This window comes from Astatotilapia calliptera, chromosome 19 (genome assembly GCF_964374335.1).
Source record: "Astatotilapia calliptera chromosome 19, fAstCal68.1, whole genome shotgun sequence".
Lineage (NCBI taxonomy): Eukaryota > Metazoa > Chordata > Actinopteri > Cichliformes > Cichlidae > Astatotilapia > Astatotilapia calliptera.
Window position 1 is genome coordinate 19,242,263 of NC_137440.1, and position 243,793 is coordinate 19,486,055.

The window sequence follows — 243,793 nt, forward strand, 5'->3', positions numbered from 1 at the left end:
GATAACATTGCTGAAGCTAGCGCCCACCCCTACTGCACGTACTGCAAATATAAAACTGATATATACTTACATCATGAAGCAGTTGATGTCTGGTTTCCGACAAATACAGTAAAGAGGTGCGTTCTCCCCCTCCATACCAGTGTTCTCAGGCACTGGTACATGGTCAGTGTCAGACACTTCACTGTCCTACAACATACCACATAGGACCACATTAGAAATGACATGTATGTAGACATGCTAATTATACCTGGCTAAATGGATGCAGTAACAAAATGTTACTTAACTACTCTAGTTATTTGTTTCCAGATGTGTGCAGTTGCTCCAGTCTTACTGACAGTATACTGTTTCAAACACCAGTGCCAACATTTTATTTTTTAAATCTTAGTATGATTCTGCACCAAGACTTGTGGCCTGTTGCTCGGTAACTTATTGTCTGACTACATTAACTACAGTTCATAAACATCATTCATTTTCTCCTACTTATTTTATTCAGGTTGTATTCCAGCTGTCATAGGGCAAAAGTACACCCTGGACAGGTCGCCAGTCTGTTGGAGGGTTATTAGAGAGACTCAGACAACCACTCACACCAACAGCAACTAACCTAACCCCGCGCATGTCTTTGGAGTTCAACACCAGTCTGGCCGAATCACAGATAAGCAGGGTGTCTGTGCTGCAGAGCACAGCTGTGTCAGAGACTCTCGACATCAATGTAGCGTTAAGGATGCGGAGCGATGGGTGCACTAACACAATGTAAATATTAAAGTTCTCGCCATTGTCAATATGCTGTTGCGCCCTTGTTCGTATTATTGCAACCATATCTCTAGTCTAGCTTACCCTAAAAGTTTGGAGAGAATTGGTCTGTTAATAAACGCGATCGATTGTTTGGGACTGCTCTAGCCATCACGTCGCATAAACAACTCTACTTCCGGTGGGAAAACTAATTAAGGGTAAAGTCGCACTAATAACACCTACCACTCACGTTCATAAGCATACACTATGATCACTTCCGCGCAGTAACGTTGTAATAAATATAATCCCCGGTAAAGTCAATTAGCGAACACTACTGGCACGTAATGCCAATGGCGACCATTTCACAAACTGTAGAAAATGCTCAAAATGTTGTCGGCACCAAAAGTGAAGGGCTGACAGTTGTGTTTATATACGAACCGTAAGCGCTAATGTTGGTTAGCATCAGCTAAAGCGAGGAAGTTTGACACTTGCAGAGGCAGTGAACGCAGAGAGAGCTTAAAAACGCATTGTGGGGTTTTTTAGTCTTTGCTTCGTTGCTTCGGGATTTTTTTTTTTTTGCATTAAGACGTTGCCCACAAAATTACAGATATAACGGTGACTTAGCTGCTCGTTGGATAAACCCATGGACCTTAGAAAAGATCAACACTACTCGGATGTAAGCACCCGTGTATAACACAATAGGCAAAATTACGCTTGCTAACCTTTCCACATCACAGGCTTCACATTAAATAAACATTTTTTCAAATACTCACCATGATCTGAGACCGTTTAAATATTTTGTTACTCTGCAAATATGGCAGTATGAAGCTAAACCTTTAGCTTGACGGCTAAAGCAGTGCTAAGATTTACACGGAAACGATCAGCGGACATCGTTAAAGTACTATTGGTCTACATTCTTCTTCTATGGTAGCAGCCTGGGCAGAGTAACAGCCAACTTTAAACTGCGCCATCTGTTGGCACAAATTACATTAGAAAACATTATTACGACAACACGTTTTTTGGGGAAAATAACAGAGATTGAAACTTTATTGATAATTTGTCCAAGTTGAAAAATGCCCTCCTCCAAAAATATCACGTGACAACCTCATTGCCTTACAGAATTATGACGTCACACACGTAGAATCTTACCACCATTCTTTCCTTTGATCCGTTGACCCTTAAAACCTATAAATAGGGGTGAAGAGCAACGACTTTTAGTCCGTTTCTCGCAGCCTTGATGTGTGCAGCATTGAACCGTTCGCCAGAAAAGCCTTTTGAAATATTTGGATCCTTTGCAGTTGTAACTGTATCCAGACCCAACATGTCTCAAACAAATCCAAAGGGACAAGAAGTTGACCCATACGCTCTTCCCTGGGATGAGCCACTAGACTCTTCCCTTTCCTCTCTTCCTTGGTGTGACCAAGTGGAACTAGAGGAAAAGCGTTTGGAAGAAATGGAGGATGAAGCGCTCAGAAACACAGAGAAGATTAAGTTCTTGATGGAGGAAAATGAGCGAAAGAGCGCTGAACTAAAAAAGTTGTCATACCAGCTTCAAGAAAAGGAAGCTATTATTGAGGAGAAACAACAAGCTCTCCATGACATGGACAAAAAGAACCAGGAGCTCCAAGGAAAGCTTGATGAAGCCCTGCAACAAAATAAAAAACTTGTCCAAGAGAAGAAACAAGATGGCATGAAGAAGAGAGGGCTGCACAGCAATCTCCAAGAAATGGAGCTAATGTACAGTGTATACAAAAAAAAGCTTGATCGCACACTGCTAGAAAATGAAAAGCTTCTCCAAGAGAAAAGGCAACAGGAGTTAAAAGAGAAAGAAATGCATTCCAAGCTTCAGAGCATCAAGCAACACAATGAAAGCTTGCAAGGAAAGCTTGATGAAGCTCTTCGACAAAATAGAAAACTCCTCCAAGAGAAGAAAGAAGATGGCATGAAGAAGAGAGGGCTGCACTCCAAGCTCCAAGACATGGAGCTAATATACAATGTTGAGAAAAAAAGGCTTGATCGCACAGAGCAAGCAAATGAGAAGCTCCTCCAAGAGAAAAGGGAACAAGGAATCAAACAAAAAGAAATGGATTCCAATCTTCAGAGCATCAAGCAACAAAATGAAAGCTTGCAAGGAAAGCTTGATGAAGCTCTGCGACAGAATAAAGAAATCCTTCAAGAGAAAGAGCAGCTGGACAGAAAGCAGGGAGACATGGAGTGCCAACTCCAGCTCATGGAGGGAAACAACAGGATGCTGCAGGTAAAGTTCAATGAGACACTGCACAAATATCAAGACCTGCTTCAAGAAAGAGAACAGCTGGTCAGTAAGCAGAGAGAAGAAAAACTTCTTCTCCAGGAGTTTGAGAAACAGGAGGCAACATCTAAAGTGCTGAAAGAAAGGTTGGAAGAAAAACAAGCCGTAATAGAAGAAGTGGAGAAAAAATGCAACAAGCTGCAGAAGCAAAACACCGAAACAATCGAGGAGCTGAAAATCCTCATCCTCGAGAAAAAGGTGCTCGTGGAAGAGCAGCTGAAGAAAAAGAAAAAACGCTTCTGCTTCTTCTGGAGGAAGAACACTCCTTCTTTCACTACTGCCACTGTCACCTCTTCTTCCCCCACCTCTGCTCCAGCTTAATTCCCCCCCCCCCTCCCCTTAACTACTAACACCTCTCCCATCTCCCTCCCCTCTTTTCACAATCACCCCCCAACCAGTCCCGACAGTTGACTGCCCCCTCTAGAGCCTGGTTCTGTCATAGGTTTCTTCCTTTAATTTTAAAGGGAGTTTTTCCTATCCACTGTCGCCTAGTGCTTGCTCAGAGGGGATTGTTGGGGTTTTCTCTCCTCTCTCCCTTTCCATCCCACCCACCCCCACCTTTTTTTTCTTAATAATTGAACAATAAAAACAATTGGCCGCTAATTAAATGTGTCAAATCAATGTCTTTATTCAAGAATACAAGAAATGGGTAATAGCTGCATGTGTGTTTGTGTGTGTGCATAATATGCATACTTTACGTGTTGGATCCAAATCCCACAAGGAATTAAATAAAACAAGAAGACAAACAAAAAGAAATATTTCTCTCCCTTCCCAGGTCAGGAATCAGGATGAGGAAGAAATGAGGTCAGATCAGTGCAGGTTTTTGCACTACTGACATAAAGTTTCTGCTGATTAAAAAAAGTATGTCGATATTTCTGAAATACATTTGCAAACAAATAACTTTGACAACTTGTGTTTTTTCATAAAAGAAAAAAGAAAAATCAGAGAGCAGAGCTGGTAAAACAGCTTAGCTCCGCAGGTTACAGGAGATCAGATGCCAAATACTTTTCATGACAGTCTTCGTTATTGCATAAATCTCCCCTTTTATCATTGATCAGTAAATCACTGCATATACATTCATCTAACCGTTATAATTTCATGAGTAAAGACTCTCAGATGACTGAATGGCAGTTTTAGTAAATGTTGAACTTTATTGTGATTTCTATTTTTAGAATCAATAGCACACATTTTGATTTCGTTTTGCAAGCTGCTGATTTCACACAGATCCACTGCCCAAACGTGCCTTTGAGTTTTTCATCATTTAACAAGAATAGGCTCAGGCAATCATTGTGTAATTAGGCTTTGGGAAGGTCTGGGGACAGGTATGATGGTGGTGGTTTTAAAGCACTGTGGCACAACAGCTTGACTCAGGGAGATGTTAAAGATGCCCGCTAGGACATCAGTCAGCTGGTCAGCACGGGCTCCGAGCACGCGTCCAGGTATATTGTCTGGTCCAGCAGCTTTGTGTGGGTTGACTTTAGTGAGAGTCCTTCTCACACTGGCCGTGGACAGGGACAGCACTTGGTTGTCTGGCAAGGGGGTGGCCCTCTATAGTCCGTCTTGCGTCCCATTTAAGCAAGTGCGTGTTCACACTGCCCCTGGATGTCCTGGCCTCTGAGGTTAAGGTGTACGGCTCCTGGTTGTCAACTGACCAATTTATCATGGCAAAGCCTGTGGTGGACAAAAGATAAGAGGCTGATTATAAAAATGATCCATGCACGCCTTATGACCTACAGCATGTACAGTTAACACAGCTAAATGGCTGTGAAATTGTAAAATTACTTTTGAAATAAAGCTATTCAAAGTCAATTAACTGTGACTATAATAATAGCAATGTTAGCCAGCAAACAAAACGTTAGCACTAATTAAAATAAGCTGCTAGGTGATGTTACTGTTTCAAGTTCTCTCATTGTTTGACATGTAGGGCAGATATTTTGGTGACACTGAGATCAGCCAGACACTAAACAGCAGTGTAATATCAACGCTAGATTAGATGTTTTCTAATCCGATAAAATGACATTATTCCTGTTTATAGAAGATGTTTGTCGTCTGTTTGTTTGACTGACAGGAACAGGAAATAGTGGTTGGAAATTACTGTTGGTGTTACATGAGTGTAAAGAAGGGCTTTAAGCACCTGGGTAAAAACTGGACCCATGATGAAACACTACAACAAGTACAACATATTCTTCAGTTTTAATATGTGACCATACTGTGCAGACTGCTGATGAGTTACACGGTTACATTTCATTAATCATTGTTAAACTAAAGTGGTAAGCAGTTACTTTATCCTTTCACTTAAAATTTCCAGGAAAAACACTACCTTGGCTACTTTTGTGCTTACATTTGATCTATGCTGGGTCACTACTTTTGCACTATAATGCTGCTGCTGACACCTTGGTTCACACTGACAATTAGAAAAAAGCTGATATGAAAAGAAGGATGGAAAATGCCTGGAATTTAGTTACACTTGCAAATACTGCTGCCTCCAAACTGTAAGCATCAATAAAATGTTACAGTATTGTTTTCTAGATCTGTGCATATATCCTTATTGGTAGTTTTCTCGAAATAGAAGCTCTTCATTAAAAAAAAAAACAAACTCTGATAACATTGCTGAAGCTAGCGCCCACCCCTACTGCACGTACTGCAAATATAAAACTGATATATACTTACATCATGAAGCAGTTGATGTCTGGTTTCCGACAAATACAGTAAAGAGGTGCGTTCTCCCCCTCCATACCAGTGTTCTCAGGCACTGGTACATGGTCAGTGTCAGACACTTCACTGTCCTACAACATACCACATAGGACCACATTAGAAATGACATGTATGTAGACATGCTAATTATACCTGGCTAAATGGATGCAGTAACAAAATGTTACTTAACTACTCTAGTTATTTGTTTCCAGATGTGTGCAGTTGCTCCAGTCTTACTGACAGTATACTGTTTCAAACACCAGTGCCAACATTTTATTTTTTAAATCTTAGTATGATTCTGCACCAAGACTTGTGGCCTGTTGCTCGGTAACTTATTGTCTGACTACATTAACTACAGTTCATAAACATCATTCATTTTCTCCTACTTATTTTATTCAGGTTGTATTCCAGCTGTCATAGGGCAAAAGTACACCCTGGACAGGTCGCCAGTCTGTTGGAGGGTTATTAGAGAGACTCAGACAACCACTCACACCAACAGCAACTAACCTAACCCCGCGCATGTCTTTGGAGTTCAACACCAGTCTGGCCGAATCACAGATAAGCAGGGTGTCTGTGCTGCAGAGCACAGCTGTGTCAGAGACTCTCGACATCAATGTAGCGTTAAGGATGCGGAGCGATGGGTGCACTAACACAATGTAAATATTAAAGTTCTCGCCATTGTCAATATGCTGTTGCGCCCTTGTTCGTATTATTGCAACCATATCTCTAGTCTAGCTTACCCTAAAAGTTTGGAGAGAATTGGTCTGTTAATAAACGCGATCGATTGTTTGGGACTGCTCTAGCCATCACGTCGCATAAACAACTCTACTTCCGGTGGGAAAACTAATTAAGGGTAAAGTCGCACTAATAACACCTACCACTCACGTTCATAAGCATACACTATGATCACTTCCGCGCAGTAACGTTGTAATAAATATAATCCCCGGTAAAGTCAATTAGCGAACACTACTGGCACGTAATGCCAATGGCGACCATTTCACAAACTGTAGAAAATGCTCAAAATGTTGTCGGCACCAAAAGTGAAGGGCTGACAGTTGTGTTTATATACGAACCGTAAGCGCTAATGTTGGTTAGCATCAGCTAAAGCGAGGAAGTTTGACACTTGCAGAGGCAGTGAACGCAGAGAGAGCTTAAAAACGCATTGTGGGGTTTTTTAGTCTTTGCTTCGTTGCTTCGGGATTTTTTTTTTTTTTTGCATTAAGACGTTGCCCACAAAATTACAGATATAACGGTGACTTAGCTGCTCGTTGGATAAACCCATGGACCTTAGAAAAGATCAACACTACTCGGATGTAAGCACCCGTGTATAACACAATAGGCAAAATTACGCTTGCTAACCTTTCCACATCACAGGCTTCACATTAAATAAACATTTTTTCAAATACTCACCATGATCTGAGACCGTTTAAATATTTTGTTACTCTGCAAATATGGCAGTATGAAGCTAAACCTTTAGCTTGACGGCTAAAGCAGTGCTAAGATTTACACGGAAACGATCAGCGGACATCGTTAAAGTACTATTGGTCTACATTCTTCTTCTATGGTAGCAGCCTGGGCAGAGTAACAGCCAACTTTAAACTGCGCCATCTGTTGGCACAAATTACATTAGAAAACATTATTACGACAACACGTTTTTTGGGGAAAATAACAGAGATTGAAACTTTATTGATAATTTGTCCAAGTTGAAAAATGCCCTCCTCCAAAAATATCACGTGACAACCTCATTGCCTTACAGAATTATGACGTCACACACGTAGAATCTTACCACCATTCTTTCCTTTGATCCGTTGACCCTTAAAACCTATAAATAGGGGTGAAGAGCAACGACTTTTAGTCCGTTTCTCGCAGCCTTGATGTGTGCAGCATTGAACCGTTCGCCAGAAAAGCCTTTTGAAATATTTGGATCCTTTGCAGTTGTAACTGTATCCAGACCCAACATGTCTCAAACAAATCCAAAGGGACAAGAAGTTGACCCATACGCTCTTCCCTGGGATGAGCCACTAGACTCTTCCCTTTCCTCTCTTCCTTGGTGTGACCAAGTGGAACTAGAGGAAAAGCGTTTGGAAGAAATGGAGGATGAAGCGCTCAGAAACACAGAGAAGATTAAGTTCTTGATGGAGGAAAATGAGCGAAAGAGCGCTGAACTAAAAAAGTTGTCATACCAGCTTCAAGAAAAGGAAGCTATTATTGAGGAGAAACAACAAGCTCTCCATGACATGGACAAAAAGAACCAGGAGCTCCAAGGAAAGCTTGATGAAGCCCTGCAACAAAATAAAAAACTTGTCCAAGAGAAGAAACAAGATGGCATGAAGAAGAGAGGGCTGCACAGCAATCTCCAAGAAATGGAGCTAATGTACAGTGTATACAAAAAAAAGCTTGATCGCACACTGCTAGAAAATGAAAAGCTTCTCCAAGAGAAAAGGCAACAGGAGTTAAAAGAGAAAGAAATGCATTCCAAGCTTCAGAGCATCAAGCAACACAATGAAAGCTTGCAAGGAAAGCTTGATGAAGCTCTTCGACAAAATAGAAAACTCCTCCAAGAGAAGAAAGAAGATGGCATGAAGAAGAGAGGGCTGCACTCCAAGCTCCGAGACATGGAGCTAATATACAATGTTGAGAAAAAAAGGCTTGATCGCACAGAGCAAGCAAATGAGAAGCTCCTCCAAGAGAAAAGGGAACAAGGAATCAAACAAAAAGAAATGGATTCCAATCTTCAGAGCATCAAGCAACAAAATGAAAGCTTGCAAGGAAAGCTTGATGAAGCTCTGCGACAGAATAAAGAAATCCTTCAAGAGAAAGAGCAGCTGGACAGAAAGCAGGGAGACATGGAGTGCCAACTCCAGCTCATGGAGGGAAACAACAGGATGCTGCAGGTAAAGTTCAATGAGACACTGCACAAATATCAAGACCTGCTTCAAGAAAGAGAACAGCTGGTCAGTAAGCAGAGAGAAGAAAAACTTCTTCTCCAGGAGTTTGAGAAACAGGAGGCAACATCTAAAGTGCTGAAAGAAAGGTTGGAAGAAAAACAAGCCGTAATAGAAGAAGTGGAGAAAAAATGCAACAAGCTGCAGAAGCAAAACACCGAAACAATCGAGGAGCTGAAAATCCTCATCCTCGAGAAAAAGGTGCTCGTGGAAGAGCAGCTGAAGAAAAAGAAAAAACGCTTCTGCTTCTTCTGGAGGAAGAACACTCCTTCTTTCACTACTGCCACTGTCACCTCTTCTTCCCCCACCTCTGCTCCAGCTTAATTCCCCCCCCCCCTCCCCTTAACTACTAACACCTCTCCCATCTCCCTCTTTTCACAATCACCCCCCAACCAGTCCCGACAGTTGACTGCCCCCTCTAGAGCCTGGTTCTGTCATAGGTTTCTTCCTTTAATTTTAAAGGGAGTTTTTCCTATCCACTGTCGCCTAGTGCTTGCTCAGAGGGGATTGTTGGGGTTTTCTCTCCTCTCTCCCTTTACTTTCCATCCCACCCACCCCCACCTTTTTTTTCTTAATAATTGAACAATAAAAACAATTGGCCGCTAATTAAATGTGTCAAATCAATGTCTTTATTCAAGAATACAAGAAATGGGTAATAGCTGCATGTGTGTTTGTGTGTGTGCATAATATGCATACTTTACGTGTTGGATCCAAATCCCACAAGGAATTAAATAAAACAAGAAGACAAACAAAAACAAATATTTCTCTCCCTTCCCAGGTCAGGAATCAGGATGAGGAAGAAATGAGGTCAGATCAGTGCAGGTTTTTGCACTACTGACATAAAGTTTCTGCTGATGAAAAAAAGTATGTCGATATTTCTGAAATACATTTGCAAACAAATAACTTTGACAACTTGTGTTTTTTCATAAAAGAAAAAAGAAAAATCAGAGAGCAGAGCTGGTAAAACAGCTTAGCTCCGCAGGTTACAGGAGATCAGATGCCAAATACTTTTCATGACAGTCTTCGTTATTGCATAAATCTCCCCTTTTATCATTGATCAGTAAATCACTGCATATACATTCATCTAACCGTTATAATTTCATGAGTAAAGACTCTCAGATGACTGAATGGCAGTTTTAGTAAATGTTGAACTTTATTGTGATTTCTATTTTTAGAATCAATAGCACACATTTTGATTTAGTTTTGCAAGCTGCTGATTTCACACAGATCCACTGCCCAAACGTGCCTTTGAGTTTTTCATCATTTAACAAGAATAGGCTCAGGCAATCATTGTGTAATTAGGCTTTGGGAAGGTCTGGGGACAGGTATGATGGTGGTGGTTTTAAAGCACTGTGGCACAACAGCTTGACTCAGGGAGATGTTAAAGATGCCCGCTAGGACATCAGTCAGCTGGTCAGCACGGGCTCCGAGCACGCGTCCAGGTATATTGTCTGGTCCAGCAGCTTTGTGTGGGTTGACTTTAGTGAGAGTCCTTCTCACACTGGCCGTGGACAGGGACAGCACTTGGTTGTCTGGCAAGGGGGTGGCCCTCTATAGTCCGTCTTGCGTCCCATTTAAGCAAGTGCGTGTTCACACTGCCCCTGGATGTCCTGGCCTCTGAGGTTAAGGTGTACGGCTCCTGGTTGTCAACTGACCAATTTATCATGGCAAAGTCTGTGGTGGACAAAAGATAAGAGGCTGATTATAAAAATGATCCATGCACGCCTTATGACCTACAGCATGTACAGTTAACACAGCTAAATGGCTGTGAAATTGTAAAATTACTTTTGAAATAAAGCTATTCAAAGTCAATTAACTGTGACTATAATAATAGCAATGTTAGCCAGCAAACAAAACGTTAGCACTAATTAAAATAAGCTGCTAGGTGATGTTACTGTTTCAAGTTCTCTCATTGTTTGACATGTAGGGCAGATATTTTGGTGACACTGAGATCAGCCAGACACTAAACAGCAGTGTAATATCAACGCTAGATTAGATGTTTTCTAATCCGATAAAATGACATTATTCCTGTTTATAGAAGATGTTTGTCGTCTGTTTGTTTGACTGACAGGAACAGGAAATAGTGGTTGGAAATTACTGTTGGTGTTACATGAGTGTAAAGAAGGGCTTTAAGCACCTGGGTAAAAACTGGACCCATGATGAAACACTACAACAAGTACAACATATTCTTCAGTTTTAATATGTGACCATACTGTGCAGACTGCTGATGAGTTACACGGTTACATTTCATTAATCATTGTTAAACTAAAGTGTGTGAATGTGTGTGTGAATGGGTGGATGACAGGTTGTGTAAAGCGCTTTGGGGTCCTTAGGGACTAGAAAAGCGCTATACAAATACAGGCCATTTACCATTTACCATTTAAAGTGGTAAGCAGTTACTTTATCCTTTCACTTAAAACTTCCAGGAAAAACACTACCTTGGCTACTTTTGTGCTTACATTTGATCTATGCTGGGTCACTACTTTTGCACTATAATGCTGCTGCTGACACCTTGGTTCACACTGACAATTAGAAAAAAGCTGATATGAAAAGAAGGATGGAAAATGCCTGGAATTTAGTTACACTTGCAAATACTGCTGCCTCCAAACTGTAAGCATCAATAAAATGTTACAGTATTGTTTTCTAGATCTGTGCATATATCCTTATTGGTAGTTTTCTCGAAATAGAAGCTCTTCATTAAAAAAAAAAACAAACTCTGATAACATTGCTGAAGCTAGCGCCCACCCCTACTGCACGTACTGCAAATATAAAACTGATATATACTTACATCATGAAGCAGTTGATGTCTGGTTTCCGACAAATACAGTAAAGAGGTGCGTTCTCCCCCTCCATACCAGTGTTCTCAGGCACTGGTACATGGTCAGTGTCAGACACTTCACTGTCCTACAACATACCACATAGGACCACATTAGAAATGACATGTATGTAGACATGCTAATTATACCTGGCTAAATGGATGCAGTAACAAAATGTTACTTAACTACTCTAGTTATTTGTTTCCAGATGTGTGCAGTTGCTCCAGTCTTACTGACAGTATACTGTTTCAAACACCAGTGCCAACATTTTATTTTTTAAATCTTAGTATGATTCTGCACCAAGACTTGTGGCCTGTTGCTCGGTAACTTATTGTCTGACTACATTAACTACAGTTCATAAACATCATTCATTTTCTCCTACTTATTTTATTCAGGTTGTATTCCAGCTGTCATAGGGCAAAAGTACACCCTGGACAGGTCGCCAGTCTGTTGGAGGGTTATTAGAGAGACTCAGACAACCACTCACACCAACAGCAACTAACCTAACCCCGCGCATGTCTTTGGAGTTCAACACCAGTCTGGCCGAATCACAGATAAGCAGGGTGTCTGTGCTGCAGAGCACAGCTGTGTCAGAGACTCTCGACATCAATGTAGCGTTAAGGATGCGGAGCGATGGGTGCACTAACACAATGTAAATATTAAAGTTCTCGCCATTGTCAATATGCTGTTGCGCCCTTGTTCGTATTATTGCAACCATATCTCTAGTCTAGCTTACCCTAAAAGTTTGGAGAGAATTGGTCTGTTAATAAACGCGATCGATTGTTTGGGACTGCTCTAGCCATCACGTCGCATAAACAACTCTACTTCCGGTGGGAAAACTAATTAAGGGTAAAGTCGCACTAATAACACCTACCACTCACGTTCATAAGCATACACTATGATCACTTCCGCGCAGTAACGTTGTAATAAATATAATCCCCGGTAAAGTCAATTAGCGAACACTACTGGCACGTAATGCCAATGGCGACCATTTCACAAACTGTAGAAAATGCTCAAAATGTTGTCGGCACCAAAAGTGAAGGGCTGACAGTTGTGTTTATATACGAACCGTAAGCGCTAATGTTGGTTAGCATCAGCTAAAGCGAGGAAGTTTGACACTTGCAGAGGCAGTGAACGCAGAGAGAGCTTAAAAACGCATTGTGGGGTTTTTTTTGTTTTTTGTTTAGTCTTTGCTTCGTTGCGTTGATTTGGGTTTTTTTTTTTGCATTAAGACGTTGCACACAAAATTACAGATATAACGGTGACTTAGCTGCTCGTTGGATAAACCCATGGACCTTAGAAAAGATCAACACTACTCGGATGTAAGCACCCGTGTATAACACAATAGGCAAAATTACGCTTGCTAACCTTTCCACATCACAGGCTTCACATTAAATAAACATTTTTTCAAATACTCACCATGATCTGAGACCGTTTAAATATTTTGTTACTCTGCAAATATGGCAGTATGAAGCTAAACCTTTAGCTTGACGGCTAAAGCAGTGCTAAGATTTACACGGAAACGATCAGCGGACATCGTTAAAGTACTATTGGTCTACATTCTTCTTCTATGGTAGCAGCCTGGGCAGAGTAACAGCCAACTTTAAACTGCGCCATCTGTTGGCACAAATTACATTAGAAAACATTATTACGACAACACGTTTTTTGGGGAAAATAACAGAGATTGAAACTTTATTGATAATTTGTCCAAGTTGAAAAATGCCCTCCTCCAAAAATATCACGTGACAACCTCATTGCCTTACAGAATTATGACGTCACACACGTAGAATCTTACCACCATTCTTTCCTTTGATCCGTTGACCCTTAAAACCTATAAATAGGGGTGAAGAGCAACGACTTTTAGTCCGTTTCTCGCAGCCTTGATGTGTGCAGCATTGAACCGTTCGCCAGAAAAGCCTTTTGAAATATTTGGATCCTTTGCAGTTGTAACTGTATCCAGACCCAACATGTCTCAAACAAATCCAAAGGGACAAGAAGTTGACCCATACGCTCTTCCCTGGGATGAGCCACTAGACTCTTCCCTTTCCTCTCTTCCTTGGTGTGACCAAGTGGAACTAGAGGAAAAGCGTTTGGAAGAAATGGAGGATGAAGCGCTCAGAAACACAGAGAAGATTAAGTTCTTGATGGAGGAAAATGAGCGAAAGAGCGCTGAACTAAAAAAGTTGTCATACCAGCTTCAAGAAAAGGAAGCTATTATTGAGGAGAAACAACAAGCTCTCCATGACATGGACAAAAAGAACCAGGAGCTCCAAGGAAAGCTTGATGAAGCCCTGCAACAAAATAAAAAACTTGTCCAAGAGAAGAAACAAGATGGCATGAAGAAGAGAGGGCTGCACAGCAATCTCCAAGAAATGGAGCTAATGTACAGTGTATACAAAAAAAAGCTTGATCGCACACTGCTAGAAAATGAAAAGCTTCTCCAAGAGAAAAGGCAACAGGAGTTAAAAGAGAAAGAAATGCATTCCAAGCTTCAGAGCATCAAGCAACACAATGAAAGCTTGCAAGGAAAGCTTGATGAAGCTCTTCGACAAAATAGAAAACTCCTCCAAGAGAAGAAAGAAGATGGCATGAAGAAGAGAGGGCTGCACTCCAAGCTCCAAGACATGGAGCTAATATACAATGTTGAGAAAAAAAGGCTTGATCGCACAGAGCAAGCAAATGAGAAGCTCCTCCAAGAGAAAAGGGAACAAGGAATCAAACAAAAAGAAATGGATTCCAATCTTCAGAGCATCAAGCAACAAAATGAAAGCTTGCAAGGAAAGCTTGATGAAGCTCTGCGACAGAATAAAGAAATCCTTCAAGAGAAAGAGCAGCTGGACAGAAAGCAGGGAGACATGGAGTGCCAACTCCAGCTCATGGAGGGAAACAACAGGATGCTGCAGGTAAAGTTCAATGAGACACTGCACAAATATCAAGACCTGCTTCAAGAAAGAGAACAGCTGGTCAGTAAGCAGAGAGAAGAAAAACTTCTTCTCCAGGAGTTTGAGAAACAGGAGGCAACATCTAAAGTGCTGAAAGAAAGGTTGGAAGAAAAACAAGCCGTAATAGAAGAAGTGGAGAAAAAATGCAACAAGCTGCAGAAGCAAAACACCGAAACTATCGAGGAGCTGAAAATCCTCATCCTCGAGAAAAAGGTGCTCGTGGAAGAGCAGCTGAAGAAAAAGAAAAAACGCTTCTGCTTCTTCTGGAGGAAGAACACTCCTTCTTTCACTACTGCCACTGTCACCTCTTCTTCCCCCACCTCTGCTCCAGCTTAATTCCCCCCCCCCCTCCCCTTAACTACTAACACCTCTCCCATCTCCCTCCCCTCTTTTCACAATCACCCCCCAACCAGTCCCGACAGTTGACTGCCCCCTCTAGAGCCTGGTTCTGTCATAGGTTTCTTCCTTTAATTTTAAAGGGAGTTTTTCCTATCCACTGTCGCCTAGTGCTTGCTCAGAGGGGATTGTTGGGGTTTTCTCTCCTCTCTCCCTTTCCATCCCACCCACCCCCACCTTTTTTTTCTTAATAATTGAACAATAAAAACAATTGGCCGCTAATTAAATGTGTCAAATCAATGTCTTTATTCAAGAATACAAGAAATGGGTAATAGCTGCATGTGTGTTTGTGTGTGTGCATAATATGCATACTTTACGTGTTGGATCCAAATCCCACAAGGAATTAAATAAAACAAGAAGACAAACAAAAAGAAATATTTCTCTCCCTTCCCAGGTCAGGAATCAGGATGAGGAAGAAATGAGGTCAGATCAGTGCAGGTTTTTGCACTACTGACATAAAGTTTCTGCTGATTAAAAAAAGTATGTCGATATTTCTGAAATACATTTGCAAACAAATAACTTTGACAACTTGTGTTTTTTCATAAAAGAAAAAAGAAAAATCAGAGAGCAGAGCTGGTAAAACAGCTTAGCTCCGCAGGTTACAGGAGATCAGATGCCAAATACTTTTCATGACAGTCTTCGTTATTGCATAAATCTCCCCTTTTATCATTGATCAGTAAATCACTGCATATACATTCATCTAACCGTTATAATTTCATGAGTAAAGACTCTCAGATGACTGAATGGCAGTTTTAGTAAATGTTGAACTTTATTGTGATTTCTATTTTTAGAATCAATAGCACACATTTTGATTTAGTTTTGCAAGCTGCTGATTTCACACAGATCCACTGCCCAAACGTGCCTTTGAGTTTTTCATCATTTAACAAGAATAGGCTCAGGCAATCATTGTGTAATTAGGCTTTGGGAAGGTCTGGGGACAGGTATGATGGTGGTGGTTTTAAAGCACTGTGGCACAACAGCTTGACTCAGGGAGATGTTAAAGATGCCCGCTAGGACATCAGTCAGCTGGTCAGCACGGGCTCCGAGCACGCGTCCAGGTATATTGTCTGGTCCAGCAGCTTTGTGTGGGTTGACTTTAGTGAGAGTCCTTCTCACACTGGCCGTGGACAGGGACAGCACTTGGTTGTCTGGCAAGGGGGTGGCCCTCTATAGTCCGTCTTGCGTCCCATTTAAGCAAGTGCGTGTTCACACTGCCCCTGGATGTCCTGGCCTCTGAGGTTAAGGTGTACGGCTCCTGGTTGTCAACTGACCAATTTATCATGGCAAAGCCTGTGGTGGACAAAAGATAAGAGGCTGATTATAAAAATGATCCATGCACGCCTTATGACCTACAGCATGTACAGTTAACACAGCTAAATGGCTGTGAAATTGTAAAATTACTTTTGAAATAAAGCTATTCAAAGTCAATTAACTGTGACTATAATAATAGCAATGTTAGCCAGCAAACAAAACGTTAGCACTAATTAAAATAAGCTGCTAGGTGATGTTACTGTTTCAAGTTCTCTCATTGTTTGACATGTAGGGCAGATATTTTGGTGACACTGAGATCAGCCAGACACTAAACAGCAGTGTAATATCAACGCTAGATTAGATGTTTTCTAATCCGATAAAATGACATTATTCCTGTTTATAGAAGATGTTTGTCGTCTGTTTGTTTGACTGACAGGAACAGGAAATAGTGGTTGGAAATTACTGTTGGTGTTACATGAGGGTAAAGAAGGGCTTTAAGCACCTGGGTAAAAACTGGACCCATGATGAAACACTACAACAAGTACAACATATTCTTCAGTTTTAATATGTGACCATACTGTGCAGACTGCTGATGAGTTACACGGTTACATTTCATTAATCATTGTTAAACTAAAGTGGTAAGCAGTTACTTTATCCTTTCACTTAAAACTTCCAGGAAAAACACTACCTTGGCTACTTTTGTGCTTACATTTGATCTATGCTGGGTCACTACTTTTGCACTATAATGCTGCTGCTGACACCTTGGTTCACACTGACAATTAGAAAAAAGCTGATATGAAAAGAAGGATGGAAAATGCCTGGAATTTAGTTACACTTGCAAATACTGCTGCCTCCAAACTGCAAGCATCAATAAAATGTTACAGTATTGTTTTCTAGATCTGTGCATATATCCTTATTGGTAGTTTTCTCAAAATAGAAGCTCTTCATTAAAAAAAAAACAAACTCTGATAACATTGCTGAAGCTAGCGCCCACCCCTACTGCACGTACTGCAAATATAAAACTGATATATACTTACATCATGAAGCAGTTGATGTCTGGTTTCCGACAAATACAGTAAAGAGGTGCGTTCTCCCCCTCCATACCAGTGTTCTCAGGCACTGGTACATGGTCAGTGTCAGACACTTCACTGTCCTACAACATACCACATAGGACCACATTAGAAATGACATGTATGTAGACATGCTAATTATACCTGGCTAAATGGATGCAGTAACAAAATGTTACTTAACTACTCTAGTTATTTGTTTCCAGATGTGTGCAGTTGCTCCAGTCTTACTGACAGTATACTGTTTCAAACACCAGTGCCAACATTTTATTTTTTAAATCTTAGTATGATTCTGCACCAAGACTTGTGGCCTGTTGCTCGGTAACTTATTGTCTGACTACATTAACTACAGTTCATAAACATCATTCATTTTCTCCTACTTATTTTATTCAGGTTGTATTCCAGCTGTCATAGGGCAAAAGTACACCCTGGACAGGTCGCCAGTCTGTTGGAGGGTTATTAGAGAGACTCAGACAACCACTCACACCAACAGCAACTAACCTAACCCCGCGCATGTCTTTGGAGTTCAACACCAGTCTGGCCGAATCACAGATAAGCAGGGTGTCTGTGCTGCAGAGCACAGCTGTGTCAGAGACTCTCGACATCAATGTAGCGTTAAGGATGCGGAGCGATGGGTGCACTAACACAATGTAAATATTAAAGTTCTCGCCATTGTCAATATGCTGTTGCGCCCTTGTTCGTATTATTGCAACCATATCTCTAGTCTAGCTTACCCTAAAAGTTTGGAGAGAATTGGTCTGTTAATAAACGCGATCGATTGTTTGGGACTGCTCTAGCCATCACGTCGCATAAACAACTCTACTTCCGGTGGGAAAACTAATTAAGGGTAAAGTCGCACTAATAACACCTACCACTCACGTTCATAAGCATACACTATGATCACTTCCGCGCAGTAACGTTGTAATAAATATAATCCCCGGTAAAGTCAATTAGCGAACACTACTGGCACGTAATGCCAATGGCGACCATTTCACAAACTGTAGAAAATGCTCAAAATGTTGTCGGCACCAAAAGTGAAGGGCTGACAGTTGTGTTTATATACGAACCGTAAGCGCTAATGTTGGTTAGCATCAGCTAAAGCGAGGAAGTTTGACACTTGCAGAGGCAGTGAACGCAGAGAGAGCTTAAAAACGCATTGTGGGGTTTTTTAGTCTTTGCTTCGTTGCTTCGGGATTTTTTTTTTTTTGCATTAAGACGTTGCCCACAAAATTACAGATATAACGGTGACTTAGCTGCTCGTTGGATAAACCCATGGACCTTAGAAAAGATCAACACTACTCGGATGTAAGCACCCGTGTATAACACAATAGGCAAAATTACGCTTGCTAACCTTTCCACATCACAGGCTTCACATTAAATAAACATTTTTTCAAATACTCACCATGATCTGAGACCGTTTAAATATTTTGTTACTCTGCAAATATGGCAGTATGAAGCTAAACCTTTAGCTTGACGGCTAAAGCAGTGCTAAGATTTACACGGAAACGATCAGCGGACATCGTTAAAGTACTATTGGTCTACATTCTTCTTCTATGGTAGCAGCCTGGGCAGAGTAACAGCCAACTTTAAACTGCGCCATCTGTTGGCACAAATTACATTAGAAAACATTATTACGACAACACGTTTTTTGGGGAAAATAACAGAGATTGAAACTTTATTGATAATTTGTCCAAGTTGAAAAATGCCCTCCTCCAAAAATATCACGTGACAACCTCATTGCCTTACAGAATTATGACGTCACACACGTAGAATCTTACCACCATTCTTTCCTTTGATCCGTTGACCCTTAAAACCTATAAATAGGGGTGAAGAGCAACGACTTTTAGTCCGTTTCTCGCAGCCTTGATGTGTGCAGCATTGAACCGTTCGCCAGAAAAGCCTTTTGAAATATTTGGATCCTTTGCAGTTGTAACTGTATCCAGACCCAACATGTCTCAAACAAATCCAAAGGGACAAGAAGTTGACCCATACGCTCTTCCCTGGGATGAGCCACTAGACTCTTCCCTTTCCTCTCTTCCTTGGTGTGACCAAGTGGAACTAGAGGAAAAGCGTTTGGAAGAAATGGAGGATGAAGCGCTCAGAAACACAGAGAAGATTAAGTTCTTGATGGAGGAAAATGAGCGAAAGAGCGCTGAACTAAAAAAGTTGTCATACCAGCTTCAAGAAAAGGAAGCTATTATTGAGGAGAAACAACAAGCTCTCCATGACATGGACAAAAAGAACCAGGAGCTCCAAGGAAAGCTTGATGAAGCCCTGCAACAAAATAAAAAACTTGTCCAAGAGAAGAAACAAGATGGCATGAAGAAGAGAGGGCTGCACAGCAATCTCCAAGAAATGGAGCTAATGTACAGTGTATACAAAAAAAAGCTTGATCGCACACTGCTAGAAAATGAAAAGCTTCTCCAAGAGAAAAGGCAACAGGAGTTAAAAGAGAAAGAAATGCATTCCAAGCTTCAGAGCATCAAGCAACACAATGAAAGCTTGCAAGGAAAGCTTGATGAAGCTCTTCGACAAAATAGAAAACTCCTCCAAGAGAAGAAAGAAGATGGCATGAAGAAGAGAGGGCTGCACTCCAAGCTCCAAGACATGGAGCTAATATACAATGTTGAGAAAAAAAGGCTTGATCGCACAGAGCAAGCAAATGAGAAGCTCCTCCAAGAGAAAAGGGAACAAGGAATCAAACAAAAAGAAATGGATTCCAATCTTCAGAGCATCAAGCAACAAAATGAAAGCTTGCAAGGAAAGCTTGATGAAGCTCTGCGACAGAATAAAGAAATCCTTCAAGAGAAAGAGCAGCTGGACAGAAAGCAGGGAGACATGGAGTGCCAACTCCAGCTCATGGAGGGAAACAACAGGATGCTGCAGGTAAAGTTCAATGAGACACTGCACAAATATCAAGACCTGCTTCAAGAAAGAGAACAGCTGGTCAGTAAGCAGAGAGAAGAAAAACTTCTTCTCCAGGAGTTTGAGAAACAGGAGGCAACATCTAAAGTGCTGAAAGAAAGGTTGGAAGAAAAACAAGCCGTAATAGAAGAAGTGGAGAAAAAATGCAACAAGCTGCAGAAGCAAAACACCGAAACAATCGAGGAGCTGAAAATCCTCATCCTCGAGAAAAAGGTGCTCGTGGAAGAGCAGCTGAAGAAAAAGAAAAAACGCTTCTGCTTCTTCTGGAGGAAGAACACTCCTTCTTTCACTACTGCCACTGTCACCTCTTCTTCCCCCACCTCTGCTCCAGCTTAATTCCCCCCCCCCCCCTCCCCTTAACTACTAACACCTCTCCCATCTCCCTCCCCTCTTTTCACAATCACCCCCCAACCAGTCCCGACAGTTGACTGCCCCCTCTAGAGCCTGGTTCTGTCATAGGTTTCTTCCTTTAATTTTAAAGGGAGTTTTTCCTATCCACTGTCGCCTAGTGCTTGCTCAGAGGGGATTGTTGGGGTTTTCTCTCCTCTCTCCCTTTCCATCCCACCCACCCCCACCTTTTTTTTCTTAATAATTGAACAATAAAAACAATTGGCCGCTAATTAAATGTGTCAAATCAATGTCTTTATTCAAGAATACAAGAAATGGGTAATAGCTGCATGTGTGTTTGTGTGTGTGCATAATATGCATACTTTACGTGTTGGATCCAAATCCCACAAGGAATTAAATAAAACAAGAAGACAAACAAAAAGAAATATTTCTCTCCCTTCCCAGGTCAGGAATCAGGATGAGGAAGAAATGAGGTCAGATCAGTGCAGGTTTTTGCACTACTGACATAAAGTTTCTGCTGATTAAAAAAAGTATGTCGATATTTCTGAAATACATTTGCAAACAAATAACTTTGACAACTTGTGTTTTTTCATAAAAGAAAAAAGAAAAATCAGAGAGCAGAGCTGGTAAAACAGCTTAGCTCCGCAGGTTACAGGAGATCAGATGCCAAATACTTTTCATGACAGTCTTCGTTATTGCATAAATCTCCCCTTTTATCATTGATCAGTAAATCACTGCATATACATTCATCTAACCGTTATAATTTCATGAGTAAAGACTCTCAGATGACTGAATGGCAGTTTTAGTAAATGTTGAACTTTATTGTGATTTCTATTTTTAGAATCAATAGCACACATTTTGATTTCGTTTTGCAAGCTGCTGATTTCACACAGATCCACTGCCCAAACGTGCCTTTGAGTTTTTCATCATTTAACAAGAATAGGCTCAGGCAATCATTGTGTAATTAGGCTTTGGGAAGGTCTGGGGACAGGTATGATGGTGGTGGTTTTAAAGCACTGTGGCACAACAGCTTGACTCAGGGAGATGTTAAAGATGCCCGCTAGGACATCAGTCAGCTGGTCAGCACGGGCTCCGAGCACGCGTCCAGGTATATTGTCTGGTCCAGCAGCTTTGTGTGGGTTGACTTTAGTGAGAGTCCTTCTCACACTGGCCGTGGACAGGGACAGCACTTGGTTGTCTGGCAAGGGGGTGGCCCTCTATAGTCCGTCTTGCGTCCCATTTAAGCAAGTGCGTGTTCACACTGCCCCTGGATGTCCTGGCCTCTGAGGTTAAGGTGTACGGCTCCTGGTTGTCAACTGACCAATTTATCATGGCAAAGCCTGTGGTGGACAAAAGATAAGAGGCTGATTATAAAAATGATCCATGCACGCCTTATGACCTACAGCATGTACAGTTAACACAGCTAAATGGCTGTGAAATTGTAAAATTACTTTTGAAATAAAGCTATTCAAAGTCAATTAACTGTGACTATAATAATAGCAATGTTAGCCAGCAAACAAAACGTTAGCACTAATTAAAATAAGCTGCTAGGTGATGTTACTGTTTCAAGTTCTCTCATTGTTTGACATGTAGGGCAGATATTTTGGTGACACTGAGATCAGCCAGACACTAAACAGCAGTGTAATATCAACGCTAGATTAGATGTTTTCTAATCCGATAAAATGACATTATTCCTGTTTATAGAAGATGTTTGTCGTCTGTTTGTTTGACTGACAGGAACAGGAAATAGTGGTTGGAAATTACTGTTGGTGTTACATGAGGGTAAAGAAGGGCTTTAAGCACCTGGGTAAAAACTGGACCCATGATGAAACACTACAACAAGTACAACATATTCTTCAGTTTTAATATGTGACCATACTGTGCAGACTGCTGATGAGTTACACGGTTACATTTCATTAATCATTGTTAAACTAAAGTGGTAAGCAGTTACTTTATCCTTTCACTTAAAACTTCCAGGAAAAACACTACCTTGGCTACTTTTGTGCTTACATTTGATCTATGCTGGGTCACTACTTTTGCACTATAATGCTGCTGCTGACACCTTGGTTCACACTGACAATTAGAAAAAAGCTGATATGAAAAGAAGGATGGAAAATGCCTGGAATTTAGTTACACTTGCAAATACTGCTGCCTCCAAACTGCAAGCATCAATAAAATGTTACAGTATTGTTTTCTAGATCTGTGCATATATCCTTATTGGTAGTTTTCTCGAAATAGAAGCTCTTCATTAAAAAAAAAACAAACTCTGATAACATTGCTGAAGCTAGCGCCCACCCCTACTGCACGTACTGCAAATATAAAACTGATATATACTTACATCATGAAGCAGTTGATGTCTGGTTTCCGACAAATACAGTAAAGAGGTGCGTTCTCCCCCTCCATACCAGTGTTCTCAGGCACTGGTACATGGTCAGTGTCAGACACTTCACTGTCCTACAACATACCACATAGGACCACATTAGAAATGACATGTATGTAGACATGCTAATTATACCTGGCTAAATGGATGCAGTAACAAAATGTTACTTAACTACTCTAGTTATTTGTTTCCAGATGTGTGCAGTTGCTCCAGTCTTACTGACAGTATACTGTTTCAAACACCAGTGCCAACATTTTATTTTTTAAATCTTAGTATGATTCTGCACCAAGACTTGTGGCCTGTTGCTCGGTAACTTATTGTCTGACTACATTAACTACAGTTCATAAACATCATTCATTTTCTCCTACTTATTTTATTCAGGTTGTATTCCAGCTGTCATAGGGCAAAAGTACACCCTGGACAGGTCGCCAGTCTGTTGGAGGGTTATTAGAGAGACTCAGACAACCACTCACACCAACAGCAACTAACCTAACCCCGCGCATGTCTTTGGAGTTCAACACCAGTCTGGCCGAATCACAGATAAGCAGGGTGTCTGTGCTGCAGAGCACAGCTGTGTCAGAGACTCTCGACATCAATGTAGCGTTAAGGATGCGGAGCGATGGGTGCACTAACACAATGTAAATATTAAAGTTCTCGCCATTGTCAATATGCTGTTGCGCCCTTGTTCGTATTATTGCAACCATATCTCTAGTCTAGCTTACCCTAAAAGTTTGGAGAGAATTGGTCTGTTAATAAACGCGATCGATTGTTTGGGACTGCTCTAGCCATCACGTCGCATAAACAACTCTACTTCCGGTGGGAAAACTAATTAAGGGTAAAGTCGCACTAATAACACCTACCACTCACGTTCATAAGCATACACTATGATCACTTCCGCGCAGTAACGTTGTAATAAATATAATCCCCGGTAAAGTCAATTAGCGAACACTACTGGCACGTAATGCCAATGGCGACCATTTCACAAACTGTAGAAAATGCTCAAAATGTTGTCGGCACCAAAAGTGAAGGGCTGACAGTTGTGTTTATATACGAACCGTAAGCGCTAATGTTGGTTAGCATCAGCTAAAGCGAGGAAGTTTGACACTTGCAGAGGCAGTGAACGCAGAGAGAGCTTAAAAACGCATTGTGGGGTTTTTTAGTCTTTGCTTCGTTGCTTCGGGATTTTTTTTTTTTGCATTAAGACGTTGCCCACAAAATTACAGATATAACGGTGACTTAGCTGCTCGTTGGATAAACCCATGGACCTTAGAAAAGATCAACACTACTCGGATGTAAGCACCCGTGTATAACACAATAGGCAAAATTACGCTTGCTAACCTTTCCACATCACAGGCTTCACATTAAATAAACATTTTTTCAAATACTCACCATGATCTGAGACCGTTTAAATATTTTGTTACTCTGCAAATATGGCAGTATGAAGCTAAACCTTTAGCTTGACGGCTAAAGCAGTGCTAAGATTTACACGGAAACGATCAGCGGACATCGTTAAAGTACTATTGGTCTACATTCTTCTTCTATGGTAGCAGCCTGGGCAGAGTAACAGCCAACTTTAAACTGCGCCATCTGTTGGCACAAATTACATTAGAAAACATTATTACGACAACACGTTTTTTGGGGAAAATAACAGAGATTGAAACTTTATTGATAATTTGTCCAAGTTGAAAAATGCCCTCCTCCAAAAATATCACGTGACAACCTCATTGCCTTACAGAATTATGACGTCACACACGTAGAATCTTACCACCATTCTTTCCTTTGATCCGTTGACCCTTAAAACCTATAAATAGGGGTGAAGAGCAACGACTTTTAGTCCGTTTCTCGCAGCCTTGATGTGTGCAGCATTGAACCGTTCGCCAGAAAAGCCTTTTGAAATATTTGGATCCTTTGCAGTTGTAACTGTATCCAGACCCAACATGTCTCAAACAAATCCAAAGGGACAAGAAGTTGACCCATACGCTCTTCCCTGGGATGAGCCACTAGACTCTTCCCTTTCCTCTCTTCCTTGGTGTGACCAAGTGGAACTAGAGGAAAAGCGTTTGGAAGAAATGGAGGATGAAGCGCTCAGAAACACAGAGAAGATTAAGTTCTTGATGGAGGAAAATGAGCGAAAGAGCGCTGAACTAAAAAAGTTGTCATACCAGCTTCAAGAAAAGGAAGCTATTATTGAGGAGAAACAACAAGCTCTCCATGACATGGACAAAAAGAACCAGGAGCTCCAAGGAAAGCTTGATGAAGCCCTGCAACAAAATAAAAAACTTGTCCAAGAGAAGAAACAAGATGGCATGAAGAAGAGAGGGCTGCACAGCAATCTCCAAGAAATGGAGCTAATGTACAGTGTATACAAAAAAAAGCTTGATCGCACACTGCTAGAAAATGAAAAGCTTCTCCAAGAGAAAAGGCAACAGGAGTTAAAAGAGAAAGAAATGCATTCCAAGCTTCAGAGCATCAAGCAACACAATGAAAGCTTGCAAGGAAAGCTTGATGAAGCTCTTCGACAAAATAGAAAACTCCTCCAAGAGAAGAAAGAAGATGGCATGAAGAAGAGAGGGCTGCACTCCAAGCTCCAAGACATGGAGCTAATATACAATGTTGAGAAAAAAAGGCTTGATCGCACAGAGCAAGCAAATGAGAAGCTCCTCCAAGAGAAAAGGGAACAAGGAATCAAACAAAAAGAAATGGATTCCAATCTTCAGAGCATCAAGCAACAAAATGAAAGCTTGCAAGGAAAGCTTGATGAAGCTCTGCGACAGAATAAAGAAATCCTTCAAGAGAAAGAGCAGCTGGACAGAAAGCAGGGAGACATGGAGTGCCAACTCCAGCTCATGGAGGGAAACAACAGGATGCTGCAGGTAAAGTTCAATGAGACACTGCACAAATATCAAGACCTGCTTCAAGAAAGAGAACAGCTGGTCAGTAAGCAGAGAGAAGAAAAACTTCTTCTCCAGGAGTTTGAGAAACAGGAGGCAACATCTAAAGTGCTGAAAGAAAGGTTGGAAGAAAAACAAGCCGTAATAGAAGAAGTGGAGAAAAAATGCAACAAGCTGCAGAAGCAAAACACCGAAACAATCGAGGAGCTGAAAATCCTCATCCTCGAGAAAAAGGTGCTCGTGGAAGAGCAGCTGAAGAAAAAGAAAAAACGCTTCTGCTTCTTCTGGAGGAAGAACACTCCTTCTTTCACTACTGCCAATGTCACCTCTTCTTCCCCCACCTCTGCTCCAGCTTAATTCCCCCCCCCCCCTCCCCTTAACTACTAACACCTCTCCCATCTCCCTCCCCTCTTTTCACAATCACCCCCCAACCAGTCCCGACAGTTGACTGCCCCCTCTAGAGCCTGGTTCTGTCATAGGTTTCTTCCTTTAATTTTAAAGGGAGTTTTTCCTATCCACTGTCGCCTAGTGCTTGCTCAGAGGGGATTGTTGGGGTTTTCTCTCCTCTCTCCCTTTCCATCCCACCCACCCCCACCTTTTTTTTCTTAATAATTGAACAATAAAAACAATTGGCCGCTAATTAAATGTGTCAAATCAATGTCTTTATTCAAGAATACAAGAAATGGGTAATAGCTGCATGTGTGTTTGTGTGTGTGCATAATATGCATACTTTACGTGTTGGATCCAAATCCCACAAGGAATTAAATAAAACAAGAAGACAAACAAAAACAAATATTTCTCTCCCTTCCCAGGTCAGGAATCAGGATGAGGAAGAAATGAGGTCAGATCAGTGCAGGTTTTTGCACTACTGACATAAAGTTTCTGCTGATGAAAAAAAGTATGTCGATATTTCTGAAATACATTTGCAAACAAATAACTTTGACAACTTGTGTTTTTTCATAAAAGAAAAAAGAAAAATCAGAGAGCAGAGCTGGTAAAACAGCTTAGCTCCGCAGGTTACAGGAGATCAGATGCCAAATACTTTTCATGACAGTCTTCGTTATTGCATAAATCTCCCCTTTTATCATTGATCAGTAAATCACTGCATATACATTCATCTAACCGTTATAATTTCATGAGTAAAGACTCTCAGATGACTGAATGGCGGTTTTAGTAAATGTTGAACTTTATTGTGATTTCTATTTTTAGAATCAATAGCACACATTTTGATTTCGTTTTGCAAGCTGCTGATTTCACACAGATCCACTGCCCAAACGTGCCTTTGAGTTTTTCATCATTTAACAAGAATAGGCTCAGGCAATCATTGTGTAATTAGGCTTTGGGAAGGTCTGGGGACAGGTATGATGGTGGTGGTTTTAAAGCACTGTGGCACAACAGCTTGACTCAGGGAGATGTTAAAGATGCCCGCTAGGACATCAGTCAGCTGGTCAGCACGGGCTCCGAGCACGCGTCCAGGTATATTGTCTGGTCCAGCAGCTTTGTGTGGGTTGACTTTAGTGAGAGTCCTTCTCACACTGGCCGTGGACAGGGACAGCACTTGGTTGTCTGGCAAGGGGGTGGCCCTCTATAGTCCGTCTTGCGTCCCATTTAAGCAAGTGCGTGTTCACACTGCCCCTGGATGTCCTGGCCTCTGAGGTTAAGGTGTACGGCTCCTGGTTGTCAACTGACCAATTTATCATGGCAAAGCCTGTGGTGGACAAAAGATAAGAGGCTGATTATAAAAATAATCCATGCACGCCTTATGACCTACAGCATGTACAGTTAACACAGCTAAATGGCTGTGAAATTGTAAAATTACTTTTGAAATAAAGCTATTCAAAGTCAATTAACTGTGACTATAATAATAGCAATGTTAGCCAGCAAACAAAACGTTAGCACTAATTAAAATAAGCTGCTAGGTGATGTTACTGTTTCAAGTTCTCTCATTGTTTGACATGTAGGGCAGATATTTTGGTGACACTGAGATCAGCCAGACACTAAACAGCAGTGTAATATCAACGCTAGATTAGATGTTTTCTAATCCGATAAAATGACATTATTCCTGTTTATAGAAGATGTTTGTCGTCTGTTTGTTTGACTGACAGGAACAGGAAATAGTGGTTGGAAATTACTGTTGGTGTTACATGAGGGTAAAGAAGGGCTTTAAGCACCTGGGTAAAAACTGGACCCATGATGAAACACTACAACAAGTACAACATATTCTTCAGTTTTAATATGTGACCATACTGTGCAGACTGCTGATGAGTTACACGGTTACATTTCATTAATCATTGTTAAACTAAAGTGGTAAGCAGTTACTTTATCCTTTCACTTAAAATTTCCAGGAAAAACACTACCTTGGCTACTTTTGTGCTTACATTTGATCTATGCTGGGTCACTACTTTTGCACTATAATGCTGCTGCTGACACCTTGGTTCACACTGACAATTAGAAAAAAGCTGATATGAAAAGAAGGATGGAAAATGCCTGGAATTTAGTTACACTTGCAAATACTGCTTCCTCCAAACTGCAAGCATCAATAAAATGTTACAGTATTGTTTTCTAGATCTGTGCATATATCCTTATTGGTAGTTTTCTCGAAATAGAAGCTCTTCATTTAAAAAAAAACAAACTCTGATAACATTGCTGAAGCTAGCGCCCACCCCTACTGCACGTACTGCAAATATAAAACTGATATATACTTACATCATGAAGCAGTTGATGTCTGGTTTCCGACAAATACAGTAAAGAGGTGCGTTCTCCCCCTCCATACCAGTGTTCTCAGGCACTGGTACATGGTCAGTGTCAGACACTTCACTGTCCTACAACATACCACATAGGACCACATTAGAAATGACATGTATGTAGACATGCTAATTATACCTGGCTAAATGGATGCAGTAACAAAATGTTACTTAACTACTCTAGTTATTAGTTTCCAGATGTGTGCAGTTGCTCCAGTCTTACTGACAGTATACTGTTTCAAACACCAGTGCCAACATTTTATTTTTTAAATCTTAGTATGATTCTGCACCAAGACTTGTGGCCTGTTGCTCGGTAACTTATTGTCTGACTACATTAACTACAGTTCATAAACATCATTCATTTTCTCCTACTTATTTTATTCAGGTTGTATTCCAGCTGTCATAGGGCAAAAGTACACCCTGGACAGGTCGCCAGTCTGTTGGAGGGTTATTAGAGAGACTCAGACAACCACTCACACCAACAGCAACTAACCTAACCCCGCGCATGTCTTTGGAGTTCAACACCAGTCTGGCCGAATCACAGATAAGCAGGGTGTCTGTGCTGCAGAGCACAGCTGTGTCAGAGACTCTCGACATCAATGTAGCGTTAAGGATGCGGAGCGATGGGTGCACTAACGTAATGAAATTATGAGAGTGATCTCATTGTCTCTATGTTGTTGCGCTCTTATTCGTATTACTGAAACCATATATCTATTCTAGCTCACCCTAAAACTGTGGAGAAAATTGATCTGTTAATAAACGTGGTCAATTATTTGGGAATGTTCTGGCAAGAACGTCGCATTCTTCCGGTGGGGAAACTATCATAATACATAATAATTATAATAATAATAACAATAATAAATATAATCACCGGTAAAGTCAGTTAGCGAACACTACTGGCATGTAATGCCAATGACGACCATTTCACAAACTGTCGAAAATGCTCAAAATGTTGTCGGTGTTGTGCCAAAGTAGTTACCCCCGTCAACCAAGCTCTTGCAACGGTTGTATAGGGATCGAATGGCCCGTAGCAATGGGCCAGACACCCCATACTCCCGCAACACCTCCCACAGGACACCCCGAGGGACACGGTCGAATGCCTTCTCCAAGTCCACAAAACACATGTAGACTGGTTGGGCAAACTCCCATGCACCCTCAAGTATCCTCGAGAGGATAAAGAGCTGGTCCAGTGTTCCGCGACCAGGACGAAAACCGCATTGTTCCTCCTGTATCCGAGGTTCGACTAGCGGACGAACTCTCCTTTCCAGCACCCTGGCATAGACTTTCCCCGGGAGGCTGAGGAGTGTGATCCCCCTGTAGTTGGAACACACCCTCCGGTCCCCCTTCTTAAAGATGGGGACCACCAACATTATATACATTAAGTGAATATTATGTACATTAAGCAAATTAAATATAACAATCTGGAAATTTTATATTGAAAATCTAAAAAAGTATTAACAATTTTCCTCCAGTGTATTATTTATTTATAGTCATATTTTACGTTTAAGTGTATTATTATTTGCAATAAATAACTAAATAAACAAATAGCCAAACAAATAAATAAAACTTTAAAAACCGCACAAAAATAAAAACTGCAAATTCTCTTACAGAATCTACTGTTGGTGTTTATTCTTGTTTTTTCCCCATGTTTATGACTTGTTGCTAAAATTGTCACATTACTTCCTTATCTTTTCCAGCGAGTCTCGCGGATACGTGGCAGGTCGCCTAAACTCTGACCCGGAAGCACTTTGATCAGCTCCAAACAAGAAGATGTTCAGTTAGCCGGTGTGTTGACGCTAACCGAATCGGGAAGTTGCAATATTATTCTGACAACTGGACTTGACAGAAAATATGCGAAGTATCAGTTGTTTGCACTGGACGGTTACTGTTTCCGGGTTTCTTTTTCATTAATATCGAAAGGCATATACATACTGACGCTAGTTAGCTTAGCTTTGACTGCGTTACCGAGGCCAGTGAGCGACACACTGACCAGTTATAAAGTGGATGTTTAGCACCAGACCGGGTTGGTACCGAAAGTGGGTCGTGACGTGTATTGAATTAACCACCAAAAAAACTAATGTTCTTGAACTTTACCGTCACGAGCAAAGGTCCGTGCTAAAAGCGCAGGTGGAGGTTGGATTTGATGGTATAGCTTAGCAGTAGGTTAGCCGAAGAGAAAAGTGCAGTCATGGACGATTTTAGCTCGATCAGCCTGCTGTCCCTTGCGATGCTGGTGGGATGTTATGTGGCCGGGACGATACCTTTAGCGGTTAACTTCTCAGAGGTAGGTTTGTGACATACATATGCATGTAGCTAACTTTAGCTACCAAGCTATCATAAAATGGACTGAACTTTCAAACAATAAGAAGCTACTGTGCTTAAGGTCTGGGTCTCTGACTTTGTTTAGGAGAAGTTGAAGCTGATCACTGTGCTGGGAGCAGGGCTGCTCTGTGGGACTGCACTTGCCGTGATCATCCCAGAAGGGGTCCATGCACTTTACGAAGAAATCCTTGAAGGTAGGGTTCCTTGGGGGAGATGGAAGGTTTGCTCAGATCATGAATGGACAGACAATTAAGAATTAACTACTGTATCAATAACTGTAAGACAATGTAATAGTCGTGATTTTTTACGGACTGCAATATCTTTGGATTGTGCACGTTTGAAGATAAGCTCATTCGGTTATTTTAGTCTATGGCTCAGAAAACTAGTAATAATGCCTTTCACAATCAGCCGGGATGTGCTACAGCTCTTAAAAATACGTGTTCCTTAAGCTAAGAAATACATGGATGAGTTGCAAAGCTCAGGGCATCCACTGTCATATTGGTTTATTTCTAATGTACAGTGTGTTTCAGAGGCTGCCATGGTGAAATAGTCAAATAAACATAAATAAGTGATAAACGTCTCTCCTAATTGTAGATAGATTAAATTAGTTAGCCGGTTAATTATCAAGAAAGGACACCAAGTTTTCCCTTTGTGTTGTTTTGCTGCTTTTCTCTTTGATGTGTAATGTAAATGTAATCTTTCTTGGGTTGGTAGTCAGACAAAACAAGTTGTTTAAATACTTCCAAAAGTGATCACAATTTCAAATGAGAAGCAAATTGTTTTGCCCCCGCCACACACAATTTTGGCTGCTTCCTGTAAGTTAAGAAAAAAAAAATCTTGTTAGAAGACCTTGAGCTAATAATTGTTTTGTGTTGCTGATGAAATGTATTTATTTATTTTATCTGTTACTTGAATAAACTGTACAAGGTGACATACTCGTACTGTTTGTTTTGTTTGACTGACAATACAAAACCCAAAGATATTCAGGTTTTCCATCATGTTGAATCAACTTGTTAATTTCTTTTATGTACATTTAACAGCAATGTAGATTAAACAGTTGATTGAACCTTTTTACAGATAATTATATGTTACATAATTGATTAGTCATTCTACTGAAAGTACTGAGTAATTGTAACTTTCAGGGGTGCATCTTTCCTGAGTGTCTGTTCTTTCCTCATTTCCTGTCTGCTTCTTATTTTATGCACTTTATAATGCAAAATCTAAAATAGTCTTTAGATGTTTGTGACAGCGCTGGATTCCTTCATGCTTGCAACAGGCTTAAACTGAAATATACCAGAGGAAAATTAAGTAGAGAGCATGTAGACCAATGATATGTGCTTGTGTACATTGTAACAGTATGAATTTTATTTAAACAGAGGAAAGTAAAGTGCAACATCATGAAATCAGTTTCTGCCAATTTCTGACTTATTGTCATTTCCATATCAGTATTTATAGCAGTATTTATGATGGTCTCTGTGCTGTGTGATGGAATTTTAATTTTACATTTCTTTGGTTCTGATGCATTAACGTATTTGTGTCTTTATCAGACCATTTTTCTGCTGATTTTTCTCTTTCAGCAGGTGGACACCACAGTCACGGCCAGTCTGCAGTTGCAGAAGCTTCCGAGGGAAAGGGTGAAGCAGAGGCAGCTCTTAGTGCTAGTGGGAAGCATGAGCACAATCAAGAGCAGCTCCATGCCTACATTGGAGTGTCTCTGGTTCTAGGCTTTGTCTTTATGCTACTGGTGGACCAGATAGGTAGTTCTCATGTTCACAACACTGAAGGTAAGCATTCAAATAGCCTTAGCCAGAGTTGGTTAGGGAAAAGCAGCAAAAGCAGCTTCGTCATTAGTCTCTTCTCATCTTATTCTCCTCGAAAAATAAGATTGAATTAAACCCAAAACACATCCAAATGGCTCAACTGCTAATTCTGTTTTCCCAGATGCACCCACACTCTGCACTGAACAATTTTAGAGATCTTTATTTAAGCTGATAATACTCTTCAAAGTCTGCCAATGTTGTGGTGCTGTTTAACTCGGTGTGGACATAGTGGTCCATCAAGATTATTGATTTGTTTCCTTGCCACAAACTGTTTGAGTTGTGTATGTGTGTTTGTTTATTTATTTATTTATTTTTGGTTGGTTGGTTTAGATCCAGAGGCAGCAAGAGTTGCTTCCTCCAAAATCACCACCACCCTGGGGCTTGTGGTCCATGCTGCAGGTAGGTCTGATTTAATATCGTCTGATAATGCTACTGTACACAAAATAAATATTAAATAATATTTAATATTAAATTATATTATATTAATTAATTATATTAATATTTAATCATAAATATTAAATATGTATTTACATTTGGTGGAACTCATGAAAAAGATGTAATTTTATTCTGTACCTGAGTTTGTGTTACTTCAGAATACTATGAATTTAATTAAGCTTTAAATTGTTTTAATTTGGAAAATGTATACACAAATGTTACTTTTCAGTTCAAACAGTATTAGTTTCTTTTTATTACAGTAGTTTAATCCAGATTTTATTGCTGTTTTAATGACGAATCATTGCTTTTAAGTGTTCCAGTAGTTACTGTACCTTTCTGGTTTTTTTTTTTTTGCCTGCAGCTGATGGTGTTGCATTGGGTGCTGCTGCCTCAACCTCTCAGACCAGCGTTCAGCTCATTGTCTTTGTAGCTATCATGCTGCATAAGGTAAATATACATCATATATAATGCAGTCAGTGGTTGATTTTTTTTTTTGTTTGTTTGTGTGTATACGTATACTGGCATCTTAAAAATAAAGTTTGATCAGGCCTGTGAAAAACTAACAAGCCCAGTGATTCAGTAGCTTGTAGAACTATCTTTAGATGTGATAACTTCAGTAATTATTTTCTGTGTGACTTTATTAGTCTCTCATAGATTTGCCGGATATTTTCCATGTTGAGGTCTGGACTTTGCAACACTTTGATTCTTTTTTTTCAGTCATTCTGTTGCATTTTCCAGTGTCTTCCAAGCTTTAGTTGTCAGACAGATGGCCTTACATTTGACTCTTGAATACTTCGATTTGTTTACCAATGACTGCAAGGTGTCCAGGTCCTGTGGCTCCAAAACAAGTCCAAATCATAACTTCTCCACCACCCTTCTTCATTGTTTGTATGATCTGTTTTTTTCTTGATATGCTGTGTTTGATTTTCTCCAAAACAATGTGGCGCTGTGCATTATGGCCAGACATCTCCACTTTAGTCTTGTCTATCTAAAGGACATTGTTCCAGAAGTCTTGTGGGTTGATCGGATCCAATTTTGGTAACTTAAGCAAGGCTGCCATGTTCTTTTTAAAGAGAAGATTCCTTCTGTTAGCAACCCTTCCACAGAACCTATAGTCATTCAGTATAGGTTCTGTGTTTAACATTTAAAATTGTGACTGAGGGCTGTAGAGTCTGAGATGTAGCTCTTGGTTTGTTTGTTTTTTGCAATCTATCTGGGCACTGTACAGTCTGACCCTGAGATGAATTTGCTGTGTTGTCTATGTCTAGGAAGATTGTCTGATATCTTGAATGTTTTCCTCTTGTGAATAATCATTGTCACTCAAGGATGATGGATATGTTTGCTTGTTGTTGTATAAAAATGGACCTACAACCCTTCCTAGACAAACAGTTGCTTCTGCTGCTGATCGCTGCAGAGGAGCAAACTGACAAAACAGCTGCATTTATAGAGGTGCTTACACTTAATGATGATCAATTACTACTCCTCCATAAATCCTAAGGAAGCAGTAAGGGTGTCTTTAATTTTTGCAGGCCTGCAAATGAATTAAATTTAAGTACAGCTACTGAGTTTATAATACACAGAGGGTTTTTTTTCAGCATTAATTTACAAATTAACTGGTAAAAGAATTGATTGTTGTTTGCTGCAGTAAATTGCTATATAAACTCTTCTGTTTTGTTGATTGTAGGCGCCAGCAGCATTTGGTCTTGTATCCTTCCTAATGCATGCCGGTCTCGAGAGAAATCGTATCCGCAAACATCTCTTGGTCTTTGCCCTGGCAGCGCCAGTCCTCGCCATGCTCACATTTTTAGGTCTCAGTCAGGTAATTATTATATTTTTGCACTGATCTGTTTTCATTTTGCTAGATGTTTAGTTTTCAGTGTTAACTGTTTGGTACAATACAGTACTTTGAGGATCTAGATATCCAGCTGTCATCTTACTAGTCTGTATTGTGATTTTTACACTACTGCCCAAATACTACAAAGACATTATTTCATCAACACTGGAGTCACTAGAAAAGGAGAACTTTAAGCTTTACACTGTTCTTGTCTCTTCCCCTCTTAGAGCAGCAAAGAAGCACTGTCAGACGTCAACGCCACAGGTGTCGCCATGCTTTTCTCTGCTGGCACATTCCTCTACGTGGCAACGGTCCACGTTCTGCCTGAGGTGGGAGGCGGCGGTCACAGCCACGCTCCTGCGGGAGGAAACGGAGGGAAGGGACTGAGCAAGGTGGAGGTGGTAGCTCTGGTGCTGGGCTGCCTCATTCCGCTGGTGCTGTCCATCGGTCACCATCATTAGACCCACAGCTCATGATGGATTTTAGATGGGTGTACAGGAGGAAGAAGCTGAAACAAAGACTTCAATCACGGTGGATTCAGATGTCTTATTGCTTGGTGTCTGTTAATGGATCTTGTGCAGGGACTTCTTATGACTTGAAAATGAACTCGAAGCAGGGAACGAGTGAAAATCAGAGTTGCTCCAGTGACAACCAGTGCACATGATGACATTTTATCTAATGACACTGACAACAAAGTATAATGCATCTACTGTATGTATGCATTAATTCCACCAGAAATCATTTTTTCCAAGATGCCAGAGGTGGATCTTTTAGATGAGTTCATTTAGGTCACTGTGGATTTTTCAGTGTTGCGTTATAGTGCTCGTCCAAGTCGAAAAATAGCCCTGATTTCATTAGAGACCTTTTACTAGATGGCAGTTGCACAGTGAGATTTAGTCTTGATTAAACTCGTGATATCTCAAAAGCAGTGAAACTCACTTTTTTAAAAATAATTGTATAGAGTGTAGATAAATTAGCAACAATACTGATGGATTGGATCTGATTAAGTGCCATATTAGCAAGCCTGAAACAGATCTCTGAAGAGGATGGCCCCCAAACAACACTGGCTTGTACAAGATGTTTTCTTCTTGCCAGAGGTCATGTTTTCACAGTAGGTCAGACAGATTAACCAGCAAGATGCTTGTAACAGTTTTTCCGTGGCTAGTGAGTTTGTCTAGCAAGTGGAGTGTCCGGCACCGCTAGAGAAATCATTTGTAACAAGCTCTTTGTTTATGCGACACAGTTTCCTTTAAATCCTGCATAACGACAAACACAACTAGCCTCCCATCTGAACATCAACTGTCACTTTTCTTTAAAATGTCTTTAGTTTATATTTAAACTTGGGATAAGTCTGTGTTGTAGAGTGTTTTCAGGTGGTGGAGGGATTTGTCTTGCTCGAGGGCATTCATTGGGTAAAACTTTTTTGGGCACAGGAGAACAGACCTGTTAAAGATTGTTTGAGGAGAATTTTATTTGGGTTAACTCTCTATTAAGTAATTATACTTACAGCAATAATCACCAAAAAGGTGAAATTGAGGCCAGGTCACTTCTTTGCCAGCAGTGCAACCAAGTCTGAAATGTGTACAGAGGGTTTGTCTTGATCATAAAGGTGCTCGTTATGTTATTCACGCACCAAGATCTGAAAGTTAGATGGTCCCAAATGCTGCTCTGCCTCAGTTACTTCTCTGCTCCAGCACCATTAAAATGTAAGTAGGCTGATTTTGGATATCCTCTGTATCACTGTGCCTGCTCACAGCAGAGCTCGCGTGTTTGTATATGTATGTATACTGTACAAAGCAACTTCTTCCCTCCACAATCATGGGGATTTCCTGTGTGAGACAGAACTGCTTACTCTCAATTACAGTTTCTTTTTTTTCTATGTTGAACTTTTGGACATCGACGAACTCGTCTTCGCAGTACCAACTCAACAAGCTACAGACTGACTTGAGGGGTCTTTGATTTATGTATAAATTTAAGGCTTTTACACACGACCTGTGAATTAATTCTAACTTGTATGAGAAGAAGCACGGCGTGTTGTTTTAGGCTTTATTTTGTTTGTTTTGTTTTTTGAGTGACTGTGACAGAAGGTGGGGTGAAATTGCATGCAGACCAGAAGCTGCATGACTCTTTTGTTTTTTTTCTGAGAAACTGTTTGTGCGTACTAAAGGGAACTGGGAACCGTCCCCCTCCACTGTGATGCTTGACAACTTGGCACACTAGTAGGCAGCCTCATTATGTACCATTATATCTCTGTAACTTGAGTTACTACGGCAATCTACAACTTTTTTTCATCCCTTACAGAAAACCTTAAAACTTAATGTGGGGTCTGGTTTGTGGCTTGATTAAATTTAATTAACATTGCAGGGAAAAAAGCTTTATGATGGTTAAATAGCCTCTTTAAAGTTTGGAGACTAGAGTTGGCTGCAAGATATCTCTTTATAACTTCTTATTCAGAATGTAGTTTGTTCACACATGATCCCATCAGTTTCAAAAGTATAAATTTAAAAAAAAATTTTTTTTAATTAATATTTCAACTCGAGGCTTCATCATCTTTTCCAGCCAAAATACTGGGGTTTAATTGGCTGAAGGCACATCCCCTTCAGATTTAAAATGATCTAAATGCATTTCATGATTAAAGATAAAGGCTCATATTGGGGCTGATTATCTCAATCAAGGGGGGTGGGGATATCAGGCTGATAGTTGTATAGTTAATTTCGGTGGAGGTCGGTGTGAATCTGTTTTCTCTTCTTTTCCTATCATTCCTAAAGGGGTCTGCCTTATTTCCATACTTTGATTGTAAAAATCAGTTGTAAAGGAGCGTGTTTTATGATGACTAAATTAAAGTTTTTTTAATTGGTGATGATGTCTGATCATTTAACTTACAAACATAATGGGTCAGTAACATGTTTTGACTTTGACTTTAGAGTCTGAATAAAATCACAGAGGTTCAGACTGCAACTGTTGCCTTACAGTTACACAGCATTTATCTGTCCTGGATTTCAAGGCTGAACTATCGGTATCTTTATAATCTTCCGTCCATCCACTCGGACACATGTTCTGTAAATGAATCTGATACCCGTGACACTAAAGCTATACAACAACTGTTCTGACTCTTCATCCTCTTTAATAGAAAGTTGTGGAACCATGGCTTTCCTCCTAACTCACTGCTAGGGTGCAGGATGGACTGATGGAGAGACTGGAGAGTTCATACCTGCCAATAACTGGAAACTGCTCCTCTCTGCAAATACTGTAATCTGAATAACAGCTTTTACTGGCTGGAATATATCGACTGGCTTCAGATTTAGCAACTCATTCCTAAAGCTTCTCTCCCTCCCCCATTGCCTTCCAGTATCCCCCCCCCCCATCCTGTTTTCATCATCGCTGTGCAGTCAGTCTGCCTCCAGCTGATGAGCGTATTGGCAGCTGCATCGTTCCGCCCTGCTGAGTTATTGGGATTTGTTTTCTGCTTTTCCTGCTTTGTATTGAAGCTGTGCCTGCAGCACCTCTATGTGTGTATGCGTGCGTGTATGTGTGTGTTTATCGGGTGTTGCTGGACTAATTGTTATTGAGTGATTGCATTGTGCTTTGTTTATTTATTTTTATTTTATTGATCGTTTTTGTCCCACCTCCCAGGGCGAGGGAAGCCACAGAGGATGTTCTCGTCTTCATCCAGGAACTCTCGGTTTTCGCCCTGGTCATCAATGGAGCAGTCAGACTCTGAATTGCTGGACATCAGCACCAAAGTGCAGCTGCATGGCGTGCTCTGGAAGAGGCCGTTCGGTCGGCCATCAGCCAAGTGGTCGCGCAGGTAAGGGTGAGGTGTGACTAAGTTGTTGTTTTGTTTTGATCCTACAGCTAAATGTGATCAATTCTCTTGATGCCTCAGCTTTTTCTTTAGTTTGCAGGCTGCCCCTTGACAGCGACAAAACAATCATGTTTAGGAAGTGGTTAGAATTTTCTCTCCTGTATCAAAGTCTGAACTAAAAGTTTGAATTAGCTGTGTTGTATTTAGAACTCATTTATTGGCTGTTACAGCTGCAAAATAAAAATTCTTGCATACTGAGAGAAAATGAAACCTTTTAATTTGCATTACAAATTGTAGGTAAAACATCTGGAGTAATTTTTCCCTATAAATTGACAATAATTGTTTTATTTATTATCTTTTATGAATGCTTATTGATTAAACTTCCTTATTTTTAATCCCAGAAGAGAGCAATAGGATTTTGTAAACTGTACTTTGACATGTTTTGTATTAGAGGATTGCTTTATATAATAACAGGAAATATTTATCCACACCCGCATTTTCAGTATATCCTGAGAGCAGTTTAAATTTGGTCAAAATGCCTGGATTGATATCTTGAGTCATGGTAATGCTCTTAGTTTACATAACAGTTAAAACGACAATATACGGTGGATCCAGAGAGTCCATTTGCAGCACACCATTTGTAACCTATCCCAGCTGCTTGTGTCATAAAGGTCGCTAAAATTTTCAGTAAGTGCTTCTTTGGATTTCTGTGCTAAATTTGGTTTAGTAGGTTTTATTGTCGTTACCAGCTGTTTAATATAAATCTCCCAACCAGTGGGATGAAATGTATGTAAAAGACTTATCAGCCTTAAGTGTTAATAGTCCAGCATATTCCACAGCTGCTTTTAGGGTGAAAATTAAATAGTTTAATGAAAGTCAGGACGAGTATTACACATTTGGATGTGTTGTAGGAGATTTTTCTAAAGACAGGAACATCTTCTAGTGTTGGAAAAGTAGGATGTATTCATACTAGAAACTAAATGTTAACAATTTATTCACTAGTTTTGATTAATTTCTAAAATAAATATATCTCTTAGTCAGTCATTTCCGTTATGAGTCCCACCCAAACTCACAAAGCCACTCCCTAAACTAGTGCAGTATTGTGCAAAAGCCTTGAGTTATTATTCATTTCTTTATATTTTGTTTCCAAGGAATGAGACTACAAGGCTTTCTGAAGGTCTTTCAGTGTTTTTCTGTATTGTGATGAAATGCTGTGTGTTCACACTGACCTATGAATCATTCAAACATTGAATGATGAACTAATGCTGAGTTTACACATGACAAACAATCTGGCAAAGAACTATTTTTACAACAACAAAGTGCCGCTACCTGAAAAGTTGTTTAGATGGTGTGCAGCATGTCCTGTGAGGAAACTGGACAAATTGAGGACAAAAGAGGACGTGGTAGGCCTAAAGCTTTATCTGTACTGTCTGACAGTCACATCCTTAATAGGGAAGAAAATCCAGCAAAGACCTGACATGGTACCTGAGAGATGCTTCTAGCCGTGCAGTTGATCCATCTACTGTTTACTGAAATGGTCTCAGTGGTAGAGCGGTTGTCAAGAAGCCATTTTTAAGGAAGGAAAACAAAGAGAAAATGCTGGTGCGTGCCAAATTAAATAAAAACTAGACTGAAAATAAGTCGAAACAGGTCTTTTGGAGTGATAAATCATACCAAATATTTTTCATGTTAATTTCAAACTTGTTAGAATTGCACAAACTCTGTTTTTGTTCTATAGACTCTATTTACATGTGTGTTTGCACATTTTTCAATAAATAATTGTACCTATTTCCCATTTTCCTAACAAAATATAAAGGCAGGCTCAAGACTTTTGCACAGAACTGTAAATGAACTAATTTTCTTGTGTCTCTTTTTATATGTGTCAGATTTAATTTAATGTAATGACTCTTTGAAACAAACATCCTTATTTTAAGGATGTTTGTCTAAACAGTGTGTAGACTTGTTTGCAGTACTCTGATTAACAGATCGATAAATGGGATTATGTTATATAACAAAAACTGGTTTAAAATGGTTTATTATATATTATATTCATCCAGATTATACTTATAGTATGTCTGTAATAATAAAACATGTGCTCTCACAACACTCTAAACTTAATTTTACATTTTAATACATAAAAAAAATGATTCCACTCTTGCCACACATTTCTCTGTGTTATGATTGGTGTGATGAACAGACTGATGATTGGACCGGTGGACTTAGGAAAAATATGAATATTCTTCTTAATGCTCCAAAAAATAAAATGGACAGAAAACAGCAGCTCATACACAAAATAACTGTACTCGTCACTGCTATTTAACCCAAAGCAACTCAACAGTTGTTTAAACAGAAACTTTTTCAAAACCACAAAATTATTTAGTGCAGCAGCAGTAAAAGAAAATTGAGTCCCTAGGCTGAGTGTGTTAACATAGCATGGATTCAGTAATGAGAAAGTAAAGATATTACAAAAGACGTGTGTGCAATAAGACTGAAAAACTTGCATAAAGAGAAACGAGCAGAGAAAAGTGTTAATGGGTTATCAGCAAAAACATTTTTATATTCAGTCAATCGAGTGACTAAAACTTAGAGCGATGCCAGACGTTGGTTCCTTTTAGCCCCACAGGACTCACTCAGTCTTGCTTTCATTGTTTCCTTGGTACAAAGATTCTTCATCATCAAAGACAGCTTCTTGCTCTACTATGCAGAAAGTGAGAAGAGAAACTTTGAGACCAACAGGTACTTCAACATTCACCCCAAGGTGAGCAGCTGCAGTATCTCTGGTAACAATAACAAAATTGAGCAAAAGTTAGAGATGTGCTTGTTTTCTGATATTTTAGTTTAGTTTTGAAAGATCAAATGAACTCAAATGACCAAAAAAACAAAACCTTTTCCTGTCTTAGGGAGTCATTCCTCTGGGAGGATGTGTGGTGTCAGCAAATGAAGACTTGGGGATGCCCTTTGCCATCATCATCAACCTTGAAGATTTCTCTGTAAGAACAAAAATCTTTTCCCATTACATTATAAATGATTGCAAGTTTAAATCAAATTTAAAATAAGCTGGTGGACACCAAAAACTAAGCTAGAAATCCGTATGCCAGGATGAAGTACTCTAAAATAAGGTAGATGTTAATTATTAATGTTGTGGTTACAGTTTTTTTTCTACTGCCCCCAAGTGGTTAACAAACTAATGTCACGTAAGTCTAAAACTTGTCATCTGTGAAGCTGCGTGTGGAGAAAAAGCTGCACACAGACAACACGCAACAACAAATTTCTACAAAAATAAACATGTCAAACAACTTGCACATAGTTAACTGACTGGAGCTGTAGAGAGACACACTACCAGCACCGCCCCAGCCAAAATTCATTTTACAGCATGAAACGATCATTTATTAGCTGCTAACATGTAAAACACAGTGTGTCTGGCCCCCAGGGCACCATAGTGCTGGCTGCTGAGTCTCAGGAGGAGCAGGTCCAGTGGATGGAGATGCTCCATGAGTCAGGGAAAGTGTGAGTAATTCATTTACTTCATTCAGAATGATTATTTTTGAGACACATTTCTTCTGCTGTTAAAAACATGCTTCCTTTGTCTGCTGCAGCTTTTTAAAAGCATTTGAATGTTTTAATTTTGCTAATAGTGCTTTGATTTTCTCAAATCACTGCATCTTCCCAACAGCACATGGAAAAATGCACAGCTGGGGGAAGCGATGATTGAAAGTCTGGAGGCTCAGGGCTTGCAGCTGGCCAAAGAGAAGCAAGAATACCTGGGTAAGCAGGAGAAAGGTCATCTGAATAAATTTACCTTTCAAAGGTCTTACAAGTGAAGGCAGGGTATTAGCAATATATTTATTTCTTCTTCCAGATAAACTGATGGAAGAGACTGAGGAGCTTAGTCATCAACGAGCTCAGAGAGAGGTGAACTTTCAAGGATTAAGAGATTAGTATTGATTTGTAAATAAACAAATCATTTAAGTTTTATATGGAGATGATAAAATGAAAGATGCAGATGTAGTAGTCACCTTCATCATGAGATCATTGATGTGTTATGTTTTAATAGTTATGCAGTTTGTTTGTTCATGCAGGAGCTGGAGCGTCTGAACCAGATCCTGGAGGAGGAGAAACAGAAGTTTGAAGAAGTGGTCGTGGAGCTAAAGGCGGAGCAGGAGCAGATCAAACTGTACACACTCAGCCTTGATACGTTCAACTTAATTCTCCATGCTCAATCATTGTAGTGGTGCTGATTTAACGCAGGTTAAATACGGTTTTATCCCCATCTCTTTGTCTGTTTTGTTTTACTTCCACGTTTGTTCGTGCTGAACTGCAGCGACCTGGATGGCACAGCTCAGTCCCTGAAAGGTGTCGAGCGTGAAAAAGAAGAGCTGAGCAGCTTGACGGTCACACTGCAAAAATCCCTCGAGGTATTTAATTGAAAACCTATTCCTGTATCATACAGGAATCGACGACACACTACATGATTTCAGACCACCTAATCCACCTTCTAGCTTATCCGGGGGTCAGGTCACAGGGGCCACTCCCCAGCTCCAGAGGTCTACACATCACCTCTACTACTAGCTACTTTACTCTGAACTGAACTAACTACTTTAAAACCACAACCTCCTCAAGTGTTGGTCAGGCGGGGATGATGATGATACCCCCCTGATGTCCTGGCCGTAGCATGTGTGTTGTACCTCATGTAACTGGGAGAGCAGGCCATGAGACCCTTCTCCCGAATGGACCCTAACTGGATACAGTTATCCTCAGCCAGGACTCGAACTTGCGACTACCGCTCCAAAGGCGTGTAGTCTCACTACCACGCTATCCAGCTGCTTGTTATGTTTTTGTTGTTGTTGTACTTAGTGCTAAAATAACTTCAGGCAGGTTTAAAACAGTATGTTGGACACAATAAACAAAGTTGATTTCAATGAAAAGATTCTCACTTGGCTTATATGAAGTATTAAATAGGGGATTTTAAAAAATGTATATGTGACAAATCAACTTTTTTTTTTTTTAAGTAAGCAAAATCTGTATCTCTCCTGTTTTTCATTTTTCATCAGGAGCTGTCCCAGGAGAAACAGCGAACGCTGCAGCTGCTGGGAGTAAAGGAGCAGGAGGAGAAGGAGGCGGAGGTGGAGAGCTCAGAAAAAAGCTGCATGGAGTCTGAGGACGGTGACCTGCTGCAGGACCTGCATCACATTGAGGAGCAAATGAAGATCCTGCTGAAGGAGAAAGATCAGGCTGAGGATAAGTGGGTGTAACCTCAAGAGCAAACGATTACTGGCAGAGCATTGTTGGAGTCAGCAAGGAATATTTTAGGATTTTTATTTCTCTGATTCTTTTTAGAGGGTACATCAAATAAGACCATGTTCTGTTTTGATATTCTTTGACTGATGAATCATACATCATACCAGGATATCACAAAAAACAGTCTGACAGGGAACTTCTATAATAATGTATTACAGGATGTAACTCTTAGTGGAAATGTGTATTGATCCTAAAAGAACCAGCAGATTGATTGGCGGCCGTAAGTGAAGTTTTACAGGCAGCTGTTATTGACTGTGTAGCACTAATGTTCAGTTACAAAATGCTAAAACCTATAACATTGCATTTTCCGTATGCTTGACCTTTACTCAGCCATTTTTCCTACGTAACATTTGGACTGACAGCAGTATTTTTGTCACATGAACACTATGTAACATAATCAGACTGAAAACATTCTCATACATTGCTTCGCTTGTTGTATCACGCTAGATATGTTGGATCACATTAAATGTAGTATAAAGGATGCTGCTGATGAGATTTTAAACCCTGCATGCTCATGAATGGATCTCACAACAATGTCTACTAACTGTAGATGCATTTTTGCTTTTTTATACTCGTCTACTTATACAGTGTTTGCCCCTTTTCATACTCGTATCACGATGAAAGTAAATATTTTCTCAGTTTTATTTGACATTCAGGAATTCATTTAATTCCACAGATAGAAAACAGAAATAAACCATGGAACATAATTATTCTGTAAGGAATACTTTGAACCTTTGGGATCCAAAACCTCAAAAACTAGTTCAGTAAATACATTTTAAGCAGATACTAAATACTCATGGATAAATTATCTTTAAACAAAAAATCCAGATCTTCCCAGAAATGACCTGAGGTGTACATTCATGTGTCTCCTGTAGAGCTCAGTGAGCAGCATGACCGTAAGAAAACTGACAGATGCATCCACCATACAGGCAGTGTTGTTTAAAAACCCACAGACCAAACCCTTCCTTTAAGTTGGTCGGGTTTTGTGTGTGCTTCCTTTTTAATGTTGAGTGTGGTTTCTTTTATTCAGGATCAGGGAGAATGAGGAGCTGGCTGTAGTCCTGCAGCAGGAGAGGGAGTACTACTCGTCTCAGGCCCGGACGCTGCAGCATTCGCTCTCTCAGCTCAGTGTGGACAAGCAGCAGACTGAGGCTGAGCTCAAGGTAACACGGTGTGACTCAGCAGCTCTCAGCCTGCATGTTAATGAAACACCTTTTCAAAGATCACTGCATTAATCCGCCAGCAGACTTTAGTCTTTAAATGTAGTTTGAGTGGAACTTTTTTTTCTCTCACAACTTCCAAAGAATTTAGATATTTAGATGAGTCTGTGTATGTATTGATGTGTGACACTTCAGACCCTACAGCATAGCTTGCTGGAAACATAATATCATATTTTAACACCTATAACAACAGTGTAGCATCTCGTAACAACTGCATCACAACTGCTACAGACTCTGTAAAAGTTACTCAAATGCTTTTTTTTTTTTTACATTGCATCCAAATGCAAGACAAAAGTGCAAATGTAAATTTATATTCACATTAAAAAAGATAAGAAAAATAAGCTAACTTTTTCAATAACTGTTGCTAAAAGAAATGACACAATATAAGGCATCTGTCTCACAAATTATACATTACTGAGTGGCTGTATAGCAGCAAAATCACAGCAGGAAGTCAATTACACTGGTACAGCTAGCATGTATTAGTGTTGTGGAATTAAATGGAATAAATCATAATTTTTTTTTTAACAGTCATGACATCTCAAAATATTTCAAAGTCTTCTAATAATTACATTCCTTTATTTATGTTGGCCAATTAAAACATTCTGAATGTAAAATCCTCATAAAAACACCCTTAACGCCACTAAAGACTTAGAAAGAGTGATGATGACATCCTGTCAGTTGTTTCTATTGCATCCTGCCTATAATCAGCTGGCTCGCCCATCACACTCAGTCTGATCTCCCTGACTTTAAAGTATGCATTGCATTGACGGGGTTTCTCACTCTCATTTGTTGTCTAATTTCTCTGTTTGAAATTACATTTGTTTTCTGCCTGCTTTGCTTAATCACCTTAGTCTACCTGCTCAGACGGCTCCTTCTGCATCCCTGTTTCTCAGGCCTCAGCTTAAGTTGATTATTTGTAAAGTGCAGATGAGCAGTTTCAGATGCAGAATACCTACATGTGGAATAGCCTAACACTATAGATGTCTACATAATTGAGTTTTACAGAGATGTTTTTGGACAAAAGCTAACATCAATCAATATTTATTCTGTTTAAGTTCAATTTTCAAACTCGCATCAAAAACACATCAGCAACTGATCAGGATACTATGGACTAAAAATCCTCTACAGTATAGGTCTTAAATAAACTTGGCTTTCTATTCCCCCTTTTGCCCAGGCAGAGATAGAGTCTCGGATGGAGCTGGAGAGGAGGCTAAAAGAGGCTGAAGAGGCTCTGCAGAACTTGGAGAAAGGCCTGAACTCACTGGAGCATAGCAAAGAGAGAGATGAGAAGATGAAGGGCGACGTCACGCAGCTGAGGAGTGAGTGCATGCACTGTTATCCGTTTGGGTGTAGTTATCTGGTCAATATATGATGCATTAAGTGCACTGAAAAATTCAAAGAGCTTAAGTCTGTTGTTGGAGAAATCTGACTGTGGCGGTGGATCATGCACACGCAGAACAAGGGATAGTCGTTTTATTGCCATGGAAACTGATTTAATTTGGCACTTCTCACACCTCTGTGACTTTGTATGTTCACTAGAAAATATGACTCAATCATTTCTTATTAAATATTCCAGTAGACAAAAAATTTACTAGATAAATGTACTAGAACTGATTCTGTAATTTTTTTACCACAATGCCATATTTTAACCTGTCATTGTAAGTTTCCAAGCTACCACTAAGGCATGAAATCAGGACCCTGCCTGAGGGTACATGTTTGAAGGCAGAGCATCCTCTTTATAACGAATGCATCTGATTGTGTGTATCCAGGGTTCTTTGAGGAGTGTATCTGTGCAGCAGAAATTGAGGCAAAGCTCCCAGCCATAATGAAGAATGCAGTATACCTTCACAAAGCTGCTGCGCGCAGAATTAAGAGCTGCCGAATCCAGAGGCGAGCTTCGAAGCGTCACTGGTGTAAGTAATATCATGAAATAATCATCATAGCATAATAAAGCACCAAAGAATCATGCTTCTCAAGTCCCTACTCTCAGGTACATTTGGCTCTCTCTGTGGAGTGTTTAAGTTTTCTTTCTAAAGTGTTCAAAAATCCAATGCCATTTTATTGAGTTTCTACTTGTATTACGGTTACAGACTGTTAAATAATAGTAATTATTTTAGGTTTTGCCATAGAGTCTGAGAAATTGTTTAGTTAATCTTTTTTCAGAGCCCCAGTTACCAGTCCAAAAACCCCAGATCTCTGCCTAATACTATTTATTAAAAAAATCAAGAAAAGCAACACATTGTCTTCGTGACAAATGATTAAAGCAATACATTTCTGAAATGTCGTTGTCCCAAATGGAGCACTCCATTGACTGAGCTCCACATTTCATTGTCTCGCTACAGTGAAACACTCCAAGTCGTTCGCTGTAGCCAACGCTGACGGCAGCATCGAGGAGCTGAGGGAGACCGCCCGACGCCTGACCTCGGACAGCAGCTTCAGAGAGAGCGTGTACAAGATCATGGCTCGCAAGGACGCCACAAACATAACAGACGTCTGAGAGGAGATAGAGCGAGGTAAAAGAAGAGAAACGGTCCTTAGCTTCACCTCAGTCTCAGAGTCACCCAGAGATGCTGTTACCAAACCCATCATTAAGACGCTGTAAATGAATGTGCACAGAAAGCTGTGTTATTTGAAACCATGACAAAGTTTTAGTTGATCAGTCAAAATTTAAAAGATTAAATATAAGACCACTTTTTCTGTTCTCTCATGGTCTGATGGGTTTGTTGTCTTTTAGACTCAACAGATCTAGGAATGTTAGTGGAGTTAAATTGGGAACTAAATTCCTACAGCAGGGAAAACTGAAGATTAGGCAAATAAGAGCGACTGTGGAGCCTAAAGCGCCTAGGTGAAAAACAAGACTCCAAAGCAGCTCTTGAGTTTTGCTGTTTAGAGCTGTGGGGATTTATTTTAGAGTAGAACTTTAAATTTTTTCATTAACATAAATTATGTCTTTTGTTGACCAGAAGGAACTAATCACATAAGCTAAACTAGGAATGCCACGTTACCTACTCCTTTTTGGGTTTACTGTTATTTATTTTTAGCATAACCTTCAAGAAAGCATTAGTAATAACCCTATTTAATTATTGTCTGAAATTTCTATTTAATAGGTGCTGATTGTATCAGTTTATTTACTATATAGTGCTGTCAGAAAAGAGTCATAGTCACTCATGGTCACTAGTTTCTTTAAACAGTACGTAGAGAATGTGTGAATATCCATATTTTCTGAATTCTTGCAGTGGAAACATCCTAATAGCTGCTGAGTTTTAGTTCCTTATGGTCAACAGTTTCTGGAACCATTTGACTGAAAATGACCACGTGAAGCTTTCAGATCTGATAAAGCCACATGTGAGTATCCTTAAGCTAAACTTAAACCAATATATTAACTAGTTACTTTTCATGCTTGAAAACTAACAACACAAGAGTTTTTAAAATGATTTACTGCCAATCAGTGGTTCCCTGTCTTTGGTTTGTGGCCTCTTATAGAAAACCTGTTGTTTAATTTTAGTTGTAGGTCAAATAGGTAAATTTTCACAAATGCACTATAGCTCTGAATCTTTCTTCAGTCACTTCCCCTAAGAGGTGGATGTGAGAACAAAGACATTTAATGAACAACATACATTAAAAGGTCTTTACCCCGCCAGCTCCTTAGTACAAAGTCTGGGTCATTGCTGATCATGGCAGTTTGCACCAATCTGGGAGCAGCTGTGGGTGATACTCAGGGGAATCCACATGGAGTGTGTTGTTGTCCTGTGTTCTGCTTCTTGCACCCTATAGTAAGGTAGCATCCTTGTTAATCCACACGTGTTCTTCGTCTGTATGGCACATGTGAGGGGAAAAAAGGTAGGACAATGACCTAACCTGATTTCAACTGAGTCTTAAACCGAGAAAGTTCAAAGCTCAGAATTAGAAAAAAAAAACAAAAAACGTAGGAACTTGTTTCTTAGACTTTCCACGCCATTAGTTTTCTCAGGACCTGTCAGATTGATTTTTTCCAACCCCTGCAGGGACCTGACCACTAGTTTTGGAACCACCTGTAATTAAAAAACCTTACTGTATTAAAAAGGTTTTTTAAAAATAAAAAGACAAGAAAAATGATGCAAAATATACATTACACTTACTGTTAATATTTGAAGTACATTTTTCTGATTCTTCTACCAATGAATATCTGTGTTAAAGATGTATCTGTGTAACTGCTAGTACTTTTACCATTTTGTATTCCTGAAAAAAGCTCTTTACTAAATGAAGCAGATGGCACAGACAATGCAAATCCAACTTGAAAAATGTTTGTTTTTATTTTTCCACTTTTGATTGTATGCACAGACCTTCAGTTTAGGGGACTGACGGAAACGATGAACTGACAGATGCGTTCGATATCATCCACGACCATTTCATTATTGCTACATCTGAAAAAATCCTTTCTTGATAATGCAACTCAATGTAATTCATCAAAGGAAGCATTTTATGATAATGTACAAATGTTAAATAACTCAACACCAGAAGTGATACAGAAACAAAGCCCACATGTAAGGGGAAGATGAGAAGGAAACATACGGGACTAAACACGACTTGATGCTAATAAAGCTGTTTTTGAACCTTGCACACGTTGTTTCACTGATGCAGGTAAAAGGCGGAAGATTCTTCTTCTCTGCAGAACAATAGTTGGCACTGTTAACGGGTACAAACTGAATAAAAACCTAAAAAATTAGATCTGATAAGACTGTATTTCCACCAGGAGAGGCTTTTTTTACACTTTGATAAAGCTCAGTGTGGGAGGAACAGTTTTGTCGGGAGGCTTGTGGGTTACATCACCAGCTCACGCTCATCACCAGGACCTGAAACACAAAAAAATAAGACGGCGATGAATGTGGGTATCGGCAGTGCAGTTTGGTCTTCAGTAAAACAGAAGTTTAATGAAGGCTAGTGTTAAAAATAAGTATAAGGAAGAAATCTAAAGCCAGAGTACAATGAAAGATTTGGGCATTTTAGTTCAGACTGCATTCACTTTGCAGACTTACATGAGTCCAAAGACACAGCCATAAAGAACCATCTTCAGCAACAAGCAACTGGTTGATTATTTGTCCTTTTCTGTTGTTATTGCACTTTATTTGAATATAATTGATGGTGAAATACTATTTCCTGCTTTATTTAGGAAGGCTCATTACTTGTACTAAAACAAGAATGTCTACCCAAGCATTGTACTACAAAGTCCAAGTAATAAATACCTTTTTAAAAGACATTTTGTTTGCGTTTTCAGTATCACGAAGTAAATCTGGTTGGTAACATGCATGTGCATTTCAGACAGTTCATTGTGTTACCTTAACAAAAAAACATGTATTTTTATCTTTTGCACACCAGATACTGATTATTTAATTGTCTATAGAAAAAGATGGTATCTTCACTTGTTACATTAAATATATTTGATATATATATGTTCAAGTGTTGCTTCAAAGCAACACAAAAAGCAATTAGCTACTTAAAACTGCACTGGCTCTGCAGCACTAACTAAAAAAAGTGTGCATATAGTTGATCAGCTGAGGTGGGAGTCAGCTATGTTTGCATTCTTTGAACCTCTCATTAGCGTGAACGTCTCTTCGCTGTTAGAGGCAAACTACAATTTGGGTAATGACAGGGTTGGTGAATGTAGTTCGGCAAACATAAAATAGTGCCTACTTGAAACTGGTTACAACAAGGGTTGTGGAAATGTCGGAATAACTGTATTGTGATTTTGGAAAGAGACACTGATTCAAATGGCTTTTTATGGTGCTTTCAGCACAAGGCAAATGCCGTCTGGTTCCATTATATTCAAGAAAAGGGCAAACCATTTAAAATATGATAGCACATAAACGCCATCCAGACAGATAAATGGTGTTACAGGAATGAACCATCTCCATAACATGAATATCCTCTTTAACAGCTACTTCTAGCCAAAAGGGGTCATCACAGCAGGGCCTGCTGCATGTTTGAATTGGCAGATGTCATTTTATACCAGATGCACCACATGGCACGACCCCTAAGGGATTTATGGGATCAAACTGGGGATCTTTGGCTTGTTAGGCAAATATGTAAACCAAGTTCCTATATTTCCAGGGCGAGTTATTATTTATTTCTGTTGTTAATAATTACTAGATTTGCAGCACCCTCTGTGTTTGACAGTAACTATACTTTAGATTGCCGACTTTACCTTCTGAATCGCATCATGAGCACATACAGATATGCTGTCTCATCCTCCGACCTTACATCACCTCCCTATGATTATATGCTTGGAACACTGCGGATCAGTCAGCCATAAGCCCGTTAGTCCTCTGCTGGCCATATTTATTCTGGCTTTAGATATCCAACATGTGACTGCCCGAATTGCTCAGTTCAGTCTACTTCCTGGCTGCAGTTGCGTGCAGGGAGAGCAGCTGACTCTCCAGGTGAAGGTCGACTTCTGAATAAGTAAAGAGAGGGAACGCTGCAGCAATTTCCCACTGCCTCACATAGATTTTACACATAACAAAGTGAACTGAGTAGTTTTCCTGTAACACCCCACAAATAATGAGCTGCCAAAAGATCCAGTTTCCCACAGACAGCCCCCTCAAATTCCCACGCACTCTCCCTTCTCAGTAATTCACCTCCTGCTGCTTCATCCTGACTTATGTCACTATGGCAACAGCTACATCTGAGGGCAAAGACTATGCACATCCTCCTTTTTTTTAATCTGAGATTGTAGGATTAGTGCAGCCAGAGGCCTTTAAAACCTGCTCTTGGCTTGCATGCGAGTCGGTGTGTCTTTCTTTCCCTCTGTGCTGTTGAGTCAGTGTCAGTGTGACCAAGTGTTGTTTTTTTTTTTTGCAACAAAACAGAAGGTATTATATAAGCTGCAGAAGCAATAAAAACTCGTACCTGTTGACCTTGACGTGGTCACCAGGTGGCTGTGGGAGCAGATCAGTGGCCAGATAGGGCATTTTCAGAGTGCATCACTATTTTACTGTAATCGGCATGACCAGGAGAGTCCTGACACTGATGCACTGCACACTGCTTCTCCTCCCTCTTGTTACCTTGAGAGGGCGGTGAAACGGGCCCTGCTGCGGAAGTCAGTGTCCTCCGATGCTTTCATCAGCACGGGTATCGTGCACATGACCCTCCACTGCTGCATTGTCAGCGGTTAAGTGTTCAGCCCAGGGCTTTATTTTCATGCTGTGTCACAGTGCATGTACAAAAGGATCTCTCATTTGCTCTGAGGGTCCAGGATCATCTGCGATCTGCCTTTTCTTTTTCTTATGCTTATTCTTCTCTTCCATGAGTGCTCCCTTAAAAGCCTATGCAGTTGTCATGGAGTTGTGCTTCCTGGTAAACAATGACTCTTTTCATTCCAGCAGAGCTTTCAGTCCAGTAGCTGAGATCGATGGAGCAGAAGGCAAAGAGAAGGGGTTTGCTGCTGTCCTAAAACTCTCATGTCTATCATGAAGTCCACTGCATGTGTTTCACAGGCGTTGCTGTTAGTTTGTAGTCTCATTACATCCACGATACAAAATTATTTTGTTTGTGTTGATAATAAAAATTATGAAAAATGTAGTAAAATCAGCTGATGGGTAAAGATATGTGAGGGAAAAAATAACATTGCAGGTGCTTATGGGTAGAAAGGTAAAGCTGTTGAGTGACTGAGGCCATAATGAAGGCAGGACCCAAGCACATGACCAGAAGTAAGGAGTCCACAACAAAGCTATGATTATTTCTCATCGAGACTGGCTTTGAGCTGAGCTTCCAAGGCCATTTTATCAAAGGTACGCATGTTGGTCTCCTCCCGCACTTTGTCTCGCACGTGAAAAGAGGCTCTAGCCACAGATCGGGCGCTCTCTAACACTGCCTTCTTCTCCTTGAAGATCTGCTCACTCTTCTCCAGCTTCCTCTCGATGGACTGCAGCAGCTCCAGACGCCTCTGCTTCTCCTCCTCCTCCACGCGCTGCCTGTTGAGCTTCTGCAGTTTCTCCTTCTCCTGTCGGCTCTGGACTGCCCGCTGCGCCTTCTCTTTGGCCCTCTCCTCAGCCACCAAAGCTGCCTGCTGGGCTCGTTTCTCTGCTTCCTTTACGCGAGCCTCCAGCAGCTGCTGCTGTTGCCTCTCGCGCTTCTCTGCTGCCTTGCGTGCTTTCTGGATCTGCTTCTCCTCGCGCTTGGCCTTCTCTTTCAGCTCCTTCCCTCGACGTTCGACTATCTGTTCGTAGTTTTCAAGGGAACGGCTGAGCTTGTCCTCTGCTGACCTCCTGGCCTCATCCCTCTCCTCTTTCTCTCTACGGGCGATTTCCTGTATCAGGGCGATGTGACGTCTCTTCTCTGCTTTGTTCAGACCTCGCCTCTCCTCCTGGGACTGGTGCTCTTTCTCTTGCCTCTTCAGCTCAGCCATGGTGAGCTTCTCATTCAGCAGCAGCCTCTCTTGCTCCAGCATGGCAGCCCTCTCTTCCTCCAGGCTCTTCAGGTTTTGCTCCTGAAGAGCCTTCTTGTGCTTTTCCTCTCGCGCTGCCTGCTGTAACTTTAGCAGGCGGTTACGCTCCTGCTGTTCTGCAAGCTCCCTCCATCGCTCCTCGCTCTCCTCGACCTGTCGCATTTTGGCTGCTGCTGATTGTCGCTCTTGCTGGCTGAGTCTTCGCTGACGCAGCGACACCTGTGTCTGCCACACTCTCTGACACTGAAGCACGGCACGCTGTTTCTCTCGCTCCTCCTGCTCGCGACGCAGCTCCTCCATCCTGCGCTCACTATCCCACTGAAGGTGAGCCACATAGCGGGTTTGGCTCATGATGTCTTCCTCTTGATATCGGGCAAGCATCAAAGCTGCTATCTTGCGGTCTCTCTCAGACACAGCTTTCAGCCCTCTGCGCTTCACCTCCTTTACTATGCGCTCCACCTTCTGTGTCGTCTGAGGAGAGTGGCTCAGATCGCCGAGGCTGAGGCTGCGGCCCATTAGGGAGTTGAAAGTGGCCAGAGTGCGAGCTCGAGGACTGGAGACTCTAGCCCAGTGTTCTCGTGCACCATCCCAACTGTAAGAAGAAGAAGCGCCCGACTCTGACGAGGTGCATGTAGTCGTAGTCGTAGTAGTGGAGGTTGAAGAGCAGACGGGATCCATCCTTCGCTGTAAAGATTCCAGTGAATGGCTTTTTCCTCGTACCTTGGAATGAAATCCAAGATGTCCGTTGTGCTGTGTAAATGGTCCTCCTGTTACACCGTTCAGAGGTATCCCAGAGCTCTGAACTGCAGGTTTTGACGCTGATGAAGTCAAAGTGGAGTTGGCTCTGGGGAAGGAAGGGGGTTTCGGTGTTGGTCTAGGAAAAGTGTTTGAAGATTTACCACCAGAGGACTTCCGAACTACTGGTGGGGGGCCAGATGAAAGTGGTCGTGTGGGCTTTACTAATTCAGGGGATGAGGACAGAGGATGTTTTCCAGATCCTAGAAATCCACTCTTGGAAACTGGTGTAGAGGGTGTAGAGCCAGATTTTGAGGATGTGGTTGGTCCCGCATGAAAAGATTTAGGGGAGGTACTAAGAGTGGAGGCAGGTGCTTTGGATAAAAGAGCTGCACCTGTTTTGGAGGCTTGACCTGATGCTGTGGCTCTAGAAGATGTTCCAGCGTTGAGGGTGGAGCTGGAGGTCACTGGCCCAGACTTAGAAGACTGGGTGAGGCCAGAGGACATTTTATCCACAGAAGATGCATTGCTGCTATTGACCGTTGCCTGAAGAATCCTTCGTTTTTCCTCCCTAACAATCCTTTCCCTCTCTTCCCTGCACTGCCTAAGTTTGGCATGCCTGTCCCTCTCAAAGACTTCAAACAAGCCTGTGGCGACACGCATTGAGCGGCCAGGAGCCTCACGGGCAAAGTCAGAGAGCGGGCGAGGCAGCAGCTCCACAGGCTTGACCCCGCATCGAGCACACGCCTCCAGAGAGCGGGGGCTCGTTAAAACGTATCGGCTGCCCTCTGCGGCCGGTGAGTCAAAGTTGTACAGATCCAGGTGCAGCTTTGGAGACACATCGCTGTCAGTCTGAGTCTGTGGTTGCTGAGGTGCTGAGTCCTGAGAGGTGACCTCTGGAGCCGCTGGAGATGCAGTGTGGCAGGGGCTTGGCTCTGAACTGCCGGTTGGTGGCGTCTCAAAACCAGCATCCCCATCTTCCTCTGTTGTCGTGCTATCTGTGTTTTCTGGCAGTCGAGAGTCTTCGGTGGCCACAGCTGGTGTGTCGAATTGCGGGCCTTTACACTTATTCTGCTCCTCAGCCTCCGAGGGGTCAACCATAGTTGGCTGCGGGTAAAGAGAGGGCAGGGTGAGCAGGGGAGAATAAAACAGGAGAGAAAATAGATGAAAAAGTGGGGAGAGGTTTCAATTAGAGGATCATAGCACTGAGACAAGAGCTTAAGAGATGCAGTCTGTGGGGGGAGGGTCATTACACAGGTCCAGAGATGCATGCATGCACGCATGAACACATATTCGTGCACTCACTGATTTTACACCAGATGAGACATTTTCCCCCTTCAGGGAAGAGACACAACACAGAAAAACACCACAGTCCTTTAACGGGGGGATCTATTTTCGGCAGAGTTACTGGGCTGAGAGAATCTGATTACTCATAGCAATATTTTTTCACTCTACATCACACAATCAACCTACAAATGCTTAACGCACAGACGTCTGGGGTATGAATTATTAAGCACCTGATCCTAAAAGCTTACTTGGAAAAAGAATGTGATATCGTGGAGTGTGAAAGTAGTAAACAACCACTGGACACTATTATGCTCACTAACATGGACTCATCACACCTGGTAACAAACAGTGAAGGCCTAGACCTTTCTCCTGCATATCAGCAGGATGCTGGCATAAAACCCTCTCCGCACTGTCAACACCAACAGCTCAGGTTCAAGGTTAAAACTCCAAAAATGACAAAAGAGATATTGCTGATTGCTTTGGTGCACAACAACAGTCATTACAGCTGCTTAAATCCGGTGGATTTGGCTGTAATTTAATGCGGTATTGCGTCGCGCAAGCATGCACTGACCTGCCAGGTCGCAAAACGTTTTCTAAACCGGTGCTTTGTTCCCCTTTAATCCGTCCAGAAAGCCTCGTCTCCTGCATAATATCAGGTTTCAGGCAAAAGGCTTCGGCCGTCGCCCCGAAGATGGGTGCATCACATCGTTGCAATCTCCGGCGACACGACAGACACAGACGGAGCCTTTCCCAGCCGGTCAGCCTCTGAGCGCCGGCGCTGAAAATGTGCACTCTCCGCGATCACAAGCACCGATAAAAACCGTCCTCGCGGTGAAATCTGCTCACTACGACGACTCTCCTATCCAGCTTCCTCCCTTCCTCATCCTCCCTCCCTAAAGTTCATCCTGTAAACATCAGCGGTCGCCACCTGCTTTTCAGCATCCCTCCATCTCACCCTCCTTGGCTCCGCCCGCTTGTGGCAAATATGCTAAAAATACTGAGTGCGCTCTGCAATTATCCGAGCGCCTGTCCACTCCACTTACAAGCTCTTAAACTGGCGTAATGGTGCTGAATGTTACCCCCGAGCAAAGATCCTCCTGCAGGCCTGCTTTTGTACCACGCACGCAGTTTATCCATTGAAGATGAATATTAGCCAGTTTCCAAAACGTGTCTATTTTCCATTTCCAGAAGTGATTTTGTAGGAGATGTTTCCAAAATACTGATGGAATAAAAAAGGCGTGGAATTTTAAAATTGGTCTTTGTTAATCTGTGGCTGGCTCATCACCAGTCACAGCACTTTCTCTTAAAGCTGACATCTGCCACCACTCCTGGGCGTGAAATCAAAATGCATGTAATTACTCGAAATTGACACCAGAGGGCGAAAGAGCACTGCAGATCTATGCTAAGGGTGTCTCAGGGAGGTCATCTGACCTCAAGCAGTCGTAATACTGAGTTATCGAGGATTTTATTTTAGTATGATAGAATAAACACCCCATTAGGCCATTTACACTTTTAAACTGACACACTGGATCAAATTACAGTCACCCTAGTTTACAGCATGATCACAGTTAATTTAGGCCTGAATGTTTTGTTTTTCTTTTTACAGAAGACATATAGGAAAAGCACAACTGAAAATAAAACCTGACTCATGAAACTAATGTGCCAGCTAGAGGTATGATTGAATTGGTTCAGTGTCACAGTGTCATAGGATAATTATTTAGAACCATCACTGATGTTCTGATCAGAGAAGCCATCATGTCTGATGTGAAAAGGTTTACTCTCAGACATTAATGTCAGTTGGATAAACATTACTGTACTTGAAATGTATGTAATCATTTTTCTATTTTACACCTTAAAGTGTCCATGATATCAGTGATAAGGTGTAGTAAAAGTTTTACAACATTTCTTGAGAATATTCCCAACATGTAGTTAATTCAGGCCTAAATTAAGCATTTAGAAATAGACTTTTAACACTCTGTTACATAAGTAAAAGGACTGATACTTATACACATTCACTTACATTCACCCATTCGCACTCACATTAATGAGTTGGGGAATTCTTACAAATACAGCTCTCGAGCCACCCCTCATTGCCTTCTTGTTTTTCTAGGACAATGAGAAATGGGTGCAAAGATTAATTGAAACATGTGCAAAAATGCTGAAAATACTGCATTTAAGGCAAAAGCAGAATTTGTGCCAAACTAATGAGCTTGAAAGTCAACACACGGCCTTCAACACAGCCTGAACTCTTTTAGGCTTTTAGTTGAATAGGATACTAATGCATCAGGTAACCCCCCCTGCTTGACACTACCACTACAGTTACATTTTGCTATTGCTTGTACCTTTTGTACTACTACTTTCACTTCCTATGAAAGTCATTTTTATACTAATACTGATGATATAACATTAACATTATTTCTTACTGTACTACAACTGGCATCAGTAGTAACACAACTATTGTTCTCACAGATCTAGTACAAATAGTCGAAGTTGAAAAAGATTAGTATTTCTCTCTGTGAGTCTGATGGATTTGATCACCACATGCAACCCCACTAATAAATGCAGTTGATTAATTGAAAGCCCTCTTCTGCATATAGACTGGTCTGGTTTGGTCCAGAGCTTCAGGATTAGATAACTCTGGGTGAAAAAAGCTCTGATGATGACCCACTAAACTCCTGACCCATTGTGGGGAACAGTGCGAGTTTAATTGGCCCCACCCGCAAGCTGTATCGGGAGGACAGCGGGTAACAAGTGACAACAAGGAACGTGCTGGCTGGCTTGTTAACTGGGGGCATGGGGTCTGCGAGGGGAGCCAAAGGAGAGCGGTGCATGGTGTGCTTGCTGCACAGTTCACTGGTGCAGGGTTATGCTCTGCAGAAATTTTGTGTTTGTGTTTTTGTTTTTGGTAGGGCATGCTCCCAACCACCAAAGCTGAACTGGGGGGTTCATCGAGAGGTGAGCTGCTTGGTGCAGTCATGGAGACCAGTACACAGCCCATGTAGTGGTGAGAACCCAGCATTCCACCACATCATGTAGGATCCGACCTGGAGATGCCAAAATCCTTATTCTAGATACATTTTTAAGTATTTTGCAACCAATAAAGTTATAGACCACCAGATCTTTAATGTGGTATACCATAAATACTATGAAACAACCAACATATTGAATATTTCAAAGATTTTCCTTAATATATCCTGATTGGGAAAGTGATTCTGTATCAGCTCTTCTGCTTTTGAGGATCTATTGAAAGACAGATCCTCAAAAGCATCTGTTCGATTTAGGAACTCAGTTATAAAAACACAGGTGAGCCAGTATCTGTGCCGTTACGAGGATCTACGTCCCGTTCAAGCCACTTAAGGAAGGCTATTTTTACACAGAGCCAATAGATAAATCCAGCCAGGAAATTATAGCGAAAGAGGAACTGAGAGATTACGCACTTTTGGCTACATGACTCTGACAGTCAGCAGCCTCAGCTGAAATGAATTCACCCATTTCATTTCCCTTCAAAGGCAGATCAGATTTTCAGCTGGACATGTGTGCAGAACTTTGACAAGTATGGATAGAGACATGGCAAACTCTTTTACCGACCTGGAAATAAAAAGGCCTCGGTACATTTCCATCTCTCCAGAGAGCTTCTGATTTTCCACATTATTATATTTTACTACTATTGTAGTGCATCGAGCCAGGAGCTTACTGTACCCGTGTTTGCTAAGGGTTGAACACAAGGAGTGAGTGTGTACAGCTGTCTAGACAAGTGCAGTGAACCAAACTTAAGCTTTCTTGGATGCATTTTATATTTTAATATGTTTCCTATTCAAAAACAGCAAACATAATTAATAAGAAACATATTAGATCTGACAAACTTGCAGTATTTTTCTTAAACTCGTTAGAAAAAAATCTTATTTTTTAATTGTTACTTCACGCATAAGCTTCCTCTAATATTTAAAAGGCTTTAGAGAATTTTAGAATTCAAATCCTAAACGAAACATTTTTTATTGCTTGATGCCAACAAAGTAACATGTGGACATAATTTTTTAATTTTTAGGATACATATTATTACACTGATTACTGTAGTGGTTTCCAACCTAGCAGCATGGGAGCTCATATTAGGTTTTCAGAAGATGAACAGGAAGGGTCACAATGACGACCACAATAATGAAGCACAGTGAATGCTGGTTATTCTGTCATGATTGCCTATTTTCCAGTTTTCCTGTAAAACACCAGATAGTTTTCCAGTTAGAAATGATTCATATTAGAGCATGACTGATATATTCATCTGCCAATACTGGTCATCCACCCACCTCTACTTTTCTGGGTCAGCAGTCTAAGCAGAGATGCCCTGACCTCCCTCTCTCCTGCAACCTTCTCTAGCTCTGGGGTTCACCAAGGTGTTCCCAAGAGACATAATCATTCCAGAGTGTTCAGAGTCTGCCGTGAAGGAGCTCATTCCCAACCAAGAGTGGGCACTGCTTTTTTCTGACTGAGAGACAGGGTCTCAGATTTGGAATCGCTAACTCTGATAGATGCAAAGAGCTCCAGTCCAAGCTGGAGATCATAGCTTGATGAAGCCAGAATCACATCATTGAATAAATATATATTTATTCTAACACTTATACATATTTTTTCCTTTTCTTCTTCTTCTTTAAAAAAATCACTTCACATAGTTTTGCAGCAGAGCAGTTCAGACTGAGCTGTTTCACTATCAATAAAAGCACAAGATAAAAATAAAAAATCCTTCTTAAAGTGATTACAACCAGACTGTTGCAGTCGGTGATCAAACACTACAGGTTGCTGTGTTGATGTTCATTTTGAGAACTATGTTAATTTTGAGTAGACGATTATAAAGGATCATTATTAAATAACACAATCAAAGAGTAGATTAGGTTGCTGCTTATGCAATAATAGATCAGTAACAAAACCATATACATCAATCGCATAGCTTTTTTTCAGTATTCCTCTGCCTTCTCGTCTCTGCTCAACATATCAACCAAGGCCACACAATACCACAGCACCCTGTCTGACTGAGCAGCATTTGCACCAGCATTTAAATTCCAATTTTCCTTTGGAGGGCTTTACCTCTCCACTAACTTGCATGAAACTTGCTCTTGTAAATTTTTGTGCCTCACTGACAGACAAACAAAGAAAATACAAGGAACAAGAAATATCATAACAGCAAAATAAAATGCAAGATTGATTACTTGGATTTTGGGAAACTTAGTGCTGCGCAAGCACTCAAATATGTGTGCGTGCATGTGTGCGTGCGTGTACAGTACTACATGCCTGCTGGAACTCACTGGCCCTGCGAATATTGAGACCTTTCATTGCCCCCAGTTCACATTTCCAGCCTTGGTTTGCCAACAGAAAGGGCCACATTTTCTAGACCTCTTCAACTCCCGCTTCTAGCCCTTTGCTATATTCAGCCACCAACCCCCTCTCTCCCTGTTGTCTATTCTGTGGGATGGTACAGGGGTCTCATGCGGGTGTGGAACAGTCCCCCTCCTTAGTGGAAGGGGAAAAGGTCCCAGAGACATAGCTGTTAATTCAATCAGGAGAGTGGTATGCTCAATTAGGCATCCATAAGGGCCTGGATGGGTCCGGGGGCCCTGCAGAGGGCAAGCAGCCCAGTCCCCAGGAGGTATTAATTGTGGATGACAGTGTGTAAACAGTGGGGTGAATAGACAGCGCAGGTGCGGGACACCCCATTCCAGACTCAATAGGCCTTTTCACACCCGTGGCTCTCTGTTGCCACTTTCTCTTTCACTCTCTCACTGCGTAAAAATCCCTCACATCTCTGATTAATGTCATAGATAATTTGGCTTTGTGGGCTTATTTATTTGTTGCTATGCTTTTCCATCACCAGACATGCTTCTACATCACTGTCAGTGTGTGTATGTTTGTGTGCAAGTGTGTACTTGAAGAGGGTAATAAGAAATGCTGGCCAGCCAAGGGCTATACCCTCCTCCTTGTTTTCAGGAGCTAGTGAAAATTGCGGCCAGTACATGTAAAATATATGGAATTTATGAAATGAAATCCAGATGACACTTTAAAAAGAGAAGGCTTTGTATCTGACCTTCGATTTTCCCCTTCAGCACACAAGCCGCCCGCTCCTCTCTGTCTTTCATTCAGTGCTTCAACTGTATTCTGCCTTTTGAAGTGCAATCACACACTCATCAAACAGATGCACTGCCTGAAAAAGTATTCAGACACTACATGTGGGTGTAAAAGTAGCAGAAATACAAGTAATAGAACTACAACTGCAAGCACAGAATACTAATCTTGAAGTATGCCTCCTTTTTTTTAACATTTTAATAAATCTGAAATAACTGGTTTATTTTTACTGATACAGTGAAATACAAGCAAAGCTTTTCTAAAGCTGATTGCAGTGGAGGTACTATTAAAGCAATTGCTTTAATAGTACAAATAATAAACAAAGTCAAATAATATTCTCCAATGTAAAAAAAAACAACTGTATCGGTATGGAGGTGTGTGGGAAGTGAAGTAAACCTTCTGAGACCCCATGTCCTCACAGAGGAACGTAGGAGATACTAAAAATGAATGCCAAACAAGTAGTGAAGCAACATGGGAGTTGCAAATACTTTAATAATTTGAATAAGTTCAGCACTTGAAGAACCTCAGGGATGAAAAAAATCCTAAACCCAGAGACAGATTCGGTATATGGTTGCTGTATTGTTGGGTGACTGGTCGATAATTACAGTAGGCCTTTTCGGATTATCCTAAATTACTGGTAAATCAACTAATAATCAGCTTTTTATTGTTGTACAGGTGAGGGTGAAATATCGCTACAATAAACAAAGGGAGGAACTTTTTAAACACTGGAATAAAAGTCACAAATAGGTTTTCATGGATTTCGTTATTAGAAGAACAATGAGAATCTACTGAAACACACGACAAATGCAAATGCTGATTTTATTTAGACAAAAATGTAGTTATTTAGCATTAAACTGGAAAAATGAACGACAAGTAGCAGTTTTTGCCTCTCTTCAACTTGTTTTCCTCTCAGCATTTATCATACTACATCTGAACTGCATGTGCACCTAAACTGTACTTTTAGGCAACGTGACATCATTGCGGCACATCTGTGCTAAACCTGCTCCTCTCCCGAGGCCGTCAGATCTCTGGGTGGCCTCAGTGCTGCTCTGTCTGTTTCTGTGTCTGCACACACCCGCTAATTTTCGGCCGTATGTAGTTGGTGTAAGCCGGTGGGGGGACCGGCGGCTGGGGCGTCTTTGGAAGGGCCACTGCAGTAATTGGGATGTACATTTTCTTTCAGCATGCCCATTCATTCCTGCTTTTGTTTTTGTTGTCAGAGGTTTTCTTTTATGTTCGGCCAAATGACAACAGAATTAAAGTGTCAAGCCATGCTTTCACTACAACGGCTTTGCAGCCCTGAAAACTTTGTCTTCATTGTTCAGGGTGGCGGGTTGAAGTGAGAGGGAAGAGCAGATATAAACTGATCTCGTTAACATTCCAAGAGACACTCCCGTTGACCCTCTCTGCTCCTCATCCTCACCTCCCACAGCATTACTCCACTCACACAAGGACATGAGTGGACCGGCTGGCACAGAGCGGGAGGGGTAGTTGGGTTAAGTCTCTGTGGTGGGAAACAACTTGGAATGAGGCGCATCCCTTCTCTCACAGCTCTGATAATGATACTACACGGACGCTTTGCTGAGTTTCTATGGTGGTCCGATAAGCAAGAATTCAGATAATTCACTATCTTGAGACCACTTAGGCCTCGGTTTTTCTCCCTTTTGTACAACTGCCCCATCCATTTTTATCTCTCCCATTTGGAGTGACCCTCCTCTGGCATCTTTTCTGCAAACAGTGCTTTACAGAAACTGGCCAGAGCACAGAGGAATAATTAATGCTGACCCTAATTGTGCCAATTCCAGAAGCTCAATAGCTCTAATTACAAGGCTCTTCTCTGAGGCACTCAAAAAGCCGCTGAACTGTCAAAACCAACAATTAAAAAATATCTATAGGGACAAAGAGCGAGAGAAGGGGATTTGGGGTGGGGGTGGGGTTACCCGTTCCAGTAAAGGGTGACGGGACACCTGCACTAAACACTGCTTCTCTCTTCTTAATGGGCCTCACAATTTATTGAAAGGAAAAGATGGAGAAATGGACAGCACGGAGGCGAGGAAGATGTGAGAGCCAGAAATTGAGAGGTTGCAGGCCGATTACAGTGTGGAAGCACTAAGTGTGCTTTCCTGCTCAGGTTGGTGGAAAAGTACTGAGAATATTTATGGTTGTCAAAGCAACAATACTGCGATATTAAAGTGCTTCATAACAACCTTAAACCTTCCACTTAAGTGTTAAATGTGAAAAACCCAAACGTATATATAAGTGACAAAAGGGTTGCAACAATGCAGAACGGCTCTAAGGTCAGCCAGTTTATTTTGAAAAAAAATCCCCCAAACCAAATAGGTTCTCTACCAGAAAAAACCCCCATTTATTCTATGAAATGTGTTACATTATGACCATGTAATTGGGGATAAAGTGACACAAACAGTTGTTTTTTGCTCTATCAAACAACGAATCGTCTGCCAACTAAAACCCACAACGACTCACACACACACACACACACACACACACACACACACACACACACACACACACACACACACACACACACACACACACAAATCTACAAACACAGACTGCCCCCCTGCAGTGCTTGTGACAGCTATTGACTTTACTCAATAGATGTTTTCCATTGTAACCCAAGTACGCAGGCTAAATGTCACGGCAGCAGGATACTAGGCTATTATAGAGCATTATATGTCTCAGAATGGGGATGAGAACCTAAAATTTGACCTCACAATTGCTCGGCCATTGTCTCTGCTCTCAAAGACTCATGATAATACACTGAGTGTTCCTGCAGCTGCTGCCTCTCCTGGTCCTATCTCCTAACTGACCGGAGCAGGTCTTTCTCCTCCGCGAACAGTTAATCTTGGGGTGAGGTGGGCGTGGCTTTCCCGCCACCGGCCGCTGCTATTGGGTCCTCCGAGTGCCAGCTAGAAACGACTGCTCCCTCCTTTGCTTTTAAATGAAGGTGCAATGGATACAGGCGCGACTCAACCTGTGGAAGCCGCGATGAACAGCTGATCCTCCCGCAGTGGATAAAACCAATCACAATGGTGACGGCCAAGTCCTGATTCCCGATCATACGCGTGGCACTATGTGAATAGTTATTGGAGGAGTAGACACAGGAGAATTATTAACCGGAAATTAGGGTTAAGGAGTCTTTTTGGGGCGTACTAATATATATTTTTTTCGGTTTGGACCTGTCGATCATCAGTATTACAGACGGACACGCTGTGCGCTCAGACTACCTGCCGCTCTTCGCTCTGCGCTCACCGACGCTCAATTATGTTATTATCAAGTTTCCTCATTTTTACCGTCTCCTACTTTATGGCGCCTCTGTTCCTCTGTTACCTGCCTCAAGTGTCGGCACAGAAGCCTGGGTCACGGGTGAGTACATCCCTGTGGGTCTGGTGCCTCACACTTTCATGGAAGTAGCAGTTTGAAACACGATACTTGCATTAATTACGAAAGTAAAAGTGTGTCAAACTGATTAGATTCTACTTAAAATAGAACGAATGGGATAAATTACAGACTGCTGGTAAACCTGAAATATGCCGAGATATTTCTTTAATGCGCCTTTAGTAGATAAGATGTAACAGTTGATTCAAGATTTTTTTTTTAAACTTATGCTGAGTGGGTAAATTAGATGACTTTAAATCAAATGAGAAATTTGGCTTTTGGTGTTAAAGTTTCATCTGATTCACTGTTTAGAGAAGAACACTCCAAACCCAATCTCCATCTGGGCTTGTAAAGCTTAATCCCACCAATTTGCTGGTTTTACACTTTGAGTTTGGCCAAATCTAACTTGTAAAACATGAAATCGATGATAACTTACTGAGCTTACTCAACTTTTCCTTGGGTACAGCATCCCGGCTCCTGGACCTCTCCTTTTGCAGGAACAGATTTTTGTCACTGCCATGTCTCTCCATCGCTCTTTTTTTTTCTTTTTTCTATCTTCAGTCTCTCACACACACTGCTTTGCTTGTTCAAGGTTCTTATTTCGCCCTGTCCAGGCACAGGGGGAAATAAGTGATGCGAAGTGAAGGGGAACACCATTGTTTCAGTGCACAGATGCACTGTAATATTTGTGGTCAGAGGCGAGGGGCTGACTCACAGGGGGTGAATATGTAATACTCTCACATACTGGAACTATTTCACAATATCTTTGAACCCCCCCACCCACCCCACCCATCCTCCATACACAGTGTGCTGTGGTCAAGATTGTTCTCTGGAAAGAGCCACAGTGAATTTTGCTTAATCACTTCTTTGTTGCTCCTTTTATAACTGTTTTCCTACTGTTCAAATAATGAGAGGATCAAGGTGGAGTGTGTGGCTTTCCTACAGTATAACTGGACGCAGTACTTGTTACTTTGCATATTTTGGGGCCTGATTCAGGTGGCACCTCCTTATATAGCTACATCACTTACACGTGCTAGGGTGTTTAGAAAATCAAAACAAAGATGAGTTTTGAAATTACGATGGCTGATACTCTGAGCTGCCCTTTTATCGTGAAGTTCTTCCTATTGTAACTTTAGCTGAAAGATTTTGTGTACCTTGCCAGGCTGTGAAAGTCTATCAGTCTCAACTTTGGTAAACAGTTTCAAAACCACATTGAATAAACTCCAAAATACAGGGTGGCCAGTGTGAAAATGTGGTTTCTTGGTCCTCTGAAATTTGATTCTTTAGAGACAAAAGCTTTTCATAAAAACAGGGATAACACTGAAAATCTGAGCATCTCCATCAGCTTTATCCCATCAAATTAAACTCCCTCTGCATCCCACTTCATCCTCCTTCTGGCATGGATTAGGCCCCAAGGAGCAACAGTCAGCCTGCTGAAACCCCCACTCACTCCACAGTGATTACTTCTAACATTTCTCACAGCTGCTGTAATACCATAATTCACACCACCCACTTTCCACGTTGATATCAGGAGTGAACGGCTGAGCTAATTTCCCTGCATAGACCTGCTCCTTTCTCATTTCTCTTGAGGTTCCATGATGCAATAGCACAACAATCCTCAAGACTGAGGAACACGAGTAATTGAGAGACTAAAAAGCCTTTTTTCAATTTTGCAGTTCCTGCTGTCTGTGCAATTTGGAAGACCAACAGCTTCTTTATTCTTGTATGAGTCCTTCAATAGTTTAACAGTGAGTTGGTGGATAAACCGTTGGATGCTAAGGATGTGTGATGATCAGTTGTAATTAATTAGTGCAACATTGTTTATTCTACCAAATTTAAGCACAAACTATCTGAATTATTTAGATGAAAAAAAAACTGATAATGGACTTAAAAACAGCTTCTTATGAACGATGCTGCCTTTATAGAGAGACAGGATTAAGGTTCATAATAAGTTAGCCTTTTTTATGAGTGCAACAAGATATTTCATGTTTTTTAAAACCGTAAAACCAGGAATGATGAGTCTCGTGGTCTGCAGGGATCATTTCCTAAAACGTTTAAACTAAGAAATCAGTTTTCCCAGTGGGAGGAAATGCTTCGCTTTTATAGAAGCTTAGCTATGCAGCTTTAATCCATCTTATCAAATCAACCTGTTAGTCTCAGATTGCCCATAGGGTTGGGATGCTATGGGCAGTCTGCTTGCATAATTCGGTGACAGCATCAGTGAAGACTCTTAAAACTAAAACAAACACACAGGCCTAAGCAGCAAAGCTGCATACCTTCAGCTTGGGAAAGCAGAGCTCTGGTTCAAAAGCAGGAAAGTCTTTTTATTAGTGTGAGGTAGATCACAGCAAACATGCAGGTGTGAGTGTGCTGATGCGTGCAGCGTATGGGTGCAGGTGCCTGTGTGGTGAGCCGTGGAGTCTTAATTATGCTTACAGTGTACAAAGGAATGGAGGTCAAGAACGGGCCTGTTTTAAGTGAAAGAAAAATTAAACATGAAAATAGAAGTGACTATACTTAAGTGCAGTATTTACTTAAAAATTGGCCAGTGTTTATGCTATATTTAATTTTTTTCCAATTCAGTTGAATTAAGTTTGGAAAAAAATGAAGTTCACATCTGTTATCTGGAGGACATTAAAAAGAATATGGGGAAATTGAAGAGATTGGAAACTCCATCTGAGGCAGATTTAGCAAAAGCTGGTCCATGAGAGACGTTATTACTGAATGGTTCATATTTATAAATATAAGTTTTTATCAGTTAACAGCAGTTTAACTTTTTCTTTAACTATCTGGCTTTAAATCTTATAATCTTTTTTTTTTTATAAATTTTATTTTCAGTCACAGCAGCATGTTAACAACAAAACATTGAACATACAGTAGTTTGCTGTTCAATACCCCAAAAGATAACAGAAATAGAGAAGGAAAAAACAAACAAACAAACCAAAGAAACCCCTACAAAACAACAAAAAACAAATGTGTCTTGAGGTATCACCCCAAAGATAGCCGTTAGAGCAGAAGGATCATATTTAACGTTATACATCTCTGACAGAGTGTTAAATATAGACACCCAATAGGTATGAAGATTGGGGCATGTCCAAAAGGTATGAAGGAGCGAACCTGTTTCTGCTTTACATCTGTTACACAGAGGGTCAGCTTAAACTGCTTCAGGAGCTGCGTGAATGAGGCAAAAATCCCATCTACAAAAAGGTCTTTGATATTTCTAAGGCCATTACTTTCCCATATTTTAAAGGCAGAGTCCATCATGGAGGGTGGGAACATATGATTTGAGCAGATAGGTGCTTTAATTGACATTAAGTGTAACCCCAACCTTTTCCTACATTGCACCCAGATTCTGAGCGAGTCATACAACAAAGGGTTACGTTTATAGGTGTATAGTTCTAATGGGAGAGCTGAACTCAACAAAGCTGATAGGCAAATTTTGCCACAATTGGATGACTCAATTTGGAGCCAAGCTGGAGTCTCTGTAGTAACATTACTCATCCAGTACAGGATATTACGAATATTTGCCGCCCAATAATAAGACTGAAAGTTTGGCAAGGCTAATCCACCCATTGGCCTAGTCCTCTGCATGAAATCTTTACGAATTCGTGGACTTTTGCCATTCCAAATTGAATCTTATAATCTTAATCATAAAGAGAATATAGTCACGCATTTGGACCTTTTTTCATCTACAAGAACCAACCTAATGAAATAAAAATCTAAACACATTAAGACAATAAGTGAAGCTCACAAGAGACCATTTTACAAAAACAGATTCAAAATTGGATCCTATATTTCCTATAATGCAATTGCTAATATGATTACTCTCCCTTCTTGGGGAAAATTCACTTAGTTTTCAGCATTTTTGAGTTTGTAGTTCAAATCCAGATATTTAGTCAGATGAAGTCCCTGGGATAAAACGAGACAAGAACTTTGTGGTTAGGCTGAGCAGCCCATACCAAGTAAACTGGTCGAGAGCCCATTTTTTGTTTCACTACTTTAACAAACAAGATATTTTGTTATATATACACGACAAAGTTGTCAGCAAGAAGTTTGATACCAGCAGAATCAGACAAAGATGAAGAAAGGCAACAAATGCAATTCTGTTATTATTCAGGACAGCTGAGAAGTCACTCGCTTTATCAAACCCGGCAGGTCTGATAAAGAGGTAAAAATGAGGTGAATGCAGAATAGCCAATATGATAAGACCCGAGGCAAACAAACCATGTAAGCCTTATTAAGAAAGTACTTTTATGGGTCAAGCAATGAGGGAAATGTTGTCAAAAAGCAAACTTAACTATCCAACTGTATTATGGCCCATTTGTAATCTTTATGCCTTTTCATCAGTAAAATGCATTCACACCATTCTCAAAGTGAAAGTGAAAACAGAATTGTGGATTCATTGAATTTAATATATACACAACTTAAATATTTACAGGATTAAAAGAAGTTTATTTAGTTCTGCTTTCATTCTCTTAGAGTATAATAAATCTGTGCATAGTAACAATGAAAATTTGAATTTAATTGTCCCAAAATGTCAAAGGGAATAACAGAAAATTGCCTGAAGAAGTTGTCAATAGTAAATAAACATTGTGATAATTAGAACTGAAGAGACAACATCTGCATAACAAAGGCTATGAGTGGCAGATGGAGAAGCGAGAGAGATCAAGGCCAGAGTGTGAGGACTGTTCCTTAACCATAATGAACCACTGAGATGCATATGAAGAAGAGCTGTTGACCATAATCATGCAGATGTGCAGTGCACATTTCCTCATTTAGTCTTTATGAGGGGAAAAAAAGATTCCTGGCAAAGTGATAAGGTCATAGTTTGGTTTCACCGTCGTCTGTGAGGAGAAGTCATGAAGTACAAACCTTTTAGATTAACTTTGTACTGACTGTTCAACAGCAGTTTCTGATTAGGCAGCTAAAGGAAGAATCCCAGCACACAGTCATTGATGACGAAGCTTGTGGTTTGAGGTTCTTTTGTCGTATCGTAAAGTACATTTGCATGGTTATGCTAGTGTTAATCAAGGGTTAGAGGGGATCTAGGAGGTGGGGGAACCCTAGTGGTGGAAGAAAAATAACTCACCTTAAAATAAATGATTGCGTATTCTTTGTTGGCTCTGAGGTTTAAGGCTTGTGTGGATTTACTTAATCTGCAGTCTATTAACAAATGCTACAAGGGGCATCATACCATCAAAGTTACTCTCCAGCCTGGAGCAATAAAAGTGGAATTTGGCAAATGATACTTAAGAGCATCATCTTAAATTCAAATTGATGCCTGCTACCCTTTACCTAACCTACCAGTGAGTATGGAGACGTCAATCTACCTTGCACCAGGCCAAATCAGTCCCTTTTCTGTAAACTGTAGTTGTTTGAACTCTTGAGTATTCTTGCACAGCAGTCATGCTACACTACAAGGACAACAGTACTTGAACAGATTTCTTATTCTTTAAAGTCAGGAGTTTTCAGTCCCATTGTCACAGGAGTATAAAATCAAGCACCTAACCATCTCTAACAAATCAGTTTATGACTTTCAACCAACTTTAAGTGATATTTTTACAAATATCTCTTAACCACAGCAACTCAGTCATGAACAGTGTTGGTCAAGTTACTTGAAAAAAGTAATCAGTAATTAATTACTGATTACTTCCCCCAAAAAGTAATCCTGTTACTTTACTGATTAAAAGTAATTAATCACGTAGTTACTTAGTTACTTTTTAAAAACACGATTTACAACCTGAATATGTGATAAAGCGATAGATCTTTCAGCCCAATTCTACTTGCATAATCCATCATACAAAATGTAATCAAATGGAAAAGTCTTAAAAATATAAAATAAAAAAATAAAATAAAACTTGTTTTATTAGTTTTAATCTTTTAACTTTATGCATCAAACAAAAATTTTATTATATGCAACATTCTCTGACTGGAAGAAATTTGTTTAACATTTAAACCTATTTTCTGCACATTCCAGCACATAAAATAAAATATTTTTTGTGTTTACACTCAGTCTTTCAAATAGATGCAAGTAAAACACAGTAGAAAATAAATGGAATCAAAGACTCAGCGGTCCTGTTGCTCTATTTTCACCTGTAAAGCAGGAGGAGGGTAGGCGGAGGTTTTCCCTGTTGCAGGTGTGCCGCAGCGGTCAGTTGAAGAATCCGCGAGCTTCTCTGTGAATTTCCCATTACGTCATTGCGCACTCGGTACTTGCTTGGAAGTTTAGGGGTTTTTTTGCTGTAAAAATTAGTTTTCTTCCCACACACAACGGACACTAATGTTTTTGTCACTTTTTATGGAATCAAACTCAAAGGTCAGTACTTCCATGCTTTAAACGCTGCACGCTCATACTCTCTCCCCACTCGATATATTATCCATTGTTGATCTGCACACAGTTGTTGTCACGAACGTCGCACTCGCTTACGTCACTGTCATGAGACATTCTCGCAAAAAAAAAAAATCACGGTTTTAGTAACGCAGTAATGCAGCGTTTCTACGGGAAAATAACGGTAATCTAATTACCGTTTTTGCAATTGTAATCCCTTACTTTACTCGTTACTTGAAAAAAGTAATCGGATTACAGTACAAGTAAACAACTTACAAGTAAACAACTTACAAGTAACGCGTTACTGCCCATCTCTGGTCATGAAGAGTCAGATCATGTGAAGTTACAGATGGCAGTCACCGAGTGCTGAGGTGCATAGCAAGTAAAAGTCGCCAGCCTTCTACTGACTCAACCTCCAAACCTCCTCAATTAATTAATTAACATCAGCACACAGACTGTGTGCTGGCAGGTTCATGGCATGAGTAGCTCCTATTGGTGTAAGGTGTAGGTGGCCAGGTACTTTTGTTCACATATGATATTTTAGTGAAACAACAAACAACACCATCCATCCATCCATTCACTTCCGCTTATCCTTTTCAGGGTCGCGGGGGGCGCTGGAGCCTATCCCAGCTGTCATAGGGCCAGGTACACCCTGGACAGGTCGCCAGTCTGTCGTAGGGCCAAACAAACAACACCATAAAGACATATATGAATACTCCAAATTGCTGTATATATGTATACCATACTTTATTAATGACAGATATTTTAAAATATTGTTGTAGTTAAGGTTCAATTATTTTTATGCAAGAATGACTTAGCCATAGTTCGCTGCAAAACATTACAATGTAGCGATTAGAGGTGGAAAATTATGGTAGAATCATTTTCTCTAATATTAAAAAATAAATAAATAAATGGCCTTATCTAACTGTCATGAAAAAAATATTTCAGGAAAATAAAAATAAAACAGCAGGGAAACGGTGGTGCAGTGGTTAGCCTCACAACAAGAAGGTCCTGCATTCAATTCCACCATCAGTTCAGGGTTTTTCTGTGTGGAGTTTGCATGATCTCACCATGTCTGCACAGTACTCCGACTTCCTCCCACTGTCCAAAGACATATAGTTAGTGGGATTGAGTTAATTGGTAATTCTAAATTGCCCATAGGTGTGAGTGTGAATACCTGTTCTTCTCTATGTGTTAGCTCTGCGACAGATTGGCGACCCGTCCAGGGTGTACCCTGCCTCTTGCCCAAAGACAGCTGGGATGGCTGTCTTAGCAGAAGAGAATGAATGGATGGATATTGCGGCAGAATATAATTATTTTTCTGGTGACATCAATGATCTTATCTAGTCACTTGAAGATTAAGCAAAAAAAAAATATTTAATTTATGTTAGAAACATACGTACATAAGAATGACCTTGGGTAACACCATTCACGAATCTCACATGATTAAAATGATCCATTACAAATGGTTTAACAAACTTTTATGGAAACCTCTGATTCTGACACTCATAAGCCAAGATCTCATGTGACTGCACACCTAGGCTCCATCTGACGCTAACAGATTGCTTTAATAGTGACTCAACAAGTGACCAATAAAATTGCTTTCATATGTCAATTCCCTCTCATGCCTGCATGATCATCAGATACATTTCATGCTCAATTTCATGGCGTTCTAATCAGTATAATGAAAAGCAGCCTTAAGTCTTTTCCAAGAATCAGGCCAGTGTGCTCCACTCACGGATCGCTGCTACTTAATTCAACCTTGCTTTTCTTTTGCAGATCCTTGTGATCATTTTGGTTTGCATTTATGCAATCTATCCCACTATGGGAACTTACTCTATGTAAATTTGGCCTTATAGTGACACAAACAGACTCTTGTTTGAGAGGACTACTGCTTGTTGAAAGAGTTATGGCTCTCTGTAATCCTTTTGATTATCAGGATGGCAGAAACACTTCCTCTTCCCTATCAAACTGGTTCAGCAGATTAGCTTCTGCTCTGCCTCATATTTAAGTTTCCTTTGATTTAAGTGAGTGTGTGGTCTCAGCGTTAGTGTGCAATGGCGACATGGAACCTATTGTAATGGGTGACGGGCACACACACACATACACACGCTTCCTGGGAACAGCAGAGACAGCTGACTGTTCTTTAGCCAGGATGTAGCATTAGTGACAAACAAGGAATGTTGTTAATCAGATTTAGAGCCATTTCCGAAAAGGAAGAACATGTTCCCCCTCCTCCTCCTTACTTATACTTTGATTTAGATTTCTTCATACCACTTCAAAAGAAAAAATAAGGATGTTTTCAACATTCATTAATCACGTGTTTATGTCCTGGCCATCATCAAGGGGAAATCTGATTTCAGGATGGTGTGGTCGTCAACTCTTTATTTACTGGATAAACTAGATTTTCATATTAATAGATTAACAACAGTAATCAGAACGCAGTTGCTCATGATGAATGAATCAGGACTATTTTTCCATTTATAACACATGTTAACAGTAAAGTCGCAGGTTTTCTTTGTTTTGGTTCTTAGGCGGAGGCAGAAACTTCATCTGCCTGCAAAGGTTATTGGATTCAGTGTTTGTATTTAAGTTGCTTTCAGTCTTTACCTCATTGCTCTGCAGCTTTTCTACAAGAAAAATTTCCAAAACTAAAGGAAACAAAGGGGGAGGTGCTACAGTTTAAAGGGGAACAATTATGATTAATTTGAACTCCATATTTTTTTATTCTTGGACTCTCCAGAATAACTTTTGTTTTAGTTCTTTTCCAGTTGGGTTTCATTTAGGAAACCAGTTGGTGATTCTTGGCAACTATGTGTATGTAACCAGCAGCAATTACTTTGAAAAAGTAATTAATTATAGTTACTAGTTACTTCTTCAAAAAAGTAACTGAGTTAGTAACTGAGTTACAAGATTCTAAAAGTAAGTAATTACTTGAAAAGTAACTATTGCGTTACTTAAAAAAAAAAAGTTTAACCATGGGGTCCAGGGTATAATTGGCCATTTTTAACTACTTTTGATTTATTTGACCTCTACATTTCACATTTAAAAACTATTTATTTGCCTTGTTTGGTATCATCCTTTTCAGCACAACCTCACGTGTCAGAATTTACAGTCATGTTTTCATTTTGACATACTGTATTAACACAATTGATCTAAAATCAGACAAAAAACATAAAATCCGAGTAGAAAAAGTTATATTTTTTACTGTAACAACCACAAACATGTTTATTGAATCATATTTCATAACTTTAAATGCAAATAAAAATTGTCAATTTTAAAATCATACGCACAAGTTTTGCAAACAACAAAGTTATTTGCAGCCATTTACCTTTTACCCTTTTTTTTTTAACCATTTCAAACTATTTACAGAACAATCAGCTGTTCTGCATTCAATAAGATGCCACACAAATTATTTGTGCCACTCCAGAAAAGGTGTATCACTCCTTTTTCTACCTGGAGACAGCAGTCACATCATTGTTCTGACACACAACACAAAACTATCCACAACACTACACAATAATTACACAAGACAACACATTAACTACACACTCCAAACACACTAAACGTGACAAATCTCTCACATGTCAAAACTCCCTCTCTCTCTTTTTCTGCTCTCTTTCTCTCACCGTCACTCCTCAAACTTCCCCCTCTTCCTAAACAGCCAAAAGTCATATTGCCATATCATTTTTGATTGGTCAACATGGTGCACTTTTACACCAACACGAAAGGGCTGTTTCTTGTTTTTTGGGTTTTTTTGGTCATAAGCAGAGAGTGCTTGCTAGCTCTGTCCTTAGACAGTAAACGTGACGAAACTATTGAGGAAAAACGCCGCATATATATTGTTTATCATGACTCTGGTTTTACATGGCCTATCAGGACAATTTAAAAACTGGTATATATCACCTTGTTGCTTTGTCATCTTAAAGTGGTCATGTCATTGGCTTACCACGACTACTTTATTCTTCCTCAGTCAAACAGCAGCAGTCATGCGATTGTTTTGCCCCCTTAGCTCCAGGTGTTGTGCCAAAAAGTGATCGTCGGGCAGAAAGTGATTGCTGTCCGCGGGAGCGCGCGCAGCTGCTTAAAGCTGTAGCGCCCAGATTACTTACAGCTACTTCCATGCAACTGATATAAGATGTGGTAAGCTAAAGACAGCTTCAACCGTCTGTTTGTTGAAAAATAGTAAAGCAACCGCACCGAATTTTCTTGTCACTAACAGTAATGGCATTGTAACGATAGAAATAGTAATTAGTTAGATTACTTGCTACTGAAAAAAGTAACGCCGTTACTTGTAACGCCATTATTCCCATCACTGGTAACCGGTTGGCGAGTGGTTGCTGAAGGTCGCAAAGAAGGTGCAAAACCCACTTTGTGATTACTTTGGTCACCACAGTAGCCTTTTATTTGAATGGAAGATGCCCACCTGTATGCAAACACTTGCAAAGGAATAGTCAAGCAGTAATAAAACTTAAAGTTAAGTGTATCAAACTTAAGTGTGATAGAAAACCAGGAACTGAGCACGTTCACCTTCAGTCATCAATGTCTGCTAACAACCAAATATAAGGAGGTTTTCTGTGCTACTACGTTCACTTTGCAACTTCTAGCAACTGTTGCCAGCTCGTCAAGGAATACACATTTTTCACTAGTGACAGGTGGTTGCCAGATTGTCGCTGTAGGCCTGTGTGAAGGGTGGCTTTACCTTTAAGGAAACTTGCTTCAGATTGACTACTCTGGATGTATGTGGGTTATGTCCACTCTTATTGACATCATACAGTTTTATCAGCAGAAAAAATAAATTCAGGTGTTTTAACCTCCTAGGACCTGGTGTCCACGTATGGGGACATCACATTTTGTGTTGGCTAGACCACAATACTAAATTTTGCTCTTTTAAATGGCTTTCAAATGAGCCATATTGATCAAAGTGGCACAATTGTTGTTTCTCATTTTGTTTTTGTACCCAGGAAAAATGCTGCTGTGTTCAGACACCAAATAAAGAGTTATGTACATCATTACTCAATTGTAAATACCAAATAAAATAGCAAAGAGAAATTAAAAATGCATGCCATGAAAGAGTTCGGGTCTTAGGAGGTTAACCACAAGGAAACGTTACTGACCCCATTGTATGAAACTCTGGCCTTGCTGAATATGAAGATCCACTACAATAACAGGGCAGCAGTCATTTCTTCCTGCTGTGGATGGCTCACAACCTTATGCCTCCTGTGTGAAAATTGTCCACCTTCTTTAAAAGCTTCCACACCAAAAAAGTGGGAAAGAAAATTTAAAATGCTAAAATTGTGTCTCGAGCCTTTTTATTTAGTCAGCTGGTTCTCCTTTCTCAATACAGAGTTAAGTTAAAAAGAATGATGTAGCTTTTAATACATTCCTTTTTTTTTCTACACTTTTTTTTAAACACTGTGTGTTAATTCAAACAGCATGACAGATGGCATTCACTTTATAGATTTCCTGAAAACTAAATGCTAATTATCGGACAAAAGTGATTACCTCTGCCCGTTAAAAGCCCACAACCGTACACAATTAGCTCTGTCTTTGGTGGACAACTTTCATTGGCTTGTTACCTCTGTGGTTGGCTCACTTTCATCCTCCTTTTCCTCCATTTGACTAATCCACTTATTTCCCAGTGAGGGAATGCCAAAACACCTGATGATTAATGACACAGGGATGCATTAGATAGCCATGCATGTATGTCTTTATATATGCGTTGGTGTTGTATTGTTTGTTGTTGTTGTTGTTGTTATGCCCGGAGGCTATAATGAGCCCATCACACGTTAGCGTGAAGCTGGCACACAGATCTCCCTCTCGCTGTTTTGCGCTCACACACGTGCACCGATGCGGACCAGGCTGTAATAAATCCATCTGTGCACGCAAAAGCCTTTTCTGTAGAAGCAGTGATGTCATTCATGTTAAGGTGCATGGTGCTGTTAGTTAATCTGATTTAAACATCTCTTATGCTATCAGGGTAAGAGCTGAGGTCATCCCTTGTTTAAAAAAAGAGGCCGTGGGCTTTTCCAAGTAAAGAGTTTGGATTATTGACTACTGTGTGTTTCAATCAGAGAAAAAGAATCAGTGAAGCTGGCGAAATTTGGACCACTGTGCTGTATAATTGCAACCATATTGGAGCCTGTATTTGTATTATGCTGGCTCAAGTTCTACACAGACTAAACAGCCAAACATCCAAAATATGCTTTCTGTGCATGATTGCAACATATTTATGTTCGCAAGTATTAATAACCAAGGCAGCTTTGACAGCGACATAACCAGCGTATCACCTTCTGTTCTGTGATGGAGTAAATGGCTCTCCAAAAACAGCTCTGGAAAATATCATCTCTAATTAACATCAGGAAATTTTCTGGAAAACACATAAGAAAGCTGATGTCAATGATGCCTAATCACAGTGAAATGTCTTTAAAAATGTCAGCACTACAAATTTTCTGCAGACCGTTGGCAGTAAAAATTTCAAAGCACGCACGAGTATTAAATGTCTTCAATGGACCGGTATGCTATATTTCTCAGTTTGAACAGTAACACCATTACAGGCAGTGACTTCCAAGTGTAACATCGGGCTCAAGTACAACGTCTTGCTTACTGGAACGCCTGGCTGCAGGTTTGAAACTTTATCTCTCTTGGCAGCTCATGAAGGGTGTTAAACAAATACAAAAAAGCTGAATTTTTATGCAATCTTCCACATAAACACCACAAGTCATTGTTTCAGTAGGTATTAAAAATATACCACAGCTGATAATGATGAACCAAGCAGCCATACCAGTAAGTTCGCTAGTTAAACATTAGCTCCTCAAGTCATGCAGAAGTCGGTTTTCAAAGATAAACTATTTCGTTTAGATTTTTAACCTCTTTTCCTTTAAAAACAAGCACTCAGCTTTTTGTTGTTGTTTGTTGAACTTGAATAGTTTAATTTTTTTTTTTAAATAATGTGAACATATTCTGCTTTGACTGCCTTCATATCTTATCTTACTAGATGTTGTCTATTGTTTTTTTTTCCTTTTACTGAAGTGGAACCACATGATAAGCAAATATTTAGAAAGATAATGACCCTGCAAAAATAAATTATTCTGTCACCGAATAAAATCCCAAAAACTGGACTGAAAAATAATCTCTCTAATTAATATCAGGAAATATATAAAGACATATAAACATGTATTTATGAATGAAAATCTGTGCAAATTAACACATATTTAGGAAATAGTGCATTTAAAAACAACTTTGTCATGCAAGAAATAATTCTCTTAATGTAAGTAATTAGATGGGAAGTTTCATGGTGCTATCTATGAGTTAATATTTTCCTCTGAGAGGGTTTGCAATACTTGGGAGATAGTACTGTGAAAAACAACAAAAACAAAAAAGTCTTGTCCTCAGGTCACTAATCAGTGCAGCTTGGTCTGATAAGTTACAAAAAGATGAAACAATACGAGAAACAATATGTAGAGAAAGAAGTGAAGTTTAAGATCTGTGAAACTTCCTGTCCAGCTGCTTCCAGCCATAACACCACAAATTTCTGGATGCAACTGTTGAAAGCTGGGTTATATTTGGGTAATGCAGGCGCCAGTTTATGACAAGGAAGACAAACCCAAGGAATTAAAAAGACAACATCTCTGTTTCTTTTTAGATCTTTTGTTTTTTAAACTGTTCACTTTGAGTCCAAAGATTTTGGTGGTGCACTCACTAAGGCACATACCATAACTGAGAATAAAAGCTATAAATAAAATACAGTAAGCACGCAGCTCATGTTGTGCTGTGCAGCTTTTACTTCATTTACGTCATCCCAGCTCTGATAAATCTGGGAAATAAATCAGCTAAGTTACTGTTCAACAAAACTTCAGCAAGTCTGTTCCCCATTAAAGTATTACCTGATAAAGGTGAAAACGGGATCAACCGTTTATGTTGTGTTAATGCTTTTTTAATACTCCTAATCTGTCCAAAGAAATTAGTTCTACTAAATTAAAAACACTTATTGTAGATGTGATCTGCATATTAACTACCACCTTGGTTCTGTCTCACATAGCCAACTTTTTACTCTTTATAAAAATGATCATTTTCTAATCATATTTTTCTTTTTCCATTGCGGCGGGTTGGAGTGGAACAGACTAGCTGCCAGTGATGGTAAAAAAGACCATTTTGCTAATGCTGTAATGGTTGCACAATGGGGGTTGCATTTCACTTATTTTACGAGTGGTGGAGAGAGCGCTCGGGGATCTGTGTTATTCTGACTTCGATGCGTGTGTGAGCTTGTGTACTTCTGTGTGTTGGCGGAATGTGGCTTGTTAAATGTGAGAATGTCAATGCTCATTGTTTCCCGGTCAAGATATCAGTACCAAACCATCGTGTAACTCCCCTGGTGTTTTACCTCCAGCTAATCTTTCACCTCATCTCTTTGGTGGTCCATCAGGAAAAGCAGGATCTCGCATCTTCATAGTGTAACGAGATTTATAAAATATGCATTTCTTTTAGTTCTACTGTTTGGACATTAAAGAAAGTGCCTCTGAGTGGTTGTTAAATTTACGTTATTTCACTCCATTATGTTGTTTGGGAATGTGGCTCTATAAATCCTTTAGTGTTGCCTGTTACACTATAATGTTTAGGTAATTAAGATTTATGTAATTAATGTTACTTTGACTTATGCTTGTTCCTTAACAGCTCCAGTTATATGTTAGCCTGTTTAATGTAGATGTGTTTGTTTGGCTGTGATTATGGAGTGTCAGCCATTACGGGCCTAACAGTTGGGGCTGTTTCTCCTCAGGAGATAATGCCAGGTTCTGTCAGCCTGGTTTATACTGTATCAGCTGATCACTGTCACATAGTCCTGGGTCAGGGAGTGACTGAAAATAACTCTAAATGTTTGTTTTTTAACTTCTTCAGGCTGTGTGATGGGTGGGGTTTATCACTTCAGGTCAGCTCAGATAATAGTCAGTAAGCCAGAGAGTAAAGGAAAGATTAAGAAGGCAGAAATTTTGTCTAGTGCTAAAGTAAAGAAGTAAGTAACATTAACTGCTTTTTTCGCAGTATTTAAATGTGGAGCACATTCACATTGTTTATAGTGAGACAAATGTGGAGGAATCAAAATCAGAGCCGCTGCAGAGTGTCCTTAAGACGCAGTTTGAGATGTTACTGTGAAAGAAAGCAGAGTATTCAGATTAGATTGGAAAGAGTTTAGCATGCTACAGACTACTTGATCTTCTTTCCAAAGGGTTTGACTCATCATTCTCTGTTAAGCTAGATATTTTTCAGGTGGTTGTTTTAATTTGCAGTAGTGCAGAAATGAGCTGAACCTCATTTCTTTATATTTTGTTTCCAAGGAGCCAGACACTTTTGGACATTGGCTGCTTTTTCAGCCAGTCCAGTCCATTTTCAGAGGAATGTATTTTGAGTTTGTTAAGCCACTTACAAACTGACCTGTGAATCATTCAAGCATAAAAAAGGCACAGATTTTATGGTGTGAACCAGTGTCAGCGTGACTATGATCCCAAACACACTGACAGTGCAGTAAAAGTATACCTTGGAACAGTTGAAGTGAAGGATTGACTTTTCCAGGGCCCAGAACTCAACTTCTTGACAGAATGTAAGAAAAGGTAGCCAGCATTCAAAGAAGAGTTTTGAAATGTCCTTCAAAAAGCCTGAAGAACTATTCCTGAACACTGTGTAAAAGGAAATGAGGCTTGTTAGAGTTGTTCAATGTCTGTTTTTATACAGATTTATTGAAACAGTTTGCACGTTTCAGTAAACCTTTGCACCTATTTCTGATTTTCCTAGCAAAAAAAAAAAAAAATAAAAAAAAAAAATAAAAAAAAAATAAATAAATATATATATATATATATATATATATATATATATATATTAGAGATGGACCGATCCGATATTACGTATCGGTCCGATACTGACCTAAATTACTGGATCGGATATCGGAGAAAAATAAAAAATGTAATCCGATCCATTAAATATCACGAAAGCACCTCACAAAACTTGCAACACGCCGTAACTCACCTCAGAACGTTAGCAGTCGGAGCAGTATGCATCACGTGATAGAGTGGCTGTGGCATGCGGGACCTGTCGTGGTCTGGATAGCATGTGGAGCTTCGCTAGCAACCTGGCATTTCATCTCCGACAAAGTTATCCCCGAGAGAAGTACAGCAAGTGTGTAAGTCCATCTCTGAATGTTTGTAAAGCATTCCTGCGTTAAGCTTAACAAGCGACTGCCTCTCGCTCTCCGGCTGCTACTTCAATCGTGAAACTGATCAGCTGATCGGCTTTTCTGTCGCGAGTCCGTCTCTCTTGTTTGTTTTTGGTCCACTTTGCACCAGAAAGAGCAAACCAGCGGCTGAACAACAGCAGAACGTTTAAGCTTGATAAGCTGTTGTTAGAATTTATTTAATATTTCTTTCTACACCAGGATCTTTTTCTACGTAGCTGACGGCTGGTAACTGTGCAGGGGCGGATCTAGCAAAGTTTAGCCAGGGGGGCCGATAGGGCATGAACAGGGAAAAGGGGGCACAAAGACATACTTTTCTTTCTTATTCTCATTTAAAATGTCGAGCTTTTAATAAATAATTATCTGACACCCAAAGTTTTAATTTGATGTAAAATGAATAGAAGTCAATTACTGTATATAGTGACTATTAAGTCTAATATATATACCCTAGTAAGCTATAGTACTTTTTCCTTTGGGAAGGTACCATCTGTGCAGTCTGCAATTTTGTTGAAGAAAGATGTTGAATCTATTTAATATTTCTTGAAAAATAATTGATTTCTGTGCATTTTTTTTTTCACACTGCATCAAATTAAGGTTGATTACGTCGATTAAGCATCATGAGGTGGCGCGTGAGGGGTGGTTCCCTATTTTTTATTTATTTATTTTTGTTGTTGCTGGGAGTTGGAACCCTATTAGTTAGGTTGCTTAATATTTACGCTAAGTACTCTTTAAAATACCAGAATAGGGAGGATGGTGTAGGTCTAAGTTTATTAGATTGATCAGTATTGCTGAACTATGAAACATTTTTTTTGTATACAGGTATAACAGAATAGCTTTAGTGTAGTTGTTGTTTTAAACTTGAGTATGAACTTGTAGACTTGCAAAATGCAGCAAGATATTTTAAAAAACAGTTTTGTTGATTAAAAAACACTATATCGGATTCATATCGGTATCGGCAGATATCCAAATTTATGATATCGGTATCGGTATCGGACATAAAAAAGTGGTATCGTGCCATCTCTAATATATATATATATATATATATATATATATATATATATATATATATATATAAAAATAAGGGTTGGGTCAAGATTTTGTTTTGCACAGCCCTCTTGAACATTTCTTTACCAAATATAGTTATGCGTTTCAGGGTTCTGTGAAACAGTAATTAATATTAATTACTTATCAAAAGGATTTCATCAGTAACGAGTCAGCTGCTGGCTGAGGCTTCGTGGCGCAGAGACAAGAGAGTGGTATCAATCATTTCAAGTCACTCTGACAAGTTAATTGATGATGTTTCCTTTGAGTCCCAGTGTTTGCAGGCCTGTTCTGGTGCATCCAGTAGATGCTTGATCAGATCGGTATGCGGGGAGTTTTTAAAGTTAGTGAATGTCTGGACTAATGGTTTCCGAGCAGGACTTTACACTGCATCGGGACCATTACCTGTCAGCTATTTAAATGTTTGGCCTGATCGGTGCTGTTACATACCTTATGTTAACTTTCCAGGAATATATTTCACAAACTACTTAACAGGTTACTGTGAAGACACCGCTGTGATGCAGATAAAGCTCTAAGAGAGAAAGAACACATCACAACATTGCTCTCTGTGATGTGCTTTTAGTTTATCTTAGAATTTCAAGAGTACTACTTGAAACATACAGAACAATAACTCACACTTGATAAATTTATATGCTGTCACATTGAAAGCTAAACAATGGGTAAAATGTTCCAGTGACTGCTTGAGTAATGCTTTCCTACCCTTTTAAAGTACTTTATTAAAAAAAATCTTCCATTTATTAAAAGTACTCTCAACTATAAATTGGGGAACTTTTCATGATCTCCTTGAGTGTCTGTTTCACCTTTACCAGAGGCGAGTGTTTGGGTGGGACGGTATGAGTAAGAACTGTGGGAGACATGGTAGAAGTGTTTATTTCCACCTACCAGACAATGCTGTCCCAATGCTTTATTATGACAGTGGAGGTAGAGTAAGTTTGTGAGTCAGTGAAGGGGAGGACAGGTCAGTCTGTGGGCAGAGGCCGGACTCTTTGGCTCATAACCTGGAGAAGAAGTCGGATAGAGCTAAATCACTTTTTTAAAATGGTTTGTTTTGGATGGTGATGTACCAGTTTAACAGTTCACCACACAGACAAACTGCTTTCCATCCACAGTCGTTTGGCTCAGGCTAGTTGACTATTTTTAATCATTTCTCCTGTGGAAGAAACAAGTAACTGCTCTCTCCTCTGCTAATGCTTAAAAAGAAAGTTGACATGGTCGCTCTCTACCTGGATAATGAATAATAGTCATATGTCTGGTTAGCCTGGAAATAAAACGTGATATAATGCAGATACATGCTTTTTTCCAATTACTGAATAATTGCTGTCCTTGACCAAAGCCAAGAGGAAGACACGCAAGTTAAAACTTGGAATGATGTGCCACGTTTTTCTCCCTGTCTGCACGCTCTCCTAAAGAGGTACGTCATGATTTAGTTTCACTCTGCACTATCTGACAAGAGCTTCTCTGTGATGGTTCAGTGCCAAGCCTGGAATCAGGTTAAACTCTCTGCCTTGTTTTAGGGGTATTTTTACAGCATGGCAATCTGTATTTGTGTCTCGCCGAAGTAGTAATCCCTTTGTTTAAATTTTACTTTACCTTGTTGTATTAAGGTTCTTCTATATGGGAAGAATCAACATTAAACTTAACATTTCTGCCTTTGTTCAGACGTTCAATACAAGACAATGTTTTTGAGGGGTTAAATCTGTTACCTTCCAGTTTCAGGACATTTACTTTGGCTTCTGATTTATCTAGCTAATAATGTCGAGTATCTTTTTATATTTCAAGAAAAATCCAATTATCTTTGCAGATAATGAAGTATCTAAATGTAGGATTATTTCCATGATAGTAAGTCTAAAAAATGTCCAAACAATCTAATTAATGTCACATTTAGTAATAAAAGGTGATTTTTTTGTGCACCGTTACATATTTTGCAGTGAAGTAAAATGATTGTAAAAGAAAAAAAAAGCCAGAAAAACTCAATAGTCGTCACTATTATAAATAAAAAAAAGAGCCATGTAGTCTTGAAACTAGTTCATTTGCATTGGATACTGGTGATATTAAATCACCACTTGGCAGATAATTTGCTTTTTGAATTTGGGACTCAGTTTTGGATTCAAATGTTGAGATTTAAAAAATTAATGTTTTTGACTGTCACAGCTGTCAGCGCTGGCAACGATCGTTTGGTATTTGTAAAGTAAAAAACCCACAGAGACTGCAAATGGATGATTTTCTGACCTGCGTCTCATTTTACTCACCGCGTTTTGGCTTTGTGCTGCAGGTTATAACAAGTTAAAATCCCGTTTTCTCTCCAGGTCACTAAAAAGAATGAAATATCAGCCAGAATATGACAAAGAATATAAAATTCAAGTAGCAAGAGTATTTTGCCACTGTGGCTGAAGTGATGCTTCAGGTTTTACCAGCATGTGTCAAGGGATGCCTATTTTTTGGTTCGAGCCCCGGCTTGGACAGTCTCGGTCGTTGTGTCCGTGGGCAAGACACTTCACCCGTTGCCTACTGGTGGTGGTCAGAGGGCACGGTGGCGCCAGTGTCCGGCAGCCTCGCCTCTGTCAGTGCGCCCCAGGGTGGCTGTGGCTACAATGTAGCTTGCCATCACCAGTGTGTGAATGTGTGTGTGAATGGGTGGATGACTGGTTGTGTAAAACGCTTTGGGGTCCTTTGGGACTAGTAAAGCGCTATATAAATACAGGTCATCTAGAATAGATTAAGGTTAAGGTATACATAAGTCAAAATTCCTAGGAAGCTGTTGTCAATAGAAAATATTTCAAGCCTGATTGTACTGGCAGTTTCTTGTTTTTTTAAAGGCAGAATAAACAGAAAGTTACAGACTTCAGAGATGATGATTGTGTTGGGTTCTCACTCCTTGATAACAAGAGTAACACTAATTCAAAGCCACAGAGGAGTTTAGAGTATGTTTGATGAAAACGTCTGGTGTGTATATGAGATCCAGTTGTCTACCAGCTCATTCATGACATCAGAAATTTGGCCTAGTTACAATGTACCCTTTGCTCATGTCTTTCTGATTAGATGTTCAGAGAAAATCTGTCTCCAAGCAACATTTTTTAATGTTTTTCAAAATAATAAAAAAAAAAAACGTTTTGAAGTTGGAGGCTGGGGCCAGGAGGGGGTGGGGGGGAGGTTACAATGAGAGAAGCATGAAAGCTCAATGTAGATCACTTCGCAAATGGCCTCAGATTGTCTGATATGAGTTGGCAAGTGAAGGTTGGAAAACTGTGTCCTTTTTTTGGTAAAGTACCTGCTCTTGATGCTCTGTTGGATTCAACTAGATCTCTTCTAGTCACTTTTGAGACCTTGGGTATGAAACACATTTGATAAAAGTTTTAATCTGCAGGATATTTTTATTTTCTTTTTGTTTTTTTTTTTACCTTTTATAAAACACATGTTTAGAATAAAAAAAAGCATAATCATCACTAGCGAGATGACACAGTTGCTTCTTGTGTTTTCATGTTGGAATACTGAAAATAATTTCAACAAGAGTTGGCTCAGGTACACAACTGGGACACTTCTCATAGCAGAGGACTCTGTTGCTGCTCAGTACACACCTACTCTCTCCACTCACTAACACAAAACTCCATCTTTCTGGCAAAGTTTGTACTCCCTGAAATCCTTTAGAGCTTAAATATATCTGAGGCAGCTGTAATGCCAAGGACCATTACTGCTGTCAGAAAGAAGGCCGTGTTCCAACAGTACAGTATAATTGACTCACTAATAGATCATGAGTGATCTTGGGAGAGGGGAAGAAAGATTCCTATTGGAGAGTGTGGTTTGGCTACTTTGAAACTTAATCAAGGTTGAACCTGTCTTCAGCCAAAGATCAATTACATAAATTAGCCTCTAGGTCAAGCTTCAGTGCAAAACAATCTTGTCACGTCGGCTTAAAAAAAAAAAAAAAAAAAAAAAGCAAGGCAGCAGCTGACAAGTGTTTGAGAAAACAGAAATGTTTTGAGCAAAATAGGCAAGTGACCCGTGAGTCCAATTTGTACGTTAGTTTGGCATAACCTCAGATTCAGCTGAATGCTGCCTTTGTTCAGACATAGGGGAGCTAGAAAGAGAAGACGCCAAAAAGTAAGAACAAACCAATTTTTCAAGGGATGACAAAAAAGTTCCAAAGTCCCTAATCTCAAAATGTGTCTGTCCCATTATATAAAATCTGAAGTGAGTTAAATGTGTATTGCACCAGTGTTATGTTAACATGTTGCTGTATTTGTTGTTGCAGTGGCTGATTGGAGACAGAGACAGGGACTGTGGGATCACCTGCTCACGGACGGGGAAGCCGGTGTGTGGTTCAGACGGGCGGAGCTATGACAGCAACTGTGAATTGCAGAAGGCGCGCTGCAAAGATAAGACACTCACATTAGCACACAGAGGCCGGTGTCGAGGTGAGAGCTAAACTCTGGTCAACTCTGTGCAGATACACGGAGCTATTTTCAGGGTGCATTCAAGAAAATTGAGATGTAGGATTTATCTGTTTTTTTTATAAATGTAAAAAGTGATGATGTTTACATGAATGTTTTCCTGATGTCTGTGTTTACACAATCCATTTCTCACACATAACAGTCCACAGCTATCAGTAAAAGTCATACATGCATTTACATACATCAACGGGCACACAACAGGTACAATAATAAGTCAGACACAGCACTAATGAGAGGTGTTGGGATGAAGGTTGGTTGCAAAGCAGCTTGCAGGTGCATAGCAACTTTAGGTTGGATAAAAAAACTGACTCTGTACTAAGATTAGCTGACCTGTGGGATTGCAGTTGAGGTTAACTTGGCCTACCTATACTGATGCTTTGCTCATTTTCTGAATCTGTATCTAGGGCTGGAGAGGAAATGGATCAAAAAGAAAATCACCCTAAAAACACATGGTGTACTATAGCATTGCCATGGTAGATAGTTTGCATTGGTCTGAAATGTCAAAACAATACAGCTGGATTTGTACTTTTAGATTTTTGATACTTTGAAATATTCTAATAGATTTTAATTTAGTTTAAGTTTATTTAAGTTTTCCTTGTCACACCTGTTGCTCATTAAGGTGTACAGAGATTTTGTATTGTACTCGACTCTAAATAGTACCTGAAAGAGTACAAAAAAGAGCATCAACAGCCAAAACCACACAGACTCTGTGACCTTTTTGTCATTCAGGTAAAAACTGGGTGTTGCCAGTGGCTCTAGCACCAACTGCTATATCTGAAGGGAGAGACGTGGAGCTCAAAGGTAAGAACTGTGACACCTTAAACACCGCACACAACCTAAAATGCAGTTTTAGAATTCATCATAACCTAATATGGCCACTGAAAAAGCAATAAAATAAAAATGAAAAAAGCAATAAAATTAATTTATTAGAATCTTAAATAGCATATTTAAGTAACTGCAGCCTGTGGCCACAACTCAAAGTCTGGGAAAAGTGGAACTAAATGGAGAAGATGTCTTTAATTTTCTGCCTCTGTGTAGCTATGTAAGTTTTTACAGACCAGGCTCACACACTTCCTCAGTTTCTGGATGCCAGCCACCCAGCAACGGCAGAGATTGATAGGTCTAAAGTCAAGATTGGAACCGGGCATCGTAGCCCCCTTTTTTCCAGACCCCCTTCTATCCATTAGAAAAACAGCAGTACGACTAAATCCATTTTTGGAGTGAATCTGACTCCCTTTGTGTGGTAATATGTGGCTTTGTTTCATAATACCAGTGTTGTGCCAAGGGAAGGAAAGCTGGGCAAAGCTCACGCAGTCTTTGCAGATGCAGCAGGCCTGTTCTGTTGTAATGAAAATGCTGCTTTATTTAGGCAGGCAGTTTGTGAACCAATCCTTGTTTACAACGACAAAGCCAGGCAAAGTCTCGTTGAAATGTGCGTGAGATTCAGATTAAACACAACAGATTAATTTGAATACGAGGCTTATAAATTGCTAACAAGTATAACAAACAACCGCAAACAACAACAAGCACAAAGCTGTGGCTGATTCAACCGGCAGACCTGCTTATTCATCATTTAGCTTTAAAATCAACACATTATGCATCATTCAAAGTCTCTCAAAGGGAGATTTGTCTGTGTCCATACACTGTGTTTCGGCTTTGTTACAGCTAACAAGCACGAGACGACAACCTGCAAACGACTGCTGGGCTCGACTTTCTTTTTACATTTACATAAATCAGACGTATTCAGGTTGGATTTTGGGGTTGCTTTTATGTCTCACTACAATATTCTATCTGCATTTTCTCTACAATACAAGTCTCATTTATAAATTCATGCATTGCTGTCCTCCTCAGTGACATCACCACCCTATTTTGGCCCTGTCAGTCTTTTATGCTTAAAGGAGACATCATGTCTGTCTCTACTCAGGTCCAGAGATGACTTTTTCAAACTTTTATTTATCCAGGAAAAATATTTGTTAAAAGTGGAGGACCGTGGTCGACTGGTCAGCTCCCTGGTGTGACTGTGTATACATGAACGGTTGAACATGAACTCATGTCCACAGGATTTTTGAGTGCAATAAAAACAGTAGTCGCTGACGGGAGTTTGAACCAGTGAACAGCTGGTGTGAAGCCCACTTCATTCTCTGACCTTTAAAGCCACCTCCATCTCTGTGCCTCGAGAGCAGGACAAGCTCATCGGTGCTGCACGAACAGTTTCCACTGACATTTCCAAATATCCATGTAGAGTACATGACGCACTCCTCAGCACTAACAATGAAGTATCCATAGCCTACATCTGGCACTAGCAGTGGTCAGTGTTGAGGAATGTGTTGTTTTAGTATTTTTGAAGACTGTTAAAAAGTCTCTGCCTCCTCTAGAGTTGAGCTACCTGCAGGTTTATTATGGTTGGAGCTTTTTTTTTCAGATTTGTGAAAAACCACACGCTGAAAGTTTGATTAAGTGTTTTAAGGGTCAGATTAAAAATCAAAACTGAGAAGAAAGTAATAAAATTATGTTTGTTTTCCCATCCTGTCAAAACATGCCATTGAGCAAGGCACAGCAGTAAACTGTGTCTGTATTTACAGGTGTGAGCAGAGTGTTACTGGCACAGAACATGTGTCTTCACTACATAAAAACAGTGCTGGAGGTTTGTATGCAGTGTTTGAGAACAGAAGGTCCTTTCAATACGTTTCAGATGCAGGACAGTCCAAGTGTCGTGTTGAGAGGAACCAGGCTCTGGAGCAAGCCAGAAGACCTCAGTCTTCAGAGTCCATGTTCATCCCAGAATGCAATGAAGATGGAACATTTGCCCAGGTCCGTATCCAATCATCCGCGGCTTTTTCCTTCCCTTTTAAATCTTTCACGCTTCATCTTTCTCTTTCCATTAGTCTCATGTGTACCCCCCCTCTTCAGATCACCCCAAAATTGAGCTTTTTCTTCACTGACAGAAAAGTCCACCCCCTGTTCTTTATTTACACTCTCATGTGTTTTACCTCTTCCATGTGTCTTGCCTCTGCAGGTCCAGTGCCATACTCTGACCGGTTACTGCTGGTGTGTTACCAGTGATGGCAAGCCAGTGAGTGGCTCCTCTGTGCACAACAGGACCCCAGTGTGTTCAGGTACTAAATAGGGGGGAATCAAGTTGGTAACCTGTTGATGAGGAGCTTTTCCAAATCATCTTAAAACATCTGTTGTATTACCGCACATACGAGTGATGGTTAATTATTTGTGTTACCTGAACAGCTCTACTTCGGAGTATTTTTAACAGTCTGCATGACCAAAGCATCCGAGTTGGTTGGATGTTTCCTGACAATTCCTTGTCGGTATGAAAAACAGAAAAATAAGCTTTTAGACATGATAGTGGTGGCTATGTTTGCTGGATCTTGCAGGCAAGCGTGCTTGGAAGCCAAGTCACTGGGTTTTGGGGCCAGTCAATCATTTTAGGAAGTGAACTAGTTTTCATAATTCAAAAAACATCTGGCAATAATTCTTTTTCAAAGGCTTTATATAATTTTAGGATACTACTGGACACAGAGTTAAACTTATAAATGATGTTCAGGAAGCCTGCCAGTCCTGATGGAGGATAAAGAGTGAACACAGCATTTGGATGACAGTTACAAAAGGTCTGTCTGTAAATGTCGAGCCATTCTATGGGCACATGTGTATTAAATGTCATGTGGCTTACAGCAGGTGCAAGGTCAATGAGAAGGCTAATGGCCATACATGCAGGGGCCTCTCGGCACTCAAACTCTCCCCCCACCTCTAAGTGCTCTCAGCAGGCTGGAGGAGAGAGAGCAAACGGGGCTCTGCACACTCATCCTGGATGGGAACACTTTATGATAATCACCATCATTTTCTCTCAGAAGATAATACACAGCGATCTTTGCCAGAGCTGGATTGCAAAGCCACTAGAGCATATGGTGCAAATTTTGTGTGGAAAGTGCGGTGAAAGTGGTCGCATGCCCCTCTGAAACTGCTCAGCAGACAAAGCACCCCCAACCAAACCTCCCCTTTTCTTTTTCTCTTCAGTTCCTTGATCGATCTCTATCTGCCTAATCTGCTGTGCTTTCTCTTTTCTGTCTCTCTAACTTGTGCCACATTTTTCTGTTTGATGCTTTGAAGAAAACTTCACAAATTGATCATACTTCCATCCACCCGTTACAACAATAAAACCTCACCTTACTGGTGCAAAAAATGAATTTGCTCCAAAACAGAGCTGCACCAAATCATATTTGCTTGTTCGGTTCCTTAACTTACAGGATTTGGAGCTTTACTGTTCATATATGACATAAATCTGTTCTGGATGATTGGTTTGACAAAATAAGCAATGTGAAGATGTCAGTTTGGATGATATCTTTAACTACGACATTCTGACAATCCAAAAATACAAAATACACTGATTGGCCATTTTGTTAGATATACAGTATACTCACATGATAGCAATTCAGTGAATATAGGCGTGTAGTCATGGTCAAAATGACTGGCTGATGTTAAAAAGGAGCATCAGAATTAAGCAGAAAGGTGATTTTGTTTGTGCCAGATGGGCCAGTCTGAGGATTTCTGAAACTTCTGGCACAACCATCTCTTGGCTTTACAGGTAATAGTCTGAAAAAGAACAAATATCCACTTAGTGGCAATTCTCTAGGCCTTGTTGATGCCAGAGGTCAGAAGAGAATGACCAGACCGCTTCAAGCTGATAAGAAAGCAGTAATTCAGATAACCTGCTGTTACAGCAAAGGTATGCAGAAGAACATCTCTGAATGTACAACACCTTTAACCTTGAAGCAAATGTGCCACAGCAGCAGAAGCCCACACTCGGTGCAATTCCTGTCAGCCTGGAAAGATAGGAAACAGACTGTAATTCATACAGAAGATTGGAAAAGTGTTGCTTGATTTCTGCTTCGACATTTAGATAATAGGGTCAGAATTTGGTCTAAACAACATAAAAGAGTCCTTCTTCCCTATTTGTGTAAGTGCTGGGGATATTTTGTTGGCTCACTTTAGGCCCCTTGGTACTAACTGGTACTTGGTACCATAGTTTAAATGCCACACCCTCTCTTAATTATTTTTGCTGACCATATAAATCCCCTTATGGCCACAGTCTAACCATCTCCTGATGGCTGCTTCCAAAGCATTAATGTGCCATGTCACAGAGCTCAGATCATCTTGAACTGGTTTCTTGAACATGACAATGCACTCAAATGGCTTCACAGTCTGTAGATACCAGCGAGTTGCACTAATAAAGTTGACACTTGAGTCTAGATAACAGATTAATTAAAAGCAGTTACACTTAGCAAAGGTTGGAAAGTGCATTCTCGTGTAATCGTGTTTAAATACACTCTTTTTAAAATCCTGAAATGTAGTTTATTGCACAACACAATTTCTACCTGTCTCCTTTCTGTCCTGGATAAGATCCGATATCTTCATTGTTTCTTGCAAAGGTATGTATGACACTGGTGCCTGAATCTGGGCACAATAAACCCACTGGTGTCTCCGGATACTAAAGTTTAACAGTACATGCCCAGCTCATCTGCCCCTTACTATACCTTCCCAATCAAATAACCTTTGACATGCTCAGATGCACCTGTCTACTGTGACCCAAATCAATCATCTCGCATACATTTGCAGGAAACTTCCGTGAATTTATGGGAACTCATGCTGGGACAAGTGGATTGTCAGGTAGTAAATTTCCTTCTAGTTGCTTTAACTTAAAATAGAATCTCCCATTTTTCTCTTCTATTGTAATTGGTTGCACCATTTAATTTTGCCCTGCCCTCCGTGCATCCACGCATGACACCAAATACCTGCATGCACCAAACAAGAATGACATTTAGAACTTGGAATCTTTCATGTTTAATTTCCACAGATGGAGCAGATCATACAGTTTTGCGTTGGTCTGTATTAAAATTATGCATAGTACTAACAATATGTACTCGTCCACCTAACCAAAAGAAGAGACACCAGTGGATTGGGTAATCAGTAGGAGTGCTGGTTTTTCTGATGTTTCCTGTGTCGACTGTTTTAAAAGAAATAAAAACATATTTACTTGCTGTAAGTTGGTAATTTTTTTATTTATTTTACCAGCTCAAACAACAACAAAAAAAAAAAACAGTTTTGAAGACAAATCCTTTAAATTTAACTTTACTGGATGTTACTGTCTAGTCTTTGGTTTACACTGTTTCTTCCTCTTCCCAGGGTCAGTAACTGATAAGCCACCAGGGCCACCAAACACAGATAGAAAAGGTGAGTTGTGATCTGCTGTTATGTGTGCATGTACCCTAAAAGTGTTTTGACCTGATTTTACTCCATGTGATCCATGCAAAGTCAACATTTGTGAAGAACACAAACTTACACGTACTGGCCTTCACTGTTAAAGGGAATCTAAAAACAATACCAAGAGATGTTTCCCCCCTTTTATAAGATGCAAATGATGCTGAATTTATTATAAAGATCTCAAATATATGCACCACTGTCTAATGCATCCCTCAAGTGACAGTTCATCTTTAACCATAGCAGTTTTAACAAATCTGTCCAAAATCTTGACTGGTTTTGCTCAAGTTATGCTTTTTTCCCCACCCTCCAGGAATGGTAAAATATGGAACATTATAGAATTAATTCAAGAAATTAAAGAAACACTGAGGAGACTTTCTACTGAGCCTCTAAAAATCGGTCTTTGCTTCAGAAATCTCACAGAAAACAGATCTTAAGGAATTTCTTTAAACTGAAAAAAAGTGGGCAGTCTCTCGAAGCTTCTCTGCCGATGCCATTTCACACCACTTGACAATTGCAGTAAGTTACAGGTTATTTTGACATGCTTATCACACTCTAGCAGGGTTTACACATAGACTTCTCATGTATGGTAAATTAAGAGAGATATTTAATAAACAAAACAAAAACGCTGCTGCTCATTCTTTGTTTCACCTGGGTTTACACCAAGACCGACCCAGTGACTACTGCATTTTATTTACAGTTCAACCTGAATAGGTCAGTTTGACCTCAGGTTCTTTAACATTACTGACATGTCATCTGATTTAAGAACTTAACATTAGTGTTTATCTCCAATCAAAGTTTCTCTGTTGTTTGCTTTTGATTGAATTATTTCCCAAGGAATTTTCCAGATGCTACAATACCGCATGTGGGTGAGTATTCTAGGCAGTTCAATTCACAGCATTACATGAGATCCTTTAAAGTTTTGCAACTCTACCTAAAAGCTTAGCTACTTTAAATTTTACCAGTTTTCCCTACAAGGTCACCCTCTTTGGTGCCCCTGGGTTACTTTCAATGCAGCTGCAGTTTTTAGAAATCAGTTCTACTCTAACTGCAAGGGGTGTATAAACATGGACTTTAGACTTTTGTAGGGAGCAAACTATCAACTTCTACGTCACTGCAGAGTATAGTGGAGAATGAGAGCTGGGGCTCTGGCTCCTGAGACCAAACAGCAGTTTTTGACAGAAATTTCCATCCAAAGGCAGCAAATGACAGTCACGACCATGCTCATCATTCACAGGGTTTGAATTTGCCTTGATAGGATCTGACTGACAGCATGGAGGTCTACTATATTGCACAGAGGGAAAAGATTAGGTGTGCACTGTGCACATGGTCACAGTGAATTGAAATGCAGGAGTATTTTCACCTCGCCAATAAAAGCTTTGCTCACCTGCCACTTTGAAACAGTGTGCGATTGTGGGCTACATAGCAAACTCAAAAGTCTTCATGTGATAACAGAGGGCGACTTCCAGAAAGCATTCTTGAATCTTTAATAGGCAGAGTTGCAAAACTTTATAATCACATCTATAAATGTAAAAAAACGGACTTGAAATGTTTTTAGTTTTTGCTTAACAGTTAAATTGTTGTATTTTTGTTATACCCATATGAACTTTAGCATTGCCACAATTTAATGTGTTTAAGGGAGGAAAGTCAAATATTTAGTTAATAATTTACCAAGAAAACTGAAGACAGCAGTTTATTTGGCCCTCAGTGTGGGAGCAGAGACACAAATATTTTACCAGTGTTTAACTGTAATGAATAAGAATAAACGTTTATACTGTGATCTTCAATTTTATTACTTGTAGTTTTGGTTAGTAGTTAAAGTGAGCTGCATATTTGCATCTGCCAAAAACAAGGGAGTCACGACAACTTCTAAGTCTCCTTCTACACTGGCATATTTTACGAAAGGAAAAAAGAGGAAAATATTGCTTAATTAGATTCTTCTGTGGCTTATTAGTGTTTTTTATTTTAGTGTCCGAGACAGTTAATTATCTAGTACTTCATGTGTTTTGAAGACTTTGCCCCGAGGATGATGCTTGAGTGATGCGTATCCGCTTGGGAGAATAAATGACCTCGTATTATTTTTGTAAAAACTCGTGTGATTCCATTTTAAACTGGTTTTGTTATATATCCTTCTACTTAACCAAGGTGTGAAGGAGTAATTTTCCAGCGTGACGTGATTGTAAACTAACGATGAGACCATCACCGAATTCACTTTGGTAAATTCCCTGGACATCCATGAGTATATTATTTCCAAATTTTAATGCATTCAAGGAACTTGAGATCTCACCAAAAACAAACATTTTTGGGCAGACTAACCAGTTGACCTACTTCCTAGCGATACATTACAACATAATTTGACAATTAAGAATGACGACACAGACAGTTTCACCTCTTTGCATTAACTGTGGATGCAGCTTTCTGATGCTACATCTGCACTGCATTTGTCCTGAGGAGCGGTGTCCTCCTCGTGTGAGTGTCTGGGTGTGTGGTTTACACTGCGAGTGTGAGTGAGTGTGCTAAATGTGCAGCTGATCATGTTGGTGTGAGGATGATTTATTGATGCATGTGTGCAGGACCACATGTGGGTGTTTGTCTCTCTCTCTCTCCTTTCTATATTATTCAGTCTGTCTGTCTGTCTGTCTGTCTGTCTGTCTGTCTTGGCCGGGCCATGTGCAAATCCCAACCATTCAACAGTTCTGGAGAGTAGATTGTATTAACCTCAATAATAGTAGTCTCTTTCCGTTTCTTTCTCACCCTTAACCCAGATGATGGCTCCAAGCCCACACCCACCATGGAGACTCATGTCCCCCCTGAGGGTGATGGTAAGCCTCCTCAATAACTCCTACACAGTCGCTTAGATAATTAGTGTGCATATGGTATATTTATAATGACTCATAGGTTTAAAGGCAGCTGACAGCATTGCTCCTTTGTGTGCTTACATCCCATGTCTTAAGAATGCACCATTACATCAAATGGAAAAGGCCAGATGTTAAAATACCAAATGATACATTTGATATTTTTGGAAAAACTGGGATCTTGGATGCAATTTTAGCTTTGGTTTTGTGGGCAAAGCTTGGCTGTGCATGTTGCTTTTCAAATAAGTAGCTACTGGTGAGGTTAAATAAAGCACGGCTGTGTGTAAAATTTTCTCGAGATCACCTAAATGTGTGAAAGCTATTTGTCTAGAACTTGTCATTCTGTCGCTGCAGAGATAACTGCTCCAACACTATGGATAAAACAGCTGGTTTACAAGGAGAACAAAAAGAACAGCTCCTCTTCCAGGAAACCAGGTGAGTGAAAGAAAAATTTTCTGCTTATTCTACACATATTCTCTAAAATAAAGGCATTAGGGGTATGCATTAATTTGCAAGTTTGTGTGCGTGAAGCCCTTAAAATATAGCATTGTTGGATGCTGATAAACTCAGCTCTTCTCTGCCACACTTTTTACATACTCAGGCTAAATAATTAGCCATACTGACCTTTGGAAGATATGAAAGCTATCAGAGAAGTTGCTAGAACCCTAAACAAAGTATATATAAACGTGGCTCCGGTGTAACCAGTTTCAAAACCACCAGCTTGCCATGAAATGTAATCTGTTTTAACTTGAAGACAGACCTACACTGCCAGGGTTATGTTTTGTGGTTTCATTCCTTTGGTGTAATTTGTTTAGCTTTCTCTGTCTCCTTTTTAATTACGCCTTGACGTGTCCACTAAACTCTGGGAGGTTTGATGGCTGTACCAAGTCGAGGAGTGAATGAAGTGTGGCCTGTGTGAGCATATGTGTATTAGGAGTAGATGGATATATTGGTTAGCTGATATATATGGGTTGATGTAAATCTTCAAAAGTCTAAAAACAGTCTATTTTCTTCAATAATAAATCTTTCATTCAGACTGTATCTCCTAAAGATGGAAAAAATGGGGGGGGGGGAAAGTGCAAATCAGGCACTTACTGTGTTGGTGTTGAGCTATAATGTTTCCACGAGTGTTTAAAAAAGCATTTATGATTTAATCAGACTTTCAGGAAATCAAATACCCATGAAAACTGATGTGGAAGCTTGCAGACTTGTAAGCCCCGTAGTTTTTGCCGTTAAAATACTGAAAGGAAAAAAGAAAAAAATTCACCACATCTCACCAGTAGTTTGTCTGCCCGTCTTCTTGCACACCTCAGTATTTTGCATCTAAATATTGTTGAGGCATCTATGTAATCTCACAACTCTTCTTTCATCCTAAACCTTTTTGTCTGCCATTTACCACAAAATCTGATTTTACATGCTACGCTGCAAACAATGAGGCATACAAATACTTGATTGTACCTTGGGGTTTCCTGGGATTATGAATGATGGTGATGTGGCAGGGGAAACTGTGGTCAGCATTGAGGGGTGTATTTTATCTAAGAGGTATTTGCTGTGACAGCTCTTTGAAACTTCTGTGGAAACACCAGCTTCCCGTTTCAAATTAGCATCCGGTGTCCTCAAAGGACAAGCGACAAGGCCGAGTGAGGGGGAGATGTCATCACATTTGAGGCATGAGCGATGTGTGTGTCTACATCTGCATGTGATTGCAAACCGCGTGTGTGTTTGTGTGTGTTGTCAAAGGAGATTGTGTGCCTGTGCCTAATTTAAAGTTGGAAAGCAAATAACAGTTACTGGAGGAAGTGTACTTAAACCTCTTCTTCTTTTGGCTGCTCCCATTAGGGGTCACCACAGCTGATCGTCTGATTCCATCTCATTCTATCCCAACCATCCTCCTCTGCCACACCAGCCCTTTTCATATCCTCCTTCACTTCATCCATGAATCTCTTCTCTGTGGTCTTCCTGGTTTCCTCCTGCCTGGCAGTTCCATATTAAACATCCTTTGTCCAATATATCCACCATCCCTCCTGTTTGCACATATCCAAACAATCACAACCGTTCCTCGCTAAGTTTGTCTGTCTTCTCTAATCTTGTCCATCCCGTATATTTAGCGCTGCCCTCTCCAGCTCTGCCTGTCTTTTTGTCAGTGCCGCCAGCTCCAAAAAATACATCATAACAGGTCTCACTACCATCTTGTAAACCTTCCCTTCTACACTTCATGCTATCCTATCACAAATCACCCCCTCCACTCTTCTCCACCCACCCCACCTGCACTCTCTTCTTCTCCTCTCTTGTGCAGTGTCCGTTGCTTTGGATGGTTGACCCCGGGTATTTAAAATTGTCTCCTTCACTTTTTCACCCGTTTCCCTCTCAGTCACACACATGTATCCTGTCGTTCTTTCATTCCTCTTCTCTCCAGAGAATACCTCCACCTCTCCAGGCTCTCTTCCATCTGCTCCCTACTCTCACCACAGATCATAACATCATAGACAAGGAAATTCCTGCCTGACCTCATCTGTCAGGCAGTGTCATCCCCAGTGTAATCCCATCCCCACTCTGAACCCATCTGTCATTCCCACCCCACACCTCACCGCTGTCTTACTGTCCAGCAATACATATCCAGCACCACCCTCTCTGCCATTCTCTTGGCATCATATGCTTTCTCTAGATCAGCAAGAACACTGTGTAACTCCTTTTGACCTTCTTTATACTTTTTCACCAATACTCATGAATTCTGATCTTAACCTAGCTTCAGCGTTATCCCTCTATAGCTACAACAGTTTTGCACATCATCCTTGTTCTTGAAAACTTGTATCAGTACACTTCTTCTGCTTACATTCTTAAGTGCACTGGCTCTTTTGTAATTCTTTAATTTAATGAGCTAGTTACCAGTGCTGGGTAATGTTACTTTTAAGAGTACTTGTTACGTTACAAAATATCCACAATATAAATAATTTCTTATGTTACAATGTTACCTATTTAAAAAAATTATTTTTTATTGTACTTTGAGATACCAGCATTCACAATTCTTTGCACATGTTGATTATACTGTCCATGTAGCTTACTGTACATTTCAGATAAAGAAAAGAAGAGGTAAGATATATTTTGTTTTGGTGGGAAAACTCCTTTGTTATAGCAGTTCAAAGTTCACAACAAACATATATGAAATATGTAGAAGGGCATATAACTTACATATAATACAGTATGAAAAATTAATTAGGTAAAAACTAATCTGAAATAAATACAATAAAGTAAAATAAGTATATTTTACTTTAAGTATTAGTAATATTACAATAAGTGAAAAAGCTACTCTCAGTTTAGGGGTGAAATAAACTTAACATGAGAGGGCAGGACTTCTAAATGTAGTGACTTTACCTCATTGCAAAGCAGGTTGGTACTGATAGCATCTCTTCCATTAACAGTGGCAGCTGTAGCATTGTTTGCTGGTACTTTTTAAGGCAGAGGTCACATTTTGCATGTGCATTTTATCTGCCAAAAAAAAAAAAAAACAAAAAACAGGAAAAAATACCTCAACAATGTAAAGATTAGGGATGGGTATCGTTTAGGTTTTATCCGATACCGGTGCCAAATCGGTACTTTTGAAACTGTGCCGGTGCTTAAACGGTGCTCGAACTGGTGCTTAAAGAATGGAGAACACAAACTTTGTCCAAAAACCTCTCATGTTCAGCTGTTTTTTTTGTAAAAAGATAACAATGTGTGCCTTTTCTGCAGCTATGTGGCATATATGGTATCACTCTTGGCTGGAAGAAGTGCTTAATCAATGGAAAAAACACAAACTTTGTCCAAAAACCTCTCATGTTTAACTGTTTTCCACTTTTTCTTTGGTCATTTTAGCCTTTTTGGCCAGGGTGAAGGGAGTATCTGCCATCAAACAAGAAGACAGCCGCATGTAGCTATGATGATGTTTGCTAGTTCACCTTACATGCATTAATGTAATAACGTGGTTAGCCTACTCAACGTAAATTACACACGAACAACATGAAGCTACTCACGCAGAGAAGAACGGCTGCTGCTGCATCATCATCCTCATCATTTCTGCAATGGCGTGTCCAGCGGGGTGGCCTGGGGGGGCACAGGCCCCCCCCCCCAACCAGACTGGCCACCCCAGGTGCCACCCCAAAGGCAAAACAATAAAATTCAATCAAATATCAAATGTCCGATTATGTTTTCACGGTGACGCTCAGATATCCGAGTGTAAGTGAATGCAGCATCGGCTTCTGCGCTATGCGCATCACCTTAGCAAAGGTAGGAGAGCCAAGCGCGAAAGACGTCACTGCAGGAAACAATTTTTCGGTGAAAGAAAATGAGGACAGAATAAATGTCCCGGTAAGTAATATTAAGTTTGTTGAGTTTAGTAAACTTCGGCGAAATTAGAATACCAAGGAAAAAATAACACTTAAAGAATTATTGCAGCCGTGGAATATTTCAGACAGTATGCTAGAGAGGGCAGCTAACATAAGAGTTATGAGTTATAAGATGTAATCTAAGTCGTAACATTGCTGTATGGAGCTGCAGATTTGGTTGCAGGTTAACATAGCTGGACTGGCCATCGGGCTTATTTGACTTATTTTTTATTTTTTTTGTAATGGCATGAACAATGAGAGGTGGTGGATTGGCCAGATGCAGGTCGATGTGTAGAAATAACTCCGTTGTTTGGTGGTGGCTATGGCGGGGCTTCCACAGAGGCAGCAGGTGGATGAGGGAAGGGGAGGCAGGAGGAGAGCCCCGAAGCAGCCACCAGTCCGAGTGTCAGGTGAACTGAACTTCAGGTAAGAAGTTATGACCTGCAGTCTATCTGGGTCAGATATAAACTAAGTTTAGGTGGAGTTTATTTTCGTTGTGCTGACTTTTTACTGTCAGTTGCAATAACTCATACTGCGTTCTAGCCAGCTTGGAGTTTTTATACAGCTGTTCGGTTGCTATGATGTTACTGATAGTGAACTTTATTTTATTCATAAGGTTAGTTAGTAGAGTTGCCAACGGCTCCTTAAAAAAATGGAATGGTCCCTCATTCAGAGAAAATATTACACGTTTCGTATTGAGCTGAGAAGAGACGCAGTTTGTCCCGAACTTCAGCTAGAATGGAAAAAGACACAAAGCTGGATTTATTCTGTCTTTACGCTGCACAGCTGCCTCTTCTCTCATCCTGCCTCTCCTGTTGCTACTTCAATCATGAAACTGATCGATGATCAGCTGATCGGCTTTTCTCTCTTGTTTGTTTATCGCCCACTTTGCGCCAGAAAGACGAAACCAGCAGATGTCGCGCTAAACAACAGCAGCACGTTTAAGCTTGATCGGCTGTTGTTAGAATTTATTTAATATTAATTTCTAGTATCAGCTGATGTTTGCTGGAGCCACAGCTGTAAAGCTGCTGGTCATGATGTCGGTTTGGATATCTGGTGAGAGGGAAACGTGAAGACCACCCACCAGGATCCTTTTTTATGTAGCTGACAGCTGGTAACTGTGCAGGGGCGGGTCTAGCAAAGTTTTGCCAGGGGGCCAGGTAGGGCATTAACAGGGAAAGGGGGCACAAAGAAATACTTTTCTTTCTTATTCTCATTTAAAATATCTAGCTTTTATTAAATAATTATCTAAATCTTACAACCAAAGTTTTTATCTGACGTAAAATGTATAGAAATCATACATATACATACATCAGCCAGTGTTGTTCTTTATCAATATTACCAAAGTTTACCATAAGGCAGCATAGAAAGTATTTACTTGCTTTCAGGTTTTATTCAAATATTAGTCTTTTCAGTTGTTTCTCCACTTTTTTCCTGTTTCAAAATCAAACACCAGTTTGTGAGAAGATTATCTTCTTTTTTTAACAGGCAGAGAAAGTTTTACATTGGAACTGGCTAATTTGTCAATTGTTTGCTACAAATGTTCGTATTTTAATATTCAAAAATGTTTTTGCCCAAAACACATGTGCAGTATATGTCAGTAAAAATACTATGCAAATATTGCTGTCCTTGAATGCTGAGTAAACACTGACAAAGCACTGATTGTATCTCTTGTACTTTATCAACGCAGTATCTAAAAACTTTGCACCGTAGTGGTTAAAATCTCATTCTAATAAGAGTTAAAAGTGCATTTGGTTATTAGGTTTATAGGATTATTGAATTATGGTTAAGGGTTGGTAGAATTTTTTTTTAAAACATTATCTGCCAATTAAATCTGCCACCCTTCTCCAAATCTGTGCCCCTACCTGGCCCCCCAACAAAAATTTTCTAGACACGCCACTGCATTTCTGCTACACTGGCAGGGCTAGGGGCCAGGACTCTATTCTTCGGGTTTTTGGGGGATGTTGCTCCGGGTCCGATAACTGGCAACCCACCCGACGTGCACGGTGTGAGGTCTAGCAGCAAACTATCAAATACAGCGCATTTCTCGGCTTTTAAAAAAAACGCTATGCATTGCCAGCTGTTTAATCGGATTCTTGGTGTTACCTCCTTTGACAGTATCACAGTATCAGCTTAAAGCACTTGTTGCAGGCTGCTGAGTTTGCATATTTTGCTGTGAAGTACAGCCAGACTTTTGACCGCTTCGCCTTGGGCATTTTTAATCTGTAGCTCTGCTCCAACAGAACGTACGTACCTGGCCCCGCCTACTATCCTCGGAAACGTAAAATGATTGGCTAGAAGTGTATCACAGCTCAGGAAAAAAAAAAAGCACCGAAATAAAGCACCGAAATGTGCGCTGCTTTTCGGTCTGGTTACTACCGTTTATGTCAGAATGATGGCACCGGACACCGGTACCCATCCCTAGTAAAGATCAGTCACAAATTCTTTTAGCTACAAGACTTTGTGGCAACAAAGGAACAAAAACACATCTATCACTTTTACCCATCAGCCGTAAAAGGCTCTCGGACCGTTGTCATTAGCTGGAGGTGTGGGTGCCGTTGACGCCCATGTTTGTCAATGCTGTAACTGGAGAACGAGGCGATATAAGAGTTTCAAATTGATGCCAAAGGTGTATCTACTAAAAATCTCAGCTGGATTTGAATTGCAGTAGCATCAACCTGAAGGTTAAGGTCAGAGGTCAAGTCTTCTGAAAATCTTGTGAATGCGATAACTCAAGAAGGAAATCAATAAATTAAATAACTAATTTGTAATTTGTTAGCTCCAGCATACACAATTACAGCGTGTCTTCTGATTGGTTAGTAAAAAAAAAGTCCATTGTTTGTCTTTTGTTAATATCCTTAATGCTTTGCCTTCTTCCTTTTTAACATGTTTTGAAAACATTAAAACCCTAAAAAGATTTAAAACCCCATTCTTCTTCACTGCAAAAACTGCCCTTTCTCATACTTCATTCATGGATCCATTCTGTCTTTAGAATTTTCTAGCAATTTTGTAATTTTTATAATCATTTAACCAAGAAAAAAAGTACAAGCTGATCATTTAAATGCCACAGCCTAACTTTATGACCACAGTTTATTAATCTTCAAAAGCTTCCACCAGCAGGATAACACACCATGTCACAAACATCAAATAATCTCAGACTGGTCTCTTGAACATGACAGTGAGTCCATTGTACTCAAAATGGCCTCCACGGTCACCAGATGTCATTCTAATAGAGTAACTCCATATGGTGGAACAGGAGATACACATCATGGATGTGCAGGTCACAAATCTGGAGCAACTTTGTGACGCTGTCCAGTCAGCACAGATCAAAAATAAATTAAAAATAATCAAGGCAGTTCTAAAGGCAAAAGCTGTCCAAATGGGTACTAGCAAGGTGATATATTGTTGTATTATATTCATACACATACACTCACTCACTCGGGCAATTCGGCACGCGAAAGGGAAGAGACAGCGAATAAATCTCTCTACCCACCAGGCAATTTCTCCACTTGACTCTAGAACAAGGGCAGAGACTGGCAGGGCTCCTTATACTGACAAACTGCTTTATTAACTTCTGGATAAAATCATTTCTAAGCAGAGAAGATTTGGAATAACAGTCCTTATTTAAACCTTCCTGTCTTTAAATACAAAGTGAAATAACCTGAGTCCTAATGGAGCAGACATCCCGCACGCACATAAACTGCGTTATTCATTTACAGGCTTTGTCTCTGGACACTCAATAATTCTGATTTAGAGCGATGTGGAGATTGTGCTAGTGAAATGTGTTTGCTTAGGCAAAGCAAAGCAAGGTCCATTTTTCAAACAGATGCTGTGTTGCCAGACTTTGACGTGCTGTTGATCAAATGTTGCAAGCAGGGGGAAGCGCTCTGTCATGCAGCTCATTTTTAAAAGTGTACAGAGAAGCAGAAACTTAAAAACCACCACTCCTCTCTTGTGGTGAAGCAAACAAAAGAAAAACAAAAATGCTGAAGGGATATAATGCGATCATGTCATTAATGCGCATGATTTTGTTTAAACATTTGCAGTCTTAAAAAGACTTTTGTTTCTTGTAATCCCATTTACATGTCATGCAAGAGGGCAGGATGCACTTGTTTAACTTTAAAGGGCAATAAGTGTGCACAGCAACAGGTTTCGGCTGTTCGGTTGATGTGTTCAAAAGTTACACCATCTTTTTAATGAGTCTCTATCATCTCAATGCTTTTGTTGTGTTGTAAAGACAAACACATGCACCTATATACATCCTCACAGAGTTCCTCTATTACTAACATTTCTGCCATCTTAACTGCAGAGAAGGCAGACAATGTTGCAGTGATTACCCAACAGCTGAAAGCCATTGAAGTGAAGTGAAAAAGAGAGCAATCGGAGGGGGGAGAGCAGGTTTAAAGACAGAGGAATTAGGACGGAGGGAAGCAGGGTAAAAGAAAAAGAAAGAAAAAGATGTAGAGGAGTGGAGGAAAGGACTGAGAAAGTGAGAGTGGTCACAACAAGCATAGGAATAAAGAAAAAAAGGAGATTAAAAATTATTTTGCTAAGGCTGGAGCCTCAGTAACAATGGCCAAAGTGAGACGTATAAAATGGGGCAAGTGTGTTATCAAAGATACTGCAGACAGCCATCTTTTGTTCATTATCAATTTGCCCTGAAGAAAATCACAACAACAATGATCACATTGTTACAACTGTTCCTGACTTCCACTTGTGTGGGTTTCATTTTTTTACCCAAACTACAATATTTGTTTTCTGAGGGTTTTGTGTTTCTTGTCTTTCAGTTCCTGTCAAAGGAAGGGAAATAAAATTGAAAAAGAAACAAAAACAAAAAATAAATAGAGCAGAAATGCAGATATCCAAGGCAGGCCTGGACGACGTTGATTGAATTTCATGTCCACACAAAACTGAAAGGATTACATTGCAAGCATCCAGCCTTTTTCCATTTATATGTACAAAAACAATTTTCTTTTGGGAATCCTAGTGCCTGGCGCCAGCATAACCTTTGTATAATAAACAGTGCTAAATAATTTGGATGTGAAGGAACCTTGGCGAGGACAGCACTAAGAACACTTGAGTATGAGTCCTTACAGGACAAAAAATGTTCTTTAGTGCAAGGACACGTTTAGCTCTGTGCTGGCAGCCACGCTCAGGAAATCTGACCTCCCCACCTCCCACTCTCCTCCGCTAGGTCTCAGGCCTTCTGCTGAACCTGCCACCACCGTCATCTCCACCTTTATTAACTTCACCATGGATCGTGATAAGAGAGTATTTTGTTTTGCACACAGTCACTGCCAAAACAAAAAGAAACAGAAGTAATGACATGCTAGGTTTTTCATGACCCAGTGTTCTCAAAATGCCACCTATAAAGTTTTGCGCTCATGATATCAGCTTGATTATTGCGTGATGCGGACAAAGCAGGGCACTTGTTTAAGCTGGGGATGAAAGCGAGGATCGTGTACAGCAGTCAGTCAGTCAGTGTCACAGAAAGACTTGCATCTTGGAAAAATTGTGGAAGACTCAAAACAATTCTGTCACTTCTGTAAAGTTGACTGACGTGAGTACAGAGTGCTCCTCCAGCTGTTTAGACTTTTTCCCCTGCTCAGCTTTGCAAAACTGGAAACAAAGCAAAGCAAAAGATGAATAATGTTGCTGGAGTAGCTAGGTGGAACTATTAAACACAAGACAGCCAGTATCGTAATACTATCTGGTTACCATTGGCCGTTTACACTCTTTTCCTGAACTTCCATCCAGTGACATCAGGCATCTCATGAAAGATGGCAGCCGTGATTGATCAGGGACCAGTGTAGATCTGTCATGTGTCTCAGTCATAAAAAGACAAGTTTTTATGACTAAATGGATACGGCAGCCATTGTAACAGACAATAATATTCTGTACTCTAAGCACAGCATTATGATTTAAATGTCAGCCTTTAAATCAGCACTGTGATTTTTATTATTATTTCCTGCTAAGGCACCAGAACACTGCTTTCTGTGTTATTGTGAATTTGTAAAAAGACCATGATAGTATCATTATATTTGCTTTTGAAATACAGGTGTAGGAAAGAGGAGAGGGAGTCTATAACCATGTAGAAACGAGTTACACAAGGTATCATGTGTGTAATTTAAAAACTTCAAAGCTACTGTCAGGTACAACTTCTTAGTAATGGGTTGGACCTTTTAAAGCCTTCAGTACTGCTTTCATTGTTTTTAATGTTGATTGTATATGTTGCTGGGGACGTTACTCAGAGATTCTGGTCCATATTGGCATGAGTCGTACCACATCCTGATCCACTAAAACCCCAAGGTTGTTCTATTGGAATGAGCTCTGGTGACTGTGGAGGCCATTTAGGTACAAGAAACCAAGAAAGTGTTCACAAAGGTATGGTCATGGTTAACTGCAATAATCAGGAAGTCTGTGGATTTTAGATGACGGTCAGCAGAAAGCAATACTCATCAGACCAGGCAATTTTCTTTCAATCTTCTTTTTTTTTTTTTTTTGGGTAGCCTGTGTAGCATCCAGTCTACTAAAAGGTTCAATGTGTTGCGTGTTCAGAGATGTTCATCTCCATACTTTTGTTGTGAGAAGTCATTATTTGAGTTACTGTTTCCGTCCCATCATTTTGAACCAGGTTGGGCATTCTCCTTTAACCTCTAATATTAACAAGGCATTTTCTCCCAGAGGACTGCAGCTCATTGGATATTTTCTCTTTTTCTCACCATTCTCTCCAAACCCTAGAGATGGTTGTGTGGGAAAATCCCAGTAGATCTGAAATGCTGAGAGCAGCCTGTCTGGCACCAACAATCATGCTACATTCACATAACCTTTCTTCTCTATTCTGATGCTTGGTTTGGGCTTAAGCAGGTCAACTTCACCATGTCTACATGTTTAAATCAACAGAAACATATTCTGAAATGCCCAGAGCAGTGCTCACAACTACTGATTTGCTATTGTGCTTGCTAACGTAAAGGGGTTGAATACAACCCGCTTTTTATTGGATGGTCTTAAATTATGTAAAGACCAGAAATCTAATTTCTGTTTTCACTGCTCAACTTCTCTGATGCTGATCTGAAATAGGCAGGGGCTGTGTGATACAGCTGTTATTCTTTGGTAGCAAAAGCCGAGACTGCAGGCACTGTCTTGGCACTAGTCAGCCCCTTAATGTGAAAACACCACCACATGTCACCACCTTGAAGAAAAGTCACTGTGGCTCTGTTATTGTTGCTTAAGGCTTCATCATAGCGTACTTGAATGTAAAATGAAGAATGGATTTGCAGCAACCAAAGCACACTTAATCACCTTGGTAACTATCTCAGCAGTTAGCTCTGTTGGACGTGGCTTAAGAGTGAGCAATGGATTAAATGGATGTGAATATAAATACATTCTTCATCCACTGAGACAAGGTGCTGCAGGAGCATCTCTCAAGGGTTGAGGCCTGTTTTTGAGCAGAAACATGTAAGACTGCGGTGGGTAAAGCCATAATTTAACTTTGCTGCTAATGGCATTACTCTTGGGGTGGTCAAAAATTGGTGATTTAACAAAAGACCTATTTGATTTTTTTTTTTAAAAATCTGCAGTTAAGAATGTGACTATCTCTCCGTAACCCAATGTTGTTACTAAACAGTGACAATTGCCTCCCTGGAACATGCTTGGAGGGAGTATGCCTGGCATCCACATGCTTGCTGTGCAGTATTTTAACATGGGCTCACACAGACTTTGCACAAAGGTGCTGGGAGAACAAATGACTGAATGGAACATTTACTTTCTTACATAAACCTCTGTCCGGTAATATCTACTGCTATGACCCCCAGATAAACTCTCAGTCACAGCTCAGACAAGACACCACTATAGCTCAATACTCTCAAGGCTGGTCCTAACGCATATTGACCAAGCAGCTCTTCCCTAGCTTTTATACTGTCAGGTGGCTGATTCTCAGGAGAACCGGATGGCAGCTGAATTCAAGAAAGGGGCAGGGCGCATTCACCCAACATATGTCACCACACATGTGAAAATGGCATTAATTCAGGTCTGAGTCTCAGAGGGAACCTGTCAGTGACACCCTGATAACCACAGGTTGCGAAAAAAAAGTGTGTCTGCGACTGGTAGGTAAGTTATTGCTTGAGGTTGCTGGCTTTACAATTGTTGTGGTTGCTTATAGTTTGCATGGACGATGTTTACTTCTCTTGAAACACATGTCATTTATTCTTGAAGGTGTAGTGAAACTTGGAAAAAGTGCAATGCAAACCTGAAACACACTTCAAAGTAAAAGTTGAATATTTGCAGACAAGTCAGCATTTTCCATCCAAACTACAAATGACCACAGCAACCTGTTAGTGACCTCCAGCAGCCTCTAGCAACCCCTTGCCAACTGCTCATGGAGTACACACTTTTCCTTAGTGACTGATGATTACCGTGGGAATCACCGACTCGTTTCTAGACCTGAGTTAACAGAACAGCAATCAATTTCATAGTAACTCTCAGCAACCATTTGCAACCTGTTGGAGAATACAAATTTTCCTCATGACCGGTAGTTACGAGATGGTTACAGGTCTCTGGGAACTGTGTGACTGATTCTTTGTACAGTCAGTACATGACTGAGTCTCACTGGAAAATGCCCATATTAAAACTTTTGGTTTGTATTTATAAATTGCCTGGTCAGGACATAAGGCTTTATGTTGTTAATTGTCATTTATGTCCTGAATAAAATGCACATTAATGGATTTTTTCCCTTTTTGTGCTCACAGGCCACATAAAATGTTACCAGAGGCCAACATCTGGTTTGCAGTGAACACTTCCAGAACCCTGTTCCACATATTTCACATTTTAATTTAGTAGTAGTAATTTTTTGTATATGTGCTGTCTGTATTTGGTTTCCCAAATCTGTTATTTTCCTGTACTGAGTGTGTTTCTAATACTTTTAGAGAAAGTTCCCTCTTGTGACCAGGAGAGACAGAGTGCTCTGGAAGAGGCTCTGCAGAATCCTCGTGAGGCCATTTTCATCCCCGACTGTGGGCCTGGAGGCCTTTACAAGGCTGTCCAGTGCCACCAGTCCACAGGCTACTGTTGGTGTGTTCTGGTGGACACGGGACGCCCCATTCCTGGAACCTCTACCAGGTAAGATTATCAGAAAAATCACGTAAAGAAACAATATCATTTATTATAGTAGTTACAGATGTTTTTAATTGATTTGATATGCATGTCTGTCTGCCATCATATGAATAACTGACATGCTAATAACAGGACTACTGAAATGTGTTAAAAACAATAATCTGTCTAATTTTAAACAAGAGTGCTCTACGGTAGTTAATTTGAGGGCATCTGAGAATGAATGATTATGGAGTCATTATCACCAATCTAGGAATCCATTCCTGAAAAGCACATATTGGTTCCAAAATTTGAGGCAATCAATCCCCCAAAATAATTCACTTGGATCAACAAAGGAGAAGCTCAAGAATAACACACCTTTTTGCTGTAAGTCAGACTAAAGTGGTGGACCCACTGACAGACTGGTCAGTTATATTATCCAGAAAGTTTTGGATCCAAGCTCTCTTGCCAGTTCACTTGCCAAAGCAATTAGTTCCAAGATTATGTGAATTTCGGTTAGCTAGCTATAAACACTCTGTTTCTGGAATGACTTTGTTTTTAGTGCAGTTGCTACTGTTTACATTGCTTTGAGGAAAGCACAGTATTTTTTGTGCACGAGCTTCATGTTGGGGGATCTCTGAATTAAAAACACGTTCGAAAAAAATGAGTGTTCACTGCTCATGTTTTGTTTCTGTAAAATGTTTTCGTGATTTGTAATCAGAAGATGAATATTACAACTTCAAACAAGTGGCGAGACAAAGACAAAGCGTGGACTATAAGCATGCACTGGTGAAGAAATGAACTGATTTTGTTCCTGAAAAGGAATCGTCATTCTCTCTCTCCAAAAGGCTTAATGCTTTACAAGCTGAAGTAAAGACATTTTTCAAATTTGAAGATATGGTCTTCTGTTTGAATAGACAATAGCTCAAGTTTAGTTTCAAATCAATAAGATACCAGAAGGCATATTTATTTATTTTTTGACACCCTAGGATAAATCACTTGCACAACAGGAAACTTTAGACAGAGCAAATTCTGATCTGCATTTCAGAGCTCTTTTATGAAAACCCTGAGGTGATTATTCCTTCACATAAAAATACACTTGGACTAGAACTCATGTCATACATCCCAGTTTCTCTTCTCCAAACAGCAATGTGCAGAGTCATCCATCAGATATCCCCATCTTGGATCAGTGGCTGTGCAGACTGTGTGAAAAAATATAGAGTTGATAACTTGCTTTTGCTTAAAAAAAAAAAAAAAAAAAGACAAATCAAACACATGTGCTCCATTTTCCATCGTATTCACGAACCACTGATATAATAGCCAGGAGAAAACGAGTCATGCCACGCGTAATGCTGAACAGTTTGTTATGGCTTTGAAAGAAAAAAAAAAAAAAAAAGCTCTGTGCACTTCAAATCCAATTTATTTATCAAACTATAAAGAAAGGTTAATCACGGTCAACTGAGATGAAGGGAGAGCATACAGATCAAAGACAAGAGAGCAAGAGGTTGTAATTTGAAGAAGTCAGAATTTGAATCATTTGTTACATGTTGCAAATGAGATCATGGAAGACTAATTGGATTGTGGTGGTTTTTTTGTTTAGTTCGGTTCGGTTTTAGTTTCAGGTGATGATTTTTTTTTTCCTTCTCTAGCTGTTCAGATCTTTCGAAATCAACTCCTTTGATGTCTCCAATTTTTCACACTTTGCTAAGACAGATTTACGCTTTTCCTCTTCGGCTTCTATCTCATGCAGCCATGTGCTTGCCTCTTTGTAACAGGTACCAGACGCCTGAGTGCGATGGAGCTGCACGATCTCGAGTCTCGGACACAGAAGAAGCATTCCAAGGCAGAGAACTGCAAGGTCACTTCACTTTTTCACTGCAGTTCAATCCAATTTGGTTGTGGGAGTACAGAAACTTTCCATTTATTATCTGGTAGAATTTTTATAGCTGCTTTAGAGATTAAACTTGCTTTCCAAATAATAACTGTCAGTGGACTTTAATATCAAAACAGTAGCTTCTAGCCAACAACACAGCTTAGCTGAGGGGGAAAGCATCAATGTTTACTCCCTCTCACCGGGACTGGCTGCTTGTCATGGGTAAATGGAAGCTTCTGTAGCATGAAGGGATTGGCAAGTGTGGTTTGGTAGAAAGAAAATGATTTTTACATGAATCTGTTCACAACAATGTCTCTTTGCTGGAAAGAGAGATTGCTGCTTAAGTTTTTTAAATTTATTTTTTGGCACTTTGAGCACCACAAGGAAGGTGCATCATATTCAAGAGAACTTTTAAAGTCAATACTGCCAAAACAGAGAAACCTATACCAAAATATAATGTAAAAAAACTCTTTGTAGCTATTTAAGATGAATGATATAAGCAAATAACTGAAAAATAGTATATATACACAGAGATGTGGTTTGTCAATGTATACCTGTTTGTGGCTATTGCAAAAAAAAAAAAAAAAAAAAAAGCCCAGGTCCTACATAATAATCCACATGAATTCTGCTTTTAAATCCATGTTAAAGAATGTAACCTGGAAAGTTTTAAGTATGCACGACTCAGATTGCCCCCTGAGCCAGAGGTCGTAACATAGGCTCATACTCCTTTGCCCTTGTTACTGCTCACTTACTTTTGTTGCCCCTCTGTTTCCCCATCATTTAAGGCTGCATTGTAACTCTTGTTTAATTCCCCATCTGGTGAGTTTACAGAGTCAAGCATACTCCTGACTGTGCAGCAGATGTGTGGTATGTTTTATGGAAGGTGTTAGTGTTGTGGGGTGTGGTGGCAAGGCATGTGGGGGGGCTGCTGGTGGTGTTGGATACTGCAGGGAGCTGAGTGTAGATATTTTTATGTACTGTAGAGGGATGTTCTGAACCGCCACAACAAAGCATGATATTTCATGGCTGTCACATCAAGGCAATGGTGAAAAAAGAATGTTTAAGAGGTGAGGCTTAACAGCATTTGGCTACAGGTTCAGCCTCACCAACTACACATAATGACAATATTGCTTCTGTCCTTTTGAGCATATAACAGCTCGTCCTCTGAGACCAAAGGATGAGATCCATTAAGTTCAACTGTAGTAAAGTAAAGCCTTAGTTGCCTGTGGCTATACTTTGAATAGAATTGTTTAGGACAATGCAATTTGTAATGTGATAATGGTAAAGTCCACCAAACAGTAAAGCAAAATTACACTTTTCATGAATCAGCAAATGCCTTCAAATTGAAAGGTTGAACACATCCACATACATATGCCGCCAATGCAGTATTTACAGTGTCTGCTCTGTAGGTAAAGCCTGACTTTATCAGCTGGCCTGTCACAGATATACCAGTATTGCTGCATATATTGTTCAACACCCACCAGTATTTAACTTCATTTTAGGTGTTGAGAGGGGGGAGTGGGGGGAGGGGGGGGGGTCTCATTTGGAGTCTCTCAAGGGTAAATACCCTTCTTTATGTTTACACCTGCAACAATCATGTTTGTAGCAGCTTTCATGTGCCCGCAGCTTCTTTTATGCTGGCAGACATCCTGAACCACCTTGCCTCATAAGCTACATACAACATAACAGTTTGCGCTTCATAACACCCCAATTTAACACTTGGATTAAAGCACAGCGAGGTAGAGATTCTTCAAGCTTGTCATGCTGTAGGAAATGCTAATTGGATTCACCTGGCGGGGCATCAACCCGCCTCCCACAGACCGTCCTGAGCTAACACAAAAGGAAAGAAAAGACGTGAATGGTGCAGAGGATGAGGAGGCCACAAATCCTCAGAGAAAGGGGGAGGAGGGGGATCTACAGAGAGAGCTCGAGAGAAAAAAGAAGAGACTGAAAAAAAAAGGCAGAATAGGAAGATTAGTTTACAGTGCAGCTGCGTTTGAAGTTTCCCTTTAAGAGACACAATTAGGAGGGAAAATTTTGCACTGGTTTTGTGTGCTTTTAAAATACATCTGGGCAATTAAAAAAAGCTACCCAAGGTGTTCAAAATTGTGCCATAAAAGTTAACAGGTCTGCTCTGCTCAAGAAAGCTCTCTCATCACAGCACACTTCTGCCCCACCTCACCCATGTGCCTCAGCTCTGTGTTTTTGAAGTCTAACAAAACAGCCAAACAATGTATTTCACCTCTGTTAAAGCATACATTCATATGTTCATGTTTTTCACCTGGTCACTTTTAACAGATTTACTTGGTCACTAAGCTCTATATAAGGTTTTGACGGTCTAACAGACGTTTTCTATTTGACATCTGTCACAGTGGTTCACTGGTGTTGAAGGTTTAGAGGCTCTTCATTGCGGCCTAATGGCTCAAATTAGTTGTGGTAGGTAATTTTGGTGTATTTTTGTCTTTTATTTGCACCAGGCTGCCCTGAGGGCAAGAAAGTGGAATTCATTACAAGCTTGTTAGATGCCCTCACCACAGACATGGTGCAAGCCATAAACTCACCAGCCCCCTCTGGTGGTGGGAGGTAAGTAGCGTCACATACCACAGACTGACATATTGGCTGATTGTTCGTGGAAAACATTGTTTCCTTTTGGTTTAATGAATTGCAAACACAGAGTATTTCTATGACACACAATGTGAAGATCTGGACACTAGACTTCAGGAGTTACTATGCATTGGTGCTAAAGATGTGTGTATGATGGAGCTGAATGATATTTTGGAATAACAGTGTCCATATAGTTAAATACTGTAAATGCCTTTAAGGAAATATCAACTGTAATCTACTTTACATTTTTCTGGCATAACACATTATATTTTTCTTTGGTGATAAGTGTTCTGTGTTTTTCTGCCAGCTTTTATCTTCAGGGTGGTTGTTAAAATGCTGAATACAGAAGCATTTCTTTTAATGGACTTTTGAGAAGTAAAAAGTTTTTTGTTAATAGTAAGAAGCTGTGGATGACTGTAGACACTGCAAAATGTGAGCCCAGTCCTGGAAACTTCTCTGCTAGTACTTTACTGTAATTTAACAGTAAATTTGACCAAGTTGTGGCTATTGATGTGGTGAATGTCCCAAAAGTAATTCTGCCCTCACATTACTTTTTGAAGAGTTTCCATCAGATTTTCTTTTTCAGTTTCTGTTGCCTGTTGTATCTACTCAGGTTTGTGGAGCCTGACCCCAGTCACACTTTAGAAGAGAGGGTGGTGCACTGGTACTTTGCCCAGTTGGATAACAATGGTAGTCAAGACATCAACAAGAAGGAACTAAAGCCTTTCAAGAAGTACTTGAAGAAGAAAGCCAAACCCAAGAAATGTGCCCGAAAGTTCACCGACTACTGTGATCTGAATAAGGACAAAGCCATTTCCCTGCAGGAGCTGAAAGGCTGCCTGGGCGTCAGCAAGGAGGGTAAGAGAGGAAGAAGGAAGCTGAGGAGAAAACTAGGAAATCAAAATGACTGAGAGTGCTGTGCCAGCACAACCATGCAGTAAGACCATGGCTGGCCTCCTTCAGCAACTGGACAGAGATGCCAGTTGGCATTAGGAGCTCATCTGCAACTCTTTTATGGCTTTAGTCTGTTGTTAATATTTCATTATTGTTACATAGTTTAATAAACATAATTATGGTTTCATAGCTTAAAAATGTGAAGTCAGTCACAGTAAGACAGTAATTTTAAGTAAAAGATGAAGTAACTGTACTGCAAGTGACAAACAGTTGAATCAGTTCGCAGTCCAAAGAAGGCTAATGCACTCAGCACCCACTAATGAATATTTAGACAAGACTGATGCATTAACCAATCCTAGACACATACAGTCTGGGCAGGAAAACTGAAGTACTAATAATAAGTTTGCTCCTAATAGAGACTATTAGCATTTGTCAAACAAGCCTAACAACAACGACGATTCTCAGAGCAGCTGCAGTTCAAATATTTGTGGAGAGTAGAATTTTACTTGGTGCTGAATATTAAGAAATTATATTTTAAGCATTAATATCCATTAATAGCCAAATTACCTTAAGCACTTAAAATATAACATTTGCTGTGTGACCAAAAAAAAGACCCAACAAACCCAAAAAGAAGACATCCACTCCCATTAGGTTTAATCACAGTTTCTCTTTTTTGCAGGTAGCTCAACAACAAGTGGCAACCAAGGGACAAGGCAAGGGACAAATTTGTTCAGTAAGGCAAACTAATACGCTTTCACTAACTCTGCTTCTTGCTTCAGGAGCTGTAGTTGGCTTGTTGTATAATCCATTAACACATATTCGTACATGTGCAATGTGACAGTCTGGCGTATTTAAAACTAGTACTAGTGCATGCTATTCCCTGTGTGATTTGTTATCAACACACAATTACTTTGGCCCACTAGTTAATTACATTTTTTTGTAAGTCACAGCAACAACAAATAAATTATGACCAACTCATCAATCGACCTTTAAGTCCGTCCCGCTGCTCTTTTCCATCTTCCTGTCTTCTTCTCCTCTTGATCACTCTAACGGGATTCCCCTCAGTGAGTGGTGATTGATCCCACTGGTGCTGCTGAGTCTAACCGCCAGCCCTATTCAACGCCACATAACACTGAGGTCATGTGTTTACCCTGGCTCTGCCCTCCGGTGTCTGCAGAACAGTGGCTCTGAGCGGGCATAACGTCAGGGTTCTTGGACCCCGGGCATGGCTGCCAGGATAAACAGCCTCCTCTGCTGGAGCAGAGGAGGCTCGTCTAGCTGTTTCACTACAGTCACTGAATCTATCACCTTCATGCTTAAGAGCTGGAGGTAAATGGCCTGACAGCTTTATATGGCTCCTAATGCTGCCACTCAGGCACTATAAGCTGCTGATGATTGTGGAGAAAGTGAAGTATGAAATAAAGACAAGAAGAGGGAGAGAGCCTGCAGAAAGAAGCTAGAGCCTGTAAGAACATATGGCATTGTTCACTGTCTTGACTAAGAGACAGCCATTGTGTTCAGGTATGCCTAGCTGTTCCTTAATGGCCTAAGTGGTTTAAGTGAAGCTGCCTTTGTCAGCCCTTAAATCTTATCAGGCACTGTCCTCCGGATCGTCATCGGGTTCTTGCTTGATATATTTACCGTTTACAGTGTGTGCTTTTTGCTGAAGGATTTCAAGCATTTGAGGAAGAGTAGAGCTCATCTGTATGAGGTTTCTCCCTCCTGACATGTTGGCAAAAGCAAAGGAAAAATATCTAAATACCTTGGGAGATATTTCCTGAAAAGAGTGGCATCCATCCTCTGAAGACAGTGGAAACGTCATTACAGATGAAGCCAAGGCCAATGATTGTATTCTCTGTAATCTCTTTTTACAGTCAGTCAACTGGTAAGCCACAGGTCTGGAAGCTCAGATAACTCCTGAACAAAACACAAGAATGTTTCACTGTTAAACAAGTTGAGCAAGGTTAACAAGGTTCTTTTTTCCCCCCGAAAGGCTTAATTCCATTTAGAAATACGTAAACACATTTTACAGTAAGTGCAAACACATGGCCTTGTGCATGTATGAGTGCTCACAAACACCTCACAGGGTCATACACAGTTAAAGGATGTTGAGGATCTAGTGAGAGTGACTACAGAGGCCTTAGTTTGCAGTATGCATCACCTGCTGTCAAGAATAGCACGAGCTTTGTGAATGAGGATTTGCTCATTTTTGCTATAACACTTAAAACAAACAGGCTAATCAACAAGTTCTAAATGTGATGGTTTGTACATCATGCAGAACGTCATGTATTGTCAGATTGACAGCAAACTGAAGTCACTCCAGTGTGAATCACATGATGGGAATGTGATGGAAGGTGGTTTCAAAACCTGAAGGATTTATTTTCATTTTGTTTACAGAAGTAAAACCAATAGGATTTCTTTTTTTATGCCATCTACGTTAATTATAATCCTTTAATTAAAAATAAGTCTGTGGTCATATAAATATGTTTTTTTTAGTCTTTAAGCAGAGATTAGGAAGGAAACTAATGAGCTCATCACTGGAGGTATTCATAAACTTATTTCACCTGGCAGAGGCAAATAAATAATTCAGTGCTGTTATGTAGACGAGACGAGTAACAAAAACAGATGAGACAGTCTAGCACACAGAATTATGCTTTTTCTGTTTTCTGTCAAACTCCTGTCTTCCTCTTGTCTCCCTTAGTGCTTTCCTGTCTTCTTCTCCTGTTTGTTCTGGCTACGTCTGGCAGGAATGAAAAGAGGGCATTATTGAGCAGCCTTGGCACTGGGGATGCAGGGCCATTAGAGAACTCCTGCCCCCTCAGAGCCAACACCACTTGTGTTTTAATTACAGTGACATCAGCTTGACTTTCTGGATTCTGGGCTGATGTGAAAGAGGTCATCAGAGAGGATACTGACAGGAAAGCATTACTTCTTTATATCATTAGCTTCAGGAATTTGCTACAAAAGTCATTCAATGGGCTGTTTTTACCTAACTGAAAGTAAACTCAAGCCAGTGTATATCTCGTCTTAGCAAAGTGATTTCCCCCCTGCTGCCATTATGCACAGGTATACCATGATTCCCAGCTCTTGAGCCAAGTGGCTTTATTGGTCAGTCCCAGGTGAGGCCAGGCGATTCACTGCTAGACAGGATCTGCTTTCAGCTCTTTATCAGAAGTGGGGCCAAGGTGTCCAGGGAGAGGCTGGAGAGCTTTGTGTTGTTAATGGCACAGACAGTGTCCTTAGTGACTGGGAAGAGAGGAGGGAGAGGACCATTCGCTCCTCTGGAGCCTCGTAATTGCAAAGCCAATTCATCAGCACAACTGTCGCTCAGCTTCTCACAACAGAGACATTTATCTGAGCTAAAGAGAGGAACAGCATGACTTCAGTGGAAAAAGCTCTTAGGAAATATTGTGGACCTGCCTCAACAGGTAGAACATGCCACTAGTGTTGCCAAGGTAAAGGATTTATGACAACGAATACTACCACTTAAAAATCCATTAATGTGAGAAAGGACAAACTTTAGCCAAATACTTCATTTTATGTCTGAAAAACCATCCATTCATTCATCCATCCTCACTTATCCAGGTTTGGGTCATGGCGATAGTTACACCTAGACCTCCCTCTCCCAGGCCACCTTGTCTTACTCAACATCCAGGAAACATCCAGGAGGCTTTACTTGGCTTCTTTTTCAATGTGGAGATGTAGCAGCACCGCTGTGAGCCAACCTGAATCACAGAGGTCCCTTATGGAGAGACCAACAACTCATGAGGAAGCTCATTGTTGTTGCTTGCACCTGCAATCTCATTCTTTTGGTTACTAGCCAGAGCTCATGGCCATGGCCGTAAAGGTAGGAACATAGACTAACCAGTAAACTGACAGCTTCACCCTCAGCTCCGTCTTCAAGCCAATAGTGTCCGCCTCACTACAGATACCACACCAATCTGCCATCATTCTCCCACTTCACTCTCCCCACACTCGTGAACTCAAGACCCCAAGATACTTAAACTCCTCGACTTAAGGAATAGCTTGTCGATGACCTGGAGTTAACACTCCACCCTTTTCTGAATAAGAACAATACTCTGAAACTTTGACACCCTGATTCATATCCTACCACTACATAATTAGCGGCAAACCACCCTAGTGCAAGTTGAAGGTCGCTGGTTGATGAGACCAGGAGAACCACATCATCTGCAAAGAAGTGGTTTGCAGATGGCTACCAGAGCAGAGATCCTCCAACACTTGGCTCCACCTACAAATTCCATCCATTAAAGTTATAAGGAATCGGTGATAAAGCTCTCGCTACCACTGTACAGGGACTGAATGAACTGCAGCTACTGGCCAGTCAACCTGCACTCCTGGAACACCACCCAAAGGATGTTCCAACAGATGCAGTCGAATGCCTTGTCCAAGTTCACAAACAACATGCAGACTCATTGGGCAAACTTCCATTCTCTCTGAGAGAGTAAAGAGCTGGTCCAGTATTGCAAACCACCATGTTTCCTCCTGAATATGAGCTTTTACTAACAGATGGATTTTCCTCTCCAGAACATTGTCATAGACCTTGCTGGGGTGGGTGAGAAGTGGGAACCCTCTGAAATTAGAAAACATGTTCTGGTCCCCCCTCTTAAAAAGGGTTACCGCCACTCTGGTCTGCCAGTCCAGAGGCATTGTCCTCAAGTTTCAGGTGATGTTGCTGAGATGTGTCAACCAAACCAATATCCAGAACCTTTAATTAAGAACTCAGTCTCTTGAAGGCTTGGCAAAAAGGCCAAGCTGAACTTCAATCCCAGAAGATCATCTGATCTTGTTACCAGCCAACAATAGCTGATTTCTTAGCTGGACATGCAACTGTCCACAGTTGTTGCACATCTGCAAGCACCTTTGAAACCCCCTATACCCTAACACTTCTTTTACATGGTGTGCCTGACTTAATCAGTCATATCTGTTGTCACTGGTATATGCCCTGTTCTGTGCTGGGGTATTGCTGTTCTCTCCAACTGGCTGTATGCACATGGAAGGGTGGGGGAGTCCCAGAACAGAGACATGGTGCCAAATATAAAATACTAAAAATGGAAATCAAAATTATCTTATGACAAGGGATCACGTTAACCTCATTGCTTCCATGCAAAGAGGCAGTAGAGATTTTTGGTATTTCTGTTTCAAGCACAGAAACTATTTTTTACGACCTGGGTAAGATGATTCATTCTGTTTTGGTCACATACAGGATCTAAAGCAATATTTATTTACATAAAAGCGTCAAAGCTAAAACTGCAAACGGTAGTCACTTAGATTAAACAGACTCGTGGAAAGATTAGTTGGCTATAATATTTTATTTTGTACAGTTACAGTAAAGTATAGATGAAAACATCCACCGCTGGATCGCTCATGTGGAATGTAACTGCTGATTTATAGGACAGTGGAAGGATTGTGATGCATTAAAGTCTGAACTGAGTTATTGCTTGTAAATGTATCATCTGAGACTACAGAAGCCTCTAGAGTGAAATCAGCTGGGCTTCTTTTTCGTAGAAATGAAATCCAGCTTATTGACAGATATTGCACCTGCAGCTCCCTACCCCCAGGCTTTTGAACACCTCATGCAGGCCAGTAAAGTCTACACATACAAGCAAACACTGCACAGAAAATATGCAGAAAGAAAGAATTTACCTATATACAGAAATACAATTTCATTATTAATGCACTAAATTTAAACCAAACTTAACTCAGCATAGAAATGCTTGCATATAAAAGTGAACACCCAGGCACATGGCTTGAAACACAGCCTGAGCTCTAACAGGAGGACCTCGGCTCTATTCTGACAGCCATCTGCAAGCAATCTAAGCTCTTGACCCATCTGCTTTCTCCCAGGCCTGTTCTTCTTTCTTTCCTTCTTTATCTTTCTCTTCTACTCCCTTTTTGCCCCTGAACATATACACCCACACATCTGATTGATGAGTTAGCAGCATGCGCAGTTCAGTTCACTGTCCCATGCAACTGCAAAACAGTACAACTTTACAGATTTTGCTTGGCTTTAACATAATTGCAGGAAATTTGATGTTACCGTTCTAGATAACATTTTGAGTCAGTACATATTACTCGTGTAGTTTAATTACCTTAAAAAACAAAATGATGGAGAGCAGACAGTATGCTGGTGATGTCTGTAATATAGAGATATAATTAAAGTTTGACAAATTAAAATAAAATGAATTCTGTAACAGATTAAATTAAACTAAAAATCTGCTTTGTTTGAAAAATCTGAGGACAAATCTGCTTTCCACATGGCCATTCAGAGACTTTCACATGTTCAAAAAAAAGCACAAAGAGCATTGTTACGTGTTTGCGCACTGAAGGGTTTGCATTAATTGTACTCAGAAACACAGCCCACATCAGTAGTAACAAATCTCTACTTCCTACACTTTCATTATTAAATGATTTCTTTTGTCTTCTTCTTCCTGCACATGTTTCCAGTAGGACGTCTGGTGTGAGAAGAGAAGGATCAAGAAGCTGAGATGAGAGCAGAGGGCACAGAGGGAAGGCATCTGCGCGCTTGCTGACAGGACAGAGACAGATGGAGCAGAAAAATTAAGAAGTTCCTGAGTTTTGTAAATGAACAGAAAAAAAATGGAAAAGAAAAACAAAGTGGCACCAAAATATTTGCACTTTCTTCTCCCTATGTTTGACATTTTATTTGTTTTTTATGTTTTTTTCCTGTCTTGAAGTGACTGAAAAATATCTAGGTAAGAATGAGAATATATTTGCAAAGATGACAGGCTCACCACTGGAAGAGCAAGTATGTGTATATTACCACAATTCTCTGTGTGTTAAGTCTGATGTTTTGATTCCTTCTGTGTGTCCTCACGCGGTACTAATACACATTTTTTTGCCATGTGAATTAAAATTACAGGCCCTTTGTTACAAAAAGCAGCACACAGGTCAGTGGAAACCTATAAAAGAGGATCTTGCTGTGAGTCACATACAAAAAAAAGAATGGTGCTTATTTAAAACGCACTCTACAAGTCAGTCTAGAACAACTAAAACAAATGTGTAATGTTCTATGTGAAGAAGCAACAATTATGTGAGTGGCATGTATCGGAATTAAACTGTGAGTTGAGTCTATGGATCATCAGCACAGAATTAGCTGCGTGAATCCTGCACAAAACCTTCTCGATACATTAACATTTTGGATATCTGGTTTTTGTCAAGTGTCATGCACGCACCGGTGTCGGACAGTGGTAGCTAAGTGGATGTCACTTTTTTTTTACCCAATTACTTTTTCTACAACCCCAAAACATTGCAAAAACACTCTTCTTCACTATTCATAATTTATTTTCACATTCTGTAGTATCAAAAAAAGAGAATTTACAACAACAAATCCCAAAAAGTTGGGATGCTGTGTAAAATGTAAATACAAACAGCATGCAAAGATTTGCAAATCTCATAATCCCATATTTTATTTACAAATGAAAATGTACCATTTTCTGGGAAAAAGCTCATTTGAAATTTATTGGTAGCAACGTATCTCACATTAATTGAGACAAAGCCATATTTACCACTGTGTAGAATCCTCTGTTCCAATCCAGTTGTCTGACTTTTGGGAGATGAATTCTGTTCCATTAACTAAATGTTTTCAGTTAGTGGAAGGTCTGGACTGCAGGCAGGCCAGTTCAGCACCCAGACTCTTATACTATGAAGCCATGCTGTTATAAAAGATTCATCATGCAGTTAAGCATCGTTTTGCCAAAATGTGCACGATTTTCCCTGAACAAGATATCATCTACCTTTGAACACTAATGATGCCTTTCCAGAGGTGCAAGCTGCCAGTTCCATGGGTACTAATGTACCCCTATACCATCAGAGATGCAGGCTTTTGAACTGAGCACTATTAAGGCGGATGCTCTCTTCCCTCTTTAGTTAGGAGAATGTTAAGCGCTTGCTCTCCAAACAGAATTTGAAATTTGGACTCATCTGACCATAGAACAGCTTTCCACTTTGCCTTAGTCCAATTTAAATAACCTTTGGCCCAGAGAAGATTATGGTGTTTCTGCATCATGTTCACATATAACTACTTCTTTGCATGATAGAGCTTTAACATGCATTTAAGAAAATAATGCCTGTTTTTAATGCAGTGCCAGTTGAGGTCCCAGCTATCACGGACATACAATAGTGATTTCAGTCTTATTCTTTGCACACAGAGATTTCTCCAGATTTTGTGAAACTTGTGATATTATCACAAGATCATATTATCTACTGTAGATGATATGACATTTAAACTCTTTACACTCAATCGCTTTTAAAAGGAACATTATTCTAATATTGTTCCACAATTTGGAGATGCGCATTTTTGCAGGTTGGTGGATCTCTGTCTATCTTTACTTCTGAGAAACTCCAAGAATACCTGATTAGTTGTGAAATTTTCCACAAGCTGGCTTTTTGGTACCACTTACTTTTGAAAGAATATTTTCATGAGATGTCTCAGTTTAAACATGTGATATGTTTTCAGTGTTCTATTTTAAATAAAATATGGGTTTATGATATTTGCAAATCAGTGGAATCATTTTTTTAAATTTACATTTTACACAGTGTTCTGAATTTTTTTTGGAAATGGGTTTGTAAAAAACAAATATAATAATAGAACAAATAGTAAAAGATTCTGACAAATTAAACATGCAAAACAGCTGCTAGTAAAAGATTTCACACAGGATGTTCATGGAACTTTACACTGTTGCACCCAGTGGAAGACATTTCAACATGTTTACACAAAGGTTGGAATACGAACAAACAGTATTAAATATGAAGTAATGAAAGAATTCAGGAATGCAACCACACGCATGTAACCACACAGAGACAAACAACTCTAAAATACAGCCGTATAAAGTTGTGGGTTGCATTTTAGCATAAATGTCCACACAGGTGTTTTTAGAGCTGGGTTATTGAGAAGCTTTATGTTAGATGGGCGAGCTACTAGACCTTGTAATGACAGATAATTTGATAGATGCTCTTCTGAAACCAAGTAGAATTGTACAAATGATTTCATACCAAAACAAACACACTGTTTGCAAAAAGAGCCGCAAAATATTTTCCCGGAAAAAAAACAAAGTTTGAGCTCTGAAACAAAATCTGTCTTCATGTGTTACCGATTTGGTTAAAATTTCCCAAGCCTCCAGAGTTGCTATTGCACCAGGCACCTCTGATTTGTATAAAGTAACATAGATCTCAAGTTTACACTAATGAGGAGCTGGCAAATTGTTGTTTAAGTTCCAAGTCTGACACTATGTGATCAGAATCCATTGCATTGGTGCTTACATAAACAAATGGGACGCATTCACTAATGCATCTTCAATTTAAATGTGTCCTTACCACAGTGGAGGCCACTCATTTATAATACATGCATCCCATTCTTTTGTGTATAAGTTTATATAGTGTTAAAAGTAATTGTGCAGGTTTTGTTAAACTACACTATTATAATGTTAGTATCCGTTCTTTACAAAATCAATCATGTAATGATCTTTCTTTAATTCTGCCTTCTAGTGTTTACTGATCCAAACTGAACAAATCTTTGACTCTCTTGTGGAGATTTTAGTTTTCTAAATAGATTACATTCCAATAAAGATGTTTTAAATATTATTAGTATCAGAGAAAAACGACTCCACAGTTGACTAATCTAACCAGTAAATAGAGTAAGAAGTTCACATGGCTCAATATCTTGTTAATCTCAGCCCATTTCATCGATCATATTCACGTTTACCTCGCAAGATATGGCGTGGCAGTTCATACAGTAAATACTGGAGCCTTCCCAGTAATGTCAGACTATGTATTGTGTATGTAAACACAATTACTGTCTGACCTCAAACAGCTGATGTCAGTCTTGTTGTCTCAAACACTTAAAACTACTCATAGTGGAGCTTTTCCACTTTATGTAAGACACTGAAGTAATTCTTTTGAAAAATACTGCCCCGGGTGTCTGATAAATGCTAACATTTTATGAGCAGTGAAGGGGGAAAAAAATCCTTTTAGTTTTGCAGTGTAAAAAATAAAAATGTGATCCTCACATTTGGGAACAATCGGAGAATCGTGCCTTTGCTGTTGTGGTTTAAATACTTTGTATGAGTTGTATTCCCCAATAGTCCCTGCAATGGCTCACAATTATGAGACAAAAAAAAAGCTCCTTTTGTAAATATGTACAATAAGCTTTGTTTTACTAAATGTCACTGTGGGGGTGTATGATTGTTCACTTACTTCACTGTCATTCTGGCTTCTTGTAAAAAAAGATATACTTTTCTCTCTGTTTATATCATGTCAAACATTAGGCTGTTACAGTAGCTAATTCACAACATGGAAATGCTTAGGCGAGACTGCACGTTGTCAGCTCTGAGGACTGTTTATTTTAACTATGGTGAGGTTAGTTTACTATTTCAGTTTGTGTTTTAAGATTCCCGTCGTCATCACTACGCACAGTCAGGACCATACTTATGCAGTATCTGGTGCTTAATATACTACAATCACAAGTCCAGTTGCATCTAATTTGAATTGGATAGTTATGCCAAGAAACCAGAAAAGAAACCAGCCTTTCTTTGAGGGCTGTGCAGTCTCTCCTGAGTGCCTGTTTCAATCCAGGTTTGAACACAGTGAGCTTATGTGTGTCTGCTGAAGTGCTTCCAGACGCTGCAGAGCTGCAAATCACATGCAAGATCTAAAACAGCCCAAAAGGCTAGTAATCACTACAAATCATGATGGGAAAAATGTAGTGAAGGAGTCTTGTAGCATGTCAGTTTGGTAGAGAAAAGACAGCTTTTTTTTGTTTCACTTGTTTTTGCACTTCACCATTCAAATGTGTTTTGATAATGTTTCTTATTCATAGCAAAGGAAATTAGATCCATGGAAAAGAAAACACTGAAATGTGTTATTTTTGAATAAAAATGATTCATGTGGATTTGGGTGCTGCTCAGAATCATTGACATTTTCAAACTTGTGTCAAAGTAGACACAAGCAAAACAAAAGAGGCTAAAGGCTTTTTTCTTTTAATCTCAAAATGAATCAGTCAAGTGCAAAGCTCAGAAAATGTTCATAAAGTTTATGAGCTACAACGCAGTAGTAGCTTCCACCTGGGTTGTATCACTCTTTGGGATACTTCATGCTGTTTCCTACCTTAAGTGTGTCATAAATTTAAAGCAGCTATCTAGTTGCCCAACATATGGAAGAATTTAACATCTCACTGTTGTATGGACAGAGAGGACTGAATTCAGCAACAAGACACTTGAAAACTTGAACCACGTTATATCTCTTACAGAATCATGTTGAGGAAACTGTAGAGGTACTGTGTGACACTCTAAGTATCCAACTGATTAGACTCACTTTAATATTACTACAATATAAACAGTGGTATTTTAAAAAGCTTGATAATGATTCTAAAGAAATATGGAAACTCTCCATATTACATCTCCTTAAACTATACTTTTCTGGGCAGTTGAAAGCATTTAGAGCTGTTAACAGAAGACAAATTTTCTGAAAGGAGGGCGAAGGAGTTCAATATTGACCCCAAATGGTGAAGATTGTTCACTGCAGGTTGGAGTTTGACAAATTGAATCCAGTGTCTGCACAACAAGTTTTTACTTATCATACGGCATCAAGCAAGCCAACTGAATTTCATGAACTGAAATATTTTAATAAAGATAATGTTTTTACTGAATTTCTCTGCAGACTTGTGTAGTTTTTGTGTTTTTAATGGTTGAAATAAATAAAAGATCCCACGGGAAATTTGTAGCGGAATTTCCTGTCCATGTTAAAAAAGGACTATAATTAATTGTCCCCATGTTTGAATGTGGAAACCTATTATGCACAATTATTTGTGTGCGCTGTGAGATGCCCTGATTTAGTGATGATACTTCAAAGGTGCTGGTGATTTTATCAGTGCATGATGGGAGGAAGAGGGCTTGTGGTGAGGTTGCTGGTGAAGGAAGGGGTGGTAGTGGTTTGGAAATGGGTAAGGGGGAGACAGGCGGTGGAGAGGGCTGGTATCACAGATGAAATTGGAGCCAAGAGGCAGCTGCAGTACATCTGTCTTGTACTGACACATGTGGCATTTGACTTCCAGTGTGAAGTTCAAAAGAGTTTTATAATGACGCAGCTGCTTAGGGATGTATGTGCGTGTGTGTGTTAGTGTGTGTGTTCTTTCTCCTTTGTTGAAAGTGGGGTGAAGGGTAGGCAGGTTGCCGGAGGGGTTTCATAGGTGAAAGCTGGAATTTGGATTTTTGAAAGTGACGTGGGCAGAATAGGAGCGGAATAATGTTTAGGAGTTTTACAACTTTGTGTTATCTAACTTTCTTAAAGGAGTGAGTATTTTTTTAAATTCTTTAAACACTAATTGAGTGACAATCTTTTTTTTTTTTAAAATCACTTATCTAATTCAGGATAAGCAGTTCAGAAAGTGCATAGATAGAATCTTTTGATTCTGGACTTGGAGTTAAAGACATCAACTTGAATTACCGACATTTCTCAAGTGATGGTTTTACAGCAAAGCTGATAATTCAGTCGATAGGAATGCATTCTAAAACAGTTTCAGTAATCATCTAATGACTCAACCTTTTTCCTCGCTGTCTATTTACAAGCATCATGTGTGGAAGAAATCAGTCCAAGAAGTAGTTGTCCAATACAATTAGCCACCATCTAATATTTCCCACATGTTTTAGTAGTGATGAGTAAATTTGCGCATTTTTATCCTCCTTTGTGCGCACTGAAACGCTTAGAAACAGACCAAAACCACCATTACAGGTAATTTAGAGAGCGAGCCATTAGCTTCGGTGATAGCGAAACATTAACGGTGGGGGGATGACGGCGCACACCGCTCACCATTTGTGCCCTTGTGTGCCTGTGCAGAACCTGCCCAGCTGCTTGACTGCAAGGTCAAGGGGTTGCCTGTCAGGAGGCCAGGGCTCAGGGGTCAAAGGTCATATTCCAGACGGGCGTATCCACACGCTGATTAAGAACTCAGCTGCACAGAACAGAACAGAGCTTGCAGGTGGATGATGCATTTGACCCCTCTCTAAAATGCCCCAAAACACTTCTCTTTCTTGTTTGTGCTCAGAAACTTCTAAATATAAGTATCACTGATAAATATAGTCTTGTGATATTGTGATTGGCTTTCTTTAAAAATAGAGCACCCTTAAGGAACTGTTCCAATCATTGTAAGTTTCAGTTTGGAAGGATTATATTTCTTATTCACGCTGAAGAAAGCACATATTTCATTTTGTTGTATGAAATGAACAATCTCATGTTATTTAACATCAAAAACGTTAACATCAAAGCTATGATGTCAGTCAGCAGTTTAGGGCTTACAAGAACTAGTTTTTAAATATGAAGCTAGATCTGTTTTTGTGTATAACGTTTAATTGTGCTCCGTCTGTAATATAAAGCATTTCACATATGACTCAGTGTAGCTGAGATGATCTGCTTTTCATCATCTACGCTCTAGGGGCCATTTAATATTTATGCGAACGTATTCAACTTAAAATTAATGATAAAATTTTTTTTCAAATGATGTGGTTTGCACTGAGTGTGGGAAATGTTTACAGCATTTATATTCATTTGGCTTATGAGTCTCGGCAATGAAATACTGTTAGGGGGCTTGTGGATTTTCTTACGAGACAGGTGTGTGCTTAGCTTACATGATTTCATCATAAAGACACACTTAACCCACATTTTGAGCAAACATATAGCATATTCAAACATCTGTCTTTAGTGAATTCTAGCGCAGAGCACAGATATAAGCACATACTCGATTGTGCAATAATTATTCAATAAAACTGGATTGGATTAAACATTAACGAGCCATGTAAAGAAACAGGATGTAGCAAAAAGAATTGAGCAATTCACTGACTGAAAATAAAGCAATGGAATAATGAAATTAAGCTTTCCGGAATAGTATATCTTCAAAGGTGAACACTGGAGATGAGTTCATATCACCTATAACAATCACTCAATCATAAGGTTTGTTTGGATGACTATTAGAAATCAGAGAGACACAATTATGCCAAAATCAGATAGAAACTTATTATTGTTTTACGTGTTCCCCCTTTGCATAGTTTCTGTATTTGACTGCCATCATTAAAGTTTTGGGTAACGCTGTAATGTGCGCAGTAGATGAATAGGGACCATTTTAGAGCAGTTCCTTTGTAAATACACACAAAAAACGCAGGAAGAGTTTATCACGTCAGCAAACATACTGACATTTTGAGACTAAACTTGCATTTCCGTGCTAGTATTCTTCTGATGGAAGCAGGAGGAAGAGGAGTGAAAGTACACATACATGCTTATACTTCATCACAGTATTATCAATAAAAGCCCTGAGGCCCTAAATTGTGACAGCATTGTGTGATGGGTGTTGTCGTTTCCATCCACATGCCACCTCTGCAGCAGCAGTTCTTTACCCTAAATTTCCAATTAGTTAACCTCCCATTGTAGTTAATCTTTGTTGTTTCAATTAAATTCTCTAAAGCAATTTGTTTTAAAAGGGCAAACCATACAAGAATACAGATTTATACTTCCAAAAGACTCCGGCCTGAAAAAACAAACAAACTACCATGCACAGATGTGTGTCACTTGAGGGATTCCAAGACAGAAAATGCTACCAGGTGCCCAAAGAACATATCAGCCAAAGCATGGGAAACCCTGCAAAGAATGCAGTACGACCTCGTGATAACACGGACATTTAGGCTTTGATAAACTTTAGCATGCCACACTATAACAAAAGTACCTGACTTTTTCCATCTTTGATAAATGCGATTATAAACCGTGGCCTACTCAAAGCACCAAACGGTTCCTCTTAAAACCTTAACTGGGGGCAGTTTTGCGGTTTTCAAAGCAATTTGAGGTTTGAGTGCTGCAGACCCAGAGTCAGTGGGAACTCAGGATGTTGATCAGCGGATTCACGAGAACCAGAGGAGGCCCACTGCTGCCATTTTATCAGATATACCTCAAATTCACCAGCTAGGTGTGACTTCGTCACTGTGGTCACTGGTACAATGTGTGTGTGTGTGTGTGAAGTTTCAGCTGGTAGTTGGTTTAGATACACAGTCATATCTAAAACTCAGGGATGAAGAAGCGATCAACGTAGGACACTCAGGAACAGTGGTGAGGACAATCTTATATAGATGATATGGTCTTCCAACTTTGTTTCGGGACAAATCAAGCAGTCTGGTTGATGCAGTAACACAGGTAAGCATGCAAAAAGACAAGCAAAAATATTTGTATGCAGTAAGTATATAGTTTCATATAGTTGCTTGATTTTTATTTGATGAAACATGTTTTGTGATGCTGTAGGGGAACCGCACTGTGGTTCAAAAACATTTAGTCATATACACTGTATTTGATATATATATGTATATGAAATTTGCACTGCAGAAAAAAATCTCAGTGTCTCTGGTTGTTAGCCGAGTCTTTTTCTTATCATTTTGCGGAAAACTCCTATACTACCACTAATGCTTCCTAAACTACAACTGCTAGACTTTCCCCCCCCACTATCTGGTTTTTACAGATAACAAAACCAGGAGAAAAATAAATGCACATACATCCCGAGGGAGTGATACACCATCTCAGACAATCAAATGGCATCTCAGGAGGTTTGTTTGAATCAATGCTTTTCTGTGAACGAGTGAATGAGGCAGAATGAACATAGCGAGGCAGTATCACTTACTCGACTAAAACTCTGGACATGTTGCCAGTGCGCCAAACCCTTGTTGTTCTTGCCAAGCTGGACTTTTACAAGTACTCATATGATTGGCCTGGTTGCTGGAATCATGGGAGGGATCAGGAATGTTAATCAATGAACTGAGGTCATAAGGTTAGAAATCAGTAATGGATTGAGTATTTGTCTTCTATCTGCTTAATCATAACCATAACTACTTTGGATTTTTATGATGATTGTAGTCAATCCAAAATAAGAAAGAAAAAACAAGAATGTAAAGGGTTAAAATGACCTAATTAAGAGGTAGCGTTCTCTTATTAGTTATGAATTAAAAGATATAAAACAAGAAATGGTGCTAACCTCAATTCTGTTTCTGCGGCAGAGCCATCTGACAGCCACGCTTGTGACGTCCATCCTGGGAGCGGTGATCGGCTCCCTGCAGATTGGTTACCACACTGGCAACATCAACGCTCCGGCCAAGGTGAACAGAGCTAGCAGCATCTGAGGGACAGCACACAGATTTATGTTTCAAATTGTATTATAAGTGTGATGTGTAAATTAAAATCTATACAAAGCAATCTGCATTGATCAATAGAATTACTTTTGGAAGTATAAAACTGCAACAAAACATAACTCCAGACATCAAAAAGTAGACATTCTCGTCTGGCTGATTTTCCATAAAAGGCCTACATTGTCCAGATATAACAGTTATGCAGAGGGGAATGCTGGAAAGCATGCTGCCTGTCAAACATATCACAGAGCCTCAATAAAGCACTAAATAAGGTAACTCTCCGTCTCAGCTTTGGATTTGGCTCCCTTTTTTGGAATGGTTTTCCATTTTCACAGGTATACTGTTCTAACTTTACAAAATGAAGCAGTTGTTCTACCCACTCAAAAATCCCAAGACAATAATTCCTGAAATAGTTCTTGTGGAGGAAGTGTTTCTGTTACAAAAGAAGCAACACATGAATGATTTTGAACACTGTATTAGTCATCTATGGAAAAAGAGGAATAAAAACATCTTTGTAAACTCTTTTTGTGTGTGTGTGTGTGTGTGTGTGTGTTTTACGTGTGTGTGTGTGTGTGTGTGTGTGTGTGAAAAAACATGTCATTGCATCTAATTGAGTTACCAGTGCAAACTGATTCACTTTGGCATTGTTGTTTAGATTATCGAAGAGTTTTTCAACAATACCTGGAGAGCCAGACACAACCGATCAATCTCAGATCACAGTCTTACTTTCTTGTGGTCACTCTCTGTCAGCATTAAAGATTTTGGAGCCTTACTGGGCTCGCTGGGAGTCAAATATTTGGCAGATTCTTACGGCAGGTAAGAAAACCAAGCTAACTTTTGTAAAGTTTCCAACAGTGCTTGCTTCCCCCCACCCCTCCTTATAAATTTGCTTGTTCCCCTCCAGGCGTAACTCCATCCTGATAGTTAACGGTTTGTCTGTGGTCGGAGCATGTTTGATGTTTGCCTCCAAAGCCAGCGAGTCATTTGAGGTCCTCATCCTAGGGCGACTGGTTTTTGGTCTGTTCTGTGGCCTGGTGATGAGCCTTAACCCCCTCTATATCCAGGAAGTTTCCCCCACCAACCTCAGAGGAGCATTTGCTACACTGAACCAGGTGTCTTTCGCTGCAGGCATCCTGGTGGGTGTGGTGAGTTGAGCTTACATTTAACTTACTTCTTACTGCTCTTGGTAAGGAGACACATTAAATTCTGTTCTTTTCATTCAAATTCTGTTCTTTTCATTCAAATTCTATTGTTTGTTCTCAAATTCTGTTCTTTTCATTCTTTTTTTTTTTTTTTTTGCCTGTCCCATTTGGTTCTTTAGCCGTCAGAATTGTTGTCTGAAGACCAACAAGGATACCCAATGGATTTATTTTGCCAAATGGATCATCGTGGCATTGCCGTATTGGTCCATTTGATCGATCTTTGTTTTTATTATTTATTTTATTTTCAGTTGTTACAGACGGGACAGACATGAGTGAGGGATAGGAAAGGGAGAAAGAAAGAGGAAGGAAAAGAAAAACAGAAGGGGAGAGGGACAGTGAGAAAGGGGGGGGAGAATCTCCTGGATCACCTGTTGAGAGAAAAAGAATGTTCTTTTCATTCAAATTCGATTCTTCTCATTCTAATTCTTTTCTTTTCATTTTAATTCCGTTGTTTTCATTGAAATTCCTGTGCTTTCATTCTAATGCTTTTGTTTTCATTCAAATTGCGTTCTTTTGATTCTAATTCTTTTGTTTTCATCCAAATTCTGTTCTTTTCATTCAAATTCCATTCTTTTCATTTTAATTCGGTTGTTTTCATTCAAATTCTGTTGTTTTCATTCTAATTCCGTTGTTTTCATTCAAATTCTGGTGCTTTCATTCTATTTTTTTTTTGTTTTCATTCAGATTACATTCAAATTCCGTTGTTTTCATTCTAATTCTGTTGTTTTTATTCAAATGCTGTTCTTGTCATGCTAATTCTACTCTTTTCATTCAAATGCTGTTCTTTTCATTCTAATTCTCTTCTTTTCATTCTAATTCCGTTGTTTTCATTTCAATTCTGTTGTTTTCATTCAAATTCCCGTGCTTTCATTCTAATGCTTTTGTTTTCATTCAAGTTCTCTTCTTTTCATTCTAATTCTGTTGTTTTCATTCAAATTCTTTTGTTTTTATTCCAATGCTGTTCTTCTCATTCTAATTCTTTTCTTTTCATTTTAATTCGGTTGTTTTCATTCAAATTCCCGTGCTTTCATTCTAATGCTTTTGTTTTCATTCAAATTGCGTTCTTTTCATTCAAATTCCATTATTTTGATTCTAATTCTTTTGTTTTCATTCAAAATCTGTCCTTTTCATTCACATTCCGTTGTTTTCATTCAAATTCGATTCTTCTCATTCTAATTCTGTTCTTTTCATTCTAATTCTGTTGTTTTCATTCAAATTCTCTTCTTTTCATTCTAATTCCGTTGTTTTCATTCAAATGTTGTTGTTTTTATTCAAATGTTGTTGTTTTCATTCAAATTCTTTTGCTTTTATTCAAATTATGTTCATTTCATTCAAATTCCATTGTTTTCATTCAAAATCTGTTGTTTTTATTTAAGTTCATCAAAATCCCATAATACACAAATAAGGATTTATACGATACATGGATATGACATGAAACTAGCTGCTCGTGTGCTGCAGGTGGCTGGTCTCGAGATAGTGTTGGGCACAGAGCATGACTGGGCCATGATGCTGTCCCTGTCTCTCATCCCGGCCCTCACACAGTATGTGATCCTACCCTTCTGTCCTGAGAGTCCCCGCTATCTGCTCATCAACCGGCAAGAAGAAATCAAGGCCAAAAGTGGTAGGTTCCACTCACTGGACTTACTGTTCATATCGTTTAATAAATCATCCTCTCTCTAAAGAGATTACTCTTTTGTATTATGATATATTAAAAGAGATGAATTCATTTGTATGACATTCTCAAGTTGGTTCCAGAAGTTAAAATGCAGAAATGGTTTACTACGGTTTACTATCCCAGCTTTGTGGATTTCACCTAAACATCCCCTTAGAATATGTTGAAAGTTGTTTCTTTAATCCTGCAGCCCTGCTGAGGCTGAGAGGCAGAGCAGAAAATGTATTTGCTGAGCTGGAAGAAATGAAAGAGGAAGCTGCTCACACACAGAGTCGTGTCACCATCCAGGATTTCTTCAAGAAACGCAGCTACAGGCAACCGATCATTATTGTCCTGATTGTTAGCCTGGGAAGCCAGCTCTCTGGATTCAATGCGGTTAGTGATAAAATCCTCTTAATCTGAAAAATATTTCTCTGACATATATTTCTCATTTTCTATGTGTTGAAATAGATGAAGTAAAAGCTCCTGGCCTCAACTTTAGCTTTACCTTTTTCCTTGGTGTCATGCTATGGTAACCTAACTCTGAAAGACACCAACAAACTGATGCAAAATATGAACTGATCAGGCAAACTGATCAGGTTAAGCTGCTATTTACCAGTCTCTCTGTACCTGACAGCTGCAGAGACTGGCCAGTTCCATCTTACATGAAGACACCCATCCCTTTTGTGGGGATTTTTAGCTTCTTTCCTCTGGATGGAAAGGTGGCTTACTCACTTTTGGAGGGTGCCTCAAGGAGTACTTGGCATTTCTACATTGGCTTCTTTTCTTTTTCAGTTTTGCACACTTGCTGTAACCCTGAGAAGAGCTTGAGGCAATATCTCAACCCTAAAAAAAACCCCATTGAAATATTTCTCAGTTACTCACTAAACTAAACTAAATTCCTGTGCTTTTCTTCCAGATAATCAACTATTCCACCAAAATGTTTCAGGCCAAGTTTGACCAGGCCAAATATCTCACACTGGGTGTTGGGGCCGTCAATCTGACGTTCACTTTGGTAGCAGTAAGTACAAACCAAGTGCTGATCCTTTATATTGCAGTTCAGTGTGTTTTTGAATGCGAAACAATATTATTTATTATATTTAATAGGTTGCTCAATATAATCATTAAATCAGCTGTGCCCTATTTTGTTGATTTTGTCACAGAAAGCATGAAGTTTTGTCATTATTTCTTCATGAATGGTTTAACAGCATGAACCACAAAAGGGATAGTGTTGCATTTTAATACCAGTGTGTTGTTTTTTCCTCTCCAGTTCTTCCTGATGGAGAGGGCAGGGAGGAGGCGGTTGCTCCTGACTGGTTTCATCTCCATAGCAGTGTGCAACTTAATCATGACCGTAGTCGATTCTGTCCTGGTAAAATCATCTATGTGTGGTTGTTTCCATTTGTGCAGAAAAAAGTTATGTGCTGGTTTTGAATGTATATCCAACTTCTGCAAACCCGATCTTATGACATGATTAAATGGATAATATGAAAAATAAACCATGGCATAGCTTGGAGGATGTTTGAAAAGGAAGCTTCAAGTTTAAACAATAGAGAGAAAGACACCATCTACATGTTAACCTAACAGAATTTTCTACATGTCTACATGACTAACCTACAACCATCCTTCCAATTTATTATTTTACTGTGTAGCATCTGGTCCCAGAACTCAGAAGCCTACAAGTGCTGCTGGTTTTCTGCCTGACTTCAGCCTATGAGCTGGGCCCAGGTCCGATCTCCTGGTTCATTGCTGCCGAGCTGTTCGACCAGTCTGGCAGACCTATAGCCATGGCCTTCAGTAGCCTGCTCAACTGGGGAGGGAAGTTTGTTCTGGCACTTCTCTTTCCTCCATTACTGGTGCGTAACATTTATACCGTTGGCCTGCATGCTGTATGACCAAGCAAGACTTCAGGGGAAACTTTAAAGGTGGATTTCTTGTTTGCTTTTGTGAGTTTGCTTACACCTCAGAGAAATAGCTGTTAAATACAGGCCATAAATCTGCTCCATCTGTTATACTGCACATCTGTATCTATAGCAAAACATATAAATCTATTGCTAAATCCTTTAAATCCAGCTTGAAATAATGTAATAAGTAATTAAATTACAGTTAACAAAAGAAGCATCTGTTCCCTATAGTGCAGCAGAAACGGCAGCCAACATGAAATTAAGACCAGTGAACCAAATCAATACCTTTTGTATTTGCTTTCTTTCCTTCTCTTTTTAACATTGTTTTGCTCTTGTGGTATGAGATTCCCACCTCAAGTGACCATTCCTAGGTAAGCAGAGGTCAAATAAAAAACATTAAAAAAGGGATTCTTGTCTGTCTGTCTCACACAGAAAATCTGTGGTGCTTATGTCTACCTCCTTTTTATGATCGTGGCTCTGCTCGCCTTCACCTTCACCTGGATTCGCCTCCCGGAAACAAAGGGTCGTACATTTGATGACATCGCAGAGGAGTTCAGAGGAGCAGAGGGCATCCCGTTGCACAATAAGACTGTATTCAACACTTTCACCTGAGCAACGTGTCAGTTTTGATTGATGGTGGTCAATAATCAGTGTGTAACGAGTCAATTCAATTTAAAGCAACAAAAAATATGCTACAAAACTGTTTTGAATATAAATCTGGTGCTCACAGCATTGAAAATTTACTTTTAAATAACAAATCTTTAACACAAAACAAGAAAACCACAAATGCCAAACCATCTTATCAATGCAATTGCTGTTACTCAAAGCACGCACAGATATTATTTATGCAAAGACATTTTAATACTCAGAGCTCAAAAATGATAATTATTCAAACTCAGAGCACCAAAATTTAACTCCATTAGGTACAGGTTCTGACTCTTACTTTTACCTTACTTCTTTAGGCTCTCCAGCAAAATGACACTAAAAAAATGATATTAAAAGTAGATTATAGTTTATATTTATCCTGCATGTATGAGGCATTTTGTGGTCATTGTGTTGTTATTTTGTAAAAGCACTAGGGGGAGATTGTGGGAATAGTGGAAAAAGTTTGCAACACATTCTTTGCATAGTTTATAGCTTGTAAAAACACTGGATTTATTTCCACACCATCAACCAAGCCTCTTTTTTTAATTTTAACACACAAGTGTACCGTGACACACTGCCTGGCAAACAAGAAAGTTAGAACACTTCCAGCATGTCCAAAATGTTTAGTAGAGTTCCTGTAACTTCTTTCCCTCTTGTTATTTCCATAAATCTGCTAGTTATATCTTAACTTAATATCAGGTAGCAAATGAGATTATTGTAATTCTTAAAAATGGTTTTGTAGTGATCCAATTAGATGTTTTTGCTTATCTAAAAATTGTACTTTTAAATGTTCAGCCTAGTTTAAGGCACCATCTGTACCCGATCTCCTATGGAGCCTTTCTTAGTTGGATTCTCAGCGGTGCAGCCTTACAATTCATTATTTGTGTGCAAAATCTCACATGTCTCTGAATTGTGTATATTTGTAATATGCCTGAAAACCAACCACAGCTCTGAGGATAAATATGTGATCCAACACCATCCACTTTGACTCGCAGGAACCGCAGAGGGAGTGAGACCAGGAGATTAGAGGACAAGTTTGGCTTTTAAAACAGCAGGGGGTCAGAATAAAATGGAAATGAATAATGCTGTACTTGTCTATTCAAAGTCAGTTTCTAATAACTCAAAAACAGAGCCAGAACTCAGTCAGCTTGTAAAGGATATGTTCTCATTTGTCTATGGACAGCTTGTTTTTTCTTTTTAGACACACAAGCAAAGTCCACAGAGACTATGATTTAAAAGGCAGATCGACCGAGCAGGGTGTTTAGAAAACAACATTCAGGATTTCATTCCATTTTCCAACACTTTGTGTAAAAATATGTAAACAGCGCCATCTACTGGACCAAACCGTCTCTTTTAGTTATTAATCCATAAACTACATGCAGATATATGTTGGTAAATGACTTAAGTGGCTTTAGTTAGTGGTGCAGCAAAGAGGAGACAACTGATCAAGTGGACAGCACGGTGAAAGGGAGACAGGAAACAGTTTTCACACTGCTATGTGTAGCCTTTGTAAATAAAAAAACAACAACAATACTGTATTGTTATAATAAATGAGTGTATTAAAAAAAACTGCAATATCAAGTAATTTTCTCTGATAACCCATCCTGACAAAAACAAAAAAGGAAGATTGAATCCATGAAGCCATGCATTTGTTTTGCTTGAGGATATTATTAAAAATACCTTCACCACCCTTTCAACTGATCCTATTTAGTCACTGTGATTTGAGTAAAACACAGAAGGACTGCTGTGTAAACTTTTATTTCACAGCTAGAAAACCCATAGCAACATAAAAGTAACAGCAGACAGTATTTATTTATTTTTTAATTACAAGATATTAGTTTATTTTTTATGAATTTCGAATGATAACATAAGTAAAATGGCTTTGATGGACTGTAGGGGGAACCAGAGTACCAATTATATTACATCTGCAGTTGGACTGAAAGTCTTGCTACATATAGAGCAGTTCCTCAGAATCTGGGGACAATATAATCTAGAGGGACAGTCTCACCAGCAGCTTTACATATCTCTGTACCTACAGTATATACGATGCTGACACCTTTTGTCCAACAGAACATGAATACAGTTCTCAACAAAGTCATCCTCGGATTATTCTTCATTTTAAAGTGGGATTCAGGTAATCTGCAGTCTGATCAACATTTTTAATGTTTTTGCAGTTGTTGTGAATGTTTTGTTTTGTTTTGACAGTGTTTGAGTGAAACACTATGCTACATATAAAAGGTTGTGTGTGGTAACATCTTCTGTTAAACTCGTAGGTGATGGGAGTGATGTCACCCAAAACTCCACGATTTGGAAAAAACAGGGCGAAGATGGAACCATAAACTGCAGACATACCAAGAGTGTAGACTATTCTCAGATGTATTGGTACAGACAGCTGCCTGGAGAAACTATGAAACTCGTTGTGTTCACAAGTACAGCAAAACCTGATCATGATTTTGGAAATTTCAGCAGGGAGAAATTCGCAGCCACCAAGCCTGACGCTTACACTGGGACATTCACAATAAAGAATCTGGAGCCTAAAGACAAAGGCTTGTATTTCTGTGCTGTGAGCAAACACAGTGATACAGATGCACCAAGTAGCTGAACAAAAACCCCAGCACACTGTCAAAGTCTTACCTACTAATCTCCTCTACTGTGGTACCCACCACACAATACATGCACCTGCAGCTTTTTATCTGTGACAGTTATTCTTTATATTCTGACTTTATAAATCAAAAACATGTCTCTATAGCTTTTAATTGTACAAGGCAAAAAGACAAATGTATGATATTTGTGCCTTAAATGTATGAAAGAGAAATAATTAGCAAGTGTTTAAAATTGTAAATGCTTTACTATATGATAGTTAAAGTGTCCACTTCTGGTCATGTTAACTTTTTTTTTCAGATCCAGTCAAACTAAAATAAAATAAAAGGAGATCCACTGAGCTGAATAATCAGCCACACTGCGAGTTAGTTTCTAAAGAAAGAGGAATCTACTTCATTTGCAGTGCCCTTACCACAGTAGGTGGAGACAGACCTCAATAAATGAAATAATCACTTGCACAGACTGTCGTATGATGACAGCACTTTTCTCTTCTAGTGAAAGCAATGACGTAGACAACTCCTCACACCTCCTATGGTCATCATCTGGTAACAGCGATCTATTCTCATCTACAGCTGGTGAACCAACTATACTGAAAGGATCGCTAGCTTGAATTGTTTAAGATGATCGTTGTGGTTTCTATACTTTGTTTTCTTAACTTTCCAGGAATTACAGGTAGGAAAATAACAATGATAACAATACAATTCAAATTTAATGATTTCTGTGTTTAAACTCTTGTGTACTTTTACACAGGTGATGCGAAAAAGTGTCTACCAAACACCTCCTTCCATCATTAGGAGAATTGGTGAATCTGTTCAAAGTGAAATCAAATGTTGACATAGCATACCAAATTATCAGGTCATTCTCTGGTACAAACAAGACCAACATCAAACTTTGGAGATTCTGGGAAATCTCAACATCCAGGTGGCAAAAAAAGAAAACAATCTGAGTGGAAATATCAGCTTTGATGGAGATGGCCGTGAAAAGTCAGCACTCACCATTTATAATGTAAAGTTAAATGACAGTGCAGTGTATTTCTGTGCTGCCAGTCAGCACAGTGCTGCAGTTCACTGTAAAGTCAGTACAAAAACCCTTTCTCTTATCTGCCCAACACACCAAAAAAAGCCTTAAGGCTCCTGAGCACCTCACAGCTAACTTCTTTCAGGATCTACAGTATCTAGGATACCTTCAGTCTGGATTATTCAAACACTGAGGACAATGTGCAAAGGGAAAATCAGCTTTAATGGAAATTGCAAAAACATTCAGCTGCAGATTCAAGATGCAAATTTCCTTTTCCACTCCATCCCAAATGTTCTCTATGTGACTGAAATCTGGTGACTGTGGAGGTCATTTTAGTACAGTCAGCTCTTTGTGATATTCAAGAAACCAGTTTAAGATCATCTGTTCAAAGTCACTTTTCTTCCCCATTCTGATGCTGATTGATTTGAACTTCAGCAGTTTGTCACAACCTGGTCAACATGCTTAATCCAACTGAGCTTCTGCCATGTGATTGAATTTTATTGAGTAACACTCCCACCTGAAACTCCTCATGTAACCACCTCTAATAGTTTTGTTCCAACAGAACACTGAGAACTTGATCACAAAGAAACAAGACTGCTGAGGGTATCAGGTAATTAAAAAACATGTAGGCTATAATGTAAATCCATATTAATATAATTTATGTTTTCAACTTGAATGTATAATTTAAATTCTTTCAAGAGCTTTATGATGGCAAATAATCTTGAATGCTTGTGAAAATTAACACATTCACATGATAACTTTTACCATTACACACAGGTTGATCTCATGGGAGTGATGTCACCCAGATCTCGTTTGCTATGGAAAAACAAGAATGATAATGCAACAATAAACTGCAGCCATACCAAGGGTGTTAGCTGTTTTCAGATGTATTGGTACAAACAAAACAAAACAGAGATTGTGACCCCCTAAGATGATATGTTATTGGCTCATTTTCAAACTTTAATAGCTGTTATAATCATTGGAAGAAACATAATATTAATTACCCTCCATAAAAAACAAGCAAACATGCATATATGGTTTACAAGCTGTATCCGTTTTCTTTTTAATAATTTAAAATATCTGAACTTTTAAACAATGATCAAAAATGCTACATATTCTAAAATCTGTTTTCCTCAGCCCTCATCTTGTATTGTTATTGGAAGTGATGACCTGTAGGGGGACCAACAGTATATATACTCCACTCTACACTTCAGCTTCATTAAGCAACACTCCCACCTGAAGTTTGTCACACGTCTGTCTCAAACTGGTCTTGTAAAAAACATGATGAACAAACGAGGCTGCCTCATTTTAAACTTTTTGCTGTGGGTATCAGGTAATTCGCAGTAAACTCTTTTATTATACCAATTCAACTCAAACTATTTCACATTTTGAAACAACTTATTTAAATTGACAGTTATTTTGTTCTAAGAAATTTTGGATAACAAAACACTTTTTTAATGCTAAAAATAGTAGAAAGGAAAATAAAAAACCTATAATAATGTGCATCATTACAGGTCGAACATATGGAAGTTATATCAACCAGGCCTCCATGCTTTGGAAAAACCAGGGTGAAGATGCAACTCTAAACTGCAGCCATATCATGACAATAGAGTTTTACCAGATGTACTGGTACAGACAGCTGCCTGGAGAACCAATGAAACAAATGGTTTACACTATCCCAAACGCCCAACCTGACTTTGAGCCAGACTTCAGGGATGAAAAATTCTCAGTAACAAAGCCTGACGCTCACAGTGGGACACTGACAGTGAAGAATTTGGTGCCAGGAGATCAAGGCTTGTATTTCTGTGCTGTCAGTATTCACAGTGATACAGTCACACTCAACACCCGTACAAAAACCTCAGATCATGAACTGTAGGGGGATGTCAAGGACCACAAATACTCACAACTGAACGTGGATTCATCATGTGAATAGTGACACCACAGATAACAGGATGACAGAGCTCCACACAGAGCAGTGACACTCCCACCTGCAACTCTGTATGTCAACATAAATTCATAGTTTCATTTACTCATTCATGCCTTACATCAAGCAGACCTGTGAATTAGGGCTGCCACGATTAGTCGACTAGTCACGATTACGTCGACTATTAAAATCGTCGACGACTAATTTAATAGTCGACGCTTCGTTTGAAGCTTTGTAAGATCACAAAAGCCGCAGGAATAAGTAGTAGGATTTAAGAGTGTAATAACGGACTGAAACAGAAGATGGCAGCACTGCATGTACAAGGATGCCAGCTGCCGTTAAACCCCGAAGAAGAAGAAGAAGAAGCAGCTGTGTCCCAGAATTCATAGCGCGGCCCTGCTCAGTTTCCAACAATGGCGGCAGCTAGTTAGTTTTAATATTACTCTTATTATTCTTTCTGGGTCACAAAATAAACGTTTAACATATTTTCAGGCGAGAATGTAGCTGTGTAAACCTCAAATATCTGCTCAGTTTATCAAGACACCACGTATTTTCAAAAGCACTCCGACGTTTTCGGAGACATCTGTTACCCACTAGCTCGATAGCTAGCCGGGGGCAAGGTCACTAGCGCCGTGAGAACACCGGACTCCCGGCTAATCGTTTTCAAACCCACTGCCGTCTTTCGCTACTCAGGTTAAACATTTAATATAAGTCACTTAGATAACTTAAAAATGTTATTGTTTGGCTTTTTTTAGTATTTTATTTGTTCCGGAGTAAATCGGTTTGGCTGAGATTAAAGTTATAGTTTTTACACAGCAGAATAAACGTCAAGCAGACAGCTGATTATCAGAAGTGTGAGATGCTCGAGAATTTACTCCGGTGTCTTGTTATATTTTAGATAGCAAGGAGTTTATTAAACTTCACCGAAACAATCTGCAGATTTCATTAAAATTTAATAAACTCTCATTTTGTCTTTATTTTTAGTTAGCACCTTAAACACTTAAAGCTGTAAGCTAATGATAGTTATATAAGAGCAGATGCTGCTGGTGCAATAAGCTGTAGTTTTACGTCCAATGGATTTGATTAGTCGACTAATCGCAAAAATAATCGGTGACTAGTCGACTATCAAAATAATCGTTTGTGGCAGCCCTACTGTGAATATAAATTGATCTATGCCATCTGACAAAGAAGGTTCAAGTTTCTTCTACTGAAGCTTTACAGTTCCCACTCAGTGGGTAAAATCTCAGACATGTCTCAACTCTAAATTTGAAAGATGTCTGAAAAGCAACCACAGCTCTGAACATTAAGTCCAACATGTTGGAGGACACCACACAGGGTGTGGAACCAGAATTTGTATGTTCAGAAGAAAAAATAAACACCATTTTTTTTTCCTATCTGAATACAGAGACAGCTATCATCTTGTATTCAGCACCGACAAGCTGACAAACATCTTATCAGTCTTAAAGTTTGAAATCACAACTAAAACTCATGGCACTGATGGACTGTAGGGGGACACCGAGTGCCACGTGTTTCCCACCTGCAGCTAGACTGAAAGTGATGATATGTATAGAGCAGCTCATGGGATCACATCACACACTGTAGTGACAGTCTCACCTGCAGCTCTTCACATGCTGACACCTTCTCTCAAGTAGAACATGGATATTGTTTTTATTAAACAGCTTGTCTTCGGATTATGCTTCATCTTAAAGAGGACTTCAGGTGATTTACAGGTTTAGCAATATTTCCATGTTTTAGCCATCACCGAGAGTTATTCAGGTGTTTTCAGAGTGTTTCAATGTAAAACTGTGCTACATATAAAAGGTTGCGTGCGGTAATATCTTCTGTTAAACTCGCAGGTGATGGGAGTGATGTCACCCAAAACTCCATGATTTGGAAAAAACAGGACGAGTATGCAACAATAAACTGCAACCACACAAAGGATTATACTTATTCTCAGATGTATTGGTACAGACAGCTGCCTGGAGAAACTATGAAACTCGTTGTGTTCACAAGTACAGCAAAACCTGATCATGATTTTGGAAATTTCAGCAGGGAGAAATTCGCAGCCACCAAGCCTGACGCTTACACTGGGACGTTCACAGTGAAGGATCTGGAGCCTAAAGACAAAGGCTTGTATTTCTGTGCTGTGAGCAAACACAGTGATACAGATGCACCCAGTATCTGAACAAAAACCCCAGCACACTGTCAGTGCAAAGTTCTACCAACTAATCTCCTCTACTGTGGTACCCACCACACAATATATGCACCTGCAGCTTTTTATCTGTGACAGTTATTCTTTATATTCTGACTTTATAGAGATGATCAAAAATATTCTTGGCAGCACATGATATTTGTGACTGAAATGTATGATAGAGAAAATAAGAAGTACTCAGAATTACTGTAAATGTTCTACCGTGTAATAATTAAAGTGCTCACTTCCAGTCATGTTTACCGTTTTAGATCCAGCTAACTGAAACTGAATAAAAGGAATCGATTTAGCTAAATTAATAATCAGCCACACTGTGAGCTGTTCCTCTATAAAGTCTGAGCCACAGCATCTAACTCCACATAGCCATAACTCCATTTACTCCACTAGGTGGAGACAGAGTTCAATAAATGAAACCATCACTTTCACAGACTGTCTTATGAAGATTCTGCTGCTCAGCTATGACGTGCAATGACACAAACAACTGCAGACACCTCCTCAGGTTATCTGTTACCAGCGATTTATTGTCATCCACAGCTGATGAACTGACAATACGCAAAAGGACAGTTAGCTTAAATTGTTTGACATGATTGCTGTGGTCTCTATATTTTGTTTTCTTCACTTGCCAGAAATGACAGGTAGGGAAAACAACAACACTAATGATAAAACACATAATGTATTGTTAAAGATTTCTGTATTTAATGTCATTTTTTTGCTTTTCCACAGGGGCATCTGACACAAAACGTGCCAACCAAACACCTCCATCCATCATTAAGAGAATTGGTGAATCTGTTGAAAGTGAAATCAAATGTTCACACAGCATACCAGGTTATCAGGTCATTCTCTGGTACAAGCAAGATGAAAAAGGAGTCCTACAATTTCTGGGACACCTAAATCTGGAATTTCCAAACATTGAGGATGATGTCAAAGGGAAAATCAGCTTTGATGGAGATGGCCAAAAATATTCAAACCTGGCCATTTCTAATGTTTCAGTGACTGACAGTGCCGTGTATTTCTGTGCTGCTAGTAAGCACAGTACTACAGATTCCACTGAAGTCAGTACAAAAACCTCTCCTAATGCCTCTGACAGATTCATATCTGAACACCTGCTGCCAGTCTGCAGCCAAATCCAGACATTGAAAAAAATGACAGACTAACCGATGAAATTTGATCCCCTTTGAAGTCACATTTGAAGCTCAATTAAATCCTTAAGATTTCCTTTAATTGGTGAAAGCAGCAACAAATTAATTATGTTCACTGACAGAACACTGACATGCAATTCCTATAATCAAGCTGGACCAGTTTCCTTGTCAAGAATTTCAGTCAGCCAGAGAAAATTTCAAAAAAACAATCAAAAAAATACAACATGTTCTAAAATCCAGCTTCCTCAGTCATCATATGTTGTTGTTAATGGAAATCATGACCTGTAGGCAGACCAGCAGCGGATGTATGCTTGCATCTACATCCGGAGTGACAATTTCATTGAGCAACACTCCCGCCTCCAACTCTTCATACAACTGTCTCAAACAGGTCATGCCAAACAGAACGTGGACATCTTCATCATGAGCAAACGACGTCGCCTCATATTTTTATTCTTATTGCTGTGGGTATCAGGTAATTCCCAATAAACTTTATAATACAAATTCAACTTAAACCATTTCATGTTTTGAAGCAATTTATTTTAATTGCCTGTCATTTTGTTTTAAGAGATTTAGGATAACAAAAAATATGTAATGCTTAGTAGAAATGAACAACTGATCATGATCGCTTCTATTGTTACACACAGGTCTAACTGATGGGGGGGAAGTCAAGCAGACCTCCATACTCTGGAAAAACCAGGGTGATAATGTATCTATAGAATGCAGTCATACCTATGGCAGTGGCTATTTCCAAATGTACTGGTACAGACAGCTGCCTGGAGAACTAATGAAACAAATGGTTTTTACTACTCCAAACTCCCAACCTGACTTTGAACCAGACTTCAGGGATGAAAAATTCTCAACCATCAAGCGTGATGCTCACAGTGGGACACTGATAGTGAAGAATTTGGTGCCAGGAGATCAAGGCTTGTATTTCTGTGCTGTCAGTGAGCACAGTGATACAGCCACACTCAACACTCGTACAAAAACTCCAGATCATGAACTGTAGGGGGATGTCAAGGACCACAAATACTCACAACTGAACGTTGATTCATCGTGTGAAAGGTGACACCACAGATAACAAGATGACAGAGCTCCACACAGAGCAGTGACACAACCACCTGCAACTCTTCATAGCAATATAAATTCATACTGTCATTTATTCGTGTTTCAAAGACTACTACAACACAGACATTATCAAACACATTCACCTCTATTGTTTGATGCTTCTGCTATGGATGAGAGGTGACTTTGACTAAGGTCCCATCTAGAGCGTTCAGTATTTCAGGACCTTTTGCATTACTTGTTTTTTCTGCAAAAAACGAAAACAGTATAGGATAACAGCTCTTTGAGATTCATGCACTTCCACAACTTTGTGACAGCAGAAACCTGGCCATTTCTAATGTTTCTGTGACTGACAGTGCTGTGTATTTCTGTGCTGCTAGTCAGCACATGAATACAGATTCCACTGAAGTCAATACAAAAACCTCTTCTAATCTCTCTGACAGATTCATATCTGAACACCTGCTGCCAGTCTGCAACTAAATCTAGACTTTGAAAAAAAGAGACTGACTAATTGAACAAGTTTGATCCCCTTTGAAGTCACATTTCAGGCTCAATTAAATCCTTAAGATTTGCTGTAAATGGTGAAAGCAGCAACAAATTAATTATGTTCACTGACAGAACACTGACATGCAATTCCTATAATCAAGCTGGACCAGTTCCCTTGTCAAGAATTTCAGTCAGGCAGAGACAATTTCAAAAAACAATCAAAAAAAAAAAAAGCACCATGTACATCTTCCTCAGTCATCATATGTTGTTGTTAATGGAAATCATGACCTGTAGGCGGACCAGCAGCGTCACATATACTTACAATTTCATTGAGCAACACTCCCGCCTCCAACTCTTCATACAACTGTCTCAAACAGGTCATGCCAAACAGAATGTGGACATCTTCATCATGAGCAAACGACGTCGCCTCATATTTTTATTCTTATTGCTGTGGGTATCAGGTAATTCCCAATAAACTTTATAATACAAATTCAACTTAAACCATTTCATGTTTTTAAACAATTTATTTTAATTGTCTGTCATTTTGTTTTAAGAGATTTAGGATAACAAAAAATATGTAATGCTTAGTAGAAATGAACAACTGATCATGATCGCTTCTATTGTTACACACAGGTCTAACTGATGGGGGGGAAGTCAAGCAGACCTCCATACTCTGGAAAAACCAGGGTGATAATGTATCTATAGAATGCAGTCATACCTATGGCAGTAGCTATTTCTATATGTACTGGTACAGACAGCTGCCTGGAGAACTAATGAAACAAATGGTTTTTACTACTCCAAACTCCCAACCCGACTTTGAACCAGACTTCAGGGATGACAAATTCTCAGCCACCAAGACTGACGCTCACAGTGGGACACTGATAGTGAAGAATTTGGTGCCAGGAGATCAAGGCTTGTATTTCTGTGCTGCTAGTATGCACAGTGATACAGCCACACTCAACACTCGTACAAAAACCTCAGATCATGAACTGTAGGGGGATGTCAAGGACCACAAATACTCACAACTGAACGTGGATTCATCATACCAATTCAACTCAAACTTCTTAATGTTTTGAAACAATTTATTTCAACTTACAGTTATTTTGTTCCAGGAAATTCTGGAAAAAAAAATTAAAATTAAAAAATTAAAAAATTAAAAATCTTTAATGCTGTACAAGTAGAAATGAACAAAATTTGAGATGATAACTTTTATCGTTACACACAGGTCAAACCTATGGAAGTGATGCCAACCAGATTTCCATGTTATGGAAAAAAGAGAATGAAGATGCAACTATACACCGCAGCCATACCAAGGGCAGTAGCTATTACCAGATGTACTGGTACAGACAGCTGCCTGGAGAACTAATGAAACAAATGATGTTTCTGTGCTGTGAGTGAGCACAGTGATACAGCCACACTCAACACCTTTACAAAAACTCCAGATCATGAACTGTAGGGGGATGTCAAGGACCACAAATACTCACAACTGAACGTTGATTCATCGTGTGAATGGTGACACCACAGACAACAGGATCGCAGAGCTCTCTCTTCACCACAACAGATCAGTACAGTGTCCACATCACTGCAGTCGGCGCTTCAACCTGTCTGTCAGCCTCATGCTCCTCCCTCCCCTCACTTGTGAACAAGACTCTCCACCTGGGGTAGTGACTCTGACCCTCTGTGGGTACATCACCATTTTGCAGGTCTTGCACTTGGAGGCGCTGATTCTCATTTCCGGTGTTTCACACTTGGCCTTGAACATCTGCAGTGCCAGCTGCAACAGTTGAAGTCTTGGCTAAGCCATTTACAGACTTAAGGGGGATCCTAAATGACATTTACAATCCCATCTACAATTAGAAAGTATGTATATAAACACACATGTGCACATACAGTGGGATGCAAAAGTTTGAGCAACCTTGTTAATAGTCATTATTTTCGTTGGTTGTTACAATAAAAAAATGTGAGTTAAATATATCATATAGGAGACACACACAGTGATATTTGAGAAGTGAAATGAAGTTTATTGGATTTACAGAAAGCGTGCAAAAATTGTTTAAACAAAATCAGGCAGGTGCATAAATTTGGGCACTGTTGTAATTTTATTGATTCCAAAAGCTTTACAACTAATTATTGGAACTCAAATTGGCTTGGTAAGCTCAGCGACCCCTGACCTACATACACAGGTGAATCCAATAATGAGAAAGAGTATTTAGGGGGGTCAATTGTAAGTTTCCCTCCTCTTTTAATTTTCTCTGAAGAGTAGCAACACGGGGGTCTCAAAACAACTCTGAAATGACCTGAAGACAAAGATTGTTCACCATCATGGTTTAGAGGGGGGATACAGAAAATGGACTCAAAGATTTAAGCCGTCTGTTTCCACAGTTAGGAACATACTGAGAAAATGGAAGACCACAGGCTCAGTTCAAGTTAAGGCTCGAAGTGGCAGACCAAGAAAAATCTTGGATAGACAGAAGCAACGAATGGTGAGAACAGTCAGAGTCAACCCACAGACCAGCACCAAAGACCTACAACATCATCTTGCAGCAGATGGAGTCACTGTGCATCGTTCAACCATTCAGCGCACTTTACACAAGGAGATGCTGTATGCGAGAGTGATGCAGAGGAAGCCTTTTCTCCGCCCACAGCACAAACAGAGCTGCTTGAGGTTTGCTAAAGCACATTTGGACAAGCCAGCTTCATTCTGGAATAAGGTGCTGTGGACTGATGAAACTAAAATTGAGTTATTTGGGCATAACAAGGGGTGTTATGCATGGAGGAAAAAGAACACAGCATTCCAAGAACAACACCTGCTACCTACAGTAAAATATGGTGGTGGTTCCATCATCCTGTGGGGCTGTGTGGCCAGTGCAGGGACTGGGAATCTTGTCAAAGTTGAGGGACACGTGGATTCCACTCAGTATCAGCAGATTCTGGAGACCAATGTCCAGGAATCAGTGACAAAGCTGAAGCTGTGCCAGGGCTGGATCTTTCAACAAGACAACGACCTGAAACACTGCTCAAAATCCACTAAGGCATTCATGCAGAGGAACAAGTACAACATTCTGGAACGGCCATCTCAGTCCCCAGACCTGAATGTTATTGAAAACCTTTGGTGTGAGTTAAAAAGAGCTGTCCATGCTCAGAAACCATCAAACCTGAATGAACTAGAGATGTTTTGTAAAGAGGAATTGTCCAAAATACCTTCAACCAGACAATCATTTCACAATCCAGACTCTCATTGGAACCTGCAGGAAGCATTTAGAGGCTGTAATTTCTGCAAAAGGCGGATCTACTAAATATTGATTTCATTTCTTTTTTGTGGTGCCCAAATTTATGCACCTGCCTGATTTTGTTTAAACAATTATTGCACACTTTCTGTAAATCCAATAAACTTCATTTCACTTCTCAAATATCACTATGTGTGTCTCCTATATGATATATTTAACTGACATTTTTTATTGTAACAACCAAAACAGGAAAATAATGACTATTAACAAGGTTACCCAAACTTTTGCATCCCATTGTACACGCACACAAAATACGTGTTTGTGGGATCAATTCTAAACTATAGCGACAGTCTCACCTGCAGCCAATAGGACATGGATACTGTTTTCATCAAACAGGTAGTCCTCTGATTATTCTTCATTTTCAAGTGGACTTCAGGTCATTTATAATCTGATGAACATATTCATATTTTTCCCAATAATGTAAGAGTTCCAGGGGTTTTCAGAGTGTTTCAATGGAAAACTGTGTCAAATATATATCGCATGTAGTAAAAGTTTGTGTTAAACTCACAGGTCTGTCACAGAGACTCCATAATCTAGGGGAAAACACAGGGCAAAGATGCAATGATCAGCTAAAACCACATCAATTCATCGTTATAAAATTAATTGTGTTCACCAGTTATAATGTTTACCGTTTTAGATACAGTCCCACTGAAAAGAAACAAAAGGAATACATGTGTTGAATTAATAATCAGCGGCACACCAAGTCAGTTTCTATAGAAGCCACATGGCTTGTGCTCCATTTACAGTACCCTCACTCCAGTAGGTGGAGACAGACCTCAATAAATTAAATCTTCACGCCCATAGATTGTCGAATGACAACAGTGTTTTCCACTGCTAGTTTAAGAAATGAAGTAGAAACCTGCTGACACCTCCCATGTGCATCATCTGGTAACCGCGATCTATTCTCATCCAAAGCTGATGAACCGACTATACTGAAAGGAAAGCAGAGATAAATCGTTTAAAATGATCATTGTGGTCACTATATTTTGTTTTCTGCACTTCCCAGAAATTACAGGTAGGGAAAACAACAATAATTATAACAATACAATGATTATAACATAATGATTCCTGTATTTAAACACTGTTTTTCCACAGGTGCATCTGACACAAAAAGTCTCTCCCAAACACCTCCTTCCATCATTAGGAGAATTGGTGAATCTGTTCAAAGTGAAATCAAATGTTCACACAGCATTAAAGATTATGAGGTCATTCTTTGGTACAAGCAAGACCAACACCAAACTTTGGAGATCCTGGGATATGTCAACCTGCAGTTTGTGAATAAAGAAAGCAATCCGAGTGGAAATATCAGCTTTGACGGAGATGGCCGTAAAAAGTCAGCCCTCACCATCTATAATCTAAAGTTCAGTGACAGTGCAGTGTATTTCTGTGCTGCCAAACGCCACAGTGCTGCAGTTCACTGTAAAGTCAGTACAAAAACCTATTCCCTTATTTGCCTGACAGAACAACAAAGTGCTGGGGCTCCTGAGCACCTGCAGCTTTCAAGTTTGAGTTTGTTAAATTCATGTTCAATTAATATGATATTTTAAATACACAGTAATTTGCTTTAGCAATGCTCTCTATGCACTTCAAACAAGTTGAAAAAAACTTCCTTTCTGAAGCTGGAAACACTCCCACCTGAACTCTTCATTTCATGTGACTTGTAGTACTTCACAATCAGAAGATGGAGATTATCATTAAAATGAAACACAGGCTCCTCAGGCTATTAATCGTTCTGTTGTACACCCAAAAGCACCTATGTACTTTGAACATACAACAGCTACATTTGTAATAACCTTAAATTTCAGATATATCCAAGGTTTGAACTGAGGCCACCAAGCCTGATGCTCACCTTGAGGAATTTGGAGCCATAAGATAAAGGCTTGTATTTCTGTTCTGCGTTTCAGGGACCAATGTGCGACATCTGTATAAGACAGACATTCATTTTCATCACAAAGTGGCATCTATGATCCCTCTGCACGTATGAATCGTGCATCAAGAATAGTTTACACAAACTCATTTTTACTAGTTGATAAATGCAAGTCAGTCAGTGGATACAAAACTAAATGATTCAGTAAAATATAGAAAGATAACTTTAGATACAGATTTAAATGATTGTGCTCTGATCTTACATGAGTAAAAGGAATATCGATGCTGAAGTGACTACCAACCAAGGGGACACAGGGGAAAGATAATGATTTTTACACCCCCAGGGGGAGACAAATGTCAGCAAATGAAATAAGGTAGCAAACATATTGCACATGCCCAAAACCACAATATCTACACATAGCCTGCAGATAAAGTCAAAGCTTTGGTTTCATATCTGTCATGCATTAACTGTGATGTGCTTCACAGGAGAGGAATGTTCAACATGATCTCCACAGTCTTCATTCTCTTTTTCTTTCAGCTGATAACGGATAACGGTGAGTATTCTAAGATCAGGAAATCATCACAGAGCTGGTAATTTCATTTCTAAAATAATCATGTGTTATTTTATTCCCAACAGGAGTTTCTAGCACCTACAATGTCCTGCAAACACCTCCTTCCATCATTAAGAAAGTTGGTCAATCTGTTTCCAGTGAGATCCACTGTTCACACAACGTGTCAATTTTTGAACGGATTCTCTGGTATAAACAAGACAAACGCAGAGCTCCACAGTTCCTTGGATACCTAAATCTGAACTTTCCCTACCCCGAGGAGGATGTCAAAGGAAAAATCATCTTTAACGGAAATGGCAAAAAATATTCAAACCTGACCATTTCTAATGTTTCAGTGACTGACAGTGCTGTGTATTTCTGTGCTGCTAGTCAGCACAGTACTACAGATCCAACTGAAGTCAATACAAAAACCTCTCCCAATGTCTATGACACAGATTAATATCTAAACACCTGCTGCCAGTCTGCAACTAAACCTAGCCTCAGAAAAAAGTCACTGACAGCTGCCTGGAGAACTAATGAAACAAAAGGCGTTTACTACTGCAAGCTCTTAACCTGACTTTGAAACAGACTTCATGAGTAAAAGGTTCTCAGCCATCAAGCGTGATGCTCACAGTGGGACACTGATAGTGAAGAATTTGGTGCCAGGAGATCAAGGCTTGCATTTCAGTGCTGTCTGTGAACACAGTGATACAGCCACACTCAACGCCTGTACAAAAATCTCACATAATGAACTGTAGGGGGATGTCAAGGACCACAAATACTCACAACTGACGATGGAGATACCACAGATCAAAGAGCTCCCCACAAAGCAGTGACACTCCCACCTGCAACTCTTTATATCAACATAAATTCAAACTGTCGTTTATTCACGTGCTCCCATCTTCTACAACATGGACATTTTCATATATGGTCACCTCACCTTTTTGATATTTCTGCTTTGGATCAAAGGTGAGATGTACTGAGATCTCATTTATTCTGTTACTTATTTTAGGGATGGCAGAAACAAGTGATCATAATTAAAGGCTTTATACTTAAACATCTGCATTATTAATTGAACTGTTCTACACACACAGGTTCAATTGATGCCAAGGATGTCACACAAACTCCCATGCTGTGGGAACAACAGGGTAATAATGCAACAATGGACTGCAGCCATACCAAGGATGCTTCCTATATCCAGATGTACTGGTACAGACAGCTGCCAGGAGAAAATATGGAACTGATTGTGTTCACAACAACAGCCAAAAAATACGATCACGACTTTGGAAAATTCAGCAAAGAGAAATACTCAGCCACAAAGACTGAGGTTCATGATGGGACATTTACAGTGAAGGACCTGGAGCCAAAGGACAGCGGCTGGTATTTCTGTGCCATCAGTAAGCACAGTGATACAGACTCATGTGAAAGCTGAACAAAAACCCCACTGAATGGTTGGCACAAGTGTTGCAATTATTCCCTGTACTGTAGGGGGACCTCAAGTACAACTACACATCAGAATCGTATGAAGCTTTTCAACCTCCCACCACACACACATTTCAGTTTAGGTTCCTCTGAACAGGATGATGATCACAGCTGGTCTGATCAAACTCTCTTCAGCTCTAGCTTCATTGGAGGTACTGTCCACTATGATAGTGATCTGTACTTTTCACTCTGCTCACCCCACAGGAGTTTCTAGCACCTACCATGTCCTGCAAACACCTCCTTCCATCATTAAGAAAGTCGGTCAGTCAGATCCACTGTTCACACGATGTGTCAACTGTTGATTGCATTCTCTGGTACAAACAAGATGAACACAAAGCTCTAAAGCTCATGGGATACCTTAAACGTGGAATATCCAAACCACGCAGATAATGTGAAAGTGAAAATCAGCTCTGATGGAAATGTCAAACAACATTCAAACCTGACCATTTCTAATGTTTCAGTGACTGACAGAAACATGTGCATTGGGCTCAGTATAGTATTACAGCTCCACTAAAGTCAATACAAAACCTTACCTAATGTCTCTGAGGCAGATTAATATCTGAACACCTGCAGCCAGTATGCAACTAAATTTAGCCTTAAGGTTTTGAGAGTTTCAAGACAGATTTGACCCCATTTGAAGACATGTTGCTGGCTTAGATTAAACCTTAAGCGTTGTTATAATCGTTGGAAGAAGCAGGGAATTAATTTTGATCAATTGTTAAAGTCACACACATAATTGTGTTTCCTGCCACCATGCTAGATGTCTTGTCCTCTGAAGAATTTAACAGTCAGGAATATAAACACAAGCTCGTGAACTGTAGGGGGATGTCAAGCACCACAAATGCTCACAACTTCTCTTTGATTCAGGATCACACAGCATGGCACAAAGCAGCGACACGCCCACCTGAAACTCTATATGTCAATGTAAATTCATACTGCCATTAATTCATGCATCTCCAACAACATGGACCTCATCAAGCATGGTCAGCTCAGCTGTTTGACTTTTCTTCTTTGGATGAAAGGTGGATTAGACTAAGATTTCATTTACATAAGGTGTATATGGTTTAACATTGTACTTTTAAAAAATGTCATTATTAACCAAACATTTATAAACACACAGGTCTAACTGATGCCAAGGATGTCACACAAACTCCCATGCTGTGGGAACAACGGGGTAATAATGCAACAATGGACTGCAGCCATACCAAGGATTCTTTCTATGTCCAGATGTACTGGTACAGACAGCTGCCAGGAGAAAATATGGAACTGATTGTGTTCACAACAACAGCCAAAAAATACGATCACGACTTTGGAAAATTCAGCAAAGAGAAATACTCAGCCACAAAGACTGAGGTTCATGATGGGACATTTACAGTGAAGGACCTGGAGCCAAAAGACAGCGGCTGGTATTTCTGTGCTGTCAGTAAGCACAGTGATACAGACTCATGTGAAAGCTGAACAAAAACCTCACTGAATGGTTGGCACAAGTGTTGCAATTATTTCCTGTACTGTAGGGGGACCTCAAGTACAACTACAGAGCGGGAAATCGTATGAAGCTCTTTAGCTTCCCACCACACACACATTCAAGTTTAGGTTCTGAGCAGGATGATGATCGCAGCTGGTCTGATCAAACTCTTTTCAGTGCTTTGTCTGCATATACGAGCCTTCCACATACATGACCACATGAAAAACCATTCACAGAAAATTATAAACTCATATTCACAGGCTGATTAACTCATTCAGTGGATACAAACATAATTAATCAATAAAATAAAGAAAGATACATTTAGTTACAGGTTTAAATGACCGGTTAATGATATGACATACAGAACGATATACAGTCATGTGAGAAAATTAGGACACCCTATGAAAGCCTGTATATTTTAAAATATATTTGGCCATATGGATATTTAATACCAATTTTAATGATACTGAGGGATTCAAATAATATAACTAAACAATTAAAAACAATAAGAAAAGCCTTTTTAAACTTCATGTGAAATGTAATTTAAAAAGAATGCAATTTTTGGTGAGGAATAAATTAGGACACCCCCACATATTATCCCACTTAAAATGGTTAAATTCACACACAGGTGTATCACATCAGGTGCATATGATCAGTACATCGTTAACCAGCATTTTAAAGGAGCCTTGCCTTATTTAAACCTCAGGTTTAGTTTAGTGTGCTCCTGACTGTTGAAGTGTTGAAGTGAGCGCCATGATGAGATCTAAAGAGCTGTGTGATACCCTCAGAAAGAAGATTCTGGCTGCTTGCGAGTCTGGTAAGGGACTTAAAAAGATCTCAAAAGAATTTGACATCAGCCATTCCATCCATCCGGAAAATTGTTTACAAGTGGAGGACATTCAAAACAACTGCTACCACGCCCAGGTCTGGCCGTCCAAGCAAATTCACCCCCAGAGCAGACGGCAAGATCCTCAAAGAAGTCATCAAAAATCCTAAAACGTCATCACGGGAACTACAGCAGGCTCTGGCTACCATTGATGTGAAAGTGCATGACTCTACTATCATAAAGAGACTACACAAGTTTGACTTTCACGGGAGGTGTGCAAGGAGGAAATATTTTTCTTAGAGAGCAAAGGTTAAGGCCAGACTGAAGTTTGCCAGAGCGAACACAGACAAAGACCATGACTTCTGGAATAATGTTCTTTGGACAGATGAGTCTAAAATTGAATTATTTGGACACCAGAACAGTAGACATGTTTGGCGTAAACCAAATACAGCCTTCCAAGAAAAGAACCTCATAACAACTGTGAAGCATGGAGGTGACAGTATCCTAGTTTGGGGATGCTTTGCTGCAGCAGTACCTGGCCAGCTCACCATCATAGAATCCATCATGAATTCTGCTGTGTATCAGAGGGTGCTTGAAGAACATGTGAAACCATCTGTTAAAAAATTAAAGCCGAAGCAGAACTGGACACTGCAACATGACAATGAACCAAAGCATTCCAGCAAATCCACCAAGGACTGGCTAAAAACTAAGAAGTGGAGAGTCCTGGAATGGCCAAGTCAAAGCCCTGATCGTAACCCCATTGAGATTCAGTGGGGTGACTTGAAACTGGCTGTACATGGCAGAAAACCCTCAAACATCTCACAGCTGAAGGAATTCTGCATTGAGGAGTGGGGCAATCCTCCTTCTGATCGATGTCAGAGACTGGTAAAAGGCTACAAAAGGCGTCTCGCTGAAGTTAAGTCAGCCACAGGAAGCAACACTAGTTATTAGGGGGGTAGGGTGTTCTAACTTTTTCCTCCATTGAAATAAACATTTTTGATTATATCTTTTTTTTTTCATGTTTCACAAAATGTTCATTTTTGTTGTTTAATTGCAATTACGCCACTTTCTTTTCCAGTAATACCTAAAATCAGGATTGCTTCATAATAAAGAGCTGATTATTTAATGGGGTGTCCTAATTTTCTCACATGACTGTACACACACTGAAATTACCACCAACCATTATGTTAAAAACAAAACAAACAAAAAAAAAACCCCAAAACATATTTTACTCAAAGAGAGCCCAACTTCGTAAAAATCTGTATTTGCTGATAACAAAGATGATATATATCACACCAACAGGGGGAGACAAATGTCAGCAAATGAATAATGTCACAAACATTTTGCATACGCCCAAATGCCACAATATCTATATAGCATGCTGATAAAGTGAAAGCTTTGGTTTCTTAACTGTGATGAACTCCACAGAACAGAAAAGGAAGGGTCTATATTCAACATGATGTACACAGTCTTCTTGATCCATTTCTTTCAGCTCATAGGGAAGTATGGTGAGTATACTAACTTCAGGAAATTTCCACACAGCTGGTAATTTCTTTTTGAAAAAAAAAAATCACATGTTTTTGTTTTTTCCCCCACAGGAGTTTCTAGCACCTACAATGTCCTGCAAACACCTTCCATCATTAAGAAAGTTGGTCAATCAGTTTCCAGTGAGATCCACTGTTCACACAGTGTGTCGTCTTTTAATCAGATTCTCTGGTACAAACAAGACAAACACAGAGCTCTAAAGTTCCTTGGATACCTAAATGTAAACTCCCCAAACCCTGAGGATGATGTGAAAGGGAAAATCAGCTTTAATGGAGATGCCAGAAAACATTCAAACCTGACCATTTCTAATGTTTCAGTGACTGACAGTGCTGTGTATTTCTGTGCTGCCAGCACGGTACTACAGATTCCACTAAAGTCAATACAAAAACCTCTCTTAATGTCTCTGCAGAGAGATTAATATCTGAACACCTGCAGCCAGTATGCAACTAAATCTAGCCTTGGAAAAAAGTTACTAAAGGTTTCAAGCTAATGTTCATCCCCTTTGAAGTCACATTGGTGGCTCATTTCAAATATTAGTTGCAAGAATAACTGGAAGAATTAGAGCATTAATTTTGATCTATGATTAAAGCCAAACACATAATTCTATTTCCTGAAATCAAGCCGTAATCATTTTTCTAACATGTTGAAACAACCATCATCTTCCATTAATCCGTTCTGTTGTACTTATCCTATTCCGGGTCACAGGATGAGAGGTGGGGCACACACTGGACAGGTTGTTATGCTTTGGAAGGGCTAACATAGAGACACAGAAACATCATGGACTGCAGGGGGATGTCAAGTACCACAAATACAACTGTCAGTGGTGAAACCGAAGATAACAGGATCACAGAGCTCCCCACAAAGCAGTGACACGCCCACCTGAAACTCTTGATATCAACATAAATTCAAACTGTCATTTATTCATGTGTTCCTATCGTCTACAACATGGACATTTTCATATATGGTCACCTCACCTTTTTGATATTTCTGCTTTGGATCAAAGGTGAGTTGAGTAAAATCTCATTTATGGCGTTTCTTATTTTAGAGATGGCAGAAACAAGCGATTATGGTTTAAAGTTTTATACTTAAAAATGTTCATTATTAACCGAATTGTTCTACACACACAGGTCTAACTGATGCCAAGGATGTCAAACAAACTCCCATGCTGTGGGAACAACAGGGTAATAATGCAACAATGGACTGCAGCCATACCAAGGATGCTAACCATTTCCAGATGTACTGGTACAGACAGCTGCCAGGAGAAAATATGGAACTGATTGTGTTCACAACAACAGCCAAAAAATACGATCACGACTTTGGAAAATTCAGCAAAGAGAAATACTCAGCCACAAAGACTGAGGTTCATGATGGGACATTTACAGTGAAGAACCTGGAGCCAAAGGACAGCGGCTGGTATTTCTGTGCCGTCAGTGAGCACAGTGATACAGACTCATGTGAAAGCTGAACAAAAACCTCACTGAATGGTTGGCACAAGTGTTGCAATTATTCCCTGTACTGTAGGGGGACCTCAAGTACAACTACAGATCAGAGGATCATATGAAGGTCTTCAACTTCCCAACTACCATCTCACACACACTAACAGAGACTCTGGTCTCTTAAGTTTAAGATCCCCAGAACACAATAAAATAAAAATGTTCTTCACTGGAAGTTTTGATCTTTACTACTCACTTACAGTCAAACTACTGAATGCATGCTTATTATTCCATCTTCATTCAAAGGAAGCTTGATAGTTTTTAACCTGCTCAGATTTAAAAAACTGCCATGTGAGGGAATGAGGTATGTTCTTTTCACGTCTCTAAATCTCCTGCAAAAATATGAAGGAGGCCTCATGAGGACAAATGTTCAGCAACAAAGAGTGACATTCAAACTGGATCTCTGACAGTGGAGAAGGTGCTGGACGAAGAGAACAGTGCATTTCTGTGCTGTAAGTCAACACAGTCAAACAAGTGATTTAGACACTTGAAATAATCCTGCACTGCTGGTGTCAGGAAGCAGAAGATAATCTCACACACAGGGAACTTTAGACTCATTATTTTTAATGCCACTTAGAGACTGTGGCTGCTTTTCAGCTTTACTATTACGGTATAGTTGTTAAGATAGACTACTACTAGTGTTGCAACTGTAACTGAAAAGACTGTCTCTTAAAGCAGGCTTGTATTTCTCTGCGGTGCGTCATGGGCTGCAGTGCCATGACTAACTGCAATAATGTTCAAAGAAATCTCTGTAAATCAAAAAACAAATCCATGGACTAAACCATTATTTTTTTTTATCATAAAGCTGCATATATGAACCTTCCACATACATGACCACATGAAAAACCATTCATAGAAGATTATAAACTCACATTCGCAGGGTGATTAAGTCATTCAGTAGATACAAACAAAATGAATCAGTGAAATAAAGAAAGATAGATTTAGTTAGTTTTAAATGGCTGGTTACTGATATGACATACAGAACCACACACACACACACACACACACACACACACACACACACACACACACACACACACACACACACACACACACTGAAATTACTACCAACCATTATGTTAAAAAAAGCAAAGTAAAACAAGCAAAACATATTTCACTCAAAGAGAGTCCCACTTCATAAAAATCTGTATTTGCTGATGACAAAGATGATATATTTCACACCCACAGGGGGAGACAAATGTCAGCAAATAAACTAATGTAACAAACATTTTGCATACGCCCAAATGCCACAGTATCTACATAGCATACTGATAAAGTGAAAGCTTTGGTTTCACATCTGTCATATTTTAACTGTGATGAACTCCACAGGACAGCAAAGGAGGGTCTATATTCAACATGATGTCCACAGTCTTCTTTATCTATTTCTTTCAGCTCATAGGGAAGTATGGTGAGTATACTAACATGAGAAAAATTCCCCTCATCTGGTAATTTCACCTTTTAAAAATCACATGTTTTTCTTTCCCCCCCCCCAACAGGAGTTTCTAGCACCTACACGGTCCAGCAAACACCTCCTTCCATCATTAAGAAAGTTGGTCAATCTGTATCCAGTGAGATCCACTGTTCACACAGTGTGTCGTCTTTTAATCGGATTCTCTGGTATAAACAAGACAAACACAGAGCTCTAAAGTTCCTCGGATACCTAAATGTAAACTCCCCAATCCCCGAGGATGATGTGAAAGGGAAAATCAGCTTTAATGGAGATGGCAGAAAACATTCAAACCTGACCATTTCTAATGTGTCAGTGACTGACAGTGCTGTGTATTTCTGTGCTGCCAGCACGGTACTACAGATTCCACTAAAGGCAATACAAAAACCTCTCTTAATGTCTCTGCAGAGAGATTAATATCTGAACACCTGCAGCCAGTATGCAACTAAATCTAGCCTTGGAAAAAAAATACTGAAAGCTTGAAGCTAATTTTCATCCCCTTTGAAATCACATTGGTGGCTCTTTTCAAATATTAATAGTTGCTTCAATCGCTGGAAGAATTAGAGCATTAATGTTAATCTATGAATAAAGCCAGACACATAATTTTTCTTCCTGCAATCAAGCCGTACCCATTTTTCTGTCAAGATTTTCACAGTCAGCCATATAAATGTTGAAACAACGATCATAAAAATGCAAAGCCTCTTGTAATCTGTCTTCTTTAGCCTTTATCTAGTATCATTAAAAGTGGTAATCAACAGTTGTACTTCATGAAACCATCTGAAACAGCATCGACATAATGGTTAAACGATCCCTCCTCATATTGTTTCATCCATTTGCTGTGTGTATCAGGTGTTTCCCAATGAACTTTTTCCATTAATCCGTTTTGTACTTATCCTATTCTGGGTCACAGGATGAGAGGTGGGGCACACACTGGACAGGTTGTTATGCTTTGGAAGGGCTAACATAGAGACACAGAGACATCATGGACTGCAGGGGGATGTCAAGTACCACAAATACAACTGTCAGTGGTGAAACCGAAGATAACAGGATCACAGAGCTCCCCACAAAGCAGTGACACGCCCACCTGAAACTCTTGATATCAACATAAATTCAAACTGTCATTTATTCATGTGTTCCTATCGTCTACAACATGGACATTTTCATATATGGTCACCTCACTTTTTTGATATTTCTGCTTTGGATCAAAGGTGAGTTGAGTAAAATCTCATTTATGGCGTTTCTTATTTTAGAGATGGCAGAAACAAGCGATTATGGTTTAAAGTTTTATACTTAAAAATGTTCATTATTAACCGAATTGTTCTACACACACAGGTCTAACTGATGCCAAGGATGTCAAACAAACTCCCATGCTGTGGGAACAACAGGGTAATAATGCAACAATGGACTGCAGCCATACCAAGGATGCTAACTATATCCAGATGTACTGGTACAGACAGCTGCCAGGAGAAAATATGGAACTGATTGTGTTCACAACAACAGCCAAAAAATACGATCACGACTTTGGAAAATTCAGCAAAGAGAAATACTCAGCCACAAAGACTGAGGTTCATGATGGGACATTTACAGTGAAGGACCTGGAGCCAAAAGACAGCGGCTGGTATTTCTGTGCCGTCAGTAAGCACAGTGATACAGACTCATGTGAAAGCTGAACAAAAACCTCACTGAATGGTTGGCACAAGTGTTGCAATTATTTCCTGTACTGTAGGGGGACCTCAAGTACAACTACACATCAGAGGATCATATGAAGGTCTTCAGCTTCTCAACTACCAGCTCTCTCACACACACACACACACACACACACACACACACACACACACACACACACACACACACACACACACACTTGTTTCTTAAATTTAGGTTTGTCAGAGCACAATTATTGATCACAATTGGTCTGATCAAGCCCTCTTTAGCTCTGTTCTTAATTAGAGGTACTGTCCATTAAAATGGTCATCTGTACTCGTCACTCTGCTCACTTAAATTAACTTATGCCAACACATGGGGAAAACATGAAAAGTCCACATTCCCCCCAGGTACTCGTGCTTTCTCCCACAGTCCAAAGACATGCAATTAGCAGGGCTATGTTAACTGGGGGTTCTAAATTGCCCATAGGTGCGAATGTGACTATGAACGGTTATCTGTTTCTCTGTGTTAGTCCTGTGACAGACTGGTGACCTGTCCAGGGCATTTCTCTGAATCCAGACAGAATGATTGGCATCCACACACCCACCCATTCTTTTCCACTTATCCTACAACAAGATGTTGGATACCCCGTCTCTTAACATACTATCCGACCTTCTAACTTCATTTAAACAGCTAATCAGAGTGCTTAGGAACATAGATGAAAAATATAAATATTCTACTGGATAACCAAGGTTTTGGAGTGTAGTTCAGGTCAAGTATTACGGTACTTTGACTACTTCTACAGGTAGCAGCAGAACTTTAGTATAGTGACAGTTCAGGAAGAGAAGAGTGCATTATGGCACCACGTAATGAACTAACCCGTACAAGAATGATTTTTCTTTAGGCCAAACATTTCAAAAGTTAATATGGTGTGTTTTTATACCGTACATCACAGTTATTAAAATGACACAAATCTTTGTGGATACTAAAAAAAAAAAAAGTACCTTTTCAAAACAAGACTGTATATGGTGAAAAATGCAATACGGTGGAAAATGATATATGGCAACTACTTTGATGCATGTTTAAAATGTATGCATATGGCTCAAATATGTATAACTTTGACCCACTGGTGTTACTTGAGGTTTATGCATGAAACTTGGTGAAAAGAGTCAAACACTGTCGCAAATTTCAGAACCTTTTGCCATATTGTTCTACTGTTCAGGCCTCCACTGACAAAGAAAGAAGAGAAAATTGTAATAGAAAATTTAGAAACACTATTGGAGAGCTTACAAAGCTTTGCCATCAGCTTTCCAGCAGGTGCTGAAAAATAGCAATCTACTACACCAGGTGTTTCTGGGTTGTTGTTATTTTGAGTCCTGTCATTAGGTGGCAGTATGTCAACAGGTTGTGGCTGTTAAGAATACATTGCCCACCTAAAAGAAGTTGATTTCCAAAGGGGAGGGGTTAATTCAGATATGAGATATCAGTGTTACAGAAGCTACAGCTACAAAAGTAAAGAAGCAATAACGCAGGCAACATAAATCCATGAATCTGTGTGCAACCAAAAATGATCATCTTTTTGTTCTGTATGAGCTTTAAAATGATCCTGGTGTCAGGTAATGAGCTCTTTTTACTTTTCCATTTTTTGAAGATTCTCTCTCATGTTACTATGTTTTACATTTTCTGTTAACATTTTTTGTTTCACAGGTTCCTCACTCAGTGACCAGGTTTACCAGAATCCAGCTGATATGTATAAAGAACAAGGACAAAGAGCAGACATCACCTGTTCACACAGTATAGACAACTATGATCGAATCCTCTGGTACAAGCAAATAAAAGGCCATCTACAGTACCTGGGGTACATAGTAGGAAACCTAGGAAGTCCAGAGACTGGGGCAAATGTGACAATAATTGGAAATGCAAATAAAGACCAGACCTGCACGTTGACTATTAAAGATCTCACCCTGAACAGCAGTGCTGTGTACTTCTGTGCTGCTAGATTCCACAGTGCTACATATCACTGATCCACAATACAAAAACCTCTCAATCATATTTTATTTGATCTCTATGTCACAGCTCACAAGCCCATGCACCTGTTTTGCAATATCTGGAATATATTCATTTGTATTGCGAATGTAAAGCATATGTTTAGGTGGAGGAGGATGCATATTGACACCACCCACAAAATTGCTGGGGAATGCTTACTCAGACAGGAGGTTATAAATATTGCAACTGCTACAATTTGCTGTATCTGATTGCCTCTAATTCAAGCCAGGAGTCAAAATGATCATCTTATTTCTTTCCATTATTTTAAAATGTTTTCTGGTTTCAGGTATTAAACAGTGTTTACTACAATCTTGTAAATGTGCAGTTTAAGTATTACTTCATTCAATTTTTTAAAATGTTTTTTTAAATTTGGCTTTGCATCTTGGCAGCCTCAATGCTCCTTTTTTGGTCTAATTCTTTCTTGTTTCTTTCCCCACAGGCTCCTCTCTCAGTGACAAAGTCCACCAGAGACCAGCTGATATTTATATAAATTCCACAGATACAGCCGAAATCTACTGTTCACACAGAATAGACAGCTATGATCAAATCCTTTGGTACAAGCAGTTAAAGAACAAGCAGCTACAGTTCCTGGGACGCTTGTACACAAGCATGGCAAATGTAGAGACCGGAGTGAACGTGTCAATAACTGGGAGTGCAGATAAAGACAAAACCTGCACATTAACTGTTAAACATGTCACCCTGAACAGTGGTGCTGTGTACTTCTGTGCTGCTAGATACCACAGCGCTACATATCACGGATCCTCAATACAAAAACCTTATAGTGGTTTCCATGTCTGCATGAAACTCCATGACAGGCAAGCTTAAAGCCAGTTATATCGTTTCCTTTCATAAGGTGGCAGTACAGCCCCACAGTAGCTGACTTGATTGTAACATTAAGAGGAGATTTATCCGGGCCCACCCATTTCATGAGTTCATGTCTGTGTGCTGATAGGCAGCTTGACTTGAAAGGAGGCTGGAAATTACCAGTATAAATGTTTATGAACTAAAGGATAAAAAGACTATAAGAACAACACTGTAGTCTCTTATTTTTCAACTAACATTTAGAAAACACAAAATGTTTTTCTTATTGCTAAGCACTACTTTTAACACCATACTGGTTTCAGGTAATGACATTTTTGAAATTTATAAAATATATTAATATTTTTGACTAATAAAGCAATTCTCTAAACATGCTAAAAACACAGTATTTTAACTTATTGCATTGAATTAAGTATTGTGTATTTTCTTTTCCGATTTTTTTTTAACAGGTCTCTCTCCTAGCGACCGCGTCCACCAGGAACCAGCTGACATGTACAAAACATCTGAAGATATAGCCAAAATTCAATGTTTGCAGAGTATCGACGACAACCACAACCGAATCCTCTGGTACAAGCAATCAAATAGCCAGCTGCAGCTCCTGGGGTACATGGTAGCAAACAGAGGACTTCCAGAGACCGGATTTAACGTGTCAATAGATGGGAGTGCAAATAAAGACCAGACCTGCACATTAACAATTAAAAGACTCGACTTCAATAGCAGTGCAGTGTATTTCTGTGCAGCTAGTTACCACAGTGCTACATATCACTGAGTCACAATACAAAAACCTTGCAATTGGCAGTTTCTCCCTTACAGCCCACAGCCCCTTGCACCTGTATCCTAACCAACATTGGTCTTCTGGTTAGAACGAAACATTTAAATGGGAGGTCCTTAATGTGAAGTAAAGCTTTTAATTGTTACCTATCATTATACAGGCTTCTTACTGACAGTGTTACCTGTATCTCACTGTAGAATATAACAAGGATTGCTAAAGTAGTCACCATATTTTTAGTCTAATCCCTGTGGCTTCAGGTACATGAACATTTTAAGATATGTGATAAAAGAGGGCCTTCTTTCTTTTAATCAGAAAATTATTATTATCAAATTGTATTTTATTCTTACAGGTCAATCCCAAGATGTGTTTCAACAACCTGAAATCAGATGGAGTTATGTTAACAAAGCTGCACACATGAACTGCAGCCACAACAAAGATAAGGGCCACCTCCAGATGTACTGGTATATTCAACGACCAGGAGAGACCATGAGGCTCATCGTCTACACGGTGTTTGGTGGGAAGCCGGACTATGGTGGAGCCCCTGAGATTAAATATTCAGCCAGTAGAAAAACCATTGAGAACGGCGCTCTAACTGTGAATCATTTGCAGCAGAATGACACTGGTGTGTATTTTTGCACTGTCACCAAACACAGTGATGTGAGAAGTAAAAGAAGCTGTACAGAAACTGCCTGACAATTAATCTGATATTAGAGATGACTTGATATTCATGTCCTCCAGTAGGTGGCGATGAAGCTCAAGAAATACTGACATCAAAACCTTAAGCAGCTGGTTTCAAGAGGAGGGCGTCAGTAAAAGTGTGCATGGTAAAGTGTTCAAGTCACTCTGTGACAAAAGCTCATCATGCCGATTGTTTTGGCTCACTTGTAATCACATTCACCATTCCCACTTTATATTATTTATGGTATCCATGTAGATTATTCATTTTCTCTGTTTCTAGGCGTTTGTCTGGGTGCTGAAGTTTCCCAAACACCTTTGGAAGTTTTCAGAAGACCTGGAGAAAAAGTCCAGCTGGTCTGCAGCCATGAAAAGACCGACTACATGCTCATGCAGTGGTACCAGAAATCCCCTGGAGACCAGGCTCTGAAACGCATTGGACATTTATATTACAACAACAAAGAGCACGAGGAATCGTTTAAGACACATTTTAATATTAGTGGAGATTTGAGTGGAGAGAAACCAAAGAAAGCTTCTCTGTTTATAGTGGACCTAAAGGTCTCCTGAGCACAGTGCAGTGTATTACTGTGCAGCAAGCTTTGCACACTGAGAGGAAAACCCCTCCCTGTAATACCAAAAACTCAAACCCAATAAAGCGAATGGTTTTAAACTGAATGCACTCGCCCCACCTTGTTGTTAAATGCTGCCAGTATAATTTTCACTTCACTTTCCTCTTAAACCTCAGTCAGTCGAATCCCAGTAATTAAAAAGTAAACTCTAAAACAAATCAAAGGAATAGAAAGATGATTCCCTTTCTTGTCTTCTGGTGTCTGACAGGTAATAACTTGTTTGCATAACATAAAATTATCTAAAAGTGTCAATGTTTATGATTTAAACAAAATGTTTTTGTTTTTTTCCCCCCCTGTATTCAGGTGTCTGTCTGGGTATTGAGGTTCGTCAGTTTCCCTCTGGGGTCATCACTGATGTCGGATCCAAAGTGCAGATTTTTTGCAGTCATAAAAAGACTGACTACAGGGTGATGCTCTGGTACCAGCAGCCACCCGGAGAGACAGCTATGAAACTCATTGGGTTTTTAAACTTCAAAGCAGTCACATTTGAAGACCAAAATAACGATAATTTCAGTATCACAGGAGATCTGGGTGGGAATACAGCAAAAAATGGCTCACTGACAGTCAAAGTTGTACAAAAAGAGCACAGTGCAGTGTACTACTGTGCAGCTAGAGAAACACAGTGACAAAAAGCTCCTCTGAACACTACAAAAACTCCACAGCCCGAAATCATCAGTGGTTTGACATAAGAAAGGGAATAAACTGATCTAGAACACCTGCTTTTGTGGTTTTGGTTTTTGATTTTTATATAATTTTGTTCTAATGATGCCACACTGATAACATATTTAATACATAATAATATGTCAAAAACAAGATATTGTGTGGATGATTCATGTAAAGAATAATGGTATACAAAGAGCTAAACTGAATATTTATATATAAAAAAAATTTTAGTTGCAGCTGAAATCTACATGTCCATACGTATTTGGACAATGACTGGATTTTTGTAATTGTGTCTCTGTAAACCAACACAGTGGATTTTAATACAAACAAGATGTCTGACTGATTCAGTGGGTAACACTGCATTCACCTTTTTAGACTTATAAAAAGCTCCCAATTTTCAGAGGTTAAAAAGTATTTGAACAATTGACCAGCAAACATTTTTATGACCATGTGAGCCTGTTGCCTAATTATTCCATGAAAGATTAAGCAGTGTTAAGAGTTTAACACTTAGTGTTGAACTTGTATTTGGTAGCTTCTCAATGAAACATTTCAATATGAGGACGAATGACATACAGATGAAAGTGAGGAAGGCAAAAAACATATCGCAAAACATAAGAATCTTTTTCTTTAAGACAAATAAATTTCACTCACTTCCCAGAGCTCATGGCCATAAGTGTGGCTAGAGAAAAAATTAAAAGTGAATATAGCCAAAACAGTTAGAAATACCTTATACTGTCCCTATACAGTATGTTTACTTGAAAGTTCATAGAAAGGTTCTGGCAAAGATTGAAAATGTGTAACTCAAAGTAAAAGATACTATTTTAAGTCCTTTGATAAGCTGACAGTATGCCTGTAGTGTAGTGGCTCTTCAGAATCCACTGCAACACCACCCAATTTCCTGGTGGGAGGGTTTTAAAGAAATGGTGTATGAATAATCAGCAGAACTGAATATACAGTTATGAAAGCAAGGAAGACATACCAGCTCTGTTCCTGAGTTTAATTATGCAACACAACATGATGATCACTTTCTTCTGCATAAGCTTTAACATTATCCTGGTGTCAGGTAATGCACTGTTGTTAACTTTTCAATTTTTCAGGATTTACTCTGATTCTATATTTTATATTTATGTGAGGTTGCTGATTATTCATTTTTACAGGTTCCACACTCAGTGACCAAGTCCACCAGAATCCAGCTGATATGTATAAAAATCTAGAAGAAACAGCTGAGATCACTTGTTCACACAGTATAGACACCTATAATCAAATCCTCTGGTACAAGCAAACAAAAACCGGCCAACTGCAGTTCCTGGGATACATGTTTGCAACAAGCCCATCTGTAGAGCCTGGAGTGACTGTGACAATTTCTGGGAATGCAAATAAAGACAAGACCTGCACACTGACAATTAAAGATGTCTTCATGAACAGCAGTGCAGTGTACTTCTGTGCTGCTAGATACCACAGTGCTACATATCACTGATACTCAATACAAAAACCTTCCAATTGCCAGTTTTTATCTCTTACAGCTCACAGACACTTGCACCTGTATTCTAACCAACATAGGTCTTGTGATTATAATCCGGTAGTGGAATGGGAGGTCCTTAGAGAGAATTAAAACCTATAACCTCCACCTACCATTACAAATAACAGCAGGCTTTAATATTTACAGTGTCAGCTTCATCTCATTGTAGAGCATCACTATGATTGCTCAAGCCCTCATTGTATTTTTTGTCTCATCTCTCTGGCTCCAAGGTACATAGACCGCTCAAGAGATACCTGGACTTTAAAGATTTCTTGTCACCATCTAACGCCTAAACATTTTGTTTATTGAATTAAATTATATTTTTTTCTTACAGGTCAATCCCAGGATGTGTTTCAACAACCTGAAATCAGATGGAGTTATGTTAACAAAGCTGCACACATGAACTGCAGCCACAACAAAGATAAGGGCCACAACCAGATGTACTGGTATATTCAACGACCAGGAGAGACCATGAGGCTCATTGTCTACACAGTGTTTGGTGGGAAGCCGGACTATGGTGGAGCCCCTGAGAATAAATATTCAGCCAGCAAAGAAGCCATTGAGAATGGGGCTCTAACTGTGAATGATTTGCAGCAGAATGACACTGGTGTGTATTTTTGTGCTGTGAGTAAACACAGTGATGTGAGAAGTAGGAGAAGCTGTACAAAAACTGCTCAACAATTAATCTGATATTAGAAATTACTTTCATCTCCTCCTGTAGGTGGCGTTGGAGCTCAAGAAATACCGATCAACACCTGCAGTAGTTGGTAAATGTCAGAGATGTTCAGACAGGAGCTCATCATGCCAACAATATTCAGTTTCATTTAATTCAATTATTTGATATAGCGCCAAATCACAACAACAGTTCCCCAGAGGTGTTTTATATTGTAAAAATAAGAATCAAAATAACAAAATAAGACTAATAAAAACAAAACAAAAACATAAACTGAGAAAAACCCCGACAGCGCTTCGGTGACAATGGTAAGGACAAACCTCCAAACTATATGCTTTATGAAAAAGAAAAGTTTTGAGCCAAATCTTAAAAGTGGAGATAGTGTCTGTCGCCTAAATTCAAACTGGAAGCTGGAAGTTCAGTGCAGCTCATCTGCAACTACAGAAAGGCAGAAATTCCCTGGAGACCAAGCTATTAAGTGCACTGGACATTTGCATTACACCAACGCAACGAGGGGAAAACCGAAGTCCTCATATGCGCCCCTGATAGGTTTCTATCGCAGATAGTGAAAGCCCTTGGCCCTCTCACACTTTATGTTAAATCCTCTATCAGGAATTTAGGTGTCACCTTTGACTTGAGTCTCACATTGGACGGGCATGTGAAATCTCTAGTTCGGTCTTGTTTTTATCATTTAAGAAATGTGGCTAGGCTTTTATCTCGCTCTGAACTCGAGATTGCTATACATGCATTTATTTCATCATGCTTGGATTATTGTAATTCGCTGTTTATGTGTCTAAGCAAAGGTTCTCTGGATCGTCTGCAGCTTGTGCAAAACGCTGCAGCTAGGCTTTTGACAAAATCCTCCAAGTACTCACATGTGACACCGTTATTATCTCAGTTACACTGGCTTCCTGTTAAATTTAGAGTCGATTTTAAGATCCTGGTCTTGACCTACAGAGCTGTGCACGGACTGGCACCTGCCTACATCTTTGATCTGCTACAGCCTTATGTCCCTAGCAGGTCTTTGAGGTCATCTGATCAGGGCTTACTTGCTATAAAAAATACTAAGAGGAGGACTAAGGGTGACAGAGCTTTTGCCACTGTGGTCCCTAGACTGTGGAACTCTCTCCCCCAAGCATTAAGAACTGCGGACTCAGTAGCAGTTTTTAAAAAACAACTCAAAACTCACCTTTTTAAAACTGCTTTTGGTTAATTTTTTGCCTGTTTTATTCTCTCTTTTTAAGTCTTTTTATGACTTGCAGCACTTTGTGATTCTGTCTTGAAAGGTGCTATATAAATAAAAAATTATTTATTTATTTAACAAAGATTTTCATAATAAACAATGATGTGATGTTTGCTTCTACCATAAGAGAGTGTGGGGGGTATGTTAAGCTTTCTCTCCTCTGTGTGAGTTTAACATGAGTATGAAGATTTATTTTAATATTAATGGTGATTTGAGGAAAGCAAAGAATTCTTCTGTGTTTATAGCCGACCTACAGGCACCTGAGCACACCGCCTTGTACTACAGTGCAGCAAACTATGGACACAGAGGAAAACCCCTCCCCTTAATACAAAAACTGAAAAAACCCAAAACATTTATTTTGATGGGTTTGAACTGTTTATACTCCTCCTACCAGCCAGCATAGTGTTCGCTTCACTTTCCTTTTAGGTCTTAGTTCAATGTGGTCACACAGTTGATCTGAAGTCATATCCCAGCAATTTAAAATCCTACAACTCTTAGGCTCATATAGTTTGACGTTATCAAAGGAATGTGAACATGATTAATTTTCTCTTTTTCTGTTGCCTAACAGGTAATAACTTCTTTACTTACTACAAGGTTATCTGAACATGGACGGTTTCATTAAATGTGGCATTATGTTATGATTTCAATTGAATTTGTTTTCATTCTCTATTCAGGTGTCTGTCTGGGTATTGAGGTCCGTCAGTCTCCCTCTGAGTTCATCACAAAAGTTGGATCCAAAGTGGAGATTTTCTGTAGCCATGAAAAGACTGACTACAGGGTGATTCTCTGGTACCAGCAGCAGCCTGGAGACACAGCTATGAAACTCATTGGGAATTTGTACTTCAAAGATGACAAATATGAAGAACAATATAAAGATCATTTCAATATCACAGGAGATTTAAGTGGGAATACAGCAAAGAACGTCTCTCTGATAGTCGAAGTTGCACAAAAAGAGCACAGTGCGGTGTACTACTGTGCAGCTAGACAAGCACAGTGACAAAAAGCTCCTCTGAACACTACAAAAACTACACAGCCTTGAATCAGTGGTTTACACAAGTATAGGGAATAAACTGATCTAGAACACCTGCTTTTGTGGTTTCTGTTTTCAACTGTGATGTTATTGTTGGTTCATTCTAATTATCCATCCCACTAATAACACATTTAATATACAATAAAAGTTAAAAGCAACAGCTCTTTTGTCGGTGATTCGGATGAAAATATGAGCATATCAGGAATTAAAACACAAGGATTACATCACGCAGAAAGGAAATAACTAGGAAATCTCCCAAGTTTAAGTTTCTTTTAGTGGTACAGGGAAATTAATCTTTGCATCTCACTAATCAAAATAAATGGTCTTATCCCTGCGGGCTTTACAAAGTGGTGATTAGCATTTTCTATTAAATATTCATTAAAGAGGTTGCATGATTTACCAAAAAGCCGTGGCACTGACTAATGATATTCTTATGTGCTTAGATATGGGTGAATATTCCATTTTAGTTCAACTCGATTTATCTGCACACCACTGATCATGGCGTTCTTATTAACAGCACAGGCACTGCTTGCAGATGGTTCTCAACAGGTCCCATCTCAACACAGATTTTTGACAAACTATAGAAAAAAAGTGGTTCATATTTGCCAGCTTTGCCACTGATTTTACTGGCTTTGATGGATTTACTTCTAATAAAATTAAAAATCAAAAAACGTTGATGCATCTTGTGCAAACTTTGGTGGTCTTTTGTGGTCTTTGGATGTTTTTAAATCTTCCAATAAAAATGTGGCAGTTGCTGGAACTTTGTTGGCATTACAATATTAAAGGTTTACTTGGTGACCTGCATTATGCAGAAAAACAAAATTGCAAAAGTTTTCTTTAAGGTAAATACCGTTCAATCACTACCCACAGCTCATGACCTTAAGTGTGGTTTGAGAAAAATGTAAATTTTCAAGAAATTGAATATAACTGAAAAACTTAGTGGGTTAGAAAATGACATTATAGGGTTCATAGGAACCCAGCAGTATCACATAAAATGCCCAGAGATTATACTTGAAAATATAGGTCATAAAGAAAACTTCAATTTAGAACCAAGTCCTTTCATAATCTGGCAGTAAGTCTGTAGGGTAGTGGTTCCTCAGAACACACAGTAACACCACTGTATTTCCTCATGGGAGGGGTTTACCAAGAAATGGTGTATGAATAATCAGCAGAACTGAATATACAGTTATGAAAGCATAGACAACTTAACAGCTCTGTTCTTGAGTTTAGTTATGCAACACAACATGATAATATCTTTCTTCTGCATAAGCTTTAACATTATCCTGGTGTCAGGTAATGCACTCTTGTTAACTTTTTTTTATTTTTCAAGATTTACTCTCGTTCTATATTTTATATTGATGTGAGGTTTCTGATTATTCATTTTTACAGGTTCCTCACTCAGTGACAGAGTCCACCAGGATCCAGCTGATATGTATAAAGAACAAGGACAAACAGCAGAAATCACCTGTTCACACAGTATAGACAGCTATAATGTAATCCTCTGGTACAAGCAAACAAACAGCCAACTGCAGTTCCTGGGATACATGTTGGGAACAACCCAATTTCCAGAGCCTGGAGTGACTGTGACAATGGATGGGAGTGCAGATAAAGACAAGACCTGCACACTGACAATTAAAGATCTCTTCATGAACAGCAGTGCAGTGTACTTGTGTGCTGCTAGATACCACAGTGCTACATATCACTGACACTCAATACAAAAACCTCCTCACTGTCTTGTCATCTCATCGCACAGAGTTTCTTGCACCTGTATTCTAACCAACACTGTTTTGTGATTATGATCCAGTACAGGAATGGGAGGTTCTTAGAGTGACTTAAAGCCTTTTGTAAATAGCAGCAGGCTGTAATACTTACAATATCGGCCGTATCTCATTGTATAGTATCACTATGAGTGCTCGTAGAATTTGTTGTCTCGTCTCGCTGTCTCCAAGGTAAATGAAGCCTGCAAGAGATACCTCGACTTTAAAGATTGTCAAACAGATACAACCAATCTGATACAAGAAAAGACTTGACTTTTGTCTTCCAGTAGGTGGCACTAGAGCTCAAGAAATACTGATATCAAAACTTGTGCTAGCTGGTAAGAGTCATTTAATGTTCTGTTTTCAGACAGGTGCTCGTCATGCTGACAAATTTCCATGTATTTTGATTTATTAGTAATTGCATTAATCATTCAGGAGGACCCCTTCATATCATCTATATTCCATTTGTTTCTTTCTAGGTGTTTTTCTGGGTTGCAATTTACCAAACACCTGTGGAAGCAGCTCATCTACAAGCACAGGAAGACAGAAATCCCCAAGCTATGAAGTGCATTGGACATTTGTATTACAACATGATCGGTGATTATGCGATGTTTGTTTCTACCATACGAGTTTGTGTGTTCTGCTGAGACAGGTGGAGATTCCTTGTTAGCTGGTTTGCAGAAAATACTGCATGCAAATTGGATATTTGGATAGAGAGAAGCATCTTAATTTCCAGGTGACAGCCACCTCACCCCGCTGTTTGCTTCCCCTGCAAATAACGAGCCAGCAGTTAGACTGCTAGTAGCATTGAGTGTTTGTGTGAGAAGTCTGAGTATAAGCAAATTATTGAAATGTGAAAGCTGAAAAATGCATTCTGAAATCTTTGTGTTTTATATTACTGCCAATATGAGTGGTGAGTAAGCAAAGAATACTTCTCTATTTATAGTTCAGGTAAAGGCATCTGAGCACTCTGCAGTGCAGTAGTGTGCACACTGAAAGGAAAACCCCTCCCATTAATACAAAAACTCAAAAACATCAAAGTGGATTGTGATCTCTTAAATAGATGCCAGCCAGCATAGTGCTCACTTCACTTTCCTTTTAGATCTTCGTTCAGTAGGGTCACGCAGTTAATCTGAAGTCAGATCACAGTAATTTAAATCCTAAAGCCTTAGGCACACAGTTTGACATGTTATCAAAGGAAGGTCAACATGATTAATTTTCTCTTTTTCTGCTGCCTAACAGGTAATAACGTGTTTACCTAGAATAAGATCTTCTAAACATGGAAACTGATCAAATTATTTAAATGCATCATGTGTTTTGGTTTAAACTGAATGTGTGTTTTTTTTTTAAATTATTTTTATCCAGGTGTCTGTCTAGGTGTTGAGGTCCGTCAGACTCCCTCTGAGTTCATCACAAATGTTGGATCCAAAGTGGAGATTTTCTGCAGTCATGAAAAGACTGACTACAGGATGATGCTCTGGTACCAGCAGCCACCCGGAGAGACAGCTATGAAACTCATTGGGTATTTGTACTACAAAGATGACAAATATGAAGAACAATATAAAGATCATTTTAATATCACTGGAGATTTGAGTGTGAATACAGTAAAAAAAGGTTATCTGATTGTTCAAGTCGCACAACAAGAGCACAGTGCAGCATACTACTGTGCAGCTAGCAAAGCACAATGATAAAAAGTCCCTCTGAACTGTACAAAAACTCTTTTGATAAAACACGCTCTGAAGCACCTGCTTTAGTGGTTGTCTAGTGGCTTAATCCATCCATAGAACATGCTAACACACTCATGTTTTATTCTTATCTATCTAGGCATGTTGTTCAGATATGTACTCTTTATATAACAAGGAATGAAGTCCAAATAATAAGTACAACTTTAAATCATAAAAGTAGTAAAAGCAGACATGCCTCTACAAGCCTCATGAAAATTTTCTGCTAAGATTTGAAAAGACCTCTTCATCTCAGCACACATGTACATGCATTAATGCCATGAAGTACTTAAGGATCCTTAAAGGTGGTGCAGTATAAATACCAACAGTTTGAGGTTATTACTATTCAGGTAAAGAAGAATTTGATCTAGTTTTATCTATTTTTATCTATCAGCCAGCAAAAAAAAACATTAAGAAAGGGGCTCTAACTGTGAATGATTTGCAGCAGAATGACAGTGGTGTGTATTTTTGTGCTGTCAGCAAACACAGTGATGTGAGAAGTAGGAGAAGCTGTACAGAAACTGCTCAACAATTAATCTGATATTAGAGATGACTTGACTTTTATGTCCTCCAGTAGGTGGCGATGAAGCTCAAGAAATACTGACATCAAAACCTTTAGCAGCTGGTTTCAAGAGGAGGGCGTCAATAAAAGTGTGCATGGGGAAAATGTTCATATCACTCACTGTTCTGTTTTCAGACAGAAGCTCATCATGCTGACATTATTCAGTTTGTTTTGGCTCACTGGTAATCACATTTATCATTCAAGGATCCCAATTTATATTATCTTTCGTTTATATGCTGATTATTCATTTTCTCTGTTTCTAGGTGTTTGTCTGGGTGTTAAAGTTTCCCAAACACCTTTGGAAGTTTTCAGAAGACCTGGAGAAAAAGTGCAGCTGGTCTGCAGCCATGAAAAGACCGACTACATGCTCATGCAGTGGTACCAGAAATCCCCTGGAGACCAGGCTCTGAAGCGCATTGGACATTTATATTACAACAACAAAGAGCACGAGGAATCGTTTAAGACACATTTTAATATTAGTGGAGATTTGAGTGGAGATGACGCAAAGAATGCTTCTCTGTTTATAGTGGATCTAAAGGCACCTGAGCACAGTGCAGTGTATTACTGTGCAGCAAGCTTTGCACACTGAGAGGAAAACCCCTCCCTGTAATACAAAAACTCAAAACCATTAAAGTGGATGGTTTTAAACTAACATACTCCTCACCACATCTTGGTTAGATCCCAGCCAGTATAAGTTTCACTTCACTTTTCTCCTCAACCTCAATCAGTCAAAGCCCAATATTTAGCTCCCTAAAAAACATAAATTGGAGGAAAATATGATCCATATTCTCTTTCTCTGTCTGACAGATAATATGCTGTTTGCGTAACATAAGATTATCTAAAAGTGTAAATGTTATGATTTAAGCAAAATTGTTTTTTTTAGCGTTTCTATTCAGGTGTCAGAGTCTTGAGGTCCGTCAGTCTCCCTTTGAGTTCATCACAAATGTTGGTTCAGATGTTCTGCGGCCATGAAAAGACTGACTACAGAGTGATGCTCTGGTACCAGCAGCAGCCTGGAGAGAAAGCTATGAAACACCTTTTCTTTAAACTTCAAAGTTGTCACATTTGAAGACCAATTCATGATCATTTCAATATCACTGGAGATTTGGGTGGGAATAGAGCAAAAAAGGACTCTGTCCCTAAACAGCATGCCAAATTTCAGAGCTTATGAAGCTTTCACAGATAAAGAAAGAAATAACAGTGTGTACCACAAACACAGAAACACTATTTATTTTCATGAGGTGGCAGTATGTCTGTAGTATAATGGCTCTTCAGAATCCACTGCATCACTGTCCATTTTCCTGGTGGGAGGGTTTAACGAGAAATGAGATATGAACGATCAGCAGAACTGAATACACAGTTATGAAAGCACAGCCAACATAACAGCTCTGTTCCTGAGTTTAGTTATGCAACACAACATGATCATCACATACTTCTGCATAAGCCTTAACATTATCCTCGTGTCAGGTAATGAACGCTTAACTTTTCAAGTCTTCAGGATTTACTCTTATATTGGAAATTTATTTCTGATGAGGTTTCTGATGTTTTTTGTTTGTTTGTTTTAAACACAGGTTCTTCATTCAGTGACCGAGTCCACCAGGATCCAGCTGATATGTATGAAATTCAAGGACAAACAGCAGAAATCACCTGTTCGCACAGTATAGACAGCTATAATGTAATCCTCTGGTATAAGCAAACAGAAAACAACCAACTGCAGCTCCTGGGACACGTGTATTCAACAAACCCATCTGTAGAGCCTGGAGTGACTGTGACAATTGCTGGGAATGCAAATAAAGACAAGACCTGCACACTGACAATTAAAGATCTCTTCATGAACAGCAGTGCAGTGTACTTCTGTGCTGCTAGATACCACAGTGCTACATATCACTGATCCACAATACAAAAACCTTCCAATTGCCAGTTTTTATCTCTTACAGCTCACAGACACTTGCACCTGTATTCTAACCAACATTGATCTTGTGATTATAATCCAGTACTAAAATGGGAGGTCCTTAGATTTAAAACCTTTAACCTCCACCCACCATAATAAATAATGACAGGCATTAATATGTACAATGCCAGCTATCACACTGTAGAGTATCACGGTTGAACTGATATCCTCGTGTTGGTGTTGTTCCCAGATCATCATACTAAATGTTGTTCCAGGATCAACATTGCAAGTGACCAATCAGAATGTTGTGACGTCATACTTTTGCGACTTCGGGAAAAACCGGCGTAAAACAAAAAACTGTACTTAAGCTGCGTGAAACCCCCTCTGTCTGCCGATCAACGGACCCTGACCCTAACCCTAACCCTTTAATAAACAGTAAGCAGAATTGATATTGTCCTTGCAACATTGGAATTTCATGAATGCACGAATGGCTTGGCGCGCAAAATAATAACGTCACAACAATGTGATTGGTCACTTGCAATGTTGAACCTGGAACAACATTTTCATAATGGTCTGGGAACAACACCAACACGAGAATATCAGATCATCCAGAGTATCACTATGATTCCTCAGGTGCTTTTCACATTTGTTGTACCATCTCTGAGGCTTCAGGATACATGATTGATGCAAGAAATTGAAAAGAAAAAAAAAAAAGTCATAGTCATTTGTACTGGTACATTCAAAGACCAGGAGAGACTGAGGCCTCATCATCTACACATTCTTTGGTGGGAAACATGAAAACAAATAGTCAGGCAGCAGAAAAGACATTGAGAACTCTTAATGTGAATAATTGTCAGTTTTGGCCGGGCAGTTATTTCGTATTTAGCAAGAATGGCATCTTTTACTTTATCATAGACTTCCGAATCAGCAATGTCCATATGCACATAAGCACTACGTGCTTTACCTGTGAGCAGAGGTACAAGTCAAACAGCCCATTCTTCTCTCGGCCAACGGCAGACTTGAGCCATTCTCTCAAAAGTAGTGAGAAAATGCTCAATATCATCATCTGGAGTGAGTGGCAACAACTTGGGATCTCTCTGGTGAAATGGTTCCTGTCTTGGCAGAGACCACATCTGCTGACCAGTCAGACTAGGCCCCTCATCAGGTTCACCTCCCTCCTCGATTTGGTTGTTCTCTTGTTCCTGCTGCTGTTCTGTCATTTCTTTCACTTGAACTTGAATTTGCTGAAACTGATGTTGCATACTTTTCCATCTTTGTTCTTGTCGGGCTGATTCTCTGTCCATTCTCTGGTCTCTTGTTGCTTGAGACTGCATCAATGATTTCACCAGAGCTGTCAGTTCATCCAGTCTATCGCCAGGTTTAGCTCCTGCTTTAGCCACTGGATCAGCTAGCACCTTCCCCCCTTCCTCTGCCACGTCATTACAGTTATTCTTCTTTCCACTTCTCGTCATCATATTTACCTCATTCATTAGAGGCAGCACTCCTGACACCACTTGCCAGTTTTGGCCGGCAGTCATAGGTTCTGTCCAATAATATGACGCGAGACTGGAGTAAAACACATCCATGGATTGACACTTTATTAAAGAAGGAGCATGATAACAGCACAAAACACTCACTACAACTAAACAAAATGGCTTCCTTTTATACTCTACCTTTTCAGGTGAGCATCCGGAATAGCCCAAGTATAGGGGTTAACTAATCAAAATGAAAACATAACCCTCCACACAAACAAACATACAATAACATTAAAGCACATCACAAACATATACATATTTCCAACACATACTATAAACAAACCAATAAATGGTAAATGGCCTGTATTTGTATAGCGCTTTTCTAGTCCCTATTAAGGACCCCAAAGCGCTTTACACAACCTGTCATCCACCCATTCACACACTGGTGACTAAGCTTCACCCATTACTATCTAAATTAAAACCCTCTTTAACCATACTCCCTAACCTGGCACACTGGTCTGCTCCAAGAGCTCTTAAGCAGGTGATTGCTTTCACTCTTTTGATCCACATCCTGCAAGAAGCAACCAGGACAGGTGAGTACCTTTATAAGTTCTCATTTCACATATATTTAGGTTATTGACAAATGATTAACTGCAAGCAGTTTTAACTTTGGCTCTTCTCTGACACAGGTAGGATGGTCAGTCCCCCTGTCTCTTCACCTTCACAAGCTGTCAATTTAATCGTATGTCAAAATAAACCTAATAAAAGACTCCATAAGAACTAATGTGTTTTCTTTATTACCCTATTTTAAATTCCCAATCCAACAATTTATCATTAACAATGCCAACAAGGTAATGGAACCCCTGGTCTCCATTACAATAATATGCAGCAGAATGACAGTGGCATGTATTTTTGTCCTATCAGCAAACAGTGACATGAGAAGCAGGAGAAGCTGTACAACATCCGCTCGGCAACTAATCTAACATTGGAAATGACTTGACTTTCATGTCCTCCCAGTAGGTGGCACAGGAGCTCAAGAAATACAGATATCAAAACCTGCAGCAACTGGCAAAGTGTAAGAGTCAGGGTTCAAACAGGAGCTCATCATGTTTATCAGACAACCGGAGACAAAGTCCAACAGGTCTTAACCACAGAAAGACAGAAATCCCATGGAGCCCAAGCCATGAAGTGCACTGGACATGTGCAATAAAACAGCAAAGAATGACATGATCCATGAAGATGTGATGTTTTTTCTACCATTACAATGGGTGTGTTCAGCTTTCTCGCCTGTCTGTGAGAGATCAGCATTACAATCTGAAGTCTTTGTGGTTACAGTAGCTGAAAGCATTTTGTAAATAATAATAGTAAATAGTAAACTTTAAATTTGTATTCACGAGCACTTTGTAGCTTGCCTTATAAGGAGGGAGAGGCCCTTTTTTATTCAAATACTTCATTTTTTGTTTCTTGGTTTTTGAGAGTTAGAGAATAGTCTTTAGTTTGCTTATTATTTTGTAAGGGAAGAAAAAAGATGATTAGATGTTTTTATTTGTTTTGGATTGCATATCTTCAAAGTGACAAACTGCTGCTCATAAACTTGGATTTTTCTGTGCTGTTGACTCTATAGGAGTAGTATGTGGGCAGCAGTTACACTTGATGAAGGCCCAGGAACGAAACGTCAGAATAAAAAAAATATTTTAAGGTGATTTGAGTGGAGAGAAAGAAAAGAATGGTTCTCTGTCTATAGTCGACCTCAAGTCACTTGAGCACAGTGCAGTGTACTACTGTGCACACAGAGGAAAAACCCTCCCCTTAATACACAAACTCAAAACCATCAAAGTGGATGGTTTTGAACTGATCATACTTCCCCGACCTCTTACATACCAGCCAGCATAGTGTTCGCTTTTCTTTTAGGTCTTAGATAGATCAGTAAGGTCACACAGTTGATCTGAAGTCAGAACACAGTGATTTAAATCCCTATAAGTCTTAGGCACATAGTTTAACGTGTTATCAAAGGAAGGTCAACATGTTTAATTTTCTCTTTTTCTGTTGAGGTAATAACTTCTTTACTTAAAATGAGTTGATCTTGACATGGAGGTGGTTACTTCAAATGTGATTATCAAAGTTGCACAAATAGAGCACAGTGCAGTGTACTATTGTGCAGCAAGGTATGCACAATGACAAAAAGCCCCACTGAACACTACAAAAACTGCACAGTTTTTTGTTTTGTTTACATTTGGTGGTCTTGATAAGACAAGCTCTTAAGCACCTGCTTTAGTGGTTTTTGGCCTAATCCAGTCATGTAAAAATGTATTAAATATACCCTTGTTCTATTATCATTTATCTAAGCGTGTTATTTAGAGTATGCATTGTTTATAAAACCAGGAAGAAAGAAAAAAATAGAAAAAAATAAGTACAGCTTTAATTCACATAAGTAGAAAAAGCAGACATGACAGACCTCCAGACCGTATAAATGTTTGCATTCTCTTTTGTTCCTACCAGGTGGGGCTGACCTACATCTCAACACATACACTATATTGCCAAAAGTATTCACTCACATCCAAATCATTGAATCACTGGTTTTAGGAGATGGTGATGAGCATTTTCCATAGTGTCTGATATTCTGCAAGTTAAACAGTAAAGGATCAAAAGCAAACATATTTTTAGCTGCAGTTTCATTTTACTTATGTAATATCTGCTCTGTTGATATCACATTGGTTTTATTCCTTAAATGATATGATGCTGAGTGAGAAGGCACTTACAGAAGACACTAAACTTGACTTAAATACTGCAGTACAGCCAATATTTTACAGTAACACATCTTATATTGCTGCTTGACTATTACATTTCTCGTTTTATCTTTAATTTGTCCATCACTGCTCATAGCAGGTGTAGTCAGGTCCATCATAAGCATTTGGACAGTGACAGTTAAATACTGCATGCCACGGTCTGCTAATTATACATGGAAACGTCAGATCATTGTCAGGGCAAAACCATACACATAAAAAACCCACATGCATTTCTGCAGCTCCCCTTTCAGATAAAAATATTCTTCTCTTTTTTTTAAATATCCTCTGGAAGGCCTTTTGATTTATTACACCACATCTGCTGTCAAACTACTGAAATGGTTGCTCAGGAAACAGCTTTAGCTATGAGAAAATCATTTGTTTTAAAGGAATAGGAAATAATAGGAATAATAAAAATCTTTCTTAACACATTGTAAAATAACACTATGATTGCTCAACCAGTCATCACTTTCATATTCTCATCTCTGTGGCTTCAAGGTACATAAACATTAATTATTGTTGTTCGTTTAAGACCTGAACACGTTTGCTCAGGGCATTTTTAGTATTCAAATATATTTTCTTCTTTCAGTTTTTTCCTAGGATGTGTTTCAAACCCGTAAAATGAACTGGTGTTATGTTAACGAAGCTTTCACAGACAAAGAAAGAAATAACAGTGTGGAACTCAAGCACAGAAACACTATTTATTTTCATGAGGTGGCAGTATGTCTGTAGTATAATGGCTGTTCAGAATCCACTGCATCACTGCCCATTTTCCTGGTGGGAGGGTTTAACGAGAAATGGTACATGAACGATCAGCAGAACTGAATACACAGTTATGAAAGCACAGGCAACATAACAGCTCTGTTCCTGAGTTTAGTTATGCAACACAACATGATAATCACTTTCTTCTGCATAAGCCTTAACATTATCCTCGTGTCAGGTAATGAACGCTTAACTTTTCAAGTCTTCAGGATTTACTCTTATATTGGAAATTTATTTCTGATGAGGTTTCTGATGTTTTTTTGTTTGTTTTTTTAAACATAGGTTCATCACTCAGTGACCGAGTCCACCAGGATCCAGCTGATATGTATAAAAATCAAGGACGAGCAGCTGAAATCACCTGTTCACACAGTATAGACAGCTACGATGTAATCCTCTGGTACAAGCAAACAGAAAACAGTCAACTGCAGCTCCTGGGATACATGTACATAACAAACCCATTTGTAGAGCCTGGAGTGACTGTGACAATTGGTGGGGACGCAAATAAAGACAAGACCTGCACACTGAAAATTAAAGATCTCTTCATGAACAGCAGTGCAGTGTACTTCTGTGCTGCTAGATACCACAGTGCTACATATCACTGATCCACAATACAAAAACCTTCCAATTGCCAGTTTTTTATCTCTTACAGTTCACAGACACTTGCACCTGTATTCTAACCAACATTGATCTTGTGATTATAATCCGGTACTAAAATGGGAGGTCCTTAGATTTATTTATAATAAGAGGTGGAGGTTAAAGGTTTTAATTAACAACAGGTGCTTTTCACATTAGTCGTTTCATCTCTGTGGCTTCCAGGTACATGTTTAATGCAAGAGATTTTTTTATTTTTTTTTATTTTTTTAAACAGGAGCTCCCATTTCAGATAAAAATATGCTTCTCTTTTTATTAATATCCTCTGGAAGGCCTTTTGAGTTATTACACCACATCTACTGTCAAACTACTGAAACAGTTGGTCAGGAAACATCTTCTGCATCGAGTTAGCTATGACAACAATCATTTTAAAAGGAAATAAAAAGCAACTTCTGAGCTGTCAGTAACTTTGGGACTTTGAACCTTTGAATAAAATCACCTTTGACACAGCTCACAGTCACTGGTGTGGTCTGAGAAAAATGTAGCTTTTTCATGAATCTGGATATAGTGGATAGAATTCAGTGATAGAAATGAAAATTCAAGCATATTAATGCACCATCAATTTTAACCCAATAGTGCTGCTTGAAGCTTGGATGCACAGTTTCCTGAGCAGATAGCAGATAGTTCTGCATAGATGAAGGAAAAGATGATGAAGATGTTCAAGGAGATATAGAATAACATGGTGAGGTGCTGAAAAAGGACAATCCGTTACAGGTTTTTGTCACTTTAAGCCATTTCATAACGTGGCAGTATGTCTGTGGCGTAGAGGCTGCTCAGAATTCACTGCATCACTGCCCATTGTTTGATGGGAGGGTTTAACCAGAAATGACAAATGAATGATCAGTGTAGCTGAATACACAGTTATGAAAGCACGGAAGACTTAACATGCAACTTCTTGAATATAATCATGCCACAAAATATGATAATCACTTTCTTCTGCATAATCTTAAACATTATCCTGGTTTCAGGTAATGCACCTTTTTTACTTTTTAATTTTTTATCCTTTACTCACATATTTGTTGTTTTATATTGTTGTGAGATTTTTTGTTGACATTATTCACAGGTTCCTCACTCAGTGACCAAGTCATCCAGACTCCAGCTGATATGTATAAAAATCAAGGACAAAGAGCTGAAATCAACTGTGTACACAAGATAACTAACTATGATCGAATCTTCTGGTACAAGCAAACAGAAAACAGTCAACTACAGCTCCTGGGATACATGCTAGTAACCCGAGACGTATTAGAGCCTGGATGGATGGTTGAAATCAAAGGGAGTGCAAATAAAGACCAGACCTGCACATTAATAATTAAAGATCTCACCCTGAACAGCAGTGCAGTGTACTTCTGTGCTGCTAGTTACACAGTGCTACATAACAATAATACTCAATACAAAAACTTCTTCACTGTTAGTCTTCTTACAGCTCATAGCTGCTTGCACCTGTATTCTAACCAACATTGGTTTTGTGATTATAACCCAGTAAGGGAATGGGAGGTCCTTACTGTGAGGGAAAGCCTTTAACCTCCACCTACCATTATAAAAAGCAGGAGACTTAAATAATGAAAGTCTCTCTCATCGCATTGTACAATAACACTATGATTGCTCAACCGGTCATCGCTTTCATATTCTCATCTCTGTGGCTTCAAGGTACATAAACATTAATCATTTTTGTTCATGTAAGACCTGAACACGTTTGCTCAGAGTATTTTTAATATTCATTTATATTTTCTTCTTTCAGGTTTTTCCCAGGATGTGACTCAATACCCTGAAATGAACTGGACTTATGTTAACGAAGCTTTCACAGACAAAGAAAGAAATAACAGTGTGTACCACAAACACAGAAACACTATTTATTTTCATGAGGTGGCAGTATGTCTGTAGTATAATGGCTCTTCAGAATCCACTGAATCACTGCCCATTTTCCTGGTGGGAGGGTTTAACGATAAATGAGATATGAACGATCAGCAGAACTGAATACACAGTTATGAAAGCACAGCCAACATAACAGCTCTGTTCCTGAGTTTAGTTATGCAACACAACATGATGATCACTTTCTTCTGCATAAGCCTTAACATTATCCTCGTGTCAGGTAATGCACTCTTAACTTTTCAAGTCTTCAGTATTTACTGTTATATTGGAAATTTATTTCTGATGAGGTTTCTGATGTTTTTTGTTTGCTTTTTAAAACACAGGTTCCTCACTAAGTGACCGAGTCCACCAGGATCCAGCTGATATGTATAAAATTCAAGGACAAACACCAGAAATCACCTGTTCACACAGTATAGACAGCTACGATGTAATCCTCTGGTACAAGCAAACAAAAAACAGTCAACTACAGCTCCTGGGATACATGTTAAAAACCCGAGACGTAATAGAGCCTGGATGGATGGTTGAAATCAAAGGGAGTGCAGATAAAGACCAGACCTGCACATTAACAATAAAAGATCTCACCCTGAACAGCAGTGCAGTGTACTTCTGTGCTGCTAGATACCACAGTGCTACATATCACTGATCCACAATACAAAAACCTTCCAATTGCCAGTTTTTATCTCTTACAGACACTTGCACCTGTATTCTAACCAACATTCGTTTTGTGATTATAATCCGGTACTAAAATGGGAGGTCCTTAGATTTATTTATAATAATAGGAGGAGGTTAAAGGTTTTAATTAACAACAGGCATTAATATTTACAATGTCAGCTGCTTCTCATTGTAGAGTTACGTTCACTATTGTTACGTTCACACTGCAGGTCTTAATGCTCAATTCCGATTTTTTGATCAAATCCGATTTTTTTGTCTGCTTGTTCACACTACAAATAAAATGCGACAGCAAACGCGCTCTAGTGTGAACCCTCAAAGCGGCCCGCATGCGCAAAAGAAGATGTCACACACAACGCGCTCTGTTTAGACCCAGAGCAAACAATATTGTTTGACTGATGGCCCTTAATATAAAGACTTCAGACTTTACGTTTACCAATTTTTGCTTTAAGTTATTTTGTTATTTACATAATAATGTAGATAACTAATAATTATCCTAATTATTGCTGTTTTAGAGAGGAGCGGTGCTTCAAAGGATAGTTGCAGATTTCTGTCAGAATCTGCAGTTTATACAGTACAAATAAAATGTTTACGTTGTCTTCCCAACAGTTTCACTGACATCTACACTGGATGGCCAGGAAGCGTTCGCGATGTCTTATCGGGCGCTGATAATTGCTGTCTGTCTTGTGTCAGTGACGTAAAAGACGGATTTAATGCGACATGACCATTAAAACAGCAGTCGCTTTCTAAAACATCGGATATGTATCGGATTCAGTACCACATACGAAAGTGACCCAGATCGGATTTGAAAATATCGGATTTGTGCCATTCACACTGTCATAGCATGATCGGATATGGGTCGCATAGGGTCAAAAAAAAAAAATCCGATTTGATGCGCTTCCGCCTGCAGTGTGAACGTAGCCTTAGACTCCTCAAGTGCTTTTCACATTTGTTGTCTCATCTCTGTGGCTTCCAGGTACATGATTCATGCAAGAGATTTAAAAAAAGGAGCTCCCATTTCAGATAAAAATATGCTTCTCTTTTTATTAATATCCTCTGGAAGGCCTTTTGAGTTATTACACCACATCTACTGTCAAACTACTGAAACAGTTGGTCAGGAAACATCTTCTGCATCGAGTTAGCTATGACAACAATCATTTTAAAAGGAAATAAAAAGCAACTTCTGAGCTGTCAGCAACTTTGGGACTCACTGGTGTGGTCTGAGAATATTAATGCACCATCAATTTTGACCCAATGGTGCTGCTTGAAGCCTGGATGCACAGTTTCCTGAGCAGATAGCAGATAGTTCTGCATAGATGAAGGAAAAGATGATGAAGATGTTCAAGGAGATATAGAATAACATGGTGAGGTGCTGAAAAAGGACAATCCGTTACAGGTTTTTGTCACTTTAAGCCATTTCATAACGTGGCAGTATGTCTGTGGCGTAGAGGCTGCTCAGAATTCACTGCATCACTGCCCATTGTTTGATGGGAGGGTTTAACCAGAAATGACAAATGAATGATCAGTGTAGCTGAATACACAGTTATGAAAGCACGGAAGACTTAACATGCAACTTCTTGAATATAATCATGCCACAAAATATGATAATCACTTTCTTCTGCATAATCTTAAACATTATCCTGGTTTCAGGTAATGCACCTTTTTTACTTTTTAATTTTTTATCCTTTACTCACATATTTGTTGTTTTATATTGTTGTGAGATTTTTTGTTGACATTTTTCACAGGTTCCTCACTCAGTGACCAAGTCTTCCAGACTCCAGCTGATATGTATAAAAATCAAGGACAAAGAGCTGAAATCAACTGTGTACACAAGATAACTAACTATGATCGAATCTTCTGGTACAAGCAAACAGAAAACAGTCAACTGCAGCTCCTGGGATACATGGTAGGAACAAGCCCATTTCTAGAGCCTGGAGTGACTGTGACAATTCATGGGAATGCAAATAAAGACAAGACCTGCACACTGACAATTAAAGATCTCACCCTGAACAGCAGTGCAGTGTACTTCTGTGCTGCTAGTTACACAGTGCTACATAACAATAATACTCAATACAAAAACTTCTTCACTGTTAGTCTTCTTACAGCTCATAGCTGCTTGCACCTGTATTCTAACCAACATTGGTTTTGTGATTATAACCCAGTAAGGGAATGGGAGGTCCTTACTGTGAGGAAAAGCCTTTAACCTCCACCTACCATTATAAAAAGCAGGAGACTTAAATAATGAAAGTCTCTCTCATCGCATTGCACAATAACACTATGATTGCTCAACCGGTCATCGCTTTCATATTCTCATCTCTGTGGCTTCAAGGTACATAAACATCAATCATTTTTGTTCGTGTAAGACCTGAACACGTTTGCTCAGAGTATTTTTAATATTCATTTATATTTTCTTCTTTCAGGTTTTTCCCAGGATGTGACTCAACAACCTGAAATCAGATGGAGTTATGTTAACGAAGCTGCAGAGATGAACTGCAGCCACAAAAAAGATATATCTCATAACCAGATGTACTGGTATATTCAAAGACCGGGCGAGACCATGAGACTCATCGTCTACACAGCTTTGGGTGGGGTGCCCGACTATGGTGGGGCGCCTAAAAACAAATATTCAGCTCTCAAAGCAAAAGCTGAGAACGGCGCTCTAACTGTGAATGATTTGCAGCAGAATGACAGTGGTGTGTATTTCTGTGCTGTCAGCAAACACAGTGATGTGATAAGTAGGAGAAGCTGTACAAAAACTGCTCAACAATTAATCTGATATTAGAGATGACTTGACTTTTATGTCCTCCAGTAGGTGGCGATGAAGCTCAAGAAATACTGACATCAAAACCTTTAGCAGCTGGTTTCAAGAGGAGGGCGTCAATAAAAGTGTGCATGGGGAAAATGTTCATATCACTCGCTGTTCTGTTTTCAGACAGAAGCTCATCATGCTGACATTATTCAGTTTGTTTTGGCTCACTGGTAATCACATTTATCATCCAAGGATCCCTAATTATATTTAGTTTATATGCTGATTATTCATTTTCTCTGTTTCTAGGTGTCTGTCTGAGTGTAAAGGTTGGTCAGACTCCCTCCGAGTTCATCACAAATGTTGGATCCAGAGTTGAGATTTTCTGCAGCCATGAAAAGACTGACTACAGGGTGATGCTCTGGTACCAGCAGCCACCCGGAGAAACAGCTATGAAACTCATTGGGTTTTTAAACTTCCAAGCTTTCACATTTGACCAAGACCAATATAAAGATCATTTTGATTTTACAGGAGATTTGAGTGGGGATACAGCAAAAAATGGCTCTCTGATAGTTAAAGTGACACAACATGAGCACAGTGCAGTGTACTACTGTGCAGCTAGATATGCACAATGACAAAAAGATTGTCTGAACTTTACAAAAACCCCACAGCCTGGAATCATCAGTGGTTTGAAAAAAGAAAATAAACTGATTTGAGACACCTGTTTTTGTGGTTTTTGGTTTTTACTTTTGATACAGTTTTGCTGGCTTATTAAAATTTTACCAGACTAATGAGATTTCTAGTGTGTAATAAAAACTTAAAAGCAACCCAAGTTTTTTGGATAATTCAGGTGAAATAAGAGAATAGAGATTCATGCTGGAACTTAAGCTCACAGTAATTCATCACTAGAAAAACAGATGGTAAGTTTGCTAGTTTTAGTTTTACAATGAAACAAATCTTTGCATCTTGACATGACCAACAGTGAAACAGTGAAGATTAGCAGAACAGAAAATATGGATAAAGTTAAATAGTAAACAATAAACAATAAAATATTCAGTTGTCGCTTGAATATACAGACTCAGAATTATTTCGCACAATTTTTGTAATTTTGTCTCTGTAAATCACCACAGTGGACTTTAAATTAAACACACACAAAAAAGATGTGATCAAAGTGCTGACTTTCAACTTTAATTAAATGGATTTAACGCAAGCACTGCTTTAAATGTTTATGAACTACAGCTTTGAACAGTCTCCCATTTTCAATACTTCACTGAGTAGTTGACTGAGAAGTAGTTTCATGGCCATGCCAGCCTGTTTAGTCAAAGTGTTAAACTGTATTTAGTAGCTTCAAACTCACAATTCAGTATAAAATCTAAAGCGATATCAGTGCAAATGAAAGAGGACATAATAAGGCTGCACCTCCGCCCCCACAGACCACCTTCATGTTGGATATGAATGAACATGTTTGACATCAAACATGAAGCCTTTAAACTTGTTTCCATCATCATTTCTGTTCTCTTGAATTAAATGTATCAATGAACTGATGATGAGAAAAACTGTCTGCAAAATTAACAAGCTGATTAAAGCTGTAGCATGTCAAACATTATATTATATAAAAAATTATATTTCAAAATAATCTGAGAAATTTTAAAACAATTATGACTGTGTACTTGTTCATCATGTTAACCAGTAGGAAAAATGACTGTGTTTTGCAGAACATCTGCCTGAAGTGGTGCTGCATCAAAATGCTGTTTGTTGCCAAACGGAAGAAATAGTTGCTAGTTCTCTTTAAACTTGATTTGGTGTTTGTACCAATGTGATAGTTTTATTACACTGGGACATGATCTTATTATTATTGTAGAGTCTTTACCTTCTAACATGGTCACAAGTGTATAACCACAGATTAGAACCACTACAGGGAGCTTGCACAGTCCTGAGGAAATAACCATCCACATTATGATTTCTGTTACACATCTCTGTTCAGTTTAGGTCTTTGCCATTTGAAGTCCTGTCATAAGGTGGCAGCATGTCTGTAGTGCAGTGGCTCTTCAGAATCCACTGCATCACTGCCGATTTCCTGATGGGAGGGTTTACCCAAAAATTACACGTGAATGATCAGCAGACTGAATGTACAGAAGACATAATGTTCATGAATGTAGACGTGCAACACAACATGATGATCACTTTCTTCTGCATAAGCTTTAACATCATCCTCGTGTCAGGTAATGCACTTTAACTTTTCCATTTTCCAACATTTACTCTCATATTCCTTGTTGTCATTTTTTGTGATGTTTTCATTGATATTTTTCACAGGTTCATCACTCAGTGACCAAGTCCACCAGAATCCAGCTGATATGTATAAAAATCTAGAAGAAACAGCTGAGATCACCTGTTCACACAGTATAGACACCTATAATCAAATCCTCTGGTACAAGCAAACAAAAACCGGCCAAATGCAGTTCCTGGGATACATGTTGGGAACAAGCTCATCTGTAGAGCCTGGAGTGACTGTGACAATTGGTGGGAATGCAAATAAACACCAGACCTGCACACTGATAATTAAAGATCTCTTCATGAACAGCAGTGCTGTGTACTTCTGTGCTGCTAGATTCCACAGTGCTACATATCACTGATCCACAATACAAAAACCTCCTCACTACCAATTTTTATCACTTACCACCTGCACCTGTATTCTAACCAACATTGATCTTGTGATTACAATCATGAATAGGAGATCCTTGCTGTGAAGCAAAGCCTTTAACTTTCACCTACCATTATAAACAGTAGCAGACTTAAAAATTTGAAATAGGTGCTATATCTCATTGTAGTCTCACTATGATTGCTCAAGTCCTCATTACATCACATTAATAATTCCTTACTGTGAAGTAACTGAAGTAATACCTGTAGCCTCTGTATAGGAATTTCTTTTATTTATGTATTAATCACATTATTTTACTGTATAGGGCTTTGGAGCGTGATGTCACGGGGGGTGGGCGTGGAAAGGATTTTGGCCCGATCCGCCATTTTGGGGGTCTAGTGAGTGATTTTGCAGAACTACCTTCTATCTATACAGATCTATATATATTTGGCATTATTGCAGCAAACCAGCCGATGAAATGGATGAAACATCGTGACTGGGTTCCAGTGCTACACAAGGGACCTGCTGCAAACATACCACCATGCCAATCAGATTACTTCTTCCATGTGAGGGTGAAGAGGGGACCCTTCTGGATAAGATGGTGAAGGTTTGCTGCCGTTTTGATGAACAGTGTGATAATAAAACCAGGGAAGAATGAAACCTGCTCCTGTTAAATATTCTTAAGTATTGTGCTGTTAAAATTTCTGTATTTTTTCAAAAGATACAGTAAATAATGTTAGTAGTGGGTGATGTCATGTAAACACTCATGATTTTGTGTAAACATTTTGTCATTTGTAAACTATAAATGACATGGATTCTACATTGTAACTGATGTGATGTTCTATAAGGTGGTTTCAATAAAAAAAAAAAGAGGCAAAAATTAGTTTGTTTCTTTATTCAACTTTTGAACAGTGGTACTCAGTGAGTATATATTCAGTAAATGCAAATTATTTACATGACAGTGCACTACAGGCATAAATCTAGACCCCTAGATAAAACATTATGGGTCATTCCCACAACCCACAGCTTTACTGTGTTCCAGCAAAGTATCCAATAGCAGTGACAACTCCTCCACAGTAGCAGGTGGGATTTTTCTGTTTTGAGGACCCCTCCTTTTACCTGTCACTACAGATGGTCTGTTTAGGTTTTGATCAAGAGCCTTTTTTTGGGCAGCTGAAGAGGAGAAGTCTATCTTATGGCCAACCTCTGGCTGTATCTTGGTCATATTACCCAGCAAAACCCAGTATGCAGGTTCATCTGTAACAGTCCTTGTGCCACGGATCAACACTGTTGCTTCTACATTAAACAGAAGAGCAGCGACATGGCTGCAGGTCTCTGCGACTCCGGCCATACAGGTGCAGTGGGCGGCTTCAACCTTCCCTGTGATGCTCACAGTGACCCATGGCTGCAATGCTGGTTCATTCAGTCTTTGAGAGTGCAGGACCTGAAACACACACAGACAAAGTTCATTTAAAGACAAGAACTAATGAGCCAAGGCCGACGTAAATGTGTTTTATCTACTTTATCATAAATGTAACAAAGTGTTTAGAAAGTTAGCACATACATGTAATTTTTCATTTTTTTATGTATCCATCTATATAACGCTGCATGTTATATTCTAAATCTGCCTGTTCTCTGTCAGAAACCTGCCTGCAGAAAATGAACCTAAAGGATGTAATGCAAGGATGTCATCACTTTAGAGATGGAGAAAGCATAAAGTGACAATTATGAATCACTTAATATGATAAGGAGATTCTGCAGGTCATTGATCAATATATAAAATTAAAATAAATTGTATTTTTAGTGACACAAGATACAAACATGGAAGCAAGATGTATAATAAGGATTATTTATAATAAACATTAATAAATTAGTGCAATTTCTTTAACCATAAAGAATAACAATCCTTCAGGACAGTGTCACATCAGTGCACTGAACTCATTATGTTATCCACCTAACAGCCTCCACATGTTCTCACTGTCATTTCCCCTCATGAATGAATTTATGCTGCACTAATCTGAATGTTTGCAGGGAAATCAAACGCATTTCACTCGCAGTACTCGAGCTGACTTACCTTTGCTTGAATGACGACTTGTACGCGCTGACTCCACAAACAAGGTACGAGAATATGTCAGGCTACGTCAATAGCGGTTGGTCTTCAGGGTTTCTACTCCACGGCCTTATTTCATACGGGTCCACATTTCCAATGCACGCTATTTTCTGCAAGTACCGCTGCTTCGCCTCTGAATGAAATCGGTCTCTATACAGTTCATTCTCTTTTGAGCTGCTTTTAAGCATCTTTCTTGTAGTCATCGTTCCAACACAGTGTGTTTGGTTTGATTCGTAGACCCCGAAAATGGCGCTGCGCTCCCATAATGCATTGCGGTGTGACGTCAACTCCAAAGCCCTATAATGCCTTCGTGCCACTGGATTTTAACATGTCTCACACTCACACAGTACAGATGGTGGGGGTCTGGTAAGGAAGTTGGGGGGGGGGAGCAGACAACGCCACAGGAAGAATCTTTTGTCTCTTCGAGGACTCTGGGAGGTAGCAAGGGAGTGTGAACCTTAAGGTGTGAAACAGCTGTGTACTGCCTTTTGTTCCTGAAGAAGGTATTTAACTGAGAGCCATGTTAGGCTCGGGTGAGACTCTGCTGACCGTCTGCCCCGCGATCATGCAGGCTCTCCACCAAGCTTGGTTTTTCTGTTCTTTGTGTTTTGATTAAAGAATGTTAGCTACCGCTCACCGCTCGTCTGCAGGCTTTATTTAATGGAAAACTTCCACAACACCTCCACCTATAAATAGCAGCTGCATCTCCTTGTAGATTATCACTATGATTGCTGTGCTCATAATGTTTGTTGTCTCATCTCTGTGGCTGCAACTTATAATATTTATCATTATAAGTCTCCCCCCCCCCCAAAAAAAAAAAGAATGTTACAGACACTCAGTTTTTTGTCTTCAGACAGGAGCTCATCATGCTGACGTCAGTTTGTTTTGGTCTATTGGTAATCAAATTCATCATTTAGGAGTCCCACTTCATGTCATCACTGTAGAATATTAATTTTCTCTCATTTTAACTTTTGAAGTTCACCAAGCACCTCTGAAATTTTTCAGAACAGTATGAGACAAACCCAGCTGGTCTGCAGCCATGGAAAATCATGCTCATGCTACAGAAGACCAAGCTCTGAAATACATTGCTGCTATAGTCCAAAGACAATGAGGAACTGTTGGAGAAACACTTCAATATTACTGGAGATTTGAGAGCAGAGAAAGAAAAGAACGCATCTCAGTTTATTGTTGATCTAAAGGCACCTGAGCACAATGCAGTATAGTACTGTGCAGCTAGCTATGCACAATGAAAGGAAAACCCCTCCCCTTGAAACAAAACAGAACCATTAATAAAAGTGGATGTTTTAAACTGAAGCTACTCCTCCCACCTCTTGGTTAGATCCCAGCCAGTATAGTGTTTTACTTCACTTTACTTTTAAACTTTAAGAAAGATCAGTGGGGGTTTGACATCAAATTGTAGTAATTTAAATCCCTAAAAATCTTAAACATCTTTATCAGCAAAGTGTCAGCATGATTCATCATCTCTTCTTCTGGTGCCTGACAGGTAATAATGCCTTGTTTGCACACAATAAGCCCTTCAGAAAGTGGAATTTCTTTCCTTAAATGTCTAATCTCCTTTTATTTAAATGCAATCTTTTGTCATTCTCTATTCAGGTGTCTGTCTGGGTATTGAGGTTCGTCAGTTTCCCTCTGGGGTCATCACTGATGTCGGATCCAAAGTGGAGATTCTCTGCAGCCATGAAAAGACTGACTACAGGGTGATGCTCTGGTACCAGCAGCCACCCGGAGAGACAGCTATGAAACTCATTGGGTTTTTACAGTACCAAGTTGTCACATTTGATGAAGACCAATATAAAGATCATTTCGAAACACAGCAAAAAATGGCTCTCTGATAGTCAAAGTGACACAAAAAGAGCACAGTGCAGTGTACTACTGTGCAGCTAGAGAAGCACAGTGGCAAAAAGTCCCTCTGAACTCTACAAAAACTCCACATTCATTCTCAAACATCTGCATTAGCTGTTGTTTTGTGGTTCGATTGATTTGTATAAAACTGTACTGATATACCCCTGTTTCTAATATCTTTTAAGAATGCATGTTATTTAGAGTAAGTACTGCTTACATTAACAGGAAGAAACCTGCAAATAGCAACGAATTTGAGAAGCTTTGCTTTATTTGACTCAAAACAGCACACATGCTCTTCCTGACCTTTTTTTTTTTTTTTTTTTTTTTTACTATTAACGCTTGCAGTCCCTTTTGAACTCATCACCAGCCCTCCCTCACCACACACACTCACACAATCTGTTAACTGACTCTTTTGCACTTTACACACCACTACCTCTGGTGTGTAAACCACTGCTGCTCTATGGACAATCTTTTTTGCTCTGGGTTTACAAGCTGCTACACTGGTCACTTTAAACCACTCCAAATTATAAATTGTAAACTGTAAATTCTAATTGTAACTCTTAAGCGTATATTTATTTATTTTCTTCTCCCTCCTTCTTTTATCTATTTATTAGCTCGTTTTTACACTGATGTAACCGGAGCCTCGTCGTCTCGTCTCTCTGTATGCTGCATTGGATACAGCAGAGATGACAAAGTTTACTTTGACTTTTGTGGTACTAAGAGTTGCAAAGACCTCTTTATGCAGTGACCTTAGTACGTGAAATACTACAATTCACAAATCTTAAAGGCTGTGCAATGTATCTAATCATAAATTCTAGATATTATTCAGCCAAAGATTAATTAGATTTTTTTTTAACACCACATATAGTAAAGACAACCAGTACATCTTTCAGTGCGCCACTTTTACTCGAGTGGCTCAGAAACACTCACAGAACACAAATATTACACTTTCTCCAAGATAAAACTCCTCCCACTTGATATGATCAAATTCCAGTTACTTACACATACAGCCACTAATTATCAGTTTCTAATAATTTCTAAAACAATTCAGTTAATACGGACAAAATGATGCCTTCTTTCAATAATTTGAAATGGCATTCTGTATTCTGGATTAAATGCATCACTGAACACTCTTTAAAAATATATTTTTGTTGGAGAGACGTGTTCCATAAGGTTCTGACTTAATATTCTCTTACAAATTTCTTTTCAGCTCAGGTCTTTGCTATTTTAAGTCCTTTAGTAAGTACGTCTACAATACAGTAGCTGCTAAATTCACTGCATCGCTGCCCATTTTCCTGATGGGAGGGATTACCAGGAAATGACAGAAATGATCAACAGCTGAATGTACAGTTATGAGAGCACAGTAGACTTAAGAGGACTGTTCCTTAATCATGCAAAGCAACATGATGATCACTTTCTTCTGCATAACCTTTAACATTATCCTCGTGTCAGGTAATGCACTCTTAACTTTTCAGTTTTTCACGATTTACTCTTATACAGCTTGTTTTACATTGTTGTGGGGTTTTTGTTGATATTTTTCACAGGTTCCTCACTCAGTGACCAAGTCTTCCAGACTCCAGCTAATATGTATAAAAATCAAGAACAAACAGCTGAAATCAACTGTGTACACAGTATAGCTGGCTATGATCGGATCCTCTGGTACAAGCAAACAAAAAGCAAACAGCTTCATTTCCTGGGATACATGGTAGTAAGCCAAGGAGCACCAGAGCCTGGATGGAGGGTCGACATCAAAGGGAGTGCAAATCCACACCAAACCTGCACATTAATACTAAAAGATCTCACCCTGAACAGCAGTGCAGTTTACTTCTGTGCTGCTAGATACCACAGTACTATATATCACTGCTCCTCAATACAAAAACCACTTCACTCTTAGTCTTTATCTCTTAGAGCTCACAACCACTTGCACCTTCATTCTAACCAACATTGGTCCTGTGATTATAATCCATAACTGGAATGGGAGGTCCTTACTGTGAAGAAAAGCCTTTTTTTTTTTTCTCTTTCTTACAGGTCTCCTTCCAGCCTCATCCTCGACACAATTTGGCTGAAGTCAGATTATGGTGGGACCCCTGACAAAACAAAAACTAACAAAGTGGTTTGAGAAGGGGAGACCATGACCCTCATTGTCTATGTACTCTTTAAAAACAAAAACTGAGCCAGCAAAGAAATAGTTGGAAGTGGGGCTGTCACTGTGAATCATTCACAGCTACATGACAGTGGTCTGTAGTTTTGTGCCGTTAGCATCCACAGTGATGTGAGAAGTAGGAGAAGCTGTACAAAAACTCACCATTAAACTAATACTAGAAATGACTTGACTTTTATGTCCTCCCAGTAGGTGGCACTGGATTCAAAAAATACTTCATATCATCTATAGTTTTTCTCTCTTTGTAAGTGTTTTTCCTTGGATTTTCCAAAAACCTGAAGACATAGTCTAGCTTGGTTTGTGTCCATGGAAAGTTAACTACACAATCATGCAGTGTGTAATCACAAAACTTAACAGCGTACCATACCTAAAGTGGTCCATCTAAAGGCACCTGAGCACAGTGCCGTGTACTACTGTGCAGCTAGTGATGCACACTGAACTGAAAACCCCTCCCCTTAATACAAAATCTCAAAGTGATCAAAGAGGATGGTTTTAAACTGAATATACCCCTCCTACATGTAAGTCTATTTTAAAAGCTGTCATGTATAACTAGTCCCAAACATTACATTTGCTAATAAGGACATTTTAAATTAGCACATTCTCAGGGTAAATGCATATACAGTAGTAAAAGTAATATGAATGACCTCTTTTTGCAGTCTTGAGGACTTACCCTTCCCTTTCCCTTTCATAAGGTAGCAGTATGTTTGTGATGCAGTTCAGAATTCATTCTAGAGCCTGCCCTCAATGTGAAAACAAATGGGAGTGCAAATAAAGGCCAGAACTGCACATTAGCAATTAAAGATCTCACTGTGAACATCAGTGCAGTGTACTTCTGTGCTGCCATTTACCACAGTGCTGCATATCACAGCTCCTTAATACAAAACAATCTCATCGTTTTTAGAGCTCACATGTGTTTGCACCTACAGTGGGGCAAAAAAGTATTTAGTCAGCCACCGATTGTGCAAGTTCCCCCACCTAAAATGATGACAGAGGTCAGTAATTTGCACCAGAGGTACACTTCAACTGTGAGAGACAGAATGTGAAAAAAAAAAATCCATGAATCCACATGGTAGGATTTGTAAAGAATTTATTCGTAAATCAGGGTGGAAAATAAGTATTTGGTCAATAACAAAAATACAACTCAATACTTTGTAACATAACCTTTGTTGGCAATAACAGAGGTCAAACGTTTACTATAGGTCTTTACCAGGTTTGCACACACAGTAGCTGGTATTTTGGCCCATTCCTCCATGCAGATCTTCTCGAGAGCAGTGATGTTTTGGGGCTGTCGCCGAGCAACACGGACTTTCAACTCCCGCCACAGATTTTCTATGGGGTTGAGGTCTGGAGACTGGCTAGGCCACTCCAGGACTTTCAAATGCTTCTTACGGAGCCACTCCTTTGTTGCCCGGGCGGTGTGTTTTGGATCATTGTCATGTTGGAAGACCCAGCCTCGTCTCATCTTCAAAGTTCTCACTGATGGAAGGAGGTTTTGGCTCAAAATCTCACGATACATGGCCCCATTCATTCTGTCCTTAACACGGATCAGTCGTCCTGTCCCCTTGGCAGAAAAACAGCCCCATAGCATGATGTTTCCACCCCCATGCTTCACAGTAGGTATGGTGTTCTTGGGATGCAACTCAGTATTCTTCTTCCTCCAAACACGACGAGTTGAGTTTATACCAAAAAGTTCTACTTTGGTTTCATCTGACCACATGACATTCTCCCAATCCTCTGCTATATCATCCATGTGCTCTCTGGCAAACTTCAGACGGGCCTGGACATGCACTGGCTTCAGCAGCGGAACACGTCTGGCACTGCGGGATTTGATTCCCTGCCGTTGTAGTGTGTTACTGATGGTGACCTTTGTTACTTTGGTCCCAGCTCTCTGCAGGTCATTCACCAGGTCCCCCCGTGTGGTTCTGGGATCTTTGCTCACCGTTCTCATGATCATTTTGACCCCACGGGATGAGATCTTGCGTGGAGCCCCAGATCGAGGGAGATTATCAGTGGTCTTGTATGTCTTCCATTTTCTGATGATTGCTCCCACAGTTGATTTTTTCACACCAAGCTGCTTGCCTATTGTAGATTCACTCTTCCCAGTCTGGTGCAGGTCTACAATACTTTTCCTGGTGTCCTTCGAAAGCTCTTTGGTCTTGGCCATGGCGGAGTTTGGAGTTTGACTGTTTGAGGCTGTGGACAGGTGTCTTTTATACAAATGATGAGTTCAAACAGGTGCCATTCATACAGGTATCGAGTGGGGGACAGAAAAGCTTCTTACAGAAGACGTTACAGGTCTGTGAGAGCCAGAGATTTTCCTTGTTTGAGGTGACCAAATACTTATTTTCCACCCTAATTTACGAATAAATTCTTTACAAATCCTACCATGTGAATTCATGGATTTTTTTTTCACATTCTGTCTCTCACAGTTGAAGTGTACCTCTGGTGCAAATTACTGACCTCTGTCATCATTTTAAGTGGGGGAACTTGCACAATCGGTGGCTGACTAAATACTTTTTTGCCCCACTGTATATTCTAACCAATAATCTAATCCTATATTGGAATGGGAGGTCCTTACTGTGAGGTAACTGAAGTAATGCCTGTAGCCTCCCTCTACCATTATAAATAGCAGCAGGTCTTATATTTACAACACCAGCTGCATCTCCTTGTAGATTATCCCTATGATTGCTCAAGTGCTCATAACGATTTTTGTCTCATCTCTGTGGCTGCAAGGTACATGGACATATTAACTGTGCAATAGATTCCTAAGCTTTCATTTTTTAAATGTATTGGCTGAAGAACATTTCTCAAAGAACGATCAGAATTACTTTGGTTTTTTTCCACAGGTCATTCCCAGGATGTGATTCAATACCCTGAAATCAGCTGGCGTTTCCTCAACAAAGCTGCAGAGATGAACTGCAGCCACAGCAAAGATATACGTTATACTCAGATGTACTGGTACATTCAAAGACCAGGAGAGACCATGAGGCTCATTGTCTACACAGTATTTCGTGGGAACCCGGACTATGGCGGGGCGCCTGAAAACAAATATTCAGCCATTAAAGAAGCCATTGAGAACGGAGCTCTTACTGTGAATAACTTGCAGCAGAATGACAGCGGTGTGTATTTTTGTGCTGTCAGCATGCACTGTGCTGTGAGAAGTAGGAGAAGCTGTACAAAAACTGCCTGACAATTAATCTGATATTAGAGATGACTTTTATGTCCTCCAGTAGGTGGCGCTGGAGTTCAAGAAATACTGACATCTAAGCATAGTTGCCTAAAAGAAGGGGGTGTTAGTAAGAGTCAACTGGTGTTTTGTTCACAGACAGGAGCTCATCATGCTGACATTAAAATGCCAAACATGCTCCTCCCACTTCACTTCCTCATAAACCTCTGTGGGGTCAGTCAGGTTATCTGATGTCAAATCCCAGCAGTTTAAATCCATAAATAAATGTTTCTTGCCAAAGAAACAACATAATGATTCATTTTCTCTTTTTCTGGTGTCTGACAGGTAATAACGTATTTGCATACAATAAAATCCTCTGACAACGGAAATGGTTTCATTAAATGTATCATCTGTTGCGATTTAAAAATAATCTTTTTATTCTCTATCCAGGTGTCTGTCTGGGATTCGAGGTCCGTCAGTCTCCCTCTGAGTTCATCACAGACGTTGGATCCAAAGTGCAGATTTTCTGCAACCATGAAAAGACCGACTACACAGTGATGCTTTGGTACCAGCAGCCACCCGGAGAGACAGCTATGAAACTCATTGGGTTTTTAAATGTCAACACTCCAAAATTTGAAGATGAAAATAACGATAATTTTGAAATCACTGGCGACCTGAGTGCGATTACAGCAAAAAACGGTTCTCTGATAGTCAAGAAAGCTAAAGGACAAGAGCACAGTGCAACGTACTATTGTGCAGCAAGTAAAGCACAATGACACAAAGTCCCTCTGAACTTTACAAAAACTCAATATTTTTTATCCTTGTGGTTTGGATGAGACAAGTTCTCTAACACCTGCTTGAGTGGTTGTTTTGTGGCTTAATCCAGTCATATTTACTAATACACTGTTTATACAACTAAGAAGGAATCCCAAATAAGCAACACCAAAAAAACAACGTTATTTGACATAACCATCAACATTAAGGGTCAGAAGTCTGTTTCAAAATAGTTCCCAAATCCCTTTATGAGCTCCCAGAGGTGAAAAAACTGAGATAATGATCTATAAGAAAAGAAGATATAAAATAGAAGGACTATGTGGGCTTGCACAGCCCAAAGGCTCGGCTGTCTTAAACTTGCTGACAAATAACATTCTTATACAGATTTTTGGGTTTCAATTCAGGTCTTTTTTTCTTTCCTTGCTTTATATTCTTTAAGGATTCTGATGGTATTTTCCACAGGTTCCTCAATCATTGACAAATTCTACTAAAATCCAGCTGGTGTGTATAAAAAAAAAAAAAAAAAAAAAAAAAAAATCAAGAAAAAAAAAAACAAAGGAAAAACAGCTCAAATCAACTGCTAAGAGAGTCTAGAAAATGCAACCAAAACCTCTGATAGAAGCAAGCATACATTTTAATAGGATATCAGAAAAGACTTTATGTCATTCCGCTAGGTGGCGATGGAGCTCAATGAATACTAATATCTAAACATGCAGTAGCTACTTCAAAGAGGAGGGTGTCGATAAAAGTGTTGAATGCTAAAGTTACTCAGTGTTCCGTTCGTAGTCGAGCTAAAGGCACCTGACCATAGTGCAGTCTACTATACACAAGAAGAAAGAAAAACCCTTTTAAAATGAAAGACACTCCTCCCACATCTTGGTAAGATCCAAGCAAGCATAGTGTTCACAGCACTTTCCTCTTAAACCTCTGTGGGATCAGTCATATGATCTGATGTCAAATCCCAGCAATTTAAATGTTTAAACTCTTAGAAACTTTATCAAAGGAGGGTCAACATGATTATTTTTTTCTTTTTCTGTTGCCTGACAGGTAATGTTTGTTTACTATTTATCTTCTGAACATGGAAATCATTTCATTAAATATATATCATTTGTTGTGATTTAAAAATAATCTTTTCTTCATTCTCTATCCAGGTGCCTGTCTGGGATTTGAGGTCCGTCAGTTTCCCTCTGAGTTCATCACAGACGTTGGATCCAAAATGAAGATTTTCTGCAGCCATGAAAAGACCGACTACAGGGTGATGCTCTGGTACCAGCAGTCACCTGGAGAGACAGCTATGAAACTCATTGGGTTTTTAAACGTCAACACTCCAAAATTTGAAGATGAAAATAACGATAATTTTGAAATCGGTGGCGATCTGAGTGGGAGTACAGCAAAAAACGGTTCTCTGATAGTCAAGAAAGCTAAAGGACAAGAGCACAGTGCAACGTACTATTGTGCAGCAAGTAAAGCACAATGACACAAAGTCCCTCTGAACTTTACAAAAACTCCAGATGATTTTTTTTTTTTAATCATTGTGGTTTTGATAAGAGATGTTCTCAAGCACCTGCTTGAGTGGTTTTCTTGTGGATTGATCCATTCATGCAAAATTGCACTAATATAATAAGCAGTTTGCAAAAGCAGCAAGGATGCACAAATGAGCAAATATGTGCAACTTTATTTGACATAACCATCATGATTAACCGCTGACTTACTCCTGAAAGCTTTATGAATGTTTGTATTCCCTTTACTACCCCTAGGAACTGCAACAAGAGATCTGATTTTTGTCAACACCAACAAAATGATCCGTCTTCTAATTTTCTGTCAGCATAGGGTTCACGGTACAGGGAATTCCATGGTAATTCATATTTACAAATTCTGCATAATTTGGTACAGAATATGCTAATGCTTCTGTGACACTTAATGTTTAGACACAAAGCATCTCTACAGGTTTTGAAAATATTCAGAGAAATTTCTGAACCATTCTTTAGGCTTTAGGTATTGAAAAATAACCTTCTGGTACACCAGCTGTTTTGGGGTTCAATTTCCATCTTTGTTATTTTCAGTCCTTAATAAATTGGCCCTACATCTGTAGCGTAGTGGTTATTCAGTGTCCACTGCATCAAGGCCCATTTTCCAGATAACAGGACTGAGATATGATTACAAGGATTCAACGTACAGTTGTTCTTGAATATAGTCATGCAACATGATAATCACTGTCCTCTGCACAAGATTTAACATTACCCCAGTAACATGGTGTTTGACTTTTTCCAAGATATCCTCTCATATTTATTTGTTTATATTCTGGAGGGATTCAATGACTTGACTGTTATGTACTTCCAGTAGGTGGCGATGGAGCTCAAGAAATACTGATATCTAAACATGCAGTAGCTACTTCAAAGAGGGGGGTGTCAATAAAAGTGTGCATGGGGAAAATGTTAGAGTCACTTACTGTGCTGCTTTCAGACAGAAGCTCATCATGATGACATTATTTAGTTTGTTTTGGCTCACTGGTAATCACATTCACCATTTAAGAATCCCACTTTATATTCTCTATAGGTTACCTATCTATAGGTTTATTGTTCATTTTCTCTCCTTCTAGGTCTTTGTCTGGGTGTTGAAGTCCACCAAACACCTGTGGAAGTTTTCAGAACTCGTGGAGACGAAGTCCAGCTGGTCTGCAGCCATGGAAAGACCGACTACACATTCATGCAGTGGTACCAAAAATCCCCTGGAGACCAAGCTCTGAAACGCATTGGACATTTAAACTACAACAACAAAGAGCACGAGAAATCATTTGAGAAACATTTTAATATTACAGGAGACTTGAGTGGAAGTAAACCAAAGAATGCTTCTATGTTTATAGTGGACTTAAAGCCTGAGCACAGTGCAGTGTATTACTGTGCAGCAAGCTATGCACACTGAGTAGAAAACACCTTTCTTTAATACAAAAACTCAGAACCATGAAATCATCAAAGTGGATGGTTTTAAGCTGAACAGACTCCTCCCACATCTTGGTTAGATCCCAGCTGACTACAGGGTGATGCTCTGATCCCAACAGCTGCAGGGAGACAGCTATAAAACTCACTGGGTAATTAAACTATCCAGCTGTCACATTTGCAGAACAACATAGAGATCATTTCAATATCACTGGAACTGTGGGTGGAGATGCTGCAAAGAATGGCTCAAGTCAAAGGACACGAGCACTTCCTGCCACTGTGCAGCAACACACAATGACAAAAAGGTTTTTTGAGCTTTACAAAAGCTTCACATATTTGATCATTGCTTGTTTTGATAAGACAAGCTCCCACCACCTGCGTTAGTGGTTGTATTGTAGCTTGACTATTTCATTTAACTAAGCATGTAATTTAAGTACAGTTTACATAACCAGGAAGGAAGCACATATTAGAGCACTCTTTCACATACTTAAACAAAGCATCTCCATATGAAAGATTACTTTTTACCTGTAGGAAACACACAGATCCATCTTTAGACTTGTAAAACTCTAATTCACTCTTCCTGAAATACTGTATAATTAATCACAATTTAGATTTTTTGTAACACTGTTAATAGTAATGCCGACAATTAAATCTATTTTTAAATACAACTAAAAGGCACATTTACACAAAAACCACAGAAAAGCACAAACATGACAGAAAGCTCCGCCCAGCAATCTGCAGTTTCATCTGCAATAAAGTGATGATTCTTCATCTCCTCCCTTCTTAAACCTCAGTCATGTCAGATAGGCAGATGATTCTCAGTATAAACAATTGCGTGGTCCAATTTCATTAACTCATAGCCACTAAAATCTTATATAAAGTTTCTAAACACATCTAAAGTCAAGCTTTGAATACAGAAAAGATGATCTCCCTTTTAATTTTCTGCTACTTGTCAGGTAATAATTTGAAAAGGTGCTAATTTCTTTAAGTATTTAAGGAAACACTTGCACTCAGTTTTTTGGCTTGTTTTTCTAAAATGTATCAACCTTCATAAGCTAAAATTCTCTTTTATCTTTGTTCTAGGTGTTAGTGTGGGGATTGAGGTTCGTCAGTCTTCCTCTGATATCGTCGCAAAGGCTAGTGACAAAGTTCAGATTTTCTGCACTCATGATAAAACTGACTACAGGATGATGTTCTGGTACCAGCAGTCGCCTGGAGACACGGCTATGAAACTCATTGGGTTTTTAAACTATGTAGCTGTCACACTTGAAGAACAATATAGAGATCTTTTCAGTATCACTGGAAATCTTGGGGGCGATTCTGCAAAGAATGGCTCACTAACTATCCAAGTCAAAGGACGAGAGCACAGTGCAGTGTACTACTGTGCAGCAAGCAAAGCACAATGACAGAAAGCTCCTCTGAACTTTACAAAAACTCCACATAATTTTTATCATTGGTGGTTTTGACAAGACATGCTCCCATGCACCTGCTGTAGTGGTCGTCGTTTGACTTGATCCATGTTGGATGTTTTTAAAGCACATACTGTTTACAAAACCAAGGAGCAGACACTCCTCCAAGCCTTATAAAGGTTCACATTTCCTTTTCTGCCACTAGTAGTTGCAAAGACATCATCACTAAACATATTCATGCAGTAAGACACTACTATGCAGTGCTCGTGAAATACTCTAATTCAGATATCCTTAAAGACTGCACAGCCTAAGTAATGACAATTTATGGTTGTTATAGTCAGTCAAATAGGATTTAAATCAGTTTTTCAATCTGTAAACAAGAATGTTGTTCTATTCCAGTACACAGAAATCTTCAGGGAAACATCAGTTGAAGAGAAAACTCCTCCCAGCAACTGTAAAGCGATGACGTATCATCATCACATCCTTTCCTTCTTAAACCTCAGTTATGTCAGCTGGGCTGTTAATTCTTAGTATAAACACTTGGTGTGATCTAATTCTAGTCATTTAAATCCACTAAACTCTGTTATCAAGCTTCTAAATGCTTAGAAAGTCTAAAAGCTTTATGTTGTTAAAGATAAAATGATCTGCTTTCTAATTTTCTGCTGCCTACCAGGTAAAAATTTTAAAAGATGTCAATTTCTTTAAAGCCTGGAAATAACAGATTTTTGTATTTGTTTTAATTTATTGGCTATCAAAAACTTCTTTTCTTTTTTGGTCTAGGGGTTTTTCTCGGGCTTGAGGTCCGTCAGTCTTCTTCTGATATCATCGCGAATGTTAGTTCAAAAGTGCAGATTTTCTGTATCCATGATAAAACTGACTACTATGTGATGCTCTGGTACCAGCGTCCACCCGGGGAAACAGCCATGAAACTCATCGGGTATTTGTACCACAAACAAGTCACAATGGAAGATCAGTACAAAAGCAATTTCATTATTTCTGGAGATTTGACTGGGAGTACAGCAAAGAACAGCTCTCTGATAGCCAACGCTGCACAACAAGGGGACAGTGCCGTCTACTACTGCGCAGCAAGCAAAGCACAATGACAGAAATCCTCTGTGAACATTACAAAAACTCCATAATCTGGAACCATCAGTGGTTTGAAACCAGAATGGAAACAAACTGACATCAGACACCTGGTTTTGTACTTTTGGTTTTTACTTGACATATTATTTTGTTGATTTCTTCCAATTACTCATAATAAAAGGTAATTATTTTTAATATATAATAAAAATCTGTTAAAGCAGCATGTCTTATATGGATGATTAAAATACGAGCATATATTCTGTATAACCTGCAGGACTGCAAAGATACACCATCTAAAAAATGATAATGAGCATTTTCCATATTTTCTGATATTTAACAAGCTAAACAATAAAAGAATTAAAAACTAAAATATCTTCATCTGCAGCTGAAGCCACTCCCCTTCTGCCTACATCTTACTAGCTTCTTCCTGAAATGGCAATCAGCTCAGTGACATGGTGCTTTCAGCAGAGACTGTTTTAATTTAAACGCTTCAGCACATTCATGACTTTATCGCCACATCTCTACATTATGATTCGATTTCTTTTTTTCTTTTTCCTCACAGGTAACTGCTTCATGGTGACGTGACACACTGCATTCGCTTATTTTAAAATCATTAATTTTTCTATCTCTGCTTACAGCAGGCATCTCTCTGGGGATAGAGGTCCGTCAGTCTCCGTCTGCTGTAATCAAAAAGGTCAATGATGATGTACAGCTAATCTGCACCCATGATAAAAGTGACTACAGAGTGATGCTTTGGTACCAGCGATTACCCGGAGAGACAGCTCTGAAACTTGTTGGATATGGATATACACAGTTCAAAGATGACAGCGCGGAGGAACCGTTTAGAGAAAATTTCAAATTAGAGGGGGATTTGAATTCGAATAAAAAGAACGGCTCACTTTTCATCAACAAACTAAAAGCACCTGAACATACAGCAACGTATTTCTGTGCTGCCAGTCAACCACAGTACATCAAACACCCATCTGCTCTAAACAAAAACCTCTTCCCATGTCTCCTGTTACAGAAGAACCTATTAGTCATCATATTCAGCAGCACTAAGACTCACGGCTATAGGAAGTATTTGTCAAGGAGGCTTTCTGGATAACAAGAAATCTTACAGATTATTCACTAAAAGAAAAAAGGTATTTATAATTTTTCAGTTAATAATTAACTTGAGGGAAGTAATGATGACATCATGAAACGCAGTGTCAACACTTTGAGCTGACCGACTTTGAGGAACAGCATTATTTTTATATTCTTAAATTAAGCACCAATAGCAAGGATTTCTGCTCAAAAAACATTTTTTATTTTAAAAACCAGTCCATTTGTCATTGAGTACACCCCCACCCCCCCCAAAAAAACCACAAGCTGTTGATGAACAACTCTGATTTCACTACATCACTTCCTGTCTCTCCTTCTGACTCTCAAAGCACTGAAGACACTATTTGTGTGCTGACATCCAACATGAAGCCATCTAGTTTCATCGTTGCCGTCCTAATCGTGTTCTGGATTAAAGGTAAAACCGAACTCTTACAAAATCAGTTTATGTGAAGAAAAAAAGAGAAAAAAAAAGGTAAATATTCATGTCTTTCTCCTTTTCCCCCCCGTCTCTTCTTCTCCAGGAGCTTGTCTCAGCAAAGACAAACAGCTGTCTCAGTCTCCAACTCAACTGTTAGTGGAACCAAACAGACAAGTGAACCTGACCTTCACTCATAACATCACTAATTACGATACCATTCTCTGGTATCAGCGCTCACAAGGCGACACCTCTCTGAAGCTGATTGCCTACGTCTATTTTACAAATCTAAATGTTGAGAAGCCATTTGAAGGCAACTTTCAGGTGAGTGGAGATGGGAGAAAAACAGTTTATCTCCATATCCTGAACCCACGACACCCGGAAGACAGTGGAGAATATTTTGGAGCAGCACGAATACACAGTTATAAAGATGGTGATGCTCTCATACAAAAACCCTCATCCTGATCTGGTAGATAACAGTACCCCAACAGGAAACCACACAGACTTTGTGAAACTGTACCAAGTTAAAATAGTGAAACTGCAAAAAATGCTGGGCTGTTTTCAGACTATAATTTTTGATCCAAACTGCATGTTGCCTTGATAAAATGTACTAAATGCTTCAAGGATGCATTATTTGCAAAACTTTGCTTGCACAGAGTTTATATTTACAGATTACTACTAACACTTCTGACACGCCCACTAAGCATTGCAAAGAAATAAGTTGTTCAGTCTGGAAGCCATAGCATTGCACGTGTCATTTTCATGCTTAATATATATCTATATCCATACATCTATGCCCAAGCAACAAAATAATTAAGCAGCCACCACCACACACCTGTAGAGCATGTGCAGAAGAACAGAAGTTTCACACTGAGGTTTTCATTACAGATAAAAACCCCAAAATTAAATTTGTTGCCATTACCAATTTCCAAAGAAAGTGATGAATTTCACTTTGGAAGAAACCTGGCTTTCAGTTATAAATGCTGCTCTCCATTTTCACCCATAAAGTTCAAATAACGTTTTTCCTTCAGTCTCTTTAAAATGTTTTATGTCTAAACAAAAGACTGAACAGCAGAGAGCAGTGGTGACACATGAACATAGTAAAAAGAAAGCTCCTCCCTCCTCATCACAAATGTACAATAAAAGAAGATGTAGTGTCAGGGTGCTTTCATTGATAGCTTTGTATATCTATATCTAAATCATAGTTATATGAAACGCTGCAGCGACAGTGAAGATTAAGCATCGCTATAAGGATTTTAAAATGTTTGTTGTATTGTCTTTGTCTTTGTTTGCAGGTAGGTAGAAAATAAACAGATGTGTGTACTTTCTCATGACAATATCAAACCAGTTTTTCTTTTTGTCCTAGACACTGTGCTGTCAGCACTTGTGATTCAGCAATCACCTTTAAATCTTCTGATAAAACCACAACAGCAAGAAGCCAAGCTCGATTGCTACCATGGAGACAACAGCTATCCCTACATGTTCTGGTACCAGCACAAGTCAGCAGCAGGAGGTCAGCAGACAATGGACCTGATTGGACAGCTTCATTATGAAAACCCAACTCTTGAAAAGACCTTTAAGAGCAAATTTAACATAACAGGCCATTCAAAGGGCAAAGCTCAGCTTGAAATCTCCAATGTTAATCCAGCAGACACAGCACAATACTTCTGTGCTGCGAGTCAGCACGGTGTTTCAACTCCTCTGCCTGCTTTACAAAAAGCATCAAAACCACACCTGCATGGAGAAGTGACAGTTCCAGAGTCTACTTTCACACAATTTCTCTCACTTTGGTCCCTTTATCGCTGATCACATTCTGTTGTCATTTCCTGTATTGCTGGCTCTGTCTATTTCTACCCATTTAATTTCCTATTCTAAAGGAAAAGAGACTCCTGTTTCTTTCTGCAGATCAGGTGAGCACTGTGGTGTTTCACAAATCTCCCCAAGATAGTACAACTGCAAGCATAATGGTGCCTCCCTTGTAATGATGCTCTGGTATCAGCAAAGACAGGAGAATGTGTTTATAACTGCTATGGATGTGAACAGTCCCCAAATCATGAGGGTCAGTTTGAAGAATAAGCCTAACTTTTACATTTGTTGCTTTTTAAAACCAGAGATCAGGCTAAGAGTCAGACAGCCAATAAGAATGAAATAGAATGAGGATGATTTTATTTGCAATTCAATTATAATTTTAGAGTAATGTCCCATTCCTATCAAACAGATAGGAATAGGACAGATAGGAATACTCTGGCTGCTGTCCGTGTGTCACAAAACACTTTATGTCTAAATAAAATGACTGAACAGCAGAGAGCAGTGAGAACACATGAAAATGCTAAGATAGCTCCTCCCTCTTCTTAACACACGTGTACAATAAAGAAACATGTAATGTCAGAGTGTCTTCATTGACACCTCTGTATATCTATCTCCAAGTCAGTTACATAGATCATTGCTATTTAAGGATTTTCTCCAGTAAAGTTTTAAAATGTTTGGAATTTTGGTTTTGTCTTTGCTCACAGGTAGGTAGAAAAAAAAAAGATATGTGCACTTTCTCATAACAATATTTATCCTTCCTGTGAACCTTCAGTTTGGTTTGGTTTTTTGTCCTCTAGACTGTGCGCTGTCATCACTTGTGATTCAGCAAACACCTTTAAATCTTCTGATAAAACCAGAACAACGACAAGCCCAGATCGAATGCTACCATGGAGAGAGTGACTATCCCTACATGTACTGGTACCAGCACAAGTCAGCAGCAGGAGGCCAGCGAACAATGGACCTGATTGGACGGCTTCAATATGGTGCCCCAACTCTTGAAAAGACCTTTGAGAGCAAATTTAACATAACAGGCCATGCAACGGCCAAAGCTCAGCTTGAAATCTCCAATGTTAATCCAGCAGACACAGCACAATACTTCTGTGCTGCGAGTCGACACAGTGTTTCAACTCCTCTGCCTGCTTTACAAAAAGCTGGTGGCACACAGCATCAAAGCCACACCTGCATGATTGATAAAGGAGGCGTGACAGTTCTAAAGTCTGCCTTCACACAGTTTCTCTCACTTTGGTCCTTTTATCACTGCTCAGATTAGGATGTCATTTCCTGCATTGTTGGCTCCGTTTATATTTCTACCCATTTAATTTCCTCTTTTAAAGGAAAAGAGACTCCAGGTTCTTTCTGCAGCTCAGGTGAGCACTGTTATGTTTCACAAATGTCCCCAAGATAGTGAATGAAAAAAAGTTTCATCTCCAAATAAACTGCAAGCATAATGATGCATCCCTTGTAATGATGCTCTGGTATCAGCAAAGAAAGGAGAATGTGTTTATAACTGCTATGGATGTGAACAGTCCCCAAAACATGAGGGTCAATTTGAAGAATAAGCCTACTTTTACATTTGTTGCTTTTTAAAACCAGAGATCAGGCTAAGAGTCAGACAGCCAATAAAAACGAAACAGAATGAGGATGATTTTATTTGCAATCACAATTATAATTCTAGAGTAATGTCCTATTCCTATCAAACAGAAAGAGCTTCTAGCTCTTCAGTGGAACCCCCTCTGACTATTCAGGCAACCTTTTCAGTTAGCCTTGATAAAATGTAGTCTTCTCTAGCATTCTCTTCTGTCACACAACTCTTTGCCTCCTTCACTACATCCATAAATATTCTCTGTGATCTTCTTGCTGCGTGATAGCTCCAATATTAAACATCAACATTAAAAATCCCCCAATCACTCAACCTGAGCTATCCCTCTGATGTACTCGTATCTGATTTTGTCCATTCTGGTCACTCCCAATGAAAACCTTAACATTTTCAACTCTGTCACCTCCAGCTCAGCCTCCTGTCTTTGCGTTAGTGCTACTCACTCCAAACCATGTTGTAAACCTTCCCTTTTCCTCTCGCTGCTGTCCGTGTGTCACACAAGACTTTGTCTAAATAAAACGACTGAACAGCAGAGAGCAGTGACAACACATGAAAATGCTAAGATAGCTCCTCCCTCTTCTTAACACATGTGTACAATAAAGAAACATGTAATGTCAGAGTGTCTTCATTGACACCTCTGTATATCTATCTCCAAGTCAGTTACATAGATCATTGCTATTTAAGGATTTTCACCAGTAAAGTTTTGAAATGTTTGGAATTTTGGTTTTGTCTTTGCTCACAGGTAGGTAGAAAAAAAAAAAGATATGTGTACTTTCTCATAACAATATTAATCCTTCCTGTGATCCTTCAGTTTGTTTTTTGTCCTCTAGACTGTGCGCTGTCATCACTTGTGATTCAGCAAACACCTTTAAATCTTCTGATAAAACCAGAACAACAACAAGCCCAGATCGAATGCTACCATGGAGAGAGTGGCTATCCCTACATGTACTGGTACCAGCATAAGTCAGCAGCAGGAGGCCAGCGAACAATGGCCCTGATTGGGCGGCTTGAATATGGTGCCCCAACTCTTGAAAAGACCTTTAAAAGCAAATTTAACATAACAGGCCATGCAACGGCCAAAGCTCATCTTGAAATCTCCAATGTTAATCCAGCAGACACAGCACAATACTTCTGTGCTGCGAGTCGGCACAGTGTTTCAACTCCTCTGCCTGCTTTACAAAAACTGGTGGCTCACAGCATCAAAACCACACCTGGATGATTGATAAAGGAGGCGTGACAGTTCTAAAGTCTGCCTTCACACAATCTTTCTGTCTTTGCTCAGATTCTGATGTCATTTCCTCCACAGATATCTAACTACAGTGTTGGCTCTGCTGAATTTCCACCCATTCAAATTCCTGTTCTAAAGACAAAATGACTCCTTGCATCACCACCCTGACTTTCTTGATTATCTCAGCAGCAGGTAAAGTTTATCAACACAAAGACAAAAACATACTCTAAATGTTCACACTTTCCTTGCCTTTTCTTTTTACCTGTATTAAGTCCATTCAATGAATGTAAATATTATTACCATATAGATGATAAGAGATATATTTCTGCTTACTGTGTTTCAGGTGTTTCTGAATCTGTTCTGATCACTCAGTGGCCCCATTACATCTCTAACCCTTCCAATGGCTTGGCAAAGATGCACTGCTACCAGAATGACACAGACTATCAATATCTGTACTGGTATAAACAGCCTAGAGGAAAAAGTTTCCAGCTAATTGTGGCTACTGTAGCTGGAATTTCACAGTTCGAAGAGGGATTCAAATCTGGTTTTCAGGCAGAGAAAAATGACAAGCAGTGGTCTCTGACAATAACCAGTATTCAGGAAAAAGATGAGGCTGTTTATCTCTGCGCTGCAAGGCTACACGGTACTGTGGCAGACCTCAGAAGCATGACAAAAACATCTGACTCAAGCATAAGTAATCGACTTGAGGGGGTGGGGGGAAACCACACTGTGGAGAAGATAATAACAGCAATTTTTACCATCAAGTTTGTTAAGTAAATAAAAAGGTAAGAAAATGTTTTCTAAAATATTAAAACACTATCTGCATTTTTTCCCCAAAATAATGTTCTTACACATGGATATTTTCCTCAGACTAAGCCGCTTGTGATGATGCAAGGTGTTTTAAATAAATCCTGCCAATAGATGGAAGCACAGCACATGGCATAAGCCCTTTACAATGGGAGTTTAGTGGTGAGATAAGCAGCAGATACTCACTAAACGAACCCTCCTCCCTCTTTACACTGAGCCTTTTTATGAGCAACCAACCATTCTCCCATCAGTGCTTAACTATGTCTTCAACTGTTCTCCTCCTCATCTGGTTTTCATGTAAGATCTTAAATTTCAACTAAATTAAATACAAAATGTACAAATTTGAATACTGTACTGACTCATTGTAAACTGTTTTTTGTTCTCTTTGCAGGTCAGGCGAGCGCAGTTATATTTCAGCAGTCTCCTCCACAGATAGTGGATAAGAATCAAGAGATCCAGATAAACTGCAAGCATAACGATAGCTCCCTTCTAATAATGCTCTGGTATCAGCAATTAAAGGAGAATACATCCATGACCCTCATTGGGTCTGGATATTATCAACAGTCCCAAAGTTATGAGGGTGAATTTGAAAAACAATTTACCGTCGCAAGGAGCAGCACAGTAGAAGGAACTCTGACAATAAAAAACACTGACGTGTCGCACTCGGCTGTTTATTTCTGCGCCGCCAGCACACAGTGATGTGGTTTAATGCTGCTCCCTCACTAAAAACCCTCAGCATTTTTCTGCAAGTGAGGTGTTGTACATGTACACATAGCTTTTTGCTGGTTTTCCTTAGAGTTGCAGCGGGAAACAGATGGACTTGATTCTTCCATAGCTTGCTTCCAAGCTTTTTTTTTTATAAAAATGAACAGAATCAATTTAGACTAATACAAAGTGCACTGCAGCATAACTTAGGCAGCAAAACTTAGAGAGGGCAGTCTATCCCATCCATCAAATATTTCTGCTCTCACTCTGTCACAAATCACCCCTGACACTTATCTCCAGCCACTCCACGCTGACTACACTCTGTTTCTTACCTCTCCTGTGCACTGCTGGATGGTTGGAAATAACTTTTCCAATCTGGAAATCATAGCAATACAGACACAAACAACTTTCATAATGAACTTCCATACTCAGGCAACTTGTTCTTTGGGCAGATACCACCACAGAAGAGCGGTGTGTGGCATTCATCACCAACAACCCCTCAAAAATGTAACTTATGCCTCTCTCTTAAAATGGATAAGGGAACTCATTGCATGCTATTTTAGAAGATGCCTGGATATCTGTTACACCAATAGATGGAAACACAGCACATGACATGAGGCCCGTATAACAGGAGTGATGAACTAAGCACAACAAACATTCTCCTCCCCCTTTACCCTGAGCCTCTTTTTAAAATGAGCAATCACCTTCTCCCATCAGTGTTTGAAAATGTCTTCACCTAGTCTTCTTGTCATCATTTGGTTTTCGTGTAAGATCTTAAATTTCAATTTGAACTCCCAAAATAATCACTTAAATGCAAATACATTACTGACTCGTTGTAAACTGTTTTTCGTTCTCTTTGCAGGTCAGGCGAGCGCAGTTATATTTCAGCAGTCTCCTCCACAGATAGTGGATAAGAATCGAGAGGTCCAGATAAACTGCAAGCATGATGATAGCTCCCTTGTAATAATGTTCTGGTATCAGCAAAGAAAGGAGAATACGTCCATGACCCTCATTGGCTCTGGATATTATCAACAGTCCCAAAATTATGAGGGTCAATTTAAAGAACAATTTACCCTCACGAGGAACAGCACAGTAGAAGGAACTCTGACAATAAAAAAAACAGACGTGTCGCACTCGGCTGTTTATTTCTGCGCTGCCAGCACACAGTGATGTGGTTTAATGCTGCTCCCTCACTAAAAACCCTCAGCATTTTCTGCAAATGAGCTGTTGTACATGCAAACATAGCTTTTTGCTGGTTTTCCTTAGAGTTGCAATGATAAACAAGAGGACTGGATTCCTCCATAGATTGCTTCTATTAAACATGGTTTTAATAAAAATGAACAGAAAGCACTTTAATTTAGACTACATATAAAGTGCACTGAATCATAACTTATGTAACATAACTTAGAGAGGGCAGTCCATCCCACCCATTAAATGTTTCTGCTCTCATTCTGTCACAAATCGCCCCTGATACTGGTCTCCACCCACTCCACGCTGACTACACTCTCTTCTTACCTCTCCTGTGCACTGCTGGATGGTTGGAAATATTTTTTTCCAATCTGGAAATCATAGCAATACACACACAACTTTCATACTGAACATCCATTCTCAGGCAACTTGTTCATTGGGCAGATACCACCACACTGTGCAGAAGAGCACAGTGTGGCATTCATCACTAACAACTCCTCAAAAATGTAAGTTATGCCTCTCTCTTAATAATGGTTAAGGAACTTGATGCATGCTATTTTAGAAGATGCCTGGATTTCTGTTACACCAATAGATGGAAACACAGCACATGACATGAGGCCCGTATAACAGGAGTGATGAACTAAGCACAACAAACACTCTCCTCCCCCTTTACCCTGAGCCTCTTTTTAAAATGAGCAATCACCTTCTCCCATCAGTGTTTGAAAATGTCTTCACCTAGTCTTCTTGTCATCATCTGGTTTTCATGTAAGATCTTAAATTTCAATTTGAACTCCCAAACAATCAATTAAATGCAAATACTGTACTGACTCATTGTAAACTGGTTTTTGTTCTCTTTGCAGGTCGGGCGAGTGCAATTATATTTCAGCAGTCTCCTTCACAGATAGTGAATAAGAATCTTGAGGTCCATATAAACTGCAAGCATGATGACAGCACCCGTATATTAATGCTCTGGTATCAGCAATTAAAGGAGAATACATCCATGACCCTCATTGGCTTTGGATATTATCAACAGTCCCAAAGTTATGAGGGTCAATTTAAAGAACAATTTACCCTCACGAGGAACAGCACAGTAGAAGGAACTCTGACGATAAAAAACACTGACGTGTCGCACTCGGCTGTTTATTTCTGCGCTGCCAGCACACAGTGATGTGGTTTAATGCTGCTCCCTCACTAAAAACCCTCAGCATTTTCTGCAAGTGGGGTGTTATAGATGTGCACATGAAGTCATATTCTTAGAGTAGCAGAACAAACCAAGGGGACAGCATTTTTCCATATCTTAGTTCTAATGTTTGTTACTGTATGTAATGAAATAAAGAGAAAAAGTTAACTTTGACTAATAATTTTATCACACATACTGCAGCATAGCTTATGTATCTTTTGCTGTTTAAACCCAGAGATGATGGAAAGAGTGAAACAGAACCAGAATCAGGAGGGTTTTATTTACAGTTACAATGATAGTGCTTTTATAGTAATGTCTTACTGTTAACAGAGAAAGCTCCTAAAACTAAAATCCTACAACACATACATTAAGCTTAAGAAAATGTAGAATTTGGTAGGAGTATGCATGTATTATACAAAAATATTTAAATATTAAGGGAACAACAATCTGTGCCACATTATAGATTTGCAGTCCTGGATAACTGCAATACTTTCTGCATTGATGACTGACCCTGTACTTTCTTCCTCATTCAAACATGCAGGCCAGAAGGGGGAAAAAAGAAAAAAAGGAACCACTGAATTTAGTGCAGCCTCTTATAACAGCAAAACGGTCCAGTGCATTCTTCTAACTGCTTATGAGATTTACATGGTAGTGAGGAATAGGTTTTGACTATGACTGCAAACAAATTTACTTCACTAATCAATAATTCGGGGTTTTCTTGATTCAACAGCCCTCTTCAGGTCATCCCAGAGCATTTCAAGGCACATTCAGCACTATATGACTTGGCTGTTCCAAAACATGCATGTTCTTCGTTGAAGTAATTCTGTGTTTGTTTTATTTAGGTTCTTCTGGTTATTGTTAGACCAACTCCTCCTAAGCTACAGTCACAAACTGCTCAGTTCACAGAACAGAACATTTTCGTGCATCACTCAGGTGTGATCTTTGTAAGATGCCCACTCTAAAGTAGGGCAATAAAGGTCTTAATAAGCAACAAAAATGAAGCCCATCCAAAATCAATTTGTACCTGCAGTATGTTAAAAATTCAGCTGACATAGGTTGTTGATTAGTGAGTGCTGCATGGCTCTAAGTAATGAGGTCGTTGGTTGAAGCTTGATTCAAAGTTGTTGTGCCACTGAAGAACTTCAGATTCTTCGGCTTTTCCCGACTTTCTTTAGAATGACATTTAACTACTTTGCTGTACACAAAAACCAAAAGCATTAGCAAGCTGAAATTAGCAGGGCTAAATGTTACCTTAGCATTAAACACTTGATGAACAACGACTACTACATGTTACCAAAGTAAATGGGGGCTTACCTTGGTAAGAAAATAAAACAGCATCAGCTTTCCGGAAATAAGTAGCCTTTCAGAAAACTCCCAGTCCGCAGGTGGATGTTGGTGTGTGAGAAAAGCTGCAGGAAAGGGGACTGGGAAGGATCCTCCACGCAACCCCTCTAAGGAGAAATTACTAAACTATACGCTTTAGAAATACAGTACAGAATATTAGGCCTGTTTATGATACTGGATATATTCTACTAGGTAAGGGGTTAGAAATTAGGCAACTGAGAGGCATAAACCAATGCAGAACTTAATTTAAAAGACTTAATTTAAAAGAAATGAAAAAAACGTGGGCTCTGAGTCTGATTAGGTCTAACCCTGCAGCTACAGGACATTCATGCAGCCACGCCTCCTGCAGCCGCGTACAGGGCCCTGTTTCAGGAAGCCGGTTTAGTGGAAAAACTGAGTAAGTATACCCTGAGTTAACGAAAACTCTGGGTTTTCGGTTTCACAAAGCGAGTTCAGCTGCAGCCTGAGTGAGTCACTATGACGACACACGCCGTGAAGCTAACCTGCCCCCTAGCAGGTTTACCACAACTAACCCTGACTGTCTCCGCCCCTTTGTCGGAAACCTGACAGTAGGAAGTCTCAGACATGGCGTGTCCCTTCCTTGAAGAGCCGGTAGATATCGAAGCCCAAATTCTCCGCAGAGCTCTCCGCCGGGAGAGAGTGATTCGAGCGCGTCTGGACATCTTACCTGATGATTTTCTGTGTGAACGTTACCGTTTCTCAGCACAATCTATAATTTATTTGGATAACATCCTCAGGCCATATATTACGCATGTGACACATCGCGGACATGCTCTCAGTTCTGTACATATTATTTGTATTGCACTTCGGTTTCTTGCAAACGGGAGCTTTCTGTATAATATTGGTGACGCTGAGCACGTTTCCAAGGCTACCGTCTGTCGGGCAGTCAGGAATGTTACAGTTGCACTGAAACGTCTCCTGTACTCGTGTGTGGTGTTCCCCGGTCATAGACCCACAAGATTTATCAAAGAGGGATGCCACAAAATTGCAGGTATCAGGATGAACAAAACTTAATTTATGATGTGGTGATACTTGAACTACTACTTAAATTTTACATTTATTTTCAGGGTTCCCAGGCGTGATTGGCTGTATAGATGGTACTCACATTCCAATTATTGCTCCTTCAGTAAATGAAGGAGACTATGTGAACAGGAAGTCTTTCCACAGCATTAATGTACAGGTACATAGTTCCCTGTAGCATTTCAAACTAACAAATTATTTCATCATAGTAATGGATGCTAATTTGTGTTCTCTGCACTGTGAAGATCATATATGATGCTGCCAACATTATCACAAATGTGGAAGCCAAGTGGCCAGGCTCTGTCCATGACTCACAAATATTCCGTGAATGTACACTGAGCACAAAATTTGGACATGGTGAGTTGAAAATACTTTAAAATATATAAAGACCAATTGCTTCAGGGACATTTGAACTGAAGTGTATCCTTCTGTCTTAGGAGAGTTCACTGGCTACTTGCTTGGTGATAGGGGGTATCCATGTTTACCCTATTTGCTTACCCCTTACCCTGACCCTGAACCGGGCCCACAGCAGCGATATAATCTGGCTAATTGCAGGACAAGAGCCAGAGTTGAAATGACTATCGGAATGCTTAAGGCCCGGTTCCAGTGCCTGCAAAGACTCAGGGTCACCCCAGAAAGGGCATGTGACATTATTGTGGCATGTGTGATTCTTCACAACATTGCCACAATTAGAGGAGAACACTGTCCTTCTGAACCAAACATCAGCAGTGATCCAAACCATGAACATCCTGACCCTCCCACGGACATACAAGATGGAAGAGCAGTCAGAGACACCATATGTCACAATCATTTCTTTTGACCCATCACCTCAACATGTTGAAAGAAGAATAAACAGATTTTTTGTTCAACTGGCTTTATTGGTCGCCTGTGTTTCCTGTACACAAAGTATTAAAAGATGTAAACCTCATAAAGTGTCTCTGTTGCTTCCTCCTCTGTAACAGCTGTCAATGTTTCTTCATTATTTTCCTGTAGTAAAGAAATAGACAACATTGCTGTTCTACTGTAAACTCATATAATCTGTGGAGTATTACTCACAACTGCATGTTGGTCTGGCTCAACAGGAGGCTGCACCAGATGCAGTACACCATCACCATCAACTGATAGAATATGAGGTTTATACAGGTCACTTATAACTTACAAGGGACCAAATGGCAATTAACAAACATACCAATCACCTTACACTTCATTGTCATTATGCTCTCAAAGACAACCAAGACTGAGGCAAGGCAAAATCAGTAGGAAAATAACTTCACTACAAAATAATCCATTATGGTAAAGAGTTTATCAAATGAATGAGTAGCACTGCGAAGGTGACTGTGAAGAAAGGATGTATGCACATCATGTATTATTTTGAATTTACCCCCTATGTAGGCACTTGTGTCTTGCGGGGTTATTGACTCAGAGGATGTCCCCGCAGAGATGCCTTCGGCCACAGGGCGCCCACTGTTTTGGCTGAGGGCCAACTGCTCAGGCTCTGTGAGTGGTGGTGGTGGAGGACCCCCACCTGTTTTTCGGGCCTGCGCTTTTTTTCTGTTGGCTATAACGGGTCACATTTGAGCATACAGAGTAAGCAAATATGTACTTGTAATGTGCTCAGATAATTTCAATAAGTGCTTACAGACAGAAAATTAATGTAGCCTCTAACTGCAATTGATTTACATGGGACAAACAGACCAAGCACTATGGCTCATAATACAATTACACCTTACCTGTTTGGACTATATTTTTATATTTCATTTTTACTTGCTGCCAGGAACGTTTGGGTCCTGTTGGGTTGCACCTGCGCTCACATCACGTCACAAAATAAAATGTATAAAATAACAAATAAAATAACATATGATAAAATAACGTGTTAAATGGGTGGAAATCCCTCGATCAATGTTTAAATTAACACTCACGCATTGACTCTGTCGGCTATGTTTTGCCATGCATGCTCACTTTCTTTTGCAGCTGTCGCTGTGTTACTTTTTTCCGCGGAATTTGCATGTTATCGGCATATGCTGCCATCAGAATTTCGGCCTCAAGCGCTGTGAAATACATTGACCGCGCCTTCTTTCCCTCCGTCTCCATGGTGACTCGCTTAATCTGTGCTCCGCTTATCAGGGCTTTATGTATCCTCGTCCGCGCGCTTCACTTGGGGTTAAAGCAACTCCGCCTTGATTGAACTAATTGTTATCAGCCTTTCTGAAACGGAATATTCCGAGTTGGACAGTTCGGGGTTACTCAACCGTGAGTGTCGTTTTTCACTCTGAGTTTTCCAAACCGGCTTCCTGAAACAGGGCCCAGGTGACCGCTGGGTGTGTCCATCAGAGAGGCAAGCGCTGGGTCAAAATGTTGGTGTCAACAAAACAGACAAACAAATAATTTGATGCGTTTGTATACATGTGTTGTCTTACGTTGCTCTGTTTTCTTCTGGCTGGGTTTTTTTTAACAGCTCCTTATTCTTATTCTATACTTCTGTTACTATGATTTTCGCTGAATAGCAGGAAAGTGTGATACTAACGTGAGTTTTAAAATAGAATCGCTATAGTCACTAAATGTTGCTTTCGAAGTTTAGCTCGAAGTAAACCTGGGCCCTATTTCAAGAAGCCGGTTTAGTGCAAACTCTGAGTAAGTATACCCTGAGTTAACGAAAACTCTGGGTTTTCGGTTTCACAAAGCGAGTTTAGATTAATTCTGACTGAGTTACTATAACGACACACTCCGTGAAGCTAACCTGCTCCCCAGCAGGATTACTGCAACTAACCCTGACTGTCCTCGCCGCTTTGTCGGAAACCTGACTGTAGGAAGTGTCAGACATGGCGTGCCCTTCCTTGAAGAGCCAGTAGATGTTGAAGCCCAAATTCTCCGCAGAGCTCTCCGCCGGGAGAGAGTGATTAGAGCGCGTTCGGACATTTTATCATTTCCTGATGATTTCCTGTGTGAACGTTACCGTTTTTCAGCACAATCTATAATTTATTTGAATAACATCCTCAGGCCTAATATTGCTCATGTGACACATCGCGGACATTCTCTCAGTTCTGTACATATTATTTGTATTGCACTTCGTTTTTTTGCAAACGGGAGCTTTCTGTATAATATTGGTGACGCTGAGCACGTTTCCAAGGCTACCGTCTGTCGGGCAGTCAGGAATGTTACAGTTGCACTGAAACGTCTCCTGTACTCGTTTGTGGTGTTCCCCGGTCATAGACCCACAAGATTTTTCAAAGAGGGATTCCACAAAATTGCAGGTATCAGGATGACCAAAACTCAATTCATGATGTGGTGATACTTGAACTACTACTTAAATTTTACATTTATTTTCACGGTTCCCAGGCGTGATTGGCTGTATAGATGGCACTCACATTCCAATCATTGCTCCTTCAGTAAATGAAGGAGACTATGTGAACAGGAAGTCTTTCCACAGCATTAATGTACAGGCACATAGTTCCCTGTAGCATTTCAAACTAACAAATTATTTCATTATAGTAATGGATGCTAATTTGTGTTCTCTGCACTGTGAAGATCATATGTGATGCTGCCAACATTATCACAAATGTGGAAGCCAACTGCTCAGCCTCTGTGAGTGGTGGTGGTGGAGGACCCCCACCTGTTTTTCGGGCCTCCGCTTTTTTTTTCTAGTGGCTATAACGGGTCACATTTGAGCATACAGAGTAAGCAAATGTGTACTTGTAATGTGCTCAGATAATTGCAATAAGTGCTCACAGAAAGAAAATTAATGTAGCCTCTAACTGCAATTGATTTACATAGGACAAACAGACCAAGCACTATGGCTCATAATACAATTACACCTTACCTGTTTGGACTATATTTTTATATTTCATTTTTACTTGCTGCCAGGAACGTTTGGGTCCTGTTGGGTTGCACCTGCGCTCACATCACGTCACAAAATAAAATGTATAAAATAAAATAAAATAGAATAGAATAACGTGTTAAATGGGTGGAAATCCCTAGATCAATGTTTAAATTAACACTCACGCATTGACTCTGTCGGCTATGTTCTGCCATGCATGCTCCCTTTCTTTTGCACATGCTGCATAAATTATTACACAAATCTCCAAAGACTGCAGTTTCTTCTTTAAAGTTGGAAAAGTAAAATTTGAAATGTACATCAAAAATTTGAGAAGCACTGATTAAATTTCAGAATCGATCATGCTTTTTTATGTAATAAAAAAGAAAATCAATTCTAATTGTGCTGAAGCATTATTAACCATAAGCCCTACCATAACAAGAACCCTGCTCTGCAGTTGCTATTCAGTGTCCACTAGGAGACTGCTGAACTGCAGAGAAAGCTGTAAGAACCTATGAAATGTGAAAGTGAGTGAAGGCTTTGTGGTAAAATAAGAGGAGGATGATCTGAACTCATTTTAGAAGCTTTGATTGCAGAACACAGTGAATGACACATGCAGCTCTTCAGCCCAACAGCAGACTAAATGGTTCTGACTGTAATGGTTCTTACATTTTCCCCCTAAGTGTATAATAATGATCATGATGTACGCTTTTTTGGTTGCAGTACTAATCTTCTCCAGTAAGTACTTTAAATTCAGAGATAAATATTTTCCTGTGCTGAAGATTTTACATGCTCACTTGTTGCCTTTCATCTTGTTTTCCAGATTTCTCCTTCAGTGTAAAAATCAAACAGGATCCATTTCTAAACAGTCACATTGGAGATCAGTCTGCAACTTTGTCCTGTAGTCAAGATGAGGATAATTCCTACATGTTTTGGTACAGACAAAGCAAGAGTGGGAAAATAGAGCTAATAACCTATTCTCTTGGTGAAAAAGTGTGGGACACTGAAGCTCCTTTCGACAAATCCAAGTACAGTATGTCCCGGCCTTCCCTCCTGAGGTCCTCTCTGCAGATACACTCAGTTGCGGCTGGAGACTCAGCTGTTTATTACTGTGTCTCTAGAAGAGCACAATGGCTCAGAAAGCCTCTGCAGCTAAACAACAACCCGAAGAGAAAAGAAGGAAGATCTGAGAGTGGATTAAAGTGTCAAACTCTGACCAGAATTTTGTTTTAGAGGCGAAAAAGATATACAACTTTGTCTTCAACTGTTAAAACACTTCAAACTTTGAAATATATCTTGAAAAGAAAAACATTCATGAATTCAGATACTTCTCAAAGGGTACAAAAACTACCTCTCCACACTTTGTTTCTGCAAACCTCATAAAGCTGATCTTTTCAGATAAGAGAACAGGTGCATTAGCAGTGTGAGGCTTATACAATATTACCCTTTTCAGCATCATCTGAGTCACTCTGTGCTCAAACCAGCACCTTATTAAATATTTTGGCTCTGTGTACAGCCTGGCATGATAAAACTATATCAACTTTACACTGACCTCTACAGGGTTAATCATGCATTACACTTAGAGGATTACATTTAAATGACACAGGTACTATCAAGCTGAATGGTAGAATATCATGAAGAGTAAATCTTGTGTATCATATTAGTCCTGTAGCACAGATGATTTTATTATTTAGGAATTCATAATGGCAAAGCAACGAAGAAATAGAAATTAGAAAAGAAAAAGGATTCACACACATTAATGAGTTATAGAAATATATATACTTCTTTATAAACATTATAATGACTGATAGGCGAGGTGAAAAAAACCTGGCCTTCTCTTTTTACAGTGGAGAGAAACTTTGTCTCTTGGGATTTGTTTTGGTTGTTTTGTTTAGTTGGCATGTAGCTACACGTTGTTTGAGACAGCCACCTGACACTCCGGGACAGCAGTGGTCTCTCCCATCAGAATAATGCATCACACCATAAAAACTGCACAGGAATGACTTGATCAATAATAAAGAGCTCCAAGGACTTTCCAACCCACAACCAACAGGATCCAAAAGATCCAAGGGATCCTTGTATATGACAGATTTTTGTTGCCACTTGGGGGCAGAAGTACAAGCTGTTGTTATGGTATTGTTGTTGACTAATGTAGACTACCTACACACCCAGCGTACACAGAGCACCAGTAGCATTCATATGGAGTTTTCCTCACGCACATAATTGATTTCTTTTAGCTAAGAAGGAAATATTTGGTCCATTATCTTTAATGTTCAGCAGCAAAAGGAGAACACTGTCCTCTCTGTAGTGCTTTACAACTAGTGTTGATTTTTAGATCCTGAAAAAGAAATTCAAAAAATGAGACTGGGGATATGCTTAAAATTGCAGCCATATCCACCAGAAGAATGAGCTAAAAAAAAAAAATCAATAATACTTTTTAAAGAAGCCATTTACTTATTCTTTAAGGAGACATTAAAAAGCTATAATGCTTCTTTAAGCCCTTAAAGTTTAGTGATTTATATTTGATACGTTCAGTTTTTGAGAATTGAGTTTCTGAGACTTTAGTGTGAATATTTTACTCCCCAAAAAACCTAAATAAATTCCACAATACATTTTAAGCATTAAAAAACAACAACAAAAAACAAGATGCAGCAAATACAAATTAAAAGTCATATGTGGAAATTCAAATTTTAACAAATTCAAACAAATTTGTCAAGTGGTCAAATGCTCCATTTGAAAAGTAGAGAATTTTCTGGTAATTATTTTATGGTTTAGGCTTTAAAGAGTCTGAGAACTATCTGTGGATCACACAGAAAATGAAAACCTTCCAATAACAATACACCAGGTCATCCGAACCACTGAGAAAATACTAAATGTAGAGTTTTGACCTTGGTTTGTATTATAAAGAGCAATTGTGCTCTGTATTCATTTGAAAGTTAAACATTTGGAAATTGAGGGCTGAGAAATGTAAATAATGTCTTGTTGTATCTCTCAGTGAATTTTGCTTACTGATAACTGATTGGATAAAGCGCTGTGACCACCAGAGATGTCACTTCCTCTGAGCAACTACAAACACAAATAAAAAAGTCTCTTTGTGTTTTTTCTGCCCTCCCTTCCTGCTTCTTTTCTTAGCTGTCACAGAAATAGCAGCAGTCAGGTTGGAGCGCGTTCAGCCGTCAGTCAGCCCGACCTGCACAGCTGCGCTCACAGGCAGACAGAGATGGAGGCTGAGATAGGGAGAAGCGGGGTGGGGGAAGGAGAGAGGAGAGAACGAAAAAGACACAAGGTTTTTGTGTGATGCTTTTTCACCGTGGGGACAGGGGGCCACGGTGATACAATCCCATAGAGCCGTCGTACAAAAACCTCCTCCCATTGAAATGCATTGTGAAGACTGCTACATGCAACTTAAAACGTTGTTAGAGCGGAAAAATCACTAATCTGAAGGTGTCTGGGATGGAGGAACACTTTGGTAGTGAAAAGTTGTTTATATGTAGAAATTTTAATGGAAAAACATTTTTTTCTAACTTGTTGTTCATAGGAGCAGCATTAGGATGTCTGTGCTGTCATCTTGCCACACTAACCAAATTTGGACAATGTGAAGCTCACCCTCGATGTTTTAAGCCTTTAAAGACCATCTGAATTATTAGAATACATGTAAACTGGATGTTTCTGGAAAGATTTGAAAGTTTTTTGCAGAGGGCGACATCAGCGTGACTCTGGAACTGAAGCTTACTTTGGAAAAGGAACAAAACTCACTGTTTTAGGTAAGTTGGATATCTCAAAGCTTCGGTTCAGTCGATTATAATTAAAAGGGTGTAAATGTCAGCATGAGAGTGAAGGAAAAATTTGTTGTTAAAAACAGCAGAAATATTAAGCTGAACAGAGAACACTGTGAACTACAATGATCCTGCTTACTTTGGCCAAGGAACCAAGCTGACAGTTTTAGGTAAAAATTTACTTCCATTTTTTGATAAATATGACATTGGCTACAGCCTCAGTGTTAACATAAATGTTCATTAATACTAACTAAAGGTTATTCTGGTGTAAAAAGAGTTTCATGCTGAGTATTTTGCACTGTGACCAACAACTACCCTGCTTACTTTGGCAAAGGAACCAAACTGACAGTTTTAGGTAAATATTTCATTTTACTACAGTTTTTGATAAATATGACTAAACAGAGGTATCCATGAAGACTGTCCTTAGAGAAGATTCAGATACAAAAAGAGTTTCATGCTGAGTATTTTGCACTGTGACCTACACTGAACCTGCTTACTTTGGCCAAGGAACCAAACTGACAGTTTTAGGTAAATATTTCACTTCAGTACTGTGTTTTCTTATATGTCACTTTAATTAGAGCCTTAGTATAGAGAAAACTTCTAGTAAATAGGATTTTCAAAGATTAGTCAGATCTAAAAAGTTTCATGCTGAGTATTTTGCACTGTGACCACCACTGATCCTGCTTACTTTGGCAAAGGAACCAAACTGACAGTTTTAGGTAAATATTTTACTTTACTGGTGTGTTTTGTGAACTGTAACTTTGTTTAGAGCCTTAGCATTGACAGGAGTATTAGTAAAGACTATTGTCAAAGATTATTCTGATACAAAAAGAGTTTCATGCTGAGTATTTTGCACTGTGACCAACAACCAACCTGCTTACTTTGGCCAAGGAACCAAACTGACAGTTTTAGGTAAATATTTCATTTTATTTCTGTGTTCTGATGAATGTACCTTTATTCAGAAGCTTAGTACTGACAGGATTATTAGTAAAGACAATCCTCAGAGATAATTCTGGTGGAAAAACAGTTTCTTGCTGAGTGTTTTTGCACTGTGTCAGGGCAGCGAAGCTTACTTTGGAAAAGGAACAAAACTGACTGTACTAGGTAAATATTTCACTTTATTTACGTGTTCTGAAAAACGTACCTTTCATCAGAGGCTTAGTATTGACAGGATTATTAGTAAACACAATCCTCAGGCGTAAAAAGAGTTTCTTGCTGAGTGTTTTTGCACTGTGACAGACCAGCGAAGCTTACTTTGGAAAAGGAACAAAACTGACTGTATTAGGTAAATATTTCACTTCACTACTCTGTTCCAAAAATGTACCTTTCATCAGAGGCTTAGTATTGACAGGATTATAAGTAAACACAATCCTCAGGCATAAAAAGAGTTTCATGCTGAGTATTTTTGCACTGTGACAATGCTAACGAAGCTTACTTTGGCCAAGGAACCAAACTGACAGTTTTAGGTAAATATTTCACTTTATTTCTGTGTTTTGATAAATGCAATTTTGATTAGAGCCTTAGTGTTGTCAGAAGTATTATCAAAGACGTTTGTCAAAGGTTATTCTGGAACAAAAAGGGTTTCATGCTGAGTATTTTGCACTGTGAACACTGGCAATCCTGCTTACTTTGGCCAAGGAACCAAACTGACAGTTTTAGGTAAATATTTCACTTTTTCTATTGTGTTGGATGAAAATCGATTTGTTCAAAGGATTAGTAAAAGTGCTGGCAGAAGTATGAGCAAAGATTATTCCCAAAGAGAAGTGTGGTAGAGAAAGAGTTTCATGCTGAGTATTTTGCACTGTGACAAACACCGAAGCTTACTTTGGAAAAGGAACCAAACTGACTGTATTAGGTAAGTAAAGCATGGAAATAATCAAATAAATGCATGAAGATGTTCAAGGGTGAAGTTGCAAAAAGAAATGTAAGGAGCTCAGATGTTTAGAGTGCTTTTTGACATTAAGCCTGAGCGCTGTGTCGATAGAGAAGCTTATTTCGGTCAGGGAACAAAACTGACTGTTCTTGGTAAGTAAAACTTTTCTCTTACATGAATTCAACACAGAAAAAATTAAAACATGTTAAAGGGCAGCTGTTGCTTCAGATTTCTTTTCTTAATAGTAGCTTAAATGCTTAAAGAAGCAAAGTGAAAGAAGCATCGTGATGTTTTGAGCACAGATTAAGTTCACTGTGCCACTGGTAGTTATGAAGCTCTCTTCGGTGGAGGAACAAAATTAACTGTTTTAGGTAAGAAAGAAAAATTATACGTAAAGTTTGTAATAAGATTTGGGCCAGAGGAATAACTAATATAAAAAACTTTCTTACATGAGCAGCTTGGTAACAAACTTACTGTACTTGGACTCGTTATAGTCTGAGCTCAGTTCTTTTTGTTCAGAAGCTTAAACACTGTGCCAATTATGAAGCTTATTTCGGCCAGGGAACAAAACTGACTGTTCTTGGTAAGTGAAAAATCTAAATGTCTTTTCATAAACATAGTTAAACTAGTTAAAGCTGACAAAAGTGTTTCAGTAAGGGGTTTGGCATTTAAACTGGTAAAAACAACAACAACAACAAAAACGCCACCAGTCAAGCACATTTAGAGTTTTTAATTTAAAAGAAAAAGTAAAAAGAAAAGGAAAAGGAAACTTTACTATTTTTTATGAAGAAACCAAAAAAATGAAGATGCAAAGTAGAAACAACATGTTGGGCTGTTTTGAGCACTAATTAACTTCACTGTGACTCTGGTGCTGGTTCAGTGGCTTACTTTGGTGGAGGAACAAAATTAACTGTTTTAGGTAAGAAATAAAAACTATAACATGAGTATATGTATGTCTGCAGTAAGGTCTTGGATACATTAATCCAAATAAGATGTTAAAATTTCCCAACTGGAGTCATTATTAAACAAACTGTATTTGAGGTCTCTGTAGTCTCAGCTCAGGGCTTTTTGCTCTGAGGTTTAAATGCTGTGTCAGAACGAAGCTTATTTCGGGCAGGGAACAAAACTAACTGTTCTTGGTAAGTGACGAATCAAAATTTATTCTCATAAACCTGTCAAAGTAAAAGCAGTTAAAGCTGAAAAAAGTGTTACAGTAAGGTGTTTGGCATTTAAACCTGTAAAAATATATGTAGACTTTTACTTTGAAGAAAAGTAAAAGGAAACTTCATTAGTTTTTATGAAGAAGATTAAATGAAATGAAGATGCAAAGTAGAAACAGCATGTTGGGCTGTTTTGAGCACTAATTAACTTCACTGTGACACTGGTACTGGTGCAGAGGCTTACTTTGGTGGAGGAACAAAATTAACCATTTTAGGTAAGAAATAAAAACTATACATGAGTATATGTATGTCTGCAGTAAGGTCTTGGATACATGAATCCAAACATGTTATTTTAGTTATCCCTGGAGTGGAGTCTTTTTTGAACAAGCTTAATATGTTTGAGTTCTCCGTAGTCTCAGCTCAGGGCTTTTTGCTCTGAGGTTTAAATGCTGTGTCAGTATGAAGCTTATTTCGGGCAGGGAACAAAACTAACTGTTCTTGGTAAGTGACGAATCAAAATTTATTCTCATAAATGTTTCAAATTAAAACCAATTAAAGAATAAGTGTTGCCTGAATGTTGCCCGTTATATTACACTTATAAAAAACTTAAAAGAGCAGTGCAGCATATGTGGGATTTTTAAATTAAAGAAAAGTAACATTTAGTTCATTAAAAGTAAGCAAAGTATTAAGAAACAAAGCAGAAGCAGCATGTGTTGAGCTGTTTTGAGCACTGATCAGGTGCACTGTGACTCTGGTACTTCAGAGGCTCACTTTGGTGGAGGAACAAAATTAACTGTTTTAGGTAAGAAAACATTTTAAAGGTCACTAAATAAAGTTGAGGACTGATTTTGTTGAGCTGCCTCTAAAACTTTAAAATCACACCAAAAACTCAGGTAGCTAAAGTCAAATTCTTTACATGTAAAAAAGTGACAGTTGGAATAATTACCATGTGGCAAAGCTAAAGAGAGGCACTAGAAAGGGTTTTTGTCACAGTACAAAGTCTCTGTGATCCTACAACGAGGCTTACTTTGGAGCTGGAACTAAACTCACTGTTTTAGGTAAGAAAACTTCCAACAAAAATCAGCTGGGCTTTACTCTCATGGTGTTTATATGTTGGTTGAGTGACAACATTTAGTATATGTTTCATTTATTTATTTACCTTTATGTTATGGTAGTGAAAAAAGTGGGCAATCGTTAAAGTTTAAAAGTAATTTATGTAGAAGTTTTCTTGTGCCAGGAGAAAAAAGTGTTATCTGTGTTCTCCAGTTAAAGTACTGTGCCTATGAAACATTTGGCTCTGCGCCCAGAATATTGTTCTCACACTCAGTTCTTATCAGCTCTGTGAAATACTGTGAGTTTCCAGTCAGAAGCTTATTTTGGAGCTGGAACTAAACTCACGGTTTTAGGTAAGACTATAAAAGTTATTTGGAAGATACAAACCTAGTACATGAAATACATAACAAAAGGTTTTTGTTTTGAAAGCAAAGAAGACAAGTCTGGTACAGTATTTGTGTAAAATCTTTTAAGTGATAATTATTTAGTAGTATGATATAATCAAAAAGGGATTTTACTTAGTTAATTTATGCATTTTATCTGAATTTGTGTGTTGCCACAAATTAAATCTATCTTTAAAAGCACAAAAAATAAGGTCTGCAGCTGTCAGTGCTGAAAGCTTGAGCAGTTTTTTATGCAACAGTTTATCAGTGTGAACAACTATGAACCTGCTTACTTTGGCAGTGGCACCAAACTCACAGTACTGGGTAAGAAAATGTTATTTACAAAAAAGAAATCATGTTTTTATTATCATGTAGTCTAAATCTGAAAAGTTATTGCTGAGTAAATAAATGCATTATTGTCTTGTTCAGTGATTGCTGTATTGAGTAAAGGAGTCTAAAATTTATATAACAAGATATAAAAAAAAGATAAAGATGGCAATTGAGATGCAACAGTTGTTTGAGCACAAGAGTTTGTTATACTTAATCAAATATCGTGCTCATAAGTTATCATAAAGTTGTAAAATTTGGCATTTGCACAAAAAAATGTATAAATGGCAACACTGTCTCATTTGGAAAATAATATTTTGTTAGTTGCACTAGATTAAATGAAATGAAAAGAAAGAAAAAAACCTTAAACTGTGGATGCAAATGCAATGTAAATGTTCATTGTGGTTGTTATAGTTGTGATAGTTGACTTTATATGTCCTGGCCTGATCGTGAACAAAATTTTAAAATGAATGATTGTAGTAGTCAGTTTTTAACACACCAGGCAGCAGTGTGCTCTGGCAATTATCCTGCTTATTTTGGAGAGGGCACCAAACTAACAGTTCTTGGTAAGATCACTGCAATAACAATAAATACCTGAACTCATCCTCTGCATTAATGAGTACTGAAAAGTTCTACTGTATTTTCAATGCATTAACATTTATGTCTGACTGTTGTAGAGAATTCCCAGGTACATAAATGTTGATTGATTTCTTTGTAGATCTAAAGGCAATTTTATGTCATATGTATATCATTTTGATTTTTCTTTGTCTTTGTTCTTGCAGAGCAAGATCCCATTAAACCAAAGGTAACAGTACTGGAACCCTCAGTCAATGAGTGCAAAAACAAGAAAGACAAGAAAAGGAAGAAGACCCTCGTCTGTGTGGCCACTGAGTTCTACCCTGACCATGTTAAAGTTTTCTGGCAAATCGATGGAAAGAACATTACTGATGGTGTGGCGACAGATGAAGCTGCAGAGCGCATTGAAACCCCCTCTGTATCCTATAGAATCACAAGCAGGTTGAGAGTTTCTGCTAAAGATTGGTTCACGGAGGGAAAAAACTTTTCCTGCATTGTCAGTTTCTACAATGGAACGGACACCACCAAACATTTAGGTGAAATATCTGGTGTTGAAGGTAAGTTTAGGAGCACAAAATGATCCATAATTGATGACAAGGGAAATAAATGTATTCTTTTCTAATTAATTTTATTCCTCCATTAGATAAAGAAGATAGAGGCATGGGAAGAGGTAAATACATATTTTGTGGTTTTATTACAGTTCAAATCATCATCACAGGCACAAAACTGGAAGCAGTGTATGTAAGAAACTGTAAAAACTTGAATTTGCTGCTAAAGTCTAAACAAAATCTCAACTGAAAACTGCCTCCACATAGTACACTGAACATTTCCTCTTTTTCTTCATTTTCTCATTTTTTAACAGAGAAATATTTGATGATCACAAATAAAGCCAAACTCTCCTACGCCGTTTTTATCTTCAAGAGCTGCCTCTATGGAGCCTTTGTTGGATTTTTGGTGTGGAGGCTGCAGGTTTGTTGAACATGAACTCCAATTACATTGTCCTTAAAAAAATAAAAACAACAAAAATAAAAGCAAATACAACTGTTTGCTTGGCATTAACACAGATTATCCTTTATGTGTGTTACAGAGTTCACCAGGAAAACGTAAAAAATAAGAGCTGAGCTGTGGACTGACCAAAGATTTGGGACTTGGATCATTTATGTTTTTTGTAAATAAAAATTATAAAAGATGCTGATTTTATTGCCACAACTTTGTGTGCTGCAGCCCATTTGTATAGAGGAAAAGATGCATGCAGGTCTATGCAAAAATGTTAAATCTTCATATAGTATTAAAGCTAATGCATGAAAGTAAGTTTGGCTAATTTTAGTTTTGTTTTATTGTGTTTATGAAACACTGGCTGTATTCTTGCTGAACAATTTCCACTTAATGCTTCATTTTCATATCAATAAACATTTATGAGAGGATCTTTTCAGTCATTTCTTTCCTTTTGACTTTGCCTTTCCCCCCTCTCTGCACCCACATCTCACCTCACACAGAACAAGATTTTTTCCAGAGATAAAATGCATTCTTTCCTGTTTTCAGAGAAGTCAGTTCCTTTTCTTCCTACATAATACTGAAGCATCTCAACTCAGAAAAGCTTCAGAAGTTGGTTCATTTTTGGTCATAAACATAGAAACTGAAAGGTGATGTACATTTTCTGAGAAACGTTGCTATTTTAAATACATAATGACCTTTTTAAAGTAGGCTGTTTTTCATTGTTTCTGTTTTCACTTTGCACATATAAGTCAGTTGTATTACATTTTACATTCTCTTTATGTAAAAAGCTGTCAGTAGGAAACTATAAGAATGTGAGTGTACACGTAACAACAGTCATCTGTGTACTAAAGAAGGTCAAAGCAAAAAAGTCAAACCAGGGCATGGAACCCTGCAGAGGAGTAAAGTGCAACAGCAGAGGAGAGGATGTGGTCACAGAGCAGCCTGCAGCTCGCTCTCTGTGCTGAGAAACGACGGAGGTGCAACCTTCCACTTTACCACAACCTCCGGCTCACAGTGTGCACCTGCAGCTTTGCATCAACTCCCCGCTCTGCACATCAATGAGCAAACAGATGGAAAAACTTCCATTTCTGTGTTAACCAAAGCAATAAAATTACAACACCTACAACAGCTCTTAACTCTGATGTGGAACAGATATTTCTATTTGAATCTTTTTAGTTGGAGCAGATAAGAAATGTAAAGTTAATTGTGCTGCTGTCAAATGGCAACTATTTTTTGAATGCATGCTTAAGCAATGAAAAAAAAAAACCCCACTGAGGGTGTTTGAGTGAAGGCAGTTACACAATAGCTTTTGTCTAAACCGTTCACTACATCTTGTTTTTCTTGTCAGTGCCCCGGTAAGATGAAGAATGTGTTCTACTTTCCTCATTTGCTTCCTTTAAAAACATGTTTGCGGTTGCTCCTGTCAGATAAACAGAAAATAACATCTGTGAGGCAGCAACGGAAATATGGAGCTATAAACACGTGCAAGATAATTATAGCTCCTTTGGGAAACCTTGATCTTTATAGGTGGAAATTTTCCATATCGTTCATAATTTAAATGTAAATATTTATGATTTTAGAATAACAGAGCAAAGATAATGCATTCCAAAAACTATACAATAACTTAATAATCAACTGTATTTGAAGATTCAATTAAAAGAGAGAACTATGCAATCTAAAGTATAGTTATTTTGGTCATTTTTATAATGGCTGTAGAGAGCTCAAACGGAAACATCCTGTAACAAAAGTATTCAAACTGCAGAGTCTCAACTCTGACAAGGTATTTTTGTTTTTGTGTGTTTTGTTTGTGTACAAATATTTTTCAGGTTACAAAGAAATGACAATAAGAAAGTTTCCTAGAACACTATGGATATGCATTATTATTGGTTTTTCTATCACATTTACCAAGAGAGGTAACTCATAGGATAATGTTTGTTACATAAAACTAAAGGTGAAATAAAAATAATAAAAAACAGACGCTAACTCACTTCAGCAAACACAGAAACAAAATGCTGCATCCTCATGTTCAGTTTCAAGCAGGGACTCTGCAAAACTCTTCAGGCACCCTTCTTTATATTTTCCTAAGAAAATGGGAAATAGGTGCAGACATTTATTGAAACATGCAAACATAGAGCAGAGCCAGGCTTAGGGAGGGAAAGCCTAGAAAAGTGCTCTGGGGACAATATGGAACTAGGACCCCTTTAAGATATGACAGGCTTGATTTTTCATAACCTTATATGTGAAGAAAAGAATTTCAAATTAAATTCAGGATTTAACACTGAGCCAATGAAGAGAAGCTAATATGGGAGTAAAATTATCTTTCTCATCCCTCATTGCAGCAAGAGCACTAAAAATACGAAGCAAAAATTATTCTAAAAAGTGTGGCAGCGTGTTTGGGATTGTTGGGTTGTTGATGCTGAAAAATGAATCTGTTTCCAATAGTATGTGCTCCAAATGGTGATGAAAAGCAGACTAAAATCTGACAGTAGTTTTCTATGTTCTTCGTTCTTTCAATTTTGACAAGATCTCCAGCACACAGTTTCAATGAGAAATCATATAGAGAGATAAGATAGATTTTCCACACTGGGGAAATTCTATGCTTTTGAACAGTCTGATAGTAATAAATGTATAAAGATACAATCTAAAATTGTTTCATTCATCCCTTGAGTTAGGTACATTTTTGTGCATAAATGACTCAGGTGTTTAGTGGTGTTAAGTAGAAACAAAAACAAAAACATCTTGAAAGAGGCCCAATCATGTTTCTCCCACTGAGAACGCTACGTCCAGATGAACAGAATCAGTCTTTTTGGGAAAACCAAAATAATTCCTCTGAACTAGACTGAAAATAAGTAATGAGAGAAAGCAGCCAAAGTTGAGCCAATGTTCAACAAACTAGAAAAGAACTGGGAACTATTGTTCAAGACAACAAAAATGCAAACGGAGGGGTGGTCTTAGACTTCTGCACATCACTGTAAACGAAATCTTAGTTATGCTGCATCACTGTAAACGAAATCTTAGTTATGCTGCATGACCCCTTGTTGTACAAACTCATGTTTTGTATTCAGAGATGCAAAAATAGTGACGAAGACATCATCGATTCAATTCAGTTAATCTATCATACATTAGAAGCAGCACATTTATTTTGTGTGTGTACTGAAGTTGTATTACAGTATTTATTACAGTATTATTGCAACAGTTACATCTGTTACACTTCATCCAAAAAAAAACCCCACAAAAAACTATTAGAAATTATATCAGGCAAAGGGAATGCTGATTCTTCATTATATGTATACTTCTTAAAAGAAACAAAGAGGCACAACAGATGTGTAGATTCTATGAAAAGTGAACAGAATTTCCACAATATTATTTCTTCTTCCTCTCCAGCTAACTCTTCAGATCCATTTATTGGCACTGTTTGATGGCATCCTGACAGTTATACTCACCTTGTCTGAGCTTCTGCTCAGTGAAGTCTGTACATGTGTACAGTCTGCAGGATTCAGCTCAACAGATCTCAGGGTGACCTCTGCTGGATAAACCTGCGCGACAGCAGTCAAAGCATAAAGTCTCTGACAGTGATTTCAAGGAGAGTAAAGTAAGAGTAGAGTTCTGCTCATGTAAACTGTTGTCATGACTTAATTTAAATGTCCAAACTGGCCTTTGAAGCAGTTTGTTGTTGAATTCAGAGCATGTATGAAAATCAACTATTGCAAGTTTTACAATCATGAAATACTCACAAACTCCTGCAGACATCTTCAAAAAAATTCTAAGATACTTCCCAAACTAACTGTACTTGAAGGAGCTGCAGAAGACACCTTTTAAGGAAATAAGAAAAGGGCTACTTATACTCTTGCTTGCAATTTCCCCAGTATGCCTATTACCTACTAATAAAATTAGCTGTTCTTCTATAAGCCATAGTGTCTGTTCTCACCCACTTTCACAGAAGTGTCAGCGTTTTCTCATCTTATGTTTTAAACAGTCTTCATTTTTCTTTTTTAATGTATATTGGACTAGATGCAAGATAATAAAAAATTATTAGGGAAGCTGGGGAATCTGATGATTCAAGCTTTTACAATGGCATTTACAGAAACCTGTTAATGTGCTTTTATTGTATTTATTTGTTCAATTAGAACAATTTATATGTATAAAAACTTCCCAGACTTCAATATTTCCTTCTTGTTTCCACATCGTTAGTCTACTGTTACTACATTATTACTAAATTATGATCGTAAGTGTTATTCTTTACATCTTTAAGCACTAATGTGTGTCTGTGATTTTGAAAAAAAAAAAAAGGATAACCAAACATTGTATCGCATGATGAGATCAAATATACTGGGATGTACTGAAGGGGGATCCACAATACCACCACGCCAACATAGTTACTGACAATTCACAGTGCAGGGACACACTCACCAGCAGGTCTTTATTTAATCTGTGTGAAGCTGTGACAATATGGAATTCTGCACTGTTATACACACGCAGGTTGTGTTGATGGGAATGATGACAGACAGACCCCCATACTGTCGAAATAGAGACACAGCAGAGAGCTGAACAAAAACTTCTGCAAGTTGCAAATTAAACAGATTACTGTTAAAGAGATTAGAGTATTTTTGCTTTTAAATTACATTCTTTTTGGTTTGTGTACTGTATTCTTTGATATATTCCTAACATAGTCTGAATATTAAAATGAAACATAACAACTACAATTAACTTGTTGCATCTCTCAGAGATGAGTGACAACCACCTGCACCAACCACATTCAAAGACTTACTGATTACACTGTTTTAATTTATATTGATAAAAAATATATTAATTATTGGCAAAATTACGTTAATCAAAAATCAGTTTCAGCTCATACTATACTCATATTTATATACATCAACAAACCCAGCCTACAGAAAGAAATGGTAAATGGTAAATGGCCTGTATTTATATAGCGCTTTACTAGTCCCTAAGGACCCCAAAGCGCTTTACATATCCAGTCATCCACCCATTCACACACACATTCACACACTGGTGATGGCAAGCTACATTGTAGCCACAGCCACCCTGGGGCGCACTGACAGAGGCGAGGCTGCCGGACACTGGCGCCACCGGGCCCTCTGACCACCACCAGTAGGCAACGGGTGAAGTGTCTTGCCCAAGGACACAACGACCGAGACTGTCCAAGCCGGGGCTCGAACCGGCAACCTTCCGATTGCAAGGCAAACTCCAAACTCTTGAGCCACGAAAGCATGTTTTACATCAGCCCACATGATCAATGTTGCACACTGCAGTGACACACCTACCTGTATATCTTCATATCAGTGTAACTACACTGACAGAATAAAGACACTCTTAGTTTTAGAACATGGCTATCACCAGACACAGTCTGCTCAGCTTGTTGGTATCTGTGCTCTGGATAAAAGGTATACTAGTGTAAGACTATCATGCATATTCTAGAAATCTAACATTCTGGGAAACTGTCTTCTGCAAGAGTTAAAATGTTTACTTCTTTAACTTTCACTCCTCTACACACAGGTGGTGCTGATGGAAGTGATGTCCAGCAGACACTCAGTCTGTGGGACAGGGAGGGTAAAAGTGCAACAATGCAGTGTAATCACACGAAGGGTAGTGACTATCTCCGGATGTACTGGTTCAGACAGCTACCTGGAGAAACCATGACACTAATTTTGTTTGCAACAACGGGCAAAAAAGATAATGAGCATGACTATGGAGATTTTGGCACAGAGAAATTTTCAGCCAGCAAGACTGTTGCTGAGACTGGGACATTCACAGTGAACAAACTAGAGCCAAAAGACCAAGGATGGTATTTCTGTGCTGTGAGTAAACACAATGATACAAACAGAGCAGAGAGCTGAACAAAAACCTCTGGGCAAAGTTCCCATTACCTGCTCTGCTGTAGGGAAACCTCAAGTACGACCACACACAGTCTAACTATAATCTGATGCACTCAAAAATGTCTGCAGTAACGTCAAACCTCTGTCATTGCCTGATCTATTGAAAATAATTCACATAATCATAATCAAAGGTACTGAAAAGAATTAAAGTTAATGTACTGGGATGTCCTGAAGGGGGACCCACTGTACCACTATGCTATCAACATCACTGACAATTCACAGCGCAGAGACACTCCCATCAGCAGCTCTTCATTTAATCTGTGTGAGACTGTAGCTCAGTTTCTGAGCAACAAAAGATGGATGTCATCATCAATAAACAAGTTCTCTTCACATTGGCAGTCTTCTTGCTGTGGGAATTGGGTAAGTTGCAACAAAATCAACATTCAAACTTATATAGAGTTGCATTTGTCATGCTGCAGTAAATATACTTTAATCATATTTTGATATGATGCTGAAGGATGTGAGCAATCAGAGTTCAATATGGCATTCTGTACTGTTATACACACATAGGTCACGTTGATGGGAGTGATGTTACCCAGACCCCCATACTGTGGAAATATCAGGGTGACAGTGCAACAATGAGCTGCAACCATACAAAGGGTGATCTCTATTTCCAGATGTACTGGTACAGACAGCTGCCTGGAGAGACAATGAAACTAATTGTGTTCACAACAAGAGGGAAAAAAGATGATGATCAAGACTTTGGAGAGTTCAGTAAAGAAAAATTCTCAGTCACCAAGCCAACTGCTGATAAAGGGACATTCACAGTGAAGAACCTGCAGCCAAATGACAAAGGATTGTATTTCTGTGCTGTGAGCCAACACAGTGATACAGACACAGCAGAGAGCTGAACAAAAACCTCAGTGCAATGTTCACAACTGTTACATAAACGGTAGGGGGACCTCAGACACCACAAACATTCCCAGATATAAATGGTTTTCCCCATACATGTTTCTGGCACAGTTACTAACAAAATCACAGAACAAGATTAAATAGTGCAAAGAGAATTGCAGCAGAAGTGATCAATTAGATGAAAATATTGCTTCACACTGTTAAATATGCAGTCACACATAAGGTTGTATTATTACAGTGAAGCACCTGGTGTTACAAGATAAAAATATTCAAACACATTCCCACCTGTGACTCATCTCTGCTGTCATACCACACCTCCCAACACAGAAAAAGACTGAGTCTGGTCTCACAGTGTTATCAGAACACAATGATGTTCACAGCTGCTCTCATCAAACTGTCTGCAGCTTTGCTCTGGTTTGGAGGTATGTTTCATCGTGATGCTGAAGACTAGATAACCTGTGTCTTCAGCTTTAATCTAATGCTAAAATTTCGTGGTGTTCATGAGGCACTGTATCATAATTTGATTTTTCACACCTACAGGTCTAACTGATGGGAGAGATGTCTCTCAGACTCCTCTGCTATGGAAGTCAGAGGGTCAGTCTGCCACAATGACCTGCAATCACACTAAGAATTTTGATTACTCTCAGATGTATTGGTATCAACAGCTGCCAGGACAGAAAATAAAGCAAATTGTTTTCACAGCTCCAAAAATTCAGCATACTTATGAAAGTGGCTTCAGTGAGGAAAAGTTTCCAGCAACAAAGATCAGTTATGAGACTGGATCTCTGACAGTGGAGAAGCTGGTGCCTGGAGACAGTGGAGTGTATTTCTGTGCTGTGAGTAAACACAGTGATGCAGGTGGATTAAAGAGCTGCACAAATACCCAGACTATGGTTTCACAATGAACTGAAGACATCAGTGTGTTTAATTATCTGTAGGGGGCACTCAATGCTCATTGTTCAGATTTACAGTCATACTAAGCAATATCTGCAGTAACTATGGGTATGCAATCATAAAACTCCTCTGCAATCTGGACGCATAATTTTCTTGTGCTGCTACAGTCAGAATGAACAGAAAAATAAGCATAAATACACAAACAAATCACAACATTAATTTTGGACAAAGAGGAAAGTATACTTACCTTCAGTGTTAATTGTACGATATTTACGCTCACACACCCCTCACGATATATAAACAAACTTTTAGAAATTGCCTTCCAACAACACACGTGAAATAAAAACCAACACACATGTAAATGAAGACTGAGTTTGGTCTCACTTTCTCCTGATTTACCTGAAAAAAATGTAATTAAATTGGATAGCTGTTTGTTTAAAGAAGGATTGTGCTTATCATATTGTTGTTCAAGATCAGAACTGACCACATGTGTTGTATCAGGTCAGTTAAAGCCTGATTCCCCAAAATTTTAAAGAGACGCTTGCTTCAGTTGAGCAATTCTCACGTCACCAAACTCAACCAACCGACTTCACAGAATGTCACACACTGTGACAGTGACACACCTACCTGCAACTCTTTATAGCTGTGTAACTACACTGGTAGATGAATGTGACTCTCAGTTTTAGAACATGACTATTATTGGACACAGTCTGCTCAGCTTTTTGGTATTTGTGCTCTGGATAAAAGGTAAAATCCAATATTATTCTAAAAATCAGAAATGAACAAACTTTATGAAGCTGTCAACTGCATGAGTTTAAATTTCCACCTATGTAACTAGTACTGTTATACACACAGGTCTGACTGATGGAAGTGATGTTGAACAGACACCCTTACTGTGGGAAAGGGAAGGTGAAAGTGCAACAATGTGGTGTAATCATACAAAGGATGCTACTTATCTCTGGATGTACTGGTTCAGACAGCTGCCTGGAGAAACCATGACACTAATTGTGTTTGCAACAACAGGCAAAAAAGATGATGAGCACGACTATGGCAATTTTGACAAAGAGAAATTTTCAGCCAGCAAGCCTGTTGTTGAGAGTGGGACATTTACATTAAAGAACCTGAAGCCAGAAGACAAAGGATGGTATTTCTGTGCTGTGAGCCAACACAGTGATACAGACACAGAAGAGAGCTGAACAAAAACCTCAGTGCAAAGTTCCCATCATCTGTAGGGAAACCTCAAATACTGCCACACAACACTGTGGAACTGCCAAATACAATTCTTCATATATCTGTTAGACCTGTTGTTTCTATTGCAGTTTGCTCAGATCACAAGAATAATCACTGATGCTATACTGGAAGTTCATTACCTTACATTGCATTACAAATCACAAGATACGCTCTTATGTTACCTTTGTAGTTATGCTAGAATGTATTTCTTTTATTTTAGAGTTGTTGGAAGTCCTGTAAAATATGTCCCTCTGTTTTGAGGGACAAATCTTGAAGCTCTTTAAGGCAGATAGAGTGAGCTGCACGGCATCATAAAATTCCCTAGTCTCTTCACAGAATGTGCAAAACACAACCTCTCATTTGATGATTTGTTTATGTTCCAAATTTTAAACCGTCTCACACTTCTGATCTGCACTGCTGCCTGCAGTTTAAACTCAAAACACAGCTGTAGAGCCTGGGGACAAATTTACTCATCACTTCCCAAGAGTGATGTGAAAAGCTGAGCCCAAAGCTACGACACCAAGGTCTAACTATGTTCTGCTGATGTAACACATCCATGCAAATGTTAGTTATCTGACCGTACTGTGTTCAGCACTCACAAACAACACAGTGATCCAGTATTTTTGGTATCAGTACAAAAGTGACTGGGATTACAGGGAAATAGTACATGGTTATTACCCTAGCCTGTGTCTTATCATAC

General features: G+C 39.3%; 7 protein-coding genes, 2 long non-coding RNA genes and 3 gene segments (V, D, J or C); 11 read left to right on the forward strand and 1 right to left on the reverse strand.

The window, feature by feature from the left end:
- Positions 1-4,387, forward strand: part of LOC113022132 (uncharacterized) — a 9,654-nt gene extending 5,267 nt beyond the window's left edge. The window contains exons 2-3 of the mRNA XM_080294176.1: positions 626-735; positions 1,933-4,387. Coding sequence (XP_080150302.1) covers positions 626-735; positions 1,933-3,361 — 1,539 coding nt within the window. The 3' untranslated portion in view covers positions 3,362-4,387. The remainder of the gene's footprint in view (positions 1-625; positions 736-1,932) is intronic.
- Positions 4,388-30,159: 25,772 nt separating this feature from the next.
- Positions 30,160-37,708, forward strand: slc39a9 (solute carrier family 39 member 9). Of its 2 annotated transcripts, none has more exons than XM_026152540.2 (7): positions 30,160-30,723; positions 30,847-30,955; positions 32,342-32,545; positions 32,912-32,980; positions 33,378-33,463; positions 34,701-34,835; positions 35,078-37,708. In XM_026152540.2, the coding sequence occupies exons 1-7, from the start codon at positions 30,628-30,630 to the stop codon at positions 35,309-35,311; spliced, it is 933 nt and encodes a 310-aa protein (XP_026008325.1). In that variant the 5' UTR covers positions 30,160-30,627; the 3' UTR covers positions 35,312-37,708. The 2 variants fall into 2 exon arrangements, with proteins under 2 accessions (XP_026008325.1, XP_026008324.1); XM_026152539.2 differs by having other exon boundaries at positions 30,161-30,723; positions 32,339-32,545.
- A 532-nt stretch (positions 37,709-38,240) lies between these two features.
- Positions 38,241-50,407, forward strand: plekhd1 (pleckstrin homology domain containing, family D (with coiled-coil domains) member 1). 2 transcript variants are annotated; one of them, XM_026152116.2, is made up of 14 exons: positions 38,241-38,359; positions 38,484-38,658; positions 41,320-41,413; positions 41,556-41,645; positions 42,086-42,162; positions 42,329-42,420; positions 42,515-42,567; positions 42,735-42,829; positions 42,977-43,070; positions 43,707-43,897; positions 44,984-45,116; positions 46,348-46,492; positions 46,943-47,086; positions 47,516-50,407. In XM_026152116.2, the coding sequence occupies exons 2-14, from the start codon at positions 38,504-38,506 to the stop codon at positions 47,668-47,670; spliced, it is 1,518 nt and encodes a 505-aa protein (XP_026007901.2). In that variant the 5' UTR covers positions 38,241-38,359; positions 38,484-38,503; the 3' UTR covers positions 47,671-50,407. The 2 variants fall into 2 exon arrangements, with proteins under 2 accessions (XP_026007901.2, XP_080149846.1); XM_080293720.1 differs by having other exon boundaries at positions 38,298-38,658.
- Positions 49,441-219,491, reverse strand: ccdc177 (coiled-coil domain containing 177). 6 transcript variants are annotated; one of them, XM_080293706.1, is made up of 6 exons: positions 219,195-219,491; positions 131,162-131,302; positions 130,811-130,905; positions 116,888-117,042; positions 52,059-55,437; positions 49,441-50,005 (listed from the first exon to the last, which is right to left on the reverse strand). In XM_080293706.1, exons 4-5 carry the CDS (start codon positions 116,945-116,947, stop codon positions 52,885-52,887), a joined length of 2,613 nt encoding a protein of 870 aa, XP_080149832.1. In that variant the 5' UTR covers positions 116,948-117,042; positions 130,811-130,905; positions 131,162-131,302; positions 219,195-219,491; the 3' UTR covers positions 49,441-50,005; positions 52,059-52,884. The 6 variants fall into 6 exon arrangements, with proteins under 6 accessions (XP_080149832.1, XP_026007893.2, XP_026007895.2 ...); XM_026152108.2 differs by lacking the exon at positions 130,811-130,905; XM_026152110.2 differs by lacking the exons at positions 130,811-130,905; positions 131,162-131,302; positions 219,195-219,491 and adding exons at positions 91,615-91,786; positions 91,953-92,016 and having other exon boundaries at positions 116,888-117,032.
- On the forward strand, positions 64,704-126,808 carry smoc1 (SPARC related modular calcium binding 1). 14 transcript variants are annotated; one of them, XM_080293709.1, is made up of 15 exons: positions 64,704-65,112; positions 86,986-87,148; positions 87,914-87,985; positions 89,877-89,995; positions 90,201-90,300; positions 92,810-92,860; positions 93,377-93,424; positions 96,181-96,273; positions 96,661-96,741; positions 109,592-109,784; positions 111,530-111,612; positions 114,105-114,210; positions 114,845-115,089; positions 115,805-115,858; positions 121,591-126,808. In XM_080293709.1, the coding sequence occupies exons 1-15, from the start codon at positions 65,011-65,013 to the stop codon at positions 121,605-121,607; spliced, it is 1,527 nt and encodes a 508-aa protein (XP_080149835.1). In that variant the 5' UTR covers positions 64,704-65,010; the 3' UTR covers positions 121,608-126,808. The 14 variants fall into 14 exon arrangements, with proteins under 14 accessions (XP_080149835.1, XP_080149839.1, XP_080149834.1 ...); XM_080293713.1 differs by having other exon boundaries at positions 121,594-126,808; XM_080293708.1 differs by having other exon boundaries at positions 115,805-115,838.
- slc2a1c (solute carrier family 2 member 1c) lies at positions 129,171-138,283 on the forward strand. Of its 2 annotated transcripts, XM_026152121.2 has the most exons (11): positions 129,171-130,332; positions 130,652-130,736; positions 131,184-131,282; positions 131,968-132,128; positions 132,217-132,457; positions 133,973-134,135; positions 134,377-134,561; positions 135,085-135,186; positions 135,436-135,537; positions 135,818-136,021; positions 136,502-138,283. In XM_026152121.2, exons 2-11 carry the CDS (start codon positions 130,722-130,724, stop codon positions 136,679-136,681), a joined length of 1,452 nt encoding a protein of 483 aa, XP_026007906.1. In that variant the 5' UTR covers positions 129,171-130,332; positions 130,652-130,721; the 3' UTR covers positions 136,682-138,283. The 2 variants fall into 2 exon arrangements, with proteins under 2 accessions (XP_026007906.1, XP_080149847.1); XM_080293721.1 differs by lacking the exons at positions 129,171-130,332; positions 130,652-130,736 and having other exon boundaries at positions 130,791-131,282.
- LOC145422453 (T cell receptor alpha variable 5-like) lies at positions 147,435-148,409 on the forward strand. The segment is given in 2 exon segments: positions 147,435-147,613; positions 147,786-148,409. Coding segments are annotated over 2 exon segments (540 nt in total).
- Positions 189,195-190,426, forward strand: LOC145422393 (uncharacterized). Its single transcript, XR_013903676.1, has 4 exons — positions 189,195-189,293; positions 189,385-189,657; positions 189,774-189,943; positions 190,020-190,426. It is a non-coding gene; the product is annotated as an uncharacterized LOC145422393 (long non-coding RNA).
- On the forward strand, positions 206,281-206,764 carry LOC145422633 (immunoglobulin kappa variable 1-39-like). The segment is given in 2 exon segments: positions 206,281-206,314; positions 206,442-206,764. Coding segments are annotated over 2 exon segments (357 nt in total).
- On the forward strand, positions 214,129-234,648 carry LOC113011536 (M1-specific T cell receptor beta chain). The gene is made up of 8 exons (XM_080293723.1): positions 214,129-214,192; positions 214,344-214,643; positions 220,884-220,890; positions 232,242-232,291; positions 233,431-233,781; positions 233,868-233,894; positions 234,087-234,193; positions 234,312-234,648. The coding sequence occupies exons 1-8, from the start codon at positions 214,144-214,146 to the stop codon at positions 234,336-234,338; spliced, it is 918 nt and encodes a 305-aa protein (XP_080149849.1). The 5' UTR covers positions 214,129-214,143; the 3' UTR covers positions 234,339-234,648.
- Positions 234,649-240,413: 5,765 nt separating this feature from the next.
- Positions 240,414-240,968, forward strand: LOC145422634 (T cell receptor beta variable 29-1-like). The segment is given in 2 exon segments: positions 240,414-240,477; positions 240,628-240,968. Coding segments are annotated over 2 exon segments (405 nt in total).
- A 32-nt stretch (positions 240,969-241,000) lies between these two features.
- Positions 241,001-241,810, forward strand: LOC145422394 (uncharacterized). Its single transcript, XR_013903677.1, has 3 exons — positions 241,001-241,391; positions 241,510-241,563; positions 241,672-241,810. It is a non-coding gene; the product is annotated as an uncharacterized LOC145422394 (long non-coding RNA).
- The last annotated feature ends 1,983 nt before the right edge of the window (positions 241,811-243,793 follow it).

Excerpts from the sequence above, each read along its gene's own strand:
- slc39a9 (XM_026152539.2), top strand. The coding sequence starts at position 30,628 with ATGGACGATTTTAGCTCGATCAGCCTGCTGTCCCTTGCGATGCTGGTG. Across the intron at positions 32,981-33,377 it reads GCTTGTGGTCCATGCTGCAG|CTGATGGTGTTGCATTGGGT; the intron begins GTAGGTCTGATT and ends TTTTGCCTGCAG. Across the intron at positions 33,464-34,700 it reads TAGCTATCATGCTGCATAAG|GCGCCAGCAGCATTTGGTCT; the intron begins GTAAATATACAT and ends TGTTGATTGTAG.
- plekhd1 (XM_026152116.2), top strand. The coding sequence starts at position 38,504 with ATGTTCTCGTCTTCATCCAGGAACTCTCGGTTTTCGCCCTGGTCATCA. Across the intron at positions 41,414-41,555 it reads ACTTCAACATTCACCCCAAG|GGAGTCATTCCTCTGGGAGG; the intron begins GTGAGCAGCTGC and ends TTCCTGTCTTAG. Across the intron at positions 42,830-42,976 it reads GAGCAGGAGCAGATCAAACT|CGACCTGGATGGCACAGCTC; the intron begins GTACACACTCAG and ends GCTGAACTGCAG.
- smoc1 (XM_080293708.1), top strand. The coding sequence starts at position 65,011 with ATGTTATTATCAAGTTTCCTCATTTTTACCGTCTCCTACTTTATGGCG. Across the intron at positions 87,986-89,876 it reads GAGAGACGTGGAGCTCAAAG|ATGCAGGACAGTCCAAGTGT; the intron begins GTAAGAACTGTG and ends AATACGTTTCAG. Across the intron at positions 89,996-90,200 it reads AAGATGGAACATTTGCCCAG|GTCCAGTGCCATACTCTGAC; the intron begins GTCCGTATCCAA and ends TTGCCTCTGCAG.
- ccdc177 (XM_026152108.2), bottom strand. The coding sequence starts at position 116,947 with ATGACGTTTCCACTGTCTTCAGAGGATGGATGCCACTCTTTTCAGGAA. Across the intron at positions 55,438-116,887 it reads TTCAGGAAATATCTCCCAAG|CCAACTATGGTTGACCCCTC; the intron begins GTATTTAGATAT and ends CTTTACCCGCAG.
- slc2a1c (XM_080293721.1), top strand. The coding sequence starts at position 131,151 with ATGGTGCTAACCTCAATTCTGTTTCTGCGGCAGAGCCATCTGACAGCC. Across the intron at positions 131,283-131,967 it reads ACATCAACGCTCCGGCCAAG|ATTATCGAAGAGTTTTTCAA; the intron begins GTGAACAGAGCT and ends ATTGTTGTTTAG. Across the intron at positions 136,022-136,501 it reads TTCTCTTTCCTCCATTACTG|AAAATCTGTGGTGCTTATGT; the intron begins GTGCGTAACATT and ends TGTCTCACACAG.
- LOC113011536 (XM_080293723.1), top strand. The coding sequence starts at position 214,144 with ATGACTCCTTGCATCACCACCCTGACTTTCTTGATTATCTCAGCAGCA. Across the intron at positions 233,782-233,867 it reads TGAAATATCTGGTGTTGAAG|ATAAAGAAGATAGAGGCATG; the intron begins GTAAGTTTAGGA and ends TTCCTCCATTAG. Across the intron at positions 233,895-234,086 it reads AGATAGAGGCATGGGAAGAG|AGAAATATTTGATGATCACA; the intron begins GTAAATACATAT and ends ATTTTTTAACAG.